Source organism: Sciurus vulgaris (assembly GCF_902686455.1).
Source record: "Sciurus vulgaris genome assembly, chromosome: 15".
NCBI classification, from domain to species: domain Eukaryota; kingdom Metazoa; phylum Chordata; class Mammalia; order Rodentia; family Sciuridae; genus Sciurus; species Sciurus vulgaris.
In genome coordinates, this window is record NC_136476.1 from 19,835,397 (window position 1) to 20,123,754 (window position 288,358).

The 288,358-nt window shown below is 40.6% G+C and overlaps 1 protein-coding gene, 1 long non-coding RNA gene and 1 pseudogene across 9 annotated transcripts; 1 reads left to right on the forward strand and 2 right to left on the reverse strand.

Annotated features, from left to right (window-relative positions):
* Positions 1-22,656: 22,656 nt before the first annotated feature.
* On the forward strand, positions 22,657-227,942 carry KANK1 (KN motif and ankyrin repeat domains 1). 7 transcript variants are annotated; one of them, XM_079112018.1, is made up of 13 exons: positions 22,657-22,804; positions 100,632-100,757; positions 169,901-170,020; positions 199,785-202,460; positions 214,972-215,169; positions 215,596-215,704; positions 216,798-217,040; positions 218,298-218,385; positions 221,068-221,287; positions 223,419-223,561; positions 224,108-224,308; positions 226,161-226,259; positions 226,947-227,942. In XM_079112018.1, exons 3-13 carry the CDS (start codon positions 169,984-169,986, stop codon positions 227,007-227,009), a joined length of 4,077 nt encoding a protein of 1,358 aa, XP_078968144.1. In that variant the 5' UTR covers positions 22,657-22,804; positions 100,632-100,757; positions 169,901-169,983; the 3' UTR covers positions 227,010-227,942. The 7 variants fall into 7 exon arrangements, with proteins under 7 accessions (XP_078968144.1, XP_078968149.1, XP_078968145.1 ...); XM_079112019.1 differs by lacking the exon at positions 22,657-22,804 and adding an exon at positions 61,022-61,056; XM_079112020.1 differs by lacking the exon at positions 22,657-22,804 and adding an exon at positions 68,199-68,217.
* On the reverse strand, positions 156,690-162,897 carry LOC306644942 (adenylate kinase isoenzyme 6-like; annotated as a pseudogene). The gene is made up of 2 exons: positions 162,787-162,897; positions 156,690-161,806 (listed from the first exon to the last, which is right to left on the reverse strand). The product of its transcript is annotated as an adenylate kinase isoenzyme 6-like (transcript).
* LOC306644787 lies at positions 171,417-179,463 on the reverse strand. The gene is made up of 2 exons (XR_013759475.1): positions 178,764-179,463; positions 171,417-171,825 (listed from the first exon to the last, which is right to left on the reverse strand). It is a non-coding gene; the product is annotated as an uncharacterized lncRNA (long non-coding RNA).
* Positions 227,943-288,358: the final 60,416 nt, after the last annotated feature.

The following is a 288,358-nucleotide window of genomic DNA, read 5'->3' on the forward strand; positions in this document are numbered from 1 at the left end:
GAGTGGTCATTCTTTTTTTTTCCTTATATACCTTTATTTCATTTATTTACTTTTATGTGGTGCTGAGGACTGAACCCAGTGCCTCACATGTGCTAGGCAAGCACTCTACCACTAAGCTACAACCCCAGCCCGTGAATGGTCATTCTTATTAGCATGATTAATTTATTTATTGGTTTATGCCTTATGGTTGTGCCAGGCAGATGATGTTTGTTTACTTTTACAAGCATGATGTGAAGTCCTTCCATGACAACCCTTAAATTCAAAATGGAGTAGCTCATGGCACACTATTGTTTACAAAATGGAATAAAAAAGATTTAGGCACAGCCTGAAAACTGCTGTTCTATACATCATGGAGTAACTCAGAGAGGGCATAGCCTGCTCTCCACACTTACTGAACTGCAAGAACCAAGTAGTGCTACTGATCAGGGACTTGATGTCACCAGAGCTCTTCATTCTTTTCCAGGCTTCTTGGTATGATGCAGGCCATGCTACGTGCAAATATAAATGTCAGTCATTCATTTCTCCACCAAAAAGAAAGGACAATCTTTTCAACAGGAAAAAAGAAAATCTAAGAGAAGAACTTTGACGTGGATTGAATCATGAGTCTATCCTTGACCAATCATTAAAGAGCTGAGCTACAGTGGCCCTTTCCATGTTGATTCTCCACTTCTTTAAGGGAGAGAATGAGGATAAAATTTGCTAATAGAAATAGGGCAATATCTATAACATATTATTGATATATACTGTTAATTGTCTAATATTTAAGTTGTATCTATTTTTTTAAGAGTTCAAAGACTCTTGTTGTTCTAATTAGTTGTATGTTAGAATGACAGTAGAATGCACTTTGACACATCATACGTAAATGGAGTATAACTTCTCATTCTTCTGGTTGTACATGATGTAGAGTTACACTAGTCATGTAATCACAGATGCACACAGGAATGCACATAGGGTAATAATGTCCCATTCATTCTACTGCACTTCCTACCCCCATGACCTTCCCTTCCCTTCACTCCCCTCTATCTCGTGCAAAGTAACTCTTTTCTTCCTTAGCCATCCCTAACCCATTGTTAATTAGCATCTGCATATCAGAGAAAACATTTGGCCTTTGATTTTTTGAGACTGGTTTATTTCACTTAGCATGATATTCTCTAGTTTCAACCATTTACCTGCAAATGCCATAGTTTCATTCTTCTTTTAGAATGAGTAATATTCCATCGAATGTACATACTACAATTTCTTTATTCATTCATCTGTTGAAGGACACCGAGGTTGGTTCCATAGTTTGGCTATTGTGAATTGAGCTGCTATAAACATTGATGTGGCCATGTCACTGTAATATGCTGATTTTAAGTCCTTTGGGTATATGCCAAGGAGTGAGATAACTGGGTCAAATGGTGATTCCATTCTGTTTTCTGAGGAATCTCCATACTGCTTTTTATAATGGTTGCACCAATTTGCAGTCCCACCAGCAATGTATGAGTGTACCTTTTCCCCCCATATCCTTACCAATATTTATTATTACTTGTATTCTTGATAATTGCTATTCTGACTGGACTGAGATGAAATCTTAGTTTTGATTTGCATTTCTCTAATTGCTAGAGATGTTGAACATTTTTTTTCATGCATTGGTGAGTGATTATGTTTCCTCTTCTGTGAAGTGTCTGCTCAGTTCCTTGGCCCATTTATTGAATAGGTTACTTTTTTTTTGGTGTTAAGTTTTTTGAATCCTTTATATATCCTAGAGATTAATGCTCTATCTGAGGTGCAGGTGGCAAAGATTTTCTCCCATTCTGTAGGCTTTCTGTTTACATTCTTGATTGTTTCCTTTTCTGTGAAGAAGCTTTTTGGTTTGAATCCATCCCATTTATTGATTCTTGATTTTACTTCTTGTGCTTTAGGAGTCTTGTTAAGAAAGTCAGCTCCTAGGCTGACATGGTAAAGATTTGGGCCTATTTTTTCTTTTATTAAGCACAGAAACTCAGTGTTCTAGTGCCCAAGTCTTTGACCCACTTTAAGTTGAGTTTCATGCAAGTTTAGAGATAGAGGTTTAATCTCATTTACGTTACATGTAAATTTTTGATTATCCCAGGACCATTTGTTGAATAGGCTATCTTTTCTCCAGTGAATGTTTTCAGCACCTTTGTTTAGTATGAGATAACTGTATTTATGTAGGTTTGTCTCTGTGTCTTCCATTCTGTACCATTGGTCTACTTGTCTGTTTTAGTGCCAATACCATGCCATTTTTGTTACTATGGCTCTGTAGTATAGTTTAAAGTCTGGTATTGTGATGCCTCCTGCTTCACTCTTCTTGGTAAGGATTGCTTTGGTTATTTTGAGTCTCTTATTTTTCCAAATGAATTTCACGGTTGTTTTTTTTTCTAGTTCTATGATGAATGTCATTGGGATTTTAATAGGAATGACATTAAATCTGTATAATGCTTCTGGTAGTATGGCCATTTTGACAATATTAATTCTGCCTATCCAGGAGCATGGGAGGTCTTTCCATCTTCTAAGGCCTTCTTTAATTTCTATCTTTAGTGTTCTGTAGTTTTCATTGTAGAGGTCTTTCACCTCTTTTGTTAGATCAATTCCCAAGTTTTGTTTTGTTTTGTTTTGTTTTGTTTTGTTTTGAGGCTATTGTGAATGGGGTGGTTTTCCTGATTTTTCTTTCAGTAGATTCATCACTGATATATAGAAATGGATTTGATTTATGGGTTTTGATTTTATATCCTGCAACTTTGCTGAATTAATTTATTAGTACTAGAAGTATAGTGGTGGAATTTTTTTGATCTTTTAAATATAGAATCATATCATCAGCAGATAGTGATAGTTTGAGTTCTTCTTTTCCTATTCATATCCCTTTAATTTCTTTCTCCTGTCTAATTGCTTGGGCTAGAGTTTCAAAGATGATGTTGATTAGAAGTGGTGAAAGAGGGCATCCTTGTCTTATTCCAGTTTTTAGAGAGAATGCTTTCAATTTTTCTAAATGTTGGCCTTGGGTTTAGCAGAGATAGCTTTTACAATGTTGAGGTATGTTCCTACTATCCCTAGTTTTTTAAGGGTTTTGAATATAAAGGGGTGTGTATTTTGTCAAATGCTTTTTCTACTTCTATTGAGATGATCATAGGATTCTTGTATTTAAGTCTATTGATGTGATGAATTACATTTATTCATTTCTGTATGTTGAACTAACCTTGCATCCCTGCGATGAACCCCACTTAATTGTGGTGCACTGTTTTTTAATATACTTTTGTATGCAGTTTGCCAGAATTTTTTTCATCTATGTTCATCAGGGATAATGGTCTGAAGTTTTCTCTCCTTGATGTGTCTTTGTCCAGTTTTGGTATCAGGGTGATACTAGACTCAGAATGAGTTTGGAAGGGTTAGGTTGTATCTATTTTGCAGTTTAAAATTATGCTATTTAAACTCATTTGTGTAGCAACTTCTCTTCTTTTGGATTTTTTTTCCTTACAAAAGAAGGGAATTCATGTTTATTGTTTACCTATATACCAGCTGCTTAGCCATGTTACGTAATTTTCATTAGCCACATTTTTGAAGTGGGAAAGGTCAGGGTAAGGGAGTTAAATGGTTCATTGAAGGTGATTCACCTACTAAGTGGCATTGACTTGAAAATCTGTATCATTTTTTTTAAACTGGGGATTGAACACAAGAGTGGGTACTTAACCACTAAGCCACATTCCCAGACTTTTTTTTTTTTAATTTTTAGGGCCTCCCTAAGTTGCTGAGGATGGCCTTGAACTTGTGTTCCTCCTGTCTCAGCCTCCCTAGTCCCTGGAATTACATGCATAAGACAGGCTTGGTGAAAAACTGCATCTTGATTAAGATCAATGGATTAGAATGAATTGCAGCAGGGACCATCCTTCCCCCCCCCCCTTCTCTCTTTTATTTATTTATTTATTTATTTATTTATTTATTTTTTTTGAGATAGTGTCTCACTAAATTCTTGGGCCCTGACCTGGAACTTGTGATCCTCCTGCCTCAGCCTTCCAAGTCACTGGTATTACTACAGTCGGGTATATGATAGATCTACTTAGATCTATCTATTCTATTTTCCCATGACAGTGGCTCCTTTCTTCTCAGACTGACAGTCTGAGGTCTTCCTGACCCCTGGCAGGAGCCAGTACTGTATTCTCCTGTCTCTACTTGCAAGAAAACAACTGAGCCCCCAGTGAGTATAATTGATGCTAACAGTGATTTATTATATACCCAGTTCTCCAGCTCACCCTTCATATGGAGATTATTTTTCCTGAAAACAAAAAGGTATGGGATTTTTTACCCTCATCAGGTTATAACAGATTTGCAATCCACTCTGTCAATACTAGAACTAGAAACTTGACAGAGTTCCCCTAAGACAGAAAGAAACACAAGCAACACGTTCCATCTGGTAAATAATTGCTGGAGTTGCATTCCTGGGCATTCAGGCATGAGCTAAATTTTGTACAGCATAAAGTTGTGAAAATGTCTAAGCCTAATGGTATAATACGAGATAAGCTCTACTTAGATCTATCATATACCCAACTGCAGTCTCCTGGGGTGCTAGTGCATCCTGAATGCTCAAGTCACCCACAATCTGATGAACTGGACAGATGCAAGATTTTTCCAAAATGTCTGAGAAATCTCACACTTCAGTGTGAAAGTTTGGATGGATATGTGCAACTTCTCACTCTGTGAGAAGAATGTTTGCCAAGAAGGACTTTTTCAGAAGACCAGAGTCAGATACTGTTCCAAGTTACATGCATGCTTCCAAGAAAGTCTGCATTTTAAAGTCTTCTATTGCTGGGCACGGTAGTGCATGCCTGTAATTCCAGCAACTTGGGGGGCCGATACTGGAGGATTGCAAATTCAAGTCTAATCAACAACTTGGTGAAACCTTGTCTCAAAATAAAATATAAAAAGGACCGGGGATGTAGTTCAGTGACAAAGTATCCCTGGATTCCATCCTCAGTACCAGTAAATAAACAAATTAAAAAATAAAGACCTCTGTCAACCTCGTGCTGGAATGCTTATGCACAAGAAGAGCATTCAGTGGTAAAATAGGAGCTACCAGAAGGATGTAAAATAATTAATATGTAGCAGATGACTGTAAATTGTGATTTTTTTTTCATCCAGGAGGAACTATTTTAGTTTTCCACCAAGGAGTCAGAATTCCTCATGAGCTCCCTGCCTCTACAAGCACAGAGATATTGTGGAGGAAGACCCAAGAACTGGGAGAGCTGAACTCTTGTTAAGACTTACACACTGAGATACCCTCAGAGATTGGACAGGTAAATTAAGTGTATAAAATGGCAAGGCCTTAGGAGATGAGCTGAACTGCAAGGCGTGGACATGCACCCCTCTGCCACCTCCTAAAGGCATTCAAAAACTTATACATATATGTATAAAGCATTGGCCTAGCTAAATAAAACACCTCTGAAAGAATTTGGCCTGTTTATCAAGAGGACATTTTCCACTGCTCGATTAAAAGATCCTTAAGCCTTTTTGACTTCTGTGTTCTGTGATGTTGTATATAAGAAAAGATGCACCTTTATCCATGGATCAAACATTTACCTTAACCTCTGTGGTAGGAGAAAGCAGAGTTCAACAGAAGTATGAAATATCATCTCCATTCCCTAGGAATTCAAAAACACTTTCAGGGTTAGGGATGTAGCTCAGTGTTGGGGTGCTTGCCTAGTAGGCATAAGGTCCCAGGTTCAATCCCTAGCACTGCAAGAAGAAAAAAGGTTGATTTGGACTGGGGTTGTGGCTTATGGTAGAACACTTGCCTGGCATGTGTGAGGCCCTGGGTTCCATTCTCAGCGCCGCATATAAATAAATAAAATAAAGGTCCATCAACAACTAAAAAATAATTTTTAAAAATTGTTTTAAATTAAGATATTGTCACTATATAGGGGTTCAAGGAGGTCTCTTTAGAGGCAAAAGAGATCTCTACTAGAAACATCCAGGTCCTAGACCATGTGGCAGAAAAGAATTTAAGGGAATTTCAGGGGGGTCAAGTTTTAGTAAAGAGAGGAAGAGCTTTATTAGCAAGTGAAAGGTGAAGGTCAACACTTTCAGAGCAGAATGCCAGCAATCTCAAGAGTGATATGCCCACTGGGCTTAAAGGGTACAAAATCAGGAGGAATACGTGTCATCAAAAAGCGCTGCATTTCACTCAGGATTGGAAATACTGCACAAAATTGTGTTTTCCATTAGGGGGTCTGGTCTGGTATGTAGGTTGCAGCTCACATCAGCATCTTGGCAGTTGATGATTGGCTGATTGGGTCAGAGCATAAGACACAAGCTTTCAAAGTTAATGGTCTCTTTCAATTGAGGTCTTCTTTTGTGCTGCATTCCAGAAAACGTATAGGGAGCTGAAAAGTTACCAAGTAATTTATGAGCTGTTTAGGCTTTTTTTTGGTCCTTTAAACTCCTTAGTCTGTCTCACAAGTTGTTTATGAGTTGTTTGTTCTATAGTTTAATGGTTATTTTTCCTTGAGGGACTCAGTGTTCTCTCTGTATCCCTAAATTTCTCTTCCTATGCTCACAGGAAGGCAACTAACAATGTCAGGCAGCAAGCCTGCATCCCAGGGGAAGCATTACTAAGCTTTGTCCAAATGGCTCCGAAAGGAGTTGCAGAAGGAGCAAGGCTTGAAAGGATGAATGTTCAAGTGACTGGACAGTAGCATTCTTAGATGGTAACAATACAAACAACAACCCCAGGGAAGAGAAGGGGCTCAGGCTTGGCTTCCTGTGAATCCCCCAATTTCTTCCCCATGTCTTAAAACTGGATTCCAGTCACCCATTCTGTTCTGAGATTCCTCCTCAGCCTCTGGAACTCTCCCTTATTAGAAACTAAAAGTTTTTGCAGGGCCCCAGTTCCCCTAGAGGGGCTCCATCTTCTGTCAGAGCCCTTAGAGTTCCCCCGGCATATGCCCAATCCACATCCCAGCTCTCTGCCCGTTGCAAACTTACCAGCATGTTAATTGGACTTCCTCTAGGACAGTTAACCTTGATGCTAAACCATTAAGGCAGATGAATTCAATGTTCAAGTGAAGAGGGTAACTCTGAAGACTTAATGATCAGAAATGATTTTGAATTTGTCCTTCAAAGTACATGCTGTTGCCTTTGAAGGTATACTGATTGCCATCAATAGCTAGCAGCTACTAATTGCCTACAACCAGCCAGAATCTGTGCTGAGCCAGCCAGGCAGGATCACACTTGCCTACTTAAGCAGCCTCTAAAGTGGGGTCCATTATTATCCCTTCTTTAGAGATGAGCAAACTGAGTCTCAGAGGGTTAAATAACATACTCAGCATCATACAGCATCATACAGCTGACAGAGGGGTGCAGATTCAAGCCCAAGTCCTCTGTCTGCAGAAACTGACTACAACCATCACAGTCATTAACCATTATAGAATACCACTTCCTGTTTTCATACTGTTCTTACGTATGTGTAAATACATATGCATGCAACTACCCAGAGTTATCTGCTCGCCTGTCAGTGAATATAAACTTGCTCTCCCATACAAAACACGTATTTGATGTTGAATTTGTGTCATTGGCTCTGCAAATTGTGCATGTTCACAACATGTGAATCACCTGGGTCACAACATGTGAATCACCACTAAAAAGAACAAAAGAAAAACCAATGCTGTACATTGCTGGTGGGACTGCAAATTGGTGCAACCATTATGGAAAGGAGTATGGAGATTCCTCAGAAAACTTAGAATGGAACTGCCATTTGCCTCAGGTATCCCACTTTTCAGTTTATACCCAAAGAACTTAAAATCAGCATACCATAGTGATGCAGCCAAGTCAATGTTTATAGCAACTTGATTCACAATAGTTAAACTATGGAGCCAACCTAGATACCCTTAAGTAGATGAATGGATAAAGAAAATGTGGTACGTATATTTGATGGAATATTACTCATCCTTAAAGAATGAAATTATGGCATTTGCTGGTAAATGGTTGGAACTGGAGAATATTATGCTAAGCAAAATAAACCAATTCCAAAAAACCAAAGACCAAATGTTTTCTCTAATAAGCAGATGCTAATTCACAATAAGGTGGTTGGGGTGGGGGGTGACAGGGAAGAATAGATTTACTTTAGGTAGAGGGGAGTGAAGGGAAGGGAGGGGATATGGGGATACAAAGGGTAGCAGAATGAAACAGACATTGTTACCTTATATACATATATGACTGCATGACTGATGTGATTCAACAACATATACAATCAGAAAAATGAGAATACCCCCTTTATATATGATATATCAAAATGCATAAATGCATTCTACTGTCATATATAAGTAATTTAAATTTTAAAAAAATGCTGCCTCACCTACCCCTACCCCCACAGAGATTTGGATTTGAATCTGATATTAGAATGCTCTAAGAGTTCCTCAGGTGATCCTAATGTGCTGGGAGGGCAAGAACACAGGTAGAACTAGTGACTGAGAGTGAAGGTGTAGCACTGCATTGTTACTGCAGGGTAGTTATGGTACTTGTGTAAGCCTTAGTCTTCTCACCTGTAAAATGGGAATTATAGAAGTGCATACATCATGGGGATCATATGAAGATTACCTTAAATGGAAGCCAAGGTATGTATGTAATAATGGTGAGGTTTCTGGTCCCACCCCTTAAAGCCCCCTTGATCCATAATGAAATTGAAGATTACAGTTTCCCAGGCAAAACACATTGGTTACATTAGAAAAATCTGTATTTCCTGTTTTCCGTTCATACTTCCTGAACCCACAGGGTGTAGGAGGGACTTGGGCATCACTGCTTAGCAACACAGAACGGTAGAGTATTGGTTGTTTCTGCCCGTGATCCTGGTGCAAAGGAGCTATGGCTCACTGTCTGCCCAGCATCACCAGAGAATATCACACCACCTATCATTAGCCCAGAAAAGATCAAAGGTCAACATTCAAAGTATGGTTTCTCCTGAATGTGTATCACTTTCACACTAAAGTCAGGTCAAAAGTTCATAAGTCAAACCATCTGTGAACAATTCAATGACTTTAAATATATTTATGGGGCAACCCTCACAACAGTCTGATTTTAGAACACTTTTATAATCTCAAAAAGATCTCTTATGCCCGTTTGTGGTCACAAAGAGACTTTGGCTGAGTGGTTGAAAGCCATTCATGAGTTGCTTTTGGCAGGACCTCTTTGCAGTAAGGATGCCGGGAGCCTGTAGGTCTGGGGAGCCATCACACAGAACCTGAGAAAAAAGCACAGCTGCAGAAGTCAGTCAAGAGACGGAGAGAAACCAAGTCTGGAGGTCACTCGGTAAGGTTCTGGTCAGACTGAACCTGACCTTTTAGCTACAGGAGCTAAGAAGTTCCCCTTTGTCTTCAGCCAATTTGACTTGGGTTTTCCATCTCTCACAGTGGCAAAAATCTCAGTGACTCCCAAATGTATTGATCAAATCCTAAGGACTAGAATTGAAACCTTTATTAGATACTCAGACAGCAGGATCCATCTCCAGATCTGTTGTCATTATAGAGTTATTTTATGACCATTGAAGCCATTTACAAATGAGGATTCAGCCTGCGGAGGTAAATTGGTTACCCAGGAAATACAGGAAAATCTGGAAAAGTCCTTGGTTTAGAGTTACCCTGAATTTCCCCCTCAAGTCATCACCATCATCCTCATTGCCATTACCACCTACTAAACAATGACTACGTGCCAGATCCTATGCTAAGTATTTTGCAAATATTACTTCATTTTAGCATTATAACTGCCCAACAGGATAGATACTGTTATTATTCCCGTTTCACAGAAGAGAAAACTGAGGTCTAAAGAGGTTAAGCAGTTTCACGAAGGTAATTTGTATGGCACTCTCAACCAGTGCACTGTGCCACCTCAAGTAAAAATTAACCAAACCTTAGCTTCTAATCAGAGTTCCATGGGTCTTTCATCCAGAGCTACTGCCTTTTCCAGAACTCTTATTTTGTTCATTATAAAAGTTAAAAGCAGGGGATATAGCTCAGTTGATAGAGTGTTTGCCTTGCAGGCACAAGGCCCTGGGTTCAATCCCTAGCATCACAAAGCAAAGGAAAAAAAGTTAAAAATTAACAGGAACCCCAACTCCTTTGCATATTTTAAGACTCCCCAATTACATACACAATTTATACCTGAATGATTTCCAAGAGTTCTAGACTTTTGTGCTTCTAGCAGCTTTGTTCTGCCCTTTTCAATACATAGCATAAGTGAGGTCTGATTGTGACAAGGCTTATTTTTAAGCCATTTTATGATAAAAAGCTAGATGATTGCACTGCCTTACTAATATTAACTGATCTTTATTATGACGTGATAATAATGGTAATATTATAATTTAATATGAAATTTCACATATCAGTTAACTGACCAAAAAAGTAAGATAAGTTAAATACTGAAACAAAATATACAGGTACTAAAAGTGACCCAAATCTGTCTTTGATTTTTTCGAAATCAACTGAAACACATGAAGGGCTTCAAAAGCTCTGAAACGCTACATGAATATATTGTCCTACATTCTTGTTATTTTTCTCAGTTGATCCTTCCCTAAGCCCTGTGGTTGAAGAGGGATTATCAGGAGAATAAGTACTGTTGTTTTTAAGGCAGTGCCATTGAAGGCTTTTGCTTTTATATAGAATGACATGGGTAAGTGGTCTTTTAGAAAATTCAGCAGATGGATATACAGGATGGTTGGGGGTGGGATGGGGACTGTGGGCAAGGAAAACAGCTGAGAAGACCACTCTTACAAAAACCTTAGACCTATTTTATTTAATAGAGGTGGTCTGCACAAGGACTTATGAGTGACTTGGGGCTGGAGTTGTAGCTCAACCCCAGGGGTGAGTAGAGCGCTTGCCTAGCATGTGTGAGGCACTGGGTTCGATCCTCAGACTACATAAAAATTAAAAAATAAAATAAAGGTATTGTGTTCATCTACAACTAAAAATATTAAAACAAAACCAAACAAAAAAAAAAGGAGTGACTTGGATCCAACTTTGTTCCAGGTTCTAACGTCAAATTCGATAGGTCATTAACAGGGCTCTAGACATAATTGAGCAAAAGAGAACAACAAGGAACTGTGGAAAACAATAGTCTGATCATGCCAGAGGGTTGGAGTGGGGGATTGGAGAAACCAATGATTTCTGGCAAATGATTTGGCATTCCTGCTCATTCCTCAGATAAGGCAGGTTGCCTAGAGCAAACCCTCTGCCAGAGATGTTTTGCTGCAGAAGGTAGTTTTATCTTTAAAACTTCCAGCTTTATCTTTAAAACTCTTATGAAGTGCATGCCCAGTAACCCATGTTACTCAGGAGGCTGAGGCAGGAGGAACTCAAGTTGAAGGCCAGCCTCAGCAACTTAGTGATATCCTGTCTCAAAATAAAAAGAAAGGAACTGAGGATGTAGTTCAGTGAATGAGGCCCTAAGTTTAACCCCTCAGTACCACAGGCCAAAAGAACAAAACAACAACAACAACAAAAAAAAAAACTTGTGAAATTTGTATTTCATTCTCTAAGAAATGGTGTAATGATGTGCCTACCTTGGGATTACATGAGAATTGGAGAAGGAGAGGCTCTGAAACAGACAGGATATTAAGGTGTCATGCATGTAATTGTCCCTCAGCATTCACAGGGATTGGTTCTTCCCACCAAGAATACCAAAATTTTAGGATGTTCAAGTCTTTTTTTATAAAATGACATCATATGTGCATAGAACCTACACACATTCTCTGTTGTGAATCATCTTTCCTGTATTTTAAATTATCTCCAAAGTACCTGATAGCTAATACAAATGCTCTGTAAATAGTTGTCGTACTGTATTATTTAGGGAATAATGATGAGAAGAATATGTACTGTACATATTCAGGATATCTGTAATTATTTTCAATCCTTGGTTGACTCCTCAGATGAGGAACCCATGGATATGGAAAGTGGATTGTGACTGCAGATTTCTTCCACCTTTGTGTCCAACAGTTTGTTGCTCATTCATGCTGCAAGAGGGGAAAAAAAGAACAGACCAAAATTTTCATTCACCATCAGATTTATTCCAAGTTAGAAATAGAAAACCTGATTGGAGCCCCGTTTCTGCCACTTAGGAGTTATTTTAGTTATGTTTGAATGTCAGGTAGACAATGGATCATTTTTTACCGTAAGTACAGACTTTTTGGTTACTGTAATTTGTTTTTGTATCACCTAATAAAGCAAATGATAAGACAGATGCTTAGGGTCAGAGAGTGGACCTTGAAACTGACCCAGATTGAGGAATCAGACAGATATTCTTGGTTTGAATCTCAGTTCTGACTATGATCTGAGAATATTGCTTAACTTCACTGGACTCCATAATTATGGTACCTGCTCTGTGGAGGTACTGGAAGTATTTGAGATAATATAGGTATGATGCCCAGGTCTTAGCAGATATTTATTAATGTTTAGCTATTGTTACTACAGTTGATCTGATCAGTGGGTGGAAGAAGAAATTCAGTGTCAATGAGATCTTCATTAACTACACTGTCAGTATATTGGTACTCTGAAATAACCAATGTTATAGTTAATAGTTCTAGGAAAAGCTGGGCGAAGGTTGAATGAACGCTGACCTTCTATCAAACAATACCTCTGTGTCTGGGTGAACAAAACCATACTAAAAATTAATATATTATCCAGAATAAATAAATGAAGGAAGTCTTTCATTCATTGTGAAATTTCATTTGCTTAACTGACTTCTTCTGATGTCAAAGATAAATATTTGCTCAGGGTTTATAGGGTCACTGTACAGAGAGACGGGCCATTATGTGGGCAATGAAAATACACCAAACCTGACCTGATTTTTCTCTCTTCTAGGTTAAAAGCATCTTCTGTTTCCAGAGTTTTTGTTGTTTCTAGACATTTTTTTAGTACATCTCCCCCAGATCAAAAAAATAGACAAACATGGAATCACATGTAAAATGTTCATTAAAAGGAAACAATTCTCTCCAGAAACATCTATTTAGATAAAATCTTCAGATAACTTCATTAGCAAATTTAAGGATGTACGGGTAGATAATAAATCAATAATTCAATCTTCAACTAAGTCACTCTGATACCAAAATATTTTAGGCAACTTATGGTTATGTCAGGGATTACTCAACAATTTTTTTTTTGTGGCACACATAATATGTACCAAGCACTGTTGTTAAGTGCTAGGGACCATCAGTGAACAAAACAGAACCAAATCCCTGCCCTTTGTGGAACTTGATTATGGCATAGAAAGACAAATATAAACAGGCTAACTGAATAAATTAGGAGATGAATGGTGGTAAGTGCTATAGGAAGAGAAGAGAGGAAGCAAGATGGAACTATGGGAAGGGCCGGAATGCTAGTTTTAAATAACATAGTGACAGTATCCTCTCTGGGAAGGTGACATTTGAGAACAGGAGGGGAAGGAAAGTGTCATGCTGATCTGGGAGAAGGCAAGGGTAGTATCAGCACAAATGATCCAAGGCAGGAGGATGCCTGGGGCATTCCAAGAATAGTCAGGGGGGCAGGTTGGCTGGAGATGAGGGGGTGAGAGCAAAAGGAAGATGGAGTAATTACCGATGTCAGAATAATCTCATTGGTAAAGGACTCCAGGATCCTGATGTCCAGTGTGAATTCCAGTTTATTTAATCTATGACTGTAGAGCAATTCTAAACTACTTGCATGGAATGGTTTTCAACTTGCAAAGCATGGATAGGTTAAAAATTTATTTCAAAAACTATGACCAGAGGGAATCAGCATGGCTTAGTGATAGCGTATGTGCGGATATGGATAGCTCTGAATTCATATTCTGATTTCCTTTCTTATTAGATATCGATCCTTGGCAGATAACTTAACCTCTGTGCTTCAAGTTCCATCTCAGTGAAATGAGACGAAAAAAGAGCGTCCTTTAGCATTATGAGGATTGTATGTCAAATATTTAGCACAGCACTTGGCACTTTGGTGGGAGGATTGCAAGTTCAAAGCCGGTCTCAGCAACTTAGCAAGACCCTCAGCAAATTAGTGTGACCCTGCCTCAAAGTTTAAAAAAAAAAAAAAAAAGATCTTAGCATCTATATTGGCTGTATCGCATTCTACCCTATTGCTGTGTCAGATCATCTCAAACATTCCCTGTTGTAAGACATTAGGATTACTTCCAGTTTTTCAAAATATCAAGTGTCACAGTAAAAATAATGTAAATTAGGTGGGCAACACACTGAGAGTTAAATAGACTAGGTCCCTTAGATTCGTAAAAGACAGACAACAAGTAGAACCAAGTTCTCCTAAAGTAAACACAACATGTAGAAGTAAGTTCTCCTAAAGTACACAAACTATGAATAAATATTGAATACATACAAGGGTTAGATAAGTGAATGACCTTTCAAATAACCTACAGCAGCCAGTGAAAAGAACTAAGGGGGACTTATTTATTTAGACAATAATAGCTCTTTCAAATTTCTCTGTTTCCTAGAGAAATATAGGCGTGACAGTAGACAATAAAACCTTGTACAAATTCTATAAATAATTGCCTTGACTCTAAGGGTCACAGCAGAATCTCATAGAGGGTTCCCCTGAACTTAAGTCATTGTCCCCAGCAATGAGTTTTTGCCCCCTCTCTCTCTTTCCCTTCCCTCACTGTGCTTTGTCAGACTACAATCATGGCTGGAAGAGAAAAAAATGACTGGCCCTTCTTTGTTCAAATTCAGCACTATTTTATACATACCGGATCTTGTTTGAATGCAACACTCATGAGAAGGCTGCCAGGTAACCAGATCCTAGGAGCAGAGAGCCATCCTTCCTACCACTTCGTTTCTCCAGACTGCCTGGTTCTGGTGCTCGGCCTTTAATTTTACCTACAAGGCTTTCTGACAAGGTTTTTGAGGACCACCAGGTAAGCATGCCATCTTTAACATTCTAAAACAATTGATGATTTAACACAGGTACACTAAATACATCAAGGAGTATTATACATGACTAATTCTAGAACTCAATTTAGGCCCAAGCCCACAAATCTGTTGAACCAGATGCAGTCTTGCCACTAGGCAGAGGGTTGGGGGAGTTAACTCCAATTTAGTGACAAGACAGGTTTTACTGCCATCAGCTTCCTTACTAGGTTTCAGCTGGGATAATCCTCAGTTGAATGTGGAGCAGCCTGCTCTCCTCCTCTCAAGGACCCTATCTCCCAGGGAGACTGCTCCTTCCCCCAGCTACCTTTAGCTAAACTAGGAGAACCTTTGTTTTAAAAGTTTGATGAAAATGCTGAGTCTCAAAAGATGACTGGGTTGAGTGTAAACTACTAGGTTAAATTGTCACCCTATGAGGTCAAGGCCAAAAGGTCACTGGGTCAGGGTTTCTTTGCCAAGGGAAAGCTTCAGTGACCATGACTCAGTACAAAGTTATCATCGCTGATGTAATTAAAAACAAAAACCCAAAACAATAGCAGCCACCTAATGCCTACACTGTCCCAGCTGAAAGTGATCACTGTGAGTCCTGGCTCTGCTCTCCAGAAACCTGGATTCTAACCTTTTCACCTGTTAGCACCATGCTTCCTTCTGCACTACAAAGTGTAGATTCTAATCCATGAATACCTTACAGGAGAAATTGACTCAGGAAATGCTCTTGGTATAATGCCATGCACAAAAGTAAGTGCTCAGGGACTTGGGAGGATGAAGCAGGAGGATCATGAGTTCAAAGTCAGCTTCAGTGACTTAACCAGGCTCTAAGTAACTTAGTGAGACCCTGTCTCAAAATTTTAAAAGGGCTGGCGATGTGGCTCAGTGATTAGGCACCCCTAGGTTCAATCCCAGCTACCTAAAAAAAAAAAAAAAAAAAGGGGGTCTCAATAAGTGTTAGCAATTATTAAAATTATATTCTTTTTTTTTGGGGGGGTGGAACCAGGGATTTTGTATTTTTAATCTAGAGACAGGGTCTCACTGAGTTGCTTAGCATCTCGTTTTTGCTGAGGCTGGCTTTGAACACATAATCCTCCTGCCTCAGCCTCCTGAGTCTCTGGGATTATAGGTGTGCCACTTCAGCCAGCTATATTCTTGTTTTAATTGCAAAAACACTTCATACCTCTTTTGAACGGAACTCTGTTAGTGTTACAGATGTGTGTATGAATTATGCACACATATATTATCTCCCTAAAGTCAAACTGTTAGTATTACACACACACCTCCCTAAGGGACCAGTAGTTTCTTGGGATTATTCATCTTTGTGTCCTTTATAAAACCTCACCCAACACTGTAGGCTGAGTAGGCACTTAATAAATATTTTGCAAATAAGTAAATATTCTAAATAAAATGAGTTTTCAGGTACAAGCTTGTAAACCTAATCCCTCTACTCAGGATCCTAGCAGAATGTCATACACCTTTTGAATGCTCTATAAATATTTTATAGCCACCATAATATAATGATTATAATTATGAATAAAGATTACTCTTAGCTCGAATTTCCTGAATGGGGGTTATGTACAACAGCAACATTGAAAATGTTCACATAGGGCTCTAGCCAAACACAAACTGAACCCTAATTTACTTTTTTAAAATAAAAGTAAATGAATCCATGTGTCTTTTACCTTTCTAACAGTTGTTTCCAGCAGCTATGGGCTTGGGGTTATTATCATACCACAGATTGTAATAAAATAGGCCACTTTTTCTTTCTACATTTAGATAATAATTCTCTGACTTCTTTTCTGATGAAGTCAGCAACTGGATTATTTTCCATTCATTTCCTAAGCTTTGTAATGCTGTGACTAAGAGGCAAACCAACTAATGCAATCTGAGTTAGGAGCTTTGGGATACAGAAAGGAGCAGAGCAGGCCATGAAGGCCACTCCCTTCTGCTTTCTCTATTTTGGCTTTCTCCAAACAAGGGAGTCTCAAAGCCCTGTTTTGGGAGAGGAAATCACAGAACCACGAGCTATAGGTGAGTCTACCACATTGTGATTCACAGATCTAATTTTGAAATGTTAATGTTAATTTTTAAATGTTCTTTTGAAAAAAAGTATCCTTAGTGGTAGTAAGACCTTGGGCAAAGGTGAGGGAACATAGTTTCCATTAGGAAATCTAGAGCCTCTGAGGACTTCCTGCATTGGAAAAGGATCTGTGAGTGGTGACTCCAACTGTCCCAAAGTTTACCACTTCTCTGAGGAGACTTACTTTTCTTCTTGTGTGCACATGATTTCCTTACACACACACCTTGCCACCATGACTTCCTTTTAATATTCAAGACACAATCCCTTCTTTTATAGCCATGCAAAATACTTCTGTGTTATAAAAACTCTCCTTCCCCCAGCCAAAAACAAACAAAACAAAACAAAAAGAACCCTCAGTTATAACTGTGGGTATATTACCTTTTTAAAAAAGTGAAATGAAGCAGCATATAAAGAAGAAAATTACTTTCAGGGCCTGCCCCAATTCCACCTGTCCCAACGATCTGATTTAACTTTCGTAACCTCTTGCCTGGGTGTCTTCCTCACTCTCTCCTGACTTATCTCCTTGCTGCCATCTACCCTCTTAGGCCTACACAGGACACTAAAGCAATGGATTCCTACCGGCAGCATACCCAAGGCCCATTCTGGTTCAACTTCCTCTGGGAAGTTTGATCTTTATTGCAGCTTGATGTAAAGAGGCACAGTAGGTATTTGTTTCCATTTTATAGACAAGGAACTTAAGGCTCAGGGAGGTTGATGAGTTGGTTGCTGTTATTTATACACAATTTCTAGTATACAGCAGATGACTGATTATATTACAGGAAGTTGCATTACTCTAACGAGCTGGTTGGGAGTATGGCTAAGAACCAGGGCAGATGCTGCTTGCAAAAAAACTTGCATTCATATTTACTATTAATATGTTGGATTAGTTTAACTGAATCCTGGGAAAATGGGTATAGGAAACACTGGTCTTGTGGAAAGGGAGAAAGAGAGGAAGAGTCTGAACATGGTTCTTACTCTGGATTGCAGACACCATTTGGTGTCTTCTACTCTGGACTGCAGACACCATTTGGTGTCTTCTAACCCTATGCTGATGGAGACTTTTAAGGACAAATATGAACTTTGTATTAACTCATGTTCAACTACAGAAACTATAATGATGAAACTTTATTTGTTCCAAATTGGAATTTGAAATAGGATAACAGTAGTGTGGAAGAAAATTTTTAAAATGAAACTACTTTCTCATAAAAGGAAAAAGTTGAGGAAATTTTACTAAGCTATTTGGTTTTTTTTTTTTTTTTTTTGTGGTATGGGAGAAATTAAATCCAGGGTCTCATGCATGGTAGGCAAGTGCTGTACCACTGAACTACATCCCTAGCACACTAAGCTATTAAAACTTAAAGTCAGAAACTATAGAAAATGTTGAAGAATCTTTCACAGAGGAGCCAAGTGAAGTACAGCTCACCTTTGGACAACACAGGGTGAAGGACACCTTCCCACTGTATAGTTGAAAATCTCCATGTAATTTTTGACTCCCCAACAACTTGATTATGGATTGCCTGCTGTAGACTTGCTGTTACTGACAATATAATCACCACATACTTTATGATGTGTAGTATATATGGTGAAAAATTCGTGAGAACAAGAGATCATTTTTTACTGCAGATTGCAATTTATTGGAGAGTTAAACTGCTCACACAAAGGTGATTCGTATTCCCTGGAGTTTTCAATGGATACTCTCAATGTTTACACTCATTGCAATAGCAACAGCAGTAGCACTGTATGTATACTACAGCTAATTTCATGCAATTATGATTTAATACTGCTTTTAAAAAATATTTTTTCGTTGTCAATCAATGGCCATATATATATATATATATATATTTTTTTTTTTTTTTTTTTTTTTTGCTAAGAATCCAACCCACTGTCTCATACATGCTAAGCAAGTGCTCCACTACTGAGCCACAACCCCAGCCCCTTAATATGGCTTCTTTACATTTGTTTACAGTTCTCTGGACTGCTAACGGCCCCATGTATGATCTCTGTTTGTGTGTTTTCATAAATTTTAACTTTCTGTAACATATTTTTGTATATTTTATGGTAGTAAAATAACGTAGACTTCTATCTCTATATATTTTATGCATTTATGATATGCCAAAATTTTTCTTTTGCTATTTCTAGGCTATGCAGGGTTAGTTTATCAAGCAAGTTTTTTCAATTTGTTGCAAATCTCCAAAGACAAATAAATAAATCCATGTAGAAGCTGATTATGTTCTTTAAGGATTGATTGTATTTCCATGTCCTGAGTTCCTCCTTCTTTCCTTCAATACTATACATTTGTGTAAATGAACCCTCTCAAAGTAGGAAAATTGAATAGTGACAGTGGAACTTCCAAAAAGCCCTGATGAATTTTTTTTTCTTTTGTGGCACTGGAATTAAAGCTAGGAGTGCTGTAGCACTGAGCTATATTACCCACCCTTTCTAAATTTTATTTTGAGACAGGGTCTTGTTAAATTGCCAGGCTGGCTTCGAACTTGTAAACCTCCTTCCTCAGTCTCCCAAATAGCTGGAATGACAGGTATTCACCACCTTGTCCAGCCCTACTGAATACTTGATATCTTGTTTACTGGCAATGGAAAGGTTACAACATAAGACTATACAAAAAGAGAGGCCAAGACTACAAACTTCCTAAACTCCAGCAGTTACCAAACCACCCTCTTACTCAAAAGCTACACTGAGAGTGAGATAGCCAAAACTATCTGATTTGTTGAGACTTCAGACACTTTGCATAGATAAAAGTTGAGAAAAAAAAAGAAAGAAAAAAAAAAAAAGTCTGGTTCCTGCAGTCTTGATTAAAATGGAATTAATTAGAGCAGAGATGGCAAATATCAATGGAATTCTAGACCCCCATCTCTAAAAAGTCCATCATCCACTAAACAAGTGATTGCAATTTATTATTCTAAGATCCCAGCCTGATGTGGGGGTATAGGCCTATAATCCCTGCAACTTGGGAGACTGAGGCAAGAGGATTACAAGTTGTCAGCCAGGGCAATGTTTTGGGAGTACTGGGGATTGAACTCAGGGGCACTCAACCATTGAACCATATCTCCAGCCCTATTTTGTATTTTATTTAAAGAAAAGGTCTCACTGGGCAATTTAGAAAGACCATGTCTTAAAATAAAAAATAAAAAAGGGCTAGGGATGTAACTCAGTGGTAGAGTATCTTAGGGTTCAATCCCCAGTACCAGGGGGAAAAACAAAGAAAGAAAAAAAAAATCTCCAAAGTTCCATTTTTAAATCCATGCTAAGAACTCTCAACTAAGCCAATTACTGCCCAAACAACTCAACTACTGGTTATATGACCTCAACAAGATGTCTACCACCAACCTCCAATACCAGTTTAATTTGTAACTTTCTGGTTTTTGTTTTGTTTTGTTTTTTGTTTTTCCTGAAAATCAGAGGGAAGAAATCAAGGAACTCAACAAAAAAGAAACTTTACCAAAAAAAGAGTTGTATTGAATAGACTATCCCATACTCAGAAGCTAAAGCTTTTGCCTTCATTTATACTTAAGGATAAATGTTAGATTTTCAGCTGGGTACAGTGGTAGGTGCCTGTAATTCCAGGCAAGTGAAGTACAGCAATAAATGGTATAACAGGGGAAGGCAGCTACTGATACACATTACAATATGGATAAACCTTGCATTTATTAAGATGCCAGACTAAAAGACCATGCATTGTTTCTTTTTGGGGGGCAGGGGGGTACTGGGAATTAAACACGGGGTCTCTAACTTGCTAGGAAAGCACTCAACAACTGTGCTACATTCCTAGCCCTTATTGTTTATGTTTATATGAAATGTCAGAATAGGCAAATTCATGGAGCAAATTTAGTAGTTGTCAGGAGCTGAGAGGGTGGAATGGAGATTAAAAAAAAAAAAAAAAAAAAAAAAAAAAAAAAAAAACCTCTAATGGATATGGGGTTTTATTAGGACAATGAAATCGCTTTGGAATTAGCAGTGATGGTTTCTAACTTTATGACTATAGTCTAAAAATCACTGATTTGTACACCCCCTCCCCAAAAGATGGAGATTATACACAGGGCACTCTCCCACTAAGTTACATCCCCAGCCCTTTTTTATTTTGAGGCAGGGACTTCCTAAATTGCAGTTTGGTCTTGAACTTGTGACCCTCCTGCTTCAGCCTCCCGGGTAGCTGGAATTACAGGCACCGCCATGCCTGACAAAATTGTGCACTTAAAAGTAAATTCTATAGTGTGTGAATTGTATGTTAATTTAAGAAAGAATAAATTCAAAATAAGAATTTTGAACATATACTAAAAATTCAAACTTTGCCATATTTTATTGATTAGGTTTGCCTCATTTTGAGGGCCTATAAAATGTTTATTGACAAAAAGTAAAGGAGGATCAATAAAGCAGAGGTCAAGGCTGGGAATTCTGGGGATGAAGGATACTTTTAAAATGCAGGAACCCCTCTGCTTCAGATCTCTCACCTCTTATCACAATGGGAATATTAACCTTTTCATGAAATCATGGATAATTGTCAGAGAGGAATTTTAAAGAACATCCAGTGTCCGAAATGCCCTATTTTACAAATGAAGAAACCGAGGCCCAGGAGTCTGCTTGCTGTTACCCAGAGAGCTGGCAATGAGGCTGAGAATCAGAGAGAGTTCCCGTCTTTGGGCTGCCTTTAACAGTTAAGGTCCATCAGTTTCAGGAATGTGCAGGTGTGCTTTGCGGAGAAATGTAAGGAAGAATTCACAGCCTTCTCTCCCCAGAGGACAGCACTTAGCCACGTGAGATTTCGTGACTTCCCTTTAACACACTTGCAAAAAAGATTGTGGCTTGTGTAAGGCCCGTTGTGTGCATCCCATCGGGGAGGGCTCAGGAGGAGGAGCATCCCATTAAGAGAACCAGTGGTAGGAGAGTTGGCAAGTACGTCCTGGTCCCGGGTCCTCCTTCACCCAAACTCTTCTTTCCTCTTGGACCTACTGCTATTGCTTGGAATAAAGCGTTTGCACTGAACAGACTTGTTAGTTCAGTCCCAAATTCTGGAGGTAAGCCCCACTGTCTTCTTTGGGAGTCTTCCGAACAGAACACCTGCACCCTTCAGGCTGGGAAGACTCCCATCCGCTGAGGACTTGGTGCCGCGGTGGAGCTGCAGTGAATGCAGGCACCGAGGACACCTGATAGCGGGAAACTTCTGGCCGCCCCAGCCCGGGGCCAGAAAATAATTTCTTAGCTGCATGTTGGGAGAAGGCACTAGCCAAGATTATTAACCGTGTCATCCTGGCGCGTCCAGCTCCTCTCCCTGCTAGGGATAATAAACCTAAGGGTCTTACTGGGGGAATGGATTCCGTTCTCTCGGGGCTGGTGATGTAAACGCAGGTGGGTAGAAAAAGTGAGAAGCAGAGGGAGCAGGTGGGCCTGAAGCTGGGAGGTGTGCTAAGATACCTCGAGGGCCCGGTAAGTCTCAGCAGCGCGCAGGCGCACTGGGGCCCGCCCGCCGGCCGGCCGGCTCCGCGGCTACAAAGGCAGCGCCCTCCAAAGTCCGATTTCCTCGGCTCTGAGCGAGGCTCCCGAGGTTCCAACTGGCCGGCGTGTCCCTCCTGCTCCGCTCCCGGGCGCAGCCAGAGTTGTTCCCCACTTAGTGTCTGAGGCTTGTGGCCTTTCTGGTTTCTCCGCCCTCGCAGCGGCTGCGGTGCCTGACGGCTGCGGCGCGTTCAGGGGTTTAATTCTGGCGCTGCCAGGCGGAGCCGACTCCGCCCCTCCGTCCCGCCTCCTCCCCGAGCTCCGGGAGCCGCGGCGGAGCAAGCAAGTGAGCGAGTGGCCAGCCCAGCGCGGCAGGTTGGGAGGAGCGGCTGGAGGTGAGTGGTGCCGGGGGTTGCGCTGCACCCCCTTCCCTGGCAGGTTTGGCCTGGGGCGTCCAGGCTCCGACCCCTGCTCGGGGCGGCCTCCGCGCCGAGCCGGGCAAACTTGGCGCGCGCCCGGGGCGCACGGCGGCGGTGGCGGAGGACAGCCCCGCGATCTCCCGCTCGCCGGGGTTACTCTGGCGGCCTCAGGACGGCCTTATGGAAGGGGAGGGTCCAAGAGGTGGCTTCGGCTCTGGGGCCGCCCCAGTTTGGCTGGCCCTGCGGCGGCGGAGTTTGGTGGGTCTAGAAGAAGGAGCGCAGCGCCCTGGACTCTGGGAAGCGGGAAAGTACTTGCCGGGCGGGTGGGCGGGAGGGTGCCGGCGCCTCCCGACCCCAACCCGGGAGCGCTGGCCTTAGGGTGCCTCTGGGCCTTGTATTAGCCCGAGGTAGGTTGAGGCACCCCTCTATGAGGCTAATCTCCATTTAGGTCCACGAGCAACTCCGCAGGAGAAGCGGCGGTCAAGACCCCTTTATCTTCTGTCCTAGAGCGGCAGGTGGCCTAGGGTCGCCCTCAGCCGACTCCGAGATGGCTCCGGCCAGGAGGTGGGGGAGGGGCGTGGGCTCTGCGGTGCTCGGCCCTTCGTCCCTTGGCCGACAGCCCATCGCAGCCTGGGTTTCTGGAGGATTTGTGGTGTCAGGGCGAGGGAGCGTGTGCAGGAGTCCTTAAGCGGACTTGGTCTCTGAGCACCCCCCTCTTCCTTGTCACTTCGGCAAATACTCGAGGAGCTGCGTGCACACAGCAGCCCCCTTTCCTTGATTGTTCTTCCTCTTTTATCTGGGCCCCCCTGGAATTTGCAGAGGCAACTTTTTGTGGTCAGTCTTTCAGGTCAGCAAGAGCGGTGCTGCCCCAAGGATGACCAGGTGAAGGCCTTGGTGGTGCTAGCATTAACAACCCATGGCGTCTTCCAGCGCTTGCTTTTTATACGTCCTCTCTAAGGAGGGTAGCTCATCTTAATGAATTATCACACTAGACTGAGGGCGCTAAAACTAACAAGGTTAATCATTCAGATCTATAATCATTCAGTTCCTTGTCCCAACTTCATGCCCCCACCTCTTGTGCTGAATGGAAATTAGGTCTCTGCATATTTTTAGTTTTCACGAATTTATTCATCTTGATTTTTAGATGCCACTGAGCTCTTTGCTAGTTTCTCCTTTCACCCAACTTTCTCCACATTTTATTTAAACTTTGGAGATACAATAAGCTGTAAATTTACCCATTTAGTGTATAAGCTCAGTGACTTTAGTAAAGTTATGCAATCAACACTAATTCCAGAAGATTTTCATCACCCACTCCAAACATTTCTATTCCTATTAGTAATCCTCCATTTCCCCTCCCCAGCCCTACTCCTTCGTTTTAAGGTAGCTACATGTGATAGAGATTGAATGAGATCAGAGAGATGATTAACTTTGGTCCTTTTACTGGTAATAGGTTTGGGAAGGGTTCTGCTCCTGAGGCAGTTGAAGAAAAATTAAGTATGGGCAGTCCTATGGGGAGATTTAAAAGCCTGAGGTTGGAGGAGAAGCTACTGGTGGTGGAATAATTGCTTCCCTTAAAGATTCAGAGAAGGAGAGTGCATTTTATGTCCTAGGGCACAGGTGTGCTTTGGGTACTCTCGTGCCCTAGATTTCTGTCCTCTGCACATCACTCTGAGGATCAGCTGCAGCAAAAGTGAGTTCTGGTATGTGTGTTTGTTTCTTAACACTGTTATCAATATTGTTTTAATATCCTCCCCAAAGCACACACCAGTGATTGAACGCAGGGCGTTCTACCACAGATGTACATCCCTGGCCCTTTAAAAAAAAAAAAAATTCAGCTGGGATCTAGCTAAGTTGCCCATACTGTCTTTGAACTTGCTTTCCGCCTGCCTCAGCCTCCCAAGTAGTTGGAATTACAGTTGTGCACCATCCTTTCTGGCTCTGACTTTGTAATCCCTTCATTATCCTATGGGTATGCTTTTATTTAATAAAATCACTACACCATTGGAAATGTGTGTTAATTTGGGGATTCTTTCTAGTATATATTACTGAATGTTTACTACTACATATTGTACAATAGTGTTTTTTCCTCCCCCCCCCTTTTTTTGGATGTTTCATAAACCAGGGATTTTCATTTTTTTATGTCTATCCATAGAGTTGAGTTATCCTTGAACCTAGCATAGCATTGATTAAAGAAATCTTTAAGTTGCTAATGTCTTACCTTCAAAAGGGTGTCTCATGGCTTTAAATTGCAATTCTGAAAATAATGGTGAGGTTGATACTGATATTTTCTTTATAAATAGCATAAGCTGAATTTATTTGCAGTTTCATTTACCGATTATATGCAGGTGTATTTTTTTTTCCCCAGTGTTGTGGATGTAACCCAGGACCTCATGCATGCTAGGCAAACACTACTATTGAGCTGCAGCCCTAGCCCTGCAGTTTTTCTTTATGTGATACTCTCCCCAAGGGGTATTGAGCCAGGAGATTTAGAAGATAAAAGGTATCATAGTAAGTTGTTTTTTTTCACCCAGAAATTATATATTAAAAGTACCAATTAGGCAAAATTCTTATATATGACAAAGGAGGTATTTATTCAATTAATATTGAGTCCTTCTTTGAGTTCTGAGTGGGAAGAGGTCTTTGCTTCCTGGATGACTAAGAGTAACCTCTCAGAAGACTAGAAGTTGGGCTGGGCTTTTAGAGATCTTTAAAAATTGGTGGGGAGCAGGTACCTCAGAAGATAAGGACCCCACTGAGCCCTCTTGAGGGAGAGATTAACCAAGCACAAGGACAGCCTCCGCTGGCCGCTCTGGACAATGGGAGTGATTCTGGCTTCCTGGCCATTCTTCTGGAAGATAATGAAAATAACTGAGCCTCTATAAAAGCAGGACAAAAAATATGCAGCTTATTGGGGAGGAAGATGTTTTGTACATGCAATTCAGAGTTTTGGGGTTTGATTGCAAACGCCTGGCAAAGATTAGGATGCAGTGGGCTGCAGCTTTTCCAGTGATAACTCTTAACTCCTCTGCTTTCCCCTCTGATAAAATTCAGTGAACAGGGCTGGGGTTGTGGCTCAGTGGTAGAGTGCTTGCGTAGCTCGCGTGAGGCACCAGGTTCAATTCTCAGCACCATATATATATTTAAAAAAAAAAAAAAAGTTAAAAAAAGCCTATTTGACTCCAAGGGGTGAGAGGTGAAAGTTTAAAAAAAAAAAAAAAAATGAACATCTCCCTAACATGAAGTCTGCAACATCAACCGTCATTTAGAATAAGCCAATGTTAGTTAACTTTAGTAAACAATAATTACATTTTTATGACATGGGAAGCGCTGGTGGGGGAATTCAGAGACCAAAACCCTCAGAGCCTACCAAGAGAGGCACACAAAGAAACAACTGTAATAGGCAAAAGAGTAGAACAAACATATATAAATGACCACTCTGGAAAGGTAGTAGATGGAGAAATTAATGCTGAGAGATCTGGGTCATATTTGGGGGGATTGAACTTTGAAAAATGAGTACAGGTGGAGATTTAAGAGCATTGAATTTAGGCAATAGCTTTAGAATAAAGGCAATAGACAGTGCTTGACACAGAATTCTGTGGCCAGTCACATGCTTGGAGTCCCAAGTGATGGCAATTTGAGATTGTACCATTTGTCCATTGACTTGTAACTGCCAAAGTCTGCCTGGTGGATCTTTGTGTAAATATTGTAGCTCTGGACTCAGACTGGCTAATTGGAATCTTATCTTTTGCTTGCTTTGTGACCTTTAGCAAGTTTCTGACCCTCTGTGCCTTGATTTCCCATCTATAAAACAGGGATAATCTGGATATGGTGGTTCACTCCTGTAATCCCAGCCACTTAGGAGGCTGAGGATTGAGTTTGAGGCCAGCTGGGCAACAGTGAGATCCTGTCTCAAAACAATCAAAAATAAGAGACCAGGGGTAATAAGGCACCTCTATCATAGGGTTTATGTGAGGATTAAATGGATTCAAACCATCGCTGTTGACTAAGGCAGTCACAAATCTGTCCAGCATCGGGAAGACTTCTAAGAGTAACTGCTGCACCCTGTTGACTATTTCTTAATTTCTGAATTTTAAAATTTTCTAACATTTTCTAACATTTTCAAGGAGTGAATAATGCAAAATAATGAAGGGTTTAACATGAAAACTAAAACCTATCACTCTGGTCACAGCTCAGCCGTAGTGTCTTTAAGTGATAACTTCTCTTTCTGTCGTTAGGTCTCGGTGGTTATAACAATTGACCCCCAAATTTAGTGGCTTAAGATTGTTTAGGGCCATGTGGGTAAGGGATTCGGGGTGACCTGGCTGGATGGTCTGCTCCCTGGAGTGCTGAGGTTGCTCTGTGGCACCTGCCATTGGATGGGCTTCTCTGGAGGGTCCAAGAAGACTTTGCTTCTGCATCTTATGTTTTGATAGTGGTATCTGGAAGGCTGGGCTCAGTATTGACTGCTTATCAGAGCACATATACCTGTTGACTTCACTTGTCATCTTGGTGATTTTTAGCATGGTCACCCCAGGCAGAGGGACTTCTCATGCGATAACAGGTTTCCCCCGTGTTGGTGTTCTCCAGAGAAATAATCAGTAGGTGTATGTGTATCAGTGAGTTTTTTTTGTTGTTGTTGTTGTTGTTGTTGTTGGTTTTTTTTCCTTCGAAATAATTATTTTGGAGGCTGGCTAGTCCAAACTTTGCAGTATGGGCCAGCATTTGGAGATCAGGACAACTATGGTATAGAGGAAGACTCAACACAGTCTGCTGGAGAATTCCCTGTTGTTTAAGGAACCTGCTCTTTTTGTTCTGTTCAGGCCTTCGCCTGATTGGATGAGGCCCACCTACATTATGATCTGTAATCTGCTTTTCCCAGGGTTAAATTTGTTAATCTCTAGAACAACCTCCAGGACACATAACATGAACCATCACGCCCCACAGTGATCAGCTCAAACAAACTAAAATAGAAACTCCGTGGCCTTTTTTGACCTACGCCCCAAAGTTGGGATGTACACAATCTTCAGTTGGTTATAGACCCCCCAACCCCCTTAATGGGAAAAATGTCAAAGAAGTTGCAGCCTTCTTTTTAGATGGCTGCTATATATTGATACCACCAATTTGACATCTTTCAACACCTTGCTAAGAAATGGAAATATGTTTACCTCTTTTCTCTCCTTTTGGCCTCTCATTTTTTTTTTTTTTTTTTTTTTTTTTTGCGGTGGTGCTGGGGATCGAACCCAGAGCCTTGTGCTTGTGAGACAAGCACTCTGCCAACTGAGCTATAGCCCCAGCCCTACCTCCCAGTTTTAAAATTTTTATTAGATATTGGTTTTACTTCTAGTTACCTTTATACATTTAAGTAAAACACTCCATTCTTTTTAGGACAGGAGATATGGAGAACCCGGGCTTGGTGGAGAAGGCGTGAGTTGGGAGGAGTGGTGAGCAGGAGCAGGGTGTCTCCAGGGGCAGAGGCCCGACAATGGGGCTCTTGTTCAGACACACAGACCTGCCAGAAATAAGGATCCTCATGCTTTTTCATCACAGAAGCAATCAGTTAATTGGAAACAATTATATATGATGGTGTCAAGAACCCTGTAACTGTTTTGTTTTTTTTTTTTTCCTCCTTTAATTCATTTAGTTAATGGAATTGAGCAATGGGGCTTAGTTGAACTCTCAGAAGACAAACTAATCCCTTTTTATATCATTGGAGCCCCTGAGGAGCACCCAACAACTTCCACTATTATTGGCTTGCAGCTATTGCATATTACAGATAAAACCTCACTTGATTTTTTAAATTTTTAATCTAAATTTTGGCTTGATTAGATGCAAGAATGGAAATTTCATGGTCTGCATTCATTTTTGGCTAAATTCACATTCTCTTTGCAATTCTGACGGGCTTATTCGTGAACCTTGCGGGGGGGGGGAGGTGGGAAAGGGACTGGAAAAAGTAATTAGAGCGGAAGTAGAAATCAAACCTGACCACTTTCTTGTTCTGTGCCCTGTGCCCCTTCCTCCTCCTCTTTAGTATTCATTTAAACAGTGCTGTCCTTTGCTGTAAGGATCTTGGTGTACGAGTGGCCCTCCTTGGGGAAGGGATCCTCCCTGTGAGGAGATGTCATCTCACCTCTGCTGGATTCTTGCCATCTCGTTCCCAGGTGGTGCCACCAAAGGGGTCCTCTGGGTGTCCCTTTCAATCACAGCTCTTCCTTCTACTTCACAGAGTGGTTCTGTCAGTCTTATTTTTGTATACATAGTATCAGAGTATTCAGTCTTCCTGGCCTGGCTTTTCTTACCCCATGTATAGGACTTTTCTTACCACAAGTATAGGACTGATACACGTTTTGGTATGTGCTTATATGCTGTCCTTTGTCTTTGCCATGTGGTGCTCCCTTGTGTGGCTGTCCCGCTGTTTGTCCCTCTCCCTGTAGATGTATGATGAGTTGTTTCCCAGTTTGAACTAACGAGTAGTACTGTGGGAGAAATTTTGTGCATGTGCTCTAGTGAGCATATGTGTGTGTTTATTTTGGGCGTGTATCTAGGAGTGGAATTGTTGGGCCACAGTTCTTCTGGAGTAGATAGATCCAGGTGTTTTTTTATCCGTTTATACTTTCAATAATGGTGGGTGAGTTCCCGTTGCTTCACTTTCTTGCCAGTGCGTGGTCTTATCTGTTGTCTTATTTTACCTGATCCCTTCCTTACAAATGGGTGTTAATTGAAGTTTCCAGATCAGTGATGAAGACGAGCACCTCAAAAATGGTTCAGCCTTTTTTACTTTAAGCACAGTGAAATAGAAAAGCCGAATGGGGTAAGAATTCATGGAGACCATGAGTTCTTAAATGGATCTAGCTTTTCTCTTTTTCCATGCTATAAAATTTACTTCTCACAGTTTTTTTTTTTTTTTTTCTTTGATTTATTGGGAGATAGATTTCAAGGGATTTACGTCCAATAAAAGATTAAAGAAGAGAAACTTACTATGTTGAAAATTAAGGTATTCAGTATGCTTTAAAGCTCATGCTGTTTCAACTTCTTTTCTTTTTGGTGCAGGGATGGAACTCCAGGGGCCCTATGTGATAGGCAACTGTTCTACCTCTGAGCTACATGCTCGGCTGCCTGTTTCAACTTTTTAATTTGTCTGATCTCTTGATTTTTGCCTTTCACTGTGACATTTTGATAGGAAAAGTTGTCTGAGTCCTGCTTTGTAGTTGACTGAGGATCAAATTTCCACATGAAAATGCAGAAGAAAATTTCAGTTCCTGACTCATCAGATTTGAAGGAAAAAATCAAAGGGGCCTGTCAACCCAGGGTTAAGTGGAATATTGTGAGCTGAATGGCAGAGCTCTAAGTTTTTGCTGTTTCTTAGAAGATGAAATGAGTCGTTTCTAGGAAACTTTGCACATGGTTTGGTACACTTGAGTTTGTTGTGATGTATTTTCTGTTGGCCCTCTGAAATTTCCTGCTTTGTCTTCTACTTAGGGAACCCATTTTGTCTGGGTTGGTCTTTTAATAGTCTTGTGCGCTTCCTCAAGAATGACATCTGCACCTATCACCTAACTCTGTACTTAATCTGTGCATATATTCCACCTTCCCCTAAGTAGCATTAGAGATCCTACTGAGCAAGGAATAGATGCTGCATGGTCCTTGATACCTGTAAGTTACTCGTAGGTGCCATCTGTCCTCTTGGTGACAAGATTAAATCCTGGATTACATAACAAACCAGGCTTGGAGAATCTAGGCTTCTGACCTCAGGGGCAGAATAAGATTTCTCTCCCTTAAGAAACAACACACTTTAAGCTCCTTTCAGAATTAAAATTCAGGAGTGGGAGGAGAGTTTGCCAGATTCCTGCCAAGGAAAGGAGTCTGGGAGAGAAAGGGTTGCCGTTGACTTCAGCATTTTCTCAGCCCCGGCAAGCTTTCAGTAACAACCAGGAGAGGTCATTTCATTTCGGTAACTGACTGCTGACAATTTTTGCATATGGTTTTTACTTCTTTAAAGTTGAGAGAATTGGAGGCTAGTTCCTCAATGAGATCTTGTGAACTTGGTTGTGTTCTGCCATCCCCACTGGACAGGTGGGGGGCAGCGGTGGTGGTTGTGGCTCCAGAGTAGGATCTGTGAACTGTTTGTAGTGCTGGGAATGACAGAAATGTGGGTGGGAGGCACAGGGCAGAGATGCTGGCTTGAGAAACAGCAGCGCTTTCTCTGGTGTGGCCAAGTGGGAGGGCAGTAACCAGGTTGCCCTTTGTGGACATTCAGAAATACTTGTTGAATGGATAAGTGTCATTTTGTAGTATGTACTACGGCTCTCAGGTGGCCTGAGGTTCTGATTCACCAGTCCTCATTATAGTGATTTATGTGCCCACCATGTGGCACCTGTCCCTTTGGGAGATTCAGTTTCCTGCTTCCATTGCTCAAGTTTAAACATTTTGGTTACAAAGAGATTGTCCTAGTGAGATTTGGCCCCACCTTAAGTATGCATCTAAGTCTGGGTTTTGTTCTCCAGTATTCTTCCTTTTTCTGTGAACTCAGAGCCATGAAGGAGCTAGAATGTTAGCCTCCTGAAATTTAGTACGCTATTTTGTCAGGATAGTGTGGATCAATCTTTAGGCTAGGAGAGGAAGAGAACTGTTTCTTTGTAGGTTTATTTTGGCCAACCTCAGGAAGCAGAAAGCTCCAGTTTGGATATTTATGGGGAAATAGGAAAACCTGGTCAAGGCCTTACTTTCCCTTGCGTGAAGCCCTTCACGTGCACAACTTCTTAGCCATCCAGAGCACATGAGCCTCTTGGAAACAGAGGTTTCCGGACTCCATTCTGCTGAAGGGAAGGTGTACCCACAGTTTGCCTCTGGAGGTCAAAGATGAGTAATGAGGCTGTGAAAACTCTCAACCAGCCCCAAATGATTGTATAAAGTAGCCAATGGGAAAAACAGGCACTTTTTCCTGCACTGTGAACTTAAATGACAGAAGGAGGAAATACTGCTTAAGGGACTGAAGTTTATATAGATTATAGATCATTTTCTTGGGAACTTTTTCAAAGAAAAGAATGTTGTCACCCTTTGGCCTCACCTCCGATTTGCCCAATAACCTTGCTGACCTGTAAACCAGGCCTCTCTGATCAGGGTCTTGGCTTAACACTACAGTGCACCTGTTCACACCTGCATTTAGCCTTGGGTCCCATGCTGGGCTGGGACGCCAAATCCATGCTCACTGTGCTTCGTCCTGAGCATCCCCTTCTCTCTCCTTGATCCTCAGTAACCCAGGATAGCTTTTCTATTTTGTCCCCATTTTTTCCCCTTTATTTTTGGACTGATCAGATTGAGGGGTTTGGATTATACATAAGGCAGCAGTTGGGAGTGCAGGTCCTGAGTCTCTGATTTGCTGTGGGGAGTGTGTTTTGTCTCTGTTTGGAAAGAAACATTAAATTTATGCTGTGGTGTTTCAGTGTGTCCTGGTGGGTTTACATGGAGGAGCATGCAGGGAGGGAAGATGAGGGAGGAGGACCTTGGGTATAGTAGCTTCTGACTGTGAAACTCCTAGAAAAAATCTGAAAAGAGCAGATTTGTTTGCTTCTTGACAAAAGAATAAAGAAAGGGCAGTAACCTAGGTAGCCCACAGTGGAACCCTGGCAGGAAGTAACAGGATAGAGCCAGGCTCGGGGGACCTGGTACTGTGGAAAACCCCAACTCAGCCATCCCAATACCACTTCCATTGTTCCTTCTCTGTAAGCTCTCAGCCACTTTTGCCCAAGCAGAACAATCCTGGACTCCTGCAGAATGGGGATAGTGACAGCCACTGCACAGAGGAGCTGAGGGGATCAGTGAGGTGATAGATGTGTGAACCTTAATTCACAGGGAACCTTCACTTGATTCAGTACTAAGGAATTCCTGGAGCTTAGGTGTCCAGGCAGAAGTTGAGGTTGGGGCTCTGGTTATTGCAGGGGTTTGGGATGAGGAGAGATGGGATGTTTTTGGAATCCCGAATTGATGCTCTGCTGGTTACCCAAAACTGTGCTGGAAGGAGCTGTGGGGCTCTAAGAGCCTATGAAGCAAACCATTCATCATTGTAACAATGTTTCCAGAGTGTGACGCAGGAATACCCTTGATAAATTTATGGTCAGGCTATTGGCTGTCAGGCTGGTGGTTCCTGGAATCTGAAGCTTGGGCCAGCAAGTACAGTAACATTGTATTTATACTACCGGAGTTCCCAGGGGAATGGAAGGCTTGCTGCCATTCACTTACCTTTCCCTACATCAGTGGAATTCCATGATTTGAGTGGGGAAATCGAGAGGATTGGGTTTGTTTCTCAAAGCCACATTTCGTCTGAACAAAGTTTAGTCTGTTCTCAGTCATTAAGAACTTTCATTCATCAGTATAGACTGAGAGTAAAAAGTCAAGTCACAAAGAAGATATTTGGCATACCACCCCCCACAACAAAATAGCTTGTCCAGGATACTAAAAAACAATTACCACTGGGCATGGTGACCCATGCTTATAATCCCAGTGGTTCAGGAGGCTGAGGCAGGAGGATTGCAAGCTCAAAGCCAGTCAGCAATTTAGCAAGGCCCTAAGCAATTAAAAAAAAAAAAAAAAAAAAAAAACCCTGTCTTAAAACAAAACATATGGGGCTGGGGGGAAAGCTCAGTCGGTAGAGTGCTTGCCTTGTAAGCACAGGCCCTGGGTTCGATCCCCAGCACCAAAAAAAAAAAAAAAAAAAAAACATGAAGTACTGGGGATATGGCTTAGTGATTAAGTGCCCCGGGTTCAATGTCCAGGACCAAAAAAACCCAAAAAACAAAAAACAAACCAGTCGTTAAAAAAAAAAACAAAAAATTAAATTTGATCGAAAGGGCAGTTATCAGGAAAATTAGGAGTACCATAAAATACAAATACACCTGAATTGCTAAAATTGAACCACAGTCTGAAAACCTGTAACTAAATACTTGCAAAGACGTAGAAAAGTTCAAACTCTTAATTATTGCTGGTAGAACTGTAAATTGGTTTAATCATTTTGGAAAACTGGAAGTATCTATAAACATATCTGAACCTGTATCTGAACAGATATCCTATGACTCAGCAATGACAACTGAAATGAGGACATGCACCAAAGCTTTTATAAGAATGTTCATAATAGTGCCAGTTAGAAACTGTGAATGCCCACAAATAGGTCAAAGAAACTTGTGGCATAGTTGTTGCAGTGAAGTACTACACAGCAATAATAATAATAATAATAATAAACCTGAGGCGAAAGAGTTAAAACCTGTCCCTCCAAGGTCAGGTTTCTATGTGGCAGGGCGATGCCAAAAGCCAGGCCTCATCAAGTTGAGGGCAATTCCTGCATGAGGAAAAAAACCTGATAGACATCTGTTGCGTAGTGCCTAGACCCCCTCCAAAAAAAGACCCAGTAACCTAGTTGGACCAAAGGTGAATAAAGAGCTCGTGGGCACTGAGTGCTGTATCTAAAATGGGGTCAGGGGCCAATTCTAGTAAATCCTGTTACTGTGCGCACTCACCCTGATCAGGGATTTCATTCTTAAAATTCAAGAGACAAAGAACCCACCCAACCCTGCTTCATGCTACAAAAGTACTGCCATACATTACTCACAGATATTCCATTGAGTAAAATTAGTCCAAAATGAGTGTGTTACATGATTTCATTTATGCAAAACTCGAGAAAAACAAAAAAAAAACTAACATGGTGATAGAAGTTAGTAGGACAGGGCTTGTGTAGAGATATATGGTGGGGGGCAAAAGGAGCTTCTGGAGTCCTGGTAATGTTCTCTACCTCTGGTCTACGTATTGATGACATAGGTGATGTGATTTGTAAGTCATCAGGAAACAATATTTGCATACTTCATGTGTGCTAATTCAATTAAAAAATTAAGAGCAAATATTTAAAAACAAACCAAAACTTGGTTGGGTATAGTGTTACATACCTATCCCAGCAATTTAGGAGACTGAGGCAGGAGAATTACAAGTTCCAGGTCAACCTGAGCAACATAGAAAGATCAGGTCTTAACATTTAAAAATTGGGGTGAGGAGCCAGGAATGGTGTCATATGCCTGTAATCCCACAACTTGGGAGGCTGAGGCAGGAGGATCACAAGTTTGAGGCCAGACTCAGCAACTCAATGAGACCTTGTCTCAAAATAGCTCAGTGGTAAAATGTCCCAGGGTTCAATCCCCAGTCCAAAAAAAAAAGGTGGCGGTGGTGCTGCTGCTGAGGATGTAGCTCAGTAGTAAAGCCCCTTAGTTCAATCCTCAGTACCACTAAAATAAGCAAATAATAAATCAGTGCATTTTAGTGCAAGAAGGAAAAATTCATTTAGGCTTGCTTAAACAAACCAGCATCAACAGGAATTTATTGGGAATTTACTGGGAAGAGCATGGGCCCAGTCAGTCCTGGGAATTACCCTTGGTGTTATGATCTGTTTTGGACAGTCATGGTGTCTGATTCCCAGCATCTGCACTTTTCATCGCTTCTTTCTATAGACCGCTTTTCTCTGCTTCAGCTCTCACAGTAAAAAGTGGCAACCCACCCCTTGTTGACCATGACCTCCGTGCCAAGCTCAGCTCCTCGTTTATACTTTGTAGTTCACTGTTTCTAGCCTTCTCTCCCTCCCTCCTGATTGACTTAGCCATGTCTCTTTGTTTTCTTCCAGTAATAGGAATCTACTATGGTGTGCTGTGGCCAGAAAGGCTAGGCTCCCATGTAAGAAAGTCAGAGTAGACAAGGGTCAGGATGGGTGGATTTCTGAGAGATGGGTGAAAAGAAAATGGTTGTCATCCTACCACACATTCCATGGAACTTCTGCTTCCTTTGATCTTTTCCAGACACTGTTGAATTGAGGCAAAGAATCCTAGGGAATTCTTCCTTTCCAGACAAAATTGGTCTGTCTGCTTCCGAAAAGGACATCCTAACAGCTCGATCCTAATTTCTTGGTGAGGTCTCCCTAAGCTTTGATTTTTACCAAGACTCCCCATCAACTGGTCTTGCAGAGGTAGCTGTGACCTTCTATCATTTTAGGGTTATGGAATAATTCTTTTTAAAATTTTTTGGTAATGGTAGATGGACAGAATGCCTTTATTTTTATGTGGTGCTAAGGATCAAACCCAGTGCCTCACACATACTAGGCAAGCACTCTGCCACTGAGCTGCATCCCCAGCCCAGAGATAATTTCTTAAATACATGAAGATTCAGACTTTTCTGTACATAACTCCTTGTACTAAATTATAGGAAACATTATTCCCACATTGGTATGAATTGTTAGATGATAGCCTTCCTGACATCTGTCATCATTTTGCTAACCCTGACCGAGCTTGTGGGTGTCCAGATTCAGGACATTTCAAAGCATAGCGTGATCTTTCTCCTAGTCTCTTGGGTAAGTTGTGGATGTCCTGTGAACCTTGACTTGGCCTATGCCTTTGAGCTTCTTAGCATTGCCCTTCAGCTTCTAAGCTCATTTGTTCCCTCCCAGCTAAAACTGACTCTCCCCAGAGCCTCTGGATATGAAAGTCTGTCTGCTTAGTGCTAGTAAAGTGTTCTGAGTTTCCCTGGACATCCCCCTTGTTAGGCTTCACCACAGATTTACAGGTGGTCTTATGGAATGTTTTCCTTCAGAGATTGTTTTTAACTGGGTGTGGTGGTGCATTCCTATAATCTCCGGGACTTGGAAGACTGAGGCAAGATCATAAGTTCGAGTTCAGCCTCAGCAACTTAGCGTAGACCCTGTCTCAAAATAAAAAAGAACAGGGGCTGTGGTTCAGTGGTTAAGCCTCTCTGTAATGTGAAGAGAGATCCTACAGAGTGGGAGAATATCTTTGCCAATCATACTTCAGATAGAGCACTAATCTCCAGAATCTATAAAGAACTCAAAAAACTCTACACCAACAATACAAATAATCCAATCGACAAATGGGCTAAGGAAATGAACAGACACTTCACAGAAGAAGATGTACAAGCAATCAATAAACATATGAAAAAATGTTCAACATCTCTAGTAATAAGAGAAATGCAAATCAAAACCACCCTAAGATTCCATCTCACCCCAATTAGAATGTTGATTATCAAAAATACAAGCAACAGGTGTTGGCGAGGATGTGGGGAGAAAGGTACACTCATACATTGCTGGTGGGGCTGCAAATTAGTGCAGCCACTCTGGAAAGCAGTGTGGAGATTCCTTAGAAAACTTGGAATGGACCCTCCATTTGACCCAGCTATCCCACTCCTTGGCCTATACCCAAAGGATCTAAAATCAGCATACTACAGAGATACAGCCACATCAGTGTTCATAGCTGCTCAATTCACAATAGCCAGATTATGGAACCAACCTAGATGCCCTTCAATTGATGAGTGGATAAAGAAACTGTGGTATATATACACAATGGAATATTACTCAGCCATAAAGAATGACAAAATTATGGCATTTGCAGGCAAATGGATGAAATTGGAGAATATCATGCTAAGTGAGATAAGCCAATCTCAAAAAGCCAAGGGACGAATGATATCGCTAATAAGTGGAGGATGACACATAAAGGGGGGGAGGGAAGGGTTAATTTTAGGGTTAGAGTTAGGGTTAGGGAGGGGGGCAAGTATGGAGGAAGAAAGTACTGTATAGAGGGTAAAGAGGGGTGGGAGGGGTGGGGGGAAGGGAAAAAATAACAGAATGAATCAAGCAACATTACTGTATGTGGATTTATGATTACACAAATGGTATGCCTTTGCGCCATGTACAAACAGAGGCAACATGTATCCCATTTGTTTAAAAAAAAAAAAAAAAAAAAAAAAAAAGCCTCTCTGAGTTCAGTCTCTGGCACCAAAAACAAAAAAATTGGTTTTGAGTGAATTAATATATAAATTTTCATCACAATAGCTATGAAAAGGGTCTCGACTTTGTATTTTTCTTTGACTTCTAGAAAACAAATGCGAGAGAGTGATTTTCATCAAGTTATGTTTTAATTGATCATTTTAGAACTATTTGAATCATCGGGTCTTGGTAAATTTTCCAGGCAGACACTAATACTAGAAAGCTAAAAAAGAACCTGGAACTTTTTAATTTTTTGATTTCTACATCTCATAAAATCTCAGACAATTATATTTCCTTATTTTGCCAGAAGACTGGCCTGCTGGTTGTTTATAGCCTTGATTCTCTCGTTTTATCCCCCATCAGTTAGACATTAATTACCTGCCTGTGGAAGGGTTGGCTGCTGGACCTTTTCTTTGAACTTACTATTGTTCTCATCAAGGTCTTCTAAAGGTCAGCCAAACCAGTAACTCCAGTGCTCCCAGTCTTCCTAAGCACTTTGGGTAAGATGAAAACTTGATTAGAAGAAGGCAGAAGTTATTGCCATTTCACTATTAGTTGTGCAAATGGATAATGTGAAGATTCGTTCATATGGCCTGTGCCATATATCTGCTTTCTTCAGACTGCCCTAGGTAGTAATGGTCCCACTGATGGTTAACAGTTTTAAAAATGAAATGGTTCCATCACTCAGATTATGCTCAGTGACTTAAAACATTTTTAATTTCTTGGTCACACCATTTTACAACTGGGGCTCTATGGCAGGGGTCTTCTTCATTTTAGATCCCAGGTAAATGAACCACCCCACTTGGGAGAGACTCTTACAGTAGAAAGTAAGAAAGGAAATGACCAGCAGTCCATTCATGACTATTTGTACTCTGCTTATTTGTCACTTACACTAGCCTTCAGTCAACTGGAGCAAGTCATATGGCTCATGTGCCACAGAGGAGTCGGGAGGTGTAGTTGATTCTTCCATCTGCAGACTCAGTCATGTGACATTGGGAGGGTTATAATCTTCTTTCAGGGAGGGCAGAAAATAATTGGAAACAACATAATCTACCATAATGGCAAACTATATTTAATTGAAAAAGGTTTAATGACCTGTATGCCCATTCATAAACAGTTTTTGGAATTGATTAAATCTGTTATGGACTTTATTTAGAAAAGGTTATGCCTCAGAAATCTGCCTAGAGTTAGAACATAAGGTCTATTATTTGAATAGGACTGACAGATGTCTTAAGAGCCATACCCACAATTTGGTAACTTCTCATTGTTTCTCAAGAGTTTAGATCTGTATTTTAGTCAAGAAATAACATTTCTTGCTCTTTTGACTTTTATATCTTGGTTTTATCCATGCTCCTATCTTATTCAATTAATTTTCATTTAGTTGCCTGTATTAATATGACTTTGACAACCAAATTGAAGGTGATAGTGCTGTTAAGGGGCTTTTTGTTAAATTTACTAGGACTGCTGAGCACATGCTACACACCTATAATTTCAGCACTTCGTGAAACTGAGGCAAGAAGATCACAAGTTTGAGGCCCCCTTATGCAACTTAACTGGACTCTGTCTCAATCTCCAGTACTGACATTCTTACAGCTTCCCTGATACACCCATTTTTATGAGGTAGGGGCCATCTATTTAGGCAAAAGTTTTAGATGGGTTCTGTATTTTTTTTTTTTTTTTTTTTTATAGTATTGGGCAATGAACCTAGGGTCTCATGCATGCTAGGAAAGTGCTCACTGCTGATCTACACCCCTAGCCCTTTCTAAAAATTTTGAAACAGGGCCTCACTAAGTTGCCCAGGCTGGCTTTGAACTTGAGATCTCCCTTCCTTGGCCTCCTAAGTTGCTGCAGTTACAAGTGTGCACCCCACATTCAGCAGTTCTCCAACTTTATGAGAATGTTGAAATCTTAGCTTGGTTGACTTCTAAAGCAGACTAACCGTGAGCTGGTGACACAGAATTCTGTTCTCTGGTTCTTTCTGAGCGTTTGATCTTCTCCCAAGTCTTACTGAAAACTCATTTGTGTGAAGTACTGTTCATTTACGAAATTCTAAAGGATTTTATGCATTAGTTTCATTAAAGTATTGGGTACTTGGAATGCAACACTTCCTTTTCCCTGTAATTTAAAAAATTGAATTAGCATTGATTATGTCCTCAACTGACATTGTGGAGGAATAGGAATACAGGAAACCCTTATATATCAACATCCCTCTTGCATCTCAATCTTTGTAGTCCTTTAAGGAATCACAGAAAAAGTTGCCCTGGGCCTTGATATTGGGAAATGCTGGGACATTTCTTGGAGAGTACTTGATTTATTAAAATAAATTTTATCAGATTGATTTTTCTCATTGCTTTGACCAAATCTACAGCCCATTCTTAAAAAAATCCACGTAGAACTTCATGATGGCTATGTTTACTAATTAATTTAAGTCTTGTTTTTACTATTTAAATACATTTTACCTTATTCTGAGTTGATTTAGTATTTTTTCTGTTTTTAAAAATTAAGATAAATTTAATTACATCTAGTTTTGAAAGATGCCTCAAGCATTTTTTGGAACAAGACTGGTTAGAAATACACATATGATGCTTGCCCCGTGCAGTTGAAGTTTTAAGGAGGCCGTGTGTACATGAAGCACACCAGATAACCCTCCTTTCTGGGCTTGTGTAGGCTTTTGTTGTTCTACCAGCAGGTGTATGCTGGAGGGGTACCTGGGTCTCTGTCCCATGGGTTCTGCTCTCAGGCCAGGAACCTGGAGTAGGTTGAACTGGCAGTAAACAAACACCAGACTGGGCAGGTCTTTCTGCAGGATAGATCTGGAGGGGGCTTCCCATTAGCTTTTAAATTTGGAGTTGGTATTTTCTGATAAGCTACTTTGGTGTCTAACCCAGCTCACTGTCCAAACGCTGACTTCCTCTGTGTGTGGTGCCCATGTGCTCCTGACACCCAGTCTTTGTCCTGCCTTGGCTTTCACTTCCTTGCCCTCTCTTGGTGCTAAAAGCTATGGGAATTGAGTCAGAACTGGCCAAGAGCTAAACACCTGCACTGCTTTGCTGCACCTTCCCTAGAAATAATGCCTTTTGAACTCTGACTTGTTATGCCTTTTGTTTTTATCGTTATGCCTTTTGTTTTTTAATGTAAGACATGATCATATTAAAAACCTGCATCTCCTATTTCTCCTCCTTGCTCATTGACCACTCCTCCTCAGCTCCCTTTGTGGGTTCCTCATCCTTGCTTTGGGGAGCACTGGAGGGTGTATCTTTGATCTTCTCTTATCTGTAGACCCTCCTTTAGTGGTCTCATTGGCAAATCGATCATCCTTACTTCTGTTCCTGCTGCTCTGACTTCTCTCTCTGGCTCATCTCCATTCATCCAGTTTCCTCCTTACCTGGATGCCTGGTGACCACGTCACACTCAACATAGCCCAAACAATTTCTGATTCTCCCCCAAACTCATTTTTTTCCCCACAGTCTGGTGATAGATGGCAAAACCCAGAACCCCTGAGATAATCTTCATTCCCCTTTTTCACATATTCCACATGAAATCTTGTAGCAAATCCTGTTGCTTCCACCTTCAGAATACATGGAGAATTTGCCACTGTCCCCTGTTCACGGTCCCATGTTCTCTCATCTGGGTAACTGTAATAGCTTCATCACTGGTTTGATTTTTTTTAAAGCTCTGCCTTTAAAAATCAAAGTCAAATTGTGGTGCTTCTCTGCTTAAACCCTGTGTTGAGCCCTATTTCCACAGGAGGAAAAGTTTCCACGGTGACATCCAAGAGACTCCTGACCCTGGGTCTGTCTCTGTGGTTCTGCAGCCTGTTCTCCTGCCTCCTCCCCCTTGCTCTTCCTCAGCCTAGCCTGTGTGCTTCCCCACAAGGCCTCTGGGGCTAGTTCCTTCCTCCACAAGTGCTTTCCTCTGCTCCAAGAGGTGCTTGCTCAGTGTCACCATCTCAATGCCTTGAGGACTTGAATTTATAGTGCCTTTTCTTGGCACTCCTGATCCCTCTTTACCAACTCAGCCTTTCCTTTTTTCCCATTTCCCAAATCAACCAATAACACTGTGTAATTTTCTTGTTCTACTTGTTGTATGTTTACCCCAGTAGAATGTAGGTCTCTGTAGACGTTGGCTGATGTACATCAAACTGCTAGAGCAGAGCCTAGAATCACAGAAGGCACTTAAGTAGATATGTGTTGTCTGAACTTCTGACAACTTACTATGCTATTCAGAATCTCTCATAGGAAAAAGTGTATATTTCAATTCATTTTTCTGTTGAAGGCCCCCCTTCCCTGCGCTGTTATGCACTCATTGTATTTCCTTCTGTTTTGGCTTCCAGGATGTCAGGGACTAGTTCTATACTCACTTGAGATACTGATTTGTTCAACAGGTTGGTAAAATAATACACTCTTCCCCTCCTTTTTCCAGCCTTTTCTTGATCAAAAGTTGTTCTGTCATTCTGTTTTTCGATAGTAACTCAGCCTTTTTTTTTTTTTTTTTTTTTTTTTTTTTAAGATCCTTCAGGTGCCTTTACAGGGGGTGTGATTTGTATGATTTCCAATCCAGGCTACAGAGGAGCAGAAGTCATTTTTTTACTGAGATTTGTCTGTCTTACAGCTGACTTTCTTGGTGCTTTGGCCTGGTCAGCACAGTTAGTTGTTTGAGGTTGTACACCACTTACCAGTTTGATCTGTGTTCTGAAACAGTTTTGGATATGCTATCTCTCCAGAGACTTCTGTTTGAATAAACAATGATATAAGCATTAGCATACTTGTAAACCCCTATTGTCTACTTCTTGGGTTAGTCAATCCCCAACTCTTGCTTCTTAAACCCAAGGCTCTTGATTTCTGACAAAATATCCTTTGAAGTGTTTCTTGCCTCCCTTCCATGAAAGCAATTGTTGGCTAAAACTTGAAAGGATTACATTTCTCTGTGGAGTGTTTGGTCTGGACACATTATCCCAGTGCATGATTTGTGGGTAATTTCAGGAGGTACCCAAAGCCATAGGGCAACTATCCTCTTGGAACTTCAATTTTGCCTGGAATCTTCAGAGAAATCTTTTTGAATGTGGACAATCTTCGCAAGTTCTGGTATGTAGATGCTTACAAAAATAAGCAGAATTTTGCCAGGCGCAGTGGCGTTTGCCTCTAATCCCAACAGCTTGGAAGGTTGGAGTAGGAGGATGGTAAGTTCAAAGCCAGCCTCAGTAAAAGTGAGGTGCTAAGCAACTCAGTGAGACCCTGTCTCTGAATAAAATACAAAATAGGGCTGGGGATGTGGCTCAGTGGTCAGGTGCCCCTGACTTCAATCTCTGGTACAAACAAAAAAAAGAGGGGAGGGGAGCAAAATTTCATATTTCTGAGTTGACCAAATTTTAATTAATAATTCTAATGAAGCTGCGCTTGTATTTAAGCAGGTGAGCTGATTTTAGCACTGTGATAGGGCAGCAAGCCACAAAGCGTTGTGTCAGGGTCCCCGCTTCCCTGGCAGCTGCTCATCCTTTAGAACTGGAACTGGGGGCAGATCAGGGGAGAGAGTTACTGTGATTCCCAAAACTAGCTTTTCAGCCCACCAAATATGTCACCCAAAAGATCAGTGTTCAAGTTGGAAATTTGATTATATTCTGTATGCAAACCCACATGCATTCCTGACTCCACTTTTCAGGAGAATGAGGTTTTGGGAAACACAAAGTACTGGGGATTATGATTTTATTTTGTATCTTAGTCATTTTAGAATGATAAAAATTGGTATTAATGAAAAAACCCAAAAAGTCCTGAATTCTTCAAGGAGGGTGACCATCCTGGCATTGTCTGAGGCATTTATCCCAGCGAATGAAACACAGGGTGATGACTGTGCTCCTGATCCGCTGGTAGGAAGGATTTGATAGGCAGCTTCAGCAGTAGTAGACCCAGGAACCACCAGCAGTTCTTAGCTACTATTTGAAATATGTTTTTTTGGGGGGGCAGTGCAGGTAAGCTCATTGGTGGTTCTCGTGGGAAGCACCCTCGCACATCAGCTCTGTGAAAGATTTTAAGTGTTTTATACATGTAAGTTTGTATACTTTAAAAAGTCAAGTTCTGGTGGGGCAGGGTGGCCCACACATGTAATCCCAGTGGCTTGGGAGGCTGAGGCAGGAGGATTGCAAGTTCAAAGCCAGCCTCAGCAATTAGCAAGATCCTGTTTCAAGATAAAATTTTAAGGAACTGGGCATGTGGCTTAGTGGTTAAGTACCCCTAGATTCAATCCCAGGTACCCTCCCCCCAAAAAAAAAATTCCTGTAAAACTGGTAAGTAAAAACAGTATAAGTGAATAACAGTAGCTTCTAATTTCACTTTTCTTACCTCTGACTCTTTCCCCTCAGCGGTAACAATTCTCAGATCTCTTTTCTTGTCTTCTGATATTGTTGAACTACAAGAAAATGCTGATGACCCCCACCCCACCATCTGACTTATACCCTATGAAAATGGCAGGAGTGTTTTTTGTTTTTGTTTTTGTTTTTGTACTGGAGATTGTTAAAGCAACCTTGGGGTCAGAGATATATCCCAAGCCCTTTCTTGTATTTCAGACAGGGTCTCACTGAGCTGCTGAGACAGGCCTCCATGTGATCCTCCTGCTTCAGCCTCCTGAGTCACTGGCTTTACAGATGTGTGACACTACACCTGGCTTAAAATAGCAGTTTCTTGAGAAAATACCCTGTGCTCTTATTGATTATTTTTAAATCTAATTTTGCATAGTTTTGTTATCTTTATGCCACAAAAGATGAAGATCAAATTCATGACTTTCCCAATATTTCCAATGTAGTTTTTAATTGAATAACGTTTAGATTGTAATAATTCACAGCTGAGACATGGACTGTCAATGGCTTTTCTTTCCTCAGTGTTTTCTCACCCAGAGTCACAGCTGTTGGGTTTGCTTGTTAGCTTAATGTGTTTCTCACTGGCCCCCAAACTGAACCCTGGCCTTGCTGTCCTTGTTTGATTTCTCAGGAGAATTGCGGATCTGCCCTGATGTGTCCCTGTGTTCTTAGATACCCCCTTTTCTCTCTCCTGATCCTGGAGTGTCCTTTCCTGTGGCCTCTCTCCATCTCTGGTCTTGGTAGAGGACACAGACGAACATCCTCTGAGAAAGCTTGCCAGGGAGGATCACTTTTGAGATTTGGCTTATCTAAAATGTCTTTCCCCTCCCCTTTCATCCTCACTGTTGTTAATTAGGGCTAAGCATATAGTTCTGATTTAGAAATAATTCTCCCTCAAAATCTTGAAGAGGTTGCTCCCTAAATGTCTAGGTTTTATGGAGGAAGTTTTTCTCTATGAAAGTTTTTAGCGTCTTCTCTTTGTCACAAGAATTGTGATCGGTCTTTTTCTCGTCATTTTTCTGGGCACACAGTAGCTGAATCTACAGACTTAGGTTTTTCAGTTTGTGAAAGATTTCTTGAATTAAATTTGAAAGCCTTCCCTTTTACGCTTTGTCAAATTCTCATTCTCAAATTTTGTCCTTCAGGAGTAATCCCCCGATTTCCTTACCTTTTTCTCTTTGTTTTCTGTGCCTTGGTCTTTCTATTCCCTTATCTGGTGCCTTTCCTCAGCTTCGCTTTACAACCATTTTTACTGAATTAGAAAATAATTTTCAAATGACTAATGCACGCCTCACAGTTTAAGAGAGATAATAGGAGTCTCTCAGAGTCTGTACCAGCCATCATGTCCCTCCTCAGGCATCATAAGTAAATATATGGGGGGACATGGTGATACCACACTTTAAACAGGGGGGAATTACCCTCTTAAAATCATAGATAAGAATGTGCCTTACATACTGTTGTGCATCTTGCATTTTTCATGTCTTAAGACCCCTTCTGTATAGGTACAGTTTTCCCCATAGATTAATTTTATCATTTTAAACACAGCAGCACGGTATCTTTATAATGGATGCTCCACATTTTGTTTAGTCAATGTCCTATTGATCTTACTAAATTCAACAATGTCACACGTGATAGCTTTGTACATATATTTTGCTCACATGTAATGGCATGTGGGATGAATGTGGAATTATAGCTGAAAGGATATGGCTATTGGTGCTTGTATTAGATTGTGCTATGAATGTCTTCCACAGAAACTGTGCTACTGTGTGCTCTTACCAGCAGGGTACAGAAATACCTGTTTGTATTGTGCCAACACAGTGTGTTATGAAACTTTTAATCTGGCAATCTGTGAAGTGAAAAATAGTACTTCAAGTGGTTTTAGTTTGTATTTCTTTTAGGAGGTTGAGTATCTTTTTTCATGGGTCTGTAGGAGTCATTCATATTTACCTTTCTGTAAACTGTTCACATCCTTTGCTATTGGGTGTTAGGTACTGAGTTTTATCATTTTATATATAGAAAGGAAATAAGCCCTTTATCTACGATTAAAAGTTAAAGTTGGTCCCTGTTGGTTGTTGGTCTTTTTTCATTTGGTTCTGGGGCTTGAATCCAACGGAGCTTTACCAATGAGCTATATTGTGGGCACCCCCTCTGCCCCACCCACCACCCCCCTAGTCCTTTTCATTTATTTTGAGACAGGATCTTGCTCCATTGCCCAGGTTGGCCTTGAATTTGAAATCCTCCTACCTCTGCCTCCCAAGGGACTGGGATTTCAGGTGTGTGCCACTGTATTTGGCTTACTGTTCACCTTTTAACTGGGATTACATCGCATTTTTCCATGTAGATGAATTTATTGCTTATTCTAAGATCTTTGGATTAAATGTCAAAAAGAGAAAAGAGGGCTTCCCACCTTAAACATTTTTGCTTTTCATTTGTCCAAAGTTCTTCTGGTACTTCTGTGATTTCAGTTGTGTGTACTATTTTGTTTCTTGGTGGCTGGGATTGGGCCTTGTGCATGACAAGCATGCATGCTACTGCCAAGCTATATCCCCAGCCCTGCTTTCAGCTGTTTGTATTAAATTTATCCTTTTTAAATTTATTTTAGTAAGTATGGATCCCAGCTTTACTTTTTGTTTTCAGAAGGCTGTTGGTGTTCCTTAACCACTTATTGAGAAAACCATGTTTTCCCTTTGACTGGAAGCACCATCTGTATTCTATACCAAGTCCCACATGAATTTGCCCCCACATCTTGACTTTATTCTAGTATTTGTGCTTTAGTTGTTAACATTATTCCAGTCGTTAAGAATACTTTTGTGCTGGGCACAATGACTCATGCCTGTAATCCCAGCAGCTCTGGAGGCTAAGGCAGGAGGATCATGAGTTCAAAGCCACTTTCAGCAAATTAGTGAGGCCCTCAGCAACTCAGCAAAACTGTCTCTGAATAAAATATAAACAAGGGCTGGGAACGTTGCTCATTCGTTAAGCACCCCTGGGCTCAATCCCCATTACCCAAGGGAACAAAACAAAACAAAAACCCCAAAATTTTATATTGGGGAAATTAGGTTTATTTTAGATATTTTACTATTGATGTTAGCCATCAAGTCTGCAGTGGCAGTTAAAAATGAATCATGGAACTTTTGAAGGAAATGATCAGGATTTTATGTAATTCAAAAGAAGCATAGTGACCTAGGCTGGTAAAAGTCAGTTTTAACTCAAGGTTTGTGCGTGTGTGTGTGTGTGTGTGTGTGTTACTGGGAATTGAATCCCAGGCCTTCACAAGCTAGGCAAGCGTTCTACCACTAAGTTATTACAGCCCCGGCTCTTTATTTTAAGGCAGGGTCTCCCTAAATATGAGGGGCTGGCCTTGAACTTGTGCATTCCTCTGGGGCTACGGGCATAGCCATTGCACCCAGCCAAGGTTTGCATTCTTTCTTCTTCCCTCCCATGAGGGGAAATAAGTTCTTACAGCAAAGGTAGGAAGTGCTTATTCAGCTTTGGAATCAAGATTGGCTTATAATTCAGAACTCTTAACCCTGCGGGAGGGAAAAAGATTAAACAGGTCAGCAATTAAAAGCAAAACCCTTAGTGAGATGGGGAGATTCTGGTGGAGACTATCATCTGAGATGCAACTCCGGGTCTGTCCTCCGGTGATGACCGCCAGCGTCAGCCCTGTCCGGAGGTGCAGCAGCAGCAGAGCTCTTCCTTCTGTGAAGAGCCTTTATTTGCCCAAGTTGGAGAAGAGACTGTAGTGAAACAGACCATTGCAGCATGAACTGTGGCAGCCTGTTGGTTTCTCCTCAGTGTTACTTTTGAAATAATGGAAAGGACCATTGCCACTGGCGCCATGTGCTGGTCAATATCTGTGAGCTAGACTGCCCCTGCCTTACACTGTGGCACTGAGACAAGAGGACTTGCTGAGATGCCCACCTGAGATGCCTGTCTGGCTACCAGATGGTGTGTCTGTGAGTGAGGCGTTTCAAAAACTTTTCCTCCAGGTAGTAAGTTTCAAACAGTAATTGAATATGAATGCAAACACAGCTATTCTGGAGTAGACCAAAATAATTGATGGGCCACTCTGAGCCCTTGTGGTCGACTTTGGACGACTTTACAGGGGAAACTCTATTTGCATATGCACTATATATAATGTGTATATTAACTCAGCAGTCTTCTCTTTTTTTTAAACTATTTTAACTATTTTTAAGTTCACTGTTGTGAAGTATATCCGCGTTGTTCTGCAACCATCACCACCTTCTGTCTCCAAGCCTTTTTCATCATCCGAAATAGAAACTCTATACCCATTAAACACTAATCTTCTCACTCCTCCTTCTCTCTAGACCCTGGTAACCATCCTTCTGGGTCTAGTTGTTTTATTGGGTTTAGGTATACAGTTGATGCTCAGAAACTTAACATTCGTTATATGAAAGTCTTACCAAGCTATTTGATGTGAGCCTTCTGTGTGCTGGTGAAGCCTTATCCTGGGACCAAAATAGTCACCTTCACTTGTTTTGGATCATCTTGGAAGTGGGTGAAACTGAGTTTATTACAGAGCCGTGCACTTCCAGATTTCTGGAGTGTGGGTCAAAAATTTTCTCAGAATGGTGTCTCAGTCAACCTTGTTTTTCTTATCTCTCGGACAGAAAAATGAACTGGTTGTTGTGGTATAATAAACCTTGTGTGCACAGCTGCAGGAGGGAGCAGGGAGGTGGTGAGCTCGGAGGCTGGGTGACTTGGAGAAGATAATGGGGCATCTGGCACCATGTCCTTGCTGGTCAGAACAGTTTTGGAATTGGATTTTTTTCTGCAGTGATGGTGACTCTTTGAAGAGTAAGGCCCTTTTGAATATTTGCATCTCTTTGAAGTCAGCACCATGGAGATAATTGTGACTTATTGCTAGTCAGAGGCAAAGCTCTGTGTGTGTGTGTGTGGGGGGGGTTTCTCTTATGTAAGAACAAAGGTTTTTGGGGGTAAAAGATAATCATTTATTTTGTCAGTAAAATTTGTTGAACCCCAGGGGCAGTTTGAAGGACTCACAGCTGGTTTTAGAATCTGTAGTTCATCATAGTATGTCATAGAAGTTATTCCTGGGTTAAGAGCATCAATTTAGGCTCAGTCATTAGATCTGATTTGTGACTTCGGGCTTATTGTTTACCTTTTCTAAGCCTCAGTTTCCTCATCTGAAGAATGGACATAGGGAATATTTGTCACTGAGCTCTTTTTAAGGGACAGATGAGATAATGCATAATGCATTTAAAGTGCTTGATAAAACCTGAATACTTAACTAATGAAATCTTTTCTGCCTTTGGACAAAGCATGTGAAGTAGAAAGTATATACATATTGGGTAATATGTATACATACACATATAAATATATATATTTTCCTCCTCCTCCAGAGTACTCTTAAGATCTTCTAATTCTGAATATTCTACTTATTTGAATCCCAGTGTTTGGGTGTCCAAACTGTGGCTTGTTGAAGGTGACATTACCTGAATACAAGCCAAGGAATAGAGAGTCAGCCAGTCAAAACTTGAGTCAGTCAGAACTAGAATGGGCAGATTGAATGAGACCACTGGAAAGGTCAAGGGAGCTTTGAACAGTTCCTTTCATATTTTTCTCTTAGAGAAGTAGGTTATGAATTTGTTTCCAGCAGCTAAGTTCATTATCTAATTGTCTCCAAGCCATGCCTCCCCTTTCTTAGGATTATGGAAAGTAAAATGAGATCTCAAGACACATCATCCTTTTAGGATGATCTGGAGATTCACCAGCAGACACTCCCAGATTCCACAGATAAGGGTTGAGATAAGGAGAAGAATACAAATCACCCAGCCTGGTTTTCCACTTGGATTTTTATCCACAGACATTAGCAGAGATTTGCAGCTTCAGGAGCTAGGAAAAAGGGTGGGCAGAGGTAAGAGCCAATTCTGTTATCCGATGCACCCAAATAATGCATCTGTTTTGCTAGCTGCCTGTCTTGGTTCACTTGGAAAGGGCATTGAGTAATAGTAGGAGTGAAAAGAATGAGCCTTTAGACCAACCCAAGTTGTGGAAATTCAGAAAATGTAATGCAGAAATGTACGTTCTTCCATTTTTATGCATCCGAAACAATGGATTTGTTGGACGAACTTTTGAAACTTGTTCTTTTTTAAAAGTCAGATTGTGCTCAGTGGGTACATGTGCCTTGGTCTCAAAAATCTGTGTCTTAATCACATTGCTGGGGAGTCTGGATTTCACTATCAAGAGAAGGATGTGTGAGATGTGATGTCTTCTCAGGCACTAGGAGATTTTCTTGGAAAATAAAAAGTGGGCGATGCTGCTCCTAAGCAGAAAAGGCTGTGTTGGGAGATATAGATGTCCCATAAGCATGCTAGAGATTGGTTTAATTATCCCCCACTTGGTTTTATCTTAATCATTCCTACAGTGGTTCCCCCTCTTATTTACACATTGGCTTGCTGGCTGACATTTACTCTTGACTCCTGTTTCTTGAGATGAACTACTGTCCTTGGTAGTCAAGGTACAGATGTAAACAGAAAGGTTCAAATGCTTCCAGTACCTTCTTTCCCTGATGCATTTCTCCCAGGACCTTTATGAATACCAAAACTAAAAAAAATTAGGAAAAGAAAAATAATTCTTACACAGACCATTCTATGAGTGTAAAATTTTGCTTTGCCTTGCCCGTGGAGGAACAATTGTCTTTGGAGTTGTGCATTTTAATTCCATGGATGGGGAAAAAGGGGTGGCTGACATAGGAAGCCAGACCTGAGAATTGAAAGTGATGTCTTTGAGGATGCCCTGTTACCCCCTCCTGTTGGCTCCATGACCGTGGGGCCCACTGCTTCACTTCCTGTCCAAGTTGGCACAGACAGTGACACAGTGACTCTGCCCAATGTTCTCAACTGCATTTGGCAAGTTTCCAGTAGTAGAGACACCCAGAGAAACCGCTCTGCCTCCTTTTTTCTCTGCTGCTTTTGGCAGCTTCCCCCAGCTCTTGTGTCCTGTGTCCCTTGCATTTTGGAATGGTCCCATTGAGTCCCCAGACCTCACCTTTGATTTATTTAGCCCTGGCTTCCTAAGTATCCTCTTTGCCTGTTTCTTTTATGCTTAGGTTCTAAACTCATTGTATGTTCTCCTGTGGGGGCCCAGGGAGAAGAAAGAACATATTCCTGTCTATTCATTGTTTCCTCTATACTAGTCAAAAAAATAACTCACATTTTTTAGGGCCCACTGTGTACTAAGAGCTTAGGGTTTTTCTTGCATTACCATCATCCCTGAGTGAGATTTGGAGAGGGGTCACTGTACTTGGGTCACATGTATGTAATAACATTCTAAGGAAAATCACTTTACCCATTAAGTGACAAAGAGTTTACAGTAAAACTGCTAAGAGAATGAGGTGTTAGGTACTCCCTCAATTTGGGGGCTTCACTTTCTTAGTGCACAGGAAGCAGCACGTTGGCCATAGAATCATGGTATTTGTCCTGTTGTGTTCAAGTTTCTATTAACAGGTCTGTTTAGGGCAATTTAAAACTTTGTCTACCATGTACCCCCAAATTCTTCAGACTCCACTTATTACCTAATTCCAAAGCCACTCCACAGTTTCTTACAACATCACCCACATACAGAAGTCTGCTTTAGTTTTCCATCCCTGCTGTAATGGAACCCAAAACTTCAATGCTAGAAACATTTATTATATATTGTAATTGTGCAGGTCAGAAGTTCAACATTGGTCTCACTGGAATACAATCAAGGGGTTGGCAGGACTGGTTCCTTCTGAAGTTCTAGAAGAGAATCTTTGCTTGCTGTTCCCAGTTTGTAGAGGCCATCTGCCTTCCTTGTCCTGTGACCCCTCCATCTTCAAAGCCACCAGTGATAACTTGAATCCCTTTACACTTGATATCCCATTTCCCTCTCTCCTTTGAAGGACTCTTGATAACATTGGGTCCATGTGCTTGATCTAGAAAAAAATCTTCTCATCTCAAGGTTCTTAACCTTAATCACATCTGCAGTCACTTTTGCCATGTATGTGACATGTTCACAGGTTTGGGAATCAGTGGGTGTTGTAAGCAGTGAGTAAGAGAGGAATCACATTTGGTTCCAACAAGTGGACTTTAATCATGCAATGCACACTCAACTTAACATTCCTAATAATAGCAAGTCACAAATATATTGAAGATTCACTCCCTTATTTGCCTAGAGTCCAATCTGCATGTACTTACTCAATACAACGTCTCTTAGCCAAGAGTCAGTCAACAAGACCAAAGAGATTCTCTTTCAGCTCCTCGGATGTCTTTGGATGTCCTCAGGCGTCCGATAAGCCGGAGGCTGGATGGCAGTCATCATCGCAGGGGAAGCGGTCAGTCGTCTGGCCTTGGTGACAATGGTCACCAAGTAATCAGTGATGGAGTGGGCAGCAGCCAGGGCAGTCAAGAGACAGAGCAACGTGGAGTCCTCTGGTCATGGTGCTGCTGACAGTTTGCTCCAAAAGTCCAGGGGTTTAAGTAGTGATTTTTCAGCCCAGTCATGCTGTGGTCTTCATTGATAAAGACCAGAACACAACTAGACTAGGAGCCCCCACTCAAATCATAGCTAAAAGGTTCATATCAGCATTGTTCAAGAGTGTCATCCTGCCACACACCAAGTTTGTCACCAGGTGCCTTTTATGATTTTAGTTTTACAAGTCCAGTCAAATACCAAATACAGCTAATTATTACTACATAACACACAACTACAGCAATTCCTATTGTTTCCTTGTCTCATTACAGTGGGATATCTTCCGGGGGTGTTTTTCTGCCTGCCCACAAGATAACATGTAAAATACATAATACAGTTAGCCTTCTGATCTTAGTTTGCAGATGGTACCCAGATAGGTGGAACCCGAAGTTTCTAACACAGGCATTTTATTCAGGGTACAGCTGTTCCATCTGGCAGCATGTACCTTTGCAGTCCAGGTGTGAGATGAGTAAGAGCCGCTGGAAGAGTGGAGGCCCCCTCCTTCCCTCCTTTAGTGAAAGGAAATGAGAAAGAGAAGCTAGGAGCCCACTTGAATTGTGATGATCCTTTTTATTGTGAATTTCAGAACTAAGACTAAAACATCAGCAAACATCTTTTCTTAACTGAAATATGAGGGCTAATATAAAGTTGAATTACCTCCTAAATGGTTCCTTTCCTTTTGAAGACTAAATTGTGGGACCATTTGATTCTCTATGCTTTCGTGAGAAAATTGGACTCCTCTGTGGCATTTGGTATGCAACTGAGCAGGGTCCCCTTGGGTGGACAGCCTCCCTCCCCAGGACCCCTGGAATTTGATGCTAGTTCCTGTCTGACAGCTGGTTAGCCTGTTAGGCCCTTACAAGTTAAATCTTGTCTCAGGAAATGATTTGCAGAAAGATCAAAGCATGAATGGGGTATATTAATTTTTCACAAACCACAGGTTTGGGAGAATGTAAACATTATCTCTTACATGTGCCAATATCCTCGATGAAGGAGTAATTTTTGAGGCTTTTTTTTTTTTTTTGAGATTATAATTGTTTGATTCATGTCTTAATATTTTGAAAAAGAACTCTAACTTGTACTGAACTAAAGACAAGGCCCTGAAATAAGGCTAGGTGTTTTCAGCACCTGTCTCATTTAGAATAGTGGTTGTCGGCAGCTTGGGGAGAAGGAGCATTGTGCCCTCCCTGGAGGGGCATTGGGCAGTGTCTGGAGACATTTTTGATCATTATGAATCAGGATATGCTACTGCATTTAGAGACCAGGGGCTGTAGATGCTGCTGCACACCATTCAATACCTGGGATACCCCACAACAGAATTACAGACAAAATGTCACTGGGCTGAGGTTGAGGAACCTTGAGTAGAGGAGATGGGTTTGTTTTTCACTTATTTGAGTGTCTCTTTTTTTTTTTTTTTTTTTAATTGTAAACAAATGGGATACATGTTGTTTCTCTATTTGTACATGGCGTAAAGGCATACCATTTGTGTAATCATAAATTTACATAGAGCAATGTTGTTTGATTCATTCTGTTATTTTTTCCCTTCCCCCCACCCCTCCCACCCCTCTTTACCCTCTATACAGTAGTTCCTTCCTCCATACTTGCCCCCCTCCCTAACCCTAACTCTAACCCTTCCCTCCCCCCCATTATGTGTCATCCTCCACTTATTAGCGATATCATTCGTCCTTTGGCTTTTTGAGATTGGCTTATCTCACTTAGCATGATATTCTCCAATTTCATCCATTTGTTGAGTGTCTCTTAATACTACTTCTGGATTAAATTTCTTCAAAGATGCAGGTGTATTCCTGTATTTTCTCACTCATGCTGGTAGCAAGCCTGAGGTGGGCTTAAAACATCTTTCTGTGGTTGCTTCTCCCCACCATTAAGGTGTTTGTCTTCACTGCCCCACCCCCTTGTAACAGAGCTACTAAGGGCAGCATTGACTAGCAAAGGGCAGTATCAGCCTGGTAGGGACAGTGGAAACAATACAGGCTTTGAACTTCTCTAGCCTGTGCTTTCTGATCTATAAAATAGAGGTGATTATGCACACTTTAGGATGCTTGTGAGTATTGAAGAAAGATGGTGTTGCCAAATGGTTATCATGTAATAAAGACTTAGTGAATGTCATTTTTCCCCAGGAAACTGAACAAGAGACTGTGTACAAGAACCTAGGACCCTACTTTTTATTAAAAAAATTTCATAAGGAAACCTTATGCATTCTAGGGTTGTTTTTAAGCTCTCCAGGAAGGAGAAAGGAATTTATAGCTTTTCAGTAAACAGTTACTCCATGATTGACAAAGCAATCTCAAGTAGCTAAGAGGCATGTTTTGCCTCAGGCTAGAGCTATTTTTAAACCAAAGTTCACAGCAGCTAGTTCAAGTTGGAACATTTCTGACTTAATTGTAGATACCTGCAAAAGTTCCCTCAGACAGGTGGGTTTCAGTACTTGAGTAGGGTTTGACAAAAACTTTCCTTGCTTATTTGTTTGAAAGTCAGCTTAGAATATTATGGGAGTTATATTTGGATTTGAATTTTATTTCTGATTGGATCTGACCCTCTGTTTTCCCATTTGTAAAATGGAAACAATACTCCCTCAAAGCATGGTTAAAAGAATCAAGTTAAGACATTTATAGGCTGGGGGGTGTGTAGCTCAGTGAAAGAGCTACGTGACTGGCATGCATGAAGCACTCAGGGATCTGGGTTCCACCACCAACACCCCAAAAACATGGAAATTAAGGGAAAAAAATTATAAGACATCTGGTACAGGACAGTATAGTACCGATAAATGATCCCCAATAATGTCACTGGTTGAAATTTTTCCAATTTTTAAATGTCATGTACATTTTTCTCAAGATTGCTTTGAAGATTCAGGGTATTTTTGTGGTTCTATACAAATTTTAGGGCTTTTTTTTTCTATTTCTTTGAAAAATGTCATTTGCCTTTTGATAGGGATTGCATTGAATCTGTAGGTAGCTTTAGGTGGTATGGACATTTTAACAATATTCTTCTAATGCATGAATGTGGGATCTTTCCACTTGTATCTTTAATTTTTATAAATTAATGTTTGGTCTATAGTCTTCTGCCTTGGTCAAATTTATTCTTGATACTATTGTAATGAGATCATATTTTAGATTTCCTTTTTGGATAATTCATTGTTAGTGTGTAGAAATGGAATAATTTTTTTTGTGTGTTGATCTTGTATTCTGTAACTGCAAAATTCATAGTTCTAACAGTTTTTTGGAGTCATTAGGGTTTTCTGTGTATAAGATTGTCATCTGCAAGCAGACAATGTAACTTCTAATTTGGTGTCTTTTGTCTAATTATTCCGACTAGGACTTTCCTTATTATATTGAATAGAATTAATAAGAGAAGATCTCCTTGTCCCTGGTTTTATTTGTTCTTTTTAGATATGTATGATAGTTGAATGTATTTTGACATATGACACATACATGGAGTATAACTTATTCTAACGGGGATCCCATTTTGTGACTGCACATGATGTGGGGATAGTTTCCTATCCCCAGCCCTCCTTCATTCCCCTTTGTCTAATCCAGTGAACGTCTGTTCTTCCCTCCTTTCCCCCTTACTGTGTGTTAGCATCCACATACCAAAGAGAACATTTGGCCTTTGGTTTTTTGGGATTGGCTTATTTCATTTACCATGATACTCTCTAGTTCCATCCATTTATCCACAAATGTCATAATTTCATTTTTATTTATGACTGAATAATATCCCATTGTGTATATATATCACATTTTCTTTATCCATTCATGTGTTTTAAGGCACCTAGGTTGGTTCCATAGCTTAGCTATTGTGAATTGAGCTGCTATAAACATTGATGTATCTGTCATTGTAGTATGCTTTTTTTTTTATTTTTTTAATTTTTTTTAATTTTTTTAAATTTTTTTTATTTTATTGTAAACAAATGGGATACATGTTGCCTCTCTGTTTGTACATGGCGCAAAGGCATACCATTTGTGTAATCATAAATCCGCATACAGTAATGTTGTTTGATTCATTCTGTTATTTTTCCCCTTCCCTCCACCCCTCCCACCCCTCTTTACCCTCTATACAGTACTTTCTTCCTCCATACTTGCCCCCCTCCCTAACCCTAACTCTAACCCTAACACTAACCCTTCCCTCCCCCCCATTATGTGTCATCCTCCACTTATTAGCGATATCATTCGTCCCTTGGCTTTTTGAGATTGGCTTATCTCACTTAGCATGATATTCTCCAATTTCATCCATTTGCCTGCAAATGCCATAATTTTGTCATTCTTTATGGCTGAGTAATATTCCATTGTGTATATATACCACAGTTTCTTTATCCACTCGTCAATTGAAGGGCATCTAGGTTGGTTCCACAGTCTGGCTATTGTGAATTGAGCAGCTATGAACATTGATGTGGCTGTATCTCTGTAGTATGCTGATTTTAGATCCTTTGGGTATAGGCCAAGGAGTGGGATAGCTGGGTCAAATGGAGGGTCCATTCCCAGTTTTCTAAGGAATCTCCACACTGCTTTCCAGAGTGGCTGCACTAATTTGCAGCCCCACCAGCAATGTATGAGTGTACCTTTCTCCCCACATCCTCGCCAACACCTGTTGCTTGTATTTTTGATAATCAACATTCTAATTGGGGTGAGTTGGAATCTTAGGGTGGTTTTGATTTGCATTTCTCTTATTACTAGAGATGTTGAACATTTTTTCATATGTTTTTTGATTGCTTGTACATCTTCTTCTGTGAAGTGTCTGTTCATTTCCTTAGCCCATTTGTCGATTGGATTATTTGTATTGTTGGTGTAGAGTTTTTTGAGTTCTTTATAGATTCTGGAGATTAGTGCTCTATCTGAAGTATGATTGGCAAAGATATTCTCCCACTCTGTAGGCTCTTTATATCATTCTAAACGGTGAAAAACTGAAAGCATTCCCCCTAAAATCTGGAACAAGACAGGGATGCCCTCTTTCACCACTCCTATTCAATATCGTTCTTGAGACTCTAGCCAGAGCAATTAGACAGACCAAGGAAATTAAAGGAATACGAATAGGAAAAGAAGAACTCAAACTATCCCTATTTGCGGATGATATGATTATATACTTAGAGGAACCAGGAAATTCCACCAGAAAACTGTTAGAACTCATAAGTGAATTCAGTAAAGTGGCAGGTTACAAGATCAATGCTCATAAATCCAATGCATTTTTATACATAAGTGAGGAATCCTCAGAAAGAGAAATTATGAAAACTACCCCATTCACCATAGCATCGAAAAAAATAAAATACTTGGGAATCAATCTCACAAAAGAGGTAAAAGACCTCTACAATGAGAACTACAGAACACTAAAGAAAGAAATCGAAGAAAACCTTAGAAGATGGAAAGATCTCCCATGTTCTTGGATAGGCCGAATTAATATGGTCAAAATGGCCATACTACCAAAAGTGCTATACAGATTCAATGCAATCCCAATTAAAATCCCAATGACGTACCTTACAGAAATAGAGCAAGCAATCATGAAATTCATCTGGAAGAATAAGAAACCCAGAATAGCTAAAGCAATCCTTCGCAGGAAAAATGAAGCAGGGGGTATCGCAATACCGGAACTTCAACTTTATTACAAAGCAATAGTAACAAAGACGGCATGGTACTGGTACCAAAATAGACAGGTAGATCAATGGTACAGAATAGAGGACACGGACACAAACCCAAATAAATACAACTTTCTAATACTAGACAAAGGCGCCAAAAATATGCAATGGAGAAAAGATAGCCTCTTCAACAAATGGTGCTGGGAGAATTGGAAATCCATATGCAGCAGAATGAAACTAAACCCATATCTCTCACCCTGCACAAAACTCAACTCAAAATGGATTAAGGACCTTGGAATCAGACCAGAGACTCTGCAGATTATAGAAGAAAAAGTAGGTCCCGATCTTCAACATGTCGGCCTAGGACCAGACTTCCTCAACAGGACTCCCATAGCACAAGAAATAAAAGCAAGAATCAATAACTGGGATAGATTCAAACTAAAAAGCTTGCTCTCAGCAAAGTATGCTTATTTTAAGTCCTTTGGGTATACATCAAGGAGTGGGATAACTGAATCAAATAGTGGTTCCATTTCAGGTTTTCTGAGGAATCTCTATACTGCTTTCCAGAGTTGCTGCACCAGTTTGCAATCCTACCAGCAATGTATGAGTGTACCTACCTTTTTCCCCACATCTTCCCCAACACTTATTATTGCTTGTAATCTTTTTTTTTTTTGTTTTTTTTTTTTACAGTGCTGGGGATCTAACCCAGGGTCTTGTGCTTGCAATGCAAGCACTCTACCGACTGAGCTATCTCCCCAGCCCGCTTATTGCTTGTATTCTTGATATTTGCCACCAGAGAACTAGCAAGGGTCAATTTATGAAAATTTTCATATGAATAAAACACTGTAAATCCTACTGATTTAAAAAGAGTCGATTTTACCGCTACGCATGGTGACCCAGGTCTGTAACCCCAGTGGCTTAGGAGGCTGAGGCAGCCCCAAGTGACAAGTTCACAGCCAGCCCCATCAACTTAGTGAGGTCCTAAACAACTTAGGAAGACTGTCTCTAAATGAAAAAGTAGAAAAAGGGCCTGGAGATGTGGCTTCGTGGTTAAGTGCTCCTGAGTTCAATCCCTGGTGCCAAAAAAAAGCTGTGACATTTCCTGAGTTAATTTCTACCCTTGTCAATTTGCCCCATACCATCTTCAAAATCTGAGTCCCAAACCCTGGGCTTTTCTCCACACCATCTCTACTTAATTCTGGTAATTTCTCAATTTTTTGTCCCCTAACTACCAATTTTCTCAGACTTAATTTATTTACATTTGTACACACATTGCTTAGTAAATTCAGATTGAAGATCCCTCACCCAAAATGCTTGAGACCAGAAGTGTTCTGGATTTTGGCTTTGTTCAGTCTTGAAACATTTGCACATACCTAATGTAAGATACCTTGGGGATGGCATCCAAGTCCAGACAGACCTCATTTGTGTTGTACATAATACACCTCATACATGTAGCCTGAGGGTTATTGCATATGGTATTTTTAGTGCGCCTGCATTTTCCATTTTCACTGCAACCTGTCACATGAGGTCAGGTGTGGAATTTTCCACCTGTGCTGTCATGTCTATGCTTAAATTACCAATTTTGGAATGTTTCAGATTTCAGGTTTTTGGTACAAGGATGTTCAACTTATTAAACAGATCACATTATATTATTTCCCTACCTTGAGATAATTCTTGAGGGCTTGTCCTGTGTCGTACATGTATTTTGATATCATTGTAGCATCTGGTACAAAGGGGCGTCCTACAGTCTTGGTACTTGGTATAGTTTCTAGTGACAAGGCACCACAACAAATTTGAGAATAGCAATTCATGGAGGGACCAGCCAACATCCAGTGGAGGAATAAGTGAAGTTGAAGCTGACGGGTGGCAAAAAGAGCTGTAATGTTTTAAGTTGGGGAATTAGGCAGATAGGCAGAGTAAGTCCCACGGGGAAAAAACAACCCTGAGAATGCAAGTGGGAGATGGAAGTTGGAAGTTGCAACTGAAGCCTCTTGGGTGAGGCGAAGTTAGCCAGGTCAAGGGGTAGGTTTGAGGAAGATTTGTCCATAGAGGACAGAGACTCCTGTGTTCAGAATCAAAATAAACTTAATTTGTGATTTCAACCTAGAAAGTGCAGTTGACTGTGCATGGGGGGTGGGGGTCATAAAGGGCCTGGTAAGCCCTGTGAAGACATTTTGAACTTCATCTCAAGGGAGGTGGGAAATAATTAACAAGTTTTTGGTGAGTGATACAACTAGAAGTTCCAGGTAGGGAATATCTCTGTCTTGGGTATGTGAGGATACCTTGCAAACCGAGGCACTTGATACCTATGTGAGAGAAATTCTAGCTTGGCTAAGGTAGTGGCCATGGGGCTAGGGAAGGTGAACAGATTGGAGGTTTAGGAGTAGGATCTCTCTAAAATGATTGAATGAGGAGAGTAAAGAGTAAAGTTCAGTGAAGGAGTGCTCAGCTACTGCTCAGTGAGAGGAAGCCTTGGAGGTTTGTGAGGGGGTTATTGAACTCATTTGTGGCCAGATTGAGTTCCACTGTCTTCAGTTCATCCAAAAGGAAATGTCCATTGAAACTCTGCACTTACGGTTTAGGAGCAAGCCAAGTCTCCCATACAGATGGCAGCTGCAGCGAGGAGGTAATAAGATCACCTGGTTAGGGAAGGAGGAGCAGAAAAGGGTTTAGGCAGAATCCTGAAGAGCAACCTGCAAAGAAGACTGAGATGCAGCGGTCAGAGAGGTTGGAGGAAACCTGCAGGAACATTTCCAGGAGGGAATGGTTAGCAGTGCTAGATCCTGCACAGCAATGAGAATGGAGTCATGTCTCCTGAATTTAGCAGTAAGAACAGTTTTAGAGGTACGATGACTGCTGGTCCAGGGAAGAGGTGGGAGGTGAGGAAAGAATAACAGAACAGGGAGATGTGTTACTTCTGCCTGCCTATATGGAGCCATTGAGTTTGTTGACTTTTTTTTTTTTTTTTTAAACGGCAAAAACCCCTTCTGTATGGGTGCACTCCCTGGGTGTACAGCATGGTGAGTGGACACTGGATGGGACTTAAGTTCCCATATGCCACCTTAGCTAGGTGCACTTGCTCATCATGCATACTGCATCCCTTATGCATGGTGGCCTAGGGTAGGTCATCATTCTCAATGCAGGACAGTTTTGTCTCCCTGGGGACATTTGGGAATGTCTGACCAAATTTTTGTTAAAAATTGAACCACGCAGGGTGGGTGCTACTGTCATCTGGCAGAGGTGGGTGACCATGTTTCTAAACATCCTGCAGTGTGTGGGACAGTGTCCCCCATCCCCCAAAAATAATTATCCAACTCCAAAGGTAAATTGTGTAAAAATTGAGAAACCCTGCTGTAATGAACCTTTAAAGATACTTGGCTGCAAAAAGAGGGTTAACCAGTCAATAAATGGGGCAAAGGAACTGAACAGATAATTCACAGAAGAAATACAAACTGACAACAAATTTATGAAAAAATATTCAATGTCTCTCACAGTTAAAGAAATGCAAATTTAAGATTCATCTTTAATCATTCCACACTGAGATTCCATCTCACTCTAGTCACAATGACAATTATCAAGAATATAAGCAATAATAAGTGTTGGGGAGGATGTGGGGAAAAAGGTACACTCATACATTGCTGGTTGGATTGCAAATTGGTGCAGCTCCTCTGGAAAGCAGTATGGAGATTCCTCAGAAAACTTGAAATGGAACCGCTATTAGATTCAGTTATCCCACTCCTTGATGTATACCCAAAGGACTTAAAATCAACTTACTACAGCCATGCAACCACATCAGTGTTTATAGCAGCTCAATTCACAATAGCTAAGCCATGGAACCAAGGATCCAACCTAGGTGTTTTACAACAGATGAATGGATAGAGAATATGTGATATGCATACACAAAGGATTATTATTCAACCATAGAGAAGAATGAATTATGACATTTGCTGATGAATGGATGGAAATGGCGACTATCATGCGAAGTGAAATAAGCCAAAGACTGAATATTCTTTGATATGCGGATGCTAACTCACAATCAGCAGGGGTGGTGGTAAGAAGTTCATTGGATTAGACAAAGGGGAATGAAGGGAAGGGAGGAGGGTTGGGAATAGGAAAGACAGTAGGATGAATCAGACATCACTTACGTTCTTATGTGAATAGATGACCAGTGTAACTCTATCATGTACAACGTCAAAAATGGGAAGTTATACTCCATGTATGTTTCATATGTCGAAATATGTTCTACAGTCATGTATAACTAAAAAGAAAAAATAAAAATTTAAATATTATTTTTCAAAGAGGGTGATAGCTGGAACCGGACCTGAAAACAGGGTCCTTAGATACTCGGCTACAGTCTTACTGGCTTGTGACAGTTTTCATTTTCCCCCTCCTGCCTCTCTACCGCGGAACTCTTGTTCTTTGGGTTGGAGCTCTTTAACTTTTTAATCTTCTCTAGGCTTTTTCACTACTTCCCCCACCCCTATAAATATGTAATGTAAAGTAATCTTGTGTCCTCATTTCTGTTTCACAATACATTGTAAGTCGTCTTTATATTAAATAGTCTAGATCAGGAAATTCTACTTTGGCAACCAAGAGACCTTGCTTTGGTTAATCTAAAGTAGCCCCTAATTCATTGCCAGTGTGCATGGTCAGTCAGCCCATCCTGCCAGGCTTAGAAAAGACAGGAAGTACTCCTTGTCTTTGGAAGCAAACCTTGCCTCTGGCTTTGAGAAGAAAAAGAGTACAAGTGGTTCTCACCAGATAGGGTTGCAGCAGCGCTCCCAGCATTTTGGGAACAAATCAAGTCATTATCTCAACACTGTCAAAACTGTGTTCCCAGATCAGTTGTTATTTGAAACATTTGGAGCTGATGGGGAGGAGAAGAATTAATTAGCAGCTCCCTCTCCCCGTGTCCGTTTTCAGTCTTCTCAAATTGCAGCATGAGAATCCCTTAGACATGCCGGCTGCTCGTTTGATGGTCTGTTTTGCTTGGTACAAAAGGTTGCTGGATAAATTTTGAGTGCCTCTGACGTGAGACTGACATTGTGTTGGGGCCAATGAACAAAAAAAATATACTATAACATTTCATCAATGGGAAGACCTTGAATTCACACAACAGTTTTGGAAAGCCCTAGGTGAGTTTGAAATTCTGGATGCCTTTTCTTTTTCCAGGATTGTTTTACCCTGAAAAATGTAGTGTGTTAGTCTTAATCCCTTAAAACAATGAAAACAAGCTTTGAAAATGAAGGTTTGGCAAGAATGTGTGCAGACATTGAGAATGTATAGGACAAGAACAGAAGTGTCAATTTAAAAATGGTGGTTGGGTGAACGGATGAAGAAGAGCTGCTGGCTATGTTAAATGCCTGGCCGTGGCTGTGGATATGTTCTTTCTGAATTACTATGTACAGATGTATGTTAGGCCTCCATTAACTCATCTCTCAGACAATTTAAAAGATAGGACTAATGGTAAGAATTCTCTTCCTGCACGGTGAGTAGCATTCAACAAATGATAAAAATTTCTATTTCTGTAGTACTCAAGGCCGGAGCTGTGACAGGGGACAGTGGTGGTGGATGGGAAGTTGATGTCAAATCTTTGCATTCATGGCAGAGCCTTTGATCATGTGGTTAAGAACTAGAGGAAAGTGTTGGTCAGAGGATATGTAGCATTAGATAAGAATAAATTTCAAGAGATTGTACGGCAAGGTGACTACAGTTAATGAGCATATCTTGTATTCTTCAAAACTAAAGAAAATGGATGATGCATGCTCCCCCACAAAAATGATAACTCTGTGAGGTTAGGCACCTGATAATTGGCTAAATTTAACCATTCCTCAGCATATATACGCTTTAGAACATCTTGTTGTCTACTATAAAAACTTACAATGTTATCTGTCCATTTAAACAAAATGAATTATTTTTAAAAGTCTTAATCATTTAACACTTTTTGTTTTGCTTTTATTTAGTGAGGACTGCTGGAAATGTTGATAATATCTATCCTGTTTTTTTATCTTCTCCATCCCATGAAATCCTCAACTATGATAGCATATTTTCTCTAGTTAAGGAACTGTTTCTCATGTATTTTTAAAATTGGCTAAATCCTTTTATTATGAACATTAAAAATTATTTAATTCCCTGAGAAAAGAATATTGTGGATAAATATTTAAAGGAAAGTAATTAAGATGATACCAAGCCTTAATAACAGCAGTTGTTGTCAATTGTATTGTGGGCCCCCAGTGCAAGTGGTTTTTGAGAGTTTTTCCTCAGTTCAGACAACCTTTACAAGGTGATTCTTGAGGGATATATCTCAACTCCTGTGTTGGTTTTATTTTAGTTATTAACCTAAGAGGACTTTCCAAAGGTCTGCTGCTAACAGATGAAAATCCCTTGTGTCCCTGCTGCAAATGAAGTAGGTACTTGATAGGCTTTTTTTCTTTTTTCCTTATTTTGGTGTTGGGGGGGGGGGGGTTTGCCACTGTGGTAGGATTAGATAGTTTATTTTACCTCTTTTTTTTTTTTTTTTTGGATACTGGGATTGAGATTGAATCCAGGGGTGCTTAACCACTGAGCCACATCCCCAGCCTTTTTTATTTGAGACAGGGTCTTACTAAGTTTCAGAGGGTCTCATTTATTTGCCTAGACTGGCCTTGAACTTGGGATCCCCCTTCCTTTCCTTCCTGAGCTACTGGGATTACAGGCGTGCACTACCATGCTTAGCCTTATACCTTTTTTTTTTTTTTTTTTTTAAGAGCTTCATAGTTATGCAAAGTAGTTGGGTTCCACCCAGCAAACTCATGGAATTAGATTTCAGTTCTGATCCCCCTTTTCCCTCCCCCTTTATCTTCCTATCCTCCCTATCCTCCCTGTTCTCCTTTGTATACTCTGCTAGACTTCCTTTTGCTCATCTGTTTGTTTATATTTGATTGATTCTTTCTACCTATGCATAACAGTGCAGATCCTTGTAGTATATTTATATATGTACATAACATGATTTTTAAAATTCATTGTGCATTGCCTCTCGATCTCCTCTTCCACACTACTGATCTTCCCTATATCTTTGATATTCTATCCTTCCCTCTCCGCTTTATTTTACTCTAACTTCCACATATGAGAGAGAATGTTTCACCTTGAGTTTGTGGCTTATTTCACTTAGCATGATATTCTCCATTTCCATCCATTTACCAGTAAACTTTATAGGCTTTTAATCCCTCAGCAGCAGGTATGGATGCCCATGTGTGTCTAGATGTATTTAGCAGTGAGTAGTAGGGATATTTGCCAAGAATGTTTGAGAAGAGAATGCAGACAAGTTTATACTTATTTGCACAGACAGTATTCATAACTTCCATGAAAAAAAATCTAATAGGTACAGTATGAATACATTTCTATAATCAACCTCCCCCACAAACCCACTGTAAATTTTTATGGATATATTTGCATAGAAAAAAATGAAGGGACATACTGAAATAATAGTGTTTCTCTGGGAATTGTGTTAATTATTTTTATGATCAGAATCTTTAAGTTTTTTAATGACCTTATATTTATGCAATAAAAATAGAGGACATTGAGTACAAATATGTAATGGTAGAAATTTTATAATCTAGTTGAATTGTGTTGATCATTTTATAGATGAAATATTGTAAAGTTAATATTTTCATTTTAGTTCCATCAATAATTCCAAAGAATAGTTTTTCTTCTTTTTTTCCACAAATAGAGGGAAAGGGAGCATATGTGAATTTTATCTAATTTTATTTCTTCCTGTCTCCTTTGATGGTTCTGGGTTTCTTGTTGAAAACTTTCTCTGCTGAGTGCAGAGTACCATGTCAGGCCCTTCTGCAGAATCTCTCCTGGGCTTTCTGTAGTGGGTAGGACCACTTACTGTAGGGGCCTTGTTGAGACACCCGCACCCATACCAGACAGCAAGCGCCCATTGGGCAAAGCGCACTTTGTAAGCTGTGATGGAGCCTCCTCCTCCTGGATGACTTGGTTCATTTTAGATTTCTTTGGCTTACTTGCAAAAAGAATTGTCAAGGAGTTGTTCATGGGAGGGTCAAACTAAACTGATGGAGGAAAGTCCACAGCATTTTAAGATAGCACCTTTTAATGTTGAGCAATTCTGGTCCCTTCAGAATAGAAGACCTGGTATCCTGAGAAAGGATTGTTTTTTCCTTCCTTTTCCTCTTCCAGCTGTAACAGCTGTCTCAACACACAGCTTGAGGTGAGAGCAACCTGGCTTTAAGCTTAGGCTGCATTGTGGGGGTGGACAGAAGTCACTCCATCCTCCCTCTCCCTCAGCCACCTGGTTCCTTTGTTCTTTCTTCTCCTTGTCCTCTGGGGTAGTGACTCCATGACACAGGAACTGGGAAGCTGGGAATAAATCCCTGCACAGGTGGCTGGCTATTGTCTCCTTGGAGGAAGCAAGTGCAGTTCTTCTAGGGAATGTTTTCATCTCCTTACAGCTTCCAGAGGGTGATATGATCCTTATCTGGGGCTAGGGGACTGCATACACAAACTGGCTGGGTCAGAATGTTCCCCAGGAAAATATGCACAGTAGATTGAACTTTAGAGAAAATATCCTGCATGAATTTCAATCTTTTTTATCTCCACATAACTGAGACTTTTCATGCATGGAATGTCAGCAGTCTCAATACCACTTGATTGGATGCAGGATATTCAGAATCATGAATACCTGTCTGAAAAAACACACAAACACACACCTCTCTCCCTGTAGATTAAGTAGACTTAATCTGTGGCAGGTTCCTCCAGATTGTAATTTTTAGTACTGTTTTTGGATATTGGTAATTCTAAAAATGTTTAATTTTTTCTAACTGGGTTTTGTAAAAGCTGTTACTCATTACAAAAAAGAAACCATGCATTACTTACCATAGAACTAGCCACTCCTTTCTCCCCACATGAGGAGACATACAAACCCTGGACTCTAGCTCTGTTGGGTTGTGGGAGGGAGGGGGTTAATTATTAATAAGAGACACATCTCTCTTCTCTACGTATTCCATTATATCCTTTTTTTTTTTTTTTTTTTTTTAACTCTTTCCCCAAACTCTTTTAAACTTAATTTACCCCTTTCCTTTTCCTAGACTCTGGATTAATTTCCTAGTTTTAGCATTTTTTCCAAGATAGTGTAGGTCCAGGAGCCCATCTTTAAATCCTGTCCTTTCTGCAGTGAGTGACATTGTGCCTCACTTCCTTTCTTTTTGTTTTTTTTTGGTACCAGGGATTGAACCCAGAGATACTTAACCACTGAGCCACATCTCAGTCCTTTTTTATATTTTACTTAGAGACAGGGTCTTGCTGAGTTGCTTTGGGTTGCTAAATTGCTGAGGCTGGCTTGAACTCCCACTATCCTCTTGCCTTAGCCTCCTGAGCTACAACTGCGGACCACCTCACCCAGCTGCACCTCACTTCTTAAGGGAAGTGGAAGAGACTAAGGGAAAACTGGAGAAGAGTTGAGAGGCCAGGGAAGAAAATTGAGAATTAAGAACAGGACAGGGAGGAGGATGGCAACTCTGTGTCACCAACATTGTGGTAAGAATCTCAGGCAGTCCCCCTCCTGGCCCCAGGGACTTCCCCAGTTACAGTGAACAGAAAAATAAGTGAAGAAGAATGAGAACAAGAACAAAACAAAAAAATTCTTTTTTTTTTTTTTTAACCTAGATTGTCTAGATGGGAGATAGTTATCATCCATGATACTTAACATCAGATTCCATATACTAGGTTATTGGGTTTTATAGGCATGATTCCCAGAGTTTTAATGAAATTAGTTGTTCACTTAAATTCAGAGGGTTCAGTTAAGATTTTTCTTTTTTTTTTTTTGCTTTTAAATGAATTTAAAATTCATCATGATAGTATTTATATACATTCACAAAATGGTGTGATCTTACAATTACCTAAGTCTCAGCATTTTGTAGTTACAAGCAAGGTCATATGAACAGTATGAAGTTCTGCTGCTTTAACTTCCTTTGGCTTATTGTGCTCTTCGTCCGGTCTCACTCCTTCCTTCTGCATAATCCATAGGCCAGGTGTTTCAGAGGATTTGTGATGTTCTCATCGAGGCACAGAGCCCTCCATGTTTCTCCATTCTGTCAGTGCTGAAGAAGCTGCTTGGCAGAGACTCTGCCTGACGCAGTTGCTGCAGCACTTCAGGCCCAGAGGCATCAGTAGTTCCCAAGGTGAGGCTCACTAGAAGACGTTGACAGACATAAGCTCTGCAATGCAGCTGAGTAGATCAGTGGTTGCAGATGCCCTCCAGAGCCAGCACCACCCACCGCTGCTGGCTCCTTTAAGTGAACAAAGTTTATTATTTTACACCTCAGGGATGGCATTCTCCTCAATTCCTGGTAGCACTTTCTAGATGACTCACCAAATTGTTGACCTCCTCAGAAGCTGTATGTGTGTGTATGTATCATATGGTTTAAGCTTATCTAATGATTGCTGTATCAGTTTTTGGTTTTTTGTCTTAAAATAATTCTGATGATCCAGCTATATAATTTAGTCAGTTTTTAGTTCCACGTATGGCTTAATGTTCTCTCCTTATTTCTAATAATGACAATTTTTTATACATTATAAATTATTGAGTTTCTGGGAAAATAGGATGAAATTTTTTTGCAAGGTAAAATAAAGTCAAAAAGTGGGAACAACCCAAGTGTCTGTCAGTGGAAGAATGAGCAAAATGATATATATCCATAAATGAAATATTATTCAGCCACAAAGGAAATATACTGATAACATGCTATGAGGAAGATGAATCTCACAAATACAAAGCTGGGCCAGTGTAACTCGGTGGTAGATCACTTGCCTAGCTTGCATGGAGCCCTGGATTGGATCCCTGCAGGTTTCACAGGTTCAGTCTGTGGTCAGCCACTCCACTGCGCTGGGCCAGAGGTGAAGCAGAACGTCATGATAGTAGGATGTGGTGGAGGAAATCTGCTAACCTTGTGGCAGCTGGGAAGCAGAGATTTTTTTCTTTTGGAAACCAGAAATATGTTGAAAGAGCTTGGGCTCTCATCTAACCATATGGAATGTGTGAAAATCCACCTGATTGAAAAGTTTGCTTATCTCTTATCTCTGCATAGTTAGAAGGCCATTCTGGCTTGCTGAGACTATGCCCAGAGGACCATTTATAATTATATCCTCTTCTGTGCTCCAGACCTTTTGCTTTGTCCTAGAAGCATAGAAGAAAACACCTGGTATCTGCCCCTAGGTAGCTTTCAGTCTAGTAGAGCAGATTGATCATTACACAGAAAGTTACAAATGAGCAATACTATTATAATGATGACTAAATCTATAAAAATAAGGGGGATATAATCTAGCTTAGGCAAAGAAGGCATTCCTGAGAAGTAACTTTAGACCTGAAAGACTAATAGTCGACTGGGAACAGATGCTCGGAAGGGTAACAGTGAGAATAGCATATGCAAAGTCCCTGAGGTATAGGAAGGGGCTTTGGCCTACTTAGGGAACAAATTGGGATTGTATGATTGCTATGGGAGAATGAACAGGAGAAGAGCCTAAGTAGAACAGGAAAATTAATTGGGACACTCAGGGACTTGCCTAAGGTCAGTTAGCTAGTGAATGGCCAGGCCAGGACTCAAACCCAGATCTGTGCATACCCTTCATCTCTCAGCATTAATAAAACAGTATTTGGTAATGTTACCCAATAACATTTAAAATATCCTTAAATGACTCATTTCTTTCCACATGCCTTTTTGACCTTTTATATAAAATGTTTTAATATTATCAGCTGAACAAAGGAAGTACTCATTTGAATGAACCAGAAGAAACTTGGGATTTTGCCTACCTTCAGCTTTAGTCTTGCCAAAATGTAATCTCTTTAATTCTTTATTGTCGCATTCTTGACTAATCTGTTAAAGTCTGTGCTCTGCCTTGCGCTCCCTCCCCCCAATGACATTTTAGGGATCTTTAAAGAAAATATGAAATGCTTTCACTTGATTTGGGTCTTTGTGATTAGATATGTACACTGCTCTTATTTGCAGAATGGTATAAAAGAATTTATACCATTAAATCCTTCGTTGGAAATGTACAAGTTAAAGCTTGGTCACCATCATTTAAAGAGGAAAAAATCACTTAGCAGGTTTTTAATTCTATTTTCAGTGCTAGGGATGGAACCCAAGGCCTCTGGCCTGCTAGGCAAGTGTTGTGCTACTGAGCTACACTCCCAGCACACAGGGGCTCTCTATAGAAAACAATATAGATGTTTATAATTTCTACCTTCTAGGAACTTGATGTAGCGGGAAGTATTTAAAATTCAGTAGTTCCATTAGCTGATAATGATAGAATGACATATGCACTGAGGAATACAAACAATAGGCTTTACACATCTTTGATTCACATAAATTCCCTGTGATAGGGTTGTATGCTTTTCATTTTGCATTTGAACCTTAAAGGGGCTGCATTTTCCAAGGAGCTCCCATGTGGGAAGTGGCGAAGTTGAGGTTTCCACTCAGGCCCTCCCCAGGGTATGTGCTCTTCAGCACCCTGTAATTCTAGTTTCAAGGATGAGTTCATTTTAGGCAATTAGTTGGGAGTCACCTCAAACTCTCGAGAATCTGTGTAACATGGGGGATCAAGTAAAAGTGAACGATGCAAATAAGTGTTGCCTTACAAACTGTTGAGGATTTTGTTCCAGAGACCAAATGGAGGAAAAATGGAAGCTAGCTGCTAAATTTTAAATTAGTTACTCCTTTCCACTCAGCTTTTTCCACTCAAAGCCTCCCTCTGAGTTTACTTTTTTTTTTTTTTTTTTTTTTAATTTTTATTTAATTTTGGTACCAGGGATTGAACCTGAAGGTGCTTAACCACTGAGCCACATCCCCAGCCCTTTTTTATATTTAGTGACAGGGTTTCACTGAGTCGCTGAGGGCCTCACTAAGATGCTGAGGCTGGCTTTGAACTTGCTATCCTCCTGCCTCAGCCTCCTGAGCTGCTGGGATTATAGGCATGCACCACTGTGCCTGGCCTAAGTTTACTTTTTAAGGAATATTAGAAAATGAATGAATTACACCTAATAGGTTAAATGGAAATGAAATCCAAATACAATGGCAATTTGAATGATGATTTTATATTATTTATAGCAGTGATTCTCAAACTTTATATCGGCATCCCCTGGAGGACTACAGTAAATCAGATTGCTTAACCCCAACTGTAGGCTTTCTGACTCAGGGAGTCTGGGACTGGCCTGAGAATTTACATTTCTGACAGTGTATATTAGGGTTTTCCACAGAAACAATCTATAATTTCATTATAAGAATTTGGTCCATGTAATTATGGAGGCCCCAAGAAGTCCTAAAATCTGCCACGTAAAGGCTAGAAAACCAGGAGAGCCGTTGGTGTAAGCCAGCCTATGTCTGAGGAATAAGAAGCAGGTAGTTGCTGGTGTAAGACCTATTCTGAGCCCAAAGATACGAGAACTGTGAGAGTTGACGTGTGAGGGCAGGTGATGAGAGAAGCTCCAAGCTGAGATAGTGATTCCCTTTCTTTAGTCTGGATGGTACATTCAGGCCCTCAATGAATTGGATGATGCCTGCCTTCTTTGGCTAGGTCAGTCTTGTTTATGAAGTCTACTAATATATGCTATTCTTTTCCAGAAACACAACCGAAGTGTTTTAGTGCTAGTAAGTTAAGCATCCCTTAGCTTAGTCAAGTTGGTACATAAAGTTAACTCTCACATTAGGTAATGCTGCTGATCTGGGGATCATACTTTGAGAACTCCCAGTAGGTAATAATCTATACAGCCACTAGACAGTATTAATTGCTAATGAAATTAGGGGAGCTAGTAGCTAGTCCCTGAGAAAGCCATTTCCTAGTCTCAGATCACATCCATAACCCAAAGCAGAATGAGATCTGGTACTCAACAAGATGCAGGGTGATAGGACTCCGTGGAGCCATCTGCACTTTTGAGTGGACTGAGGAGACGCCTGTCCCCCCTCCCTTCGTCACCATATACACAATAGCACCTGATGTAGATGTGCATAATGCACACAGTTAACTCTGCTAGGTATATGGTATAGTCGCCCACACTGCTAAATCAAATGAGTCAAATGAGTAAACATTAATCTGGATTCAGATATTAAGTAAGATATTGATTCATTTGTACATTATCAGAATTGTCCTTCCTCTGGAATGTTGCAGTGCCAAAAGCTTGGCTAAGTTTCTCCCTCCCTCCTTGCAGTGACTGAGAATTAACTGCAATAACTACATGTGTAAGATTCCTGGTTGGCAGGAAATTAAATCAGAGGCTGGTTTAGTAAGCCTTAGGAATTCTTTCAGAGTTGATGTGTCCAGACTTGTCCTGGAATATGAAATACTGGATTTGACAAGATCTGTGGGTTCTCAGTGTATGTGTTTTTAAAAATGTTTCTCAAAATACAATTAAGAAAAAATTCCTTTGAAATGCTGAAATTAACCTGTGGTGGTGGTAAAGATGCTGACAGACTCTTCTAAGTAGAAGTAAAACAAAGCAACCTTCAACCTTTCTGATGTTACAATAACATCATTAACTTTGCGTAGAAAAACATCCCTGGTCCTATTTAAAGTAATCATTTAGTTTTTTCAGAGCTATACTTAAGACAACTCTTTTTTACTCATACTACTCTAAAGTATTACTGCAAAGTGGGGGTGCTAAGTTGCAACTGTTCTTTAGATTCTATTTTGGCTTAGTTTGGGGAGATGTGCAAAGAAATTTAACTGAACATGAGAGTATTTTTAATTATTGAGGAAGGGAAATTCTGGAGCCAAGTGTGATAATAAGAAAACGGTCGAAGACGTAGAGTGCATGCTCATCTAGCGTGTGCAAGGGCATGGTCCTGATCACAAAAATAAATACTTGAATTTATTATTTAACTTAATTTTTAAAAAATTAATGAGCATGTATTATTCATTAAAAATATTTTTTCCTCTTTGTGTGTCTGAGGTGGAAAGGAGTTTAGTGAGTTTCATGATTCCCAGAGAAACATTCGAGAATCCTGATGTGTTCGTAGTACTGTCCTCTGGGTGTGGGTTGAGTCTGTTTTGAGTTGGCAGGCCAGTTTGTAGTCCCAGTGATACTAGGTATTAGATAGGCCCCAACAGCACCAAGTACCCTGTTCCTGAAGACTGAGTTTCCACATCTGTGAAGTAGGGCTAACCATATTAACCATCACATGTTGGTGCCTGGTTTAGTAATCGAACTGGTAGCTACCAACCTGACAAGTTGCAGGCCATGTTTATTTTCTTTTTGTAAGAGAAGTCCAACAAACAGATGGGTAAGAATCAGCTATTCCCCCTGGCATGTACCTACTATGGTTTTCAGGTTTATTTTATTTTGGCCTCTTTGAAATAAAAGACTTGTAATTATGGTCACTTTAAACTTGTAGTATAATTATTAAAGTATCAAGATATACAAAGGTGCCTGTGAAACTAAAGATTAGGAAAGGAAATAAGATACAATGACTGTAAGGTTTTCCTTTCTAATACCTGTTTTTCAGTAATCCATTGATCAGCAGGGAATTTTTTTTTTTTTTTTTTTTTTTCCCCTAGCTTAAGTCTTTGTGCCATTAAGATGATCATTTTTCCAGTTACTTTCCTTACTTAAATTAAGTTCCTAGCTTCTCTGGTACTTCCTGGCTCTCACCCTGCTTCTTGATGTTCCTGAAAGGTTTTAGTTTTCTTTGTTTTTCCACTTTTCTGGGCCAGTTCTCCTATTTAATTCTTTTAGTTGAGTTGCTTCCTTGTTTCAAACTCCTTACAAGCTCATCCCTCTACATGAGCCTAAAATAGGGTGTCAACTAAGGAGATGTTATGTGGTGACCTTGTTTGGAACCTTACTTGAACAAATCAACTGTACATTTCTGAGATGACAAAAAATTTGAATATGAACTGAGTTCTTGAGGATAAGAAATTATAACATTTATTAGGCTTGATGGTGGCATTGTTAATAACAGATTTCTTTATCAGTAATAAATGTACACAGGGGTTTTTAGAGGTTAGAAGACCCATTGTGGTTTTTCTTTAAGATGTCTAGCAGAAACAGAACAAGAAGGAATATCTAAAAATATTAGCAAAATATTGATGATCATTGCAACTCACTCATGGGTACAATGGTACAATTGTACCCATGGTACAATGGGTACAATTCATCTTATATTCTCTTCACTCTTGAATGTATTTGAAGTTTTCTGTAATAAAAGACTTAAACATTAGAACAAAACTGCATACAGAGTTTCAGTATCCTAGCAGGTGTTTTCAAAGGCTCCTTGAATGACGGCAGGGGGAATGTTATATCCCAGAGTGTAAGACAGGGGATCTTTGGTAGGTGGCTATTAAAAAAAAAAAAAAAGTTTTAAGCTGTGTGTGATGGCTCATGCCTGTAATCCCAATGGCTGGGGAAGTCTAGGCAGGAAGATTGCAAGTTCGAGGATAGCCTCAGCAACTTAGTGACATTCTGTCTGACAAATAAAAAGGACTGGAGATTTAGCTGAGTGGTATAGGGCCTCTGGGTTCCACCCCCAGTACAAAAAAAAAAAAAAAAAAAAAAAAAAGAAAAATGATTTTTTAAAAAAATTTAGCCAAAAATGTAAATATAAGCCCTTGGCCAAAGACATAACTGTAGAACACTACTCACAAAGATAATGTAATCCTTAGATAAAGAACAGGAAAGCGGACCCAGAAGTGGCCCAGGTCACCCCAGAACTCGGGGAAAACAGTTTAATTACTGGACCTGTACAAGGATGATTAGCATGTCAAGTGAACCTGGAAATAAACAGGGTTAGTCAGATGCTGAGAGAAGGTAAAGAATGCCAAGTCTAGGCTGGGGCCAACACGTTGGAAAAGGCTAAAGAAGAATTTTTACAGAAGCCTTAAAGAGAAGAATAGCAAAGGAGGAGAGACCTAGGATTTGGAACTGTTCTATAATATTAATAGGAAACTTCTCAGTGTAGGAAATGAAGAATCAAGAGGAATCCCACCCCAACATCATTGTTAGTCAGTTCTCATTTTTCATGGTGATTATGTTCTGAAGGTCGAATGAGTGAACACTGAACCACTGCTCCTGGGGAACAATACAGGGTCAGATTCCTGGGAACCTCTGGGCACAATATTTTTGTCAGCTGATCAATGCATGACCTTGTTTTATGTATGTTTGCTTAAAGGCACCTTGTTTAATATATTTTGTTGATTCCTTAATGTTGAATTCATGGACAACAGCCCTGTAACTCAGGCCTGAAAGAAGCTTTTATCTAACTCACATATTTTGTCATTAAGACTTCTAGCATTTAGGATTAAGACAGCACTTCAGTCAGGTGCTTGCAGGCTGTTTTAAACATCAACAGAAGGCACAGAAGTGCAAAAAACAGTGGCATTGAAAAAGGACATTTGTTTACAGTAAGAACTGAAACAAAATAAATAGAACATGATCTTCTTTGACCTCAGCTGAGAATGTATGTGGAATGACCCCAATGTTTGCATGCTCTGTGAGCTATTGATTTTGTAGTTGAATTTGTATCGGTTATGTCGATTTTGTAGTTGAATTTGCGAATACGGAATCTATAATAAGGATCTGTATTCTTCCACTTACGTATTTTTTTAATTGACAAATACTAGTTTTTTTTTTTTTTCATCATTAACATTTATTTGTCACAAATAGAATAAAATATTCACTGGCAGAAGAAAGGGAGGTTAACCAACTAGCCTCTGGTATTCTTACTGTACTCTTCAGTATTCTTCTTCACAATGTCCTATTTTTTTTTTTAAGAAGACAAAATGTGTCGAAGTGATGCTATATTGCACCTAACACATTTTAATTTCAGCGTCCAACTGAGCACAAGACACTGTGGTTTTTTAAATGTCATTCAGGTCTATGATAATTAAAAATGGCAGCTGATTAATTTTTTGTAGTCCTGCCTCTAATTTTCTGACACCAAATACTAGTATTTTTAACCAGCCTATTTGGGGGGCTTATTGATAAACATTGAATGTTTTCCTTAAAGATTTGTCACCTTTTTACAAATTGTCTGTCTGTTCTTATGGTCTCACAGATTGATTCTAAACTGTAAAAACCAACAGTAATAGCCGTTTAGGATTTCTTCCAAATGTGTTTGCAGTGGTGATTCTTTTTCTGTGTGTATGTGTATGCACACCCAGAAATTACATAGTCAACACCAGCTTTCACTTGTATGATTTTATTTTTCCCCTAAACTTAGAAAACTCAAGGATAATGATCCTTAACTGGAAAGATCAAACCAAATGTAGATGAAAGTGGTAAATGCCTAGGTGACAGAACACAGAGGTACTTAAACTGAGTTTTAAGTAGTCATGCCCAGTTTCCTCATATCTTAGGACACTTAATTCTTGCAGAGGTGAACTGTTTGAAAATATTTTGCAGACTGTTAAAAATACAAGGTTGTTTTCTAATTTGTTGACTTTCTGTTGGCAATCTTGGAGGAGGAGAAAGACCAAAAAAGACAAAGGTCAAGCAGGTGTTTTTCAGAACTTAAATACATTTACATTTTCTGAAATAGAAAATGATGTGTTTTCCTAATTATGACCCAGAAAGCTTTAAGGTGATTTCCTGGCAAGATCAGTCATTTCACATTAAACACAGTGTGACTCTCTACAGTAAACCCCAGTCTGATCTTTGTGATCCTCTTCACACATACTGTGACCTAGCCAGAAAGCACATACCTTCTAGCGGGCCAGGGCTTCCATGTGTCTGGAACTTTCTTAAGGCGTTTTTATCTTGTAGTACTTGCGTGTGTGTCCTCTTTCTGTCCCTAGAATTGCTTCTGTCTTGCTCATCTCTCTTATGGACCTAGGCTTCTAGGCAAGTGCTCCACCTGGGCTAGATTCCCAGCCCCTTCAGTGCCTCCCAGAGGGTAGGTTGAAACAGTCCTGGAACAAAATGAGTGGAAGGAAGAAGGGATGGTTTGTGGTGACTGTGTTAAGAGGCATGATTAAATTGGCTTCTGTTCCCTAAGAACAAGCTTTTCTGAAACTTGGCTCATTTCCTTTTTAAATCAGGTGCTTATTGAAGAGAGAGTTTGGGTAATGCTATTGTTGGCAAATATCAGAAGAAAACTAGAAACCAAGTTTGTTAGGTTTTTTTTTTTTTTTTTTTTTTTAATGGATAAGTTAAAAAAACATACGGAGATACATAGTTTACTGCTGGCTGATGAAGCCCATGGCGTGGCGCCAGTCACTGCTTTGCCAGTGCCACTCCCGTGCTTCTCCATGAAGGTACCCTCAAGGAAGAGGAAGGGTAATGCTGTTTTTGCAGGGTGTAGAAGGGGTAAGGTGCAAAGGTGGACTGTAGGCAGGATATAGTTGACTTTGGAAGTGTAGGTGGGAGTAAAGGTCTTTGCAGTCTTAGGTTTTCACATCAAGTGGATCCGCTTTCTATTTTTAACATCCATGCATTATTAAAATACTTTAAATTGTCATCAAATAAATAGCTTCTACCAAATGACACGGTGTCTTGGTTTCAGACAAGTGGCCTTTGAAAAAGAAAGGTGGGTCAAATTTGTACCTGTCCCAGTTTTGGGAGGGAGGCTCACCAATTGGATGTCAGAAATCAGAAGAGAAAAAGACTTTAAAAACTGGAGGCAATTCATGGGAAGGAAAAAAAAATACAATTAAGCTCTACTGAATGCAACTTCCTAGATTGGGGTGGGGGAAAGTTGGGTGTTTATAGAATGGGGAGAACTGATCAATAGCAGCTCTTGTTCAAAAGATTTAAGGTGTTAGCCAACCATTTGACATCTTGGCCGACTTCAGAAGCACCAGTGGCCCAGTGCTGAGAACTGAGGAGATAATCATCCTGTTGTTTTCTGCTTCGGTTTGGCTGCCTCCAAGGGCTTGTTTTCAAACAAGCTGTCCATTTTAAGAGGGCAAACCAGGGAAGTAAATGGACTAGAAACCATGCCTTACCAGGAATAGTTGAAAGGCTATTGAAAAGAGAGAAACGTAATTCTCAGCTTCAAGGGAGCAGAATTGGAACTTTTGGATAGACAAAAGGAGAACATGCTTTTCTATGTCAATAATTCAAGATTTTTCCTATCTATATACATACAAAATGGGGATCATATAGATATGCTACTAATTAATATTAGCAATTGCTATACAAATGCTGTCACTCTCCGCTAATGGAACTTTTGGTCTTAACTCTTTAATGCAGGAAGGAATTAGTTTTTTCAAAGAAGTTGGTTCTGATGTTGTCATCTTAATGTTTGACTCATAATTGTAATTCACTAAATGTTTGTTAAATGAATGCAAGAAAATAGTTGTGGAATATAGCCTGAAGTGGCATGAAATGATTAAAAACAAAATGAAAAAGCATTTCCCCCTTTGAGAACACACACTTGTTATTTTAATGAAACAAGTACTGCTGTTCATGTCTCAGAAACAGGAGAACTGAGATCCATGGAGATTCTCGAATCACAGATATATAGATTGTGATTTTTCAGATTTCTAATCTTATATCAAGTGCTTTTTTGTTAAGAGGTGGAACCAAGCCTGTCTTTTTTGTAGCTCTGTGGTGTAAGAGCATTGAGAGAAGTAGATGAAATATTGTGTCAGATTTTTTTTTATTTACTACTAATAGAAAATTTTGTTTATCTTATATATCACTCTCACAAAGTCTCTTTTGCCTAGGAGCTAATTGATTTCCTTGTCCCTAATAGGGCAACTTTGGGCTAGGGATATAGCTCTGTGGTAGAGCACAAGCATTAGGCCCTGGGTTTGATTCCCAGCACCACCAAAAAGAAACAAGTCTAATATGGCAACTTTGTCTGTATTTCTGTTCTTTGTCCTTTGTATTTAGTCTCAAACTGTGACTATTCCATTAACTGAAATCTCTGAATAGCCATTGTGTAACTGGAGTGCTACTCTGTATCAGTTCTATGTATTGTGCTTGAGAATAATTGTGCTGCTTTATTTCTGGTGAGACTTCTCTCACTGCCACTAGTAAGATGATATTACTGAAAAGTAAGCCTATGAATAAATCTCATATCTTGCATTTTTTGGAACAAAATTGTTTTAGTTCAGAATCACATGTGTATGTGTCTCTATTTTTAAAGGAGAAATGGTAGTTTTCTTACTCTTGGGCTTTTGGTGAAAAGCATCAGTGAAATTGAACCCAGAATTGTATTTATGTATGCTTTCCCAGGGAGTCGTTTCATTGGGGTGTGTGTGTGCGCGCGCGCGCATGTGCGTGTGTATAAAATCAAAATCTCAAATTGCTCCATGGTTCAGAAATGTCTCAGGACCACTGGCCCAGCAAATTCAATTTAGTGGTTTGTTTGATCCATGGTGACTTTGTATGTTCCTGCAGTGTCAAAGGTTGCAGACCTTTTATAACTTAAAGTGGTGCACAGGTCTTGAATTTAAAACTGTCCAGCATGGACAAAATGTAGTCTTTTGTGGGGTAGGGGGGTACACAGAGAAAGAAAACACACCGAAGTTTGCACTTTGCACTCTTTTTTTTCCCTTATGCCTTGTGAGATAAGTCATTCTAGTATTATAGATCTAGGTAGGAGGGAACAAAAAAGCTCAAAAGTTAAATAATTTGATTGCAGCTGCAGACTAGTTGAGTGTGAGGTAGAAAGTGATCCTTTGTGAGAATAGTTTACATTTCTGTTCACAATATGTTTAGTAAGCATTTCAACAAGCATTATCTTATTTACTCTGACCGCGTTTAAGACTTGGAGGTTTAAAAATCAGTCTCCCAAGGCTGTCTGTAGACCAAGGGCAAAAACAATGATGTTCGTCCTTCCAGTCATTTATATATTTGGCTTAATAACAGTCTTCAACTGATACGCAGTTTTCAACTTTATATACGAAGTATGTCCTCATCTAAAAATCTTTATAAACATGTTTAATGTCTGCATAATAATTTCATATTAAGTTTCAGAAGTTTTGCTGTAGTAATGGTAGAGATGTGAATGTATTTGTGCCTAAGTCTATGGATTTTTTTTTTTAAACATTGTTACCTTACTTTGTTTTATTAGATGCAAAATTATAGGGTCAGAAGTAACATTTAAAAATTATAACCACTTTAAAAACTCTTGATACATTTTCCCAAATTGATTTCTTTTTAAAATGGGACTAATCTGCACCCCTGCAGCAGCTTGTGGGTGGCTGTATGCCTAGCCTCTGAGGGTGCTTGTCCCCTTCCTCTAGGGCCATCTAAGCTCTCTGGGCTTTGAGAGGCCTGCAGGGTGGGGTATCTTCTTGATACGCTGCTGTTTCCACCTGCCTCACCCAGGACTTGAAGACCTCCCTGCCTCCCCTCCATTGTTTTGACTGTTTCTGCAAAGAGCTTCCTGTCTGTTTTTTCTTCTTTCACTGGTGTCTCCTCAGTAAGTTACAGTACTTTTGTCATTTCTCATTTTATTCATGTTTCTCTCAAGTGGACTTGATAAGAGATCCATCTCTTGATTGGATTTTTAAAGATATTCTTGGATTTGTTATTTGCTTTTCTCTTTAATGTATTCATTGTTACTGAAGTATTTTATAGTCATTTTTTCCAAACAAATTAAGTTGAGGTTATTTCTCATTTGGATATGTTTCATTTACTTTAATTACTTGAGGCTTGCATTTATCTTCTCACCTTCACCAAATCCCATAAAGTTTGATGTGTAGGATGACTGTGTTCATCAGTCTACACTTTTTCTTATCCAAAGGCTTTGTGTTGTTTCCAAAAGGACTTACTTTTTTTTTTTTTTTTTTTTAACAGTAACTATTTAAGAGAACTGTGGTTTGGTTCGCCACCCCACCCACACACACACATATTGGGGTTGGTTTGTACAAATGCTTGTTGTTTCTATAAGGGTTTTGTTTAATCGGTATTTGAAATCTGGTCTATCATTGATACTTCACAGAATTTATTGAATTTTTCCCTTGGCTTAATATTTGTGTATGTGTACATTTGAAAAAAAGTTACCTCTGTAAATATGACTTGGGCTTGACTTTTCAAGTCAATACCTGTATTTTCACTACTATGATGAAAATGAGGTGTCCTCAGCATGCCTGATGGGAAGCCTTGACTCGCTTTCCCTAGCATGACAGTTTTGAGGTAAGAGTCTTGCTGTCTGGCTGCACTGTTGCCAGTGGACCCAGCTGGGTGTACAGCCTGACTGTAATACAGAAATCAGGACACAAGTCCCTTATGAGCTCAATCTGTCACCTCAATCCTGTCTGAGGTGCTCTTACCAGCAAGTTAATCTGTTAGAGGCTTTTTATCATCATAAAAGACAAACAATTTTCTTAATATTGTTTATTAAATGTGGATGCATTCTGCTTTAATACTATTTATTATGGAAACACCGTTGGAGTCTTGTTTTCCATTTTGAAACCACCTGCCTCCATTAACGGTTATATATACCATGCATTTGAAAATTTGTACTTCTTGTAAGGTTTTAGGATATATTAGTGACTAAATTATGCTGCTTTTCATATGAGTTTAATGAAGTCATTTAAGATCTTTGTAAGAATTCATAAATGTGGTTAATGTCTGCTTAATAATTTAATAACTTCGTTTGTGTTCTACAGTGGAGGGCAATGGATACATTTTTGCTTAAATCTGTGGGGGTTTCTTTTTTTTAACATTATTTTCTTACTGTATGTTATTAGAGGCAAAAAGAAGGGTCAAAAGTTTTGCAATCATTTTTAATAAGAAAAGAAACACTGAATACCCTTGATGTATTTTGCCAAATTTGTATCATGGAAAAAGAGAAAAATGGGACCCATTTGCAGCTTTACTACCAGTGTTTGAGTGCCTGTCTGCCTGTAGACCTTGCCCCCGGGTGTGATGGGGGTTCCAGCATAGTGTCCAGGGCCAGCGCCACTGTGGATTGTTTTGTGTGACAAGGTGGTATCATATGTCTTCTCACAAAAAAATGCATTGTTTCCAAAGCAAACGGTGATACTTAATACACCTAGGTATATGCCAGAAAGAACCTTCTGTAGAGATGGTTGATAGTTGCTAGCGGCTGTGATAGTGCAGAAGTTACATGGTGTTCCTTTGGCAGCACATGTTAATAGACTTGTTCTAATGTTGGAGCCCTTCTTAAATGAAATCCTGAACACCTACACTGGAAAAATAGAATAAAATAAACTGTCTTAGCCAGGAACATATTGTTGGTTAAGATTTAGTGAAGGAGATCACATGTTACTGAACAAGGCAGATTAATCTTTTTCTTTTATAATAGGCAAGGAAGTAGCCATGCTTGAATCTTTTTTTTTTTTTTTTTTTTTTGGGGGGGGGGGGGAAGAGGGTACCAGGGTTTGAACCCAGGGATGCTTTACAACTAAACCACATCTCCAGCCCTTTTTTTTATGTTATCTAGAGACAGGGTCTCAATGAGTTGCTTTGTACCTAGCTAAGTTGCTGAGGCTGACTTTGAACTAGATCCTCCTGCCTCAGCCTCCCCAGGCTTTGGGATTACAGATGTGCACCACTGTGCCCAGCTCATCCTTCACTTTTAAATAAATATTTTTTGAAAGTGAGCACTTTTGGTCTGAAAACATGACTCAATGATAGAATGCTTCCCTGGCATGCACAAGGCCCTGTGTTTCATTTCTAGTATTGCAGAAGGAGAAATAAATTTTTTAAAAAATAATGACCATGATATTTTCTCAGGTGTATAATCTCATATAAATTTACATTTAGAGACTTAATTCAACTTTTTTGAATGAATGCAGAAATGCAATTAGAGTATGGAGTCCACACAGAAAAACTTAAAACCCAGAGTGACATGTATCCCTTAATTTATCAGAAAAATTAAAGGCAACTCATTTTGCTTAAAGGCAGATAGATGATTCAGAAATAAAAATTTGGGTTTATAGAAAAATGTTGAGGTGTTTGGTAAGGACTTAGGGTTTTGTTGTTTAGCTTTTTTATAAATCAAGTCCAGATTGTACCAAGCTCTGTTCCTCCCAGTTTGCTTCTGGGTGTAAGTTCAGAACAGCTCGGGAATGTCGTGATTGGGCAGGAGGTGGCTGGGAGGTTTAAAACAAGTCCAAACTGGAAAGTCAATGTTTTCTTTCCACTAATCCATCTTTAGCATGTATTTGTAACAGTGATTAAAATATATACTTACGTTTTTTTAAAGGGATACATTCTGTTTCCAACAAAAATTTAATGTTAGTCCCTTCTTTCTATGGATATATGTTTTAACTGAGAGGTGACAAAGGCCATTTCTGGCAGAGTGGGCTTTGCATCTTTGTCTTTATATTAGAAAGTTTCAGATACAGTTTCCTATTGGGCAACATGAGGTAAGATTAGACCAAATGATAAATATCTATAGGAGGTGCTTTTTCATACTTTATAATTCCTTCAGACATTACTATAGTGTTTGTACTAATTCAACAAAGCTTTCTTCTAGCATACTTTGAGAATCATATTTGAGCTGGAGCAGGTTTTGATTCCTGGCAGAAGCAGAAATCTGTCAGGGTTCACGATGCTGCCAAGCTGCTACAAAATTCATGTCATCTTTATAATTGAAGAATAAATGATAACTTGTAAACATGGAGGGGTCTTGCATAATAAATGAAAATAGCTGCTGGACTAGTCTCTAAATTTAGTAAAAATTAGGGTTTGTTTTTCTTTAAGCCAGAACTCACATAATGCCATTATCTGAGAGAGAGAGTGGCGAGTGTGGCAGGAATCAAGATGACATAGGCATTGTTTTCTTTTTATTCTAAAGAAAATGTTAAAAAGTTTGACAGAGGGCTCTTAAGTCAATACTCTCTACTGATTGATGGTTGCTTTGCAAATTCTGAGTGAAAAGACAGAGGTTCTTTCCCTGAGACTGTTGGAAGGTCAATCTTCGTACATTATGAGAGACATACATTTGAAAAGGTTTACCATTGGAGCGGTTGACTACAGGCAAATACTGCACTTCTTGTTTTTGTAGTTGCAGTTAACTTTAATCAGAGGCTCGGAGACGAAAGCCAGGAGCTGCTTGGAGGAGCCAGGCAGGGGATTAGTGGTCTGTGCCCATCCGCTGCAGCTCCTTGCTTCCGTGATGTGTGCTGGGGTAGCCTGAGCTTATCTTCACAGTGGGAGGATTCTTGTCCTTCAGAAGTTACTCACACTTCACTAACATCACATGGACTTTGTTTTCTAGCTGGAAAGAATTGAAAGGCCCACCTCAGGCCCACTCCCTTTTCAGGCAGGGCGACCCACATTATGCACCTGTAACATTCTGGGAAGGCTAAGGAGCGGGCGGGTGGTGAGTGGGCAAAGTGCCAGTAGTCTGCTGAAATACCAGAGCTTGAGCTGTGTTCACTAATGAGGTTTGAGAGAACATTTCCTTGGTGTACTTTACTGCTTGACCCAGGTGACTGGGCTGCTCTGGGAAAATGGTCAGTCCTTCCGATCATGTTCTTATGGGTCCTTCATCATTTCCTACTTGTGTCTGTCTCTAGCGCAGGCTCAGATGTTTGCTTTGCTTCTTTGGTTGACAGTCACTAATAACTGAGACTGAGCATTCCATTTCACATTTGAGATAAAGCTTCAGGCTGGGCTAGTGTTGTGGCTCAGTGGTAGAGCACTTGCCAAGCATGTGTAAGGCAGTGGGTTCAATTCTCAGCACTATATATAAATAAATGAATAAGGGTCTATCAAAAACTTAAAAAAAAAATTAAAAGACATCATGGGCTGGGGTCGTAGCTTAATGGCAGAACACTTGCCTAACATGTGCGAGGCACTGGGTTTGATTCTCAGCACCGCATATAAATAGATAAAATAAGGGTCCATTGCCAACTTAAAAAACAAACAAAAAAAACCTTCAAGATAAACTTGGTGCTTCTTTCAGAACCAATTTTATTTTTTTAATTTTTTAAAAATTTTATTTTTTAGTTTTACAGACTGCATTTTGATCCATTGTATACAAATGGGGTACAACTTTTTTATGATTGTACACGATGTAGAGTCACACCATTCGTGTAATCATTCATGTACATAGGGTGATGATGTCTGTCTCATTCCACCATCTTTTCTTCCCCTGCCCACTCCCCTCATTTCCCTCTGTACAATTCAAAGTTCCTCCATTCTTCACTTACCACCCACCTCTGCCACCTCCATTATGTCAGTATCCACTTACCAGAGAAACTATTAGGCCTTTGACTTATTTTACTTAGCATGATATTCTCCATCTCCATCCATTTACCTGCAAATACCATAATTTTATTCTTTATGGCTGAATAAAGAATTGTGTGTATATACCACAGTTTCTTTATGCATCAGAAACTAATTTTTATTTCTGGCTGTGGAAAAAGAAGAAAGAGGGACCTTGTCTTGTAAACATTGTATTCCCTGTACCTAATATGTGGCAGGTCCTTGGTAAACAATTGTTGAGTGGATTTCCATGCTATGAACAGTCTCATCTCTAGAGTTGTATGCCTACCTTTCAAGTTGACATTTTTATTTAAGGCACTACTTCTCAAAATGTGGTCCTTTGACCAGAAGCAATATCACCTGGGAACTTGTTAGGAATGTAAATTCCAAGTTTTTACCCCAAATCTACTGAATCAGAAATTGAGGGTAGGGCCCAGAAATCTGTTTTAATAAACCTGACAGGTGATTTTGATTTATACTAACATTTCTTAATACCTTGATTTTTATTTTTATGCTGAGGATCGAACCCAGTGCCTCACATGTGCTAGGCAAGCGCTCTACCACTGAGCTACAACCCCAGCCCTATACTAACATTTGATAATCATTGGTTTTAAACATGAGAAGTAGGATTTTTAAAAATATTTTTAATTGGCACATAGTAATCATATTTATGGGGAACAGTAACATTTCAGTTACATGTATGGAGTGTAATGATCAGGTCAAGATAATTGGCATATCACCTCAGACATATTTGTGTTGGGAATCTTCAAAATCCTCACTACCAACTATTTTGAAGAAGTCAGTTGTCAAAATAGTTGTCAACTGTAGTTAATTCGTGGTGGTGTAGAACATCAGGATTCTTATCCAGCAGCCTGTGCCCATTAATGATCCTTTCTCGCTCTTCCCTTCACCATTCTTTTCCCAGGTTCTGATAACTACTCTTCTACTATTGGTATGAGATCAACCTTTTAGCTCCCACATATAAGTGAGATTTAGTATTCCTGTTTCTATGCCTGATATATTTCAGTTAACATAATGTCCTCCAGTTACATCCATGTTGCTGCAAGTGACAGAATTCCATGCTTTTTTATATTTGAATAATATTCCATTGTATAGATACACTGCATTTTCTTTATCCATTCCTCTGTCAGTGAACACCTAATATGTTTCCATATTTTGGCTAATGTGAACAGTGATGCAATAAACATGTGTTTTTTGTTTGGGAATTGAACCCAGGGGTGCCTTACCACTGAGCTACATTCCCAGTTCTTTGTTATATCGACAAAAGGTCATACCGAGTTGCTGAAGGTCTTGCAAAGTTGCCAAGGCTCCCTTGAACTTGTGATCCTCCTCCTTCAGCCTCCTGAGTTCCTGGAATGACAGGAGTTGCACCAATGTACCTGACTTGCAATAAATATGTGAGTGCAGATGTTTGGAAGCAGGAGTGTTTAATGGTGCTTATTCTAGCAAAACTGTTCATGTTCAAACTTTGGGGATAAGAGCATACTGAAACTCTCAGTGGCATCCTGCAAAGCTCCTGTCAGAGCGCTGATGCTCAATTGTTAACCTGTTCACTTCGAGCCCAGTGGGGCCTTCCACCTCCTCCTCAGGTCAACACTGGAAAACACAAAGCAAAGGTTTATAGGTTGAGGGGCATAGCTGAGTTAAACGGTTGACCCCATGAGAGAGGAAATTACTTTCTGATCTGACCACCAAAAAAATTTTTAAAAAGGCATTGAACTTTGATCTTTGCCAAACTGTAGAGGTTTAAAAAACGTGTGTATATTAGTAACAGTTAAATAAAAAGTGCCCCCCTCCCTGAGCTGTATACCAAATTTAAAAAATTAAATATCTCTATGTAATTTTATCTCCTGGAACAGCATCACATTTTAGGAATATATCTAATACATTTTTTAAAATAGCTGAAAAAAGCAAACAAAAATACATAACTGGATTTATATTATACATTGTTATGATATCCATTTAAATTCTTAAGGAAAAATCAAGTATGGCAATCCACTACCAAGCTTTAGCATTTCAAGAAATTGTAATTGGATGTTATAGATGATTCCAGACCCTCATCAATTCTTGTAGAAAATGAATATTACTCAAGACAACCATTTTATCCCACCTCTGTATAATATTAACTTTTATTTGAGATGCAGGCTCAAGCTAAGATTAAAATCCCATCGTGAAGATGACAAACCCATGCAAGGGGAAGGGGCTGGGAGCAGAGCACCCTCACACCATATACTGGTATGGCTTAATATAATGTCTGCAGCTGAAAAGAGGAGAAGATGACTATATGAGAAGTCTACTCTCTGGGGAGGTGTTCGGGTTGAGGACTGGTATTACACCATACACTCGCCCCCATGTAATGCTCATACCACCCTGGGTCTGCTGGTTATTAGCTTGGTAACCATGTTCGCTTTTCATAATTATGACCAAAAGGCTTGGCAAAAACAACTTAGAAAAGATTTATCTTGGTTCATGGTTTCAGAGGTCTCAGTCCATGGTCAACTGACTCCGTTGCAGAAACACCTGGTGTAAAGAGCATAGTAGAGGAAAACTACTCAGCTCATGGCAGCTGGGGAGAGGCCAGGGAGAGATACAGTCCACACAGCTCAGTCACCAGTTTCTGCCAGCTACGCCCTAGCTGTGTATAGTTAGCACCACTTCCCAGTAAGTCCATTCAAATGCTTAATCCATCAGATGGATTAATCACCAAGGTCAGAGCCCTCACAATCCAATCCTTTCACCTCTGAACTTGGCCTAACCACGTGAGGTTTTTACAGGATCATTCCAGATTTAAGCGACAGTAGTAACATAACAAGGAAAAGATTGTGTTCATCTGGGAATCTTTGCCTGTAAGAAACAAAACAACGGAAAATTTTTTCAGGGTACTGAAATACTCCTAAGAGTCTGTTTTTTTCTGAGGATCCCATACTCAAGAATAGAAAAGCACAAAAACTCTGAAGGACTCTGTCAGTGTATTGTTCCTATTTCTCTCAGCTTCATTCTTGCCAAAAGACCAGCTCTTTTGTGCTGTCCAGAGATGCATATCACAGGTCCACTTGCCTCCAAAGTCTGACTGGCAGCTTCCTGACCCCAGTTTCAAAACTCTAGGGAAAAAGTGTCTTGATCAACCTGTGGCTGATGTCTTTGCTTTTTCTGGAGTCCATGGCCGGGCAAGGTGTGTGTGTGGAGGGTGGGAGATGGTAGAGGGGAGAGTCTTGTAGAGAAGGGACAAAAACATTCTACCCACACACATTAGCATATTGCTGTGTGTTTATTCATTAACCCCACACTGTGGGGGAGTTAATGTCTTTGACTCCAAGAAAATCTGGGTGTTGAACTTGAAAACCTCAAGCCAGACAGTAAATCAGAGGACTGTGGTTAATCTTCCCAGGTGACTCCACCCCATGAGGCTGACTGTCAGCGCTTGATGCCTCTGGAGACGCCTATCTTTGTCAGCACAGACCCTCTAAACAGCAGTGGCAACAAATGAGCCTAGAAGCTCTTGGTAAAATGCTTGCATGGTGCAGAAGCCTTCTAAGGACATTCTAATCTGAAAGCACCCTTTATCTTGAATGCCATTCTGATCAACTGCTGGAAACCAGCAATACTAAACTAAGAAAAATACGTAGGTTACTAGGTATTAATGCTTCTCCTGCATTCATTCATTCATCTGCTCAGTTGTTGATATTAATGAGGAATGAATCTTGGTCCACACACTAGGGGTGCAGAGAATATTGTACTTTTCTAAATTAACTGTTTTTTTTTTTTAATTGTAAACAAACGGGATACATGTTGTTTCTGTTTGTACATGGAGTAACAGCATACCATTTGCATATTCGTACATTTACATAGAGTAATGATGTTTGATTCATTCCGTTATTTTTTCTCTCCCCCCCACCCCTCCCCGCTTTTCCCTCTATACAGTCCCTCCTTCCTCCATTCTTGTCCCCCTCCCACCCCCCATTACGTGTCATCATCCGCTTATCAGTGAGATCATTTGTCTTTTGGATTTTTGAGATTGGCTTATCTCATTTAGCATGATATCCTCCAATTTCATCCATTTGCCTGCAAATGCCATAATTTTATCATTCTTTATGGCTGAGTAATATTCCATTGTATATATATACCACAGTTTCTTTTTCCATTCATCAATTGAAGGGCATCTGTGTTGGTTCCACAGTCTGGCTATTGTGAATTGAGCAGCTATGAACATTGATGTGACTGTATCTCTGTAGTATGCTGATTTTAAGTCCTTTGGTATAGGCCGAGGAGTGGGATAGCTGGGTCAAATGGTAGGTCCATTCCAAGTTTTCTAAGGAATCTCCACACTGCTTTCCAGAGTGGCTGCACTAATTTGCAGTCCCACCAGCAATGTATGAGTGTACCTTTTTCCCCACATCCTCGCCAACACCTATTGTTGCTTGTATTCTTGATAATCGCCATTCTAATTGGGGTGAGATGGAATCTTAGTGTAGTTTTGATTTGCATTTCTCTTATTACTAAAGATGCTGAACATTTTTTCATATGTTTGTTGATTGCTTGTAGATCATCTTCGGTGAAGTGTCTGTTCATTTCCTTAGCCCATTTGTTGATTGGGTTATTTGTATTCTTGGTGTAGAGTTTTTTGAGTTCTTTATATGTTCTGGAAATTAGTGCTCTATCTGAAGTATGAGTGGCAAAGATATTCTCCCACTCTGTAGGCTCTGTCTTCGCATTGCTGATAGTTTCCTTTGCTGAGAGAAAGCTATTTAGTTTGAATCTATCCCAGTTATTGATTCTTGCTTTTATTTCTTGTGCTATGGGAGTCCTGTTAAGGAAGTCTGATCCTAAGCCAACAAGGTGAAGATTTGGACCTATTTTTTCTTCTATCAGATGCAGGGTCTCTGGTCTGATTTCAAGGTCCTTGATCCATTGTGAGTTGAGTTTTGTGCAGGGTGAGGGATAGGGGTTTAGTTTCATTCTGTTGCATATGGATTTCCAGTTTTCCCAGCATCATTTGTTGAAGAGGCTATCTTTTCTCCATTGCATATTTTTGGCACCTTTGTCTAGTATTAGAAAATTGTATTTATTTGGGTTTGTGTCCGTGTCCTCTATTCTGTACCATTGATCTACCTGTCTATTTTGGTACCAATACCATGCTGTTTTTGTTACTATTGCTTTGTTGTATAGTTGAAGTTCTGGTATTGCGATACCCCCTGTTTCATTCTTCCTGCTAAGGATTGCTTTAGCTATTCTGGGTTTCTTATTCTTCCAGATGAATTTCATGACTGCTTGCTCTATTTCTGTAAGGTAAGTCATTGGGATTTTAATTGGAATTGCATTGAATCTGTATAGCACTTTTGGTAGTATGGCCATTTTGACAATATTGATTCTGCCTATCCAAGAACATGGGAGATCTTTCCATCTTCTAAGTCTTCCTTAATTTCTTTATTCAATGTTTTGTAGTTTTCATCATAGAGATCTTTTACCTCTTTGGTTAGATGGATGCCCAAGTTTTTTTTTTTTTTTTTTGAGGCTATTGCAAATGGAGTTGTTTTCCTCATTTCCCTTTCAGCTGTTTTGTCACTTGCATATAAAAATGCTTTAGATTTATGCGTGTTGATTTTATAGCCTACTATTTTGCTGAATTCATTGATGAGGTCTAGAAGTTTTCTGGAGGAGGTTTTTGGATCCTCTAAATATAGAATCATGTCATCCGCAAATAGTGACAGTTTAAGTTCCTCTTTTCCTATTCGTATCCCTTTAATTTCTTTAGTCTGCCTAATTGCTCTGGCTAGAGTTTCGAGGACAATGTTGAATAGAAGTGGTGAAAGAGGACATCCCTGTCTTGTTCCCATTTTTAAAGGGAATGGTTTCAGTTTTTCTCCATTAAGAATGATGTTGGCCATGGGCTTAGCATAAATAGCCTTTACAGTGTTCGGGTATGTTCCTACTATCCCATTTTTTTCTACTGTTTTGAGCATGAAAGTTTGTTGTATTTTGTTGAACGCTTTTTCTGCGTCAATTGAAATAACCATATGATTCTTATCCTTAAGTCTATTGACATGATGGATTACGTTTATTGATTTATGAATGTTGAACCATGCTTGCATTCCAGGGATGAACCCCACTTGATCGTGGTGCACAATTTTCTTAATATGTTTTTGGATATGGTTTGCCAATATTTTGTTAAGGATCTTTGCATCTATATTCATCAAGGATATTGGTCTAAAATTTTCTTTCCTTGATGTGTCTTTTCCTGGTTTGGGTATGAGGGTGATATTAGCTTCATAGAATGAGTTTGGTAGGGTACCCTCCTTTTCTATTTCCTTGAATACTTTGAGAAGTATTGGAATGAGTTCTTCTTTGAAAGTCTTGTAGAACTCGGCTGAGAATCCGTCTGGTCCTGGGCTTTTCTTGGATGGTAGATTTTTAATGGCTACTTCTATTTCATTGCTTGATATTGATCTGTTTAAATCGTGTATGTCCTCCTGGTTCAGTTTGGGAGGAGCATATGTCTCTAGAAATTTGTCAATGTCTTCGGTACTTTTTTGTTGGAATACAGATTTTCAAAGTAGCTTCTCATTATGTTCTGTATCTCAGTGGTATCTGTCGTGATATTTCCTTTTGCATTATGTATTTTAGTAATTTGAGTCTTCTCTCTTCTTTGTTAGTGTGGCTAAGGGTTTGTCTATTTTGTTTACTTTCTCAAAGAACCAACTTTTTGTTAGGTCAATTTTTTGAATAGTTTCTTTTGTTTCAATTTCATTGATTTCAGCTCTGATTTTAATTATTTCCTGTCTTCTACTACTTTTGCTGTTATTCTGTTCTTTTTCTAGGGCTTTGAACTGTAATGTTAGGTCATTTAGTTGTTGACTTTTCATTCTTTTCTGGAATGCGCTCTATACAATGAATTTTCCTCTTAGTACCACTTTCATAGTGTCCCAGAGATTTTGATATATTGTATCATTATTCTCATTGACCTCTAAGAATTTTTTAATCTCCTCCCTGATGTTTTTTGTTATCCATGTTTCATTCAGTAGCATATTATTTAGTCTCCAAGTGTTGGAGTAATTTCCCCTTTTTATTTTGTCATGGATTTCTATTCTCAGTCCATTATGATCTGATAGAACACAAGGCAGTATCTCTATTTGTTTGCATTTCCTAAGGGCTGCTTTGTGGCATAACATATGGTCTATTTTCAAGAAGGTTCCATGTGCTGCTGAGAGTATATCCGCTCGTTGATGGATGGAATATTCTAAATATGTCTATTAAGTCTAGGTTATTGATTGTGTTATTGAGTTATATGGTTTCTTTGGTTGGATTTTGTTTGGAAGATCTATCTAGTGGTGACAGTCTAGAATTATTGTGTTGTGGTCTTTGTGATTCTTGAAATTGAGAAGGATTTGTTTGATGTACAGGGATGCACCATTGTTTGGGGCATAAATATTTACTATCGTTATGTCTTCCTGATTTATGGTTCCCTTAAGCAGTATGAAATGTCCTTCTTTATCCTTTCTGACTAACTTTGGCTTGAAGTCCACTTTATCTGATATAAGGATGAATCCATATGCGTGGTAGGTTTTTTCCCATCCTTTCACCTTTAGTCTGTGGATGTCTTTTTCTATGAGATGAGTCTCTTGCAGGCAGCATATTGTTGGGTCTTTCTTTTTAATCCATTTTGCCAGTCTGTCTTTTGATTGATGAGTTTAGGCCATTAACGTTCAGGGTTATTATTGAGAAATGATTTGTATTCCCAGTCATTTGGCTTATTTTTGGTTTTTAAGTTGGCTTGGTTTCTCCTTTGAGTGCTTTTTCTCTAAGGTAGTTCCTCCCTTTGCTGACCTCCATTGTTGTTTTTCATTTCCTCCTCATGGAATATTTTGTTGAACATTCTGTAGTGCAGGCTTTCTATTTGTAAATTCTTTTAACTTTTGTTTATCATGGAAGGATTTTATTTCATCTTCAAATATGAAGGTTAGCTTTGCTGGGTATAGGATTCTTGGTTGGCAACCATGTTCTTTCAGAGCTTGAAATATGTTGGTCCAGGCCCTTCTAGCTTTGAGAGTCTGGGTTGAGAAGTCTGCTGCTCTCCGTATTGGTCTCCCCCTATATGTAATCTGATGCTTTTCTCTTGAGGCCTTCAAAATCCTATCTTTATTTTGAATGTTAGTCATTTTCATTATAATGTGCCTTGGTTTGGACCTGTTGTGATTTTGTGCATTTGGTGTTCTGTAAGCCTCTTGTATTTGATTTTCCATTTCATTCTTCAGGTTTGGGAAATTTTCTGATACTATTTCATTGAATAGGTTGTTCATTCCTTTGGTTTGTATCTCTGTGCCTTCCTCAATCCCAATAATTCTTAAATTTGGTCTTTTCATGATGTCCCATAGTTCTTGGAGATTCTGTTCATGATTTCTTACCATCTTCTCTAGGCAACTTTATTTTCAAAATTAAATATTTTGTCTTCATTGTCTGAAGTTCTGTCTTCCAAGTGGTCCAGTCTGTTGGTGATGCTTTCCATTGAGTTTTTTATTTGGTTTATTGTCTCCTTCATTTCACGGATTTCCATTTGGGTTTTTTTTGAGAATCTCTATCTCTTTTTTTGAAATGATCTTTTGCTTCCTTCAGGTGCTCTTTCAGCTTACTGGTATTATCATTCATGGCCTGCATTTGCTCTCTTATCTCATCCTTTGCTTCACGAATCATCTTAATCATGTATAATCTGAAGTCCTTTTCTGATATTTCTTCTAACATACTGTCATTGGATTCTATTACTATAGAATCTAGATTTGTTTGGATCATTTTCTTCCCTTGTTTTTTCATGTTGTTCATGTATCTTCCCCTGTAGCAGTGCAGATCTGGGGTATTGCAGATTTCCCCCTATAGGCTTATAGTGGCCCTATAGGTTTCCAAAACCCTTTCTTTAAGGGGAGATCAATATTAGCAGTGCCTAAATCAGACACTATGCAAACCTAGACCAAATAGCCCCTATGGGGACAATAACAAAATTGTCATAATAAACAAAGTGAGTTCAAATATTATCTTCGGTAAAACAAACAGGTTTGCAGTAAGGTCTGCAGTTTCTAATGGAGGACAAAGAGGATGCAGAGGGATGTAGAATGTGGCTGTTAATGGGATAAGAAAAGAATATACAGAAGTTCTAGAAAATAGAAAGGGTGAGAGTGTAATCAAGAGAAATCGGATGTTAGCATGCAAAAAAGGGAGAAAGAGACTCTGCTCTGGCTTCAAAATGTGTTGGCAAATGGGGAGCTGCAGCTCAGGGGTGGACGTGGTCAGCTGGAGGTCTTGGAGACAGGATGCAGTTGGTCCCGCAGGGGTCCTGAAGGTCCTGTGTGTTTGCTGTGGTTGTGGGATCCTGGAGGCTGGGTGCAGTCAGTCGGTCTGGGTTCCCGGTGATAGGGCACAGTTAGTTCGTTTGGGGGTTCTAGCAGCAGGGAGCAGTGAGGGCCCCGGAGGCAGGGAGTGAGGGATTCTGGAGATGGGGCTCAGTCAATCCGGCCAGGGGTCCTACAGGGCCTGGCTGTTGTCTCAAAATGGCGGCAGCCACGTGTAATCAAACCTGCAGGTACTGTAACAGTGAACTTCCAGGCAGCAGCAGACAGCTGGTGCTCCACTGGCGGTCTGCGGTCAGTTTGCTGACTGTTGTCGGATGATTGGAAGGTGAACCTCGAGCATTGGGTAATGGATAGGAGTAAGGCAGGTGATGGACAGGCGAGAGGCAGGCAAATGGCGGATGATAGACGCCTGACAGTGAGCAATCTGCTCTCAAAAAAGCATCGATATGCTGGCAGACTGCAGGTCATCACAGCAGACTCCTAAATTGACTTTTAATTTTGACTCTAACCGAATTCTCCGGGAATGCACAAAGGATTTGTCCTGGTTGTTCCTAAGACTCTTTGCCATACCAGGCCCTCTAGATGTTAGGAAAGCCCCCTGGGTCCTCTGTTCATACTGGTTCCTCCCATTTCTGGGCCATGCTTGAGGCCAGGGAGGATGCCTTGTCACATTAAGGAGTCTAAGCTCAGCATCTTGCCATTCTCCTGAGGCTCCTGGCACATCTCAAGATACAGCCAGAGAGTGTAAGTGGCTTTGTTTCTCAAAGTTCTCCACGTTTTCTTCCAAAATTATCTTACTTGGGGAATATTGTTCTTAAACTACATTTTCCTCAAGGAAGCCTCACCACAACCTCCCTGAAGCAGAGAAGTCACTCCTCTATCTACATGAAGAAAATTCCAAGAGAGAAGCATCGTTAAGAAAGCCACCTGCCTCAAAATTTACAGTAGCTCTGCAAGTCAGCTTCAGCCGGGCAGTGAGGTAGGCTCTGCTTCCTCTGTGGCCACAGTCTCCCAGGTCCAACGAAATCCAGCCACCAGGCTCACACTCAGCTCTGCTTTTTTTTCCCTGCAGTGTCTTCAGTGACTAGATTCATTGAGTTCATCCAGTTTTAGTTACTTGCCTTTTTTTTTTTTTTTTTTTTTTTTTTTGCAGTGCTAGGGATTGAACCCAGGGCCTTGTGCTTGTGAGGCAAGCACTCTACCAACGGAGCTATCTCCCCAGCCCAGTTACTTGTCTTTTGCTGTTTCAGGTGTTGCCTTTTCCACAGCACAACCAATAGGCTCAAATTATATAAATACAAACTTTTTGGAGTGGGGAGAGAAATAGGATTAAATGAAGGGGACCCAGGAGGAGGTGGCAAAGCCTGCACTCAACACTGCTACTGTTTGGGCCACCGTCATGTTATGGAGGCTCTGTGAATGCCTCTTCATCTAGAATTTCAGTGCAGGCTGTACATACAATATTTATAGAGCACAGTATGCTTGCCTCTGACAAAAGCTTGGGTTTGGGTGTGTGCTGTTACTATGGATGTTACTATGTCTAAGCCACTGAAGTACCTTGAAGGGTACTTGGGAGAAAGGAAAGCATCTGTTATTGTGTTGAGCTTGTACTGACTGATACAGTAGCTGTGGTTCCTAGCCAAAAATATTTATTTTATTATCAGAATGATATTTAAAGATACATCATTTTTTTTTATCTCAAACAGATGCTAATTAGAATAAATTTTTAAAAAATACTATCCAATATTAGAGAGTATGTGAAGGAGTGGGCATTATCATGTGCCACTGGGTAATACCCTGTAGGGCAAGTGATGATATCAGATCCTTGGATTTCCTGTACAGTGACCTGTGACTTTATCCTAGGCAAATACTTAGTGGTATTTTCAAGGATATCCATCTTGGCAATAGTAAATAAGTAGTCAGAAGGATTTATTAAAATGAATTGCTGTGGATTCATTAAAAATGAACATATAGAACAGTATTGAATGTAGAGTATTAAGCTTTCCCATCAGAATGGGAGAAACCTTGGTTTAGGCTTATAGCTCAGTGGAAGAGTGCTTGCCTAGCATGTGTGAGGCACTGGGTCTGAGTCTCAGCACCACATATAAACAAAGTCCATCGACAACTAAAACATATTAAAAAAAAAAAGTGAGAAATTGATTCCAAATAATACTATATTATTCACTTTTAATAAAATATCTGTGTACTAAATGTTTGAACATGCCATACATGCATACAAAGTGAAAGGATATGAAATAAAATGCTAACAGTGCTTATGGTTTTTACTTTCTCCCTTATTTGATTTTTCTAAACTTAAAGAACAAGCAATATTTTGAAGGAAGAAATTGTTACCTTTTTAATAATTCGATACAAATTATATTGTACCTGAATATAGTAACGCAGTATCTACCTGGAACCTAGACTTTGCTCTGTTGATCTGACACACATTAGTGTGTTTTCTTTCATCTGTTAGGCGACTGTCATTTTCCAAAAGCAGCAAAAGAATATACTGTGGCTTTTCAGATTTGGTAGCATATAGCTATTAAATAGTTCCTTACGAGTTTTTAGGGGACCAAATCCAGGCACGTGAGGGAGAGAAAGGCAGGGCAAGGTTTGCAGCCCACTCTTCCATAGTCCAGTGCTCCCTGTGTGGAGAGGAGAGGGACCAGGTTGAGGGACCCGCTTAGAGGTGTTTATTGGACTGAGTCGGGTAGATACAGGGTAAGAAAATGAGAACAAACCTTTGGGCTCTCTATTCAGAGGTCTGTATAGAGAAGTCTCTCTCTGCTTGTTTCCATTTGCTTCAATTCCCTGCAGTGGGTATCCTGTGTTGACCATTTTGAAAATTGTCCTCAGGGGTCACAAGTGGCCTGCTTCTTAGCTGAGGCCAGTGGTTGTCAGTCCCCATCTGTAGCATTCGCTTTGTTACTTACCTTTTTTGGACTTGTGTGATTCTCCATTGTCAGTCAGTCTCTTGACTTTGTAACCACTGTTCCTCCTCGATCCTTCACTGTGGCTTCTACTCATTCTTCTTTAGAACCTTCATTTAATCTTGGAGTTTCAACTATCATCATTAAGGTAAAAGTCTAGTAATCATCTTTCCCCATGGCTGCTGCGAATTTGGTCATAAAGTAGTATTTGAAATTAGAACATATTTACTTTGGTGCAAAATCTGACAGGCATTGGACACACTTAGAATTTGTCTCCGGACTCTGTGAGGAGGTTCTCAGATTATTTGTCAATGATCTATTCATTGATGGAACCAGATCCTTCTGTGATCCTCTCTACACAAGTAAAAATGATGGAATTATTAAAAAAAAAATTTAAAATTATTTTAACTGGTATATAAAACATATAAATTGATGGGGTAACGTGAAGTTTCAAAACCTGTATATGTTGTATAATGTTTGAATCAGGTCAACTGTATCTGTCTCCTGAGCTGTTACTATTTCTTTATTGTGGAATCTTTAAAAATCTTTTCTAATAAGAGTCTAAGGCACAATGACCTGCCAGTTGTAAAAGGCGTTGGCAGAGCTGATCCAGAGAATAAAATTGGTTTGTAAAAACATGAATACTCTTCATACTGAAGTGAAAAGCTTAACTTAAAATAATCAGAATAGTCTTTCCAGCTGGACAGCTATGCTCAACATCCATGAAACAGTGGCTCATACTGCTTAGGTGGTATATGAGGATTGCATTGTGTGGAGAGTGGGCATTACTATCCCATGATTCGAGATGGGCCTTGACAAAAGGGATAGAAATTGTGTATCTCTTAGGGGAATGACAGGAGCTTGGGCAGAGTATAAGAATGTATGTGCTTAGCAGATTCACAATAGCTAGATTGTGGAACCAACCTAGATGCCCTTCAACAGATGAATGGATAAAGAAACTGTGGTATGTATACACAGTGGAGTATTATTCAGTCATAAAGAAGAATAATATTATGGCATTTGCAGATAAATGGATGGAACTGGAGAATATCATGCTAAGTGAAATAAGCCAATCCCAAAAAAGCAAAGGCCAAATGTTTTCCCTGCTAAGTGGATGATGATATATTATGGCGGTGGAGGAGTGGGGGTTGAGAGAAGAATGGAGGAACTTTAGATTATGTAGAAAGAAATGGGGGGGTATGAAAAATCGTGGAATGAGACAAACATCATTACCCTATGTACGTGTATGATTACACAGATGGTCTGAATCTACATCGTATACAACCATCGAAACAAAATGATATACCCCATTTGTGTACAATGAATCAAAATAGTCTGTAAAAAAATTTAAAAATAATTTTAAAATGTGTGTGCTTTGGAAAACGGTCAGGCTCACATGACAAGGACAGAAGCTGTTTCTCAGAAATCTTTCTCGGAAATTGGAGAAACATAACATAGTGTTAGATCATGAAAGAGCTGAAAGTCAGCAGAAGAGTTTATATTTGATAAAGTTGGGGGCTGAAGCTGTAATTCAGTGGTAAAGTGCTTGCTCAGCCGGCGTGAGGCCCTGGGTTCTATCATTAGCACCACATAAAAATAAACAAAATAAAGGCATCTACAACTTCCAGAAAAAATGGGGTCTGAAAGTTACAAAATCAGAGAACTTTAGAGTTGGTGGGACTCTTTTTTTTTAATGCATTATAGTTCTCCATAATATTGGGGTTTGTTTTGATGTCATACAAACATGCAGTATAATTTGCTCCACTTCAGTCCCCAGTACTTTTTTCCTTCCTCCTGTTCCACTTCCTCTACTGACCTATTTATTTGTAATTTTTGTTCATAGGTATACAAACAAATGAAATTCACTGTGGTGCATTATATATGCTCATAGCATATTTTGGTCAGCTTCATCTCATCATTCTTCTTTTCCCGCCCCTTCTCCCTCCCCCTTAATACCCTTCCTCTGACTCACTGATATCCCTTTTATTTTCATGGATTCTCTCTCTCCTTTCCCCCTGACTTTGGTCTAGTTTTCACAAATGGAAAAAAAAAAAAAAAAAAATGACCCTTGACTCAGTCTTCTGGGTTATTTCAGTTACATGATGTGAGTTGGTGGAATCCTGCTTAGTGGGGCAGGAGAGACTAATGGTGTTGAGTATCTGCTGTGGGATCTGTGAGGCACAGGATTTTATTCTTACAGCAGCCCAAGGTATAGTTGTAGATGGACACAATACCTTTATTTTTATGTGGTGCTGAGGATCAAACTCAGTGCCTCACACATGCTAGGCAAGTGCTCTCCCTCAGCCCTGATTTCATTTTATATGTAAGAAAACTGGATTTTGAGTCGAGCAGACATAACTTGTCTAAGTGATGCAAAACGTCTGGAACAGGACTCCCGCCCAGCGGTATCTGACTTAAGAATACCATGATGATGGAGAGAAGTGAAATTGGCTCTACCCGCAGGGTGTAATGGGATGAAAACATTTGCTCTGTGAGGGAGAGTAGACAGGTCAAGGGCTCCTAAAATGTTGTAACAGGTGGGTTATGCCAGAGAATTTGGTTATAGAGAGGGCACAAGTATCAAGAACCTTCAAGGGAAAGTAGTGGACTGATCTTGGAATGGGAATGATCAAAAGAAATGATTTAAACAGTCTCGAGGTTTTAATCCCAGGGAACTTCTACTTAGTGTTTGTGATGGAGCGGTCTCAGTCTAAAATGACAGAAAAGTAAAAAATTGGGGATACACTCAGACTGATTTACATGTATATTAGCGGGCTGGGGAGATAGCTCAGTCGATAGAGTGCTTTCCTTGCAAACACAAGGCCCTGGTTCGATCCCCAGCACTGGAAAAAAAAAAAAAAAAAATGTATATTAGCAAATACACAGAGGGAGAGACTGGTAACAGAAGTGAAGGTGAAAGTCTGTGAGAGATCAAGCCCTTTTCTTTAAAACCATGATGAGTCACTACAAAAGTGAGTAACGAGCTTTTATCTAAAGCTTGCAAACTAGTGTTTGCATGATATCCTTCGTTCCCTTTTATCCTGACCTGTTCCCTCCACCCCTAACAGAGGGCTTTGATATCCAAAATGCATAGTTACCTCTAATAGATTTCCCCTTTCTTGTGGGTCTTGTACCTAAAAAGGAGCGTGACTCCCTCACATTTCCCTCAATGAGATTCTTTTTCTTTCCAGAATGATTGTCACCGTACTAGATGGACTGCTGAACTACTGAATTAATTTCACCTTCTGACCACACTAGGAAGTTGCCCATGGAGTTGAGAGATTTACTGCAGTCATTTCTGACCTTACATAATTAAGGTATGTTTTTTTTTTACCCTGTAACTGTCATGAAGTTGCCATGTTTGTCTCTTTTAACTTTGCTCTTTTAGAAACATGAATCTATTCTCTTTCCCTACCTTTTATGGTCTAATACTCCATTCAGAGTGATCTTAATCTGCAGATGTGGAAGTGCAGAAAAGACTTTTTTAGGATGAAATATGAGCAGACTGTTTGACTCTGAAAAATAAAATGAAATGTATTACTCAGATTAAATCAGTGAAAGTACTCATTTCCATAAGCACAATATTCATAGGCTGGATTATACTAGAAAAACTTCACAGATCAAAAGGAGTATTTATTAAAGCTACTTAGAAAATATGGAGATCCTTACACATTAATGTATTGCTGACTTTTTTGAAGTAAAGAAAATCTAAAATCTACCAAGAGTTTAAAAGAGAATGATGTGCTATTCCATATCCAGAGATAATCAGTGTTAAAATTTCACTGCATGTTTTCCTAGATTTTGGGATGTGGGTGTGTGGGTGTTAATTTGCTAGATTTTTGCAAATGATTAACATTATATGTTTCTATGCCAGGCTCTGCACCAAGCACTTTATGTGTGTTACTTTATAAATTCTCCCAACCCATGAGGTTGGTACTTTTATTCCCATTTGCATGTAAGAAAGTTGAGATTCAGAAATGCACTGACTTCTCCATGCTCACACAGCTGACACATTGGCTCTGAACTTGACCTAGTCAGATACCAAAGCCCATTCTGTGGCCTTTTCCACACTCCTCTTCTCCTTAATGCCTGCTCCTTTTTTCTATAACATCATGTTATGTGACTGCTTAATGTTCAGTTATATAGGCACACATTAGTTTCTCTGTCCTTTTCTTTAATATATTTTTTAGATGTTGATAGACCTTTATTTATTCATTCATTTATTTATATGTGGTGCTGACAATCAAACCCAGTGCCTCACACATTAGGCAAGTGCTCTACCACTGAGCCACAACCCCAGCCCCTCTCTATCCTTTTTGTTGGACATTTATTTACACTGTTTCTCTTTACTTACTTGTAGAAACAAGGTTGCCAAGAGCATTCATTGTACACCATTCATGATAATTTTCCTAGGATACAGTGCTACCTCGAGCACATTGCCCTGTCAGCAGGAATCTAGCACTTAGAATTTGATGTACTCTGCTATTTGTTTTCTTCAAAGATCACATGAGTGTATTTTCTCAGCAACAGTATACAGATACACCTCAGCCACATAATGATGTCAGTTTTTTAAAGAGACCAGGTGTTCCTGTTCAGGCCTATGTTAACTCTAGCCTCCAGGACTTGAGAGGCCACAGCCTCCTTTTACTGGTCTGTCTCCCCATCTAGAGCTCATTTTTCCCTGTGCAAGTGGGGGGTGGGTAAGGGTGTAGGCTTTAAAGTAGACACTTGGGTTCAAATCAGGGCTGTGCTGCTCCACCTCATTTTCTTCATCATTAAGATGAAAACAATAAAACCTCTTGTAAATTACTTGACTCTTGTACCTGCTCAGTAATTGTTGGCTGCTTCTATTGTCTTCCAAAGTCCATGCTCATATAATTAAAAAACCAAAGGTAATATTTGCTTTGAATGAAATATGATTATTACCAAATTAGTAACTCAGAAGAAACTAAAGTGCTGACTCTGTAGTATTGTTACTCTTACCGTGTGACCAGCCTGCAGGTGACAGATAACCATCCTCGCCTCACATGATGCAGAGACGTCAAGGATGATGAAAAGAGTAGTGGCAGGAGTAAGTAGGGTGTTCAAGAGCTTTATGGCTCGCGGTGCACTTTCTCACAAGTGATTTCATTTGATCCTCACAACATACCTTTGAGGAGGGTGGAACAGATGTCATTAACCTGGTTTTACAGAGGAGGAAATTGACCTGGAGAGCTTAAGTGGCTTGCTTACGGAAGGTCACGGAAATGGTGAGCGGCAGAACAGGAGTGTACGGTCAGCTCTCTGACAGCGAGTCCTCACCTGTGATGCTTTGTGCAACAACAATAAACTGCAGAGTGGTAGATGGATATCCAGGGCTAGAGAATCAAGGGATAAAAAGGAGCAAAGGGAGATGTCACCCGGGAGGCAGCAGCAGGGTTGGGACAAGGAGACTTGGCTACATTAAAAGGGAGGGACCCAGTGGGGACAAAAGGGGAAGAAGTCATACAGAAAGGGGAAACATTGTGGGGGGACAGGACTTCAGTGCCCACAGGGCTAAGGAGAGGATCAAAGGATCTTCAAAGGGGGCTTCATTTTTAAAATTGACACACAGCTGGGCGTGGCGGCACTTGCCTGTAATTCCAGTAGCTCAGGAGGCTGAGGCAGGAGGATCGTGAGTTCACAGCCAGCCTCAGCATCTGCGAGGTGCTAAGCAACTCAGTGAGACCTTGTTTCTAAATAAAATACAAAATAGGACTGGGGATGTGGCTCAGGGGTTGAATGCCCCGAGTTCAACCCCTGTTACCCTGTCCCCCCCCCAAAAAATGACACACAAACTTACATACTTGTGGAATATGGTGACATTTCAATCTATATAAATATAATGTGTGATGATTGAACCAGGATAATTGATAGGCCTGTAACTTCAAATATTTATTATTTCTTTTTTTTTTTTTTTTTTTTTTTTGGCTGCCAGGGATTGAACCCAGGGACGCTTAAACAGTAAGCCACATCCCCAGTCCTTTTTGCATTTTATTTTGCGACAGAGTCTCACTAAGTTACTTAGGGCCTCACTAAATTGCCCAGGCTGGCTATGAACTTGGATCCTCCTGCCCCAGCCTTCTGAGTCGCTGGGATTATAGGTGTGTGCCACTGCGCCCAACTCATTTATCATTTGTTTATCACTCAAAATACATTTTTAAAAGAAATATATATGTGTGTGTGTGTGTGTGTGTGTGTGTGTGTGTACATATATGTATATATGTGTATATATATATATACACACACTATATATATATTAGTTGTCAGTGGACCTTTATTTTATTCATTTATTTATGTGCAGTGCTGAGAATCGAACCCAGTGCCTCACTCCTGCTAGGCAAGTGCTCTACCACTGAGCCACAACCCCAGCCCTGAAAACCCATTTTTGAGAGAAGAGGGATGCTTCTTCTAAGCCAAGAGGGAAGGAAGAGATGGAGGATCTAGACTCAGGTGCTCTGAAGTAGAAGAGAACATTTCAAAGGCTAAAGCCTGATGGCCACCTAAGTCATACTCCTGAATGAAGAAAGTATCTGTGGTGAATAGGAGTGGTAGGTTTGGGGTGTTAGATTGGAGAACAGGGAACTATTTGGAATATCTGTTGTGGGAAGTGGGCCAGGAAATGTAAAATAGCTGTCAAAGGGCTCTGCTGTACAGGAGGTAGGATCCATAAAACTCTGGACTCACACTCTGCAGATTCTGTGACCCAGTAGCTTCATTTTAGGGGTGCTGAGGATGTGCTTGCTAGATGTTTCCAGTTGTCAGGATGTTTCTTCATGAGCTCTGCTTGAGAGAGGCATAGGATCAGTTTTAGGAAAGCAGAATTCTCTAGTTGCCTAATGAATGAGAAGAAGTGACATTCTATAACACAGTTGGCATGTGTGTGCATTTGCACACATGCTAGGGATTGAACCCAGGACTTTGTGCATGCTAGGCCAAGTGTCCTTCCACTGGGCTGCATCCCCAGGCCCACAAAACTCCTCTCATTTCCAAACATCAAGGCAGCTGTCAGGCTATGCACCTGTCCTGGGGTAGGTTTTGCCCAGGAGTTAATGGTTGTCACTGTGGTTGGTGACAATACATGCACCTGCTTGGGTGAAAGCATGGTTTCATAGTCAGTGGAGAAACAAGGAGTAATAGCCCTCAGTGTTTGTTTCTAATAGCCTTTATTGAAGCTGTGGTTTATAGTCAGGTTGGCAAAGTAAAAAGATGGTAGCAGTTTCCCGAGTAGTGAAATGAGTCAAACTCAGCAGATGCTTCCTAAATCCCTTCTACCTTTACCACTTTATGATTCAACTCCAGTGTTCACTTAGCCTCCTCTCCATCATTGCCTTTACTAGGTAGTTTAGTATACCTTTATTTCATAATTTAGATACACGTTTTGCTTAGAGACTTTGCTTATTATAACAATGTATACCAACAGTAGAAAATTAAAGATATATTGAGAAATAAAAGACCTATTAAAAATGAGTGAAAGATGGTGGAATGAGGCAGACATCATTACCCTATGTACGTGTATGATTATACTAATGGTGTGAATCTACATCCTGTACACCATAGAAACAAAAAGATGTATCTCGTTTGTGTACAATGAATAAAAATAGTCTATAAAAATAATTTTTAAAAAATGAGTAATTATGCCACCATCAAATCACCTGTTAACACCCTTCCAGAGATTTTTCTGCATGTGTGTGCTTAAATAAGATTTTTAAATACAAAATATATAATGTGCTTTTCTCAACTGACAAATTACAAACCTCTCTCAACATTAGTAGTTACTAGTGTGTAATTATTAAAAGTGGTTGAAATTTTTGTTTTAGGAATGTAGTGTATTTAAATAACTCTTTGGACATGTGTATTAATGAATATCCTTCTAATTACTTTTGAGGATATTCTTAAATTTTTCCTTACATAATCAGGAAAGAGGTTTTAATATAGATAACTTGGAAGTTTAAATCAACTTACAGTCCTCCCAACAATATACAAGCGGTCTCTTTTCCCATTCCCTTCTTAACATTTGATGATGGGATTTTTAAAAGAATACCTTAAGGAGTTTTCTGGACAGATGGACTCTTTTCATATGCCATTTATAGTTCTTCTGCAGTGAATTTTCTGCTCATGCCCTTTGCCCATTTCTCCATTAGGGGTGTTTGCTCTTTTTGTTTCTAATTTACAAGAGTGTTTTTATTTAAAAATATCTTTTAAAAACATTATTTATTCTTTGGCCTTGAATCATGTAGAGTGTTTTTGAATATCTGCAAATTTTAAATTTCAGACAGTCAAGTCTTTTCCTTTGATTCCTGTGTAGATTAACTAGGAAGCAAAAGGCCTCAGAACCTGCACCCCAGCATCTCTCTTCACACAGCAGAGTATCTTTTGAGGTATGATGGCCTCTTGGCATACCCCTGCCTGCGCCTGGTCCTGACATTCTCACCATGGCCAAAAGGCCTAGTGTGATCTAGCCAAGTCTGCTATCCAACTTCACCTCTTGTCCCTCACTCTTGAACACCCTGATGCCGTTCCCTGGCCTCCCCTCAGCCTCTTTCCTGCCCTAAGATTCTGCAGGTGCTCTTTGGTTGGAACATGTAGGTGCATGTATATCCACACCCACTGGTGCTCTCACACATTTCTTGGAGCTCACTCCTCAGGCAGTTCTGGAGTGAGGACTCCGGAGTATGTTGCTTCCCAATTTGCTAGCCTTGTGCCCTTGAGCAAATTACTTTACCTCTTCTTCACCTGTAAAATTGGAATCATCATCATTATGGTAGCTATCTCAGAATTGTTGGGAGGATTAAGTAGGTTAATTCACTCAGATCTCTTGGAAAACTACCCAGTACACACAAGTGCACGTTAGCACTTAGCTGTTGTCACGTTTGACATCTTGCGGGCTGCAGCGTAAATCTGACCTCAGAGTGCCCTCCTGGCCAACTCTAGTCATTCGCGGTGATATTCTCTGTTATGATCTTGTCTTTTCTCCTGCTCCCCACTCTGGCCTGTAACTCCAGAGCAGCAGGAAACATGCCCACGGTGAGCCTCCTGTGCTCAGCACTGACAGAATGAATGAATCAGTAGCCCATCCCCTCTGAAGACTCCATGGCAATTGACCTAGGTTTTCTTGTTGCAGCTGATGATTTTGACATTCTTAAGCATTTCATCTGTATGAACCTTAACTAGAGATGAAATTTGAGATAAGAATCAAAATTGATCCCCACCCCCCCAAATGAGTAGTTGGTAGCAGTTTTTGTATTTCTTTTAAAAGAGCCCGAACTGAAGTTACATCCTTGGACTGTGATTTTGATTTTTGGGGTTTTTTTGTTTTGTTTTTCTCTCCCTGTGTAGTCCTCTATGCAAAAGGTAAATGCAGAAGCTGTTCATAGACTTGAGTCAAACTGCTCCTGAACATGCTGGTGCAGTGCCAGGAAAGATAATTCTGGGGTCATCTGCGAGGGCCTACCTTCTAAGAGGAAGGAAAACGATGTCACTGACTTAGGGGCTTGTACCATTAGTTCAGTGTCCAATGCTGCTAAACCTGTTAGATATTTTAGAATTTTGTTTTAGATAATTCTGCCTGACATTAAAAAAAAAAAAAAAAAAAATCATTGAAATTGAGAAACTTCAACATGCCAATGACTAAAGGATTTTCCCTAAACTGCCTTTGTCTCTAGATGTGGGACAAAATGATTGGCAAACCATGTGTTCCCTTTTTTTTTTTTTTTGGTTTGGAAAGTATTGCTCGTGATTCTTTTCTGTGTTTTAACTCTTTTAAAATTAAAATTAATGACAAAAGTAATACAGTCACATATTCAAATAGTAAAACAAGTATACGGGGGAGGAAAGAAACCCAAACTAAAAAACTCTTGCATCTCATCTTCTTACAGCTCCCTCAGCATTACCGCTGCTGAGTTTATTGCGTCCCCTGCCAGACCTTGCTTCATGTTTGTTGGATGTGGAGGAACTCTACATACACACTCCTTTTCATGTACTTGATGGATTTTTGAGCAGTGTCATAAGCCCACTTTCTTATACACATCAATGGGCTGCTTTGGAAACACTCGAAGCCTTTGTTTCTTGGCTGGCAGAAGTCACCATTTCATGTTTTCCCAGGGCTTTGAAACACCAAGCCCTGTTTAGTTTCTGCGACTCATTGGATACTGTCTTCCAGAGGGCCGAGGCTTGGGCATATTTTGGAATGTGGCATAATCTGTTTCTGTCTCACTGCAGAGGAAGAAGTGGGGACTTGGATGGGAAGCCAGGGAGTGGGAGAGGAGTGAATTCTTCTAAGTTCATGAGGGCAAACATTTAGCTACAGTGTTCTCCCTGGGTTATAACAAGTAGTTTGATTTCCTAGGAGATGGAATGGGAGATGGGGTGTTGTCAGGTTATAAAATGATTCATACCTGTGCCTCTTATGATTTTCTTCTGCTTTTCTTGCCCCATGAGAAGTTTGGGGTGGATGAGGATAGAGCAGGAAGTGACTCTCTGGTCGTGCCCTTCACACTGGCTTTAGAAAGTGTGCAGTTGACTGCCCTGGGCTCTGATGTATGGCACTGCAGCCCAGGGAACTATAAGGTTGACTGTAAGTGATGGGGGCTGTGGGTTTATGCAGAATTGCACTTGTTGGGTTTTTCACAGTGCCCATCTTATTACACTTGAGAGGCAAGTTTCATTGCATAAGGGGACAATTTATGGCAATGAGCTTATCTCCTTGTTTTAGCTCTTTATGTTTTTCTGCCCCTTAATAAAATGTGAAGTCACAAAGCAATTAAATAGTAGTGTAGTTTTCAGGCAGGAGGTGGAGAAAGGCTAACTAGGGGGAAAAAGCTAACATGATTGACAGAGGCTGGCTGGAGATTTACATTGAGAATAACTCGTTCTTCAAAACTTTTTTCATTTTCTGGTGGGAATTATGGGGTAAATCATCGACCAGGAGGATGGATGATTAAAAATGTAGGAGTTATGATTTCTTTTTGACTTTGTAAGTCTCTAAATCCTCCACCTTAACATAGAGTTCTTCAGTATGGGAACCAGACCTTCCAAAGATTAAAATAAGCCAGAAATACTCTGAAACTTTAAATTGCTAATAAGCTCAAGGTTGTTTGGTTTTTGTAAAATATCCTGAAATATGATAGAGAATTCATAATTTTTTTCCATTCCCTAATCTCAGATCCACAACTATAGACATTTTTTGAATGTCCATAGTTTTTGAATGTTCACAAATGTTGAACGGGGGTTTCAACTGTTTCTAGAATTCCCAAAAATAGCATTAATTTTTTTTTGAGGAGCTGGAGATTGAACCAGGTTTAGTGCATTCCAGGTGAGTACTCTATCACTGAGCATTGTCTCTAGTAATTTTTAATAATAACACTTAAATGAGGAAAACTTTTTAAAAACTGAACATAAAAACTGGAGAGTGCACATTCCCTGACCTTCATCTTCTATTTTTCTGTGACATTTAATTAAATCCCTTATGATTTAGCCACTTCTTCTTATTGTTGACCTATTCCAATCAAAGGAATTGAAAAGATGAAAAAGTGTTCACGTCATCTTTTCTTATTACAGAAACAATTGGATTTTAAGGTGATTGGAAAAGCTGCCCTCTGAAGTTGAAGTTATCTTGTTTTGCAATGATCCCATTGAAATAACCAAAACAAATTAAAATTTGATCGTTGGTACCTGTTGAGAAAGGGGGTTAACTAAGAGTTAAATTCTGTGACTCAGGGAAGAAAAAAAAAAAAGGCTCAGAGGAAATGTTTTAGTGGTGTGATTTCTACTGGGAGGTCTAATGCCTTTGCAGGCCCTCCCCAGCCCCCAGCTCCAACAAGCCGGCAGAACTACAGTCCCAGGAATAAGCTGCAGCATCTGCATGGCTCTTCAATGTGTGTTTCTGGACAAGGTACTCTTTTTTTTTTTTTTTCTCAACTCTTGTTTATTATAGTATAGTGACAATTGATAAAGTAAATAATGACAATACCTATGTAATAAGTACTCTGTGAATTTTAGGGAATATTTTATTGCATTCATATGAAAGACATACGAGACTGAACAAACCAAACCAAAAATCTATGTACCGATTAGCATATATAATAAAATCCCACTTATGTAGAAACATAAAAGCTGTACACATGTGTAAGGAACACCGACCATGTATTTGCTGTATGACATCAGACTCACTTTCTGGAAGAATCTGACTTTGTGTGGGTCTGGGTGACAGCAGGCCTATGCCCCAAGGTAGATACACTCACTCTCTGGGCTTCTGGTGCTCCGAGTGGAAGTGCATGTCCTTGGTTGGACAAGGTACTCTTGAGAAGACTTAGGATAAGAGAATAGGGGAAACAGTGACTTCCAGAGCTTGATGAAAGGGTGACAAGCAGCTTTTATAGCAAACCACTGAGTATTTCCTGAGTTCTCACCCATGGTCTTGTGCACAGGCTCTGGAAGCAGCCAGGTTTCAGTTTTTTCACCTGCAGAGGAGAGCGCCAGACCTCCTTGAATATGCATCTCTGTAGATTTGGCTCCAACAGAGAAGAAACAAAAGGCACCACTGAACCATGAACTGAGCTAGGTTGTCTTTCCTCAGGCACTATCATTTTGCTGCCATGGGCCCAGTGATGATTGACAATCCCCAGTTTTGAGTATGTCCTTTTTTCCTGACAACAGTCCTTCACCCAGAATGCCTGTAACTAGATGCAGAAGATGCTCATCCACCTGTTGTCCCTGCCCCATCATTTTGTTGTCAAGTAACAGCAGAGAATTGGTACTTTGTTCTTGTCTATAGACTTTTTTTTGGGGGGGTAGCAGGATACTAGGGATGAACTTCACAGGCACTTGACCACACCCCCAGCCCTATTTTGTATTTTACTTAGAGACAGGGTCTCCCTGAGTTGCTTAGCACCTCACTTTTGCTGAGTCTGGCTTTGAATTGAAGATCCTCCTGTCTCAGCCTCCTGAACTGTGCCCAGTGTCCATAGATTTTAAAAAACTTTTAGTAAGTTGAAATTTGTGTAACATAAAAACCATGTAAAAATTTAAGATTCTGTGGCATATTCACAACATCCTGCAGCTGCCACCTCTGACTAGTTTCAAAGCATTTTCAACACCATAAAAGGAAACCCGTACCCATTAAGTAGTAACCCCCTGTTCCCTCTTCTCCTAGCCCCAGACAATCATTAATCTGCTTTTATTTTCTATGAATTTGTCAGTTTGGGATATTGCATGTAAATTACTTATAATATTTGATCTTTTGTGCCCAACCTCATTCACCTGTTGTTTTTAAGGTTTATCTATATTGTAGCATCAACCTTTTTTTTGGAGGGGGGGCTGGATAATATCCATTATATGGTCATACCACAGTTTGTTCATTTATTTAATGGACATTTGGGGTTTTTTTTTCCCCCACCTTTGACTATTATGACTAATCAATGTTTGGCATTTGTATCCTTGTTTTCAGTTTTTGGTATATATCTAAAGGTGTGCAGAGTCATTGATAATTCTATTTAGCTTCTTGAAAAACTGGCACGCTTTTCCATAGCAGTCAAATAATTTTCATTCTTACCAGCAATCATAGGAATGTGCAATTGCTGTATATCCTTGCCAAGACTTATTTTCCTTTTCAAAAAATCTTGTTATAAACAATGTTGTAGCTATTCAGTAGTATTTCATTGTGGTTTTAATTTGTATTTCTCTAGTGACTAATAATTATTGACCATGTTTTCAAGAGCTTATTAACTATTTGCATAGTTTCTTTGGAGAACTGTCCAAGGTCTGTGCCCATTTTTACATTGGATTGTTTGCCTTTTTCTGGTTGAGTTGTAATAGTTACGTTCTGGATACTAGCCTCTTAACAGGTGATTTGCAAATATTTTCTCCCATTTTTAAGGTTTTCTTTTTCTTTCTTTTTTGATGACCTGTGATGCACAAAAATTTTTTATTTTGATGAAGTTCAAGTGATAAATTTTCTTTTGTTGCTCATTATTTTGATGTCATTGCCAAAAGTTATGAAAATTTATCAGTTTCCTTCTAAGCATGTTATGCTTTTATAGCTTACCCTTAAGTCATTAATTTCAAGCTAATTTTTCATAGTCTGTGAGGGATAGGTTCAACTTCAACTTTCATTTGTTGATTTCAAGCTTTCCCAGCACCATTTGTTAAAGATGCTGTTTTTCCTCATTAAATGGCTTTTGTACCTTAGTTTATAACCACTTGACAATATATTTAAGAATTTATTTCTGGACATTCTATTCTGTTGGTCCATTGGTCTGTTCTATGCCAGTGCCAAGTTGTTTTCATCACTGTAAATTTGTAGTAAGTTTTGATATTTGCAAGTGTAAGTACTTCACTTTGCTTTTTTTTTTTTTTTTTTCTTCTGGTCTTGCTTTGACTATTTGGATCTCTTGCAGTTCCATGGGAATTAAAGGATCAGTTTTGCTATTTCTATGAAAAGGGCCATTAGATTTGGATAGGGAATGCATTGAGTGTGCAGATGATTGGAATAGTGTTGCCATCTTCACAATATTAAGACTTCCAATTTATGAACATGGGCTATTTTTCTATTATTTAGGTCTTACTTAATTTCTATCCACAATGATTTGTTATTTTCAGGAACAAGTCTTTATTCTCCATGAAATTCTTTCTTAGGTATTTCTTAAATCATAAATGAAATTGTTTTCTTGATTTTTCTTTTCAGATTGTTCATGCCTGGTGGGTAGAAATACAACTGCCTACAATTTTCATTTTCTAAAAAATAATTGCAGTGTCTGGGAGTGTAGTTGAGTGGTAGACATGTGTGAGGCCCTGGGTTTGACCCCCAGAACCACATGCACACACAAAATAGTAGTGGTAATAATAATAATTTCTATTGGTTATTTTAAAAATTGGGGTAAGAACTTTGCTATTCTTCCAAACATTCTTTGGAATGACCCCTGTTAGGTTTGATATATATCCTTCCATGTATTTTTTGTCATTCTTCATTAGTGCATCTAGACTTATTTCTCTTAAATGCTACAGAATACAGCCTATTGTGCAGAGGTACTCTGCTTTAAGGGTTTTATTTTAATGAACATTTAGTATTTTCATTTTTTTCTATTATAAACAATGGAATAATTTAATCTTATTTCAGTGTATACCTGTGTGAATATATCCTTAAGGTGTAGTAAGAATACCTGAGGTAAAAAGTGCACACATCACTTTTCAGTTTTTTTCCACGGGGTGGAGGTATAACTCAATGGTCGAGCATTTGCCTAGCATATGGGTTCAATCCCCAATACCACATACACTAAACAAAACAACCCCGGTTTTAGAATATACATAACATAAAATTAACTAGTTTAACCATTTTTCTGTGTACAGTTCAGTAACATTAAGTACGTTCACACTGACATGCAGCTGATCTCAGAACTCTATCATACTGAAAAAAAAAAAAAAAAAAAAAAAGTCCTATACTTCTTAACTCCTTATTCCCTTCTCTATGGCAACCATTCTGCTTTCTGTTCCTATGGTTCTGACTACTACAGGTACCCACGTAACTAGAATCATACAATATTTACCTTTTTGTGACTGGCTTACTTTACTTTGCACAAAGGCTCCAAGGTTCATCCATGTTGTAACTTGTCAGAATTTCTTTCCTTTTTAAGGCTCAATAATAGTTCATGGTAGCATGTATTACCTTTTGATGAACAGTAAGAATTTTTTCCCCTTGCCTTTTTAAAGTGCCCTGTTTACTTGTAGTCATAAATGCTACCCACTATTATCTTAAGAGCATTGCACTGAGTCCTTAAGTACTTGGGGAAAAAAAAGGAGAAAAGGAAGGTGTGCCTAACTCTTTATTCCCTTGCAGTGTGGTAACATATATAATAATCTAAGTAGAATGTACTCAGTGAAATCCTTTGGGGCATGTGGAGAAGCTGTGCAAACAGGGTGTTTTTAAAGGCAGTGTTGGTCCAACTTCATATTGTTAGGTGAGGAAGCAACTGTTCGCATGTATGTGCTTCTTGGGCTCCTCGTCTTTCTTGCCTTTCATACACTCCATACGACTCCTAACACGTCTTTCATGATCCCTCCACCCATTGCTGGCAGTCACTCTTAAATAGTTCTAGATTTTATGCCAACAAATCTTTTGCTTGTTGACAGATTCTGTGAGTACCAAGTGTTCCCTTCACTGGCACCGTCTAAGAAAGACCAGATTGGGATGTGTCTGTATGTTTGAAGGTAAACTTCGTTTTGTTCACGGCTAGCTGGAAAGTTCAGCTACACTTGGGGCAGAGCACACTCATTTTCCAACAGGGTCACTGTGATGTATGGGTCAGTCTCAAGTGTCATTTCTTTCTGTGTTTATCCATGGTTAACAAAGTTAAAATAAGACGATTTTGCACAATGCCCAATAAAAGAAAGCAAGATGGAAGTGAGGGAGAAGAGTAATAACAGTTGCTTTTTTACATCAGGTTTTAAAATTTTTTATTCTGAAATACTGTTATATTTAGAGAACAATTTTAAAGTTAATAGTGTTCACAAGTATACTCAGTTTCCCTTATGTTAACATTGATATAACCATAATACCAAAATCATGATGTTTCCAGACATTGTACTGATTGAGCCTGCTGTCTAGTCTCCCACTAACACGCCTCTCCTGTTCCAGGATCCAGTCCTGGATCCACATTGCATTTAGGCCTTCTGACTCATTGAACTCTGTCAATTTGTGTCAGTTTCTCAGTCATTTCTTCTCTTTCATGATCTCTGTATTTTGAACAGTACTGGTTAGTTATTTTGTGGGATGACTCTAATTTAGGGTTGTCTGATGTCTTCCAATGTTGACTTTGGGGTTAGTGTTTTGAGAAGAATACTGCAAAAGTGATGATGTGTCTTTTCCACAGCTTCGTAACAGGGGTTGCTTGATGTCCGTGTTTGTTATTAGCAGTGCTGGTAACCTTGTCACTTGATTCGGGAAGAGTCTCCTGGATTTCTTCCTACTACAGTGACCATATTCCCTTTGTAATTAACTAATATCTTTGGGAAGATACTTTCTAATTCTGTGCAAATATCCTTTTTCTCCTCAAACTATCACCCACGGGTTTTGGCATCCATTAGATGGTTTATTCCCTACAATAATTATCACAATACTATTTGCCTAATAATGATTTTATCTGCTTCATTCCTTATACATTCATTAATTGTAATTTTTCTCTAAGGAAGAGCTGCCCTTTTTCATCCATCGTGCATTTATTTACATTGTTGTTAACTTGTGGATAATTATTTTATGCTATAAATTATAACTCAATGATAACATTTTCTTGCTGGAATTGTTCCAGCTTTGCTGGGAGCTCCTCCAGGCTACTGAAGCCCTTTCGATGTGTTCCCACCCTTTTTTCAAGCACTTCCTTCCTTTGAATCCTCCCCAGATATTCCAGGCTTATCTTGTATTTTCCTTGCCCTACCCTTAGCATCAATTGCTTCTCCTAGGAACCTTGGTTCCTTTATTGGGCAGCAATGTTTATAAATCAATGTCTGGATGCTAGGTGTGAATGTTGCACCTGGGTGTCTTTTTATCTTTTATCTTTGTCATCAGCTCTTCCCTGTGAACTTGGGAGCAGCAGGTCTGAAACTTGGTCTTGACATTTCTAGGTAGTAAGTCATGTTGATGTAAAGCATTTCAGTCAGATCACTTAATGGTAGATTGTTAAAATCAATGTACAAGGAGAGGCTTGTACTTTGATTATAAATGCAATGGATTGACTTGTTTTTGTGGAAGAAAAATACTTTTACAGTGAGCGGCTAGTAATAGCATCTAAATATTTCTAACATTCCTGTAATGACCTATCATAGATTTTTTTTTAAAGTCATTTTTTAGCCCATTCTGTACTTTAAGGAAATAAGAAATTTAGGTTAGTTACAGAGGTAAATATTTCTTAACATATTCATATTGGTGTGTTTTACTCAATGTGTAAATACAGATTGATTGTCCTAAAATAAATTAATTTGCTTAGAACTTTTGTTAAATTATATTTGTTCTTATTTATTTGTGAAATCATATAGTCAGAGGATATTGATAAAATATTTTTATGACTTATAAGCCTTGGAGATGTAGTGTAAATTCTTTTGATGCTTTTTCCTTCTTACAAATTAGATCTTGATAAGATTCCACTATGACCCATTTTTTCCAGTATTCTAGATATGTAGAGATCTATCATGTTGACATTTAGTATTTATTTACTCTAAATAGTTCTCATACTTATCAACTTATTTACTTTTTCCTAGTCTAGGACAGAATAATATGTACTTGGATTGTATTATTTAAAGAACATATGCACTATTTTCTCTTAAAAATCCAAAATTATTTTGAACTTACCATGTTTGGGATTTTGTTTTTCTGGGGTTTTTAGGTCCAATAAGAGTAGTGTGAAGTGTGAGTAGTTCTTGATTTCAACAGGAGTTTCTTATCTTATAGACTCGTACTTTGGGGTAACCATTCATAGGTCCATTAGTGTCAAAGGCAAAAGTTATAGCTCATATTCCAAGCACCTAACAAGTAGTTGTGATTATTCTGGTTCTTCACTCCATCTCTTTCCTGGAGCCTTGGAAATAATGATGATTCCAGTAATAGCCGTTTATTGAATGGGCGTTGTGTGTCAGGTATTACTTTGGGCATTTTGCAAATGCCATCTTATCCCTCTTTTTTGAAATCAGTGAATACAGATATGAGGGAACATAATCACTCTAACATGATAAAACAATGACTTTCCTTCAAACTGATTACGACTTCTCTCTAGAACTTCCATTCTATAAGTGGAAACTCACAGCTTCTAGCTGGTAGAATATTGACTGAACCGATAAAGCACTAAAAAGCATGTGGACTGTGAACACGAATTGATCCTAATGACCTTGACCTATTGTGCAAATGTTCCTACTTCACTCTTTTCCCAAGTCATTGTTGTACAGAGTTAAGATTCCAGAAGCCAGCAAAATGGTGCATTTGGGAACTTACCTGGGATAAATAAAAATCTTACTTGAGCTCCACTTTCCATTTGTCTTGCCTAAAATTTCTAAAGTGCGGACCTTTGTGTAGGGCTCATGATGAGATCTTCCTTTGGAAGAAGGAGGTTTTGAGCAAAGGAGGGGAGAGTAGATTGTTGCCTGTCGTATAATTAAAAACTTGTGTTACAGGTTATACAAAAGTGGGATCATAGGTGTTGGCCTTAAGATATAAAAGGTCTTTTCTCTGGATGATTTGAGACTTAAAGGAATTACCCTGCTAATAGTCTGAAAGTTCCCTTAGGTTCAGAAGGGATAGGGTGGAGATCACAAACACAACAAACACAAACAGTAAAGGAACTTTTCGACTAATGTGTTTGAATGTAAAAGCTTTTGGTGGATTTCATGTTAGTGATGGGTAGAATATGAGGTGGAATACTAATTGTCCATGCTTTGTATTTACTATTGTGCCTCTGAGGTAGGTAATAGAACCACCCATTTACAATTTATTTTTCAGATAGTTTGTCTTCGTACTAACAAGCTATGAAGAAATTGCCCTGTTGGTAAGGAGCAGTTAGTTCTAGTCTGAGCTTTTTGTTGGTATTAGGTAGTATCTTTTTATCACCTGGTGTCTTAAATCAGACTAAGAAAGTGACCGGAAAGTGAAATAGCAAAGAAAAGTCTGCTTTAATTGAATATGTGCCATTTATAGACTCTTAAAAATGCCAGGGTGGTGGTGGTGGGGGGGGTTAGCACATGTAGAACACACTGAAGTCAACTACATTGTGAAAGAGGAGGTGCCTCTTGTCCTCAGTTTGTTTTAGACGTCTTAATTTCTTGACCCTGTGCAGTAAGAAGCGCAGGTGTTCATGGGAAGGAGGGTGAATTCTGCCTTTCTCACTAGTGCAGGTGCTGTAGGGAGAAGGACTCCAACAGTACTGGAGGTTGGAAGGACAGAGCTGTTTTCTCCACATCCCCCTGCTTTGGTTCTCATCCTATCATTTTTACTTGTACTCTGTGGTATTCTCAGTGAATCCATTGCTCCTAGAAAAACCTGGGGTATAGAGGCCAGTGCTGGGGATAGATTTCATGGAAACTTACCTGTGGTTTCAGATGGGGCACATTTCAAAGCAGATATGGAACATCAAGTAAGCCTTCTTCACTTCTGTGTTTAAGAATTTGGATTTTAAACAATGCTACACTGAAGTGGATGGGAGCCACTGGTCAGCAGGGATGTTGGGTATTTTTGTGTTTGTTTGTTTTGTTGGCTTTGTTTTGTTTCAGACTGGGAATTGAACCCAAGGGTGCTTTACCACTAAGCTACACCCCCAGTCCTTTATCATTTTTATTCTAAGACACGGTCTCACTCAGTTGCTGAGGGTCTCACTAAATTTCTGAATCTGGCCTCAAACTTGTGGTCCTCCTACCTCAGCCTCTCAATTCTCTGGGATTATAGGTGTGATGTCATCAGGCCCAGCACCAACAGAGATGTTTTTGATGATTTGTGAGACAGAGTACTCTGGCTCTGTTGTAAATGCAGGAGAATTTAAGGTATGTAGCAAATGATACTGTGAATATAAGCTTAAGATACTTGATTAGTGTCAAGTTGATTTTTTTAACTCCAAATTGCTTTATAATTGTGAATCCAGAAATTACTTGTTTATATTTATTTTTTCCATGTGGCACATTGTTTTATCTAAATATTTCCATAAGTGGGCAGAAATCACATGAAGGTCATTTTGACTAAGAGTGCAGCCTTCTATTATTGATGTGTTGGTTCTTGCTAAGCCGTCCCCTGCCTGATGGTGGATATTTGATGTTCCTCGTTTTTCTCCATTGTCAATACTAAGGGGTAGAGCGCTGTCTTTGCTGTGGCAATTGTCGAACCTCTGCTGAGTGTGCCACGTGATGGCGGTGCTTCTGTGGTGACGGGATGTGGAGTGCTGCCGCAGCTGGGTGCCACCTGTCTGTCCTCATCAAGGAAGGATCCTCGGGAGGTGGCCCGTGGTTCTGATCTTGGAGCTCTAGTTCTTGTGAGAAGGGCAGAGATGAGAGAAGTATCGGAGCGACAGACTCCAGGCAGCAGGGTGAGCAATTTCAGGATATTGTGGCTGGAGTCTATAGGTCCATGACATTCTTCTATATATCACATTTTTAAGTTTTGTTTTTTCCTTTTAGGTCTTTAACAGAATACAAAAATATTGAAAAAAGGACTAAGTGTTAATGAATACTTTACTGGAATGTGACAGTAGAAAGAAACTGACATGGATTTTATCCAAAAAAATATTCTGCTGAATGTGTCCTAAATGCCTTAGAGACTGTACTACATGGGTGTGATAAAAATGTCGTCAAGGACGTGTGTTTAAAAATTGTTACTTCATGGAAGGCTTCGCTCTTCCTATTTGCGAGTCACCTCTTGATTTGCCTTAACTGATTCTGTAGACCAGTCTTAGGGACAAGCTTAATATCTAATTTCCAAGGATTGAAAAAGAAGAACCGAAGAATGCCATTTTCCATAAAATGTTGGAAGTCATCAGATCATCCGTATAGATAAACTCTAGCTCTCAGTTATTCACGCATGCATCAGGCATTTCAGAGGTAATTTTGATGTGCTAGATGGTCCTGTGCTAAAGTAGATGACCCACCCCCTAAAGGAACAGATGGATTAACAGAAGGACCAAAACTGACCATCACAATAAAAACACCACCTCAGCAAAACGTTAAGCTCTTTGAAGTTCTGCACAGCTTTCTGTGGCATAGGGAAGAGGCATCCAAAATATGGGGCATCAGGGAGGGCTTCCAGGAGGAGGAAGAGACTACTCATCTTAAAGAATGAGTGGGAGGAAAAGCAGATGAAGACCTCTTGTGTGGGCAGTGATCGACTTGGACATAGGTTCAGGATGGTAAGAAGAGATATATATACATATTGTTTCCTGCGAACTCTTCTGTGGAGAGATGAGGAGAGACTAAACAGTGAACAACTAGAACGGCCATGCCATGATAAAATTCTGGGTTTAAAAAAAAAAAAAAAAAGCATGATCAGATTTATCACCAAGTGAATAGGATGGTCTAAGCTAGTGAAGTTGCAGAGCCCGTGGAAAGAAGGGGAGATAGGGAGAAGTGTCTTCAGTGGCCCACTCTCTCCCCAAGTGCTTTGGAATATGGGAAAGGAACAACTTAGTCGGAAAAGGCACAGTGCCTAGAATGGTGTGCAAGTGTGGTTTGCTAGTAAAGGAATACCTGGTGAGAATTACTGATTGTGGGAGGACAGTGACCAGGATGGGGGAGAGGAACAGTGACGCGCTGAGTGCTCTCCGTACAGCAGGCGGCGTTTGAGGGGAATGCTGGATCTGGACGGTCACCTGGCCCTGGGTTCTGATTCCCTTCTCATTAGGGTAGGTGATGGCCAAACAAGCTCTGCCATACTCTGAATTCTGGTTCTGGGTTTTTCCATTCAGCCAATAGTATAAAATTAACATTGACATGTAAGATTTTAAATACATAATATATAAATTTTTAATGCCTTTTATTTATTTATTTTTTGGTGGTGGTGTTGGGGTTGCACCCTGGGCCTTGTACATGCTAAGCAAACGCTCTCCCGCTGAGCCACATCCCCAGCTAACATATTAGTTTTGAAACAAATAAAAAGTTATAACCCACAGCTTTTGTGTGATAACTGCAGCTAAAAAGGACTAGAATTAGCACGTCCCTAAAGCATATTCATCTACTCAACAAGTACATATTGAGGACCTACTGTATACTAAGTTCTTAGTTCTGTGGAGGTGGAGGGGAGAGACACTGAGGGGGACAGAGTCCCTGCCTTCAAGGAGTTCGTGTTCTAAAAGGTTTGATTGCGATAAATCTGGCTGCTCACATGTTTAAGTGTTGTTATGAGGTGCAATTGTCCACACAGATTTTTAAGTGTTAGGACCTAAGAAAACCTTGGCTGGCACTTGGATTCTAATTTTGAGTTTCTGTGTGTCATTCTTTAAACCACCACCTTGGACTGATCATCTGTACAATGCCATTCCCTTTAACATTCCTGAATTCTTTTGTGTGCTCTTGGGTCATCCAGAGTGGCAGTAAGGTTAGCTGTGGCATGTCCTAATCCACGTGAAAACAGATGGTTTTGCCTGCTAAACACAGGTTCTCTTGGTACCCCTCCTGTGGGCTTGTTGGTTCTTGTGCAGATTCTTGCTTCCACACGGTCCCAGGATCAGCTGCACATACCTCCACACATGCCTCACCTTGGTCCAGGGCTGGTCTTCACCCAGCCCAGCCGTGTAGTTATTAAAAACTTGCTTCCAGTGCTCTAAGAAGCATTGTCAGTTGCTTTCCTTGTTTGGGAGGCAAATACTGGAGCGGCAAAGATTGTAAGCAAGAGGAAAACACTGAAATAGATGTGTTGAAATTAGGTTGAGCTCTTGGAAGCCCCTTAGTCATCCTTTCTCATGTTCCTGGTACCCTTATCTGGTTGTCTACATTATACCTTTTGACTTTTTTCTTCTGATACTCTGTGTATGTATTTTATGCAATACCATGGAATCTTTGAGGGGAAGAAGATGAAACTTTCAGGATTATACCAATATCAATTTCATTTGATGTATATCACATTCCAGTGAAGTATTCATTAATACTTAGTCCTTTTTTCAATATTTTTGTATTCTGTTAAAGACCTAAAAGACAAAAAACCAAAACTTAAAAATGTGGTATATAGAAGAATGTCATTGTCTCAGACATGTGAGGTGAAGATGGTTAACTCTAGGGCATTTGCATGGGAGCTGTGGAGGTAGTTGAAGTTTGAAGGTGGGCTGAATAGCAGTTTTGACTTAAGGAACAGTGCATTCATCACCTGGGCCCTCTGGGCCGGTCTGTCTTTCATCAAACCAACGGGATAAACAGAATTGAAAACTTGTTCACAAAGACTGTCAGTTATTAGGGTGTGACTGCAGAACCACACCTGAGAAGCCACCTAGATGAAGCCAACTCATAAAGTTACTTAAGAGCCTCCACCCCAGTTGATGGTCCAGATTGTATCCAAGGGAGGTGAAATAAGCCAGTGTTAAGACGTGGAGTGGGATAAGGCAGTGGCGATATGCATAATAGATGCATTCATGCACGTTGTCAGAGCAGCCTTTTCTTGGATGGAAGCATGGGAAATAACACCCGGGCCTGTACTCACGCCTCTGGTTGGCTTTCAGGGTCACTGCTGGCAGCCACCTTTATCTCGTGCCCAGATACCCATTGGGACGTGAGCCCTTGTAAGAACATTGAAAATCCTCATGTTCTGAGAACCCAAGGGAAGGAACACTATGCCTCAGAAAGTTGGTCAGGGTGGAGAGAGAGAGATTGAGGTCACAAATAGCGTTGGCTTTGACTGGTAAAATTTACCATGTTATTAAACTGATAATTACTGTGGTGTTATTATGATGCCACTATACTATTTAATTTAGAAAGTATTTGATAAGTTTATTGCTTATAAGTTGAATGGATTTGTTTGTAAATTCTTCAGGGATTACTTAATTGCTGGCTACCTCAATCCATTTAAATATATTTGGTAGGCATTGATCCTTCTAACATGTTCCACCTTTGAATCGATTGGTACTTCTTGTTCACTTTAGTGAACCTCATTAAAATTTAAGAACACTTATAAATTCCAGTAAAGTTAACTTTAAAGGACAGGTATCTTATTTAGTGTCTTAGTTTGGAACTACAGCAAAATAAGTTTTCCTCACGCCACTGGATAGCAGGTATTTTTTGTTTATTTGTTAAAGAAAATAAAAATATTTTCAAATGACTTCTAAACTCTATCACTCTAATATAACAGAATTTATCATTTATATATATGTTAGTTCACATTTTATCGATGTACCTGCCAGCCCTGTCTCAGCCCCAATGTCTGAAGGGAAGGTGGCCTGGCATGTTGGTGGGTTTTGGCCTTTAGAAGTATCATGGTCAGCTGCCCGAGTTCCATTAGCTGGTATTGGGGACAGTCCACAGTCTTCTACTAAAAAATAACAGGCAAGCTAAGAAGACTTTTAGTAAGTCTCAGACCATTTTCACTGAACAAAGGTGACTCATTAGGCCAGGTTCCTCACTGACTCTGTGGCTTAGTTTCTGATTCGTAAAATTGGGGTGTCTGAACTTTATCTCCAAGATTCTGTCTAGAGCATAGATAGGAAGAAGTGGAAGCCTCAAGTGACAACTGAACTTGGAATAAAAATCATGAGACCCCCCCCGTCTTCTGTTAGGCTCTTCAGACACATCTTAGCAGTTGGTCCCTGCACGGGACCCCACAAAAGCTGCTGAGGGCATTGTGTTTCACATCACGCTCAAAATAGTCTGTGTCATTTACACAGGAGTGTGTCTAAAATTCACAACCTAGGACACTAAATACCTGACCTTTAGATGATACTGTTGTTCATTTTCCTAAGCCTTTTTGATCATTTATCTTCCCTGTAATTTTTCAGTTTTGTCACCTTGACTCATGTGTACCTGCCTGTACCTCTAAAAACCAGTGTTTTAAAATAAGATCTTTTATTTGCATAATGTATATACACAATACCCAGAGTACCTGCCCCAGCAACCCACCCACCTCCTACACTGTACTTTGCTGATAGGAAGCTATCACCTGTTTTGTGCTGTGGGCAGTTCTGGAAAAAACATACAGAGCCAGGTGTTGGCAGCTCTTGGGTAAAGGAATGAGAATGTGATTTTTGCAATCTATATTTTTTTCTGGTATCTATTGACTGGAGATAAGGAACTTCAGTACAAAGTCTGAGATGTCCCAGTGATGAACTCTCATTGGGAGTCATTATCTAAACATGGATTGAAAGCAGTTGAGCAGGACGTAGGCCCCACTTCTTAGATAAGAATGGTGTGCACTGCAGTGGTGATAAGCTGGCCCACATCACCCTGTTTTTCAGGGAGAGCCTTCAGGGTTTCTGTATTGTCTTCTTCGTGCCTGTTGCTCTAAGTTTATGGTTTGCTTTCAGACAAGCCTTTATATTGAAATAGAAAAAAAATTATATAAAATTTTGTAATTTAGAATACGTGGATCAGCTAACTAAGAGTGACGAAGTACAGAAATAATGAGACAGTGGATTTGTGGGATGAGAAGTAAAAAAACTGTCACTTCATTTGAAGAAACTGGAGAAAGTTAAGCCACACATCTCAGGAAGCCACACTGGATGGAGAAGATGACAACACTTATAAATGAGTAGTTTTTGATGGTGACACTAGTTTGAGCCCCAGTTAAGATCATCAGCAGCCCGTTGAATGGAGAGTCAGCAAGTGGAAACAGACCCTGAGAGTTGAACAAGACAGAGATCATCATTGCCTTGCATAACTATATCTGTATGCATATGGTTGTGATCAGGACCCCAACAGGAGCATCATCTAGGCAGCAAAGACCACTAATGTCTTATTTGTGTGCACCCAGTGTTTTTTCAGGAAAGAAAAAATCGATGGTGGCTTAAAAGGGCATAAACGCGTGCGCGCGCACACACACACACACACACACACACACACATATTTAAAATCAGACCAAGATACTAGGACGGGGAAAACAGTACAAAGGAGGGGTGTGGAGCAAAGTTGGAGATAGCAGATATTGTGTGAGGGTTTGGAAACTTGCAGGAAGAGGTCACTCATTTAGTTCCATGCTCCCTCAAAGGAAACAGACAAGGAATTGTGATCAGATACAAGCTGCTAACCCAGGAAAAGCACAAGCTCTCAGCATACAGGGACAAGCGGGCCCTGCTGTCAACAGCACACTGACAGGGAGTACAGCTGTACAGACACTGCTGGAGACAGCAGAACTCCAGTCTTTCATGGAGAAATAAACCTTGCTTGTACATTCCCAGTGTGCTCATTTTCAAAGTTTTGGAATAAATGGAATAATCCATAGATTGCAAACTATTGGTTTATTTCTGTAATCAATCTACAGGCTGCATTACTTTAAATGAGATTAAAAAACAGGGTACTTAGGCTTCCCAAACTTCCCATTGTAAAGAAGACGGTACTCACTAGATGGCAGCATCGACAGCCTTTTGGGAAGCTGCTACTTTTTTTTTTTTTTTTTTTTTCTTGCGGTGCAGGGGATTGAACCCAGGTCCCTGTGCTTGCAAGGCAAGCACTCTACCAACCAAGCTATACCTCCAGCCTTGATCTTTGCTCTTAAATACTGAACTAAAAGGAGGAAAACCATCAATGGAGCACACAAATCCCATCTCTACACCCCAGAGGAGGGGTATTCCATCTCCTTCTCCCCTTCAGTCAGCCAGGGAGAAGGTGCTATCCAGCAGCTGCGGACCTCTCTTCACAGGGAATGACTGCCAGCAGTGCTCATGGTCACGCCAGCAACTGCAGGGTTTCTGGCCACTTTCTTTACTCCTTTCTCTTTGAACTCTGAGACCTGGGTTGGAGCTACTGGGATCTTTCAGGAACCAGCTGTGGGATAATGGTGTGTTGATAAGGTACAGACGTGTGTGTTCTGAGTGGGAATAATTCTTAGAGCCTCGATGTTTGCTCCCTTATCACCTGTAGCCTGAAAGCAACCCCACCCCTTTAGGAAATGAGGTGGTTTTCCCTATTTATGTAAAATCTTTTCCTCATTTCCATATTAGAGGAGAGATGAGGAAACAGACCCCTTTGAAATGAAAAGCTCCAAATTGTTTTAACTTCAGAATTTCCTCACACTGAGAATAAAAACTTCCTCTTGCTGAGGACAGATGCCAAGGAAATTAAGACTGGTTTTCTGATTAACACAGCCTCACCAAATATCCATATGTGTATCACCTGGCTCTTATTCCTATAAACTGAGTGCTTCTGTGGGATGTTTGATCAAACTGCATTAAGTTCACTTTTCCTCTTTCCATTTTGCCTATTTTTTGTGTGGGCCAGCAGATGAATCTGGCCAGTGCAGGGTCCCAACACTAGGATGCTGGTACAAAGTTTTTCTATTTTTTAAAAACAATTTTTAGTTCAAGAGGGACACAATACCTTTACTTTTATATGGTGCTGAGGCTGGAACCCAGTGACACACGCGTTAGGCAGGTGCTTTACCACTGAGTTTGATTGAATTTTAGGATGTTTAGAGTGTGTCTTGGGTAGCACTTGAAAAGTCCTGGAAAAGTGGGTCCTTGTCCTATTCCTAGTGGCAGATTCTCAGCAGTAGGGCTGCTGGTGCTTTGAGTAGGACAGACCCTCCTTGTGAGGAGCTGTCCTGTGTGTCACAGGGCATTTGCATCCCTGGCCCTTGTCCCCTGAATGCCAGAAGGTGTCCAGCCCACAGGTTCCCGTGCGCCTCCTGGGAGGGGGGACTACCTGATGTTGAGAACCGTGGAACTAGAGGTTTTGGTGTAGGTAATGAGGACTGTGGGATTTAGTAGGTATAGTCTTTTAAAAAAAAAAAAAAACCACAACCATTACTTATCACCTCAAACTTCTAGTGTTTGTGTTTAAATATTCTGATCATGGTTAATTCTGTGTAAACACAACATTTGCTTAGTACAAAATTATACATGCTTAATTTTATGGTTTACTTTTTATACAGCTCTACCACATACCTTTCCTCATACTCCTTATTGTCTCTTCACCTGATGCAGCCTGTCAGGGTGCTCGGTTTTCCTTAAATAATGTTCTTTGAAAGCAAGGACCATTTATTTTTTCTTGTGTGACTTATAGTATCATTTTCTTTGATTGCATTCTAATTGAAATTGTTACTAGATGCATGAGGGTGGAATTGTCTTTGCTGTTTCAGCCCATCTGGCATCTTGTGTACTTCCTTTCCCCCTCCCATAAAAGTTTCATGGAGTGGGAGCTGTGTTACCTGGGATGACTTGCACATCCACATGCCGTTCATTTCTTAATTGTGCTAGTTGAGGAATGAAATAATCTCATTACCTCTCTAATTCTTTTCTCATTGATTGAACTAAAAAAAAAACCCCATGGGTTGGAATTTAGGATTCCTATTTTTTCTCATGGTACTGATTACAGGGTCAGTCCTACAGTGCATCCTCTAGGGAAAGACTTGATTGATGGTGGGTTCTCAGTCCACCTTCTCTACTGGACCTTTCCATTGGTGCAGTTAATAACACTTCTGGATATAGGTTAGGTCACCAGGCAGTACGTCCATGACCTTAGGAACAAATTTTATGTACTCCCCTTGAAGTCTAACTGTAAAATACAGTGGGAGAAGAGATGCCAAGTGTCACCTGACCTAGCTAAAGACCTATGAGGAATGAAAGAGAAAATAGAGGACACAAATACTGAGTCCAGGTAGAAAATGCTGACCTACTTCTTATCTTCAGTGTGCCAAGATCCATAGGTAATGCCAACTAATGCACATATTCAGCACCTCAACGGATTCCAGTTGCCTGCCCAGACCAGCCCCGTCAGGCACAAGAGCTTAAGAAAGCCTTCAGTGTTAAGGATTAATCAGGACCTCTCTGCAGCTGTGATACCAATGTTATCTCCCCAGCCCAACATCAGCAACCGATGCTGTTACCACACCCCAACCGATGATCAATAAAGAAATGTTTAGTGCTAAGATGTTTCAGTCCACAAGGTGGAATTATCAGGTTTAGGCAAAGTAGGAACTTATTTGGGTTCCTAGACTTCTAAATTTCATCCAGTCTCTAGAATTACCTCATCGTAAGGATATTCATCAGGACTAAACTGAGGTCATTTTCGGTAGTCGTTTAGTGATTTCTTTGACTGTAGGTGATATTCTGTCAGCTAATGTCTGGAGCGACTTGAATTAAAGATGGCAGATCTTGTCCTGAATGTTGGACTAGATATTTTAAATACTAAGTTACTATCAAACTGCATAATCCAAGTCTTTATTTTAATTTATAAACCCTTAATTTTGTCATTTAACCTAAAAGCTACTTGTCTTTATACCCTGTAAAGAAATATTTGATTTATACTTCATTCCTACCAAATTTCAATATAGAAATTTTTAAATATTTCCTATCATCCATCCATCCAAGCCTTATTAAGTGCCCTGTATAAAACATTCAGTATCAGGCTGGGGCGGTAGCCCAGTGGCCGAGCGCTTGCCTAGCACATGTGAGGCACTGGGTTCGATCCTTAGCACCACATAAAAATAAAATAAAGGCATGCTGTCCATCTACTACTACAAAAAAAAAAAAAATAAATAAAAAACAAAACAAAAACAACCATTCAGCATCAATCAAGACAGTAATTATCTTGTGTGACCCAGAGTCTCAGTGCCTTTCCATAGCAAACACCAGTTCCTCACTCACATTGCTTGTGCATTGTGGGTCAGACACAGCTCTGCTCATTGTTGGCCTTAGTCTTTGGATGGAACGGCTTCTATTTGCATCATTGTCAATCTTCATAGCCATGGAACATAAGGCAAAGTTCCATACTTACTCTTAAAATTTATTCCTAGAAGTGATACTATTTCAGAATAAAGAATCATGATACTTTAAACTATCCTTAAAGTTATTTTACTACTTCCAGTTCTTTGGTCAATTTGTTTTACAACTGAAACTTGTTGTCATTTATTTTTCAAAACCAGACATTTCTTTTGTCTTCAAAAGATGAATTGGGGAAAAGAATAGAGAAAATGAGAAGTAGCACATGTCTTAGTCTAGGTTTTATTTCCTTTATTTTCTCAAGATCTCCAGCCCTTGTTCAAGTGGGTTTATCTGTTTCGTCTGAGAAGTTATTACCTTAGCTCTCAGACCAAAGTCGTTGGGGGACCCTGAAGTTATGTTCTGTTTAATCTCAAAGCCAGCCTGCCAGGCAGAGCCCAGTATCACCTTTATAGCTGCTGGATGGAGATAAGGAGCCAGCTACTCCTCTTTCATCTGGTTGTGGGGAAAGGCACAAGCAAAAGGGGGTGGTAGGAAAAAAGTGACTTCCTGATGAAGTTCTCCCACCACTCACTTAGGCAGATAGGCTGACCCCCCTGCACCTATGTTCCCTGGCAGAGACTCAGATCAGCGGGCCAGTTCCTGACATCTACGTGCGCACACTTTGAGTCGTTTGTTCTGTTTTCCTCTTTCCTGCTCAAGTTTCTCACAGGAGTAGGCTCCATTTCAGACTTATCACTTTCGTAAAGAACACACATATTTATAGAGTGGAATATCTTCTGGAGATAGTGTGGGCAGAGTGAAGCATGAAACGGACCCTGGCTGTTGTGTCAGTCGGTATTTATGGAGTGACCTTCCGGATTCCGTGCTTTCTGTGGGCAGTTATCAAAGAAGTGTGCCCCCCACCACACTGTAACCTCCCCCAAAGCACATGGCATCATCCTGTAGATCGTTTCTAATATACTACTCATGGAATTCAGCTTCCTTTGAGTAAACAACTGTATTCCAAAGTATAAAAATAACAAATTTAGATCTTTGGTGTCATATAAAACCAAGCATTCATTAAGAATAAATTGATAAGATTTTTAAAGTCAACATGTTATCTCACAGTCAGAATATTTATCAGGACATAGTTCTTTTAAATAATACATTTTAAAAAGTCACTGCTAGGCATCCAGTTTGCTGCTTAATGTATTTGCAACATTACCCAATTTGGTCATCAGGGAAGTCTTGCCTCTGGGCGGGGGGCTGTCATTTTTTCTCTTGCGCCTGACATCTGATGTCTGCCCTGAGGTAAAACTGCCTCCACCCTGTTAACCCTAGCACAATTTATTGCTCCTAGTGGTTTGAACAAACTTACCTGCCACCTTAAAACAGGAGAAAAGTAGAGAATTATTGACCAAAGTTTGCTCATTCAGAAACCTTATGACTTAAGAAAATACTGCTTTTCAAATGTGGACTTAACCTTTTCTGAACTTAAATTCACTGTCTACTGGTGAAAATCCACAGTGCTTCGAGGAGGAAAAATGGCCATGACTAAATGGAAACCCTCTCTATCTCTTTAAGAGACTTTCTAGATTGATTAAAAGCACCTTTGCAGGGCCGAATCTTTAGTTTTTGCTTCAGCGTTGATAGCTGTCTCAGAAGAATGGGAGAGATTTATGATGCTTCTGAATTTGGAAGAGGCCTCTTATACATCCCTCAAGAACGGTTTGTACAAGTGTTATTTTTTAAGCTGTACAGTACTTAGACGCATCATACTATTGAACATATCTGATCGGGTGGAGGAGGAACCAAAGAGAACAGAGTAGGATTGAATCAAGGTTGCAGCTTCAAGGACGAGCTGATTTGGTAGCACCTTCTTCCTTGGGACAGCTACTGTACGTAATTGACTCTTCATAGCGTCAGATTTGGTTGGACCAATTGCTTTGAATTTTGAAAGTATTTGTAAGTATTTATGCAAACAGCTGACACTAGTTCAGAATAGCTGTGATTCTTTTAGAATCGATGAGCTACCGTGTAATCATAATAGCTTTCTAGCATTCAGCTGGGGATAAGTGTGGTGGCCCGTCAGGGTTTTCACCTTCGATTTGTAGATGCATACAGACTGCAGGGTACAGATTTTCTCAGGTGAGTCATCCTATAATTTGTAAGGGTTTCATATACAATACATAGCTCTATTAAAATATCGAAACATTAAAATACTGATAATTTGCTACAATTTAAAAAATATACTGAACAGACTTCTTCCAGAGGGATTATTTTTTCCAACTATATTAAGATCACTTAGATTTTTTGGTTGTGTTTTCAGTTATCTAGTTCAGGCAGACTGGTGTCTTCCCAAATGTTCTTACTGGCTATTGCTCAGTGTCATTAATCACATCCCATGGCCTTCCCACCTTATCTTGAAATGGGACATTAACTCTTTTTAGTTTTGGGTGGACACAATACCTGTATTTTATTTTTATGTGTTGCTGAGAATTGAATCCAGGGCCTCACACATGCTACGCAAGCGCACTGCCACTGAGGCACAACCCCAGCCTGGGACATTAACTCTTCTGTCCCCCAAATCATTTTGCTTTTAATATTTTGTTGGAATAGATACACTCTGGTAAAATAGTTGAGTTTCTTCTGGAGCACCTGTTCAGGTCTAATGCATGAATGAAAATTTGTTATGTGTTTTCAGGGAAAATAATATTTCATATGTACTCTAGGCTGTTAGAACCTTTATTCGTTTTTACAAATTGTGCCTGTTTATTCACATAACCAGTCAAAAAGTTAAACTGCACAATACCCTTGCAGTTTTGTAATGCAAAAGAATGGCTTTATCTTCCTCCTTGAAAAAATGAGTAGGTTGATTATCAGGTTGGTAGTTCAGACCCCAGTTATAACATGGAAAAACATCTAATAATTATATTACATTATATTAAATAAAAGTGGTGCTTTATATATACATATATAAAAAAAAATCAAAATCACCTAAAACTTTTTGGGTCAGTGTGTACAAGTAATTCCTAGCAAGAAAATCAAAATAATTTATTTTTTTAAAAAATGGTTCTAGGTATTGAACTCAGGGTCTTGTGGATGCTAAGCACAAGCTGTGCTACTAGAATGAAATTGAACCTCTCTGTCACCCTGCACAAAACTCAATTCAAAGCGGATCAAGGGCCTAGACATTAGACTGGAGACGCTGCACCTACTAGAAGAAAAATTAGGCCCAGCTATAAAAATTAGGCCCTGTCAGCTTAGGAACTGACTTCCTCAATAAGACTGCTAAAGCCCAAGAAGTAAAATAAAAAATCAACTAATGGACGGTATCAAACTAAAAAATTGCTTCACTGCAAAGGAAGCAAGAATGTGAACAGAGAGACTACAGAATGGGAGAAAATCTTTACCACATGTACCTCAGAGCATTAATTTCCAGGGTATACAAAGAACTCAAAAAAACCTAACACCAAAAAAACAAAACAAAACAAAACAAAAAAAACAAACAACCCAATCAATAAATGGGCCAAGGAACAGGCACTTCACAGAAAAACAAATACAAATGGTCAAACAATATATGAAAAAATGTTCATCTCTAGCAATTACAGAAATGCAATCAAAACTACACTGAGATTCCATCTCACTCCAGTCAGAATGGCATCAAGAATATAAGTAACAAATGTTGGTGAGGATGTGGGGGGAAAAGGTTCATTCATACATTGCTGGTGGGACTGCAAATTGGTGCAACCACTCTGGAAAGTAGTATGGAGATAACTCAGAAAAATTGGAATAGAACCCACCATTGACCCAGTTATCCCAATCCTCAGTTTATACCAAAAGGACTTAAAATTGGCATACTACAGTGATGTAGCCACATCAATGTTTATAGCAACTCAGTTCACAATAGCTAAGCTATGGAACCAACCTAGATACCCTTCAACAGACGAATGGATAAAGAAAATATATACACAATGGAATAGTACTAAGCCATGAAGAAGAATGAAATTATGGTATTTGCAGGTAAATGGATGGAATTGGAGAATATTGTGCTAAGTGAAATAAGCCAGTCCCCAAAAAACCAAAGGCCACATGTTTTCTCTAATATGTGGAAGCTAATGCACAAAAAGGGAGGGGAAGATTAGAGGTTGATTGGACTAGACAAAGGGGAATGAGGGGAAGAGAGAGGGGATTGGAATAGAAAAGACAGTAGAATTAATTGGATATATCTTATCCTTATATGTGAGTACACGACCAATGTAACTCCACATCATATGCAACCACAGTAATGGGATCCTAATTGGAACAAGTTATACTTACTCTATGCATGTATAGTTGTCAAAATATACTCTACTGTCATATATATCTAGAAAGAACAAATAATAAAAAAACTTTACTACTGAGCTATAGCCCCAGCCCACTAATAACTTTTTAAAATTAGATGTTGGGATAGAGTAGACTTCAGCAATTTAGATGGAATAAGAGATAGTACCTCTTTTTCAATGACTATAGCACTGTTAAGTTTTACCCTTCAAAAGTTTTATTCTTAGTACCCCATTTACTAATTGATTTGATCAAATTCCAGATTTGAAATTAGTCACCGTTTGATAAACCAAAGTTGAGCCTCTTACTCAAATTCTGTAATTACTGCAATCTGGTCCAGATCCTCATTTAAGGGCTCACCTACCAAAGTGCTTTCAAAATGCCCAGTACCAGATATTTTAGGTATTGGTGCTCTCCTTTCTTTTCAGCTCCTTACCTGAAGTCCTCCTGACCCTTCAGGGAGCCTATTATATCTAGCTAAAAATTTTACTTGGGAACCTCAACTGGTAAAAGTAACTAGACAATTGAATTGATAGATACCATAATGTCAGTAGGCTAAATGGCTAGTAATTGCAGTCAAATACCAATTAATCATTTTAGGCTATATTAGCTGTGCCACAATTATATTATTAAAGTTGAGCTTTATGAGTTGTTACTGATTATAGTAAAACAAGTGTAAGCAAAGCTTCTATGTGCACTGGAGTCAGGTTCAAGTTCCATGTCACGCTGACTTGACAGTGTGGACCTTCTCAGGTCACTCTTACCCAAAATGAGTAAGTCCACGAAGATTTCTGACCACGTGACCCATTACTGGGGGGTGGGAGGGTGCACACATACACCCACACCCCTTAAAGGTCTTAGACCGCCGTCATTTGCATTCTCGCTGCCCTTAAATTGGCAAAGAACAGAGATTCCAATCATTAGCGAGAAGTCGTCCCAAACTTCATGTTTTCGTTTCCAGTGACTGATAGATGTCCCTCCAGTCAGAGGTGATTTCCTCTTTCCTTTCCTCTCAGCAAGAGCATGTCTTACCTCCTGCGTGCTAACAGAGGCTTGCACGAACACAGGTCCCTGTTTCTAGCACTGCTTGTGCACTTGCTTGATTCTCAATTCCGACACTATTCACTATGGTATCTTGCTGTTGGCCTTCATATGTGGGCTCATATAAGTACAGATTGGGGAGATGAAGAAGCCCAAACCTCCTGCCAGTGGCGCAGGTTTGTCCTGGGGATCTCTGGTGTTGCTGAAGCCTCTTGGGAAGGAAGGGAGGAGAAGGAGGAAACATTTATACGAAATTTATTCTTTCAATGAATTTTCTAGTCCAGCTGTGTCCCATTGCACATGAACGTAATCCTAATTCAGGCCAGGTCCGGCAACTGAAGAACCTGTCTTAAAATAAAAATTTTAAAAAGACTGGGAATTTAGCTCAGTGGTGGAGGGTTTGCCTAGCACCCTCCGGGTTCTAGGCTTGATGCCTGGTACCACAAAAAAAGTTGGAGCTTGGGATTCCAGCCCTCCTTTAATCTCACAGAATGAGGGTTGTTTTGCAATATAACCTGCTGTTAGAGCTTCTGTTGCTGTGTTGTGAGAATTTACAGAGAATGGAAAGAGAAAGGGTATAAAGACAGTACAATTCACGTCACCAAGGAGTAGCTAAAACCTGATTAAATTGATTTCTAACGGTTGATTTGTGTTTTTAGTCTCCATACAAGAGTTCCCTTGGAGTACAGAGAAGCTAATATTCTATCTCACCACTTGCTGCTTTTCTGAGGCTCTGATGAGGCAGTGATCTAGGTATGGTGGAAGATGGCTGCAAGGACAAATAAGACCTGGTTCCTGCCCTGGAAGAAGCTGAGAGTCAGTGGGAACAAGAAATAAATCACTCCTTAAACATCAGAGCTGCCAAGAAAATACAATGGGGGAAAGGATAGTGTCTTTAATAAATGGTGCTGGGAAAACTAGATATCATGCAGGAGAAGAAAATAGGATCCTTACTTATAACATACACAAAAATTAAAACTGAAATGGATTGAAGGGTATAAGAACTGAAATTGGAAAATTCCTAGAAGAAATCATGGAGGTAAAGCTCTTGGACAGTGGTCTTGGCAATGAATTTTTAGCACAGGCACCAGAAGCAAAATTAAACAAGGTTTGCATCAACCTTAAAAGTTCTGCACAGCAAAGGAAACAGTCAACAAAATGAAAACCTATGAAACAGGAGGAAATGTCTGCAGACCATATATCTGATAAGGGGTTAACATCCAAAATGTGCTTATACAACTCAATGGTTAAAAAAAAAAAAAATCTGATTAAAAAATGGGAAAAAGACCTGAATGGACATTTCTTAAGACATTCAGATGGCCAATAGTATATGAAAAGGTGCTTAAGATCTTTAAGTATCACAGAAATGGAAATAAAAACCACGTAAGTTCTCACTTCACACCTGTTAAGATGACTATTATGAGAAAAAGTGTTGGTGAAGATCTGGAAAAGGGTGTCCCTTGCGAGCTGTTGGTGGGAATGAAGTTGGTACAGTCACTATGGAAACCAGTATGGTTTCTCAAAAAATTAAAAGTAGAGCTACCATTTGATCCACTAGACCCGTTTCTGAGTATGTATGCAAAGAGAATGAAATCAGTATGTTGAAAATGTATTTGCACCTCTATGTTCATTGCAGCCTTATTCATAACAGCTCAGATACTGAATCTATTTAAGTGTCCATCAGCCAATAATGGATTTAGGTATGGGATCAAATGGAGTATTTATGGACAGATAACAGAAAAACTGCTGTCATGAGGAAAATTAGTGTGTGTACACACACACACACACACAGAAATACTATTCTGTTTTAAAAAAAAAAAAAACTTTCCGTAGTGGTGGCACCAATCTGCAGTCCCACCAACAGTGTATGAGTGTACCTTTTCCCCCACATCCTTGTCAACACTTATTATTACTTTTAGTCTTGAGAATTGCCAGTCTGACTGGAGTGAGACGAAATCTTAGAGGAGTTTTGGGTTGCATTTCTATAATTGCTAGAGATGATGAATATTTGTTTCATATGTTTGTTGATTGATTGTATTTCTTTCTTGAAGTGTCTATTTAGTTCCTTAGCCCATTTATTGATTGGGTTATTTGTTTTTTTGGTGTTGAGATCAGTGCTTTACCTGAGGTGCGTGCAGTGAGATTTTCTCATTGTAGGCTCTCTCTTCACATTATTGTTTCCTTTGCTGAGAGGCTTTTTAGTTTGAATCCATCCTATGTATTGACTCTTGATTTTATTTCTTGTACTTTAGGAATCTTATTAAGGGAGTCAGGTCTTAAGTCGACATGATGAAGATTTTTCTTCTGTTAGGCACAGGGTCTCTAGTCCAGTGCCTGAGTCTTTGATCTACTTGGAGTTGATTTTTGTTCAGGGTGAGAGATAAAGGTTTAATTTCATTTTGTTACATCTGGATTTCCAGTTTTCCCAGTAGCTTTTGTTAAATAGGCTATCTTGGTGCAACCACTATGGAAAGCAGTATGGAGATTCCTCAGAAAACTTAGAATGGAACCACCATTTGACCCAGCTATACCACTCCTCAGTTTATACCCAAAGGACTTAAAATCAGCATACTACAGTGACACAGCCGTGTCAATGTTTATAGCAGCTCAATTCACAATAGCTGAACTATGGAACCAACTTAGAAACCCTTCAACAGATGAATGGATAGATAAAATGTGGCATATATATTCAATGGAATATTATTCAACCATAAGGAAGAATGAAATTATAGCATTTGCAGGTAAATGGATAGAATTAGAGAATATCATGCTAAGTGAAATAAGCCAATCCCAACAACCGAAGGCCAAATGTTTTCTCTGATGAGTAGATGGGGGTGGGTAGGAAAGAATGAAGGAACTTTGAACTTGCAGAGGGAAGTGAGGGAAGTGGTGGGGCAGTGGGGATGGGAAGGATGGCAGAATGAAAGAGACATTATTAGCCTCTGTACATGTATGAGTACACTACTGGTGTGACTCTGCACCATGTACAGCCAGAGGAATGAGAAGTTGTGCTCCATTTGTGTACAGTGTGTCAAAATGCATTCTACTGTCATGTATAAATCATTAGAACAAATTTTTTTAAATGCAAAAAAAAGAAATCTTACCATTTGGGACAACATGGATGAACCTGGAGGACATTATATTAACTGAAATACACTGGACACAGAAAGGGAAATATTGTATGATCTCACATGAGGAATGTAAAAAAGTCAAAACCACAGAAGCAGAGACTAGAATGGTGGGTGGTATGGACTGGGGCATGGGAGAAATGGGAAGGAGTCAGTCAAAGAATGCCAACTTGCAGTTATAAGAGGAATATATTCTGAAGATCTACTGTAGGGAGGTGACTATGGTTACAAGAGAGTGGATCTCAGTGTCCTTACCCCCACTCCCTAGGACAGGTGTGCTCACACACAGGGAAACTGGTGATAGATATGTTAATTTGATGGGTGTAACCTGTATATTGTATCTCAGATCATCATGCACATCTTAAATTATTCAACTTATATGTGTCCCTTATACCTCAATCAGATTGGGGGGGCAAACATTAAAGATATTAAAGCTGCATTAAAAACAGTGACAGTAAACCAATATTTCCTTTAAAACTGTGACTCTCCCTCCCCTAACGAAAAGCCTCCTTACCAGACCACCAATGAAAGCCCATCTCTGAGTGAGGTCAAGGTGTTTTCAGTGAGACAGGTTTCAGTTTAAAGCAGAAATCTTTTCAGGGTTTTACTTCATGTCCTTGAGCAATCTTCATGTTTTTTTTGTTCCTTAATATCTAAATTATAAAATGGCAATGGAACCCAACGTGAAACTCTGTGAGGCCTCTGTGATGCTTTGGGTGTGTGGCACTTAGGATCATGGGTGTCCAGAGCAAATCCCGCATGCCCATAGCAGCTGTCGTGTGCAGTGATTTCCTGCAGATTAGCCCAAAGAGCCAGACTTCCTCAGGGAGGAAAACTGCTAGTGTCATGAGAATTATTTGATGAAGCATATTTTTTAGTACATTTACCTAATTCCTTATCAAGTTAGGTCCCCAGATAAGAACTGCTGGCTAATAGCCTGACTGAGGTGGAACAAACCTTTTTCCAAGTTCCCAGAAATATCATTTATGTCTGGGCAAACCATGTTTTTGTTTTTCTTTTCCCATTTAATCCACAGGAAACTTGTGGGTTGGGTCTTCTGATAGTTATCGGTTGTTAAAAGTTGTGCATTTCTACACATCCTCTTCTGCAAAGAATGTCTGGAAAAGACTGGAACTTGAAGTCACTTTTTTAGAATTCGCCTTTGAAATTAGTGTCTTGAGCAGGTTTCTGCCTTGCCATGTTTTACTAAAACAACTCCATAGCATAGATTTACTCAAGTGTTTGGGATAAAACAAATGGAAAGAAGTTTTAAGCCTTCTCAGGCAAAAATGCACTTAGGGGTCATGCTGGGTCTCTGGCAAGTGGGCCCTCTTTATAGATGGCTCCTGTCTCCCACCACTGGGCTCATTCTCCAGGCTTAACTGCTTCCCACCATCCCAAATGATCATTGTTTCAGAAACTTCCTTGCATTCCATTCACTCTCTGGACCCCCCTTCTAATTTCTTGCGTGCCAGGTGTATGGGTTTCTCCGTCTCTTCTCTTTCCAGCTGATTCCTTGTGCTGTTCTGTACATTGCTTTTGTCTTTCCTTCCTTATTTGGTAGCATTCCTTATTCCCAGTCAACAAGGGGGACGGGCAACAGAGAAGGAACAGCTGAAAACACTGCTCCTTAAACACTTCTGTGCTTAGATATCTGGAATCCTGAAGTGTGTGATAGACACTGTATATTAGATCTTCTAGTGACCTTCCTGTCCTGCTCTTTATTTCATAGTCAGGTCCACCCAGAGGCCGATTATAGAGAGGGCAGAACCTACAGGAACCCGGTCTCCATTCTCTCCCCTTCTCTCTAAACAGCAAAGCTCCCTTTGGAGTGCCCAGGGGCACTTGAGGGCTTCCACTCTCCACCTTATCTTCTCATTCCTAGCTTCGTTCTTACTCCAAGCCCTATGTTCCTTGGGAAGGCTCTCCTTTCCACTTCTATCCCTGTTAATATGCCAAGATATTCTGGAAGGCCTAGACACTGGCCTCTTCTCCCAGAGGTGATCTGTGCTGTGGCCGAGAGTCTCTTGTCAGCAATGAACAGTATTCTGGATTTGAAGCTGCCCGTCCTCTCTCCTGATTGCTCCTATTCTAAAGTTATCTCTTGGAGTCTAACTTCAGTGGTGCAAACATGTCACTGGTATTTGGTTTTGTTGGGATTTCCAGGGAGGCCACGGATAGGTGTGTGAGAGCTGTGTACTGGTTTAAGCACAAATACATCCCGTCCTGCAATAATGGGTCTGTTTTTTCTCCCCTATTTTTAGCAACTGTGGTAACCAGTCCTTGGGAATTTGGGGCCAAATAGGACTGGGGTCAAATGTTGGCAGAATTTGTTTAGTTACTTAATAAAGACTTACTAAGGAGTTGATTTATGTATAGTCTTCTGCTAAACAAAAATAAAGGAAAAAATTAGAACAATCTGGTTCAAGGATTATTCAGAATATTTATGTTAAAAGTAATCATAATTTTATCGGCTCAGTGCTTTTATAGTATGGGAAGTACTTATACAGTCGCTTGTTTTATTTCCTTAGTAATCTCAGAGAATGTATTTTGTCCTTATACTGAGGAGGAATGGAAACAGAGTGCTTCTCTCCTGACCTGTAAAATCAGAGGACAGAGCTGTAGGCCGGGCTCCCTGGCCTGCTCCTGGCTTCCGAGTCCTCGGTCGCTCTCTCCCAGGTTCATTTGCTCCCTTTCGTAGTTCATCGCCTTTTGAATCCCTTTCTGCTTTTTGGACTTTGCTTTCTATCTTGACTTCTATCCCAATTTTGATATTCTTGACTCCAGACCCTTAGAAAACTCCCATGAGGAGCCTCGCGGTGGACGAGAGTTTGTTTCTTTCTGCTCCCAGATGTGTGTATTTTTATGTATCTAAAATCAGGAAGCATCCTGTGGTCCTCCTGGAAGTCCAGTCTTCAGATGTTTGCCTCTGCTGGTCTCCTGGAGTTCTGCGAGATTGGCACCTGCCGGTCGATGCTTCCTGAGGGCGTGTGGACCACACTGGTGGTATGGATTCAGCATGGGTCAGGTATCCAGAACCATGCCCCGCTCCCTCGTCCAGTTCCCAGGTTGAAACGCATGGTCCCTTGTCATTCCTGCTCACGTGATGGGTTGATTCGTTGTGACCTTTTGGTGCCCCAGCTTCATGTGGGGCCACCCTGTTCAGCTCCCCACCTTGGAAGTTTTTGCTTTCTTAGTGGCACATAAAATAACATGCATCTCATGGTTGGCGACTTCTCAGATTTTATGAGCTGCGGTGTCATGATCGTTGCCCCTGACTGCTCATGGGGTCTCCTGGCTGTCATATGTTTTGGCTACAGGGGAATGGGCAGGTATTCCTGAGACTTTGTCATCTGCTAAGACAAAAGCCAGAATGGATCCATACTCATTTGCCCTTCCCCTAGCCTCTGTGGCAGCTTCCTAGCTTAATTTCTTGCTGGTTGCACACATGCGACAAATACAATGTTAATAAATATTTCTACATGTAATGGAGAAACAAGCCATAAAAATAGTCATTTGCCATCTGCTCAGATGAGTAACCAGGAAAAACGATGACATTTTCGGAGTCAGTAACTTAACTATTCTCATGCCTCCTGCTAAGGTACATCTATACAAACAAATTGTAAATATCCAAGCCCATGTCCTGAGAGAAGGATATTGGTTTCTGAGGCAATTATAAATAACAAATGGAACCTGATTCTCTTCTCTCCTTAAAGACCCCTAGTAGCTCAGTTACGTAGCTTCACAGTTGTAGTCTTTAAAGGAAATGTGTTGGAGATAATAATTTTTCCTATGCCCACGTAAAAAGAACCAGTATAACAGAAGGGAGAGAAGTGGGCAGGCGGACTCCCCAGTCAGTGACTCGGGGAGAGGAAAACGTTTTATACAGCTAGCAATAATAACTTATTTGCTGAGCATCTTTTATGTGTCAGGCACTTTACTAGGCACTTTGCATATATTAGCTCCTCTGTCAGTTAAATCTGAGTGCTCATTTTAAGAACAAAGGGTAAGAATGAAAGACTTCCTTCAGGTAGATGAGGAGGCTACAGGAAGTTTAGTCAAAAATCTGTTGAAGATTAACAAAGGCAAAGTGAGGGTATTACTGGTTGGTAAAAAGGAGAACTCTGTTGGTAGAAGCCATTTTAGGAATAATAGGTATCTTTTATTCTTTCTGTTTGGTGTTAATGTTTGGAAAGAGTGTGAATTTATAAGTATTAAATATACAGTACAGTCTGTGCCCAGCAAATAGAATTATCTATACAAGTTATAGGACCCACAAAGAACTGAAATGCTATGAAGACTCACTCATTAGCACTCCAGGATTGTGGCACTTCTCCCCTAGGCAGCCTTACCCAGAGTTTTATGATCCCTATCTATCATATTCCACCTCAAGATGCAAGATGACTTCTTCTGAGGACCATCAGCTCTGTACCCTTGGATCCCATCAGTATTTCCAGCCCAGACCTCCCTCCTTAGTCCTATTATACACCCCAGCTTGGAATACCCCTCCTTCTCTGGGTACGTTATTCTCCTCATTTTCATCCAGAGCAGTAATTTCTGAAACATAACCAAATCCCATGACTTCTGAGCCCCAGTGTCTCTCCCATTGCTTTCAAAAAGAAATGTGAACCAGCCTCGGTGATACATGCCTGTAATCCCAGCAGCTCAGGAGTCTGAGGCAGGAGGATCTCAAGTTCAAAGCCAGCCTCGGCAACAGGGAGGCACTAAGCAACTGAGTGAGACCCTGTCTCTAAATAAAATACAAAACAGTGGGAATGTGGCTCAGTGGCTGAGTGCCACTGCTGAGTTCAATCCCTGGTACAAAAAAAAAGAAAAGAAAAGAAAAGAAAAAAAATGCAAACTCAGCTGGGCATGGAAAGCCCTTAGTCATCCAAACCTTGCATGTTTAATTTCCCACAGCTCCGTCGTACACACCCCATCCTGTGATGTCTGCATCTGCTCCTATCCCCTTTGAAGACTGTGCTTCTTCCTCTCCAGGGTCAACTTACTCATGTTTAAGATTCACTTCAGGGATGATGTCCTCTCATGACCTTTTCCCACACCCCAGTTTATCTACTGCAGCTCTGAGCTCACACCAACAGGGCAACTACCTAATGCATAGTGAAATCACATCGTCATAACTTCCCTTGCATAGCTCTGCATGCCAGGACTACAGAGGCCATGGCATCAACCCCTGTCTCCCTAGGGTGAGCACCATGCCTACCTCTTAACAGTCATTTATGAGTTTACATACGAAAGAAGTAACATTTAACCCTCAATGTAAGTGCGAATAGGTACTGGTCAAGCCTAGAAAGTAACAATGAAGTGATGACGTCAGAATTCCTATTTCCACTTAACTTCAGGTTTTGGCAGCCAGTTTTTCCAGGCTTTCCTGGTCAAATACACTTCTGAAATCCCATGCTTCTAGATTTTGATCTTTGGATGATATATCCGGGGCATGTAATTATTTGTCTTCATAATTAGGTTTACCTTGGGGCTCTAAGAGAAGAGGTTAAAAGAATCAATGGTTTAGTAATTATACTGTTAAAAGTAAAGTCGAATGGAAACTATTTTAAAAACTGGTTAGAAAAGATGATTATTGGGAGCATAGAGAAGATAATTACTTATTACATTAACTGATACAGATGGAGGTTTCATGCAAAATAAGGCAGCCTGTACTTTTTTTTTTTTTTTTTTTTTTTTAATTCCACTTCTTTCATAAGCAGTTTTAGCATCTTTCAGGGAACAAGCAAGGCCTTCCTCTTGGATGGGGCTTTCAAAACTAACTCTGTAACTGCAACTTTGCCTCTCTGAGTAGGGAGGAGGCACATTTCCATTCCAGTGAACTACTCTGAGGATTTCTAATTGATTGTCACTAGGAGAGTGTCTTATCCCTGCACAATGGAAGAGTGGGATTTTAATAAAGCAAAAAAGCAGAGGCAGTGCAGCTGTTTCCCTCCTCATCTTATGTCCTGTATCATTTTATACCCGTTGTTGATGTTTTTTTTCTGCACTTATTTTTAGTGTCCCATGAGAAGATTATGAAATAAAACCTTTGATGGACTACTGCTAAATAACCTTTTTTTCAATCCAGGTAGACAACGTGCCAATCCTTTTCACAAGACTCCTACTTAATAAAGTCTCTGACATAGAACAAAATCCAGATTTCTGAATCTGGCCTTCAGGTCCTCAGAAATCTTCTGACTAATCTTCCTAGTCTTACCGTTTGGATATATTTTAGATGCAAATAAAATCACCAGAAAACTTTGGACCCAGTTGCCTTACACAGTAAGGAAAATTTATTTTTTCATAACTTTAAAGATCAGCTTTTGAGGTTAAATGTTAAAGTGGTTAGTTCAAAGGTTCAAAGGTCACCAGAGGCCCAGGTTCTTACTGCGCCCCACTCTGCTGCCTTCCATGTGTTGAGACGTCCTCAGACTCCCTCTTGTGTAGAGGCACAGTGCATGCAGATTACCAAGCGTGGCCCACAGAGGAGGCATCCTGTGTCTCTCAGGAGTCACAAAATATTCCCCAGAAGCACCTCAGGGAATGCCTCCTTATGGCTCATTGACCAGAATTGAATCAGTGTCCTTTCCCTAAACCAGTCACTGGCCAGGGGAGTAGGTTACCAGGGTAGCCAATATGGAGGGACTTCAGGGCTTCTTTATATGTTCCTCCTCTTACCCCACCCCAGCCACTTTGGCCTCATCATGGCGACCCTACATGGCCTTGTGCCTGGCTATCACTATGCCTCCTTTCTAACTCTCCTGATCCTGGGCACCCCCAAATCCTAAAGTTTCTTTGCCTCTATGGAGCTTCCCTTGCCCACTCCTGTTCTTCCTTGGCATCTGTATGAAGGTCATGGCTCTGCAGTTGTATGGTAGGATGCTTCAGGGCATGTCTGTGCATCTGTGTTCTGTAGCTTACTTTTCAGAGAACCATAAACCCTGACTTTATTTGTGAAAACCCTTCCTCCAAAGTGCTCTTCAGACTAATGTAACCCACAGAAGGAAATGTTCTTACATCCTGTTCACAATAAATCCCCTTGAGACTAGCTAGGCCTTAAAATAAGGATCCCTTTCCATTATTAGAATACTAAGAATTCTATATTAATGGAGTAAGAAAAAAAGTAAATGTGACATTTACAATTTGTAAGTGTTCTTTTTTCATTCACCCACATTCCTTTTTATCCCTTTATGAAAATTTATGAACTTGGGCTGGGGTTGTGACTCCATGGTAGAGCACTTGTGGAGGTGAGGCACTGGGTTCGATCTTCAGCACCATATAAAAATGTATAAAAAAAAATCATGAACTCAACTTCTGTACAGGACATAGGCTTTAGATTTTACTTCTTTTTTTTCTGATATTTTCAGATAAGTTGTTATATGTCAGAATTATTAGGGAGTTTTTAAAAAATACATTGATGCAAGAATTATTTTGAGACTGTCAGTTGTGTCTCAGGGAGGCCTCAGTCTATTTTTGTGTGTGTGGTTTTGGTTTTTTTGTTTCACAGTTTTCTTTTTATTTTGGTGGTACTGGTGCTCAAACCCTGGGCCTCACACATGCCAGGCAAGCACTTTACCACTGAGCCACATCCCCCAGACACAGTCTGTTGTCTTCAAAGTTCCCCAGCCATTCCAGTGGACAGCCAGGTGGAGGATTGTGCTCCTAGATCTCCATGGGCAAAACCCTTCTTGTGTAGAATCTTCAAAATAATTTCACACTTGTCAGGATATGCGTCTAATCTGTTGCCATATGGTCCTGTTTCTCACTAGTACATTTGATCACGCAAGATATGTATGATTTCTTGTGAGTTTAGTGATTAAGTGTCCATCTTCCCTTTTCCCTACCTAGCTGTAAACAGTGCCTCATTTCTCATTTCTCCATAGCACTATAGTAGGAGGCCCCAACTGTCCCTGTCAGCAGGGCAGTTACTGCCTGGACCCTAAACGTCACTTGTCATTGTGAACCCTGCTAGGTGTGCTACTTGGAACACCCCCTGCTTCAGAGATCACTTACCTCCTCAGATTCTCTGTTCAGACCTTTGCACCCTCAGGAATATTTTATCTAGTGCTTCATTTTATTTACCTCTGTCCCCCCACCACCACCCCTTTTGACAATTTCAACTTTATTCCACTTCTCTAGCAACTCCTCCATTTCATCTGTGTCAGGAAAACATTTCTGAGTTCACTGGAAGAGTTGTCCTCCTTTCAATTCTGTTCTTTCTCAAGTTTGTGAGTCTAGGTCTTCTGTTTGCCTCAAACCCAACCATATATGCTCATTATCTGTTCCCAGTAATGAAGTGAAAGCTTTTGTGTGAGCATTTGTTGAATGTTCATTGTTTTCTCTGGCCTTTCATCATCCGTGGCAGTACTTGTTTAGTAACTGGAGGGTAGGGCAGTACTTACATGGCTCATTTTGTATGGCTCAGCGTTCGTTTGGTTTTGACTGATGACGACTGTGTCCTGGAGTTGTAAGTTGTTCTTTGCAGCATGTGTTCTTACACTTCAGCATTTACCAGGGTCACTGATGTTCTCATTTAAATGGATTGCTAGGTCCTACCCTCAAAGATCTCCTATATAACACATCTGAGCTGAGGCCTGGGGATGTGTGTTAAGAAGTTCTCTGGTCGTGATAATGCTGCTATATCTGGGGACCAATCTTGGAGAAGCACAGTCCTATTAAATCAAGAAACAACCAAGAAATGAGTGCATGTTTTGCAGGCTAAACATTTAATGGTAATATACTTAGAATTGTTTTAAATAGATATTTTTCAGATACCTAATAGTAGGTACTCAGAGCATTTCGTGTGAGACCCTCCATTATATCGTAGATTTTAAAAGGAACTCTTAAATTGGGGCAGGTGGGAAATTACCTTAAGCATAAAGAAAGTTGTAATTCTTCAAGTCCAGAAAGCAGCTCCTGGATTGAGTCAGTGACGCATTGCTATCAGAGACCCTGCTTCTTATTGTCATTTCATGCTGCCATCTACTATTATATTTGCATGTCCTCAGATTGGCTCTTCATGGTAGCAGAATGGTTGCAAAATTGCCAAGCATCGTATCCAGGGACATGCTACTCACTATCCTAGCTAATGTTTCAGTAACTATTGGGGATATTGAAGTGGAAATCCAGCAATTCTTATAAAAAGATAATCATTAAGATATAAGCAAAGCAGTCATCGAGGGACAAGTTGATTTAGCTATGTGCGCTCGATGATTAGTAGTCGATTAAGACATGGCTCATCCAAGAAGTGTCCTATTGTGGTTCTTTCTCCACCCACTCCATAATTATTGAAGCTTTGCCTCAGTTTCTCAAACATCTTAATACATTCAGGGTGTACATAGAATCTTCCTGTTCCAAGGATTCTGTTGGCAGGCCAGTAACGTGAAGACAGGTGCCAGTCCCCTCTCACCGTCTGAAATTCTGTAGGCAGTCCAACATGATAACATGACACCGCAAATGGTCTCGCCACCTGAGTCAGAAGCTAATTGCTAACGGACTCAACCCTGTGGAAGTAGTCAGCGTTCTTGCTGACTTGGGTGTTCCTGCTCCTACTGTGTGTCTGTGCTGTTGGCCTGAAGTCTGCCCTGAACTTCTGAGCCACCTCTGCTTTCTACTCTTCTGCACCTTTCCGAAGGTTTTGCTTGCTTGGTTATCATCTTGCCTTTCAAGATCTGTATAGCCTCTCCCTCTCTGCTATGTCAGGGACATTCTATTTTTATTCAAGAAAAGCCCATAAATAGTCTCTGATAAATCTTTGTTCCTTAAGCATTGGGGCTAAAATGGCATCGTTGGCACCAGTTCTGTGGAGTGTCCCAATGTATCTTGTCAGTTAGAGGTAGAATATTTGGAAAGAATGGGTTGGTTCTTTATTCCCAGTTCTGGGCAAACTGAGTTATCCATTATTTTGAGGTAGATTGGACTTTGTTGTCTTCCGTGAACTTGTTAAATTTGACTTATGTTGAAGAAGCACTTGGTTCCTCATAATTCTCTTCTGTGGATTCCTCTGATCCTCAAATCAGCATCAGTATTGAAATTTCCTCCTCTGACTTATCCAGAGTGATCTCTCTGCCATTGACTGTCATAGTGTTATTGCCAGGAACAGACAGAGGGAGATCAACAAGGTTCACAAGCTAGAGGCACTTAAGTCCCCTTATCCTAAATCTCTGCAAATGGATTTGACTATTAGTTTTTGTGTATTTTAATACATTCACCTAAAGGAGGCCAGTTCTTTAAAAACGAAATGAAAGGCATAATATGTAAGAAGACTACATCTCAATGTAAGTCTTACATGCCTATAGGAACCCCATAAAAACACTCTTAAAACATACTTTTTCCCATAAATCTGGTCAACAAGTTTCTTTAAAACTGTCGTTTTACTTAGGATCAAATTCCACGCTATTTCCCTTAAATATACACTTTCCCTTTAATTTTCTTCCTTTCACTGGCAGTAATCTGTGTGTCAAGAACCCACCTTCTCCCACATGCAGATTTGATCTTGCCTGATTTCCTGAGCAGTGCCACACCCTTCTGCCTTCTTATGAGACTGGGGCTCTAAGCAAGGTCCCCTAACCTGGGCTCCCGTAACAATACCATTGAAGGGTAATTGATGAACGAAGTTGCTCAGAGACTGGGAAGTACCACAACAAGGCACTAAGAGATTCAGTGTGCTGTGAGGCTTTTTCCTTGTGAGGCCCTCTGTGTCCTTGTATGGTGGAAGGACAGATGGGCCAACATGCTCCCTCAAGCTCTTTCCCAAGGGCACTGGTCCCCTGGTGAACTGATCACACCCAAAGGCCCTGTTCTTGGTACCATCACACTGGGGATTAAGTTTTGACATGAATGAGGAGAAATGCAATAGGGGTGAGAGAGACCAACAGGCAGATCTGAGTGGTTTTGTTTTGTTTGTAGATGGACACAGTATCTTTATTTATTTATTTTTATGTGGTGCTAATGATCGAACCCAGTGCCTCACACATGCTAGGCAAGCGCTCTACCACTGAGCCACAGCACCAGCCCCTGAGCAGTCTTCAGATCACATTGTGCACAACTTTCTTTTTGGATAGCTCCAGATCTGAGTGAGAGACTCAAGAGCCCTCCTCCCAGCCCTGTGTCTTTGGGAAATTGAAGACTTCTGGACTGCTCAGCCTTGGCCTACCTCTTCTGACCGGGGAAACTCCTTGTTTGGAGGGGAGGGGGCACACATCAGGTTTTAAAATATCTGCCTGTGATACATGAAATTATAAAAGGGAATGTTAAATTTTGTGATGTCAGTTTTCGACAGATGTTGACCACAGCCATATTGTAACACAAACTGACTTTCCATTTACCACCAATGTTACTTCAAGCCGGAGAAATGTAGTCCTGTGTTTGGAAGAGCCCTGTGATGGTGAGAAATTCAGCTGTAAGAGACAAGGATCCCTGTGGAAGTGATAATTAATGCAATTAGATGTGTACAGTATGTTTAGGGGTAGTCTGGGCATGTATGCCTATGCTGTCTTTATCAGATAAACAAATGAAAGTCTTTCACCTAATGGTTGTTTCCTCCATTAGAATCCTCTCGTCAGAGGTTTGCTGTGTCGTCATCAGAAGCCAAGTCAAGCATCCACCTTGGTAGCCCTCCCTCCTTCCTAGTGTCCTGTATAGCCTTCTCAAGATGTGGTTTGTTTTTTTAAATGGCTAATAAGACCATCTCCACCACCATCAACAACAAGTAAATGGAACTGCTTGCAAAGTCCAGGATATTCTCCTAAGCTTTGGGATTCCAAGGAATTTCAAGGCAAAGGCCCTGTACTGAAGAATCAGAGGCCTCCTGAAGTCCTGACCACAGGGAGGCTCAGCTGGGCCTTGATTGTTGAAGGGAGGCCCGGTGATGCTTTCTCTGCCTCTCCTACATCTTGTTCTCTTGCCTTTTCTTCTAATACCTTTACATCATGCCTTAACCTTCTGCCAACTCACCCTGTTCTTAATGATCAAGGCTATTCAGATATTTTTTTTAAATAATAGTTTTATTGAAATATAATTCACAAAGCATGCTGTTTATCCAGTGTACAATTCAATGGTGGTTAGTAAATTCACAGAATGATGCAAAGGCATCACAAACATTTTCATTGCTCCCAAAGGAAAACCCATCCTCACCATTTCCTCCCACGATCCCATCCCCTTCAGTCCTGGGCAACCATTAATTTACTTTCTGCCACCACAAGTATACTTTGTTTTTATTGGGGACTGGATACTATAATCTGGAAGGTTGAACTCGGATGAGCTGTTAGCTTGGATCTCTTAGTGGGTTCAGCCACTACTTTTAATGCAGCAGTTACTGGATTTTTACCTCTGTCCTCACTGTGTCTCCCGGCTTCTTACCTCTGTAGCACAATAGTGTGAAAGGCCCTGGAGCAAACAGGTCCACAGAAACCCTGACGGTTAAGTCACAGTGTGTGTTTGTTATAAAGATAGTGGGGTAGTCATATATGTACATAGGAAATCTCACCTTCTTGTACGTTCATAAGACTAGGGTCCTAATTAGAATGAGATATATTCCATGCTTGTATAGTTATATCAAAATGGATTCCACTGTCATGTAGAACTAAAAAGAAACAATTTTTAAAAAATAGTGGAAGGGAACAACCCTTCTCTTTGAGGGTCAAGTACAGAACCGTTTCCTTGTCCTCCCAAACCTTAAAAAATAGATGCTGTTTTTCACAGTAGTTTCTCTAAATTGATTTGTACTTGAACAAATAAAAAACTGGAAAGATGAGAGGGGAGCTTAGCTGGCAAGACTCATTTTGAACAAGTATTTGATTTTGCTACTCGGGGTACTTTTGAACATTTCCTGTCCAAAAATTCTTGATGGTTGGATACACTCAGTCACCAGAACCAAGAGATGGTCGCATTTCTCTGCATTGCCAGCCAATAGAGTCCTACATCTTTGTGGAGAAAAATTTAAGCCAGACAAGAACTTTTTATTTTATTTTATTTTTATTTTATTTTTTTTAGTTGTATACAGACACAATACCTTTATTTTTATGTGGTGCTGAGAATTGAACCCAGTGCTTCCCACATATGAGGCAAGTGCTCTGCCACTGAGCTACAATCCCAGCTCCTAGACAAGAACTTTTGTGCCTGGTAGTCCTTATTTGAAAAGTCCTTAAATTTCTAGAGGTAAATTCATTTCTTTGTCCTTCATGATAAATAGGTGCCTGTCCCTTTTTTTCTCAACTCCATCAGTGACCTTTGACTGTGGATGGAAGTTGGTGCCTCCTTTTGGTATTTTGAGAGTTTTATTTTTGTTCCTTTCCTTGGCAGTCTGCCTTTCCCCTCTGTAAAGCCATGGTTGAAGTGATGGTGTGGGTAAGTATCCTTGGTGGTACCAAAGATTTTTTTTTTTTAATGTGTGTGTGACTGAGTAAATATATATATACATATATATTTTTGCTACTTTACAGTTTTATATTAGGTTTGTTGGAATCTTTTTGTAAACAAAACAGAGTAAACCCTATTTGGAAACATAAAATAGCCCAGGCAAGGTCACTTTCAAGTGCCTGGTTAGATCACAATTTGAACAGATCTTATGCTTTAAAACAAAAGTTAAATTTTATTACATATCAACAAATGATAGTTGTATGCATTTTAGGATGAACGTTTTGAACCAAGAATATGCTAAGAGGGGGTGGGAATGGCATTTCTCCATCTCCTCCATCTTCCTTTGAAATACCATATAGATTTTTTTTTTTTTTGCATGTGTGTATCTGCATTTTCTGATGAAAATGTCCAGAACTTCCACAGCTTTTCAGAACCACTGCTTTCAAATTATCTTGAAGTGTATCTTACAATACTTGTTGTTTGAAGCTCTGCTTTTTACTATTTAAAAACAACTTTCAATAGTAAATCTTTAAATGTTTCTTTTGCAGAATAAGATACTTTTTTGTGATACAATTTTGTTTAATTTATGGCTCTTCAAAATATTGGCACAAACTTGGAGGAGCCTTCTCCCATGAGAATTTGGTTTAAAAGCAAAGAATTTTTAACATGAATGATCTAGACTCTTCTTTGGTTCATTTCACATGTATGTGAGAAAGGCACATTCTCCTGTGGGTGTATCATTACTTGGAGCCATGTTGATTATCAGGGTTGCTCTGGTTATTCTACCTGTGGTGTCTGTGGTCATGCCATTCCTTTTCCCCTATGTAACAGAGGGATCTGAAATAGACTTGACCATGGCATTTCTTGTCTGAAGACCCTGTATTATCTTCTGGGAAAGCAGTTAAACAAAGCACAGATTTTTAAATCAATGTGATCACTAAGATTTTGATCAAGAAAAGTACCTATTACTTGGGATCATGTTCAGTTCCTTTGAAAACAATCATCAATTTCCATTAACGTTGGTTAAAAAAAAAAAATTGAGTTCTACTCTGAAATATTTAAAGTTCGTAAATTAGAACTTAGGTTAATAATCAGTGAAGTAAGATGTAAAGTCAGATGCGGGTGACCAGATAGCAGTCAGACCAAAAGCAACTGAACGAGGCTTTATAGGGTTTCGGCTTCTGGGCAAGATTCATTAGTCCTACAGGGTGAAGGCCAGGGTAGAGGGCTGGAGAATCCTCTGTGGCTCTGGCTGGCCCGGGTCCTTTATAGTCTGGAATGAGCTGGGGTTCCCGCTGAGTGACAAGTGGGTGTGAGGGGCCATTAGGGTTCATCTGCTGGGGTCTGATTGGTTGTTCTTTGGCGCAAGCGTGCTGCCTGATGCCCCACCCCATACAGCTGCTCAGATCTCCCTAACATAAGAGAATTTATATTTTTAATAAATGAAATCTCTAATGTTTAAAAAATTAATATATATGCATTGATCTGTACAATGAAAACAAGGTAAATGGTTCAGAAATTGTTTCTATAATTTGATGCCAAAATTAAAAGATTTATTTCAACAAACATTTATGCTTACATGTGTGGCCCATGGGTCTAGGCTGTGTTCAGGAATCGTGGGAGGTCTGAGCCCCACACAGTTCAGCCAGAGCAGACACCTGTGGAGGTTACTGCACCACACTTACTTTTCTATGAGTTTTTCCAAGTTCTTTAGGATACCCGTTGACAGTCATGAAGACCTTTGGAGAATATGGTTAACACCAGGCACAAGGAGATAGAAGGGAAAAAAAAAAAAAAATACTTAAAAACAGATGATACTTCTCCATCAGGAATAAGTTCTTCTGGATAGTCAACCTTTCCCTTTGGCACAAGGTTTGGCCCTTGAATTATATCTTCTCTATTCTTCTCACTTTTATTTTGTTTTGAAAACTTTCTGGAACTGATTGGGTTCTTAGATTTTCCTAAACAATGTGTATTGAATATGATCTGATCTCTTAGCACACTGGGTCCATCACTCTTGATGATGAGCATGGAATTCTGCTGTAATAAGTATCTCAAGGAACTGTACAGTTTACAGAGCTCTTTGCCCCAACAGTTCCTTTAAACATTTTTAAAATCAGTTCCCTTATTTCAGCAGTTTGCCTCTGAGATGCTGTGCCTTTCTGAAGCCATGGCCTTATAATCTGACCAAGGCTAATAGGGGTAGAAGAACATGACCAAAGTTAATAGAACTGCATATAAACTGGCCTTGGCTGTAGATTTGTGTAAGTTAAACTCTTAGATATTGTATTTTGTTAATTGATTTATTTTCTCTTCTCATTAGTGTTCTAGATACCATCGCTAGATAGCTAAGTTCTGGGTAAGATAGGTCATTATTATATAGTGATGTCTTACAGTATTTCTGGACATTATGCTGTATTGTGTTTTATTTGGCATGAGAAGTAAACAATAAGCAAACTTAAATTTAAGATTCTATCACTTTATGCCCCTTTGGTTTCTTTCTCTGCTTTCTCATGAAATGTAAACAAGCCATCATAGCTATCTTTGGCATCGGTTGGATCCCAAACTAGTGAAAAGCATAAAAAACAAGTAGTTTTGTAGTAGTGTCCATACTCTTTCATTTAAATGTGTGTGTGTGTGTGTGTGTGTGTGTGTGTGTGTGTGTGTGTGTATATATATTTAATCCCATCTCTCTCTTCAAAAAAGAAAAATCATTCTAGTTTGCTCTATGGGAGTGGCCTTGAGGAGAGACCTCTTAATAGAGTTGTGTGCATCTACGGTGTCAGATGAGGGCAGGCACTGAGAGAGCCATGGTTCTCACTACAACCCCATGGGTGTGCCAAGCTATTTTTCACTCAGTGATTCAGCACAGCAAATACAATTTTATCCCCAGCACTACCACTACCACCATTCAAAAAAAAAAAAAAAAAAAAAAAAAAATCAGATTCTAATGTACTAAACAACCCTACTTCTTGTTCTGGCCCATACTTCTATATAGCAGAGATATGAAATATTAACCCCAATCTGAGAAGAGAAGATCTCTTGAGTTGATAGTTTAGGGAAAGTTTTTCATAGAGATGTGGAAGTCCAAGGAAATCGTAAAGAAAATGAGAGGATCTAGATGATCCAGGGCTTAAAACGCTCATTTTCTTTTTTCTTTCTTTTTTTTTTTTTAAATATACATTTTTAGTTGTAGATGGACATAATGCCTTTATTTATTTATTTGTATGTGGTGCTGAGAGTTGAACTCAGTGCCTCACACATGTTCAGTAAGCACTCTACCACTGAACTACAACTCCAGCCCCATAACCCTTGACTTTCTTATGCATCTTACTGGCAGCTAATCTACAATTCAGGACCACCTTTCTGGGTGCTCTTCTAGCTTAAAGCTGTATTAACTACAGAGTAGTAAATTCTTTTCTTCTTTTATCTTTCTGTAATAGGATCATCTCAATATTTTTAAATGGAGATATATATAAAATCAAGATTTGCCTTCTATGGGTCATAAAGTAAGACAAATAGAAGTGTGGCAATTCCTTTTTTTTTTTTTTTTTTCCTGGACTATGTCCATTCATTCGACCTCACTTCTGAGTTTCAGTTCTTTATGTGTTTCAGGGAAAAGAATCTCTCAAAGCTGTGTTGAAGCTTCACCAAGGTGGTGCATGTGAAAACATCATAAAAATTTGTAAAGCTGAAGATGTGTCTCTTGTCATATTTGGTTTAAAATAGAAGCTGGGGGGACATATCCTGACACCATGTGGATAATCCAGGAAACTGGTTAAGGTGGGGAAACAGTGCACCTGTGGAATGCAGTTATGAGGAGAGAGCGAGCTTGCATTCAAGGAGCCTCTCATTCCAGAAATCATGTTGTTGGCTGTTACACTAAGTGGTGATGACCCTGAGGAGCAGCACAGCTTCTTGACATTATTGACATCCTGAAGCCCCCACAGTGTGTTTTTATTATATCTCATTAGTAAGAATGTGTTGAGTCTCACTGCATAGGGATCCATAGAAGATGCCTGTTTTATAGTTGCTTTCTAGAGTGCCTTTATAGCAATCTGTAAGTATTTCTACTTATTGTTAGTCCTCTCCCCCTTCATTTAAAAAAAATTAAACTTCTTTAAAGGTAAGGAAATTACTTGACCCAGTTTGCCTGGGACAGTCCTACTTTATGCCTTTTATCCTAGCATTCCATTTATTTTGCATTTTAATACTCCAAAAAGCATCCTGATTTGAACCTTAAGTTACCTGTTCATCCTGGCTCAAGGCTTAGAAGAAAATTAAATGGGGTACAAGCAAATTACTGGAATTGTAAAGATCTGTGATAACTGACCTTAGCCAGTGAACTGACTTACAAAGTGTGGATTTGCTTCAATAATATCCTGGAATGCAACTTGCAGATTTAAGTCAGTAGTGTCTGATTATAGCTACACATCACAGAAGGTTTCCTAATGAACTGTTAAGACTAAAGCATGTGTTTGTTCACCCTTGCACAGAACAGCAGCTTTGACACTTTGAATAGTTTTCACTATAGCATGGCTTGTTGGAGCTTGAAGACTGACATTCCTCCTGAAAACCCATCAAGGTTTTCATTCTGTGTGAGTACATGCATGAAGATGGTATTGATCCTGTTTTGAACCATCATTCACCCATGTCAGCCAACCAAGGGGGTGTAAAACAGGTCTGTTGCCTCCTCCCTGCAACTACCCTGGTATGAGCCGAGGGGAGGGGTCTAGCCTCTAGTTCAGCGTCTCTGCATGCCTCTCTCCCCTGTTACAAAATTCTGCTGTCCTGTATTTTCATAGCAAAAGGGAAGGTGCCATTTTGTGTGACTGCTTGTAATCCCCAATGTTACAGAATGAAATTGTCCTTGCTGCCAGCATTAATCTGAAATTTGTATGAAGGCCAAAGGGATACTAAACTATTTTTTTATATGCACTTGCAGCTATTTCTGGGGAAAAAAGTTCAAGGCAAGTTATGATTAGTTAAAACAAATGCATAACTCTGCCTTTCTCTGTTGACAGCTATATTGGAGTTTAGGGCTGGTCTCTGTGCTTAGGAGCCCCAAAGAAATGTGAATAAAGAAAAATCAATGGAATGGGACATTTTTAGTGCTATCCCCATTTTACTCTCCCTCAAGGGAAAACTAGTGAAAAGATCTGTTAAAACAGTGCTTCTTACCTTTTATATGATGCTCTTAATGAAATGCAGATTCAAACTCAGTAGGTCTGGGATAGGGGCTGGTTTCCAGCCAGGTCTAGGGGATGCCTGTGCACGCCCCCCCCCCCCCCCCCCCCAATCCTGTGCTGCACACTTGAGTAACAGATTGTCTCGAAACATGTGCTTGAACTGGCTCCAACTCTGGATGTCACTGTTGCACCGTAGGCAAGTTAAAAGTGGTGCAACTGGGACCCCCGACTGTCAGGAGCCGCTGTGTTAAAAGTTAGAGAACCTTCCTGACAACTAGGGCTTGAGTATTGCTTCAGGTCTCTAAAAATCTTACGGTCTCCCCAGCAGAGGCCTGGTGTTCTTACTGTGGTAACTATTAGAAACCAAATTTCAATAACTGGCTCCTTTATATCTAATAAGGGCTGTGGGATGCAGGGTAAGGGAAGAGGCAGGAGACTAGGAAGACAGACAGAGGAAAGTTCCATTCCCCTGCTTCCCTCATAGGAAAAAGGTTATGTGCCAGCATCTCTCTACACCTCTAAATAAAGCACTGGGATCACTACTAATTAGTTTTTGTGACTCTGTTCTGGCTGTTTAACCTGCTATTTCACAAAAAGTCCTCATCTGCAAAAGGAAGAATTTGGATTTTGATTGTGGAAGCATGCAACTAAGATTATGACCATACAAGGCAGCATGTGAAGTGTGTGTGTGTGTGGTCTTTAAGAATGTGGTTTTATTTATGTAAGACCACCTCCAAAATGTGTGTGTTAATATAAATACATTTTATATTTTCCCTCTTTCTTCTCTGCCTTTAAAACAAGAATCTTCATTGTGGCCTCAAATTTTCTAAAAAATTTGTCTTTATATCATCTGTTGGGTTGTATTTATATCTGCTTCTGTAATACTAATTGAAGAGTCTGACCTTGCAGTGGCAGCAGAAGCTAAAAATTTCTTCTGTGGTTTACCAACTCTTCCCCTAAGCAGCTGCTTGTTTGGGTGGGCAGAGTGAGCCCCACACATTGGAAACACCCTCTGTTAAGAGAAGGAGTGCTTATCACAGAAGGTACCTTTTGTGCAACTTTTTTGTAAACTGTTTTCTGAAAACACACTCTGGTCCTATGACATAAGTCTGGAGTTTATTTACATCTGTGTTCTAAGTCAAATGCCCTTATAATGCAGTGAGTAGTGAAGCATTCAAAGTCAAGAATTTCTGGTTCTTAAACTGGTGAATGAGAGTATTGAATGTTATCCATAAATAATGTTCACAGTACATACAGGAGTTGAGTTTTTGTTTTGTTTTTTTAACATAAATTGCTCCGAGCCAAGGATGAAGAATAACAGAATCCCATGTTGAGTAGCCAGAATTATATTAAATTCAAACTTAAGTCCTTTAATTGTACATAGAAATTTTTGATTATTTTGAAGGACACGTTTACTGTATTCAAAGCAGTAGACTTAGAAATAGAGGCCTGTTTCATTGTTTCTCCTGTGAGGTTTTGGTGAGGGTATAAATTGATATCTCCTTTCTAGAGGGCAAAATGACTTTGTACATATTGTTTGATATGTGTAGGCTCCATCTTTTTATCTCACAAACCCACTTCTTGGAATTTACTTATAGGAAACTATTAGAAGTACACGAAGCTATATTGAAAAGTATATTCATTAGGGTGCTGTGTGTGAAAACATTGGTACTAATCTAAATATCCAATAATAAAGGTCAGATAAAGTACAGAACAAATATTTTTAAAAAAATACTATGCAACCATCAAAAGAAGTAATTATTGTCTTAGATGGCTATGATACAGTGTTAAAGTTATAAGGTAATATTTAAAAATAAGCCCATGCATGTAAGCACAGGGAAGACTTGGAAAACTGTATACTTTTTTTTTTTTTTTTTCCCTCTGCATTGGGGATGGAACCCAGGATTTCACACATGCTGTATAAATGCTCTGTCACTGAGCTACACCCTCAGCCCCAATGCCAATAGTAGTGGAATTATAGCTGATTTTTTTTAACTTTTTCTTATTTGCTTTTCTTTATTGCTAAATTTTTACTACTATTACTTTGAGGGGTACTAGAACACTTAATTTGGGAGGGGTAGAACACAACCATTCTGGGTGCTGAGTTAGAAAGAACCCCAGTCATCTGAGTGTCCCTGGCATTGACTAATAGAAACTCTGATTAGTTACCTCTCTACCAGAGGAGCTTCTGAGAGGCAAGCCCTGAATCTTGCTGACCCATGCACAGCATCCCATATGGTCTTACTTTATTAGGCAACATCAACCCAAGGGAGCTTCACATTCCCCTTTGGACCCAGGATTTAGAAGAACACACTCACAGAATTTCCGTCAGGTCTGGAAGTGTCATTAGAGCTGTTCAGTTCAGCCAGGAAATCTGAGGCCCCAAGCATTTAACTTCCCAGAGTCCTGAAGGTGAGTTGAGGCCCAGTTGAGCTGAAAATGTGCCTCCCAGGCGCCTGTGCTATGTAATGCTGCCACTACTATCTCCAAGCTTTGCTGAGGGGTTAGTGTCTTTCTCTCTCTCCCTCTCTCACCCTCTTCTCCCTCCTGCTCTCTCCCCACCCCTATCCAGCTCACAGCAATTTTCTAGGTCAGAGAAGAAGAAGGTTCTCAGGTAAAAGGATTGTTTTTCCTTAATACCTTGAACGTGAAATTCTGAGATTTTTCATCCCTATCTGTGTACGGGCAACTTCCACACTATCTGTGTGGGTGAACTTCCTTGGGTTTGGCATCTTTTCAATATCTAATAAAGGTTGCAGACCTTCTCCCTTGAACAATTAATGTGTACTGAAAACACCACTGCCTTTGTGTTTGATTTCGGAGGTTTTGGGAACCCTCTCAAGTTTTCCAGTGCTGTTTTGTCCTTTGTCTTATGCTCCTCACGTTCTCGAATATTTCTCTTGCCTTTGAATCCCATGGAACTAGGAGCTAGTTTTCATATCTGTTTGGTAAATATGGTTTCTTGCCAAAACATTATTGTGGAAAGAGAAAAGAGAGATGGGCACCAGGAACATGCCTCATCAATTAGATGTAGTGTTTCCTTTGCTTACTGTTGTTAGATTGTCTTTGCAACCAGCTCCCTAGCATAACTGCTTTTATTTTTGCACTGTGTTGACTCTGTTCCTTTCGACATATCTGTTTCATAGTCACCCCTGAACTGTGTTCATCATGTTCCTTCATCCTGCTCCCTGGAAAAGCACAGCCCTCTTACATGACAGATGCAGGCCCAGGCTCAAGATGAAGCCACACCAGTATTTCTTTGTGCTTCTCAACAAAAATAGGGTGTTTGTATGAGAGTAGGTAATTTCATCTTAAAAGATGTAAGAGTTTGGAGAATGGTCTTGTGCAGTAGTATGCAAATCAACTGATGGGCTTGTAAACACATGAACTACTGAGCTTACCTGGAGACTTTCTGATTCAGTAGTCCAGGGCAGATTTGGGGAATGTGCATTTCTACTAAGTTCCCTAGTACTGCTGCCATGATCCATCCAGAACCAAACTTTGACTAAGAAAAAGAAAAAGGATTCTGTAAAGCAGTATGTTTTTCAAGCCTCTCTCATAACTGAAATAACTTAGGGATGTATGTTAAAATATAAATTTCAACCCCAGGCCAGACTCACAGAATCTGAATCTTGGATGAGAGTTTTGGTGCTGTGTTATCAGATTTGAGGGAGATATTGTTGCTATTGGCTAAACCCAATGGAGCATTGCTTGTTTTCAGACAAGCCATTGCACTGTAGAATTTATTCTCTACTTTAAATTATAGCTTCCTTAGCCATTCGTGCTTTGTCGTGTGACCCTGCTCAGTTCCTAGAAGCATACCTAGATGGGGAAGAAAAAGAAATATGCATTTTTAGTAAGTTCTTTGGCAGTGATGATTCTGCTGGCCCTGGGAACCAGCCTTGTTGAAACACAGGGTCAGCCTCTTTCTGACTTGGCAGAACCTTTGCAGCCTGGGTCAGGGGTGAAGCCTTTCCTCTGTTAGATCCCATCCTCTGTACTTTTCCTATTGTGCTGGAGAGGAGACTGTCCTCAGAACCTTTATGAAGGAGGAAAGAAAGAGGGCCTCTGAGTGGGGAGGAAGTGTTTCACTTGCAGCTGTGGGGTCCCCTTCCCCAAATGGTTACATTTCCCCAGCTGAACAGTTTGCAAGTGGCTGATGGCTTTTGGAATTGAATCTTGGAGGGATACTACTACAGCCTCTGACTGCTTGAAGTTGGTGAGGATGGCCCATTGATCCTCCTTCTGGCTCCTCCTGCTGACCAGGGGGCAAGGCTCTCCCATCTGGGCATGGCCTGTCATTGATCAAACTGTCTCTTTATGGCTGTTCTTCAAAGCACCCCTTAGTAGAATGGGAGCCAAGAGGAAACAGAATTTTCAGTCATTTTTGTTTTTTTAGTACCAGGGATTGAAACCAGAGTGCTTAACAATTAAGCCACATCCCTAGTCCTTTTTATTTTTTTATCTTGAGACAGTGTCTTGCTAAGTTGCTTAGGGCCTCATTAAGTTGTTAAGGCTTGTGATCCTCCTGCCTCAGCCTCCCAAGTTACAGGTACAGGCATCCAGCCATTTCCAATTTATAAATGACAATTCTACAGCAGGTCCAGTGCCCCTATTCCCTGCCTTTTTAAATCTTTGAGTTTAACTTCTGGTTACAACTTTTCCCCAAACTTTGTGCTCTGGAATTTGCTTGCCTAGCTTGGTTAGGTGAACATCAGCAGAACTCTTAAAGAGCTGCTTGTCCCAATAGTAAAAATAGTGACAATTAAAAAAAAAAAGAAAGGCAGGGAACATTTTAAGTCCCTGTATTTAAAAGGGGAAAAGCTTAAGTGAGATTTGTTTAAACTAGAAGAAAACAACATTTCAAGAGTCACTTAACTGCCTGCCTGACTTGAGGACAGTTTGACCTTGAAAGTGTGACTTGGGCACAGTGGATGCTAGACTGCCCCTTATTGTTGTGTTTAAAAACACATAAATTTACTTTCAATTTTTAAGCGTACATTACAGGGCTGATTGTTAACCATGTATGCACTGTTGTATAATAGATCCCTGGACTTTTTCATCTGAAATCCTTTTTTTCATCTTGCAGGACTGAAACTCTACACTCATTGTACAGTTCCCTACTTCTCCCTTCAGCCCAGGACACCACTGTTCTACCTTGTTTCTATAAGCTTGGTTACTTTAGATAACCCGTGTCAATGGAGTTGTACAGTGTTCAGCTTTCCGTGATTAGTTTATTTCACTTTGTCTAACACCCTCAAGGTTTGTCCATATTGTAGCATACATGTATTGTCCACAGGTCTCTCCTAGCCATAGGATAGGATTTCCTGTACCATTCTGTTGTGTGCATAGACCACATTTTCTGTACTCATCTGTCAGTGGACATTGAGGTCACCATCTACAACTTGGCTAACAATTCCATAGTGAACATGGGAATACAAATATCTCGTCAAGTTCCCCATTTTGGATAAGTACCCAGGAGTAGGATTGCAGGATCATACAACGGTTCTATTTCTTATTCCGGGGGAAACTCCCATACTGTTTTCTGCTGCAGCTGCATCGTTTTGCAACCACATGAATATTGTACAAACATTCCAGTTTCTCCACCTGTTACTAACACATGTTATTTTCTGGTTTTTTGATAGTGGCCATTCTAACAGGTGTGAGGTGGCATCTCATTGTGGTTTTAATTTAGTTCTGCCCTTTTAAATCTTTAAATTTAGCCTCTGTTTATAGCTTTTCCCAAAACCATTTTCAGCGGAACTGCACATGCTATTCTGGTAACACAGTTTAACATTGTGAAAACTTCTGTTGGGCAGCAAATCATAAAGTACCTCCTGGCCTACGCATTTGACCTCTTTTGAGTCTACCTTAAATTGTTGGGAACTGGTATGTTCTTGGGAAAAAGAACACAAGACACTCTGGGAAATTCCTGTTTAGCACAACTGAGCCCTTCTATATACAAGAGAAAATTTTAAAATATAAATTTTAAATGAAGTCGAAGGGCTGATCATATCTGTAAGGTGAGATCCTCTATGAGGGGTATGAATAACCATTCTTGGAATATCCAGTGTCCTTTCTCCATGATAATACCACTTTCGAGACCTTGTAAACCTCAAAAAGGGAAGAACAGTCTGTTTTGTTAACCTTTGTACTGTCCAACAATGTCAGTGGCACACTGCATGTTAAGTTAGTATATATTTTTTGGATGCTTTTTATTTTAATAAATCATCTGTACTTTCTTATATAATAAGTATAAAAGGTATCTACCCCTTTGGTAATATTTATTATTTAGTAATTGAAGCATTGAAGGTCAGTTTTTACTTTTAATATTATATTCATTATATTTGAGATTGTTTAGCTTTCATGTGGAGAAAAAGAGACCCAAGCACAAACCTTTCCATTATGTACCTGCTAGGCCTGCAACATGATTTTAATAATATTTACTGATATGATGTGGGCAATTTCTATGAAGTGGGCAGAGAGGTATCAATAAGAGTGACTATAAGGTGGCCAGTCAAGTGTTGTTTTTTGACCCACTGCTCAATCCATTTCAAGGTCTGATTTATATTATCTTCTGATTCTTCTTGTTTATTGCTGGGCAGTTGATGCATAATTTCTTTTTTGTAGGATGGTATGTCTTCTTCATGAAGAACTTGAAAAATCTCACACTGAATATTATCTCTTAATTTCTTCTCACCATAACCCCTTGTTTCTTTCGTGCAATACTGTTCACAACACAAAACCTATATGAAACAAGCGTTCAGGGAAGAAATCACAACCATGGTAATCAACAATAGCTCCACCTTCTCTCATTTGATTTTCTAACTCATCAAGGACTCTATCTTCATCTAAAATGGGACAATCATACTCTTCATCGTAGCCTTATATAACTGTCCTTCCTGAGCCTAAATTACCAACATTAGTATATTTGTCTTGATCTTGATGCAAGTTTTTTGCCTAGTGTAGTTTTTGCAACCCCTGAAGTCCCTCTCTCTACCTCACTGGGGAGCGACTGGCCCCAGTCAATATATTTTTAATAAGTGATCAAACTCAGGCTTCCTGAGGGATGTTTTCCAAATCACTTTATCATTTTCTTAAAATCAGAGGCCATTCCTGGCTCTTGGAATCTTAAAACTTAATTTCTCCCACCCCAATTAATTTATCTCATATATGGCTTTTAAATTTTTTTTTTTTTTTTTAGTTGTAGATGAATACAATATCTTTTTTTATGTGGTGCTGAGGATCTGACCCAGTGCCTCACACACGCGAGGCAAGTGCTCTACCACTGAGCTACAGCCCCAGCCCTCATTTATGGTTTTGAGAACCTCTGGTGTACATCAGAGTCACCCAAAGGGTTGTTAAAATGCAGACTGCTGGGCCCCACCTCCAGAGACCTGAGTCAGTAGATCTGCCATGGTTCAAGAATTTGCATTTCTTATAAAATCCATCAAGATAATGCTGATGCCAGTGTTCTGGGGGCTACACTTTGAGACCTACTATTTTTAGTTTAAAAATGTGGTATTGGTCCCCATTTATATGCTGACAGTTCCAATAACATTATTGAGCAATTTAAGAGTTGAGAAGAAAGACCACATTAGAATCCAGTCCCAGAGGAATTAAAGGGAAAATGTTTGCTAAAGCAGTCCCTTTAAAATAGGAAATTAAGAAAAAAACTTTCAAACTGCATCAAACTAATTTTCTTACAACTGTGCTGTTACATTCTTGTCCTTTAATGTTTGAATACACAAAAGTACTGATGATTTAATTCATAAACTACAACCAAGAAGGAATTCTTTCTCAGCAAGAGCAAGACTTCACTAATGAGACTGTATTTGTAAAATCAAGGCTTAGGTTGCTGCTAGGGTCTGTTTTCCCTAAACCTTTAGCACTTGAACCAAAGCAAATCAATAAAATCTATATCATCTTAACCCTACTGAGCCATACAATTATTGACCTTTGAAGTCAACCAAAGCTGGAAAGATGGTAACTGACAGAGAAAGGAACTTTAGTGATTTCAGTCTTCATTGGGATGCTCTTCTCCAGGCAATCCATTGCTCCTCCTTTTTTGCAGCAGAGCAGCTGGCTTTCAGCCTCTGTTGTCATGATCTGATAAACTTTCACCATAGAAGATTTCCTGGAAAGAAGTTTTGCAAGCGTCACTTCTCATTAAGTGTTCCGGAAGCTGTGTGGGTCCCCGCCACCCAACTGGAGCAGAGCCAGGTGCAGCTCCGAAAGCATTTGCAATCTTCAGGATGGTTCTATCCTGCTTGCTGGCAGCATAACCCTTGTGCACACGCCTGAAGAGATTCTGATGTCCTTTCAGAATGTAGAGTGGATGAGCGGTGAGGTTCTATGAGGAGGTAGGACACATCCATGCCTGCTTTGGGGCAGGGAGAGGCAGATCTTATGAATACTTTTTTCAAGATAAGTGAATAATTGACTTTTAGTACAGTCAATCCATTAAGCATGCTATGAATGTAAATATTCTTTAGACCCAAAGCACAGATCTCTAGTTAGCTTCTGTTAGAGGAAAGAGTAGGCAGATGTCTGCTTTGTTCACTGATGTATCCTAAGTGCCAAAATCAAAATCTGGCACATAATAAGCATTCATTTAATGAATAAATGAATGAATGTACTTGCTATTACTTCTTCCCTATTTTCTCTTCATTGTCTGCATTTTAATTTGTTCCTGTGATAAAAATATCTCCTTCGGCTTTTTAAGCTTTGTTTTCCCAAGGAATAAAGTTCCTAATAAAACTATTTGGACAAACATAGTGTACAATTTCTTTAATAGGCAAATCCAGCCTTTTCTCTACTGTAGAAATGAAAGCCAGTATCCAGGTAATTCTAATTTAGATCTTGATCCATACTTGAGATTTCCCTCCACCTCTTCCCCACTCATACTAAGAAAATTATCTGCTGTATTTGAAAAGGCCAAATAGAGTGGGTCATGTTAGGTAATTTGGTTACAAAACAACCAAGAGCTAGTTAATATTACCTCCATTCTCACTGTGGTAGGAGCCAATGGTGGAAATCACTGGAAGATAATCTGATGATGATCTGTGGCCAAAGTTTATACTTCTACATAATTTTAATTGTTACTTTTAATTAAGTTGTCAACTGACTTTGCATAATCTGTAGGAATATGTAGACAATCATACCTGATTATAATAAATTAGATTTTGGGATATCTTCTGGAAAGACTGACTTATTTAAAGGAATAAATGAATTTGTGTGTGTGTGTGTGTGTGTTGCTGTGCTGGATATCAAATACAGGGCCTTGCACATACTAGGCAGCACTGTCACTGAGCTGTGCCCCCAGCAGCTCTGCATTTTTTAATTAGGATTAAGATATTTGGGGCTGGGGAGATAGCTCAGCTGGTAGAGTGCTTGCCTTGCAAAGCACAAAGCCCTGAGTTCATTTCCCAGTACCGAAAAAAAAAAAAAAAAAAAAAGATACTTGTGTTTGTGTACGTGTGTGTGTGTGTGTGTGTGTGTGTTTTAACTATTCTTTTATGTGGTGCCAAGGATGGAACACTGTGCCTCACGCATACTAGGCAAGTGCTCCACCACTGAGCTACAATCCCAGCCCTGTGTCCTTGTGTTTTTTAGTTTTGTTTTTCCAGGCTCAAGTTCCCTTAAGTTCCTCTTTGGCACCAGTAGCTCTGTATCATCTTTGCCTCAGGCAGTTCACCTCATTCTCCAGCCTCAGCATCTAATTGCCCTGCACCTTCTCTGTCTGGTCTTTGCAGGGGCCATTCCTTTCTAGAATGCCTTTTGCCTTTCGTGCCCTGAAAAATACTCATTTTTTAAATTCATAAGCCAACTAGTCTCTTATTTTTTTTCTGACCACTTCCACCCATTTTTGGCAAAATAAGACTATGGATTGTAATTGAACTGTACACACACTGGTCTAGTGTTTTCTCTTTAGAAGAGTCTGTGTGCCTCTAGCAAGAGTGTGTGAATCTATGGGGAAGGTAAAATGCTTTATCTGTCTTATGCCTCCAAAATGGAAACTTAATAGTGCCTAGAGCAAACTCTTAGAAATTTAGTAAGGCAATTAATTAAAATATTCACATAGTCATGTAAAATATTGAAAAGAAATTTGTCTCCATTAATAACAGTGGTTATGTTCAGGCTGCAAAATTAATTTTTTTGCATGTTCTGTCTTTTCCAGATTTTAGGCAAAGTTAATTATTGCTTTCTTAATTTTATTAGGTGAAGAAAATATATGTAAAAGAGATTCTAGAACTTTCTCATCAAAAGCTGCTGCTTTCGTGATTGTTGTTGGATGACTAGGTACTTATTCCAACCGCCCTACCTCTATCAATTTTTTAAACTCCTGCCATCCCATTGGAGCCTTCCACTTGTCCTTAGTAGTCAGAATGCCTCCCCCCCCACCCCATTGAAAAAAACTTTTTTGAAAGACTTTATATGAATGTCATTTGTTGACATTGTTGAAAACGAAGCAAATTCCATGTACAGTCTAGAATAGGGGATGAGGGGTAAGTCCCGAGACAGATTTTCTGCATAAGTACCTCCTCAGGCTCTTAAACATGGTTTAAGATAAGATTACAAATACAGTTGCTTTAAAAACTTATTTCAGAAAATTCTGAGACATTGTCTCAAGTGATTTGAGCAGAGCATCTTTATATCCTCGAGCGGTTTGAGCAGAGCATCCTTGCAGTAAGCATATGCATCCCTGCAGCGGCTACCTTGAAGGGGATGTCACTCATTTGTGCATGTAAGATCTCTGGTTAAAACCATAGTGCTCTCACTCTGACTGACGAAACTGTAGGGCTGAGGCCTGGACTCGGTCGAGTTACTGAACCTAAATCGTCCGCTCTGTTATACTAGCTATTGTGAGCATGGCAAATTCCAAGCCTCCTTGCACCTTAGTTACCTTTTTATAAAATGGGGAGAAGGGCTTTTAGTATTTTGCCGGGTTATTGTAAGTTTTAAACAAGGTCATAACTGTTAAATTTGCTAAAAAGTGCCTTAGAGTGTAACATAATCTCATCATTTCTAAGGTGCATATTTTTGAGACTTTAGGAAATGAGGTGTGTCTTACACTTAATATATATATTTTTAAGTGCTGGGGATTGAACCCAGGGCCTTTCACTTGCTAATAAGCACACGCTCTACCACTGAGCTGCGCTCCCAGCCCCAGTCTAATTTTTAATAAGCATTTTATATCATTTAATTGGTGATAATTTTTTTAAAATTGGTACTTAAAATATAGTTCACCTTACAGTTTGTGACATTTTAGATTTCAGTAGCTAATCATAGTAAGAGATCAACTCTGCATGCTGTCATCAGCATTATTATCAGGATCATCGTCATCATTATCATGATCCTAACCAATATCATGGCACTGGATTGTTTAACAGTGCTAGCCCAGAATATATATCAAATCTGGTTTACTCCAACTACTGTTTTCATTGGTGTGTTCTTAGGGAGGAAAAAAAACCAAAATAAAACAAAACAAAACAAAAAAACCCAAAACCTAGTGAGCTGCTTTTCATGATTTTATTTCAACTAATGTAAAGTATGGGATCAATTCATACAGTGTTTGTATTTGCTATACCATAGTTGGGGAGCTGTGAAAATGTTCTTCAAGGCCATTTAGTCTCTTGAAATAAATAAGAAGATTATTCTCGATTTTCTCTATTGATATTTTTTTTCCTAAATCCTTCCAAAGAAATGTTTTGTTGTTTTGTTTTTTTCCTCAGCTAGCAGAACTAAGCCACCATTGTACCACTTAAGATTTACTGGTTTACACTCTCCTCCAAGAGAGAGAAGAGACAGTTTATTGATCTGTAACAAAGAAATGGACCGTGGCCAAGCCTTTTCTGGTTTGAACAATGCACTGACATGAGAATCTGCATATCATTAAGAACAAGTCCTCACAATTTGAGGCCACCTGTCAGACATGAACAATAACTGTAAAAAAAAAAAAAAAAAAAAATCAATAGACAATATACAACTGTTCTCTGCACACACACTAGATCCTGTGCTGGTGATAGGGTCCTTTTATTTTACCAGTGATATGCTTGTAGTGTCTAATTTTAGGCTTCCTCCTCCTTTTGATTTTGTTGTTTAGTTCGGGGGAGGATGGGAGAGACCAGTTCAGATCTGAGGTAAAGATCTTCTGCCAAGTGAAAGAGGTGTTCAGGAACAGGAGAGAACCTTAGGCCAAAGTTGATGAATCTTCACTAGGAAGATTCTGGGCATATCTCCTTCCAGACCTTAATACATACTTCATTCACCCATAACACATGTAGCTTGTCTCTTCTTGTCTTTCGTTTGCCCTCCAGAGTTTAAATGGTGGTATTTACAAGCCATTGTGAAGCAAGATTGCAAACACACAGGCTAGCAAGAGGCCAGTAAACAGGTTTGAGTTGAGGTTTTGGTTGTCGTTGGCTTTTAGAGGTACAGTTAATTGAATAATGCAGAAGCTGGGCTTTTTTTCTTCACCCCTCTCTTGCCTACTCCTCTCCCTCTAATCTTCCCAGTTCCCACATTTTATTTTAAAGCCGTATTTATCAGACATTGATAGACTTTCGTATTTTGGAGAGAGAACGTCCATACAGTCCCTAAAGCCTGCCCTTAATTCAGCCACCTCTGTACATAGGAATTATTGCTAGCCAAGCTCAATGCTGTGGACCTGAACCAGTGCCTCTGTTTCCCTGGGAATGTTGCCTTACAGAAATTAGAACCATCCTGTAATGGCGTTGCCAGCCAGAAACTGGGGACCAGCAGGGAGTGAACACTGGTCAGTGACACTGGTCACTGTGGCTGGACAAATCGAGCAGGGAAGCATACTTGTCAGAGCAGCCTTTCAACCAAAATAAAGGAGGAGTCCTTTTGAATTTGCACTATGCTGCTCTCGTAGTGGTTAGCTTTGAGCTGTGGTACAAGTCTGTTTCAACAGTCAGGACAGTTTCACTAGCTAAACAGCAAGGTCTCACCAACTGTGATCAAAGCCAACAGTCGTGTCTGTTTTCTTCCTTTTTATTTACAAACATCCCTGACCTCTTGTAATCTCCATTATGATCGGGTAGTTTCCCTTTGCTCAAATATTAAGATACTTTTTCCTTTCTCTGATGATGGTTTTAGAGCAAATAAAACTAAAATTGACAAGATGGGTATAGATATTTATTTTTAATAATTATTATTAAAGAAGGAGTAAAGGAGCACAAAATCATCTACATCATCACCCAAGGCCAACAACAGTGAACATTTTGGTTCATTCACTTGCAGTTGTTTTAATTAATGTGTAAATTTATGCAAACATTTTTAACAATTCGTTTTAGGATTTGATTGATGGCATCTTTTTAAAATCAGTGGTACTTAAAATAATGATGCACCTTAGAGTGGGTGACATTTTAGTTTTTAGTAACAGCAATAAGCATGTAAGCTGTCATCCGCATTATCAGGGTTGTTATCATTATCTTTTTAAGTCAACATATTTTGAGTATTTTACCAGACTATTATAAATTCTTGCATAATTTTAGTGCTACATTAGGATTATTTTGGCATCCTTTTCTTATTGGGAGGTCATGTGGGCTTCTACATTGACTTTTAAAAAAATTTTTTTTACATAACTAAGTTTAAAAATTTTTTTAGTAGTATATAGACACAATACCTTTATTTTATTTTTATTCTCATGTGGCACTGAGGATTAAACCCAGTTCATCACACATGCTAGGCGAGCACTCTACCACTGAGCCACAACCCCAGCCCGGTAGAATATACTTTGACATATTATACATACATAGAAGAAGTATAACTTGTTCCAACTAGGATTCCATTATTGTGGTTGTGCATGATGTGGAGTTACACTGGTCATATATTCAAGTATGTGGATAGGAAAGATATGTCTGATTCATTCTCCTGTCTTCCCTATTCCCATCTCTTCTCCCTTCCCTTCATTCCCCTTTGCTTAATCCAATCAACTTCTTCAATGTTTATAGCAGCTCAATTCACAATAGCCAAGCTATGGAACCAGCCTAGGTGCTTGACAACAGATGAATGGATAAAGAAAATGTGGTATATATACACAATGGAATATTAGCCATAAAGAATAAAACTATGGCATTTGCTGGTAAAAGGAAAAAACTAAAGAATATCATGCTAAATGAAATGTCAGTCCTAAAATACCAAAGGAGAATGTTCTCTCAGATCAGAAGTTCAGTTGACATTATAAGTATCCACTTGAGGTTTGTTTAGCTTAGTTTCTTCTGGTTTTGTGGGTCTAAAGTTAGAATTTGGTCACATTAGAAATGGTATGTTTCTATGTTTACTGTTGTTTGCTTTTTTTCTGCTCTCAGAAAGCATTTCAGAAAGGAAATGTTGGAGTAATACTCTATTCTTTTTTGTTTCAAATTTTGTGATTGTAATATGTCTCATAGTGATCTCAGCTAACTTTAAAATAGAAAATCAATATAAAATAAGAAATATGTTGCCCCATATGGAGTTTAATGTTTCAAAACTGTGTGCCCCGTTACATCATCTGAAGTTTATCCCACAGGACAATGGAAGGTTTTGAATTGTGTTTTGTTTCTAAGAGGGTAACTGACTGAATCCGATTTGTGTTTTAGAGAGGGGCCAGCATGGAGGAAAGGTGGGCTTGGGAGAAAAGACTTGATACATGTCAAAAAAATTTGTGCAAAGTTACCTTTTTAAAAAAAACATTAACATCCGGGGCAAGAACTGGTTTGAAATTGCAGTTACATAAATGGAACTGCCAGGCCAACATTTTGGAAAGGAAGAAAAGCTTTAAAACCAAAATAGTTTGCAGAATAGTTTGTGGAATGGCACGGTTGCGCAATCCTTTGCATTCGAAGACCACCTTCGCCAGTTTCTGGAGAACTACTCTTGATTCCCACAAGAGTATTGTGTTTGGAGATGTTTCAATTCCTAGCCCTGGTCTCAATTCTGAGTGTCCACGTCCAGTGCAGTTGCTACCTGGATCCTCAGTCTCTCTCCCCAATTCCAATCTGCTTTCTCTGTCAGCAGTCTTCTTTGTAAACAGAATACTAAGATTTAGTGTTGTACATATTTTTAAATGATCCATTTTGATGGGGTGTCTTTATTGTTTCAGGTCGAATGCCTTTGGGAACTTGATGTATAAAATTTGCATGACTCCTTGCTCCTTTCTGGGTCTGTCCTTGGATTCAAGCCAGCATGGCTCATACCACAAAGGTTAACGGCTGTTCCTCAGGTAACTGGCTCTGGTGGTGGGGGTAGAAAGTGTATGTGTGTGTGTTTCCCCACATTTTTTCATTGTTGCATTATAGTTGTACATATTGATGGGATTTTTTGTTACATATTTGTGCATGCACATAATAAAACTATATAATTTGGCCAATATCACTCCCTAGCATGTCCCCCTTCCTTCCCCACCTTCCACCCCTTGATCCTTTTCCTGTACTAATCTCTCTTTGATTTTTTTTTTTTTTTGCAGTGCTGGGGATTTGAACCCAGGGCCTTGTACTTGCAAGGCAGGCACTCTACCAACTGAGCTATATCCCCAACCCCTCCCTTCAATTTTTAAAAAATCCACCATCACCTTTCTTTTCCTTTTTCTTTCTCTGTGTTTTAAATGATGTCTTTGCTCAAAATAATTTCTTTTAAAAAATGAATAGATAATAGCAAATTGACTTGATAAAAGTAGGATTTCCGAGCAATTTTTTATTTATTGAAGTTTTATTGTTCCTTATTTAATCTCTTAGAATATTTGTGTTTATCTTTAGATTTTATATACTGAAATCAGGTAAATTATTCACCTAAGTCAATTCTTTTGAAGTGTTGAAAGGAAAATGTAAAATCCTGAATGCTAATGCAAGTATAACATATACTTGTGCTTATGTCTAAGGAATTGAAGGAGGAGAGGAGAAATACATTTGGATGCTGAAAACAATTCCTACTATGTTGTTGTTGATGATGATGATGATGATGATGATAATTAGAAGAGGGGAAGAGCTGGGTTATTCTGTAAAGTGACTCCCAGAAAGTAATATACAAGCCACATAGACTCATACAGACCTGTATTCCAGTTCTTACATTAGTTATGTTATAGAAAATTTATATTATATTATATTCAAACTATAGGATGAATACTCAGTATTGCTTATGTAAGATTTGGGAAAAATCAATAAACAAATACAGAGAAAATCTTCCTAAGAGATGGTACATGACCTGAGATGACAATCTGTCCAAAATGGCAGGCCAAGTGTTTGTTTTTCTTTTGAATTATCAGAAAAATAGCAGACCGAGTGAGATTAGGAATCCTCTGGGAACTCTCTCCCACAGCCAGTGTCCATAGTCCTTGCTCTGCTCACTCTGAGCATTCCCAATAGCAATGCTATGCAGAGGAGGGAGCATGGCTTTGGAGCCTGGACTTGAGAAGTGGTGTCCTAATTGCTGCACTGATCATAAGACATTGTTCAGGTCTGTTTCTCCATGTGTCAGTCAGTGGTAAGCATGTCTGCCTGCGGGATAAAGATCAGCGAGAGCACCACACTTATACTCACACATGCTGTATAATCTGTAAAGCACTTTCAGAGAGAGCAGAGGAAATGGGTATTCCCAACCCCTGTACATGATATATATATATATTTTTAAATACTAGGGATTGAACCCAGGGGAGCTTAACCACTGAGCCACATCCCCAGTCCTTTTTATATTTTATTACAGATAGGGTCTTGCTAAGTCGCCGAGGCTGGGTTTGAACTAGCAATCCTCTGCCCCAGCATCCTGACTCGCTGGGATTATGGGTGTATGTGGTTTTTAAAAAAACTTTTTCCATGATATTTTCCAGTGCTCCACCCCCCGAGCTACATGTATGTATGTGACTTTCTGTTCCACCAATCCCAGGTGCAAAAGTAAACCCTCTGACAAAAAAAAAACATTGACTTACCCAAACCCAAATAAACTAGGTTATTTATTCTGGGTCAGCAAATCTTCCCTGTGCATTCCTTTGTCCTTCGTACTGCCCAACTTCTCAGGCCTTTTTCTGCTCAGGGACTGTCAATAATAAAAATATGAATGACAACATACTGTACACCATGGTGCCTAAAATACTCCACCCACATTAGTATACTTTAGTCCCCACGATGGTCCTGTGGAATTATGTCGCTGCGGTTTGCATTATCATTATCCCTCTGGTGTCTATGGCAAAATCCTGTCTTCAGTGCTTATAGGTTCCTATCCTACCTGCCCTAATGGCTTTTCTAACTTGACTTGTCCTGCCCTTCCTTTCTCTCTGTTTCTGAGGTTGAAGAGTCCAGCTATAACTTCTCCTCCCCAGCGGTGCCCTGCTGCCAGAACTGGGCTTTGAGTTTGAAAACTAAAGATTGTTCTCTGATTTTGTGACTGATGTGTGACGAGGGTGTCTGGACCAGACAAGAGAAGGCTTTGACTTGTTCTGCTGCCCACGACCCCTGTATGCAGATCTGTTCAGAGGCACTGTCGTTCAGTCACTTTGTGTACACCCATGTGCAAACGTGTGAATGTGATTACTCACCAGAGATGATTTAAAATACCAAAGTGCAATTGTCTAAAAAATAGAATAACTGGTAATGCTACCACCTAGGAACAAATGGTGTGCTCATTTTCCAAATAGGCTTTAAATATTAAATATTTCACATTCTCAAGAATATGCCTCTAAAAATCACTTTCTTTTTTTCCATTTTGCATTACAAAAGAAATACCTGCCTATAGCTTAAAGTACTGATGGAAAAGTGCATGTTGATTATAAATATACTATTTTGAAATATAATTAATGTCAGAGTATTTACAAGCCCCACCTAAGTGACAGTGGAATACAGGGGATTTTATAGCAGCTGAGGGCCAGTTGCTGGTCTTTGCTGTGTGGAATGGGTAAATTATTGGGATGTTTAGAAGTCTTAAACATAGAGAAAAGGTGGGGTTTTTTCCCCATTTTTCAAGAATAAAGTATTTTATACCTCATGAGTGTATGTGTGTTGGTGGGAGGGTAGGGGGAGATTGAACACCGGGGTGCTTTACTACTGAGATACAGCCCCAACCCTTTCTTTATTTTGAGACAAGGTTTTGCTAAATTTCCAAGGCTAGCTTTGAACTTGCAATCCCCCTGCCTCAGGCTTCCAAGTCGCTAGGATTATAGGCATATGCTGCCATGTCTGACTGTATGTGCTTTTTAACCTCTACTTCCCCTAGCTATGTTGGGCCATAAAGGGTCTCCCATTCCTCCCTACTTCACTTAGAGACCTTAGAATATTAGTAGAAATCCCATGGGAAGATGGAGTCAGAGCAGTGGCAAAGGAAACACTTTTCACATTTTTAGGAATAAAGAACCAAAAAGCAGTACAGACCAAATTCTACTCTTCTTCAGCTGCAGAATCCATCTGCCTAGTGATCATCTCATGTTGACACCCCTGTGTGGGATTTAAACGGGGCAATGATGATTCACAAGTCCTTTTACGCTGACTTCCCCATGTCCTTTGGTTAGATTGATTACAAGGCACTGATTTTAAAATAAGAGCAGTTGATGGTGTCATTGGTGTAATTCGTTATGGTAAGTTTCTGACATACACTACAGGTAAAGGTAGGTTGTATGACAAGTCCTTCTACACATACCACCTAGCTTAAGAAGTAAACTTTACTGGTACATGGCAAACACTGAGCACCTACTGTGTGCTAGGTCCTGTTTCTGATACTCAGGATACAGCAGTGAACAAAACGGGTAAAAATCCCTGCCCTGAAGGGAGTGTATCTTCTAATGGAATTTGAGGTCTCCTGAGTACAGGGTCACCAAGTAAAAGAGAGGACATACTTACACTGAAGAAGTACTATTTGTTTGTCTGAAATTTAAATTTAACCAGGTGTCCTACTTTTATTGCTAAACCTGGCAGCCCTACCTGTGTACCCCTTCCAGATTGCATCCGCCTCCCTGTCTCCCATCCCATCGATGTCAGTTCTTCGTCATAGTGTTATCTGTTTTTCACCAGAGCCTCCACCTTACTTCTGTTGACTAGTACGGTTTCGTATTTATTAATTCAAAACATTTTGTTATAGCATGACTAACAGTATCTTATTTTCTTCTGTTAATGTAAGGAAATTGGAGCATCATGATTTGCTCTTGACTGTTCTGTTAGAGCTAGGGAGGAAGTAAAGAGAAAAATAACTTTATTTCCTCAGGGTGTGGAGGTAGTAGGGACAGTCTGCTTTTTATCTGAGTCCCTGAATCATGCTGTGAACTGGATACACTGATTGATACCTCTCTAAACTCTAATTAATGTTGTGAAACTTTAATTAGAGCTTAGAATTCTTTAGAAGCCAAATAACAAGTGGCTTATTTGTCAGACGAACAACACCTGCCTTATCTCTTTCATAAGACTTTTGTGCAGGAAAGAAAAAAATAACTATAAAAATTTTTTTTTTTTTTTTTTTTTTTTTTTTTTAATTTAAACTGATGAGCTAGAAGTATAGCTCAATGGTAGAAAGCTTTCCCAGCATGTGTAAGGTCCTGGGTTTGATCACTAGCACCACAGGAAGAATGAAGTACTAGTCAGATGTGAGGGGATTGCACCTTTGTCCTTGTTCTGTTATGTCTATGTGAGCTCCTGTTCTGCTCAACACCTGCTCAGGGGCCCTCATGTCAGACTGCCCAGCACTGTGACATTGGGGCAAGAATTGCATTTCCACCCTTGCCCAACATTTAGATGAAATGAGTGGCTAAGCATTGTGAAGTGGCTTCGTGCCTGCCATTTCCATCTTTATTTTTGCTAATAGTCACCTTTCTCCATTTGTCTTTCCCTCTTGCTTTATCAGAATTCCCCCCCCTATAAGCATATACACATATATACACACATACACACACCTTTTTAAGGTACTTATTTAAATTAGTAACACAGAATTTATAAAATTTGATAGGAAAATAGAACATAATTACTCAAAATTTCACAGAAGGCCGTTTTAGTTTTCCTTTTTCATCTTTGTCCAATGAACAAACTTAACTTCAATAAGTTTTCCTATTTTAGAACTCAGCTCTTGGATGTAATATTATTTTCATTCTTCCGATTCTTCAAGGACAATAGTTCTCAAATTAATATTTTTGATGACCATAAACTATTCTGCAGAATGTATCTAGCAGCTGAATTACTCTTCCTTTTTTGTTTGGTAGTTTGGATTGAACATTTGCATATTTTCCTCATGGTAGACAATGATGCAGAGAACATCCTCTTGCCTGGTCATTTTTCTCTTTTTTGATTATTTCCCAAGAATAATGTCACAAAAACAGGACAAGTGGGTTAAAGGGCAGGGCTGTTATTACAAGGCTTCAGTAGCTGCTGTGAGGCTTGATTCTTATTACTGTGGTCAGTTATTTGGTTCAGGTTTTGTCTCTATGCTGATCTCGAATGAGGTACAAAGGCCACTGATAAGGCGGGTCAGGGAGACGGAGCTGAAGACTCCTGCAGAGCAGACAGATCTGCAGCGCTGGGCAGCCCACTCTCGGCTGTGTAAATATTTTTTCTGGGCAGGAGCATTTCTCAAACAGAACTATGAGCCCACTGCAGCGAACCTGACAACAGGAATTGTGTGCTATTTGTCAGCGTAAGACTACTTTGCTCTAACTGGAGCTGCTGGAACCAGCCTGCTCTTTTCTGAGACTATAAGGAAAGAGATGGCACAGCAGAGGTGGTGTTTCCCAGTGGTGAGTCTTAGACCTGTCATCTAGTTACCTTTACCCCAGGGCAGAGCATGACTGGTTAGAATGGGCTGCTGTAACTCCTGAGCTCCCTCTGTAACTACCAGCGCCTCTTTATTCCGCTGGCGGTAGGACTGATATGTGTGTTCTCATTTGTTATTTTCCCATATGTGGTGTGTGATCAGACAACCAGAAGAGCTGAGAGGGTAAAACAGAGTTGCCTAACATAAAAACGTAGGTAAGAGGTAGAAGGGCCTTTTGTTTTCTGTTTTTTATCCTCCCTTCCCTACTCTGAGATGACAAAGCAACTTTCCTCCTTCACTTGGTGAGTTAATGGATAAGGCAGAAGTTAGATGTGGGCTCTTTTTTCTTTGTTCATGGCATTATGTCAACTTTAAAAATTAAAAGAATGTTATCCCTGAAGGTCTGATGAAACAGATCAAGGGGAAAGCATGTATATCAGAAACATAAAACCCGAAAGTAGAATGGTTCAAAATAGCCAGGCATGGTGGAACACTCCCATAATCCTGCTATTCAGGAGACTGAGGCAGGAGGATGGCTTGAGCTCATGAGTTTGAGACTAGCTTGGGCAACACAGTGAGATCCTGTCTTTATTTAAAAATAAAATGTCCTCCCTGATAGGGGTTATTTATTTTTTCCCGTAATGTGAATTATTTCACTGAGCCAAATTAATATACCTAGTCTAATAAAATAACATTTATTACATCTTACAGTTTCACCTTAGCATTAGATGTGTTTATTAATTGGATCTAAGTACACATTTCAACTTCATATGAAACTGTCAGTTATTAGTTGATTGAAGGCTAATTTCACACTGAAGGTTAATAAATGAAATAATTTTTTTTCTTACAGTGATGGTGTTTGAGAAGGTTTTTTTGTTTGTTTGTTTGTTTTGGAGTATGAAGTAGTTACATTTGAACTTCATAGCTGTTAAAATGTCAGGACCACCTACGAATAGGAGACCCTCTGTTTTGGAGTCTCCCTGTCTGGTTAATCAAAATGCCAGAATTCATCCAGCCCCTGCGGAGGTTTTCAGAAGTTCTTCCTGGTCAGGGCTTGCCTGTTTTATAAACTCTCAGGGCTTTAGTTTAACCTGCAGCCAAGTTCACCTCAAACTTTCTTGCTCCAAACCTTGAGCAAGTCATAATGGGTTAAGCATCAGATTTCAGGCAGGCGATTAGCTCTCCAGCTGAGCCGAGGAAGGGCAATTTGTCTTCCTGCGCGTACTAGCCTGCTTGGGTGTAGCTAAGATAGAATAGGGCTCCTTCTATTCCCCAGTGCTGGACAAAGAATCCCTTGGGTTCAAGATGCTTTGCAGGTGCCAACAAAAAAGAAAAAGCCCAAAAATGTAACGGAGAGATTGACTATGTTAAGAACTTTAGCTGTTGCTGTTATTCCAAGAGACCGGGTAGTTAGTGCAGGGATCACAACAGCCCTTTCTACAAAGATTTGCATATTGCCGGCAGACTTCCCAGCATGAGTACTGGCATTTATTTCTGATTATGCACTTCCTTTCTTTCTGGAAGGACTTTGGTGGGCTTGCTGAACCCATCAAAAAAGTACAGCTCATTTGCTTCCTTTTCCAGGTTTTGCCTTCTTCCTGCATTCTGGATAATTTCGGTTCATCTCCTTTGTGCAGTTACTGAGGAACATTTGTTTGGGCTTAGAGGAAAATGAGCAGCTAAAGCTCAGCTTCTGCATTTGGGGTCCTTTTCTATAAAAAGCTTTTTGATTTTCGGTGGCATGAAAAATATTAGCATAGTTCTCAGATTCACAGAAAGCAATAAATTCTTACTCCCTTTCTGGCAAAAAAAAAAAAAAATTATAACTGCATTGAATAGACTTTTCTGATAACGACCTCAAAGAAGATGCAACCAGGAAATCAGATTTTATAAGATTCATTTAAACAGTTGTAGAAATTCATAGTCCAAATAAAAATGGATTCTTTTCTTTTTCCTTTCTTGGCTTCTACATTAGATATTTTGGAGTGATTTGCTAACTGATTTACTCATTTCCATATGCTTTAGGAAAAATATGTTCATGTTTAGAGGCCAAGTTGGGTTCCGCTTTTGGGCTGTAGTTCATTAGGAAGCCTGAAAACAGGAGAAGTTTTAAAATATGTGGCTAATTTGTACATATAGCATTAGTGACCTCATTTGGTAGTTCTATATGGACAAGTGATCTCACCACTTAAAAATAAGTATGCTGCTATTTTGAGATTTTTTTTTTTCCACTATGGTGACCAGATTTCTTATCCTCACAGTTGTTAGAGCAGATCATGGCTAAGATTCAGATTTAGTAATATTCCCAAATATTCCAAAACCTTTCTAATCAACAGGTAGAAAGTAGAACTATAAATGTAAAAGAGAGCTCTGCCAAGGAGCAGATTTTTGGGTTCATGGGATTTGTTCTTACACTGAAAGTTAATTGGTACTTTTAACTGTCTGATCCATGGCAAGCCAGACTTGAGTGATCCCTTGATAACTGTCCAAGCTGGATCAAAGGTTATGGTCTTTTTTTTTTTTTTTTTTTTTTTTTAGTTGTAGGTGGACACAATACCTTTATTTTATTTTTATGTGGTGCTGAGGATCAAACTCAGTGCTAGGTGAATGCTCCACCACTGAGCCACAACCCCAGCCCAAAAGTTATGGACTTGCTTACAATTTTACCACATAGACTTTTATTTAAAGGAGGTGGAACTAGTGTACCCATTGATGGAAGCAATTTGCTATTCATAGTCACAAGTACTGTTTATTTTAGTTCCTTTTTTATTTTATTTAACTTTTCTTTGTATTTTGGACATAATCTCAATTAGGTAGAACAAAAAGATAGCTATGTGGTTTTTTAGGATTTACTCTCACAGTATTTAGGTTAGCTGGTAAATGCCATCAGCTTTACAAATAATTTTGTGAAAACATTGATTCCACTAATCCTGCTAAGTTTTCCCATCTGTAGCTTCCTTTTTTGAATGCCTTTTTCCCTTGCACTGACTTTTCAGTAGGCCAAGGCATTTTAAGTGTGTCTGTACCACAAGCACATTTAAGAGTGTCCTGCAAGAATGGAGGGGAACATTCCAAACTAGAAATAAAAAAGAAAAAGTAGGATAGTTCCAGTAACTCAAACCCAGTACTTAATATCTTTGTAATCCTAGTCATATGCATCAACTCAACCTTTCTTCTAATAACTAAAACCTGAAATTCTTTCTTCCTCTGCTCTCCTTATGCCCTTCATCTAAGTTCCTATATATACCTACCAAAGTATAGGTGATTCAGTTCCTTTCCTTCAGTATCTTAGATTGATCGGCCCAGATGCTTTATTCAAATCAAGGACACACCATGGAAATGTTTTTGGGGGGCAGCTTCTTTCCCTCCAACTGTGATGACAGAGACTGGTTTGTCTTCCTGTGACCTGGCAGAGGAGACAGAAGTATTTGCCGGGTTTATATAGCACGTACCCTAACTGGTGCCTGCCTGTTCAAGTGGTGAATCAGCCTGATGAGACAGAGTTTTACAACACACTAGGGTGGAGACCTGGAAGTGTGTAGGCCAGTGGAGGAGGAGCGGTGGTTTGCCTGTCAAACCATTCCAACAATGTAGCTTACAGGAAAAAATTGCAAAACACCGAAGCCCTGTACCACCAGGTTTTTCCATTAGCACCATGCTTCACACAGCTTCCAAACCTGCCCTAGGGACAGCTGATTGGCAGTATGAGGGGAAACGGCCACAGCACCTCATAGACTCTGTGGTTGGTTACCTATCAGCTTGTCCCATAAGCAGTCACAGCAGGCCTATCCCTTATACGCTTCCTTGAATTATACACACATTCTGGAGCTGTCTGTCCTCTGAAGAGAGGTGCCAGGACTTACCTGAGTGCAAGAAATCAGCAGCTGGAATTCACAGCTCCAGAGGATAGTGATTTTAATGAAGAATCCTGAAACAGCATTTTCCAGAAAGGTAAAGGGGGCTTAAAACTGGGGGTTTTTCCTCTAGGGTATTGTCTTTGGTGCTCTGTTGCCCAGGACAATTTGATGATCAGAAAGTAGATTTTCCAGATAGTGGTGAATTTCAGTTTGGGTGTGGTTTGGCAACTCCTGGGAAGAATGATATGGAACTCTGCAGAAGTAATTCAGTAAGTTCATTCATTCAGTCGCTTACTTTAAAATGACCACACGGATTTTTTTGGCAGTACAGCACCTGCTTCCCTCCTTTGTGTAATGGAACAGTCCCAAGGCGCTGTGAAAGTTGCTCCTTTATTTCTCACTACTTTGTGATTTTTGTTTTGTTAAGGATGGCTGGCAAGATTAAGGATCACTGAGCTTTGCGTCCTTGTATTTTTGTCTCCCCAAATACTTTAACTTTGGAACTTTGAAACTTTGTTTGGGGCCTCATTTTGACAGAAATCATGGTTTATTTCTGTTTTCATCCATCCCGGTGCCTGCAAAAACCACAGTGGGCCTTGCCAGTCTTCTACCACTCTAGGTGGTAAGTCTGGATACGTGCATTTCTGCAAGGAGGAGTGTCTGCTCCATCCCAGCTGCTCTTCCCCATCCCGCTGTGCCCTGCTGCCCAGCTCATGGCTTTTCTCACAGTACTGTTCTCGGGTCCTGGGTGGCTTTCCCTTATCTAATAATGTAGTTCCTTCTTATCCTTCAAGATGCTGCTACTCTCTCCTCTCCCAACAGTGTTCTCAGATAAACCCGGTGAATTCATCTCTTCCTCTGTATTCCTCGAGCGCTGTGTACTTCTGTGAAATAGTTGCCATCATTTGCTTTGAGTTTTGGCTGTGTGCCTCTCTAATCTGTAAACTTTAAGGTTTTTAGAGGTAAGAGTCATGTTATCTTCTTCTTGGCCTATCAAGCCTTGCTTAGAACTCTGTAGTGCCAGCAGACTGTGTGTTCAAGCTGTAAACATTTGCACAGTCTTTACATTGTGCTGGCTAATGCTGGGCATAACAGAGCAAACAGTGTGCCCGGTGCTGTGTAAGAACTTCCCAGTCTGATGCATGCATCTTACAAACCCCTTACAAACTCACAGAGCTTTGCATTCTTTGCCGTTTACAGTCTGTTCTCCTAAGTCTCCAGTCAATTACCCTGTTAATTTATACTCTGATGGCTTACCTGGGGATTCTTCCTGAGTAATCGGGTGGCAGGTCACACACATTGTCTTCTGCCACTTCTTGTAAAAGTCATAGTACCTACTTTCTCTCCATCGTTTGCTCTACGGCAGCCTTAAAATGGAATTGCCTGTGAAATGCTTTGGGTTTCAGAGACAGGTGACCAGTTATAATATGGTTGTCCCTGGAAGGATTATCATCAGAGGTGGTTAGAAAGTTCTTTCTAACTCCCGTGGCCTGTCATAGTTCCTTTCACTGCAATTATTAGTGACCCAACGAGAGAGGGCGAGAGGACATGGAGCTCCCGTCACTTGCCTGGTTTTATCTAGTCCAGTTTGGTTGGAACTGTGGATAAGGAGCTGAGCTGGTGACCTCTGGGAGTCTGGCCAGTTGACTTACCTGCTTCTTTCTCACTGTTTTCTTGGGAAAGTCTCTATACTTATGAACTGTGAACTGTGAGAAAATAGTGTTTATTACCCCCTAAGCCTTTATCATTTTTGTGATAATCAAATTTAAAGTTTTAATCCTCTTATTTAATTCTCTGCCCCCCCACCCCAGTTAATTTTGTCATTTGGCTCTTTTAAATGTTGACTTCAAGTCTTGGATGGGAAATGTATTACAAGGCAGTCTCCTCTTAAAATTCGAGCAACCCAGACTGCAGAGAAAGCCTGACATGTAGAAACTTAGTGTGACTCCCATTTAAACCTTTGTGTGTTCTGGGAAATGCACTTTGGTGAGTAAGGGATTACAAAGACAGAGGACTTTTTCTTGTCTTCTGAGACAGGACCATGGGATTGCATTCTCTTCCTAATGTCGCTGTCCTGGCAGGAATCATACCATCTGGGCACACCCTCCTCCTATTGAATGTGGGGTGACCTCTCCTGGGAAAGTCTCCCCCATAAGCAGATCCGGCTAATCCAGGCAAGTAAGGAGTGCTCTTCCAACACCCAGTGCAGTGTGTGGCACACACCTAACAGGAGGGAAAGGGCAGGGAGCCCTTGCTGGACTTGTCCTTTTAATCCCCTGTAAGTCTTGTCGCCCTCCTTAGGCTATGCTAGAGATGGGTGGAGACAAAGCCTTAGTGTGGTGGAAAGGAACCGCACCCACCTCCTCCCTCATTAGAGGTCCTCAAACACCCAGCTTTTTGTTATCATACCCCATCTCACAAGTCTGAGGTGAAAGGACAAGTATAATAAGGTATTTGAATTCTTGATGGGTTGGGTGGAGTCTCCAACATGCTAGAAATAACCCAGGTCATCAGAGAAGGGAAGCAGAACATTCTGTCTTCAATCCATCTCTTTTTATAATCGGTACTCATGGGTAGAGTTTTTGCAAGGCACGTTTGCCTGAGAGGGATTCTAGGGTGGTGTTGTGATTATTTTATTTTCTTAAAGTGTCTCATTAGATAAAAGGCGAAATTTAAACATAAGAGATAAACTGATATGCAACAGAATTAATATGGTTTTTGTGATTTGTGTTATAATTTGTCCATCTTCCCCAAAAAGCTTGTAAGATAAGATCAATCTAAAATGAGAGAGGAAAAGTTGACCAGCTGGAAAATGGGGAAAGGAAAGGGCTGGAAACAAAAGTGGGACACAAAGGGATAACAAGAAGTCCTTGCTGACATCAGGTGGTAGACTGGAGGTGTGTCCTGCATGGCCAATCCAATATTGTCTTTTAATTTGAATTAACTGCCAAGGTTTTAGAAAACTAGGGGGCTGGGGTTGTGGTTCAGTGGCAGAGCACTCGCCTGGCATGTGTAAGGCACTGGGTTCAATCTTTAGCACCACATAAAAATAAACAAAATAAAGGCATTCTGTCCAAATACAACTAATTTTTTTTTTTAATTTAAAAAACTATTTCATATAAAGTCAATTTCTTCAGCTTCTTTTGGGGAAAAAAATAACAGATCTGACATCACTGGTGTGGACTTCCCCGTGGCCTCAGTCACCAAGAGATGGCAGGTGCTCAGTCTCCCCCAATCCCTCAGTATTCCTTCCTTTTCCTTACCAGCCTCACATTGAAGGTGTTTATGCTTGTGGCCTGGGCCCTGAAGGAACTTGAACTATTTAATGGGGTATCACCAGTTTGGCTGTAACTTCCTAGAAAAAAAACAAACTTATGTTGCAAAGTTGGGAAAGCTGTGGCTGGGTGATGATAAATTAAGGCCAGCTTGGGCAACATAGTAAGACCATGTCTCAAAATAAAAAACCAGAAGGGCTAGAGATGTGGCTCAGTGATAGAGTGCCTTTGAGTTCAATCTCCAGTGCTGCAAATAAATACCATGGTGTTCATCCCTGAATGCAGGATAGAATCACCTGGGAAGCTTTTTTTGGGAGGGGTTGGGGGAGCACTTCCTGGGGGACTGAACCCAGGAGCACTTAACCACTAAGCCACATCCCAGCCCTTTTTTATATTTTATTTAGAGATAGGGTCTCACTGAGTTCTTAGGGCCTCACTAAGATGCTGAGGTTGGCTTTGAACTAGCCATCCTCCTGCCCCAGCCTCCCAAGCCACTGGGATTACAGGCGTGCCCCATCGCGCCCGGCACCTGGAGAGCTTTTAAAACAATCGTGCCCCAGCCCCATCCCAGGAAATTCTGATTCATGAGTGGGTGTGGAGGTCAGCATTTTTAAAAACAGTCCCAGCAGTTTTAGTGCAGCAGGGGTGAGAACTTCTGGCACTAGAGGGCCTGCTCTGGGAGGTTCCAGGCTTGGCACCATCGCCTTGAATGGCAGAGCTAAAAGTCTGACACCTCTGTGCACCCAGAGTCCTGCCTCTCTGTAAAATGAGGGTGTGGACTCGGAGTCCTTGGCATAGTCATATAGCTCTGTAAAAGAAAACAAATGCTCAAAGTTTGGCTCCTCAAAGAGGACTGATATCAAATATGTCCCGTCCACCTGAAGGTCTCAGGGTACCGCACTGGTTGAGATGAAAAGGACAAAGCTCTGTGAGTTCCTAAGGGGTAAGATGCAGCCCAGATGGGAACAAGCTGCTTGAGAGCCATGAGGGGAACGGTGGCTGGAAGGGTAAGGGGAGGTTTCAGATGGCGCTGATGCTTTAGCTAGTCCTTGCAAACTAGAAGAGTTTTGCCTGAGAAGGGGTGGGTGGGTGGGAAGCTCTTTAGAGGGGGGAGGGGACAGGAAGAGTTGAAGCAAATCCCTGCTTTTCCCCTCCCCATGCTTCAGAACTGCTGGTTCCCTTCCCCTGCCCACATTTCTTTGTCCTCTAAGCGCTACAGGACAGAATGTCCCTAGTTTATGGCCTTCGGTAAGATGTAGTACGAATGTAGTAGTGGAATAACAGTAGCTTAGGAGAGGTACAGATTCATCCTTAAAATGCCCAGCTGACCCGTACTACTTCAGATGATGTGAAGATCACACAAGTTCACGTGTGCATAAAGTACGTGCAGCAGTGCTGGCTGGAGGAACTGTGCCGGTAGGTGGTCGGGGAGGATGTGGGCAGGCTGTTGTGAGACTAAAAACCCAGTGCATGGGTGCCCTAGGGTGAGCCTGGAGCCTAAAAGAAGAGGAACACATCAGGAAGGAAGGTAAATTAGCGTATGGCATCTTGAGGTTTCTGCAGTGTAATCCACCTCCCCATTCACTTTTTAATTGAACTTCTAGACTTTTCTTTAGATGAGGGGGCAGGCTCTGGGGGAGAGTCTTGCTGCAGTAATCCTGTTGAGTGTCAGACCTGTGGCTTCAGATATGCCTGATGGCAGTCCCAAAGTTGTGAAGCCACCAACCTGGGATAAAGACTGGACTAGTGCACGATCACAGAGGGCCCCTGGCCCAGCAGTCTCTCCTTCTCCCTGGGAGTCATTTTCTGGCTCCTCACCACCTATCAGTAGAACAGCCTGGAGAACCTCTTTATCTTCCCACAGCTCCTCTGGCTTCTTCATGCCTATGTGAAGAGAGAGTGAGGCAGATAGGCGTGTCTTTCTCTCGCTTGGGTGAGAACCTTTGTGACTGATGGTTTCCAGGCAGAAGGAGCTAGTGTTTTCAGCTGTTTCCCTCCCTAGCCCTGTCATCCTAATGAAGGACTAGACATTCATTTGCATACAATGACTTTTTCTGCTGGACCTCCCCCATAGAGGTGCACACCCACACCCACAGGATCAAACATAAGTGACTTTAGCAAGATGATCCCCTTCAGCTCCCTCACAAGATAAACGCTGTTCTCACCAGAACACAGTATTTATAGTAAAAATTTAGCATTGTTTGTATAGGATCAAGAAACAACACATTCTGAAGCTTTCTTCAGTTTAACTCTTGGAAGATCATATTTTTCTTATTAAAACTTAGTTTTGAAAAATAACATTTATAAAAGATTTTTTAAAAATTTCTCAGTCAAAAGCAAATGACAAATTTTGAGGGTGAAGGATATCTTCTATGTATTAACTTTATACATCTACTAAACCTCATCAAACTGTGCACTTAAAATGGGTGAATTACATGGTGTGTAAATTAGAGCTCAAAGTGGAAAGAAGGCCTAATTCACATCTCTTACTTAAAGGAGGTTATCCAACTGGTGGGTAAAGTGATTTGAAATTTTGGCATCTGATATTTCAAAGTATCTGGCACTTGAAGCTTTGTTCTCAGTTTGTCATTTCCCTTTGAATCAGTTGGTTTATTTAGTGAGAAAAAAAAAAAATTCAAATGCGTGCTGTAATCTTAGTCTTAAAAAGTTAAGCCTTTGGAGTCCAGCTTATAGTCCTAGCACCCAAGAGCTGAGGCGGGAGGACCAATTGAACCTGAGAGTTGGAGACCAGCTTGGGCAACATCATATAATACCCATTTTTTTTTTTTTTTTTTTTTTTAAAGAGGTATTTGTAGCTTCACTCAGAAAAATATCTGGATCGGATATCCAGCCTCTTACTGTGATCCCATAAGAGGGACAACCGAAGTGAGGTGTAGGGTATGTGCAGACCCCAAGATAACTAGTGACTTAGGCAGTCCAGTGGGTCTTCCTAAAACACTGCCTGTCCTCCCACAGCTGTCCCGTGTTGTGAATTTTACTAAGCAGGCTATTTAGAGTCACTGCTAATCTTTGTTGATCTCTGTCATATTGTTTAGAACTGGCTTTGCTTGTTTACGCTGTGACAGAATTCAAGCATATCTTGTTCCACATTTACTTGATGTACTTAGATGCAAGTGAAGCAGATATTTAAAAGAACCTTTTTTTCCCCTTTTGTGATGAATTTAAGCCTTTTTTAGGGATATAGTATGCTTACTAAATTTTTAAAACAGAAATAAAAGGTTACTCCATGATGTTATCACCCAAACACAGAGTGTACTTGTTTGGGAAATAATTCTGCAGCTTTGAAAGTCACATGATCTAATTTGGATAAAATGCTTCAGGGGATGGGGGGTTGAGTCTGTGGTTTACAACTGGTGTTTTTAGCCTTTAGATTACATGTTGCCTCACATGAGAATAAACCCAGGAAAGGAACTCACCTCCAGTCCAGCTTGGGCTCAGACAGATACTGAATCTCTCTTCCTTTCCTGAGCCAGCTACTAAACTGTGGCTTGGGTTATAACAGAAGCCCTTCTGAGCCCTGGAGACTGGAAAGGGAGAGAAGTTAGCAAGAAGAACAAAGAAACATCTGCTACCTTTCTAAGTTCATCCTAGAATTAGCAGGTTTATAGCTGCATTTCTAGGTCAGAATTTCGTGGGTCTAAAGAGGATGAGGACAGTTTGAAAAACTGTCTTTGCCTCTCTTCTTGTCATTAAGATCCTTGCTCACAGTTTGGTTCATCAGTAATTTTTGCTGTCTCACTGACGCCGAGTGTCCTGGAATTAAATCCCATGGCCAGCAGGCTGTTAGTTGGTCAGGAAATTCCAAATGGGTATAAATAAGTTCTCGGCAACAGCTCCTGGGCTCTGTGCCTGCTAATGTGTGTAGTTCCTTTAATGCTGAGGGAAGGATGCCTGAGACTTGGCTTCCTGCTCGCTGAAAATCACAGTTATTTTGTTTCTGGGTGGGTAAGTTAAGAATACCCAAAAAAGAAAGAGACACAGAGGAGAGCGTGACGTTTGGGTGGGTGTTGGTGAAATATAAAGTCAAGCTCTGTATGGTATGAAAAATATTTACTTTTATTACAGGCTGGAAAGGATAACTCAGGACTTGGTTTTCGGTTCAGTGAAAATTTTAGCTTAAGCCATGGCTTTAACATAACGATGGCATTGTTGCAGGAGTGAAAGGTTATACATACATGCTAACCCTTGAGTCTATGACTTCCTTAAATTCCAGAATTTCCCTCTTTTGGTGTTAAATCTCCCTTCAGTCATTTGTTCTCAGTTTACTTTTTCTAATAGGGAATTGCTCAGTGTCTGTTAAAGTGGGTTTCCTTTTCTTATATTAACACTATAAAACAAAATAACATCTGGGATTCATACTATAGTTTTTCATTACCACCCCCCAAAATTTTACTATTTTGTAAGAGAAGTCCTTCCTATTCCAAAATCTTAGCTTGTGCACCTTCTCCGCTTCTCACAAAATGATGCTTTGAACTGCTACATTACTTACGGTTAGAGCATGTAATTTTTGAAGAAAGTTTGGAAAACGGCAGTTAGTCCCCAGGCTAGTTCTTTTCTGTGTATGCAAGGTGAATTTTTTAATTATTGTATTCGTTTATTTTTTTTATGTGGTGCTGGGAATCGGAACCAGTGCCTCACACATGGTTGGCAGGTGCTCTACCACTGAGCCACAACCCCACCCAAATTTGGACAGTTTTTCAGCAATAACTCTTTAAATTAGCCAGTGGACTTTAGAGAGCAGTGTGGCCTAGGCTGGTGGAAAGCAGACACTGAGGTGCCCATCATGGAACCGTGGCTATTCCCAGACAGGTCTCAGGAGAAGAGCTGCTGAATCTTTTAGTTGGCACCAAACACGGGAGAAGAGGGCCACTGTACAAACCCCGAGGTGGATGCCCACGTCTGTCACAGGATTCCCTAAGCCCCACTGCCCTTCAGGAAGATGTAGCTGTTCCCTTACCAGGAATAGTGACCCTTCCCACTTTCTTCCACCTCACTCTCACCTGCTGCTTAGCTTCTGGCCTCTAAAGTCATGTCCAGAGTAGAACTAATGGTGTGGCTAAAAGGACTCTGCACTTGGGAGCCGCTTGGCCATTCCAGTTAGGAGGCAGCTAGAAAGGTGCTGCTGAATGGGACCTGCAGAGAGCAAGGCCGCAGGTGCCTCTGCCTGGGCTCACCTGGTCTGACAGCTGCTGTGATCAATTTGTGTTCACCTGAACACATGGCATGCTATGTTTTGAAATTTTGTGTCGAGTATAGTCCGTGGTTAGTCATAGTGTAGAAGCAGCTTTGGAAACTGCAGTGTCCCATCGACACCCTCCTTTTTACACATACAAATCTTGTCACTGTATTGTGTGATTCTGGGTCCCTGCTGCCCATTGCTTGTCTATGAACTAGGGAACATTTATAGCTCCTATTCTTGTCCTATAAAAAGAAAATTATAGCTTTCTGCAATTAGGCCCTTCTGGCTGCCTGCCATGGAAGTACACTGGGTGGTTCTCGTGCTGTTTCTACACAGAGCGTTCAAGTGTCCTCTGCTCTGAGGACTTGCCTGGGGCAGCAGAATGAAAGTGCTCAAAACCATCAGTGCACACTTTTGTCTTCTTATTGAGAGAAAGAAATATTTTAACTTGGCCATAACATACATTTAAGAATTGGGGGTGTTGGTCCTCTTTTGCTTCATTATATTTCTGTGTATAATTAATGCTGGACCAGGACTCCCTGTGCCAAGCACCACCCTCCCTAGTCTTCATGTGAGCATGCACATCCCCTGCAGGGCCCCACTAGCATCACCCACATCCATTCTATGAAGCAGAAACCAACATAGACTTCAAGAATTGAGCACTCACTTGATTTTAAACAAGTATCACAGATACCTCAAACCCTGATTTCATGGGGGTCAGGGCAGAGAATAAGGGAGGAGTTCTGGATTATTGCTGGGATGCCAGTGCTGTGTGCTTCCCTAAGTAAATGGGGAATCCAGTTAAGGTAATACAGACCCCAGGCATCACTCCACGTGCCCATACCAACAAGGGGTTAGGCTGCTATTATTTTCCCAGTGAAACAGTTGGAATATAATCTGTCTTGCCAATTGCTTGAAAGTGGCACAGGTAGTCTGGCCCAGAGCACCTGCTTCTGACACTCTTCTTCCACCATATTGATTCATCAGTAGATCACCTAGATGTGAGTTTTTTCATTCCAACAAATATTAATCATGCCACATGCTAAGAACCAAGCTAGACACTTAGGGTTACAAAAGTAAATAGTGCTTGGTTCCTGCCTTCCCCAAACACAATCTGATGGGTAGGATGAACTTGTGCCTGCTAACCATAACACAGATCATTGCATATAGTCAACATATTCTAGGAGAATGGAGAGAAGAAGGTGATCAGTTCTTTCTCGGACAGTGTACCTGGAGGGTACTCTGGAGAGGCTTTAAGCATTGGGGAATCTAATCTGGATAAGAGAACTATGAGAGCCCCCCCACCCCCATTTTTCTGTAAGCCTATAATTGCTCAAATATTAATTCCTTCTCTTCTCCCTTTCTCCCCCTTCTCCTTTTTTCTCCCTCCTCTTCTCCCTTTCTTTCCTTGGGCTTCATGTCTTTCTGCTGCATGAGTGCTGTCAGCCAGTCACCAAGGAACACAGCCAAGGGCAGGACATTTACATAGGACAGGCCTTTTGGATTAGACTCTTTAGGACAGCACAATTGAGTTTGACCATTGGGAGAATCTAGGGAAGGTGTACTGGGTGGAGGGACTGAATGAGCAAAGACAGGAGAGAGTTGCTTGGTATGTTGAGGCTGAGGAATTGAGGAACCTTGGAGGTGCTGGTTTGCGGCTATCTTGTTGAAGACTTAATGCCACAGAAAGAAGCTTTTAGGCTTTTTTGTTTTTGTTTTTGTTTTAACTAATGGGACTCTGGGCACATCAATCTACAATTTGTTTAATTAATTTAGAAGCCATACAAGTTGCCAAAGATACCTCAAACAAAGGTAAAATTTCTCAAAGAATATGTAATATCAGAGAGCAAGGATATCTGCCCTGAAAATAGGCTGCTTAATTTGCAGTACAAGCGTAGCAGAGTCTTGGCTCTGCTCCCTGGGGACTGGCTGGTGCACCCTGAAGAGTGAAGGGAAGAGAGGATAAAAAATTTTAAGTAATTTCAAACTTACAGAAAGTTTATAAAAGAACTCTCACCACTTCCTTACCAGATCAAATTTCCCAGTGGTTAATGTTTTACCACGTTTGCTCTTTGTGTGTCCGTGTGGAGTGGGAGCTGTGTTGTAGAGAGACAACTGTCTTACCTCTTTAGTCTCCTTCAGTCTGAAACATTTCAGTTTCCTTTCTTTCATGACTTGGACAATTTTAAAAAGAGAGCCCTTTTACTCTGTCTTTCAAGTGGGATCCATTGCTGTTTTTTTTTTTTTTTTTAATTTTTAAAATTTGTTCTAATTAGTTGTACATGACATTAGAATGCACTTATACATTTTGATAGATCATACATAAATGGAGTGTTATTTCTCATTTTTCTGATTGCATATATTGTAGGATCACATCAGTCATGCAGTCATATATGTGCATGAGGTGATAATGTTTGTTTCACTCTACTATCCCTCCTACCCTCATACTCCTTCCCTTCACTCCCCTCTACCTAATCTAAAGTCGCTCTATTCTTCCCTAGTGCCACCCCCGCACACTGTAAGTTACCATCCGAGTATCAGAGAAAATATTTGGCCTTTGGTTTTTTGGGTTTGGCTTATTTCACTTAGCATGATATTCTCTGACTCCATCCATTTACCAGCAAATGCCAGAATTTCATTCTTCTTTAAAACTGAGTAATATTCCATCATGTATGTGTGTGTGTGTGTGTGTTTCTTTATCCATTCATCTGTTTTAAAGCACCTAGGTTGGTTCCATAATTTAGCTATTATGAGTTGAGCTGCTGTAAACATTGATGTGACTGAGTCACTGTAGTATGCTGATTTTAAGTCCTTTGGATATAAACCGAAAATGTTCAACATCTCTTTTAAATTCTTTTTAGTTATATATGATAGTAGAATGTATTATTTTGGCAAATTATACATACATAGAGTATAACTTACTCTATTTAGAATTTCACTCTTTTGGTCGTACATGATGTGGAGTTAGCCTGGTCATGTATTTGGATACAAAGCTAAGAACAGTATGTCTGATTGATTCCCCTCCCCCCTCCCTTCCCTTTGTTCCCTTTGTTCTCCTTTGTCTAATCCAGTGGACTTCTGTTCTTCCCTCCCTACCCTTATCTATTTTGGGTTAACATCCACATATCAGAACATTTGGCCTTTGGTTTTTTGGGATTGGCTTATTTCACTTAGCATGATATTCTTCAGTACTGTTATTAACTAGCAAATGCCATAATTCCACTCTTTATAGCTGAGTAATATTCCATTGTGTATATATATCACATTTTCTGTATCCATTCATTCATTGAAGGACACCTAGGTTGGTTCCATAGCTTGGCTATTGTGAGTTCTGCTACTATAAACATTGTCACATTGTCCGCTGTTTCTAGACTCAGGCTGTACCTTCTTGACAGGATGCTGCAGAAGTGATATGCTATTGGTATATTTCACAGGACCATCAACTTGAGCACGAGGTCCAGGTGGTTGCCTGTTAACTTTCTCATTGTGGAATAATCCTTGTTTCCCTTTTTGATTGATCATCTATTTAGTGATGAGGCATTTTGAAGCCACAGCAGTCTCCTAATCTTTGGTAGGAAACAGTCTATCCACTAGCCTTAGCATCTGTTGATGATTCCTGACTGAATCAGCCAGTGCTATAATGGTTGCCATATGGTGATTTAATGTTTCTATAATTCCTTCTGTTTATTAGATGGCACTCCGTGTTTGTTTATTATGGTATTATGGATTTGCAGATCATTGGTTAGTCAGTTCCTTATCTGTTACACTGATTTGATACTCAAATCATGCATGATTTGGACAGTAGGAGTTCAGAAGAATTTCTGAGCCAGATAGACCCCTGACATGGTTTGAAATGGCTAATCTGATGTGTCCTGATAATTGAGAATAGTAATTGTGGGCAGTGGGCCTTAACTCTGTTAGAGTCCTAGATGTTGTATGTACTTGGGGCAGTATGACTCACCACCAGCAAGATCCTTGTCGGATAGGCAGATAGTAACATTTAGGCGACTCTAGAGACAAGCCGACACAAAATTCAGCTTGCAAAGACCATCTACCAGGAGTTTGGAATTTGTGGAGTGTATTGCTCAAGTGCCTCTGGACCCCCTCCTTGGCCTTTGGCTTTCCCCAGCAGCTAAGTCAGGCCCCCTGATCAGGCATGAATGGGGAAGTACAAGAAAGGTTGGAATCATCACTGCTGTCTGTCCCCCTCCTCCACAGACCCTTGCTGGCTGTGTCAGCCTTACCCTGGCTTCACAGACACTGGGCCCCTGCTGTTCCTATCTTAGAGTCCCCAGATACAGAGCACGTCTGCATTCCATGTCTCAGCATGCTAAATGAGAGCCTCAGTTCCTTAAATGTCCTCTCTGTTTTCTTCCTGACATCGTTCATGCCACATCTGTCCTTCCCAGATTAGATTTATCGGACTTTAATGACCCTCAGAAAAGGAAATCCCATCATTTTTCTCTGCAGTGAGTCATCCATTTGTTAAAGGAAAATATTTTCTTTTTAAATAGCAGCATGAGGTAACGGGTAAAACCCTGGAGGACAAATCCAGAGCCCTGATCCTGGTCTCCAGCTCAGCCCAGAGTAGCTGAAGTTTGTCAGGCCTTCTCAGTTTCCTCCTAAACATTTTGGGGTGAGGTGGAGAGTATTGCACAAACCAGCTAGCTCAAATACAAGCAGTGTCTAAGTTCAGATGGTTTAATACTGTGGCCCACACTTAATATCTAGTTGTGACACCAAGAGAAAAAAATTCATGGAAACAATCCATGGAAACCTAATGGAGAATGTGGAAGAAATTTTTCATGCATTCTCCAGCATGTAGCCAGGCAGTTTTATTAAATCTGATCATTTCACTCCTCCATTGAAAACATTTCAGTAGGGTCTCAAGCACTTAAAAACCCAAAGGTGACCCTGAGGCCCCAGAGGGCTGGGACTCTTTTCACTCTCTGCCTCACTTTAGGCTTACTAAGTTCCCCTTTCTGTTCCTAAAAGTGGCAGGTTTCACATGCTTTTCCTCTGCCTATTTCTTCCATTCCCCACGTACTCCAGGCTGCCTGGTGGACCCCTCAGATCCAGCTCCAGCAGATCATCACTCCCTGTGCCAGTGCCCTGGGGTGGCGGTCCCTGCTGGGTCCTGGCATCGTGACTGTGCTGCCCCAGTTTTATTTATTTGTGCCACTATTTGTCTCCTCCTCTGGTCCTAAGTTCTGCCTGGGTGGACTTGATGTCTGTTTTGCTTAGCACCTTGTGGCGTTTGCCGTATGGTAGGTTCTTAGGAAATATTTACTGAATGAAACCTGTCTTTTAGTATGATAATTGCATCTTCCTTAGATCAGCATTCCCTTTATGGAATATGGGAATATTCCCAGTAAGCCTGGAATGTGGAACTAGTGTGGAGAAGAGGTAATGATGGGAGACAGTGGGAGAAGCGGGAATTGTGTGCAGGTTAATGTCAGTAGGGACAGGTCAAAAAAGCAGTGATGAGATGGCATGGGAGAGAGCGTCTGAAGATTCAGGGAGATAGGCCAAAAGGAGTTACAAAGAGTGAGGAATATTAAGAAGCACCCCATTATACCTTTGCAGTATAAACAAACCAGTGGGACTGGAGTCGTGGCTCAGTGGTAGAGCACTTGCCTAGCATGTGTGAGGCACTGGGTTCAATTCTCAGCACCATGTATAAATAAATGTCTATTGACAACTAAAAAAATATTTTTAAAATATTGCACTTAGCTATGTATGGCATGATTGGCTTAGTACTATTTATGCACTTCCCCAAAACAGCTTTGCTTCCTTTAATGTTATTTTATTTGTATGAAGTATTCAGGTATCTGTTCAGGCAGCTCTAAGGCATTGGTGAACTTGAAATAGGCAGTGTGATCTCCAAGGGAAGAGGGATCACACCTTCTTAAACAGTGCCTGATATGTCATCTTTTGGATAAATGGGATTTAGCTGGGGAGAAAAAGAGGAGGTTTAAGAATAACTCTTGGTAAATGCAAAAATGAAGGACAATCTCACCTGCCATACATTCTTTGACTACAGAGCAAGAATGCTGAGTTACTGGCCTCTGTATTGCTGGTTCTCTAAGAACAGTGTTCTTCGTACAGATTTGGTGCAGGGAGTGAAGCTCCTTGGGTACAAAAGAACTTAATGCTAATAGTGTCACCAGGGCACACTTACTACTAAACCCGCTCACGAGGACGGTACTGTGCTTTGATGTCGTTATGCCACTGCATAAAGTCGATCTGCTAACTCATTTACTTTCACATTCAGAGTAATTAGCTTCATGAGAGCTCGCCTATCTCTGGGGTTCATCATGCTGGGTTTCTTCCCTGCCTGCAGGCCTAGCTGACGCAAGGCTTTGTGCCTGCCCCCAATAGCAGGACACTTACACTCTGCCACTTTTAGATGTGGGAATCTGTCATAATTAAGTTCTCCTCTGGGACTGACTCAGCTCTTTGGGCAGAATTTCCATTCTTCCTGTGAGGGAGGACAATACATTAACAGCAATTAACAGAGTTCTTCAGTTTCAACAGTCAGGCAGAATATTTGTGAAGAAAAACATATATACAGTGTATGTGTTTTTGCAGGTTTTGGCACACGAATGTAATTATTCTTCATGATGCCATTGGTTGGTGATTGGACCTGTAGTGTGCAGTAGTGAAACCGGAACAAAGAAGTCAGTGTATCCTAATTAATAGAGTAATGATATCAAAGTCATATCCATTAAAAGTCCTGTAGGACACATCATTTCAGAAACCTCCAGGCTCTTTGTTCATATTAAAGAACAGTTCACTGCATAAAGTATGTAGAAAAGCAGTGATTACTGTCTTACTCCAGAGTGGCATTTTGTCACCCTGTCACTTGCAATAGTGTTGTGGTCCCAGGAGGAAACATAAGGCTTGAAACCCACAGCTTGTGTGGCCACAGTCTCAGTTGCTAAATGTGAGTTTTTCCTCAGTGTGCTGTCTTCAGCACAGGCTTCCTCAGCCTGAGCACCACTTTGTGCTGGATAACTGCTGGGGCAGGGAGGGACAGGTACACCCAAGGTGACACTTGTCAGTGTCTGACATATTGTTGGCTTTGTTGGGGGTGAAGGGTGCTATTGGCATCTAGTGCAGAGGCCAGATGCTGCTAAGCATCCTTCAGTGCACAGGACAGTCCCCACTTCCTCCAGCAAGGAGTTATCTTCTCTTACCTGGTCTTCAGAACCCAATTCTTGGTTAACTTTATTCTGTTTTGGTCATTTATTTGCATACCATCGTGTTGGCTTGTTGATAATCAGTCTTTGTGACTGATCTCAATTCTTGTTATATTGGTACTTATTACCCACCTAGACGGTATCTCATTTCTTATAAATTCTTCCTTCTGCTCTTTTCACTAAATAGAACCTTTCTCTGCTCCCAGTTAAGCTTCCAGTAAATTCTATATTAAGCAGGCAGCAGTGAGGCCTGGAGTGGTCTCCACTGCATTTCCAGACGTCCAGAGGATTCTCACAAACATCAGGGGCAGAGTATTAGGTTGGAAGCTATTACTTTCAGGATTTCCGTTGCAAATATATAGCCAGTGGATTTTTGGCTGTGTAAAGCAGGCATAGTTCCCTTAGTCCAAAAAGTCTTTTTAGGACTGTTTTTAAAGAGTCTCCTCATAATCCAATTAAAGATTTTTTAAAAACCAAATTTTTTCAATAAAAGATTCATTGTTATATCTCCTCAGTTTATCATTTAGCCTTTTCTTTTTAAAATAGTGTTAAATTGGTGGGGGGAGGTAAGGAGAGGACATGGGGGAGAAACTACTATATCATGTTAAAATTCAGTGTAGTTCCAAGTAATCAAGACCCTAGGTAAGCAATAGCTAAACAAAATAAATTTATTTTTCTTTCACATTGAAGTAGAGAGATGGACTCTTTAAGGTCAAGATCCATATAAAGCCTTTTGAGATTAGGTTCCCTCTAGCACATTGTCCCTCTATCACTTTGGTGTGTACTCATAGTCCAAGATTGCAGCTAGCATTCCAGTCATCATATCTACATTCCAGTAACAGGATGGAAGAAAGAACAGAGAAGAAAGGTGATCAAAGAACTATTCCCGTGTCTTTTACCAGAGGTTCCTAGGGGTTGCTACGTGACATTTCTGCTTATGGCCATACTAACAGTAAAGGAGATTGGGGAGATATAGACTTTATATTTGCCCATGTAAAAATAGAATATTTGTGGAAGGACAGGATAATGCATACCAAAGAATATTAATTATCTTGGCCGTGGTTGCTTACATTCATGCCCCTCCCATTTGAACTTTCTCAGAGTTTATTTCAATACATTTCCTTTCGCTTTACCAACAACGACTTCTTGTAATTACTTTTAAAGACAAATACCCATGCAATGTAAAAATTCACAAAATATAAACAACAAAATGAGAATCGCCCATAATTCCACAGCCTAAAACCAACCACTGGAATAGCATCACATAAGAAAGGTCCTTCACCCTAACATTTAACAAACAACAGTCTTCGGAGCATTAAGATATTTTTCAAAATTTATTATGTTATATTGTATATTCAATTATTTATTCCTTCAGAAAATAATTTTAAACATTTACTTTGTTCCCAGCATCTTGTTAATTGCTGTGTGATCGGAAGAGGGGAGCAATTAACATTTGTTAAGGCTGCTAATGGTAGCTCAGTGGTAGAACACTCACCTAGCATGCACAAAGCCCTGAGTTCAAGCCCCACTGCTGGGAGGGAGGGGGTTGTATATGTTCTCTAGATGCTCCATTTGACCCAAGAGACATACATACGTACATGAAAAAGGTAGGAAATAAGTCAGGTCCCATCAGTGCCATATTGATGTTAATGTATATAAAGATACACTCAAAGGAGATAAAGAAATGACATTGGCTATTTTAATGTCATTGTAGAGCCCTCGGTACCGTGGATGATTGTTTGTACAAATGGCACCCTAAGAACACATCTCACTTTTGTAGTTGCTGGAAAATGAAACATGAATTACAAGACCCTTGGGCAGCTGGGTTAAGCAGTTCTGGGAAATAATCAAGCCTAACATGGTTAAATTCTAACCTCTCCTGATTCCCAGAGGGAGAAGTCCAAAATTCATTTGGTAATAATTTGGCATGACCCAGGGCCTTTAGTGATTGCTGCAAGTCAAAATTCAAAAATAACCAAGATGGGCCAGTTAACTTTTTCTGAAGAGTGTCATTTGTTTTGTGTTCCAAATCCCGATGTTGAGTCGGCTTACCTTTCTAATTGATAAAGCCCCAGTGAAAAAATAGCTGTATTCAGAGCTATGCAGAAAAGTCTTGAAGCAGTTACGCCAAAATACCCACACTTGAGACAGGAGTGACTTTCTTTTTCTTCTTGAAATGACATGTGTGGCCTTCCCCCCACCTTTCTTTTAATTTGTACCACTTCTGTAACTGGAAAAGGGATTTCGTTTGTTGGCTTTGTTTCTGGGGATTGAACCCAGGGCCTTGAGCTGCTAAGGATGCATTCTACCACTGAAATACACCCCCCAGCCTAAGAAAATGTTTTATTTTTAATTTTCTTTAAAGAAGCTTTCAGCAGTGGCAGGGCCCTGCTAAGATCTGTGTTAAAGTGTAACTGCTTGTCATTTGCCAGGAGTTGTGTTGAGATGGTCCTGCAGTGCCCTGGGACCAGTGCGCCCTGGCTGACTGCTCTGGCTCCTAGAACCAGGGAGAACAGTGGCCGATTGTGGCCCTGCCCGCCCTCAGGTGACTGAGGGCCCGGGCCGCTAGGTTTGCACCCGGGAACACAGGCTCTTTCATGAAAAAGTGGCTGGCACGGGAAAGACAGAGCCGCTCTGTGGAGATGCCTACATTGCTGGCTTTATTTGTCCTCCTGGCAAAACTGGAATGAAGTACACACGTTTTCAGAAGACGCTGGTTTCCTGTTTTCATTTAGAAAACAGGGAATGCCGAACAGCTGAGTGTGCTGGGGGTGGTGTCGCTGACGCCGGAGGGACACTTCATTGGTGAAAGCCCGGCCTATGGTATTGCCTGTGGCTGGATAAGTGGCTTTTCCTTATGGGGAGAGGAACCAGGGCGTCCAAGGCAGGTCGGGTGCGCTGCCAGGGAGCAAGCGGGCTGGTGTGCGGGGCAGCAAGGTAAGGTGAGCGCCGCGCAGCGGGCGGGCTCCGAGGGAGGGCGGGCGCGGAGAGCCGCCCCTCCCGTGCAGGGTTGGCGGCAGCCGGCTCTGGGGCCTGGGTAGAGTAACTGCTCGTCTGCCCTGGTGGGGGAGATCTGTCTGCCGGCTCCCTTGACACTGGAGCCTGCCTTTCTCTTTGCTTGGAAATTTCAGACAACTCTGAAAACAGGTCTGGCCACATATTTTGGGTGGTGAGCACATTCTTCATCTGGAGTTGAAAGTTAGAGAGGAAAGCCAGATGGAAAAAAAGCATTCTGTGAGCATGAGCACAAGTTTCCGCACACCAGCGCTCTGGATCAGCTCTCTCATGCTTAAGCTAGAAATTCGTTGGTGCCGAGCACTTCTTTCAAATAGAATTCCTTTCCCGCCTGCTTTTAGATGAAATCTAGTGCCTACCTTCTATCAGCTAGTACACTTTACTATTTTTTTAAATTGAGACATGAAGATTGCCTACTATCTTTAATTCCTCTGGCTGGCAGTCTTTCTGTACTTTCCTTTCCAAAATTTTAGAAGGAGGAGGAGGCAAAAGGGCCACGCAGAGCATTGGTGTTCTCCACTGTAGTGTTCAGCAGTGTTGGGGGCTGGGAGAGCAGACAGGCAGCCCATGATTGCCAGGCCTTGCACCTTGACAGCAATCAGGTGGGTGTACCCACCCAGGATAGGGCAGGGGTACAAATGGCTTCTATTTTCACTCCTGGCACCGGATTCCTTTCTATAGCTCTGAGAATGCAGAACTTGTTAGGCTCTAGAAAAACACATTACTTAATCCCACACTTTAAACAAACAAAAATGGCCTTGCTTTTAAATTCGAAATGCATAGCTCAGGTCAGCAAGGTCTGTGCTTTGAAAGGTTCCTGTTTCCTTTTTTAAATGTTTGGTTTAGCAAGAAGTAGCTTTTACCGAATGCCACATGATCCAGTGCTTAGAACATAGGTTTGCTCTTTTTGTCATTTCCCTTTGTATCTGTTTGGATTCATCAAGAATAGAAAACAAGAATTCCTGAAATAGTGAATGTTTTATTCAAAAAAATAAGAAAAGAGTGGCAAAAACTTGCCTGGAGTTGAGAGAATTTTATTTGGTTTTTAAGCAGGACAAGAAACTGAGAAATGCGAGACACAGAAAATAGAATTGAAGTCTGTCCTCTGACTGCGTTCTTGCCCCCATGCTGCCAAAGTTAATCACTCAATATCCTCTGCCCCAGCTTTCTAGCAAGAATGTGTCAGGGCAAATTGGGATTTTGTGGCAGCGGGTAGGTGCTAGGTGGCTCTTGGCCACTGGTAAGAAAGGCTACCTGACTTATAGAAGAGCGGGGGCAGAATACACATCCTCTGGCCCCCTGGATTTGCTCTGACCTGGCCTGTTAGTCTGCAGCTGAATTTTAGCTTTCTGTGCCTCAGATAGCACTGTATAAAATAGAAATCTTAATGTCTACCCACCATACTTAAAAAGACTATAGAGGACAAAAGAGACAGTGCTTTAAAACCTATTTTAATGGATTCTTTTACAAATAAAGTATTTGCTAAGGGCTTACTATGTGCTTGGTTGTCAAAATCATTATCACATTATTTAACCTTACATGTTAAGTAGAAGTTCAGAGAAGTTAACTGCTCACCAGCCAGGTTATAGATTCAGGGTTAGAATATAGGTCTGTCAGCTCTTTAAAAATTATTCCAACTATGTTGCACTGCAGCATACACAAATAATAATTTTTACCATTATGTGCAATGTATGGTATTGTAATATTCTCTTCTCTGTCCTAGAAAAAGCCGATGATATTCTGAATGGAGACCATGACAAGGAACAGAAAGACCCTTATTTTGTGGAGACCCCCTATGGCTATCAACTAGACTTAGATTTCCTCAAATACGTGGATGACATACAGAAGGGAAACACCATCAAGAAACTGAACATCCAGAAGAGGCGGAAGCCATCTGTGCCATGCCCAGAAACCAGGGTCACATCTGGTCAGCAAGGTGTGTGGACTTCTACTGAATCCCTTTCATCTTCCAACAGTGATGACAACAAGCAGTGCCCCAGCTTCCTCCTAGCCAGAAGCCAAGTTACATCAACTCCCATCCCAAGGCCACCTGCTCCTCTGGAGACCTTGCCTACTTTTCTTACCATCCCAGAAAATCGACAGCTGCCCCCTCCTTCACCACAACTCCCAAAGCACAACCTTCATGTCACCAAGACACTAATGGAGACCCGGAGAAGGCTTGAACAGGAGAGAGTCACCATGCAGGTGACACCGGGTGAGTTCAGAAGGCCTAGGCTGGCCAGTTTTGGAGGCATGGGTTCTACAAGCTCCCTCCCCTCTTTTATGGGTTCTGGAAACCACAATCCTGCCATGCACCAGCTTCAGAATGGATACCAAGGCAATGGGGATTATGGGGGCTATGCCCCAGTGGCTGCTACCACCTCCTCCATGGGGAGTTCTATCCGCCACAGCCCCTTGAGCTCAGGGATCTCCACTCCAGTGACCAACGTGAGCCCCATGCACCTGCAGCACATCCGTGAGCAAATGGCCATTGCCCTAAAACGCCTAAAGGAACTGGAGGAACAGGTGAGAACCATCCCTGTGCTCCAGGTAAAGATCTCTGTCTTGCAAGAAGAGAAAAGGCAGTTGGCCTCGCAGCTGAAAACTCAAAGGGCCGCACCCCAGAACGATGTCTGTGGTGTGAGGAAGCGCTCCTACAGTGCGGGAAACGCTTCCCAGATGGAGCAGCTCTCCCGGGCCCGGAGAAGTGGTGGGGAATTATATATTGACTATGAGGAGGATGAGATGGAGAGTGTGGAGCAGAGCACGCAGAGAATAAAGGAGTTCCGTCAGCTCACGGCAGACATGCAGGCTCTGGAGCAGAAGATCCAGGACAGCAGCTACGAGGCCTACTCACAGCTCAGGGAGAGTGGGGAATGCCCGCCTCGGGAGTGCCGGTCTGTGGCTGTGGGTGATGACGACAACGTGAATGACATTGTTGTGTACCACAGGGGCGCCAGGTCCTGCAAGGATGCAGCCGTAGGGACAGTCACTGAGATGAGGCACTGTGGGGTCAATGTGACAGAGGCCATGCTTGGAGTGACTACTGAAGCTGACAAAGAAATAGAGCTACAACAACAGACCATAGAGGCCTTAAAAGAAAAGATCTACCGCCTGGAAGTACAGCTTAAGGAAACCACCCATGACCGGGAGATGACTAGACTAAAACAAGAACTTCAGGCCGCTGGGTCGAGGAAAAAAGTTGACAAAGCCACGATGGCCCAGCCTCTTGTCTTCAGCAAGCCGGTGGAGGCAGTGGTTCAGATGAGAGACCAAGTGGTTGGCCATCACGTGGACGTGGTGGACACGTGTGTTGGGACCTCTCTACAAACAAGTAGCATAGGCATCTCCTGCCAGCCCGAATGTAGGAACCAAGTGGTGGGGCCTGAGCTGCCCATGAATTGGTGGATTGTGAAGGAGAGGGTGGAAACACATGACCAATGTGCTGGGAGGTCTGTGGAGATGCATGACGAGAGCGTGGGTGTAGAAGTCAGCGTCTGCGAAACAGGCAGCAACACAGAGGCCTCTGTGAGTGACCTTGCACTCCTCAAGACTAACTTGAACCTCAAAGACGTGCGGTCCATTGGCTGTGGAGATTGTTCTGTCGATGTGACTGTTTGTTCTCCCAAGCAGTGCAGCTCCCGGAGCGTGAACACAGAGGCTGTTGTGCAGGTGGAGGCTGCTATCATGGCAGCACCTCAGACCACACACCAGCACACCAGCACAGTTTTGGAACAGGTGCACCAGTGCACCAATACTGAGACGGCCACCCTCGTAGAATCCTGCACCAACACTTCCCTGAGCACTTTGGATAAGCAGACCAGCACCCAGACTGTGGAGATGCGGACCGTGGCCATAGGAGAGGGTCGTGTCAAGGACGTCAACTCCTCCACCAAGACACGGTCCATTGGTGTTGGGACGGTGCTTTCTGGCAATTCAGGATTTGATAAGCCATCTGCTGTGAAGACTAAAGAGTCAGGTGTGGGACAGATAAATATTCACGACAACTACCTGGTTGGTCTCAAAATGAGGACAATAGCATGTGGGCCTCCACAGTTGACTGTGGGGCTAATGGGCAGCAGAAGGAGCGTGGGTGTTGGGGACGAGCCTGTTGGGGAGTTCCTGGAGGACCCCCAGACCCGGGCTCCATCTGCAATGGTGACTAGCCTGGATCACTACATTGAGCGTGTTCAGAAGCTGCTGGCAGAACAGCAAACACTACTGGCTGAGAATTACAGTGAACTGGCAGAAGCTTTTGGGGAACCTCACTCACAGATCGGCTCCCTCAACTCACAGCTCATCAGCACCCTGTCATCCATCAGTTCTGTTATGAAGTCTACAAGCACAGAAGAGCTCAGGAACCCTGACTTCCAGAAAAACAGTCTGGGTAAAGTCACAGGTAGGTGGCACCGTAAGCGACCTGGGACTGAGGAAGTATCTTAGGACGTTTTCTGTTACTCTAACTGAATTCTGTGGAATGGAAAATTGATAAAGAATAGAGGTTTATTTGGATCATGGTTCTGGAAGACTGGGAAGTCCAAAGCATGGCACTGGCATCCAGTGAGAGCCTTCTTGCTCGATTATAACAATGCAGAGGGCCTCACATGATGAGGCAGAGCAAGCATGCCAGAGAATCTTGCAGTAATGATCCTACCACTGCAGTGGTTACTGTAATCCATCCATGGGGCCAGAGGGACTGTTTCCAACCTGTGAACTTCTGGGGAACACTTTCAAACCATAGTAGGAAGGATGCCTTCTCAGGAGATAAGGAATTTTATTATTTATTTATTTATTTGGCATGATACTAGGAATCGAACGTGGAGTCTTGCACAACCTAGGCCAGTGCTCTATGACTGAGCTACATCCCAGCCTTGTATTTTACTTTATTTTATTTTCATTTTTACTCATTTTTTGAAATGGGATCTTGCTAACTTGCTCAGGCTGGCCTTGTCCCTACAATCTTCCTGCCTCAGCCAGGCCACCAAGCCCACCAAAGAATTTTCCCCTTTCGGAACCATGAAGAAAGTTTAGAATGGTAATGGATAGAATGAAAACCAAGAATCACAATCCATAAGCAACTCTGGTGGCTGCTTTAGCCTGTAGCTGAGGGGGAAATCGTAAACTAGTTTCAACTAGTCTAGACATTGTCCCCTGTGGCGGCTAGTTTTATATGCTGCTTTCTTGTTTGTATTTCAGTTTTTTACTTGTTCATGTTGTATAGAAATGTCAGAAATATATCTTATTCTGTTTATAGCCACAATTACCAGTATATTATGAGAGGATAGAGACTTCAGTTCATTTTATTAATGCAGCGAAGAGTCTTTGAATTCCTACCCCATCTCCAGCATAGCTGTATAGGCACAACCAGAGTCCCCTCCCTCCAGGGCTTATGTTATAGTCTAGGCGCAGGTAACCGACGGAAGGTGGTAGGACTATGAAGATGAAGACTCCAGTTATGGGGACAGGGAATGGCAGTGGTTACAGGTGGGGCTATTTGAGATAAGGGATCATTGAGCAAGAAGTCTGAGAGAAGGGGTCTTTTCTCACTGCTCATTTTGGTAGATGTGTACATTTTTGCCTTCCTCCTCCTTTCCCCATTCATTGGGACTCCCGCTCACCTCTTCCTTTACATAGAAGCTCATCATTGAGGAATTGCCCTGGGAAACCTTAGGATGCATAGTGTCTCCCTGCGAGCCTCACTCAAATGACTTCCCTGGTGTCGGGCACTCTGTGTGTCTGACATCATCCTTGGCAACATCCAGCTTCCATTCTTGGCACTCCGGTTCTCCCAAACCAGTGTAACCTGGACGTGGGTGTGCATCAAATTAAATTTTTCATGTGGAAATGTGCACAATAGACTTCAATAAGACAGCCACAAAAATTTCAGTCTTCCTGTTTCCCTTTATTAGCCTGAGAGGGCAGTGATTAAAAGGGACTGAAATAGATTATATCTTCCTACATTTCCACTTTCAAACCTGAATGAGTATTAATTTTTAGTATCTGTGATATGGGACAGATAGCTTATTGTGGAAGAAAAAAAAATGAATGTGACAGCTGATGTGTGGGTTTTTGCCTTTCAGAATCTAAATAAATGTATACGGAAGTCATTTTAGGATAAGCAGGATTAAAATGATATGTGAACTGAAGTGATGCCTTAGGTAACTAATAATATATCTGCTTCTACATCCTTTTACAAATCATGGTGTCAGATGTTGAAGTCAAAATAAAACTCTTGAAAGTCCTTCAGATATGACACACGGGATCATAAAATCATTTCCTTCCCAGCCTTTTTCCCTTCTCCCCAAAATAGGGTTTTTTTTTTTCACATTCTTGCCAAAAATATTCAGCTGTAACCCTGGACTAATTTTGATGGCCCACAGAGACTGGGGAGCAAGTTTTGTCTGGCTGTGCTACAGTGTGTGTTGGTGTGTTTCCAGTCACACTGACATTCCACACATCACGGTGTGGCTCTGACCCTGCAAATGAACACCTAATTAATCAGCTAAAATACATGAGACCTACAGAACTTGTGAACTAGAGAACCCATATTTTTAGTAGCACTTAGTCATAGCGGCAGCCTCTCTTGAGCACACAAGGATAACTTGAAAGTATGTCTGTAATGCACATCACGTTTGTAACCATGTTGCTCTAATGTTCTAATGAGGAAGGATTTGGGTTAGGAGCTCAACCCATGACATGGTGCTTATATCTATGGGCTGAGAATTAAAGCAGCTTGATAGAGTAAGGCGAGATTCCTAATGCCTGCCAGCTGTGACGAGTGACGGTGTGTCAAAACGTACCATGGGCACTGCACACCTTTCAGTACAAAATAGTACAGTGTAGAATGCCTACCTGAGAGGTATAACAGAGGATGGGAAGGTATCCATTCCTGTTTTCTTGCCCCCAAAAGACAGTAGAGAATTTGGGCTTGATATCTACTGAAGAGAGCATATAAATAATCACTTGTGTGAACCTTATACTTTGAAGAAGTTAAATTTGGGCTCTGAAACTGGACGGTCTCTGCCCCAGGACAAGTTGTACTTTGTTCCCTCACAGACTGTAGTGAAGATGGGATGAGTCATAGGAGTTGAGCATTTGGAGTGTCTGCAGCAGGTCTAAGTGCTGGAGAAGAGCTGGCCACCACTCTTTGAGTACTTCAGAACTGGAGATGCAGATATGGAACAATCGCCAAACAACAGTCTTGCAAATGGTCTTTTGTTCTTAATCCAGATTTTGACATTTGTAATTCTGGCTTGGGACCTCCCCCACCACCAATTATTATGCCTCCTTCACTAACGATTTTATCAGGATAACAAAATATAGAGGAAAAGAATGGCAAAGCAAAATTAATATGATATTCAGAGTAAATGTTAACACTGAGAACGAGAAGTATTGTTTCCCATCCATAGACTTCTACTGAAGTAACATACTAAAAGATATTCCTTTTCTGTATGCAAAACATGATTTTTAGCAGCATTTTAGTGCCCAACATTCTTGTTCAGTTTCTTAAATTTAGAACTGGAATACGTGATTAAAAATCAACAGCTCAGAATAACATAAAATGGCAAAACCCACCTTCACACACTTACATAGCAACCATGTGTGCTCAGTCTCTGTTTATGCAAGTGCATGGGTATGCAGGCTCATATTCTAGAAACACTTTAGTTTTTTTACAAGATTTGAATCATACATGGTCTACCTATTTTTTTTTTTAACCTAAAATCTCACACATTTCCAAGATTTGAGAGACAATATCATGGCTTTTTTTTTTTTTTTTTTTAACAAATGGGATACATGTTGTTTCTCTATTTGTACATGGAGTCAAGGCATACCATTTGTGTAATCATAAATTTACATAGGGCAATGTTGTTTGATTCATTCTGTTAATTTTCCCTTCCCCCTCACCCCTCCCACCCCTCTTTTCCCTCTATACAATCCTTCCTTCCTCCATTCTTACCACCCTCCTTATCCCTAACCCTAAACCTAACCCTAACGCTAACCCCTCCTACCCCCCATTATATGTCCTCATCCACTTATCAGTGAGATCATTTGTCCTTTAGTTTTTTGAGATTGGCTTATCTCACTTAGCATGATATCCTCCAATTTCATCCATTTGCCTGCAAATGCCATAATTTTATCATTCTTCATGGCAGAGTAATATTCCATTGTGTATAACTGAAGGGCATCTAGGTGGGTTCCACAAATTGGCTCTGGTGAAATTGAGCAGCTATGAACATTGATGTGGCTGTATCTCTGTAGTATGCTGATTTTAAGTCCTTTGGGTATAGGCCAAGGAGTGGAATAATATCATGGCTTTGATGCATCTGAAATTTGGTCGTAATATAAGGTGTCCTACCAAGTTTTTAAAATTCTTGGTAGGGTGAGTTTAATGCATTTAATATTTTTTCATGAAATTAAAAAAGGTAAGGGGAAAAAAGTTTCCATTGTCCCAAAAACCTTAGGAAGTAATATTTATTTTTCCTGTACATCACTTGCGTGTATTGGTTTGAGGAGTGGTTAATGTTTGTTGTTGTTTTTCCTTCTGGGAAGAGGGAGAAAATAGAAAACTCCAGACAAATTACTCGCAGTTAAAAAAATACTCTAAAAATATATAACTGTCTCTGAGCAATATGAACAAAACTATTCTAAAAGTGGAGTTTACCTGCCACATGATTTGTAGGAAATTTATTTGTCACACTCAGAAGAACTGCTTTTCAAGTCAGCTTCCTTATTTACACTCTTGGTTATTTGGGGTTTGATAAAACATTTGTGAAATTGAAGTCAGTCTCATAAAGTATGTTTCTTCAGGGAGATCTAAGCCAAAGCAAAAGCAGGGAAGTAACATTGTCACGGAGTCAATTTCCAGTTGTCCTCTATTTCAAATAAGACACCATGTTCTTAGTATCTGTTTTTATCACTTTAAAAAATGCTGCAAGAGCATAAAAATAATAAACCAAGTGTTTCTGGAGCCCCGTGGTGTGTAATGGCATGCTGTGGTGGAGGGCCCACCTCTCCTGAGCTGACTTCTGGTAGTGACTGCCTCAGTAATTTGTAGTATCTGGGAGAGAGAGACAGTGAGTTAGTGTGTATGTTCATGTGTGAGAGAGACTGGGCCACCACATCCTTCTGTGTCGAATGATAGGGTTGGGTTAGATTTTAGATTTTTCTCACTGGGCCCTCTCAGCAGGAGCGTGCGTGTGGCAGGGGACAGAGTGGATCCCGGGGACTGAACCCAGGGGTGTTCTACCACTGAGCTGCATCCCAGTCCTTTTGAAGCAGGATCTCGCTAAGTTGCCCAAGCTGACCTTGAACTTGTGATCCTTCTACTTCAGCTTCTCAAGTATCTGGGATTAAAGATGTATACCACCACAACTAGCAGAATTTTTCTGTAAAAGTACCTCTTCACAAGATTACCTATCAGATTCAGCTGAAGAAACTCCCAAAACACTTGGGTTTCCTGCCACCACCCAGTAGGCACCCCAGGTCCAATTTCAGGGAAATGTTGGAATGAATGACTTCAGAACAGAGCTTCTTAATCTAGGGCCCATAGCTTCATGAATAGTTCTATTGTTTGTTTCTGTGGTACTGGGGATTGAACCTCATACATGCCAGGCTCCACCAGTGAGCCACATCCCCAGTCCATGCATGGTTTTGCCTTTGGGCCTTTTGTGAAGACAGTGCATAATTTTCTTCCATACTCAAAAGAGATAGTTGACCTTCTTCAAGACTGAAATTGCAGCCCTTAGTCATCTGTTAGAGACCTTGGAAAAAAAACACTTTAGTCCTGAGGGAAAATTCTTTAATCTGCCCCTCACCTTTGTGAGCCCTTCAGTTGACACGTGTTTGAAAACTCTTAAACTCATTTGAAATGGATATTAGTGAAATGCAAATGTGCACTGGGAAAAGATGCAGGTGTGACAAGTTCACACTGAATCCAAAGTATTCAGTTCATTTTGGGCTAAAGCATGGACATTAGTAATTGTCAAGAACAGGAATGACTTGGAGTTCATGAGTGTCCAGTCGTACATAACAAATGTAATTGATACTGGAAGATGGCTATAGCTGTTTTTCTTTTTTTCTTTTTTTTTTTTTAATTTATTTTTATTGTAAACAAATGGGATACGTGTTGTTTCTGTTTGTACATGGAGTAACAGCATACCATTTGCATATTCATACATTTACATAGGGTAATGGTGTTTGATTCATTCCGTTTCTTTTTCCCTTCCCCGCCACCCCTCCCACCTCTCTTTTCCCTCTATACAGTCCCTCCTTCCTCCGTTCTTGCCCCGCTCCCACCCCTCATTATGTGTCATCATCCGCTAATCAGTGAGATCATTCGGCTTTTGGATTTTTGAGATTGGCTTATCTCACTTAACATGATATTCTCCAATTTCATCCATTTGCCTGCAAATGCCATTATTTTTTATTCTTTATAGCTGAGTAATATTCCATTGTATATATATACACCACAGTTTCTTTATCCATTCATCAATTGAAGGGCATCTAGGTTGGTTCCACAGTCTAGCTATTGTGAATTGAGCAGCTATGAACATTGATGTGGCTGTATCTCTGTAGTATGCTGATTTTAAGTCCTTTGGGTATAGGCCGAGGAGTGGGATAGCTGGGTCAAATGGTGGGTCCATTCCAAGCTTTCTGAGGAATCTCCACACTGCTTTCCAGAGTGGCTGCACTAATTTGCAGCCCCACCAGCAATGTATGAGTGTACCTTTTTCCCCATATCCTCTCCAGCACCTATTGTTGCTTGTATTCTTGATAATCACCATTCTAATTGGGGTAAGATGGAATCTTAGTGTAGTTTTGATTTGCATTTCTCTTATTACAAAGATGGTGAACATTTTTTCATATGTTTGTTGATTGCTTGTAGATCTTCTTCTGTGAAGCGTCTGTTCATATCCTTAGCCCATTTGTTGATTGGGTTATTTGTATTCTTGGTGTAGAGTTTTTTTGAGTTCTTTATAGATTCTGGAAATTAGTGCTCTATCTGAAGTATGAGTGGCAAAGATTTTCTCCCAGCTGTTTGTTTTTCTGAGCAGCATACTTCAGTAAAAATTTTTAAGTCTACATTGCCCTCATCTTTATTCATACCCACTGAATGTCAGCCATATGCAAAATGTGATACTGCAACAAAGAGATATGAAGATATACCTTATAACACCTGCCATCCCGTTGGAAAGCCAGGACAGCCCCCAAAATGTGCATGATCACCTGTGGCCACATATGTCAGGTACCAAGTACTGTACAAATAGAAAGTGCTCAGGGTTCAGCTGCCATCAAGGTCTCTGAGGTCTGGGGAGGAGGAGAAGGCTTTAGCACCATTGGCAAGAACACTGAGCATATTTTAACCCAGCTTTAGTTAATGCAGCCTGTCAGCGAGGGTTTTTTGGAATGTTTTTTAATTAAATGTGGGTGTGGTGAGGGAGAAATTGGTTCTTAATCCATTCTAGCACTTTATTCTAAATGGGTACCCACTTTTTGGTGCTGCTGTTTGATATGTTCCCAAGAAAATATCAAAATGAACCTGGAAATGATTAAACTGCAGCTCTGACTACTTAAGTTTTCTATCTCCAGTTTGAGTTGACTGTTTATGTTGGTGACCTTCAGGCAGGGTCCTGAGAGGAGAGCATGGAAACAGAAAGAGATTGACCTTTTTCTTCCATCAAAGCTACATTTCCCTGAAAAATAATATAGACCAAATAGAAGATGGTCCTTCACAAAGAATCTCTGCTGTCTGTCCCTCAAATGTTTGGGCCAAAAAGGGTGAATTCATGCTGAAGCCCTTGTGATGGAAAACCAGAACTATCTCAGATTCCTTTGAATTCTTATACTTTGGGGAAATAACCTAAATAATTTACTCACTTCCATAATGAATCAGAACTTTCAGTCCTACCTCTTCTTGACAAGTAAGTTAGACTTGCTTTAAAAATCCAGTTGGAATGCCTAGCTGAAAAGTTGGCACCACAGCATGGTTAATTAGATAGTCACACGATTCAGAGCTGTTTTCAGAAAGCACTTGGCATTATAAATAAAAATATGGATTCACATGCCAGAAAATTTACCATCTGTCAACAGAGATACTTAAATCCATTTTAATACATATTTAAAGTTAATTTTCTAACAAACTTGCTGAATTCCTTCAACTAATATCCATTCTAGATGGATAAATACCCCAGCAGACAGCAGAAGAGGATCTCTAGAACACTCCCCCAGCTCTCGTTTTCACTGGGTTGGGGTTTTGCTTGTTGGCTTGCTTGCTTTTAATGTTTGTAAAGTTGAGGACAGTGTACGATAAATTTTTCACTATGGGTTGCCCACTCTCCTCTTCACTAACTCCCCAGTTGTGACTTTGGAAATAGCTGTTACCTAGCGGGAATCTTGAGCATCTAGACCAGAAGGTCAGAATTCTGAGGGTGTTTGTAATTAGTTCCTTTGTTTTATTGCTGTCATTTGGGTAGCATTCACCCTTCACCAGGGTCTTCTAACCATTAGTGGTCCATGTTTGTTAATTAGACCACCACCAATTCCTAAAACTTCGCCTGGGTCCAAGTTGATGAGTTGAAACCAGAGGGGAGTCTACACTCTTGTTATCAGCAGGCATATTTTATTTTGATTAATTTAATTCAGTGGCTCTTAATCCTGTCCGCATGACTGAATCCATGGGGAGCAGTTAACAATACTGATGCCTGGACCACCTGCAGATAGGACATTGTATCTGAGCTTTTAAAAAGCCCTACTCCCAGTTCAGGAGATCCCAAGAGGCAGCCAGGTTCCGACCACTGGATTTTTTTGGTTTGCCACTTCATGTCTGGCTTTCCTGACTGCACCTGTCCTTTACTTTGCTTGAACATGGCAGTCATTGGCCTTGTTGCATAGATGTCCTCCCTCTTGGTGCAGATGAGTTCTCATCAAGCTCAGAGAATTGGGTAAGGGCCACTCAGGTCAAACCAGAGTGTGAACACCATCTGAAAAGATCATCTGACAATTCAGGTAGCAGATTCCCTTGGACTTGACAAATGAGAACCAGCTTGATGTTGCATGACGTTTTTCCCTTACTCTGTGAATATTGACAGAATCTCTTTCAGTTGAATTCATGGGCACTTGTGAAAGCCACCTGTGGTCAAGCACTGTCCCAGGCACCAAAGAGGACAGATAAAAATGCAGTGTGAAGGGCATACACATGAAGCTAAGAAACAGAGGTCAGAGCATATTTTAGTCTGGACATTAGGTGCTACAGGGCAATGTTGGGGGAAAAAAGATGTCTCTGGAATCATATTCTAGAAAAATGACTATAGAGGAAATAGATTTTTGACCAGGCCTTAAAAAGAGCATGGATAGAACTTACCTGGTGAAGTGTGCTGAAATCCAGGCCTGGTGAACAGTCTGCTTAGGAAAGAGCCCTGGGCACATGTGGGGTCGGAGGGTTGAGCAGTGCAGATGCATCTCCCACCGGCAGATGAAGGAACCCATGTCCATCACGAAGGAGCTGCACGAGCCCGCATGAGGGGTTGGGCCATGATTGCAGAAGCCTTAAGAAGTCCCAGTTTACAAAACTAAGTCATGATGAGAGAAATGAGAGCATTTGGTACCCCTGGTGGAGAGATTATCTGCAAGAGGTTGATGAGGGGTTATTAGGAATGTTTTGTGTCTTACATGGTTACATAGGCATTTACATTTACAAAACCCTGCTTAAACTTTGTTTTATATAAACTATACCACCAAAACAAAATATATATACAAATATAAATATATGCATTCACATACACGTAGGTGTGTTTAGGCGTGTGTGTCATCGTCATTGTTTACAGTGCTGGGGATCAAACCCAGAGCCTTACACATGCAAATGCTCTATCACTGAACAGTGTCCCCAGCCCCTAATTTTAAAGTATTCTTAAAGCTATGTTTAAACAGAAAGAAAAACCTATGGATTAAAAGACTTAAAATCCATAGCAACCAGTGGAAATATATTACTGGGATTCCCCTTCAAAAGTTGTTGTTGTTTAATGAGATCGTTGAAGAAATTTGATTACTGACTGGATACGCTATGATCATATGGAATTTGTTTTTAGGTTGAATAGTTTTAGCATTTATAGTTTGTGTTTAAAGAATTATTTTTAAGGGATATATAATAGAATATTTATGGATTAAAAATGATAGAATCTCTAGCTTTAGAATAATCCAGTGTGAGTGGGTAGAGGTGAAAGAGATGAAACCAGATGTCTCCACCATCGTTGAAACTAGAAATGGAAACAAAGAAGTTTATTATACAGTCACACACTGGATAACAATGTTTTGGTCAACCATGGACTGTGTGTGTGATGGTTGCCCCATGAGGATATAGCACTAGTGACATCATAGCCCTCAGTACAATGTTCACATACTACCTAAGGATGTTTCTCAGAATGTGTCCCCATTGTTAAGTGACTGTACTACTGTACTTCCTTTTGTGTATGTTTAAGATTTCAATGATAGTAAAAATATATGTGTTTGCATTTAAAATGATGGTTGGTTCTTGGCTAGGAAAATGCTTAATGGGAGTGTTTCTCTACAAGGAGTGTTCTAGCACTCAGGAACTAGTGAGACCCTTTTGAGGGTATGCAGAAGTTTCAAAGTAATGATTAATGGAGTTGGAGGAGGAAGAGATGAAGATAAATGCCCAGCTCTTAAAGTCAGTCAGAGGCAGCTGGGATATTTCATATTGCAATTAAGAGACACATCAGGTCAGACTATAATATTTTATATATATATATATATATATATATATATATTAGCTAGTAGTTTTCAAATTGGGCCACCTGTATCAACAACTCTTGTGGGTGGGAATGTCACTAGGCCTCCATCCCAGAGCCACAGAATGACTTTCTGGTAGCAAGTACCTGGGAATCTGCACTTATAAATCCCAGGGGGTTGTTATGAATTATTTCATATAACAGTTTTGGGGTTTTTCATGAGTTCTTTTTAAAACTGCCTCAAAATACAGTGATAAAATTGCAATTTCGAAGGTTTACTTTAAAAAAAGAAAACAGTGACAACTCTTATGACAGTACTGCAAGCAAATGTAAATGTTTGTATTAATACCTTGTTTATAAGGTTTAAGTCATGAAATAACATACAATAAAATATAACAAACTAATTATTTGACCTTAAAAAAGCAGTATCAAAGGGGTGTAGCTGCCTAGCATGTGCAAGATCTGGTTCTATCCCCAGCACAGCAAAAAACAAAAAAAAAAGTAGATAGGGTTTGGTTTTTTTTTGTTTTGTTTTTTTTTTGTTTTTGTTTTTTTGTGTATCCTTTCATACTTCTAATATGCACATACACAAATGAAATTTACTAAGATTTCTCCATGCTGTTTTATAACCTGTTAAAAATATGATCAGGTATCTATGTTAACAAATGTCCTCCTATATCAACATATTTAATGGCTGCGTAGAATTCCTTTGTATAAAGTACCAGATTTTATTCACTAGTTTCTTTTGGGTAGTATGTGATGTGTGCTTCCCTCTACTATACTGAGCAGGGAACCAGTAGCCATCTTCTATGTCTTTTTTTTTTTTTTTTTTAACATCCTTTGGATAAATTTTCAGAAATCAAATTAGTCAAAGAATAATTTTTGAGAGTGATTTCAAACTTAGTTAATCCATATTCATTATAGAAAAAGAGGTAAATACCTCTTTATATGGTAAATATGTCACCATAGCTGTTTTCATTTTGGCAGTCTTCTAGATAACTTTTATATACTTGTCCATATGTATATTTATATTTTAATAGGATCATACAATACATGGAACTTTGCTTTTGTAATTTAACCATATATTGAAAACACCTTTCCATGTCAGCCACACAGAAAATTATGATATACCCATAATTACAAAATATTTTTCTGCTTCAGTCAGTGAATAAATATGAAGTGTCCTACATGCGCAAAAGCACTCTGGTAGATGTGATGAGAGAAATAAAGTTGGTCAGAACTATTCCATGCCCTCAAAATATTTAAGTTCAGAAGGAAATCTAAGCTAGTCACAAGAACCATCTTGTACCTGGTATATAGATCCCAGAAAGGGATTGGAAGATGGATGTGAGAGCTCAGAGAAAGGAGAGCTGTTTTCAGTGAGGGAGATCAGGGAAGGCCCTGAAAAGATGATGAGAGGGGCATGCTGAGAGGGGCTGGCCATGTGGAGGTGAGACGAAGGGCTTTCCAGGTGGAAGAATAAGCTATGGCAGCCATCAGGAGGTGAGAGACCCCCACCCTCTAGACAGTGGCGGGAATAAGGATGCCAGGTTATGGGTTGTTTAGAATATCTGGCTAAGATCCCAGCAACTCAGGAGGCTGAGGCAGGAGGATGGCAAGTTTGAGGGCAGCTTCAGCAATTTAGCAAAGGCCCTAAGCAACTTAGTGAGAACCTATCTCAAAATTAAAAGGACCGGAGATGTGGCTCAGTGGTAAAGTGCCTCTAGGTTCAATCCCCAGTACCAAAAAAAAAAAAATTTTGTCTAGGTAATGTGGACTACACTTTCCTTCCAAAGGAGGTGCCTCTTAAGTGGTGTCAGGTTTTGTTTTGGCTGGAGTGACGATGGCATTAGAGCTGGGTTGGGTATTGCTCTGCGGCAGTGTGTCCTGGGAACGGCAGCGCAAGAAGGGCCAGCAGGATGCTGCCACCCTAGTCACCCAGAAGCAAGGATGGCAGCAGCCCGAGCAGAGAGGAAAGAGATGCTGTGGGTCTCCAGTGACCTACCTCAGCATATCCAGGTGGGATAATAAAGGAAAGGTTAAGGGTCACAGAAGGACTTGAAGGTTTGAGTTTAAGTGGCAAGAACCTTTTTAAGCAAAAACTTTTTAAGTTCCTCTTCTCCAGTCTCAGCATTACACACTCTATATCCTTCTCTTTCCTGACAGGAAATAATTTGGATTATACCTGTAAGTGTGGAGGCCTTCAGTCAGGAGGGCTGTTAAGCACACAGGCATCCTGGCCTGTGCAAGAACTGGGGACCACAGAAGGAAAGCCTGAGAGTAGCCAGGATGGCTTCCCCTCCCAGGAAAGTGCACCAGCCCTGGTGAACCTGACAGATGACCAGATAGCCGCAGGCCTGTATGGTAAGTCCTCTTACAGGCCTTGACATCAGGGCTCTAGGGACAGTCTGTATTCTAACCGAATGACACTGCACCTTACTTATAAGTTGACCTGGAAGAAAGATTATATTGTTTGGAAAGAAGGCCTAGTCTTTTAAAATTATCAAAAAAAAAAAAAAGTGAGCCTGATAACAAATGCCAGTTGTCACTGGTTTGGTGAAGTCTCAAAGTACTGATAGATTTCACTCCCATTTAAAGGATGTTGTTAATGGAATCATTTTCTTTGCGTGCACACACTTTTCCAGTGGACTTTGTGCAAATTCCCATATATGCATGCCAATATCTACATTCACAGAAGTTTAAAGAAAAAGATTATATAGGAAGATTGCCTACTCATTTAACTTGTAGGAGTTATGTTAATTTTGATCACCTTGATTCACTTTTTCATAGTATGTACAAATAATGAAAATACGCTGAAGTCCATCATGAAGAAGAAAGATGGGAACAAAGATTCCAATGGTGCAAAAAAGAATCTTCAGTTCGTTGGCATTAATGGAGGGTAAGGAAAGATGGCGGTCCCATAGCTCAGCATCATCTGTGTCTGTGTCCTTTGCCTCCTGCCTGTTTAAGTCCCATTTCAAGGTGCCTAGTCTGGGATGCTGCCACATCTTGGTGATGGAAGATTCCCTCCTCAGAAAGGTGCATTTGGGCTTCTCTTCTCCCTTCCTCTTGCTTTCTTTAAGGATGTATCACTCTCTTAAGGACACCTGACGAAGCTGAGCAATTGACATCTCATCTTTTATCTGAAAAAAATGGTCTTCAACCAAAAACAGCAGGCAGCAAGGTTGCTGCTTTGCGTTGGACAGCTGGTACTTACCTGTGCTAGAACTCAGAGAGGAGCAGAAAGAGGTGGAGAGCATCGCTCCATGGTCCAGTGACTGTCATCCACTCCTTCAGCATGAGTTGCTTTTTGCTTAGCAACCCATGTTCATGAGCAAAACCATGGGGCCTTTCACCTAGCCATGCCATCAGTTCTTTGCTTTCTAAATAGAATGTTTATTAGTTACTTGTTCCTTCTTTTCCAGTTGACTCAGATAAATAGTTAAGATTCTTTATCTTCCTACAATTGGATCAAAACAATTGGCTGAGAGATCCAACAAGAAAGCAATAGTGCAGAGTTAACATTTATAGCAAAGTGAGCCACCAGGGTTGACATGATGGTACCTGTTTTCCAAATCTTCTAAGTTTCATTGGGCAATATGTCCCAGGAGATTTTGGAGGACATGCATCAGAAGACCATTGATCACTTATGTGATCTGTTCACTTTGATACTTGGAAACTGATTGGGGCAAAATAGGAAGAACGGAGAAGATAAATAATGAGCAATTGCAGATCTTGATTTATACTAAGCTAGAAGTCCCATGTTGTCCTTTTAACAAGTAGTGTATGATACCACGGCTCTTTTAAGTCAGAGCCCATTCAGAACCCACCAGGCATTCATGCAGCCTTCCTTTGAATTTCTAAGTGCAGGGTCTAAAACACCACTAGAGAAATTTCTGCAGCCAATCAGCAGATTTGCCTTCATAGAAATTTCTGTCACTGGGTCTCTCTGGGCACACCTTGCATCTCCTGAAATCCCAATTGCCACCTAGGTATGAAACAACTTCAAGTGATGATTCCAGCTCAGATGAAAGCTCTTCTTCCGAGTCAGATGACGAGTGTGATGTCATTGAGTATCCTCCTGAAGAAGAGGAGGAGGAAGAAGAAGATGAAGACATTCGGGGAATGGCAGAAGGGCACCATGCTGTTAATATTGAAGGTTTCAAGTCTACCAGGGTGGACGATGAAATGCAGGTTCAAGAATGTGAACCTGAGAAGGTGGAAATCAGAGAGAGGTGTGGTACATTCCCCTCCCCTCCCCTCTCCCATGTTAAGTGAATGTTGGCAATAGAATTGTCCCATTCAGATTTTGAGATTATATGTATTTATTTGATCTGTTCCTTAGAAGTGTGTACATCTGGTCAAGATGCTAATAAAACAAGTTCAACATATGGTAACCCCCAGATCCCTTAGGAAAACAAAGAGAATGGTTTGATAGCTCATCTCCTTTGAACTTGGAACTCTTTGCTATCTAATTTTACACATGGAACTACTACCCAGTAGAGCTTCCATTGTTTGAACACCTCACATTTAAAGACAAATTTGATATTTTTGGTGACTAGCACACTTTAAAATTTCATTTGGTTTTAGTCATTTATCTTGATGCAAGTATCAGTACTGTTATTACAGGATCATTTTGTGCATGAGGATCATGTACTTGGCCTCAACCAAATATCCCATGTACTGTAAAGAGGATAAGTATCTGTTACACAGCTCTTTGAATGATTGAATGATTGCTCATTGAGTGATCAGGAACACAACAAAGGATTTGGCAATATCATAAATAGCAGCTGAAATAAAATACCTAACACTCTGGTTGGCTCAAACTTGTACCTAAAAATTTAGTAATTTTTAAAGACTAAATAAATATGGATTTGATGCTCATAAAACAGGAGAGAATAGAGATGATGGAAACTTCAGTATGGTTTTTCATTCTGTGAAATATAAGTAGAACATTTCAGAAAACTTTAATTTGAAAATGACAGTTAACTGCATTAACACAAGGTAAGTGCTTCCAGTTTATATTGCCAAGTGTTTTCAAATGGTTTGAAATGTCATCCGGTTTTTAAAAGCAACTTTGTTGAGATATAATTTCTTTACCATTGTCATCTGATGTTTAAATTTTCATACAGGTTGAACAATTCTGAATTACCAGATGTGTGGCTTACTGGTTAGCATTTTCTATGTGTGATAGTTTCGATTTTCTCAAACCTTTAAGAGTAAAAAATTCCCAAATGTTACTCCATAATGTCACAAAGACCCAACTGGTCTACTGGAAGCTACCCTCATGAAAAGACCTTGAACTCTGGCTAGAGATGTTGGCCCTGTATGGCAACATTAATCTCAGATGCTTTAGAGGTGCCTGCAACCATCACACCTGCCCACCTGGGTTGGCTCAGGGTCACTTAGCTTTTAAAGGGTCACCGGTTTTAAGATAAAAATGACTTTCCCTTTCTGGTCATTCCTGAGCTGTCTTTATTTTCCCCTTTTAGGTATGAATTGAGTGAAAAGATGTTGTCTGCATGCAACTTACTAAAAAATAACATAAATGATCCCAAAGCTTTGACCAGCAAAGATATGGTGAGTCTGACCAATACGCACTGTCTTCAGTCTGTATAGAGTACCCAAGGGGCACTGCTGCTAGGCCTGTCAGCAGCCTGCCCTAGAGCTGCTTTTTTTTTTTTTTTTTTTTTTAACCTTTTATTGTATTTGTTCTAATTAGTTACAACGCAGAGCTGCTTTTGCATGCAGGCTTCTCCTTAAACTATTTCTAGCAGGAGTGAGCATTGTGCTGCCCAGCTCCCAGGAGCACACTGTTTGCTGAGGCCCAACTTTGGATGTCCTCTCCCCACCCTGTACTTTCTTGGGGTGGAGGCATCTGTGAAGCACAGACTTGCAGATAGAAGGAAGGGCTAATTGCAGGCAGTCAGTCTTTATGCTTGTTTCCTTTGTTCATAGAGCCTTTTGATGGAAGGAATGGCATCCCAGAATTATTTTTACATTAGCATAGTTTTTTTGTTTTTGTTTTTTTTTTTTGGAAACCTATCTGGGCTGAGGTTAGCATTCTTTTCAGTTATGAAACTGTACATTGTGTTTTGATGTAGAGTGTAGGCAGCCACTATTTTAAACAAAAAATAATGCGCATTTTCATTTGAGTTTCAGAGATTCAGAAGCAAAGAGGTTGTGGTTGCCCTAGTGATCATGAATGACACAACATAGGACATACAAATATTTCTGTGGCAATGATTAGGATGATACTATTGCCAAGCATGTCACCATTCTAAGAACTGAGGTTTGGCTCTTAGCTTCCTTCTTAGGCCAGAGCCACACTCCAGTTGACAGCTCCATCTTCAATGCATTGAGAAAATGTGGCTTCTGGTGTTCAGATAATAATGTACATCTGAATCATTACTGATGTTCAATGCTAAATAACATAAAGCAGCAGCTGGTGGAAAGGCTGACTTACAAGGCTTTCAGGTAGGAAATCAGAATATTGCAAGGGACCTAAGGAATTATCTAATCCTAGATAGTTTTTCTCTTACATGACAAACATAATTGGAATGCCGTAGCTCCATCACACAGTTCAAAATCAGCAGTGGCTGGCAGAACTATCTGCTGCACCTGCCTATGAGGATGCTCTACACTAGTCCAGCCCCCACTTTACTGAGACCCTGAAGATTGACTTAGCTGGAGCAGCAGCTACTGGATTAGATCAGTAGTGCTAGGACTAGATCAGATGTATATTGACTTCGGGTCTGTTTTGCTTATTCTACTTAAATCATATTGCCTTATATGGCACTTTTTTAAAAATTTAAGTTCTCATATTTATTTATATTGCTATATAAACTTAAATTAATCACAGCCAGCTAAGCCTTTGTCTGGTTAGTGGACTGGAAAAGGAATTTGGCTGTGAAATTTAGAAGGAAATACATAAAATTCCTGGTCAAAGGGTTACGTAGAATTTCATGTTGAAACTTACCAGTGCAAAGTCAGCCTGAGATCATGCCTCAGTTAGACAATGAAACCATGAAATGTCACTACAGAGTAGATATATCCCACCAGATTTAGCCTGAATTTTAAATGGATGCTTTAGTACCCTAGATTTTATAGCCATAACAGTTTTACTGTGAGTACGAGGTTATATGAAGTAGTTCATGTTTCTGCATCTCCCAGATTGCTGAGTGTGGCGTCATAGACTGTGATCCATACACTTTGAATTTTCATTCACTGGAAAAGTGTTACTATTGGGCTGTGTGAAGACTTCCTGGGTGGTAGTGCTTTTGACCTAGGCTTTCTATCTTTCTTTGACTTTTTTTTTTTTTTTAAAGCACAGGACTAGGTTTGTGGCTCAGTGGTAGAGCATTTGCCTGGCATGTGCGGGGCAGTGTTCCATCCTTAGCACCATGTATAAATAAAATAGAGGTGTTGTATCCATCTACAACTAAAAATATTTTTTTAAAAATAAGACAAACACCACAGGTGAGTGGTAAACTTGGAAGGCCCGTGGAAGTATCTTCATCCCAGCACTGGCTACACTGCACTTCTTGCAACCCACATTGAATGTGAGCCCCACAGTTGTATGTCACAGTCTAAGGTCACCCCAGGCAATTGATCCTAATGAAAAATGAAATGCCTTCCAGATTTTTGTTTTATTCTTTCTTAACAAAATGGCTGAACATTTGCATTTAGGATTTGAGTCAGAATTGGTTGGCTGTACTCTGTATGGGCTCCCAGCCTACTGCTAGGGAGGAGCTGCAAGAGTTGGAATTGGTCTGGCCTGGAAGGAAGCAGTGTAATTATAAGTGGGCTAATTAATGTCTTCCTGATTTCTTTGAAAATCATTTGCAAGGCCAGCATAATTCCATAATATTAGCTCATTAGTAAGGCTCAGCCTAACTACTTTATCCTAATCACAAACACTGTAAAGAGAAGTTATCCCCATTTTTCAGTCAAGGAAACAGATACAGAATAAGTAACTTCCCCAGGGTTATTTGGGGCCCTGCTCCTCATGAAGGAACTCAGGGGAAGGAGGGTCTTGCTCCAGCCCCATTGCTCTTTTATGGAAATTAGAATGTAATACTGTATACAGTTTACAATCTGGAGGAATGTTCCAGCCTGGCATTCAAGGCTGTTCTTGGGACTGTTGTGTGAGCTGATTCTAACTGCATACACTTTGACTATAAAAGGCTGGTTACTTAGGCGCTCAGCTACATCTCAGAAAGGCCTATAAATAGAACTAATGGCAGCTTGGTGCGTTGGCAGAGGTTCTGTCTGAACACCCTCCAGCACGAGTGGTTCCGCGTGTCCAGTCAGAAGTCGGCAGTGCCAGCCATGGTGGGAGACTACATAGCCGCATTTGAGGCCGTCTCCCCAGACGTGCTCCGGTACATCATCAATATGGCTGACGGCAACGGCAACACAGCCCTCCACTACAGTGTGTCCCACTCCAACTTCGAGATTGTCAAGCTGCTACTGGACGCAGGTACAGTGGCCGTGCCTATCTTTTCACTCAGGGCACTCAGGTTGTGACTCACAGGAGCAGGCTGATTCACTCCTGGATTTTTTTTTTTTTTTGCGGTACTGGGGATCGAACTCAGGGCCTTGTGCTTGTGAGGCAAGCACTCTACCAGCTGAGCTATCTCCCCACTCCTGGATTTCTTGACCATCCCAAGTCCTTTCATTGTTTTTCCATGTGTTGGGGCAAAAATATTGTCAAGTCGGGCAGGGAGGGTAAAGTTTAAACAAAATCAGACAACAACACAGATTCCAGATCTATTTTGGCTACAGGTCAGCTACATTCAGGTGAGGTGTATCCCTGGTAATAAATGACTAACCTTCATGCCTGCACTGAATCATGCAGGCTTAGCTGGTTTGCTCTCAAGAGAAAGGCTCCTGCTCACAGGAGCAGTCAGAGCTCTCGTGCCTGTGAACCACTTGGCTTGTCCTTACACACTGACCACTAGCTAGTGGCCTTTGCAGAGGTGAGTTGGTATTCATGACGGAGACCAAGCAAAGATACAATACAATCAGTGCTCCCTAAATTTACTATTGAGGAATCAGCATAAATTGTGTTACTCTTCTATCTGAACTATCTTAATAAGAACAGTGGAAAATCATTTGCCATTCCAGAATACAGCCCACAGATGCATTCAGTGCAAAGTGAGAGAAATACTTGGGAAGTAGATTGACTTTTTAAGCAGTGTATTTCAGTCATCCATAAAGTCCCAGAATAACTGATTTCAGTTTAATTAATAGACATAATGTCAACACCTGATTTAGGATATATAATGAAACTGTCCAGTTTTTCTTTGTCTCTTGTCCAGTGGCCTTATATTTTCTGCTATTTGGGGAGTGTAAGACTAAAGCAGAAAAGAAATCCAGGCAGATTTTATCTCCTTCCCCTTAAGCTGGCTTATTCCCTATTTTGGGTTCCATATTAGGGTAGAACTGCTTCCAGCTGACAAGAAGGAATTTCAGGCCTCCTCTCTTTAGACTTTCCAGACTATAAACAGAGCTAGTGATAATGTCAGCCCCCATTAAAATAGTATTGAACAATATCCAGAAAAACTGAAAAGGATTACTTCAGGATTACTCCAGAAAGGTACAATTTTATAGACCTTTGAAATGCTGAAGTAGAAAGATATGTTGGCAGATGAAATGATTTTAATTCTGTGGTTGAGTCACTTTTATCACTTTTAATTTTTGCTGCTCACCATTATGGGCTGAGATTCTAGATCCATAAAGCGTGACTGTGGGTTGCTTGAGACCCTGGGACCCTCAAGAACACACATGCTCTCCTAGCTCCTCCTCCACACAGCCTTCTCTTTTCACATAAAACCCACTTCTGTAAATGCCATTATGCCTACAAAGACATAATGTAGGCACTTGATTGGGACCTTGAGATAAGTTCCTGGTACCATCTCTTCTTGCCCCTTTATGAGAAAACCATACTGGGCATTTGGTCACACACAAAAGCTGCTTTCCAACACTCGCCATCATCTTTTCATTTGATTGGAATATGCTTCAGGAGCTTTTAAGTGCCGGGGAGATAATTTAGAAGAGTTTCTAGCTTATGAGGTCTTAGTGCCTGGCAGTTTCTTAGAGGACTTCTATGTTGTTATTGCTGTCAGACCACAAGTACCAGAGTTTGGTCATTAAAATTCTGTGTTTAGGCACCTGGAAGAGCAGTAGTAAATTGAGGACTGCAGAGCTGAGTAGCGTATTCGGGGTTCTATGCTCAACCTTTGCAAACCCTCAGCTCTCTGCATCCTCCCCTTGAGATTCTAAATGTCTAGATTCCCACACGAGCACTTCTTCTCAGAGCAGCCATTACTTAGAAGTACCTCAGACAGACCTGTAGACTGTTGCCGTTCAATCACCAGTGGCAAGCAAGGTGTTCTGCAGCCGCTTGCTGTCATTTCTGCTGCTGCAGGCCTTGTGAGATGGTAAACATTTTTGGTTTGGCATAAAAACCTCTCGTTTCCTTGTGAGTCACTTAGTCTCTGAGCACTCAAGGCCCTTTCACTTGATTCTTTTGGATACCATTTCTTCCGTTCTCATTGACGTCTGCTGTGAGGAGCTGGCTCCTCCCTAAAGAGTCTTGTTTCTTACAGACGTGTGTAATGTGGATCACCAGAACAAGGCAGGGTACACTCCCATCATGCTGGCAGCGCTTGCGGCCGTAGAGGCAGAGAAAGACATGCAGGTTGTGGAAGAACTCTTTGGCTGCGGGGACGTGAATGCCAAGGCCAGTCAGGTCAGTGCACTTGCTTGTTAATGGCTGCTCAGACTGGCCTCAGCAGATCTGTTGTGGCCCACTTCCAGCTCTGAGTCCTTGCTGACCAAATACACCAATGACACGTGGGCTTCGCTGTCACACTAGAAACCTCTTTCTCCTTTGCCTGGCCTTCCCTGTCTGCAGAATTTGCACAGAAACTGCAAGCCTGACTTCTTAAATGACTCGGAGTCCTTATCATACACCCAGGACATACTCATTCCTTCCTGACTGTCTTCGTGTCAGGTTGGAGACCCAAGTCCAGGTGTAGTCCCAGCTTGACTTTTAAACATTGTCTGAACTTTCCAGCTATCCTGAGAGAGCTACAGTGAAAAATTGACTCCTTACTTTGACCTCCCTTATCTCCTAGCTTGCAAGAAACTAGTTAGTCCATGCCTGCCACCCGGCCCTGAGTAATTGCATGCACAATTCTTTGTCATCACGCTGTTCTTGTCCCCTTCCCCACAGGCCACCTCCTGTGGCCGCTCATTCTACACTTCTGAAATCCACTGTCATTTCTCCCCTCAGGCAGGGCAGACTGCCCTTATGCTGGCAGTCAGTCATGGGCGAATAGACATGGTGAGGGGCCTGCTGGCCTGTGGAGCTGACGTCAACATTCAGGATGACGAGGGCTCCACAGCCCTGATGTGTGCCAGTGAGCACGGCCACGTGGAGATTGTCAAGCTGCTGCTAGCCCAGCCCGGATGCAACGGCCACTTGGAGGACAATGTAAGCTGTCTCCCCTGGGCGACTGACACACCCATCTCTGCTTTCTTTATGGATCCATGTTGGCATCCAGGCCCCCTCCCTTTATCGCTCAGCTTGGCAGCTGTGTGCAGCCTAATGCGCCTATTAACTAAAGCGAAGGGCAGAAAGGCAAATAGGCCTCACCCCAAAATTCATAAATGGTGATTTATGGGCACGTATGAGGATCAGTATGCTAAAGGAAAATAAAATCAGTCTAGGCAACATCCAAGAAATCCATCTAGAAAGGACATTCTTAGTAGAAACTGGGTCATTTATGACTGAAACCAGTTTCTTCTTCCTTGAGCAGAACACTTTCTTTACCCAAATGAAGTACAAACAGGTGATATACTGTGGCCCGTCATAATGAGTAACTTAGGATATCTCCTAAGATCTGGCTGCTTTGCACATTTTCCCACTTCTGCTCAGTCTGATCCCATTGTCTTCACTCTGATCTCATCCCGTTCCCAAGTTGTTACCAAGCCCAGATAACCCCTAACTGAAAACATCTGTAAGGCAAGGGGATGCTTCTAGGGTCTCCAGCCCCAAGGGGAAAAGCACTATAGAAGGCATTTAACTAACCTGTGGGCAGTAAAGCAGGCCATGGGTCACAGAGGTTGGAACCAGAGCTTCCTTTCACGCAGAACACCAAAAAGCTAAGAGGGGAAAACATGCTCCTTTGCAATAAATTTCAGATCCCACTGGGCTCAAGCCAACACCAATTTGCTTAGCCAGAAGAGCAAACCAGTAGAGGCTTATTACTGCGATAAAGGCAGACCAGCTTCTGCTCCCTAGTTACCTCCACCAGAGAACACTTGAGCTACCAGGTACCCTTAGTCCCCCTCAGGAGACAGAGTTGCCAACTTACCTTTCCTCAAGACTGTGTCACGTGTGTTTTGTTTTGTTGGTTGACTTTTAACTTTCTGCAAAGAGCAGCTTATAGATCAGTAATCAGATTTCATAGAACCACAGGGAATTCCAGAAATTCTGGCCACCCTAACCACTTCCTTATCCATAACTGAGTAGAACATCCAACTGGCCTCCAAGGAGAAACGCAGGTCCCAGAAGTCACAGCGTGGTAGGGAACAACCCTGATTCTAAACCATGTAAAATTGTTTCCTGCTGCTCATGACCAGAACCAAGTCTTTTAATTCAAGGCTAGACAGAAAAACTGTGTTGCCCTCTGCCTTGGTGCTCCATATATATATCTGCAATTTAATGGAAATCAAGGTATTAACTGAATTTTTTTTTTCCATATGTACTTGTTTCCCCTGGTACTTTCATAAGATTGGTAGGCGTATCTTACGGATTCACAAGTCCACAGGGTTGAATGCTTACTTACACATGGATGTGATGTGCAGCATTCTATAAAGATAGGATTTTAGATTCACAGCTCCCTCCCCCAGAACATTTAGAAAATGGCCAGGTCCACCATGGTACATGGATGGTCATTTGTAATTTTAAGAAAAGAAACTTAAACCGGTGTGGACAGACCCCCATTCTGTCCTGCTGTCCTCTTCTGGTAGTAGAATGATTGAATAGGAATTCTTCATGGGCAGCCTGCATTTTTTAAAGATCCCTGGTATACAGGCCTCTGTGCTGAACACTGATAGAGACAAAGCCAGTGGAATGAGTCTTCTCATGACCCATGTCTTGGGGTGACCTCATTCATCTTCACATCCTTGGGCCTCAACACTTGGCCAACCATGTTTCTAAAGAACTGAACAATGGTTAAGCATGTGGTTCTCGTCAACTACTGGAGTGTATGGTGGTAACTTTTGGCTGTCTGAAGGTTTAAGAAACCCAACCTGGCTGCTTCTTTACCTTTCATCCTCAGGATGGCAGCACTGCACTCTCGATAGCCCTGGAAGCAGGACACAAAGACATCGCAGTTCTTCTGTACGCCCACGTCAATTTCGCAAAAGCCCAGTCTCCGGTTAGTGTCGTGCATTTGGAAGTAGGCTGCAATCCACAGACTAGCAGGTCCCCTTCCTCTAGGAGTTAACAGGGGACATGGGTTTTATGTTAAGAATTCATTTCTAGCTGAGCACGGTGGCACACACCTGTAATCCCAGCAACTTGGGAGGCTGAGGCAGGAGGATTCAAGCTAGCCTCAGCAGATTAGTGAAGCACTTAGCAACTCAGAAAGACCCTGTCTCTAAATAAAACATAAAAAAGGGCTGGGGATGTGGCTCGGTGGTTAAGCACCCTTGTGTTCAATCCTTGGTATGAAAAAAATAATAATAATAATAATAATTAATTTCTAGCCCACCCTCAAGGCCTCAAGAGCTGAGGTATAGTTGAGGTTGTTCCTTGGGAGTCACATGGTCTCACGTGGAGGTTTTATTCTGTGCCTAATTATCCAAGTGGTACAGGTTGAGCCCAGGGATATATATGTCACCTTATTCCTGAAGCCATCAGTGGGCAACCTGAAGTCTCAGGACAGCTGAATATGCTGGGCCTGGCTGGCCTTGGAGCAAGACCTACTCCTGGTGCACATCTGCAGCCAGCACTCGTGGGTGGTTGTCAGCTGTGGTGGTCTAAGTTCCAATGTCACAGGGGACACATCTGTCTGAGGTCATCTATTAATCCCAAAGTATTTTTTTCCTTTCCCGTTTTCTAGAGCACCCCGAGGCTTGGAAGGAAGACATCTCCTGGTCCTACCCACCGAGGCTCATTTGATTGATTGTTTGGAAATAGCCCTCCACTTATATGCCACCATGAAGCTGCTAATTGTTCCTGTTGGGGTGACAGATACTGAATGTATGTGTTCTGTGCCTGAGCTCACCAGCAAACAGAAGCATACGGCACAGGTTAAAGGCTGACGCTTTGGGAGGGGAAGCAGAGCCGGTGAGAGATTGCCAGCCTGGCCACACAGGCCTTCTCTCTGGCCGTCTTCTCTGTGTGGGGCTTGAACCCCATCTCTCTGACTGTTGAGTCTCTGCTCCGTTATGTACGGTTCTAGGATATGGTAACCTGAACTGAAAGGGTAACCTTTCCCCCTTCTTCCTATAATTCAAAGAAATGTTTCTTTCTCATTGTTATATTTTTGAAATTTTCCACAAATATATATGCATTTACCTAAATGTGGAACCATTGGAAAATGCTTCCAAAATTCCATTCCAGCATGGTTTTGTTCATTTTTCTTGTATTATTTTAAAATAAGGAAGTTGAAGTAACTTTGATCATCAGCAACTTGGGCCCCAGGCTGGTAGCTTCCCAGGTTTAAAAATAAGAAGATGGAATCTCAAACCATATAAAACTCATGAAATATTTTCAGTGGGTTTTATGTAGGTGGATGTATTATGACTTTTTACATAAAGGTATCTGTATGATATTGACACAGTATTTTCAACTTTTATATTCCATAGTGATTAAAAAGAATTACATATAACATTACCATATTTTTAACAATTGCACAACCCCACATATACATAATGATAAAGGTTGAATCGTTAGAGAATTGGCTCTGTATTTACCTCTAGAGAAACTTAGTTCTCCATTTATTTATGGATTCCTTTATACCATGTCACTCTTACTTTGGTCCTATATGTATTTAAATGTTTGAAGTGCCTTAGACTCTTGCCATATTTTCAAAATAAAATTTCATTAAGCTCTCTTCCTTGTCCCTGCTTCATCTGACAGCTGTCTGCCCTGAATCTGTTGACTTACAGCTGTGGCAGCAAACTGATGGATGGATTTAGAAGATAGCAGTGCACTGTCCACTAGGCTTGGGCTCCTAGGGGGCAGGTCCTCAGAGCACGTGTGACTCCATCCCTGAGTTGCATATCACAAGGCTGATGTTTAAGACTATTAGACAAGCAGCTCATCAGCCAGGTAATCTCCCAGGGAAACCTCTGAGTCTTCTCAGGTCCAGTTATCCTTAACTCAGTTGATTGTGACAGGTTGAAAAATAGTGACAAGAAAGAAGAGATGAAACCACAGACTTTTTTTTTATGTTTTGCTTTGTGTAGAGAAGACCCTGTGGAGCTGTAAAGCCAAACTGGCGATTCAGGCAGCCCCAGGGTGACTGACTGCTCCCGATACCAGGCCCCTCTGTGAACTCTGAAAGTGAGGTGAATATTGGATCAGGTAGTTATTCAAGCCAAGTTCCTGGGAATCCAAAATGTCACAACCAGTTAAAGCAGACCAGATCGGGGCTTGAGAAGAGGAGCCATTTTTGTTTGCCTCTTAATGGCCTTGACATACCTTTTGAGCAAAGAGGACTGTACCTCAGGTGGTTTGTGATCCTGAGGATTTTCTTTGTTCCGTATGAGAAAGAAAGATAATATTTTAAATGCCTGAAGAGATGAACCCCTGCCTCTGGAAACTGTCTTTCAGATTTCTGGTGCTCAGTTTTAAAGAAAAACAAATGCTTGTTTTATCTTTGAGTCAGGTCTTATACAGTGCATATCTAACCTCTCAGTACCACAGGCTGGCACTAGCCTTGTTTGCTCTCACAACACGGGCACTTCAAATGCTCTTTATCTTGGGATCTTGGCATTCTACCTACATGAGCCTGATTATCCCCATTGGTATAGCTGTGAGTTCCTGAGGCACAACTCCATAAAGGGACTTGTGAGAGGGGGGCTTGGATAAGGTCCCCAGCTGAGTTTGGCATAGGGCAAGACTCCTCCCACTTTTCTTGACTAAGAGGTGCCAATTTCCCAGAAACCCTGGCTCTGAAGACTGAGCAGCTGAAGCCTGGAAACAACCCCAAAACAACAGGAATGGAGCAGTGGGGACCTTGAGACTTTGATGTTAAATGACACCTTGTCCTGCTGCTGCTATGACTGAAGTGACAACTGGACCTCACCATAGGGAGATGATTTGCTACTGGAGAAATTTACCAGAAACACGATACCTAGCCCAAGTCTCCATGTACATGAGTGTTGAGCCCATTTCTATAAGTTGTCAGTACTCCGAGAACAGTTTTACCCCTTTGTCGTACTGCAAATACGTGACAAATCTTTATATATAGAAAGAAAACCTTATTTTTCCCTCAAAGGAAATAATGAGCAACTAACTTCCTTTAAATCCTGGTGGGTCCTTTTTTCAGGTACCCTATTTTTATGATGCTTTAGGCTACTCTTTCCCTTCACTGCAGGCATGAGAACGTCCTGAGGGAGCTGGTGGAAAGTGCACATCCCAGCCGGACCCTGGGAATTCTGACCCGTTAGCCTAGGAATCTGCATCAGCACACATCCAGGCATTTGTCTGTGAGGTATTAGGTCCTCACTAAAGATTTGTTATCACAAATTATGAGACGTTCTACGTAAGTTCTTTTCCAAACAAGTCAAGTAGGCTCTAGGGAGCTCTATCCAGACCAGAAATGTTAGAGGTTGTCTTTGATGGGTCAGTAGCTACTTTTGCTGCTGTTGATGGCGACACCACAGTCTGTCATTTATCTACTCTGAGTGGCATTTCTGCATCTCCTGGAGCAGTCATTTCTACGAGGCCAGGAAACACAACTACCCTGGTACCATTTTCTGTGCTAACAGGAACGTGAGGGTGACTCAGGACTAACATGACAGCAGCTGAGTGGGCAGGCAGCTCTTCAAGTATTTTCCCAAGTTGATCTTTTGCTTCCCCACTTCCCCATGGAGCTGGGCCATTACTACTCAGGGAGAAGGCCATGAACCCTTGCTTTTTGGCTTCGAGATGACAATTTTCCATTTTCTTTTTTACTTATTTTTTTTAAACTCTAGACCTTAGCCAGAAACTTTTTCATTCTACTCTCTGCGAAAGGAAATTACTAATCACATGTTTACTCTGCTCTTATTCAGCATGGCTATAATTTAAAAGCCAACTGATTATAAAAATGTATTTAAAGTGCATCTTGTTGAACATTATTACCACAAAAGGATGTGGCTGAGCTCGGTCACAGGGTCCCAGAGCTGCTCACACTCGGGCTCCCTCCCACTACAGTCACTGACTATTTCCTCTGGGCAGAATTGGACAGTCCCAGTCCACTCTGAGTTTGCAGATGGAGTCCGGGCTTCTGATGGCATCCCTGAGATACCTGCCTTAAAATTCAAACACAGATTTTGCAGAGGAGCTGGAAAGCAAAATGCCACTTTTAAATGGATGCATCCTTATATAGGAATATCAGTTTCAGTGGATATCTACAGAGGAATCAGCCTTTTAGAAAACTAGCCGCCTCTCCATTAATACTTTTGATGATTAAATGTGCAAGAGGATGGAAATATAGCCCTCAATTTCACATAGTGGAATCTGCATAAGGAATATTCCCACTCTTCCAGCCAAAGGTCAATCCTGTACTTAAACCAAGAAAAGTTTGACTTGGTTCCCATTCCCCAACCCAAGAGGAACCAGTTTACCCACTCTTAAAAGGCTGTGTGATTAAAAGGAAGAGGACATTCCTGAACTGGGACAGGCAGGTGCTGCTCTGCTCCCAGTGGTGTAACGCAGCTCCAAACTGTGGACTGGCTGCAGGAGACTAAGTGTCAACTCCTGGACCACTTGTCAGACAGCAAAGTGATTTTCTGACTGGTCCCTGCTCTACCAGGAAATATTGGATGTGTAGAAATAAACAAGTAATAAAGACAATATTAATCAGGTTGAGTCCTGAAGAGTTTAGAGAACTCACCCAACCACAACCTGGCTAAAATACTGTCCCCTTCCACAAAAGCCATTCTTCTGACAGGAAGCTCTCTAGGATCAGCTTTTGCACTTGAACTTGTAACACCATCAGCCAGGACTGAATGAAGTTCTAGTGCCTGACTGAATAAGTGAGTGTAAAAAAATAATTCATGCACAGCTTTGGAAACCAGGATAGAATTGCCATGGTGGCAGGGAGAGGACTGGGAGGGATCAGAGGGGGTGAGTTCTTGGTGACGGCCAGCTTCCTGGCCTGTGCAGTAGTGGCACTGTTAAATCCACTGTAGTATATAAATTTCAATATTTTTTAGTTTATAAAAAAAATGAAAAAAAATCAAAAAACATCTTGGGAAGGAAAGTGTCAACTTGAAGGTCAAGAGGACTGAAAGTGAAAACCAGAAGCTCTCAGCCCTGCCACTTCTGTAACGTTAGTGCACGGTTTTGCAGATGGTGGATGCACTCATGACCTTGGATAGTAGCCATTAGGGGGCTGTTCTCAGACACTCTAGTTCTTTTTCTGGGCACAAAACAGAATGTACTTGACTACTTTTGAAATTAGACTTGACCATGTGAATTGTTTCACCAAAAAAAAAAGATCATTAAAAATGCCATGCCAAGCTGGGAGCTGTGGCGCACAACTGTAATCCCAGCGACTCGGGAGGCTGAAGCAAGAAGATCTCAAAAGCCAGCCTCGGCAAAAGTGAGGCACTAAGCAACTCAGTGAGACCCTTTTTCTAAAAAAATACAAAATACAGGGCTGGTGATGTGGTTCAGTGGCCAAGTGCTCTTGAGTTCAATCCCAGTACCAAAAAAGAAAGAAAGGAATAATATGTCAATTCCAGAGGGAGGTTTGAAAAGCCGTGCACCAGTCATCACATCCTATGCACCCACTTCCCCGCCATCACGGTGATCTTGGAAGCAAGTACTGAAATGGACATCACCCCAGTCTTGTCCCTGAGTGACATGGAATAGCATTCCTTTACCGGCTGTTTTGCTGGGGTATCATAAGTAAGAAAAAAGCATTATGTTAAATCAGAGAAGTTTTAGGTGATATTATTGCAGCATAACTTAGATTTTATTCATTGATAGAGAATTTGGCTCCTGAAAGTGGGGTACCTCTGTAATCAAGTGACTGAATAGTTTATCTGTGAACAGCAACAAAACTGTCACTGGGGACTCAACCACAGAACACCAAAAACTATTTAAATGACTAATTCCCACAGAGGGCACATACCAGGATCATCCTAGTTGCACAGAAAGAATGTAATCTATCACATGCAGTATATGCCCCCAGCATTAAAGAATAATTTCTTGATGAAAGAAAAGCCATTTTTTATGCACCTTGGGAGGCAGAATATTCCTTATAAACTTGTAGCTCTCAAACTTCCTTGTGTATCAGAATCCCCAGGAGCATTTGTGAAAAGATTGCTGGGCCCCATCCCCAAAGCTTCCAGGCCAGTGGGTCTAGGGAAAGGCCCAAGAATTAGCATTTCTAACACATATACAGGTACTGCTGCTGCTGATGATGATCTGGGGACCACGCTTTGAGAAGCACTATTCTGGGGCTAATAGCGCAGACTTTCCTCACCCAACTGCAAGTACCTGCTAATGGTTGGCCTAAGTGTTTCCATGCCTTTATCTTTGTGAGATTTTCTTTGTTTGCAGTTTCCAGACACACAGCCTTATAAGAAACCTGTTTCCTGTGGAACTTTCCCTGCCTAGTTTAAAAATGATTTTGCAAAGACACCATTGCTAATGGCAAGTCTTTCTTTCTACAGCTGTACAATATATCAAGTGTTTATAAACCCTGTATTCATCCAGAGTTGGGTTTTAGAATTTGGCCAGAGAACCTGACTTGAATCACAGCAACCTTGTAAGAAAAAAATGGCCCTCACATTTCACTTGGAAAGAAAGAACTCTTCCTTTATTGCCAACCCTACTGAGCCTCTCCTTGTGTTGGCTCACTCCCTAGTGAATGCTCGTTTAGAAACCATGGTCTCCTCTCGAAACCTCAGTGAGGCGCAAGGGGAGAACGTGCTTCATCCCCATCCTTCAGCTGCTGCCTCTGAATTCCATCCTCTGTTCTTTTTCTTCCACTGGGCAGAAGCACACAATGGCTGTTCTTTTCAGAGCCAGCACTGTGGTCATTCTCAATGTTCATGCCAAAGTCTGAGACAGTCATCTGTGAGGGAAAGTCACAGGGGACCATGGGACCAGGAACCAACTGGAGGGATCTCCCCAGCCTAAAGGCACAGAATATATGTCACAACTGTGGGGTCAGAAGAGCTGAACTGAGTAACAAGACAGAGAAGAAATCTGTTTTACTGGGAAACCAGAACCAACTTGTTTATATCCTCCCCCATCTATAAATTAATCTCTAAAAGACAAGACCCGCTTTTTTAAAATTGCTGAGGTTGATTGACGGAAGGCCTTGGAAAACCAAAGGAACATTAATGAAGTTCCCCACAGGCTTCCATCATTGTTAGGATATATGGCCAAATACATAACCCAGTAGCCAGAACCTTGGTGTAATAAACCCTGCTGTAGATTCTGGTCTGTATATTTTATTTTATTTTATTTATTTTTTTTTTTTTTTTACTTTGACCTATCTCATTTATTTCTTCATCAGTAAAAAGAAAACGAATACTCAATGGGAAGCCTAAATTTACTTGGTTGATAGAATATATATGTATAATATATATGTATATATACACATATATCATGTCACCTTACATATAATAATGTCTTCAATTAGCAGGCACTGTTTTGTTTTGTTTTTTTTTTTTTTTCTCAAGACACTTGCTCCTTTATTGCGAACCTGTCTTAGGAAATTCTGATTAACCTCTAACTTGCCAGCTTTGAAATCCCACAGCTTTCTTTCTTAGTTTAGGATTTATAGATAAACCATCACCAGGTAGAACAGTAGGAACAGCCATCCAATATGAGGAAGCCACAAGACTCCCCACCTGGGAACCCTGACTGAGTGGGATATGATGCTACAGTGTGGCATTCCTAATTTTTTTTTTTTTATTGTAAACAAATGGGATACATGTTGTTTCTCTGTTTGTACATGGCGTAAAGGCATACCATTTGTGTAATCATAAATTTACATAGAGCAATGTTGTTTGATTCATTCTGTTATTTTTTCCCTTCCCCCCACCCCTCCCACCCCTCTTTACCCTCTATACAGTAGTTCCTTCCTCCATACTTGCCCCCCTCCCTAACCCTAACTCTAACCCTTCCCTCCCCCCCATTATGTGTCATCCTCCACTTATTAGCGATATCATTCGTCCTTTGGCTTTTTGAGATTGGCTTATCTCACTTAGCATGATATTCTCCAATTTCATCCATTTGCCTGCAAATGTCATAATTTTATCATTCTTTATGGCTGAGTAATATTCCATAGTATATATACCACAGTTTCTTTATCCACTCATCAATTGAAGGGCATCTAGGTTGGTTCCACAGTCTGGCTATTGTGAATTGAGCAGCTATGAACATTGATGTGGCTGTATTTCTGTAGTATGCAGATTTTAAGTCCTTTGGGTATAGGCCAAGGAGTGGGATAGCTGGGTCAAATGGTGGTTCCATTCCAAGTTTTCTAAGGAATCTCCACACTGCTTTCCATAGTGGCTGCACTAATTTGCAGCCCCACCAGCAGTGTATGAGTGTACCTTTCTCCCCACATCCTCGCCAACACCTGTTGTTGCTCGTATTCTTGATAATCGCCATTCTAATTGGGGTGAGATGGAATCTTAGGGTGGTTTTGATTTGCATTTCTCTTATTACTAGAGATGTTGAACATTTTTCCATATGTTTGTTGATTGCTTGTAGATCTTCTTCTGTGAAGTGTCTATTCATTTCCTTAGCCCATTTGTTGACTGGACTATTTGAATTCTTGGAGTAGAGTTTTTTGAGTTCTTTATAGATTCTGGAGATTAGTGCTCTATCTGAAGTATGATTGGCAAAGATATTCTCCCACTCTGTAGGCTCTTTCTTCGCATTGCTGATAGTTTCCTTTGCTGAGAGAAAGCTTTTTAGTTTGAATCTATCCCAGTGGTTGATTCTAGCTTTTATTTCTTGTGCTATGGGAGTCCTGTTAAGGAAGTCTGGTCCTAGACCAACAAGGTGAAGATTTGGACCTACTTTTTCTTCTATAAGATGCAGGGTCTCTGGTCTGATTCCGAGGTCCTTAATCCATTTTGAGTTTAGTTTCGTGCATGGTGAGAGATATGGGTTTAGTTTCATTCTGTTGCATATGGATTTCCAATTCTCCCAGCACCATTTGTTGAAGAGGCTATCTTTTCTCCATTGCATATTTTTGGCCCCTTTGTCTAGTATGAGAAAATTGTATTTATTTGGGTTTGTGTCCATGTCCTCTATTCTGTACCATTGATCTACCTTTCTATTTTGGTACCAATACCATGCCGTTTTTGTTACTATTGCTTTGTAGTAGAGTTGAAGATCTGGTATTGCAATACCCCCTGTTTCACTCTTCCTGCTAAGGATTGCTTTAGCTATTCTGGGTTTCTTATTCTTCCAGATGAATTTCATAATTGCTTGCTCTATTTCTGTAAGGTACACAAATGGGATTTTAATTGGAATTGCATTGAATTTGTATAGCACTTTAGGTAGTATGGCCATTTTGACAATGTTAATTCTTCCTATCCAAGAACATGGAAGATCTTTCCATCTTCTAAGGTGTTCTTTAATTTCTTTCTTTAGTGTTGTATAGTTCTCATTGTAGAGGTCTTTCACCTCTTTTGTGAGATTGATTCCCAAGTATTTTATTTTTTTCGAGGCTATTGTGAATGGGGTAGTTTTCCTAACTTCTCTTTCTGAAGATTCATCACTTATGTATAAAAATGCGTTGGATTTATGGGCATTGATCTTGTAACCTGCTACTTTACTGAAATCACTTATGAGTTCTAAGAGTTTTCTGGTGGAATTTCCAGGTTCCTCTAAATATATAATCATGTCATCAGCGAACAGGGATAGTTTGAGTTCTTCTTTTCCAATTCGTATCCCTTTAATTTCTTTGGTTTGTCTAATTGCTCTGGCCAGAGTCTCAAGAACAATGTTGAATAGAAGTGGTGAAAGAGGGCATCCCTGCCTTGTTCCAGTTTTTAGGGGGAATGCTTTCAGTTTTTCACCATTTAGAATGATATTAGCCATGGGCTTAGCATAAATGGCCTTTACAATGTTAAGGAATGTTCCCACTATCCCTATTTTTTCTAGTGCTTTGAGCATGAAGGGGTGCTGTATTTTATCGAATGCTTTTTCTGCATCTATTGAAATAATCATGTGATTCTTGACTTTAAGTCTATTAATATGGTGAATTACGTTTATTGATTTCCTGATGTTGAACCAACCTTGCATCCCTGGGATGAAACCCACTTGATCATGGTGCACTATCTTTTTAATATGTTTTTGTATGCGATTTGCTAAAATTTTGTTGAGAATTTTTGCGTCGATGTTCATTAAGGATATTGGTCTGAAATTTTCTTTCCTTGATGAGTCTCTGTCTGGTTTAGGTATCAGTGTGATATTGGCTTCATAGAATGAGTTTGGGAGGGTTCCCTCCTCTTCTATTTTATGGAATACTTTGAGAAGTATTGGAATGAGCTCTTCCTTAAAGGTTTTGTAGAACTCGGCTGAGAACCCATCTGGTCCCGGACTTTTCTTTGTTGGTAGGCTTTTGATGACTTCTTCTATTTCAGTACTTGAAATTGGTCTATTTAAATTGTTTATGTCCTCCTCATTCAGTTTAGGCAATTCATATGTCTCTAGAAACCTGTTGATGTCTTCGAAATTTTCTATTTTGTTGGAGTATAGATTTTCAAAATAGCTTCTAATTATGTTTTGTATTTCCATCCTGTCTGTTGTGATATTTCCTTGTTCATTCCGAATTTTAGTGATTTGGGTTTTCTCTCGTCTTCTCTTTGTTAGTGTGGCTAAAGGTTTATCAATTTTGTTTATTTTTTCGAAGAACCAACTATTTATTTTGTCAATTTTTTGTATTGTTTCTTTTGTTTCAATTTCATTGATTTCAGCTCTGAGTTTAACTATTTCCTGTCTTCTACTACTTTTGGTGCTGTTCTGTTCTTCTTTTTCTAAGGCTTTGAGCTGTAGTGTTAGGTTGTTTATTTGTTGAGTTTTACTTCTTTTATTAAATGCGCTCCATGAAATAAATTTCCCTCTAAGTACTGCTTTCATAGTGTCCCAGAGATTTTGATATGATGTTTCTTTGTTCTCATTTACCTCTAAGAATTTTTTAATTTCCTTCCTAATATCTTCTGTTATCCATTCATCATATAATAGCATATTGTTTAATCTCCAGATGTTGGAATAGTTTCTGTGTTTTACTCTTTCATTTATTTCTAACTTCAATCCATTATGATCTGATAGAATACATGCTAGTGTCTCTATCTTCTTGTATTTGCTAACATTAGCTTTGTGGCATAATATATGGTCTATTTTAGAGAAGGATCCATGTGCTGCTGAGAAGAAAGTGTATTCACTCTTGGTTGGATGGAATATTCTATAAATGTCTGTTAAGTCTAAATTATTGATTGTGTTGTTGAGATCTATGGTTTCTTTGTTCAATTTTTGTCTAGAAGATCTGTCCAGTGGTGAGAGCGGCGTGTTAAAATCACCTAGTATTATTGTGTTGTGGCCTATTTGGTTTCTGAAATTGAGAAGGATTTGTTTGACATACATAGATGAGCCACTGTTTGGGGCATAGATGTTTATGATTGTTATATCTTGCTGATTTATGCTTCCCTTAAGCAGTATGAAATGACCTTCTTTATCCCTTCTGACTAACTTTGGCTTGAAGTCCACATTATCGGAAATGAGGATGGATACTCCAGCTTTTTTGCTGAGTCCATGTGCATGGTATGTTTTTCCCCATCCTTTCACCTTTAGTCTATGGGTATCTTTTTCTATGAGGTGAGTCTCTTGCAGGCAACATATTGTTGGATCTTTCTTTTTAATCCAGTCTGCCAGTCTATGTCTTTTGATTGATGAATTCAGGCCATTAACATTCAGGGTTATTATAGAGAAATGATTTGGTTTCCCGGTCATTTGGTTCATTTTTAAAATTTTGTTTATTTATTTGTTTGACACAACTTGGTTCCTCCTTTATTTGACAATTCCTTTAGGATAATTCCTCCCTTTGCTGATTTGCTTCTTTGTTTTTCATCTCTTCCTCATGGAATATTTTGTTGAGAATGTTCTGTAATGCTGGCTTTCTTTTTGTAAATTCTTTTAGCTTTTGTTTATCATGGAAGGATTTTATTTCATCGTCAAATTTGAAGGTAAGTTTTGCTGGGTATAAGATTCTTGGTTGGCATCCATTTTCTTTCAGGGCTTGAAAAATGTTGTTCCAGGACCTTCTAGCTTTTAGGGTCTGGATTGAAAAATCTGCTGATATGCGTATTGGTTTCCCCCTGAATGTAATTTGGTTCTTTTCTCTCACAGCCTTTAAAATTCTGTCTTTATTTTGTATGTTAGGTATTTTCATTATAATGTGCCTTGGTGTGGGTCTGTTGTAATTTTGTGTATTTGGAGTCCTGTAAACCTCTTGAACTTGATTTTCCATTTCATTCTTCAGATTTGGGAAATTTTCTGATATTATTTCATTGAATAGGTTGTTCATTCCTTTGGCTTGTTTCTCTAGGCCTTCCTCAATCCCAATAATTCTTAAATTTGGCCTTTTCATGATATCCCATAGTTCTTGTAGATTCTGTTCATGATTTCTTACCATCTTCTCTGTTTGTTCAACTTTGTTTTCAAGGTTAAATATTTTGTCTTCAATGTCTGAGGTTCTGTCTTCCAGGTGTTCTATCCTATTGGATATGCTTTCTATGGAGTTCTTAATTTGGTTTATTGTTTCCTTCATGTCAAGGATTTCTGTTTGGTTTTTTTTCAATATCTCTAACTCTTTATTGAAATGATCTTTTGCTTCCTGTATTTGCTCTTTTAACTGTCGATTAGTGCGATCATTCAATGCTTGCATTTGCTCTTTCATCTCATCGTTTGCTTCTCTGATCATTTTAATTATGTACATTCTGAACTCCTTTTCTGTCATTTCTTCTGCCATGCTGTCATTGGGTTTTATTGATGTAACATCTAGATTTGTTTGCAGCATTTTCTTTCCTTGTTTTCTCATATTGTTCAGATATCAGTGGACCGCTGAGATATTGCAGATTTCCTCTGTTGATTTACAATGTCCCTGAAGATTTCTACATATATCCCCTCTTAGCCTTCAGTAGGCTGAAGTCTTGGAGGAAGTTGATAATGCGGTGCTCCACAAGGAAGCTGCCTCTCTAGGAGTGGTGGCCTTCAGATGGGGTATATTCCCTGCTAGTGGGCAGAGGTGCCTCCACTTGTTGACCAATGGTCATTCAAAGGGGACCTAGGCTGTGGGCTGAGGCAAGGCCTGTTTGGGCCTGTGTCTCTGGTTTTACCGTCCTTGTGGGGAAACCTCACCAGGCAGGGAAGACTCACCCAGTGGGGAGGTCTCGCTGGTCAGTTTCCTCCTAGAGGTTCCCCTCAATTTACACTACTGCCTGGGCTGGGCTGCCTTCCTCTGCAAAGTTTCCAGGGGCCCGGCCCTACCTCCTGGGCCTGGGAGCCTCACCCTTCGCAGATGAATCTCCTTAGGCTGCCCCTCCTCAGAGAATTTGCCCATAGGCCTGGAACCTTTGGTCTGTATATTTTAAAAGACAGAACACAGCACTTTGATGTACCCTTTTGTGTCAGAGTTTAGAAACCCCAGCTGAGGAGGACAATATTCCTACAATTTCCAAAACGTAGGCTTTTGGACCCAGGAATATGCCAACTGATTCTTATCTGTGTTTCTAATCCATATTAAAGTTAGGAAGGCCAAACGCTGCCTTTACTCACCAATAATCTTCTAAAGATTGCCTCTTTACCGTCTGTACATATTTCAACCTCTGCATGGAGGAACCTTATCCAGATGCAACATGTTGGATGTTAACTGGTGCAAACCACAAAACCATTGCCCCCACTTCCCATAGAAAGGGTATCATCCACATCTATGAAAATACAGGAAGTCACTCATCTAGCTTTGGCTTCCTCCTGCTCCCTTGATGCCCAATAAAGACTTTGCATGAACAACAGGTGTTGGCGAGGATGTGGGGAGAAAGGTACACTCATACATTGCTGGTGGGACTGCAAATTAGTGCAGCCACTCTGGAAAGCAGTGTGGAGATTCCTTAGAAAACTTGGAATGGAACCACCATTTGACCCAGCTATCCCACTCCTTGGCCTATACCCAAAGGACTTAAAATCAGCATATTACAGAGATACAGCCACATCAATGTTCATAGCTGCTCAATTCACAATACCCAGATTGTGGAACCAACCTAGATGCCCTTCAATTGATGAGTGGATAAAGAAACTGTGGTATATATATATATATATATATATATATATATATATATATATATATACACAATGGAATATTACTCAGCCATAAACAATGATAAAATTATGGCATTTGCAGGCAAATGGATGAAATTGGAGAATATCATGCTAAGTGAGATAAGCCAATCTCAAAAAACCAAAGGACGAATGATATCGCTAATAAGTGGAGGATGACACATAATGGGGGGTGGGAAGGGTTAGTGTTAGGGTTAGAGTTAGGGTTAGGGAGGGGGGCAAGAATGGAGGAAGGAAGCACTGTATAGAGGGAAAAGAGGGGTGGGAGGGGTGGGGGGAAGGGAAAAAAACAGAATGAATCAAACAACATTACCCTATGTAAATTTATGATTACACAAATGGTATGCCTTTACTCCATGTACAGAGAAACAACATGTATCCCATTTGTTTACAATAAAAAATTAATTAATTAATTAATTAAAAAAAAAAAAAGACTTTGCATGTTGTGTTCATTCTCTGGTTTCTATCAGCTACACCAGACACTAAATGCATCCATAGAGTCCAAGGCCTGTGAAAGCTCTTCAGCTTGGGGCAGTGCAAGTGAAGCACAATCTAGAGGGACCCAATTTTTTTGAAGGTGCAAGTCACTTCTAATAATTCTTCAAAGAGTGCACCCTCTTTGATTTCTAACTAGGCCTGTCAATGACCTGTGACCATAATAATGCTACAAAGTCTCGGGGACATACAACAATAAGCATTTCTTGCTCACATGTCTGGGTGGTCCTTAAAGTGGCTCTGCTGACCTTGGCCAGTCTCACTGATGCGTGCTGACAGGTCATGAGATTGAGGGGATTCAACTTGATTCCTTGTGACCCTAATCTCCAGCGAGTCGGCCCAGCCATGCTCCCACGGCCGTAGAAAGTCGCAAGAAAACAAGCAGACCATGATTCTTGGGGCTTAGGCTCAGCACTGGCACCCCATCATTTCCATGGCATTCTGTTGACCTGAGCAAGTCACAAGACCAGCCCAAAGTCAAGGAGATTGGGAAACAAATTCTTCAGTAAGAGAAACTAAAGCTGCATGCCAGAGTGTTTGGCTATCAAAAGAAAAGTTTGGAGCCATAAAAGGCAATAAATCCATCAGAGGGGAGTCCTCCTTTAATAATGGTTCTGGTCAGGACTTTGGGATTGCTCAAGAGACAGACTTCTATTGACCTACGTGATACCTGTGGGAAAGGGTGGAGAGCAAATCTGGTCCACCCTTGAGATTAACTGATGTTTGCAGAGTGTTCTACCTGGTAGAGGCCTGATGTAAATTCTTAGCCACCCCATCAGTCACTACCCTGATTGTCACCATGGGGGAGCCCATAACTAGAGGTTCTGCCACAAAGTACCCAGGGACTGTGAATGTGGAAGATAGAAAATGGCAGCTGCTTGGAAATTATGGGGTTGGTGGCCCAAACCAACGGAAGAGGGTTATCATGGAGTCTTGGGAGCTAGTTTTGAAGGAGACATTTGAGGAGGGCCAGGGTGAGCACAGCTAGGGGAGAACTAGATTTCTCCAGCCTGTTCTCAATGTAAAAGCATCAGAGAAATTCGATGTCCACAGTGTTTGACTTCCTTCTGACAGAATCAAAGAAGGGACTGGCATGAGTCACCTCAGAGCTCCTTTTGACTCTGAATTGAGCATTATTTTCACCAGAAGCATGGCTACGTCCTGGGACCAACTCCACAATCGTTTCTGAATTCTTATCCTTGAAATTGCCCTGAAGCAGTCTTATACCAAGTAAGGGTGGCTCAGTCTCTGGGCACACCCAGATACTAAAAGGCATCACTTGTCACCCTTTGATAGCTGATCCCAGCCTAACCTGCCACTTGGGGTTGGACCTTGGTTGGGCCGTGCTGGGGTGTGGGAATGTAAGGTTGGGGTGGGGAAGCTGGCAGAGAGGAGAGCTTTAACCACTCGCTACTGAAGTTAAAGGAAGTCCTTACTGCTTAAGGACATTTTAGCCCTTCTGACTTGTTCTGAATAGATGCCATACACTGAATCTACTTAAATACAGAGGTGTGTATTCCCTGTCCCTACTGGGAAGATGAAACATACCACAGGCATCATTTGATCAAGCATGACAAACAGCCTTATAAGAACAGGGAGAGGGGCTGGGGAGATAGCTCAGTCGGTAGAGTGCTTGCCTTGTAAGCAAAAGGCCCTGGGTTTGATCCCCAGCACTCCCCCCCCCCCAAAAAAAAAGAACAGGGAGAGGTCAAGCGTGGCAATTATGTTAACTATCAAACGCTTTCTGAGGTGAAGATGTGGTTAAATCTGACCACCCCCTGTCCCCTGCCCACTGTGCTAGAAGAGGAAGGTCGAAACACCTGGTGGCCTGTGGCTTTTCACTGCCGACAGAGGTGATCCTGAACTGGCATAGATGACTTCTGGCATCTGCAAGGGCGTCCCCCCAGCAGCTGGCTTCACATGCCATAGAGATTTTCTTCTCTGCACCTGAGTTCCCCATCACGAGACCAGGGCCCGTGGCTTCTCAGATTCTTGTCTACGGGTCTCCTTTTCCTAACAACTCAAATGGCAAGCAGAGCCAGCCTTATTTGCTGAGTTGGAGAGGAGGCTGTCTGGTGCAGAGGAGGGTGTAGAATCTGTCCGGGGTGGGGAAGTCTGCAAGGGGCTCATGGCAAGTCTCAAGGCAGCTGGTAACTTCTGAAGGGTAGTTGTGTTAAAAGGCAAGAAACAGGTTTTTTTTGACAATCCAGGAAGATGTGCACTGAGCCCAAAATCCCACAACTAGCCCTAAACAGAACATTGAAATAGGCACCCCCAGAGGCAATGAGTCTTAGTAAATTTAGTTAATCAATTAAATTGACTAAGTACCACACAGATGCTAAGTATATGCTATACCACTGAGCTACTACCCCAACTGATAAAATTTTTATGATAAGTAATCATGTTTTCTCAAAGTAAAAAAATTGACTAAGTAGATGCCTGTTCAGTTACATAAACTGAGCACCCATGATCCTTCTGTAAGGGGCCTTATCAAGAGGTGTGGGCAGTGGAGTTATCCTCTTGAGGTCCCAGCCAGTGCAGGGATAAGTCTACCTCCAACTTTGCCAGGACCCTTGTTTCCAGCCTGACCCATCTGCTCCCTCTAGTGGACACTCCCTAGCAAGAACTATGTTATAACAGTTTGTCACATGACATCAATATCACTATAGCATTTATTAAAAATCGAACAAATACAAAATTTCATGGTATTTCAGAGAGTAATGATCAGTATCACCTCATGAAACTTTATGTGCATGTATGTTCTGGGTCCCAGCGTAAAATGCATTTGTTAGAAGTAGGGTAGAAGTTTTAAATGTTTGCAGAACCCACGTCTAGAACATGATGCAAGCAGACCCTCCACAGTACCTCAGGGAGGGGAGCACCAGGAGGAATCGTCTTTAAGGGCCCATCTGGACTCATTCCAGGTCAGGGACTCGGGGTGGGGAGAAGCATAGAAGCAGGAGGAGACACAGTCCCTGCCCATCAAGGGGCTAATGACACAGCCAGACAACCGATCACATGCAAAGGCAGAAAGGGAAATTACCACCCCAGGCAGGAGAGGCAGGTGGAGCCCAGGACTGGCAGAAGTGCTGTGTAAACAGAGCAGGGATCTGGGATGTCACCTGCAATGTCACTAAGGAAACCATGGCTACTCAAAAGGAGAGGAACAAGTTCATTGGATTAGACAGCTGGGAAATGGAAGGAAGGGAGTGGGGACGGAAACAGGAAGGACAGTAGAAGGAATCGGACGTAACTTTCCTCTGTTCGCGTCTGAATGCACTGTCAGTATGACTCCACATCATGTTCAACCACAAGATTGGGAAGTCATACTGCATGTATGTATGATACGTCAAAATACATTCCACTATCGTGTGTATCTGAAAGTACAAATATTTTTAAATTTCAGAAGAACATCGTATGTCATGACAAGCTGGAAATGGAAAAAAACATGCAGACTAATGTCACCACGTTGTTTTTCCTGGTGACCCATATGGACTACAAAAGTTACCAAGTTTGTAGCAAGTGTCTTTCCCTTTAAAAGACAGTCTTTTTTTTTTTTTTTTTTTTTAGATTTTAATGATTTTTCATTTGTTGTTTTTAGATATACATGACATTAGGGTGTAGTTTGACATACTATATATACATGGAGTGCAACCCATTACAATTTTGCTCCCATTTTTGTGGTTGTACATGATGTGGAGTTACACTGGTCATGTATTCATATATGTGCATGGGAAAGTGATGTCTGATTCTTTCTACTAACTTTCCTATTCCTAGTCCCCCTCCCTTTCACTTACTCCCCTTTGTCTAATCTAATGAACTTCTATACTTACCTTCCACACTCTCTTTTGTTATGTGTTAATATCCACATATCAGAGAACATTCAAACTTTGGTTTTGGGGGACTGGCTTATTTCACATAGCATGATAGTCTCCAATTCCATCCATTTACCAGCAAATGCCATAATTTCATTCTTTATGGCTGAGTAATATTCCATTGTGCATATATACCACATTTTTTAATCCATTCATCTGTTGAAAGACACCTAAATAGTTTCCATAGCTTGACTATTGTGAGTTGAGCTTCTATAAACATTGATGTGGCTGTGTCACTGTAGTATGCTGATTTTAAGTCTTTTGGGTATGAACCAAGGAGTGGGATAACTGGGTCAAATGGTGGTTCCATTCCAAGTTTTCTAAGGAATCTCCACACTGCTTTCCATAGTGGTTGCACCAATTTGCAGTCCCACCAGCAATGTATGAGTGTACCTTTTTCCCCACATCCTCACCAACACTTATTGTTACTTGTATTCTTGATAATTGTCATTTTGACTGGCATGAGATGGAATCTCAGTGTAGTTTCAATTTGCATTTCTCTAACTGGTAGAGATGTTGAAAATTTTTTCATATATTTGTTGACTTGTCACATTTCTTCTTCTGTGAAGTGTCTGTTCAGTTCCTTTGCCCATTTATTGATTGGGTTGTTTGTTTTATTGGTACTGAGTTTTTTTTTTTTTTATTTCTTTATATATCCTGGAGATTAATGCTCTATCTGAGGTGCAGTTGGTAAAGATTTTCTCCCATTTGGTGGGTTCTCTGTTTGTGTTATTGTTTCCTTTTCTGTGAAGAAGCTTTTCAGTTTGATGCCAGCCCATGTATGATTGATTTTACTTCTTGTGCTTTAGGAGTCTTATTGAGGAAGTTCATTCTCAGCCAACATGGAGAGTTGGGTCTACTTTTTCTTCTAGTAGGTGCAGGGTCTCTGATCTAATACCAAGGTCCTTGATCCACTTTGAGAGTTGAGTTTTGTGCAGGGTGAGATATAGGGGTTCAATTTTCAATCTAGTACATATGGATTTCCAGTTTTCCCCACCCCATTTGTTGAAGAGGCTATCTTTTCTCCAATGTATGTTTATGGCACCTTTGTCTAGTATGATATAACTGTATTTATGTGGGTTTGTCTCTGTGTCTTCTGTTCTGTTCCATTGGTCTTCATGTCTGTTTTGGTGCCAATACCATGCTGTTTTTGTTACTATAGCTCTGTAGTATAATTTAAAGTCTGGTATTATGATGCCTCCTGCATTGCTTTTCTCAGTGAGGACTGCTTTGGCTATTTTGGGCCTCTTATTTTTCCAAATGAATTTCATGACTGTTTTTTGTATTTCTATGAAGAAAGTTGTCAAAACCTTAATAGAAATTGCATCAAATCTGTATAGCACTTTTGATGGTATGGCCATTTTGACAATGTCTTTCCATTTTCTAAGGTCTTCTTCAATTTCTTTCTTTAGTGTTCTGTAGTTTTCATTGTAGAGGTCTTTCACCTCTTTTGTTAGATTGATTTCCAAGTTTTTTTTTTTTTTTTTTTTTTTTTTGAGCCTGTTGTGAATGGGAGTTTTCCTGATTTCTCTTTCAGTTGGTTCATCATTGGTGTATAGAAATGCAACTGATTTATGGTTGTTAATTTTATATCCTGCTACTTTGCTGAATTCATTTATAGGTTCAAGAAACTTTCTGATGGATTTTTTTGGGACTTCTAAATATAGCATCATGTCATTGGCAAATAGGGATAGTTTGAGTTCTTCTTTTCCTATTCATATCCCTTTTATGTCTTTTGTCTAGTTGTTCCTACTATGCCTAGTTTTTCTAGTGTTTTGAACATGAAGGGGTGCTGTATTTTGTCAAATGCTTTTTCTCCATTTATTGAGATAATCACATGGTTCTTGTCTTTAAGTATATTGATGTGATGAATTACATTTATTGATTTCCATGTCAAACCAAACTTGCACCCCTAGGATGAACCCCATCATGGTGTGCTCTCTTTTTATAATGTTTTTGCAAGCAATTTGCCAGGATTTTTTAAAAAATATACCTTTTTTTTTTAGTTATTCCTGGACCTTTATTTTCTTTATTTATTTATATGTGGTGCTGAGAATCAAACCAGTGCCTCACACATACCAGGCAAGTGCTCTACCACTGAGGCACAATCCCAACTCAGCCAGGATTTTATTAAGAATTTTTGCATCTATGTTCATCAGAGATATTGGTCTGAAGTTTTCTTTCTTTGATGTGTCTATTTCTGGAATGAGTTTGGAAAGTTTCCCTCCTTTTCTATTTCATGGAATAATTTGAAGAGTATTGGTATAAGTTCTTCTTTGAAGGTCTGGTAGAACTCAGCTGAGAATCCCTCTGGTCTTGGACTTTTCTTTGTTAATAGACTTTTGGTGGTGTCTTCAATTTCATTGCTTGAAATCGATCTGCTTAAATTTTCTATGTCTTCCTCTTTTCATGTGGGTAGGTCCTATAGCTCTAGAAAATTGTCGATGTCATCATGATTCTCTATTTTATTGGAGTACAGATTTTCAAAGTAGTTTCTGATTATCGTCTATATTTCAGTAGTGTCTGTGGTGATATTTCCTTTTTCATCACGAATTTTAGAGATTTGAGTTTTCTCTTTTTCTTCATTAACTTGGCTAATAGTTATCAACTTTATTTTTTCAAATACCCAACTTTTTGTTTCATCTATTTTTGAATTTGTTTCAATTTCATTGCTTTCAGCCCTGACTTTAATTATTCCCTATCTTCTACTGAAAATTCAGACTCTTTTTTTACTCACCTTTGTGTTTGAATTCTTGTGATAAAATTATGCATAACAGGAAGTGTGTCACTTTATTTAAACATACAGTTCAGTGGTATTAAGAGTATCCAGGGCTGGGGCTGCAGCTCAGTGGTACAGTGCTTGTCTCGCATGTTTGAGGCACTGGGTTCAATACTCAGCACCACATAAAAATAAACACATAAAAAAATATCCATGGCCAAGTAACCATCACCACTCTCATTTCCAGATCTGTTTCATCATCCAAAGTAGAAACTCTACTCAAATTGTTAAGCAATAACTGTGTGTTTTCCCCTCCCCAGACCTAGGTGGCCTAAATTCTCCTCGTTTTGCTTTTGTCTCTTCTAGACTCCGCACATAAGTGGAATCAAGCGGTAGTTGTCTTTTTGCAACCGTTTGACTTAGCATCATGTTTTGAAGGTTCATTTGTGTTCTGATGTGTCAGCTCTTCATCTTTTCATTGCATGGCTAAGCCACATTCTACCTTCCGATCATCTGCAGATGGACAAGTGAGTTGCCGTCACCACCCTGTTTTAACATGAGGGGACTGAAGCAGACTGGCTCAGTTACCCACTACCTCGTGAGAAGCCTGGCCAGTGAGGCCGGGCCTCCTGCCTTCCAGGCCAAGACTTTGTCACTACTGCCAGCTACTAGAGAGCCCGTCTTGCCTTGAGGCCATTTTATTTCACATTCTGCTCTAGTTTCACTGGTGGAAACCAACACCAAAGCCTTCTATCACACACGGTTCTGTACCAGGCGCTGTCTGGAGTGCTCTGTACATGTCAGCTTGTCACAGCCCAGTGAGGTGGCTGTACACCATCATTATCCCCTTTTCCCAGATGAAGAAACAGAGGTGAAGTGACTTGCCCATGGTGACACAGCTGTGAAGTAACAAAGCTGAGCCTGTGCGGCTCCAGAGTCCTCGCACCTCGTCCTTTACCACTCTGCCCTGTAGAAAGAGCAGAATTCTCCAGCAAAGCAACATTTATATTTCCACTGTTAAGTGACTCAAGTTCCAGACAGGATGTGGAAAATAAGGTGCCCTTTATTTGAGATTAATTAAAAAAAAAAAAAAAAGTTTACTTTTTCCCCAGAGAAAAGACTGAGTTGAGTTATAGTAGACTTTTACATAAATATTCACGGCCTCAAATTCTGCAGGAGCTTGTGAGACACAATCTCCAACCATTAAGATCTAGGGACCACAGGGCAAGTGAAGTTCTTCATGCCCACATGGTTCCCTGACACGTCACTGACCTGCTTTAAGACATGGAGGTATGAGTCTAGGAACGCCCTTTCTTCTGCCAGTGCCATTACCCAGGGTTCCACACGCCCGAGTCCCACACTCCAGCTTACGAGGGCCTCTGAGTTTGGGCTCAGCCAGCATTATGCAAAAGCCCAGAGCCTCACACAGCTTCAAGAACACTGCCCTACTTATATTTAGGTCCAGAAACTTCCAGAATGGAAGCCAAAGAGAATTCACAACTGCTTTCTCTCAGCCCATTATACTTGGGAAATCAAGCAATGAGAAAAATCACTCCTTCTCTAAGTGGGGGGAAGCAGGAGGCAGGCCTGTTGTCTCCAGTAAAACAAACAAGGACGCTTAATTTCCAGGCTCTTTGGAGAAAAGATATTTTTAGAAAGTCTGAGCTCCCAGGGACTCTGTGTCCTTGCAGTGTGACTGTCGAGTTCTCTGGGTCATGGGTTTAGCCAGTAAGTCTAAGGACTTCTGTTCACTGGTCAAAGATGGCAGACTTATTTACCTGTGGCAGTACATGGGGTTGTATCGCTGATAAGACTCCCTCAGTGTGCCTTTCCAAAGCACCCAGCCTGCATCGGTGTTTCCTTTGGGGAAGTCTTAGACTGCAGAAGGGCCCAATGGCACTGCTATCTTGTGTGTTCAGCCATTTTTAATTTTTTTTCCTTCAGACGCACTCACCAGTATTGACCAATGTTTCCTACATGGAAAGTAAGGTCCCATGGAAATCAGGGTGATAGGGAGGACAAGGTTTGCAGGGACAGTCAAGGACAGGGAGCTGTTTTCCTGCCACAGATTAGAGCTCACAACTCCAGACCGATTCTCTGGTGCTCAATAAAACATCTTCCAACCCCAGCTCTGTACATATTCCTGACACCTCTTTGTGTTACTCAGGGTTCTCCAGAGAAACAGAGTGAGACATAGAAACACAGAGAGCAATTTATTATGAAAGACTGGCTTATGTGATTATTGCAGTTCTGATATGGGCAGGCTGGTGGTGTAGTTCCTGCCCAAACCCAAAGGCCTGAAGCCAGGGAGCCAATGACTGAAGGCAGGAGAAAATGGAAACCCAGTTCAGAGGGCAAATTTGTCCTTTGTGTATGTTTTCACTCTATTTGGGTCCACTATGGACTGGATAATGCAGCTCTCCTTCACACAGTTCACTCATTCAAAAGGTAATCTCTTCCAGAAACACCCTCACAGGCATATCCAGAAATAATATTTTACCTCCTACGCAGCTATGTGGGCATTCCTTAGCCAAGCTGACACATTAACTTAGCCATCGCTCTCGCCTTACCTAGAAGTCTTTGCAGATGGGCACCCAGAAGCCCTGTCTTGTCTAGAACTAGGGCAAGAAAGAATCCAAACAAGTAGAAAACCAGCAATACTTACAGTCACAGTACCCCGCCAGTAGTGTCCAGACCCCACAGAAGTCCCATAAACTCCTGACAACCCTGTCCTGTTTTCATTCAGGTCATGTGATCCGTTGACCAAGAAGAGAGAAACATCTAGAACAAAAGCCAAAGAGAGCCTGCAGCTGCTTTGCCTAAGCCTGCCATCGCTGGAGAAGTGAGTGATAAGGAAATCACATGAGCCCATGCTTGTGAGAGCATTTTATAAGCTAGGGGACACACTACGGAAGGACTGGCAGTTTGCTGAAGACAAGGTGACTTTTTCTTAGGTCAGGTTGCTTTCCATTCTGAGTTTTACTCACTGGCACCCTTTCCCAGAGCAATAAGGCAAAAGCAAAAGAGCGAGCTTCTTCCAAGCTACCCAATGAGCAAGGACAATGGCTGGCAGACAGGTAGTACCGAATTCAGCTTCAGATACGGATGCTCTGATTGGACTGTCCACTGCAGTGCCGAGTCCAAGCAGGCTGCTCTGATGGACAACAAAGAGAAAGAGCAGGAACCTACTGCACACCGCCCTGCTCCGCGTGCCGAACAGTGTTCTAGGTTGATTCCTGTGCATTGCATGCTCCCCTCTCTATCAGCTCCCGCACCCAGCCTCGCATGCAACAGCAGCAGCTATTGATCTGTTCCTTCCACTGCGCTAATGGTTTTCGGTGCATCTCCTCACCAGGTCCCACTAGCCAGATGGTCGCCAGGTCCCCCTCAACAGCTCTTAAATCCATCCCCTTCCTCCACAACTGCTGCCTTAGTTCAGAGCACCATCCCTCCCTCCTGGATTGCTGCAAAACTGTCCCCGATATAAGCCTTGTTCTCTTCAGTGTGGTCACTCAAAGTCACTCAAAGGCCCTGTTCACTTCCTCCTCCAACTGGCACATCATAGCTTCCTCTGGAATCAGGGATCAGCCTGTCACTCTCCTCCAACCTCCAAGTGAACTGGGACAAACTGCCACAGGAGGTGTTGACCTGAAGCTTGCTGTCACCCATTCAAAACGTTTCTGCAGGCAGTTCAGTAGGAAGCTGAGACTCCTTGAATTCCCTCATTTTCGAACATCAAGTGCTAGCATCTTCGGCCAAGGAAATGAGCGTGCATGCTTCAGAGAAGCACGGCCTCAACAAGGGTTACAACTATGCCTTGTCCACAGCAGTGGGTATACTCGCAGATAAACAGGGTTGACCAGGACAGACGCTCCTGATATGCCCATCCCCTGGAGCAAAGGTGATCGATCCAGATATTAAATTCAGTTTACAGGAGAAAGCAGGCAAAACACCAGCCTCCCTGTTCAAGACCCTGAGTCACAGGGCAGGAAGGCAGAGTCCCACTAAAATGGTCCCTCTTTTCCATTCCGTGGCTGATGGGTTCAATCTCTTTCTTCTCATTGGACTAAGAGCTTGACTTGCTCTACGTGTTTCCTTTCACTGCGGAAGCTTAAATGACCAGTCATTGTGACCCACAGAACACTTTGGACTTCATGCAGTTAAAGTATAAGATGTTTCATTGTATTTTTTTTTTTTTTTTTTTTGCAATCCTGGGGATCAAATGCAGGATTCTGCACATGCAAGACTAGTGCTCTACTGCTGAGCTATATTCCCAGGCCTGGGATGCTTCATTTCTTAAAGCAGGTGTCAAACACCTTGGAAATGGCAAAAGTCCTTATCCTTTTTTAGGGAGTGGGGTAGGGAATGGGGAGGATGGGGGGTACTGAGGATTCAACTCAGGGGTGCTCTACCACTGAGCTACACCCCCAGCACTTTTAGAGACAGGGCTTAACTAAGTTGCCCAGGTTGCCTCAAACTTGGAATCCTCCTGTCTCAGTCTCCCAAGTTGCTGGGATTATAGGCGGGTACCGCCATACCCAGTCAAAAGGTCTCTTACTAGTTACTGAATATACTCTACTTTGTCTTAAAGTCAGCTGAAGGTCAAAGAGGGCTTCCCAGAACAACTAACCTGTTCCCAGCTTTCTCCTTCACGATGGGCAATATCAAGAGATAAGCCTATTTTTGCCAATGGTTATAAAAATAAATATTTCAAGTCTTAGTACTAACATTTGAAAATACTGTAGCACCAGTATATCTCCTGTAAAATGAGATCATATACACTTCCCTGTCTATAACCAGAAGAAGGCTGTCTCCCCCTCCCCTAAAACTAGGAAAAGGAGAATTTAAAGGTTTTTATTTCTTTCAAAAACTAGATAGGGATTAAATAAAATACACCCTTAAATTTTTTTTTTTTTTTTTTTTTTTTTTTTTTTTTTTTTGGTGCTGGGGATTGAACCCAGGGCCTTGTGCATGTGAGGCAAGCACTTTACCAACTGAGCTATGACCCCAGCCCCTAAATATTTCTACATGAAATACTGCAAGTATTATTTAAATTTTCTACAATATTTTTTAAAATATTGTAAAAAAAAAAAAGAGCAATTTTACTTGAAGCTTTACTGCCTTTGACAGTATTGATACGTATCACTGTTCTCTTTTTCCTTTCCACATTGGTTTGTCATTCTCCCTTTGTATCTTGAAGTATGAAACCTTTACAGTTTGGGTAACTATTTAATAGTTGCACCAACTTTTTTCTTAATGTCAAGGAATTCAAGATTTATAGTAGGACAAATCCTTAATGTAAAGGAATGCAGGAGACAAGACCCAGATCCATACCCAGCAGATCCAAGCCAGGGGAGCTGTCTGCCCTGTGACACTCTGCCACCTAGTGTCCACATCCAGATACTGCAGTCTCCCCAGTATTGCACAGTCAGGATGGAGTCCTTCCCTTTCACCAGTTGGCCAACACCATCAATCCCAATGCTGTGTAATGAGAACAGGTGCCACCATACTGCAGGGGGAAAGGAGGTCGGGAACCCGACAGACCTAACCCAGACACCTAGCTTCTGCTGTTCACCAGCTGAGACTGTGGGCAAAGGACATCCGGGCAAGCTGTAGCTTTTAGCTTCTGCATCTGTAGAATGGAGGCGAGGACTACACCCACCTCTACACTCGTGCCCACTGAGCTGCTAGAAAGCCAAATGGGTGTCCCATGGTAAAGATTAAATGAAATAGCGTATGTGCCCGCAAGTCATAGATGATCGAGTGCTGCCTGGACGATGAGAGAATGAAAGGAATAACTGACGGCAGAGACTTGGTAAGAAACTTGGGGCCACCAGTCCAACTTCTTTCTCAATGTTCCCAGGAGCCCCGTGAGGGGAGAAGCAGGATGGCGGCTGCTCAGAACGAGGCTGTCTGTGTTGCTCTTATAGCTCCAAGTTCAAATTCACAAAGACAAGAAAGTGACTGGCCTCGCGGGGTGTGGGGGAGCCCTGGGGACCAGGGAGAGGTTGGTCCTTGTGAACGGGACTGATATGCTGGGGGGGTTCACTGTGTCACAGGAGAGCCTAAACGAAGGAGCAGTGAAAACAGGACTGTAGAAGGGAGACTCCCTGAGACCCAGCGAGGCCTGAGAAGTGAACTCCGTGAGCTCTTGAGACTCTAGACTTTGAACTTCCAGAAGGCCAATGGGTATGAACCGATTCATCCATCCTCTTCTAAAAGAATCAACAAGTATCATTTTTTTATTCCCACTTTAAATATAAGAAGATGCATATATTTAGATTCAGCGCTTCATGTTACAGGAATAATTTGCCTGGAGCCAGAACCCACATGCTGGTTGAGCATGACAGCACTGCAGCCCCCACACCAGGAAAGCATCCAGAGGGACACTCTTGGAGGCAACCCCTCGGAAAGGCCTGACATTGGGGCAGGAGGCCTTGTCTTCTACCTTTTGTAAAAAATTGTGTGTGTGTATGTGTGTGTGTGTGTGTGTACTCATGCACATGTGCATCCCTCCACTGAGCAGGCGACTGAGCCCAGGGCCTTGCACTCCACCACTGAGCTACACCCCCAGCCCTCTTTTATGTTCATTTTTGTCTTATCTTTCCTATTTGCTGTATTGAACACACTTCACCTTTAGGATACACAATTAGAACACAGCCCAACAATAAATTATTTTAGTGAAGAAATTAACCACATAATGGGTCATTTACAAACAATTTGATTTTTTCAAATGTTTTTAAAAATCAACAATATTTTCTAAATAGTACAATAATGCCAGGCACCATGGTGCATGCCTGTAATCCCAACTTGGATTGGGAGGCTGAGGCAGAAGGATCACAAGCTCAAGGCCAGCCTGGCCAACTTAGACATCCTGTTTCAAAATAAAATATAAAAAAGACTGAGGATATAGCCCAGTGGTAGAATGCCCCTGGTTTCTATCCCCAGTACCACTAAATAAAAGAGTGCATTACTATAGGAGCTATATAAACACTGTGAATTTTTATCAGGACATTGGTGTGACAGAGGGACTCTATGGTTGCTGCAGTCATTGGGGCCTCCTGGTATTCCACCACTGCGCTGTCCCTCCACCTGAGTGTGGAGGTGCCTGGGACTTTCCTCTGCCAACAGAATATGGCAAAGATGGTGGACTGTCACTTCCGTGATCATGTTGCAGACCACTGACGTGCCTTTCAAGAGAAGCCTCCCCTCTGACTTTGAGGAAGCAAGTGGTCATGTTGGGAAGACCCCTGTGGCAATAGCCAACAGCCAACAAGAAACTGAGGCCCTCAGTCTGTCAGCCCCCAGGACACTGATTGCTGCTAACAGCCATGTGAGCAAGGAAAAGGGTCCTTCCCACCTAAAGCCCAGGGGAGACTCAGCTCTGGTCACTGCCCTTATCGCAGCCTTACAGCCAAACTGTGCCTGACCCTGAGAAAACTGAATAGCAATGTGTGCTATTTTAAGCCATAAAGTTTGTAGTGATGTTATAAAACAATAAATACCTAATATAATTACATAATACAAAAACACAAAAAATTAAATTCTCACTATCCAGAATTTACCACTGTAACAGTTTCGTGTATATTATCCTGAGTAATATTAATGGACTATTCTTGAAAAAAATAATAGGAGGTCAAGAGCTAATAGTTCAAAAAAAGGAAGTCCCTTCCTCTCCTCCTTTATCTTGTCCTCCTCTCCCACAACCCTGGGAAAACCACTGTTAACAATTTTGTATATTTCTCTGTATCTCTTCATGGAAATGTTTGTATATCTACATTGACATATATATATATATATATATATATATATATATATATATATATATATATATATATAAAATAAAACTGTACATATGTAACACACACATATAGAATGCATGTGTGTAGAAGAATGTTTTACTTATGTTTAAATAGAGGTATGCATGTGGATATTTTAAAAATTAAGAAGATTATTTTTGTTATTCCGTACCAGCCTTTCAAACTGATAAACTAGAGTTACCCTTTTCTCTTCCCTTTGAGTCACCATTGTCCCCATCCTTGAATCCGACCTAAGCCTACGGTTGCTGTCATCACTTTGCCACTCTCTCCACAGGCCCAGCCCCACCCCTCCAGGCTGTGGTGCCCCGGGCTCTCTGTCCTAAGTGGGCTCCTGCTTGGGACTCGCCCCCCACAGCCTCTCCTCCACACGGCAGCCAGATTAACCCTGCTAACACCTGCGGCCACCACGTCACTCCCCTGCTCAGAACCCACGTGACTCCCATCCCATGTGGAATAAAAATTACAGCTCGTCCCACTCCTAATAAGCCTTCGCCCCTGTGGATAATCTAGTGGTCACCCACACACCCAAGTTCAGAATGAACCCAAGATAAAGGACATAAAGAAAAACTAGGCAAAAACAAATTTTAAACAAGTGATTTCACCCTAACACATCTCCCCTACTCTTCTCTCTCCCAGTTCCCTGGGCCCCAGACAAATACCAGTTTCTGCACGGGGGCTGGGCCTTCCACTTACGCTCTTTATCAGCTTGAGGATGCTGAGGGGGCCAATTCCCGAGAGACCTGTCCTCAGCAACATCTAACTCTGGCTTCAACCACAGTACCATCGTCATTCCCAGAAGACTTTTAAAAATCCCTAATAACAGTTTTTCAGACCCCAAAGCATTTCTTTATCAAAAGGGCCTTTCCTATGCCATGGACATTCTCTCTGACCGAGGGTGGGATGTCCCTGGTAAGTCACGGTTGCCTGGGTTAGAACCCTTCGCAGCTTCCCACAGTCTGTACACTGTTCTCACCCCACCCACCTTTGCCCTCATTCCCTCCCCACTCTCCTGCCCACCATCCCCAGCAGCCTTTGCACGGGTGCTTCTCTCTCATTTTGGCATATTGAGATCCTACTTGGTTCCCTCCAGACCACTCACATCTTAACCTAAGCATTCTTCAATCTATGACAATCCAGCTCAAATTTCTCTTCAAACATGAGCTTCCAGGCTGGGTTTGTGGCTCAGCGGTAGAGCACTTGCCTGACATGTGTGAGGCACTGGGTTTGAGCCTCAGCACCACATAAAAATAAATAAATAAAATATAGGCATTGTGTCCATCTACAACTAAAATAAATACTAAAAAAAATGAGCTCCCAGTAATGAAGCAATTGGTCTATAGCAGAGCACTTTCTTCTCTGTGATCACTTTGTCCTTTTGGAGTTATCGCCACAGCATACTTATGATTAACCACAACATAGTATTGATTGAGTTGATCTCTGAAATATTTATTACTTAGGGAGTAACTGGAGGTGCAGCTCAGTGATAGAGTGCTTGCCTCCCATGCATGAGACCCTGGGTATGGACTTAGTACCACACAAAGCACAAAATACTTAGTATAAAAGTTAAAAAAAAAAACATTCTGGAGCACTCCTCCATATTTGTAGTGAACTGTGTTATTTTGTTGACCAATGAGCAATTACATTGCAAGCACTCTCTGCTGACAAGAGCTCACACTGCACAAGATGAGAACTTTGCAGTGTGCTTTACCCTGTGTCTCTTTCTGCTGATCACTTTATGCTCTGGAAACCAGTTTTGGCTTATAATGGCTGAGAAAGTGTTTGCAGTTATAATACTGGACCTGCTGCAATGACAGGAAGAGAATCAGGCTGGATATTTTTAAAATACATATTTGGCGGTGACGCTCGTTAATTACGAGAAAACAGAGAAAAGAGACCAACGGGAAATTTTAGATTGATGGAATGATTTTGACATGACTAAGAACATCATAAATTTCACCACAGCACAAGAACACTAGCCAACAACTGGAGGGACAACAGTTGGCAACAACCATGACCAGACACCATGTATTCAATTATTTTAGTGAATGGACAGGGCTGATTAAGGTGTGGTGCTGTGCTTGTGTCTCTTAGGGACTAGGTCACATGGACCAGGTATGCAATGATACAAATGACACTCCCCAATCCAGACGCATTCTTCACAGAGAGCAATGTGTGTAAATGTGTCAGCAAGATGACAGAGTACATCACCCACACGAGGATCCTGCACCCACTCACAGATGAAAGTCTTTGTGGGAGTCTTGAGGTTCAGGTAGGTAGGACACTGTGGAGCCCAGGACCCAGGAGGCTCATTTGGAGACTGCAGAAATCGATCTGTTGCTCATGCTCCTGAGCTCCATCCCAGAAATGACCTTGTTCCCAAAGGGTGTGACTATAGCCCATTTGGCCTCAAGCCTGCAATCAAAATCATCTGCTATGGGGGTCCAGGAAGGATCCAGCACACTAGTGCCACAGTAGAGAGGATTATCTACCAATGCTGGTCTTGGCAGTGGACTTGGTTCATTGCCCAGTGCTCAGCTCCAGCCTCCTAGTGCTCAGGTTCCAGCTTAGTGCTGCTCACACAAGCACCTGGAAGGAGACTTGCCCATCTCTTACAGCCTGAGAGTCAATCATCCATAAGAGCTGCCATGACAGGCTTGCTGGCCTCTCCCCACAGCAGGTCTGGAGGGGGCCCAGTCTCAGCTCTGGCCCCTCCTGTGCAGTTGAGGAATGATCTTCCCTGTGCAGGGAACAGCAGGGAAACATGTGCCCATTTAAGCACCAGGATGGCTCACTGCCTCTGTGCCACACTCCTGAGGTGCCCAGTCTTGGCTCTCGTCCTTCATGCTGCAGTGTGGAATCTGCTCCACCTGTGCAGGGAGTGGCTGGGAGATGTGTGCTTGTCTGTGCCTCAGGAACAGGCTCACAGTCTCTGCCCACAGCCAGTCCCAAAGGGGCCACATCACAGCTCCAGCTCCTCATGCTGCACTTGGGAAACTGTCCTGCTTGTGCAATGAGCTGTTGGGAGACACAGGGTCATCTGGGCTGTCGGGGGCAGTCTCACCTGCCTCCATTCCATGGAAGACCCTGAGGACACCAATCTTAGCTCCAGCTCACCAACCTGCTTTGGGGAAACTATTAGGTGAACCCATCTAGGATGCAAGGGACACGGTTGGGTCTCTGATGGACTTTCCCACACAGCCCAGGTACCCTCCTTGCATCTTCCCAGGATACAATGAGGCTGGGGTACTGAACTAACCCAGGAGAATTTGCAATTCTCATGGCAAACGTGGGCTTAGGATACCTTCTAAGGCTGAAGCAACTGCAGTGACCTTGTGCTTAAGGACATAAATCAGTCCACTTAGAAATTCTGGACAGGCCCACTGAAGAAGAATGGGTACAAACAAAGCCAGACTTGCAGAGACTGGAATAAACATGTAACTCTAGTGAGCAGACATCCATGCATATCCATAGCACTGAGAACAGAGAAGAAGGAACTCAACAAACAAAATAAGATGTGAGTGACTGACCCTGAAGGGATGGAGGTGTGTGATTTGTTAGACCATTCTAGACATTTGTTTTAAGGAAGCCTAGAAAACTTCAAGAAAAGACAGAGAAACAATTCATAAGTTTATTATAGGGATTAAATAGACTCAGAGCACATTTAAGAGATGTATATATACCCACATCTATCCCAGCACAATTCATGACAGTCACGTTATGGAACCAGCCTAAGTGCCCATCAACAGATGATAAAAAAGTGTGGTATAGATATGCAGTAGAGTTTTATTCATCCATAAAGAAAATTTTGTTGTTTGCAGGAAAATGAACTGTAACTGGAGAGCACCATGTTAAGTGAAATAAGCCAACTCGGGTATTTGCTTTCTCTTATATGTGGAAGAGAGTGGGAGAAAAAGAAAAAAAGGAGGGGAAATATCATGAAAGTAGCAGGGAGACCTTTAGGGTAGAGGAAGGGGACCAGAGAAAGGGAGGAGAAGAAAGTAAAGGGAGTTATTGGGAGTGAAATTGATCAAATAATGCTATGTGCATGTACCAATATACCACAGTGAACCCCACCATTCTGTAAAATATGCATCAATTAAAAAAGAAAATACATTAAGCAAATAAGTTTCAAAAAACAGCAAATCCTAGACAAGGAAAATATAGTAAACAAAAATAAATAAATGCAACAACAGAATGGAGCAAGCAGAAGGAAGACTGTTGAACTCAAATGTATTTGTATTTGAAAATATACAATCAGAGGAGAAATAAAAATGAACCAAGTTTATGAGATTTATGGGATAACAAAAAAAGTGTAGATATTTAAGTCTAATGGAAAAGGAGGTAGAAAACTTAAAGAAAAGGAGCTGGGGTTATAGCTTATTGGTAGAGCGCTTGCCTAGCATGCGTGAAGCACTGGGTTCGATTCTCAGCACCACATATAAATAAATAAATAAATAAAATAAAGGTCCATTGACAATTAAAAAATTTTAAAAAGAAATAATAACAGAAAACTTTATAGACTTGGAGAAAGATACAATTTATCCAGGAATGTCAAAGGTCACCAACCAGATATAATCCAACTACTGAAAGACATTATAATCAAAAGACAAAGACAAAGACAAGAAAGGATCCTGAAAACAGGAATAGAAAAGAAGTTAATAACATAAGAGCCTTCAATACACCTTGCAGTGGGATTCTCTGCAAAGACCTTACAGACCAGGGGAAAGTGGGAAAGTTCCAAAGTGCTGAACAAAAAACTGTCAAGAGTATTGTACCTACTAAAGTTGTCTTTCAGAAATGAAGGTAAGGTAAAGACTCCCAGACAAACAAAGATAAGGTAATTCATTACCACCAGGCCTGCCTTACAAGAAATGCTAAAGGACCCTCTTCAAGCTGAAAGAAAAGGATGCTATTGAATAACACAAACATATCTCAAGGTATGGAACCACTGAAGAAAGTAAGGATGCAGTCAAATCCAGAACACACCGATAACATCATGGTGGGTCATGAGCCACTTACATCTCTAAAGATCAAATGTATAAGACCAAACTATTAAAAACAATAACTATAATAATTTAAGAAATGTGTAATATGAAATTACATACATTAAATTCATAAGTTGGAAAGGGGAGTGTAGTTCAAGTATAGAGAACTTTTTTTCCTGATACAATCAAATTTGTTATTTGCTTAATATAACCTGTTTTAGAATTTTCAAAGCCTCATAACCATACATGAGTATGAAATTAATACACTATAATAAAAAGGAATCAAAAAAATTACTAAAAAAATCACTGATTCATAAAGGAAGATAGTAAGGAAGAAAGGATATACAAAACAACAGGAAAACAGAGAACCAAACTGACTGTAAGTCCATATTAATCAATATTCACCTTAAATGTAAATGGATTAAATTTTCCAAATAAAGGATACAGAGTATGAGTTAGTCAGATTTACATTGCTACAATGAAGTACCAGAGGCATTTCATTGTGCTCTTGTTTGACAGATTCAAATCCATTGTTTTTGCCTCTGAGGGGGCATTACAACATGATGAGAGTAGCTGTAGAAGCAGTCAGTCACACTTTGTACCAGAGCATGTACTGGGGAGGGTGAAAACCAGGGTTCCATTATTCCCTTCCAGGATGCACTCCCAATAACCTAAGAACCTCCCACTAAGCCCCACCTTTTAAAGTCCATAGCACCTCTCAATAGCCCTACCCTGGGGACCAGTCTAATATATGGACTTGCCATGTGGCAGGGGAGGAGTGCTACCTATATTCAACCATAGCAGAGTGATCGAATGAATTTTAAAATCCAAATATATGCTACCCACAAGAGACTCACTTCACCTGAAAGGAAACACACAGAATGTAAATGTTTAAAAATATGTATGTATACTTTTTTTAGTTGTCGATGATGCTTTATTTAATTAATTAACTTATATGTTGTGCTGAGAATGAACCCAGTGCTTCACACATGCTAGGCAAGCACTCTACCACTGAGCCACAACCCCAGCCCCCAGAAGGTAAATTTAAAGAGAGAAAAAGATATTTCATGCAAATGGAGATCTAAAGAAGAGTAGCTATACTTATTTTCAGATAAAAAGACTTTAAATTTAAAAAACTACAAAGATGATCACTATGTAAAGATACAGGGGTTGATTCAGCAAAAGCAAATACTAATTATAAATATATATGCAATCGACATGAGAATATCTAAATATACAAAGTATTATAGATCTAAAGAGAGAAACAAACTGCAAGACAACAATAGTAGGCAACTTCGGAACCTCAGTTTCAGCAATGACCAGATCATCCAGACAGAAAAACCAACAAACATTGGAACTAAACTGCACTATAGAACAAATGGACTCAACAGACACTTATGTATGTAAAGCAGCAGAACACACATTCTCAGCTGCACGTGAAATATTCTCATTTGTTGGACCACAAAACAAGTCTTAGCAGATTTAGGAATACTGAAATCATTCCAAACATCATTTCTGATCAGCATGGTATAAAACTAGACATCAAAAATAGGAAGAACTTTGGAAACTTTACAAAGACATGGAAAACTTAAAAATTTCTTGAGGCCAACAAAAATGGAAACAAAACACACCAGAACCTATGGGATACAGAAAAGTAGTTTAAAGATGAAAGTTTATAGCAAGAAGAACCTACCCTAAAAAGGAAGAAAGATCACAAATAAATGATCTGACGTTGCAGCCCAAGGAGTTAGAAAAACAAGAACTAAGTCCAAAACTAGCAGAAGGAAGGAAGTAACATTGGAACAGAAGTGAAATAAGCCAATCCCAAAAAACCAAAGGCTAAATGTTCTGTTTGATATGCGGGAGCTAACACACAATAAGGGAGTGGGGCAGGGCAGGACAACAGAGGTTCACTGGATTAGACAAAGGGGAATTAAGGGAAGTGGGGGTGGGAACAGAAAAGACAGTAAAATGAATCCAATATAACTTTCCTCTGTTTACATCTGAATACACGACCATTGAAACTCCACATCATATACAACCACAAGAATGGGAAGTTATACTCCATGTATGTATAATACATCAGAATATACTCTACTGTCTTGTATATATAAAAAGAACAAATAAAAAATTTTTATTCAAGATCAGAGTAGAATTCCTTTTTAAATGCAAAAAGTCAAGCGTATGCTTTTGAAAAAAATGACAAAACTTACTAAACAAGGAAGAAAGCCTTGAATAAGTAAAATCAAAAGGGAAAAGGAAGACATTACAACTGATACCACAGAAATACAAAGTATCACTAGAGAATTTTATGAATGATTATACACCAACAAGTGTGATAACGTAGAAGAAACGGACAAATTCCTAGACACAAGATTGAATCATGGAGAAATAGAAAACCTGAACAGACCAATAAAGAATAAAGAGTTAGTAATTAAAGCTCCAAATGAAGAAAAGCCCAAGACCAGATTGCTTCCTGCTGAATTTAACCAAACATTTAGAGATGAACTAATATCAATTCTTAAACTATTCCAAAAAAAATCTGAAAGGAACTTCTCCCAAACTTATTCCAAAGCCAGCATTACCCTGATACCAAAACCAGAAAACACAACAAAAAAAAAAGCAAGCCAGACCAATATTCCTGGTGAAAATCCTCAACAATAGCAAACCCAATTTAACAACACGTCAGAAAGATTATATACCATGACAACTGGGATTTATCCCAGGGATATAAGAATGGTTCAACATATGCAAATCAATCACATCAACAGAATAAAAGAAAAAACATGATATCAAGAGATACAGAAAAAGTATGATAAAATTCAATATCCCTTCAAAAAATGAAATACCCTCAAAAAACAATAGATATAACTAGACATGGTGGCATACACCTATAATCCCAGTGATTCAGGAGGGCAAGGCATCACAAGTTCAAGGACAGCCTCAGCAACTTAGCAAGACTCTAAGCAACTTAGTGAGACCCTATCTCAAAATAAAAAATAAAAAAGACTGGGGATGTGGCTCAGTAATTTAGGACTCTGGGTTCAATCCCCAGTACCAGAAGAAAAAAAAAAAAGAAAAAAAAAAAAAAAAGAAGAAGAAGAAGGTATAGGAGGAATGGAACTCAATGCAATAAAGTCTATATATGACAAACCCACAGCTGACATCAAGCTGGGGAAAAGCTGAAAATGTTTCATCTGTGACCTAGAATGAGACAAGGATGTCCACTTTTACCACTCTTACTTAACATAGTATTGGAAGTCTTAGCCAGAACAATTAGAGGAGAGAAGAAAAGGCATCCAGATAAGAAAGAAGGACGTCAAATTATCCCTGTTTATAGATGACACGATTTTATATACAGAAAAACCTAAAGACCCCACCAGACAACTGTTGGAACAAAGGCATTAAATTGCTGGATACAAAAGTTAGCAAGTGTTCATATACCAGTAAAGAAATTGAACCAGGTGTGGTGGTGCATACCTGCAGTCCCAGTGATTCAGGAGGCTGAGGCAGGAGGATCACAAGTTTGAGGTTAGCCTCAAATTAGTCTCAAAAAAAAAAAAACCCTGAAAAAAAAAAGAACTGAGAATGTAGTTCAAAGACCCTACATTTGATCCAGTAACCCCCACTCCCCCTAAGAAAGAAAGAAATCAAGAAGTCAAGAAAGTAATCCTACTCAAAATAGTTACTATAAAGTAAGACACTTAGGGGATAAATTAAACTAAATTGAATGATCCCTACTATGAAAATTATAGAAAACTGAAGAGGACATACAAAAAAGGGAAGAAACCCATGATCATGGATTACATGAATATTGCTAAAATGTGCACAATGCCCCAAGTGATATACAGATTTAGTGCAATCCTCATCAGAATACCAATGGCATTCTTCACGCAAATAGAAAATAATCCTAAAATTCATAGGAAACCACAAAAAATCCTGCATAGTCAAACCAACTTTCAGCAAAAAGAACAGTAAAGACATCTCTCTATGCTAACAGAACTGCTGCAAGCATGATGAAACCTGCCAGACTTTCTAAGAAGTGTGCAAACAAATAACAGTACAAACAGCCACAAAATAACATAACAAGAAGGGCCGGGGTTCTCTGTATACCCAGAGATAGTGATGTCATGACAGGAAGCTATCGGGGGCCCCCTCAGTTGATTTTCTAGAAAAAGGAAAAAAACTTAAAGAAGATTGTGCTGAGCTTGGGTGTGTTAAATCCAAGTGTAGACCTAAGAGAATGCATCCTAGTAAGGGATGCAAGCATTTTGAACCTGGAGGAACTTAGAAGAGAAAGGGCCCAGTGATCCTGTTCTAAGCTTCATTTTGCATTATCAAGACAACAAATATTAAGGTTATGTTGGGGGGGGGGGCGTTAAAGGCATCAAAACCTGACCTCAAAACATACTACAAAATATACTAACCCAAACAGCATGGTACTGACTTCACTGACACACAGACCAATGTAGGAGAAGAGGAACCCAGAAATAAGTCCACACATCTATAGCCACTTAATCTTGGACAAAGTCTCCGGAAACACAGTGGAGAAAGAGCAATTCCTTCGAAAAATGGTGCTGGGGAAACAGTATCCATAGGCAGAAGAAGGAAACTAAATCTCTATCTCTCTCATATGCAAAAATTACCTCAAGATGGACACAAGACCTAAATGTAAGACATGAAGCTATGAAACTACTAGAAGAAAATTGGGGGACTACTTTAAGACACTAGTATAGGCAATGATTTTTGGATAAAACCCCAAAAGTACAACCAACATAAGCAAAAATAGACAAATGAGGTTATATCCAAACAAGAAAATTCTGCCCAGCAAAGTAGACAATCAACACAGGAAAGAGATGAACTACAGAACAGGAGAAAATATTTGCCAAGTATTCCCCCAACAAGAGATTAATTTTCAGAATATATAGACCCAAAATAAAAATAATTCAATTATAAAATGGGCAAATGAATTGAACAGACATTTCTCAAAAGAGAATATACAAATGGTCAATAAATACATGAAAAAAATGCTCATCACTAGTCATCCTGGAAATACAAACAAAACCACAATAACATGTTACTTCACTCCAGTTAGAATGGTAATTCTCAAAAAGGTAAAAACAATAAATTCTGGTAAGGATAACAAGAAAGGGAAGCTCCCAAATGCTATTGGTGGGAATGTAAATGAGTTCAGTCATGATGGACAAGAATACTGAGGTTCCTCAAAAAAACTAGAAATAGAACGACCATATACTCCATCCATCCCACTACTGGGCAAATATCCAAAGGAAATGAAATCTGTATGTTGAAGAGACACCTGCACTTTTGTGTTTATCGTAGCACAAATCACAACAATCAAGCTATGGAATCAACCATAGTGTCCATTGATAGGTGAATGCATTAAGAAGACAGTATAAATATGCTGTAGAATATTATTTAACCTTAAAAGAATGAAATTCTGTTATTTGCAGTAACATCTATGGGACCAGAGGACATTATGTTAAGTGAAGCCAGACCCAGAAAGACAAACTTCACATGTTCTCACTTATATGTGGGAGCTAAAGCTGATCTCTGAGAAGAACATAACAGTGGTTACCAGGATGCATGTGTGGAAGGTGGGGAAGGATAGTTAATAGCCATAGGGGGCCCGGGAGTATTGCTCAGTGGTTAGCAACCCCTAGGTTCAATCCCTGGTTCCAAAACAAAACAAAACCCCCAAAATAGTCATAGGGGTACAGTGGGAAAGGGGCACTAACTATTACTTTTCTATAGCACAGTAGGAAAATGATGGTTGATAACAACTAAAAATAATTGAAAAAAATTGAAACATTTTAGTGTTCCCATTACAAAGAACTAATACATGTCTAAGGTGATAGATACACCAATTATTCTGAACTGATCATTATGTTTTGTACATATATATTGAAATACCACACTGTGTTCCATAAATATGTACAATTATTGTCAATTAAATATACATATTATAAAAAACAACAAAAATCTCAACATCACTATTTGTCAGCAAAATGTAAATCAAAACCATGATGAAATATCAACCTATCCTGGTTAGAATGGTATAATCAAGAAGGCTAACTAATGCAGGCTCAGATGCAGAAAAAGGGGAACTTTTCATTCACTGGTGGTGAGAATATAAATTAACAACCATGATGGAAAATATAATGAAATTTCCTTAAAAAAAATCCTAGAACTACCATATGAGTCAGCCACAGCACTACTGGGTACATATCCAAAGGAAATGCAGTTGTTACATCAAAGAGACATCTGCACTTGTTAATTACAGCACTATTCACAATATCCAAGGTATGGAATGGACCAAAGTGTCCATCAATGGATGAATGCATAAATAAATGTGGTGTATATACACAATGAGATATTGTTCAGTCACAAAAAAAAAAAAAGAACGGAATCCTGTCATTTTTCACAACTTCAGTGGATTGGAGGACATCATGTGAAGTGAAATGAGTCAGATACAGAGAGACAAGTACTACATACTTTCACTCATATGTGGAAGCTAAATAAGTTGATTCCATAGAAATAGAACAGTGGCTATCACTAAAAGGCAAGGAGGTAGGACAACCAATACCAAAATAGTTAGGTAGGAGGACTAAGTATTGTTCTACAGAATAGGAGGGTGATTATGGTTTACAATAACCTATTATATACTCTACAAAGTGATGGAAGAGGAGTTCAAGGTTCCCAACAAAAAGAAATGATAGACTAAGGAAATGGAAATGCCCTTCACAGGGACTTGATCACTGTACATTGTAGGCATGTGTTGAATTATCACAATGCACTCCATAAATACAACTCAAAATAACTTTTAAATAAAAATAAAGCTTAAAAAAGAGTAATACGTAAATCTTTCATTTGTTTTGCTTCATTTTCTTTTTTGAAATTGTAATGTCTTAAAATCTGAATTTGTCCTGATCACACACTGCCTTGGAGTTCTTTTTTTTTTTTTTTTTTTGTAAACAAATGGGATACATGTTGTTTCTCTGTTTGTACATGGCGTAAAGGCATACCATTTGTGCAATCATAAATTTACATAGGGTAATGTTGTTTGATTCATTCTGTTATTCTTTCCCTTCCCCCCACCCCTCCCACCCCTCTTTTCCCTCTATACAGTCCTTCCTTCCTTCATTCTTGCCCCCCTCCCTAACCCTAACTCTAAACCCTAACAGTAACCCTTCCCACCCCCCATTATGTGTCATCATCCACTTATAGCGAGATCATTTGTCCTTTGGTTTTTTGAGATTGGCTTATCTCACTTAGCATGATATTCTCCAATTTCATCCATTTGCCTGCAAATGCCATAATTTTATCATTCTTTATGGCTGAGTAATATTCCATTGTATATATATACCACAGTTTCTTCATCCATTCATCAACTGAAGGACATCTAGGTTGGTTCCACAATCTGGCTATGGTGAATAGAGCAGTTATGAACATTGATGTGGCTGTATCTCTGTAGTATGCTGATTTTAAGTTCTTTGGGTATGGGCCAAGGAGTGGGATAGCTGGGTCAAATGGTGGTTCCATTCCAAGTTTTCTAAGGAATCTCCACACTGCTTTCCAGAGTGGCTGCACTAATTTGCAGCCCCACCAGCAATGTATGAGTGTACCTTTCTCCCCACATCCTCGCCAACACCTGTTGTTGCTTGTATTCTTGATGATCGCCATTCTAACTTGGAGTTCTTTGAACAATCAAATTCCACTAAGTTACCTAGATTATGTTCCTTGCTTCAGGTATGGCAGATGCTTATGGACAGTTTTCTTTAAAAGCTTCTCTTACACCCTCAGTATCTCCACAGCTCCTTGTATTACAACTACTGTCACAACACACTATACTTTCTCGTCTATTGATCTTCTTCCCTAGTCTGATAGGGCAGAGCTGTGGGTTAGTCAGGACACCCTAGGAAAGAGATGCCATGTGCAAATTGAAAGTCCAGAAGGCTTTCAAACATGAAGGCTGACTTTTTAACAAATGGTGCTGGGAAAACTAGATATCCATGTATTGATGAATGAAATTAGATTTATTTAGCTCAACCTGCACAAAAGTCAAATGGATCAAAGATTTAGGAATTGAACCAGAAATCGTGTAACTACTAGAAGAAAATTAAAGATAAATACTCCAACATTTTGGTTCAGGCACAGATTTCCTTAATGAAATCCCTAAAGCTCAAGAAATAAGAGCAAGACTCAGTAAGTGGGACGCCATCAAATTGAAAAGCTTCTGGGGACTGGAGTTGTGGTTCAGTGGTAGAGCACTTGCCTAGCATGTGTGAAGCACTGGGTTCAATTATCAGCATCACACAAAAGTGAATAAATAAAATAAAGCTGTTGTGTCCATCTACAACAAAAAATTTTTTTTTTTTTTAAGTTTCTGCACACAAAGGAAATGATTAAGAGCAGTCAGGGAGAGCCTATGGAATGAAAGAAAATCTTTGCCAGCTATTCCTCTAACAGGATTAAGAACCAGAATATAGAAAAGAACTAAAACTTAATGCTCACACCTATAACCTAGTCAATAAATGGGCAGAAGGGTAAATAATTCACAAAAGAACATAAATGGCCAACAAATACATGAAAAAAATATTCAACATTTCTAGCAATCAGAGAAATGCAACAAAACAAAACAAAAAACCCTACACTAAGATTTCGTCTCACTCCATTCAGAATGGCAGTTTTCAAGAATACAAATGATAAGACCGGGGCTGTAGCTCAGTGGCAGAGTACTTGCCTAGCAGTGCGAGATGCTGGGTTCGATCTTTAGCACTGCATAAAAATAAACAAAATAAAGGCATGCTGTCTATCTATAAGTACCGAAAATTATTTTTTAAAAGAATATGAATAATAAATGCTGGTGAGGATGTAGGGAAATAGGTACACTCATACCTTGTTGGTGGAACTATAAATTAATACAACCATCTGGAGATTCTTAAAAAGACTAGGAATAGAATCACCAGCTATCCCACTCCTTGGTATTTATCCAAAAGAACCAAAATCAGCATATTACAGCAATACAGCCACCAGTGTTTATAAGAGCACACTTCACGATAGCCAACTTATGGAACTAGCCTCGGTGTTCATCAGATGAAAGGATCAAGAAAATGTGATGTATATACATTGAGTTTTACTCAGCCATAGAGAATGAAATTTGCTGGGAAATGGAGAATATCATGGTAAATGTAATAAGCCAGACTCGGAAAATCAAGGGTTGAAAGTCTTCATATGCAGAAACTAGAGAAAAATAAGGGAAGGTAGGAAACTGGATATCAAAGATATTGGGAAGATCAGTGGAGTAGAAGGAGATCAAGTGAAAAGAAAGAAGCAAGGGGAGTAATTGTGGAATGAATTAACAAAATCACCTCATGTAAATATATAAATGTACCACAGGGAATTTCACCTTTATGCATGTGTGAAAAGCACCAATCAAGGACGGATAAGTGAATGAGTGGAGGGGTGTGGGGGGGAGATCAGTGTAATGGAGCATGGAGGGATGAGGGAGGAGAGGAGCTGAAAGGGAGTGAGCAGGTTTTCATGTCAGGATGAGCCCAGCTACTGTGTATAATTATAATGCTCTAATAAAAATAACTTAAAAAACACAAAAGCTGAGTTTGAGGAAGCCCAGAGCTAGTGAAGCCAGGAGCGAGAGCATCATGTTCAAAGGGCCTCTTTGGTCTGAGGGCGCGGTAGCCAGAGACAATCACACACACTCAGGGGCCTCGGGGCTCCGACCTCACTCTCCTCCTGCCCTCCGATCTCTGCCAGGGTTCTCTATGACTGAACCAGTGCCAGAGGGCGAGGAGCCCATGGTCGTGGTATGTAGAAGCATGTTTGTGGGCAGAGCACAGGGTGGAGAGGGTGAAGAGCAGATCTGGATGGGCAAATGGGAGCTCTCCAGCACGGTGTGTGTCTTCTCTTGCCTTCACCACCGCCATTTAAGATTTACATTCCCCATGACCAGGAAAATCCTTAGTGCTACCGGTGGGTGGGGGAAATAGGTCAGGGTTGCTTTAGCTAACACGGGAGCCTTGAAGTAGGTGCTAAGAGGCTTTCTATGTAGTTCTCTGTGAGCCCCAAAACTCTCAGCTGCTCCTTCTCAGAGACTCTCCACAACCTTAATCCCTACTGATCAAGTGAGAGTCTGTTCAGTTTCCAGAGACTTTCAAAAAAGATGATTCCACAATATCCCTTGATAACTAAGAGTTTTACCAATCTCAGACTCACTACTGATTGTCTAGAACCACAGTTCCATCTGTATGTAGATATCCTAAAAGGCTCTTACTAAACTATGAAATCTTCCCCATGCCCCCACCTTCAGAGCCTAAAGAATTTCCTTTCTATCAGACTCAGAACAACTAAGCCACTGCATTCATGTCCTAGGCTGATCGCAGCAAGCCACACAGATTGGGAAGCCTGAGCAGAAGCAAATGTTGGCAGGTTGGTTCCTTCTGAGGGAGGCGAGGAAAGCACGTGTCCAGGGCCCTTGGCTTGTGGATGGCTATCTTTCTCCAGTGTCTTCACATCACCTTTCCTGTGGGTGTGTTTCCATCCAAATTTCCTCTTTAATATATGGATTTGGGGGTAAGAAGTCACAATTCAGTCCATAATAGTCACCCTCCAAAAGGCACCATTTGGAGGGTCCATGTGTTGATGGATGGATAGACAGACAGACAGATGGTTGGTTTGCAGGATGCATTTAGTAGAAGAAACATGAAAAACATCAAGCAAATCTTAGTCCTGTTCTCATCTATATGGCCCTAGTTATCCTCTAGATGCTCTATAGCACAAAGGCCACTCTTTTTGGGGTGATTTTCCTCAGTACTTAGCAGAGAAAGGGTCTCAGAACCTTGAGGCCACAAAGCTGAGCTGAACACACCCCAGGGGCAATGAATTTACACTTGCTATCCATTAATGTTAATTGACATCCCTTCCATTCAACGAACTCGTGGAGTACTTGACTCATTCCTTAGGCACAACAGCTCTAAGAAGACAGGAGTGTTAGACTCCACATTTAAAATGTGTTTTTCTTAATAAATAACTACTTTTGGACTTCAAAAAAATAAATAAAATGTGTTTTTCTTTTCAATTGACACGTAACAATTGTACATATTAGTGGGCCACAGTGTGATGATTTAATACATGTATATAACGTATAATGACCAAATCAAGGTCATTAGCATTTTCATCTCCTGTGTGTAATTTCTTTGTGCTTAGAGCCTTTCAACACCTCTCTTCTAGTTCTTCATAAAGTAGAGGTTGTCGCTGCCCTACTGTGCTGTGGGACACCGGAACTTACTTCTCCCACCTCTCTGTATGTTGGTACCCACTATCCAAATTCCATCATCCTCCTTCCCAGCTGCCCTTCCTAGCCTCTCTTCTACCCACACTCACAAAAGAAATGAAAGTTGAAGTCTTTTAGCCAAGATCAAAGAGGTTCTGGGAAGTTTCCAGACTGGCTGTTTGAAGGGCGGGACTGTATCTTACTCACAGAGAGGCCCCCCTGGCTCAGTGGCAGAGTGCAGGCCGCAAGCTGGTCTAGCTCCATGACTTCCTGCAAATAACTCCACTTGTTTTCTCACCTGAAAAATGGACATTTTTATAGCTCCTACTTCCTTGGGTCTTTGTGGAGATCAGAAGGTATGCTATGTGCAGATCCCTCAGTATAGTGCCTACCACAGAGCGAGCGCTGCTTCTGTTGGTATGGCTCCTAGCTTGCAGCTCAGCTACACATAAATTTATGCTAGCACATAAATAAGCTCCATTTCCCTATGCTGAATAATGGAGTTAATGTTTGATGGGGGAGAGTGGTTGCTTAAATAGCAGTGGTTAGAAAGATGTAGGATCAAAGTGGCTTTTGATATTTCAACTTATTTTGTTTAATTTAAGAGAGATACAAACATGTTTATAGGCAAAAAAAAAAAAAAAAAAAAAAAAAAACAGAAAAGGTGGTAAGTGAGAAAGCAGGAGTGTGTCATAGAAGCCTAGATCTGATAGAAGCAGACATTGAAAGCATAGGGCCCAGTGGGCCACCTTGCCTTGCATAGCTGGACACAGGTTGATGAACTGAGTGCTGATGGACTGATACACTTCATTTTTCTGTTCGGCCTTATGGTCTTCAACCACCCCTGACTTCTACAGTGACATCCATGGAGATTATAGAGCAATCACATTAAGGCCAAGACCTCGTGTTTCCCATAACATGTTTGGTACTATAAACTAACCGAGCATGGAATCCCAGATTTGGCAGTCTCTCATGGAGGAAAAGGATCCTTTAATGACCCATTAGCATCACTTGGGCTTAATAGATTATGTCTATCCAAAGCTGTGACAAACATACAGCGTTTTATAGGATCTCGTGATTTTAAAGCTATTCTGGTGGAAAGAGGAGGGTTTGTGGCAACTTAAGACAGTGGCAATTACCAAGGATCCCAAAGGAATAAGGCCAAGGAGATACAGGAGTCTGGCCCCCACCTTGACCCAGAAAGACAGCAACACTCCCTTCAAGGTTGCTCTGGCTCCTCCCTGGGGCAGTAGCTCTAGAATCTGCCACAGGATTAAAAGAGAAACAGTCTTTGTCATCAGGAAGCTAGAGACCTTAGCAGAGCCCAGAATGAGGCCACAGACTTTCTGGATAGAGGCACTTCCCCTCCTCCAGTGAAATTGATCGGTTGAGGCCAGAAGCTTAATGTGAGTCTTAAAAGGAAAGGAGCTTGACTTTTCATCCCTGAATTACAATCACACTATTGGCAAGTCTGTCTCCCTCTCAACTCTGGATTCCTCCAGCCTGGCACCTGTCTTTCCTTCAGCCACCCCTCCTTGCTTACAGAAGCAAAACTTCCAGATGGGATGTCACCACTCTGTAGGTATGTTGGAACAAATGCATGCAGACACTGCAAGGAGTTGGTGTCCAGTTAAAGTGCTACGGTAGAGGGTAGCACTGCATAGCCCACTACCTGTACCCTGCAAGCCACAGCGCAGGGCTTAAACGTGGAAGGATGGTGTGTCTGGCACTTGGGCACCACACTGAATGGTACTGACTTCTTACTTTCTACAGATGAGCATTTTGAAACGTTAAATGGCCTACATGTATGACCCTACCCACACTCTGATGCCAAGGAAAGCTGCTGCAGTAAAAAGTTTCCAAGTCCAAGAATAACTGATGCATATTCTATTGTCCTCCTTAATCTGCTCTCGTGGCTACTAACCTGAGGAGTTACCAGCTACAGTCCGTTTTTCAAAACCTCAGAGTCCTCTTCTAATCTCATTCATGCTGAAATTTCCAAGAAAACATGAGGATTTTGCTAAAAGCAGAGAAAAAGGCCCTCTCAATGCAGTACGATCTGCTAAGTAATGGCATAGGCTTGCTAGGGCTGATATAATAAATTACCATGAAGAGGTGACTTCAAAACAATCTCACAGATCTGCAGACTGGGAGTCGAAAATCGAGGTGTTGGCAGGCTGTGCTTTCTTCGAAGCCTCTATGGGAGACCTTTCCTCATCTTTCCTTGCTTCTGGTGATTCCATCACGTCAACCTCTGCTTCCATCTTCACATAACTCTTCTGTATCTGTCTTCTGTATCTGAGGTCCCCTATATTTCCATGCCCATATTTCCCTTTTCTTACAATTACGCCAGGCAGTAGATTAGAATCCTTTCTAATTTAGTGTGGCATCACCTTAATTTGACAAATTACATCCACAAAGACCCTATTTCCCAAATAAGATCACATTCCAAGGTTCCAAGTGAACGTGGATTTGGGGGCACACCAGTTAACCTAGAGCAGTGACCAAGTTTTTCTGTGTGGGAGGTGGGGACATGCAGAGTCACTGGGTGGTTCACTCTTAAGCATCCCTTTCCTCGGTGTCTGGGCTGCCACTGGGTAGTGGTAAGAGTTGAGCGCTAACTCTGGGCCAGGCTTCGGTAGTTCTAAATGCAGGAGTTTGTCACATTGCGCCAGAATCCTAAGAGACCATCCTCTCCTCATCTTCATTGGATACCAGGGGACATAAAGGGTGAGAAGTTAAGAGGGTTGCAGAGGGCCCCTGCAGGTGAACCAGTCACCTCTGCACCTGTGTCCTTGTCCTAGGCACACTACTGCCTATGGGGCAACCTGGCTTCAGAGCATTTAGATCTGGAAAAGATTTGCTTCTGTTTGTGTATTTTGCTTTTGTGTATTTTTAAGGAATGTAAAACTATGACACACAGGGAAATATGTCATTGTCCAAATTTTTAAGAATAAAAAAAAATACTTGAGAAGTAAATCAACCAGGATAATTAAAACCACCATATAACAAAGAGAAAACAAAAGTCTACCTATGAAAAACAATAAAAGTCTTTTTAAATCAGTCACAATGAAACCAAGTCCCAAGGTCAGATAACTTGGGGTTCGGTTTTAAGGTTTTTAAAAGCAATGGGCAAACTGACAGAAGGCACTGGCCGTTTCCTATCCCTGACCGTGAGAGCAGTCAGTCTCTATTTCAGGAGCATCCTGGAGGAAGCCACAATCCTATGTGACTGAACATCTGCCTCTCGCACCCATGCCTCCCTCCCAGCTGCATACAGGGAGTACATTATCTCTAGATCAAACACCTGGATGTTTTAAAGGAAACACCTCCTCCAACATCACCTCTCCCTGCTGCAGGGTCAGCCATAGCTTCCCACTGCTCTCTAATGACATCGGCACTGTGGCCACCCACACCCACTTATCATTTATTCCACAATATTCAGTGAGAGGCTTCCAGGCATGGGGAAGAAAGGCATGGCAAGATCTCCGAGAAAAAGATGGACCAGTGCCTCCCAAGGAGCTTACATGGGGAGACGGACATCCAGCAAAGAAACTCATTTCACAGTGAAAAGTACTAAGAAGACGTGACAAGGGTGACTGATAGGGGGCACTTGCTGGAGCTATCGTTGGTCAGCTTCCATTATTGAAAACACCTGAGGTAGTCAACTGATAAAGATGTTTATTGGGGATTCACAGTCTGGAGGTTCTGCTCCATGACTGACCCTATTGCTTTTGGGTCTGTGGTGAGGCAGCACATCATAGCAGGAAGCTCCAGGTAGAGCAAAGCTACTCAGCTCATGGCTGGGAAGCAAAGAGAGAAAAAGATCAGGGTCCTACTGACCTAAAATCTCCCCCTGGACCTCACCTCTTAAGGATTCCACTACCCCACAATAGTGTCCAGCTGAGGACCAAGCCTTTAATACATGGGCCTTCAGGGGACACTCAAGATACAAATGATAGCAATGATCAAGCAGTGTCTCTTTAAAGAGCTGATGTTTGAATTGAATTAGGAGAAGGCAAGGCTTTGTTAGGCTGAAGCAGGGCCCAAGAGACATTTAACCGAGCTTCATCAATCTTCTGGCCTGCCAAGACCTAGAAGGCAGGCAGATCCTGCTAAGGAAATGAGTTTCAACTGTTGGTAATCAGTGGCTTAATCTACCTTACAACCAGGACTGTTCAAAACAATGTCACTTAGTAGAACAGGAATAAACTAAATACAAAGATCTTGCTCTGATTATAAAACAAACCTGTGCAAACAGTTGGATGTGACTTTGGCATCTGTTCAATACTGGCAAACAGGGAAGGGATATTCTCTTGGGAACTTCTAACTCACAATCCTAAAAGGCAACTAGGAAGAAAATTATATTTAAAGCACAGACTACCTCTGTCATTCTTCTCTAATAGTTACGGTGAGCCAGACTGCATCTGAAGAAGAATCCCTGAAAACCTATGGAAAGTCTTTGCATCCCAGGAAGTGGCTGGGATACAGTTCCCAGAGCTGGGGGGTTCTGATGGGGTTGTCTGTCCCAGGTTGGAAAAGGACTGGGTGACCAGCCTGTACAGCTTTCACATTCTACCCTCCTGTACTGTAGAGGCTGGCTCATGTGTCAAGTCTTACAAAATCCCCAAGGGCTCCTGCATGTAGGTTAACAGTAGACATGGGAGTGAGCTTTCTCAATGTGCATTCCAACCACTTCCAAGCTTCTTTCTGCACTACAGTCTGGAAAGCTGAATTCCATTCTTTGGTGTGTTTTGCACCCAGGGTACCAGCAGATGACGTCTTCCTAGAGGATGACTCTCAGGAGTCTCTGAGCTAAAAGTGAATAGTCACGTGCAGGAAAATGAAACCTAGCAAATTCCCTGACAGACTCTTGCAGCAGCTGTGGCAGTTTTAGGTGTCCAGCGCTTAATTTTTCAGGTGTCAGAGTGGGAAGGGGCAGCTGTGGTACACTGCTACAACCATCAGTGGAGACCTGCAAACCTTGCCATACATCACAATCACCCTGAAAACTGTTTTAAAGAGATTGCTGGGCCCTACTCCAGAGTTTCGCATTCGGTAGGCATTTCTACCAAGTTTCAGGGGATGGCGATGCTACTAATCAGGGAACACCCCTTGGAAATTATTCTATTGGACTGTGGTTTATTTCTCTCTGGCTCCACTACCTGTGGCTGCATCATTCATAGAAAACTTCTAAGGCTTGTATGGCCCTCCTGACGATTTGTGAATCAATTAACACCCTCAATAAACCCCTCACTGCTTAACTAGCTTGAGTGGAACCTGTTGTCTGTAGCTGAGGTCTGTGGTCTCATTTACTCATGCCTTAATCCTTCTTGTAATTCTCTATCAAATCCTCCTCTTTTTCTTTTCTTTTTTTAATGAATTTCTTTTTTTTTTTAATTGTAAACAAATGGGGTACATCTTGTTCCAAATCCTCCTCTTTCCTTCTGTTGGGAAGACTTCTCCATGTCTGTGCTTGTCCTTGGCTCTATTTCCTATAGGAGTCACATGACCCATGCTGACACGCCCATCTGACCAAGAAGATCTTCCATTTCATGATCACAACGAATTAACTGCCCCTTGTTCCAATTCCTCACCTTCTCCAAAACTAATCAAATCAGGAATCTTCACAAAAGGGGTTTAGGGTCTATTACCTCAAAGCCAAGAGGGTCTTGGATTTAGTATTGAAGTAGTGCCACTGAAGAAAAAGTAAGTAAAAAAAAAAAAGAAAATCTTAATAGAGCACTTAATAGATGCTGGGAGGTCTAGCCAGGGGTAGAGCACTGGCCTAGCATGTGATTGGAGCCCTAACACCTCACAGAATAAAATCAGGTGCCAGAGTCCTGTCTCAGACACATTTTAAAAAAATTTAAACACATTTTAGGAAATATATCTTGATATGAAATTTAAAGTAAAAGTGACCTAAAAGAGCCCCCTCTGTAGGGTATGAGAGTGCATAAGATTGATAAAATGGCATCTTGTGAGACACATCTATTTAAAAATGGTTAAACGATATTATTTACCCAATGAGCCACAAGGACTCAAAAAAAAAACCTCACAAACACAATAACAGTCCTTCAGGTAGATGCCCTTTCAGACAGATTTTTAAATGTGTATCATTTATTTGATAAAGCATAACAGCCTATCGAGAGAGGAGTTATGGTCTGCTGCATAAATAGGCATTTGGACAGCTTTAAAAATGCATACTCTTTACACTCAAATGCCGAGTGGAAATCCCGATGGAAAGTGGTTATTATAAGTAAAGAGCAACCACTTTTCAAAACCAAGAGGTGATCTGGCCCAATGGTGTCTTTTTTTTTTTTTTTTAAGTACTTTTATTTATTTATTTTTATGTGGTGCTGAGGATAGAACCCAGTGCCTCACACAGGCTAGGAAAGCGCTCTATGACGGAGCTACAACCTCAGCCCTCAATGGTATCTTTAAAACTTTTCTTCTCCAGGAGCTGCACAAACATCTGCCAATTTGCTTATTTAAATGACACTAGTCACTGTTGGGCCTGGGTTGAGAGGGAATCCACTACCTTCCAGCTCAGGCTGGCTCCATTGTCCACCTGGTCTGCTCATCAGAATCACCTGGGGAGCCTTTCCAGGTCCTGCCTCAGAGGCACTGGGACACTGTTGCTTTAAAAGCTCCCCAGGGGATTCTAATGTGTGGTCTGGGATGAAAACTCCGGACCGGACCGCACTGAGAACCGGAAGTCCTGAAGCCAAGTGCCTGCCACAGATTGATGCCGTCAGCCTTGGGGTTACCCCAGGCATGCAGATCTTGTGTTTTCACTCTTGCTACTTCAGTCTCTCATTTCCTTTCAGAGGGGCCTTTCTTATTTCCTTTTACTATTATTCCATGCTTTCTTCACTGCCTCTAAATTTCAAGTACGTCAATACTGTGCCCTAGTTATACAATTACATGACCAATCATTCAGAAAACACAGGGAAATTCCAAAACACATATCCATCTCAATACCAACCAGTTCAATGAGTATGTTTTCATATTCACCAAGATCGTGTTTTCTTCTCTGTGTCCCTATTTGTAAATAAGTTTGTATATTTGTATTTACATACTTTTATACTCCCAAAATTCTACTTTCCTATAAAGTCTCTTGGTTCTTGTTTTAGTCTGTTGCTGTAATAAAGTACCAGCTGGATAATTATAAAGGAAAGTTTAGCTTGACTCAGTTCTGAAGGCTGGGAAGTTCCAGAGTGGGCCACTGCATCTGTCAAGAGCCTCCATCTGCCTCTTGCCATGGTGGTGAGACAACGAAGCGGAATGAGTTCAGTGCAAGCAAGGCAGGAGGACCCAGACTTGACTTACAATCTCTTCAAGAAGGTGGAGCCCCCAAGATCTAATTACATCTTAAGGGCCCCTCCACCTCTTAAAACCATCATATTGACAATTAAATTTCAACCTGAGTTTTGGCAGCGCAAAACCACATCCAAACCATAGCAGTTTTATGTTAAATAAAAAAGTAATAAATGTTTACTGAAAATTTCAAGGAATGCAAACATGTACAGAATAGAAAATAAAAACCCTTCCAACCCCAGTTTCTAAAGGAAATCTTTTCTCTATACATCTTCTGAAATGGGATCATATGGTGGGACCAGTTCTGTCATTTGTTTTCCCTCTCTCTCTTTTTTCTTTTTTCTACTTAATGGATCGTTTGGACATCATTTTATGTAGTGCAAACTGAGCCACCTCATTTATAATTCAGCCAGTCAACTTCCCACTGGAATATTTAAAAGCTTTTTCTATAAAAATCAAGCCTTTGAACAAACAACTAACCAAGTAAATCTCTAGGCTTAGACGACATTCTGTACCTGCTATGCAGACAACTCATAGAACAGTAAGGCCAAACCCAGGATGCACCTCATCTGAATGTACTTCTAGAAATTCCCAAAGTTGGCATGATTAATGACTTCAGATCTTCTGTGCAAACTAATCTTTGTTTCCCTGGTCCTTCCTCTGACTGCCAGCTGGAGAATGGTAGGCAAAATGTAACACAGGAGTTTTGTTTTGCTTTAAACAGCAAAGAAACAAACTAGTAACATGTTGCTAAAAAGCGAAATTTGTAGAAATTTATTGAAATCTCAAGAGCCTGAAGTGTATTTGAGTTCTTGAACTTCAGACACAGAAATGCTATTTTAGGCAATAGAACCTAAGAAAATAATCAAGCCCCAGAGGCAGACTGTCAGGGTTGAATCTCTAATTCACTTTCTTAAATTTGATTTTTGTATTTGTTCTAATTATATACATGACAATAGAATGCATTTATGCATTTTGATAAATCATACATAAATGGAGTATAATTTCTCATTTTTCTGATGGTACTTATTGTAGGATCACCTCAGTCATGCAAAAGAAACAGTCATGTGAAGAGAGACCCTATAGATGGGGAGAAAATCTTTACCAAATGCACCTCAGATAAAGCATTAATCTCTAGGATATATAAAGAACTCAAAAAACTTAACACCAAAAAAACAAATAAACCAATCAATAAATAGGCAAAGAACTGAACAGATACTTCACAGAAGATATACAATCAATCAAAAAATATATGAAAAAAACTTTCAACATCTCTAGCAATTAGAGAAATGCAAATCAAAATTAAGATTTTTATCTCACTCCAATCAGAATGGCAATCAAGAATCCAATTCTCTTTTTACAAGTGGATAGTTCCCTCTCAGCACCTGTCTCCTCATCTTTAAAATGGGAATAAAACCTGTACCTCCTTCTTAGGCAGTTGTGAAGACTGAGTGAATCAATAAGTATCAGTCATCTAGGAAAGCATCCAGAAAGCATTGTAAATGTTGGCTAGTATTATTTGTAACAGCAAAAATTGATAGGAAGCTGGTTACATAAGTAATAGGATATTTTATGGCTGTGATAAATCACCATGGGAAAATTATTAAATATCTCTAGACTATAAGGTTTATAAGCATTTTAATATTTTCATATATTTTATGAGGCTTTCTACAATAAGCGTAATGACTTTGTAATCAGAGGAATTTTTAACAAAATATTTTTAACATATTTTAATAAAAAATGTTATGAGTTTAAATCTCTGGGGTGGACATGGTTTCTCTGCTGTCTGGGTCTCTCTAGTATGTGTGGCCCTTCCCCCAACACTGCTGCCCACCCTCTGCTCATTCTCACTTCTAGCCCCTACCTGGCCACTGCTCAGGATAGAATTCCATAAACTTACTTGAGATCAACTACAAAAGACTGTTAAGGCTTACAGCACTGTGTTTGCCACAAGAACCCAATTTGAGTTTTACCAAGGAATGAAGACAATGGATGGAATTTCTAAGAGTGGAACTATAAGTGACATCTGGACAGTGGAGTAAGCAGTTGAATACACAGGAGGGAAAATGGTTTCTGATGATCCTGAAACCAAAGCCCGTTGATTCATTAGGCACATTCGTTCCCTCTGACTCAGTTCAGATGCACACAGTTCAAAGTGAGAAAGCCCTTCTTTCCTGAGAGGTAGAGACCTGGATAGAGCCAACAGCAATTAATAGACCCAGGCAGAGGCAGTGCGCAAGGGGGTTGTTCTACCCTGTAATGTAAGTCTGTAAAGAGTCTTTAGAGTGGCAAGGAGTCTCCCAGGGAAAGAAAACCACCAATGACCTCCAAAAACTAGATATGCCTGACTTTCTGCCCCCACGGGTAGCAGGAAGAAAAATGGACATCCTTCTGAGTTCAAAGGGCACCGTCCTGGGAAAAGGAAATGATTAGAATTTACATCTGAGCCCAGGTTTGTAACAAAGAAATTGCTTTATAATTTAAAAATTATTCATTCCCACCTATGCCTGTGTCCTCATCCCAGGAAGTAGCAAGTCAACTGTATCCAATGAGGGATTAAAGATAATAAATAAAAGAGTAGCAATTAATTGTGCATCCCAGTTTAACAGGCTGGGCTGCTGGGTCATGCTCGAGTGGCTTATCAAATTTAGCCCTATTATGAGTGCCCTGTATTTCAATTGATGTCTGTGCTCACGTCCCAGGGCACTTGTACCACGCAGTATTCCAGATATTAAAGAATCTGAACATAGAGGTTGTTATAGGATTCTTATTCCCATAGCATGAGGCAAAAGTGTTGAAAATGGCAGTTTAATGAGTCATGTAAAACCATTCAGTATTCAGCCACACATTTAATTACCAGCCCGCCATTCACACCCTCCTCCTGCAAAAAGACCACTGGAGGTAGAGGGATAGGGCTGTTGGCTAGATGCCTTGGGTCCGAGGTGCCTTTTAAAAACTCTTGCCCATTTCCTTGCTTTATAAAAAGCAGAGCCACCTACAAGTTAATGCTGTCTGATCACCAGGATCATTATCAGAGCCACACAAAGAAAAATAAATAACAACTACAAAGCGGGATGAAGGGTGCTTTAAATGCAGGGCTCACGTGTGCTTCCCCTTTCTGAACTGGGAGGCAGGTGCTCGAGGGCCTCTGCTGGACCATGATGAATATTTTCTCCTCTCCCGCCCGCCAGTGTCCTTGGTGAAGACCTTTGAAGGTGCCCCAACAGGCAAAGGTCTCTCTGCTTGAACGACAGATCTAATTTGAACAGTGCACTAATTCTTTCATTTGCTGCCCTACGTGTTTTCATCTTGGGGCTATCATTTTACCTGTCAGCTCAGGTAAATAGCCTTTAATAGGACAAAGGCTTTGAAAGGTTATCCCGGACTTGAGTTCGTGCTGAGACTCCGAACTTTCACTGTTGAGTGAAACCAAAAGTCAGTCACCCCTAAGGGTCACCTCCTTGTAGTAATTTTAGGGAGGAAAGTTTCCCAACAACTTGACTGACCCTTGTTCCTTCAAACAGGTGCTCCCCCGCTACTGCTGCCAATAGGCCAGAAGGGGCTGAAGAATGTCCCCCTTAATGACCACCTTTCACCTGTCTCCAGAACATCACTGCACACTGTTATGCAGGAATATCAGTTCTGATGGACTGGGGACAGATTAAAGGAGTAACAGGTTAAGGGAGGAGAATTTAAAATTGAATAGAAATATGACTTTCCCCAACATATAAGAGCATACATAGCTCTCAAGAAAGAAAGGAAACGAAATTTAAAATAACTTCCATGTATGATAATACTTACCTATCAAGTTAAAAAAGGAAAACCTCTAAAAGTACAAAGACTTAACCAGGACCCTTCAGTTCCATCCGTAGCTCCCTCTGCTGGTGTTATGTGGGGTAGCACAGCTTGTCAACAGCTCAGTATGCTGGGGCCACACAATTCAAGGCTTCCAGAAACCCCATGGGTTGTTAATTGGATTTTAGGTGGCCTTTCTACTTTGGAATCTGGCAATTTGTGGCACTTGAGTCCACATCCAGAAATTGGAATCACAGGTGAGTGGGCTTAGGGAGGGTTCTCCTCTGTTCTCCAAAGGCACAGGCATGCATTTCTGGTCTTCCTAATCCATGAGATATTCAGCAGGCATGAATATCATGTTAGTTTGCTAGGGCTGTGTACAAATGGTGTAGAATAAACAACACAAATGTACCGTCATAGTTCTAGAAGTTTGATGCCCAAGATCAAGGCACAGCAGGGCTGATTTCTTCTAGGGGCTGGGAGGGAAGGGTCTGCAGCAGGCCTCTCCCCTAGATTCTGGTGGTTTTCTGACAGTCTCAGCATTTCTTGGCTTGTAGAACCCTCTGCCTTATCTCTGCCATTTGTCTTCACATGACCTTCTCCCTGTGCAGGTCAGTGTGCAGATTTCTTCTTCTTTATAAGAATACCAGGCATGCCAAGTGAGAGTCACCCTACTCCAGTACATGACCTTAACTAACCACACCTGCAAGGACCCCACTTTCAAAGAAGATCACATTCAGAGGCACTAAGGTTAGGACCTCAAAACATGAAATCTTGGAGGACATAATTCAACCCATAGAGCTAAGTTTTCTTTATTTTAGGGGAAAATGGTTAGGTGACTCATTAAAATTTACCTGTGATAAAGCTGACCTTTGTTAAATATGAAACTGACTTATAACTAGGGAGAAGTAATATTGAATTTGTTTAAAAATAAACCTCTAAATAATAACTGAGTGACAGTGGGTAAGTCACTTCTCTGGATTCTGTTTTCTTATCTGTGAAAATGAAGGATTGGGGCTGCAGGTGCAGCTCCATAGTAGAGTACTCACCTAGTATGATGAGGCCCTGGGTTGAATTCCTAGTAACCACTTCCACACACACCAAAACGCCTTTAAACACATGAAGGATTTAGGATAATCTCTAAAGTCTTTCCCAGTACTAGAATCTAAGCCTCTAAAGCATAGAGAATTTATATTAATAACAGAATGCAAAATACAGTTTGACAATGGATCTCTGGTCAGATAACAAAGGCAAATCCAAAAATACAAAAAATAGACATCATGCAGCTGCTGAAACAAACCGACCTGCCTCTGCAGGTGTTATGCACACAAAATTATTCAGTGAGTGATCTAAATATCCAGGAAATTCTGGATCTCTGATGGTCACACTTGATCCCCTAAGGCTCTCTCTCAGCTACCATGGAGGCTAAGCAGTCTGGAGGTGCTATGGTCAGAAATAACGACTAGATCAGAGTTAACTATGAATGAACAGGTGAATTCTAAAGACAGTGGGTCAGCTCTCTCACAGGGTGGTATTTATGTAAAAACGCGCCAATGAAATTATTCTCTAGAACAATCACATTTGCAGGACCACAAAAACAAATACCTGTTGCCACATCATTTTAATCACTTTACAGGATGAGGATGGACTACAGAAGTCACTCTATCCTTGCTTTTTAAAATGTATTTTGTCATTGGTGGTGGAGCATACTACTTATACATAATATATGGGTTCACTGTAGCATATTTATACATGCATACAATTTGATCAGTTTCACTCCTCAACATCTCCTATTATGGTTTGGATATGAGGTTTCCCCCCAAAGTTCTTGTTAATGCAGAAATATTCAGAGGTGAAATGATTAGATTATGAGAGTTGTGACCTAATTGGTACATTCTAGTTTGAATGGACTGACTTGGTGGTAACTGTGGGCAGGTGGGACCTGACTGGAGAAGGTGGGTCACTGGGGGTATGCCATGGAAGGGTGCATCTTCCCTGTGGTCTCTTTCCTCCTCCTTCTCTCTACTTCCTAAACTGGCCGTGAGCTGAGCAGCTTTCCTCTTCCACACCTTTCCCCCATGACGTTCTGCCTTCTTAGGCACAGAGCAATGGAGTTGGCTGACCATGGACTGAACTTCTGAAAACATGAGCCAGAATAAACTTTTCCTCCTCTAAGTTGTTCTTGTCAGGTCGTTTGATCTGAGTGGCAAAAAGCTGACTAAAACACCTTCCCTTCCCCTTCCCTCCCCTTGATCCCTTCCTCTACCCTGAAGTTCTGCTTTCTACTCTCATGACGTCTTGTCCCCCACATTTGTTGGTTTGTTTCCCCTTTTACCCTGTAGCTTCCACATAGATGAGAAAACACACAATACTTGTCTTTCTGACTTACTTCACTTAACTTGATGCTCTCCAGTTCCACCCATTTTCCTGTAATGGCCTAATTTTGTTCTTCTTTAAGACTGAATTTTGTACATGTACCACTTATTCTTTATCTAGTTGTCTGTTGACAGTCACCTTCACTGATTCCATACAATGGCTATTGTGGACTGTGCTTCATAACATATGTACATTTAGAGTATGTAACTCTAAAGTATGATGACTTTAATTCTTTCGATAATACTGGGGAGTAGTTTAGATGAACATATGGTAATTTTAATTTTAGTTTTTTGAAGAACCTCCGTACTGACTTATTTATAGCAGTTGTACCAATTTACATTCCCACCAATGATGAATGAGTTCCCTTTTCCCCTCATTCTTGCCAGCATTTATTATTTATGTTCTTAATTTTAGGGTGGGGAGAGGTACTGGGGATTGAAACCAGGGGTACTTTACCACTGAACTACATCATCAGCTCTTTTTATTTTTTATTTTGTGACAAGATCTTGGCCTCACTAAGTTGCTGAGGCTGGCTTCAGACTTGCAAATCCTCCCAAGTTGCCCCACCATGCATGACATTATTTATGTTCTTGATAATTGCCATTCTGATTGGGATGAGATGGAAATCTCAGTGTAGTTTGATTTGTATTTCCCTGATAACTAAAGATGTTGAATATTTTCATATAATTATTGGCCATTTGTACTTCTTTTGAGAAGCATTCTGTTCATCTGCCCTTTTACTGAATGCATTGTTTTTTGTTCCTTCTATTTGTAATCAAAACCCTGCTAAATTTCCTTGGTTTTTAGTGCTGAGTACAGATCAAAGCTCACTAGTTTCAGAATGTTATTCTTCCTGCCTGTGTGACCATAGTGTTGCTAATCACAGTCTTTTAAGCACAAAGACCAGGTCACAGTGAACTTCTTGCTTTGCTCCCTCATCACTCTGCTTGATCTCGCAATGACAGAATGACCCAACTTTATTACTTTTTTATGTCATAAACATGTCAACAAGCAAATCCTTCAGTTTCATACAGTCTTCACATGAACTTCCTTAGGGGAGCAAAGGAGCTCATCTCAATGCCAATCAAAATTGGAACCCATAACAACCAAATAACCTGTTTAAAACCTGTTATAAAAACATCTTTATTAATTATGTCCCTTATTAATGGAAGATAAGACCACCAAAAGCCCTGCTTGAAACTGTGGATACTATGAAACCCTGCATTTACTATGAGTTTTCCTATACATATCCATGATAAATTTTAATTTTTTAAGTTACATACAATAAGAAATTAACAATAAAACTAACAGAAAAATTATAACAATCTATGAATATTTTATTATACTGTATTGGTCCTTCTTGTGAAATAATACAGTGTTCAGATAATGAGAGGAAGCAAGGTGAAGGACATAGGCATAGGCTGCTATGTAAAGTTACTTGAACACAAGCACTGTGATACTTCAACAGTGGATCTAACAACCAAGATGCTTCTAAGAGACTAACTAAGAGGTAGCATACACAGCATATGCTGGACAAAGGGATGACTCACGTCCTGGATGGAACAGAGTGGAAAGGCATGAGATCTCATTCACACCCCTCAGAATGGCATGTAATTTTAAACTTATAAATTGTTTATATCTGGAATTTTCTATTCAATAATTTTGGATGACTGGTGGTTGACTAAGGGTAACTGAAACTGCAGAAAGCAAGGCTGCAGATAAAGAGAAACGACTTAGGTCCATATTGCCACTCAGAAGTAGTTGTTAAGAGGACATGTCTTTCATAGGGAACATAGTTAATGATTAAAGATCTGTTTGTTGGAATGGTATGTATTGATTTTAGACGATGGCTCTGAACTCTATGTAATGACATAGGAAAGTGTATTGACAATATCAAGGGGAAAAAAGCAGAATGATAAATGTGTTCTTAAAAATTTATATGGAAAGATTCACAGAACGAAATCCCATTCTTGCCCAGATCTCTGTGCTACAGCCCTCTGCCTGGCTTTCTAACCACATCTTCTCCCTCTCTGTTGGTCCCACACTCTGCTTCCAGACACCAGGGCCTCTTCTGGTGATTCCCACACACCAGTTTGTTTGCACCACAGGGCCTTTGTGTGAACTCTTCCCGCTGCCTGAGGTGCCCTTGTCCCGCTCGCTCCTTCCCAGCAGTTCAAGTCACAGTGCACACTGTGTTCTCACGAAGACTTTCCTGGGCACCTGATCTAAAGAAGAAGCCTCATGCCTTCTTACCACCTTGCTCAATTTTGTCAAACATGCTGGCAAATGACTGGAAATATCCTTTTTTCTTTACTCATTAGTTTGTTTTTTGTTTGCTCCATGGTGTCAGGAATCCTGATTGTTGTTTACTATTAGATCCTTAGGTCCCAGAATAAAAGTTGGTGAGTGAATAAGTGTTCTAGGAATGAATAAAGTGTGCATGAGAAAAAGGGAGGCAATACATCAAATTGCCAGCACTTTCTACAAGGGTACTAGGGTTAAGAGCAATTTCCCTCTTCTTTTAAAAATAATATTATTATCTTTTTTAATTAAAGAAAAAGTTGTTAACCTTCCCCGATTCCCACAGGGACACAAAAAGGCCAATTCTATTGTATGGTAAACTTGATAAACTTGTAATTTATGATAAACTTGTAATTTACTTCCTTAAGAAATTAACTCCATAAATTCCAAAGAAAGAACTCTTTCATCTGCTTTTTGAAAGTTTAGATCTAATTCAAAGATAAACTGATCACACCTGAAGTCATTCAGGTGTGTTCTATTGTTCATCTTTCTTTTGGAAAAGAGTATAACAAAAATTAGGCTTAGATGTTCACCTCCACATGAATCAACTTTTCTGTAAATACCACGGTGCTATGGTTTGAATGTTCCCCAAATTCATATGAAAGAATTTAACCACCAATGTGACAGTTAAGAGGTGAGGACTTTGGGAGGTGACTAAGTCATGAGGGCAGAATCAGGGACAGGATTAAGGTCCTTGAAAAAGGACTGGAGTGAGTGGTGGCCCTCACCAGATTCCAAACTTACCACTGCCTTGGTCTTAGACGTCCCAGGTTCTAGGATTGTGAGAAATTTCTGTTGCTTATAGATTGCCCTGTGTTATTTTGTTATAGCAGCAAATGGACAAAGACACATGGGTTCATACCTGCAAAGCTTCTAGGCTTCTTTCTGGAAAGGCACTTAGTTATTACACCAATTGTAAATTGTTTATTTTTTTAAATCTAACTTCCTTAAA

What these genes read in the sequence shown, in the direction of transcription:
- KANK1 (XM_079112018.1), top strand. Translation starts at nt 169,984, where the DNA reads ATGGCTCATACCACAAAGGTTAACGGCTGTTCCTCAG. An exon ending in GATAGCCGCAGGCCTGTATG is followed by an intron (nt 215,170 to 215,595) that starts GTAAGTCCTCTT and finishes ACTTTTTCATAG; the next exon opens with TATGTACAAATAATGAAAAT. An exon ending in CTTTGACCAGCAAAGATATG is followed by an intron (nt 218,386 to 221,067) that starts GTGAGTCTGACC and finishes GTGCGTTGGCAG; the next exon opens with AGGTTCTGTCTGAACACCCT.